Source organism: Mirounga leonina, unplaced genomic scaffold (genome assembly GCF_011800145.1).
Source record: "Mirounga leonina isolate KUSES-001 unplaced genomic scaffold, KU_Mleo_1.0 Mir_166, whole genome shotgun sequence".
NCBI classification, from domain to species: Eukaryota; Metazoa; Chordata; class Mammalia; order Carnivora; family Phocidae; genus Mirounga; species Mirounga leonina.
Genome location: NW_023270418.1, coordinates 21,084,897 through 21,373,254, shown reverse-complemented (window position 1 = coordinate 21,373,254; position 288,358 = coordinate 21,084,897). Strand labels below are relative to the sequence as shown.

Here is a 288,358-nt window from a genome sequence, read left to right as displayed (position 1 = left end):
GACTGCTTGCTTGGATACCCTGGTTCTGGTGTTTGCTAGTAAGTTCTCACTACTCTGTGATTGTGGAAGCCTCGTGCCTGCCCCATCCTCCTGGACCAAACTAGATGATTTATTAAAACATACTGAGGTAAAACTGGCTCTGTAGGAGGGTGGATTTTTAAACAGATTCCAAGAAATTAGTGTTGAAAAGATGCCTTTTCACGTAATGTGTTCTGAGTCTGGCCTTGGGACAGGGCACACTGTCAGTCTTGTAAAAAGCTACTGGCCCACTCTGGAGGCCCAGAGTCTGTTCTCCTCAAGCCCTGCCTATCTTCCTCCTCAGACACGGCCTCGGGCTGCCTAGTGGACATGAGATGCTTGCTGTGCCCCAGTCTCTTTGCATGTTGTGGACATGGTGTGGTGTGTGTGTGGGGGGGGGGGCAGTTACTCCCAGGGTACCCAACTTCAGGCAGCCTCTCTCTGACATTGCCCCGCCTGTCACCGGCCATGGAAGGCATCTCCTCTGTCTTTCTTCATGGCACCAGCTGCCATTTCTTCAGCTGTTCTCTCTCGGACACCCAAGGGATGGGATGTAAAGGAATGAGTTTTTCCTGAGCAGCTCCCTCATGCCAGTCACAAACACAAAACACTCTGAACCTATCGTTGCACCCTTAAGCTTAGCCTCTGAGGTAAGTGTTATTATCTCCAAGCTTTGGTTGAGGCAACAGGCTCAGAGATGTTTGGGAACTTTCCCAAGGTCACAGAGCCCCCCAGAGATAGAGCGGGGATTTGCTCCCAGGTCCACCAGTCGCCAAAGCTCTTCTCGTCCGTCAGTCATTCCCATGGCAGTGGCTCCTGAACCTGACCAGGGAGGGGTTCAGTGGGAGGAAGGACAGGATGAAGAGGGCTGGGCCCCGGGGAAGAGTCTGGAACTCTAACTGGGAGCCAGGCTCCACTCCCCAGCAGCTCTTCCAGAAAGAAGACTGGTGTCCTGTGGGCCAAGCAGTAGAGCTGGGTGGGGTAGGGAGAGGAGTGTGGATGACATCCAAGCCCACTCGTTTCCCGTGGAGACGCAGGAGAAGGCCTGGGCGCCCCTCCTCACTCACGATGCCCCCAGGATGCAAGACAGAGCGGGCAGCCTGCGGCCAGATGGCGGATGAACCAGGGCCTCACACCGTGAGCTCGGGTGGGAGGCCGCTCAGAGCAGCGCACTCCAACACCTCCAGTCCAAGAGTCTCCGGCACCTGAGGCTGGAAACCACTGTTTGCAGATACAGAGAAGAAAACCACAAAGGCTTGGCTGATGGGGGTCGTGAGGCCAGAGTAAATGGAACAGAACTGCAGGCTGCCAGAAGAGAAAGGAATCTTCCAGATGAGCTGGGGCAGTGTTTTCAGACCAACAAGCGGGACTCATTAGTGGGCCATACCAACGGTTAGGGGGCCATGGCCAGCATTTTTTAATGATACACAACAGTACAGAAAACAGGAGAGTAAACACATGTAACAAAGTTCTGTTTCATGAAGCTTTAGTTTTAAACAGGGTGTGTGTGTGTGTAAACTTTTTTTTTTTTTTTTTAACCATGGGTTCTAGTCAAAAAAGCTCCAGAAAACACTAAGTTGGTTCAACCCCTGCATTCTGCAGATGCGGACCTGGGGCCAAGGGCAGGAAAAGGCTTGGCCCAGAGTCCAGACACAGGACAAGAACCGTCTCCTGATGCTGCCTTTCAGAGGCCTGACTTCTTGCTCATCTTTCAACCTTAGACACTCTCAGCCTTGGCCACTCTTATCCTATGTTGTTCCCAGGCTAGAGTAGGAAGAATTCGGGGCTTCACGTGGGGGTGTTCTGACAGAACGTCCACAGGCCCTTCTTTCTCTAGGCTGTTCCTACTTGGGCTCTTTCCCTGCCTCCTTTCCTCCCCGCCGACTCCCTCTCTATGGGAACAGCCCAAAACCAGGGCCCTTTTTGCCCTCCCTCCCACCTGCCTCCACAAACCCCTGTGCAGCCACCTCCCTGGTCTCTCCCGACCATGCTGGCCCCTCTCTCCCCTAAGGCCTGTCCTAGACCCAACTACTGGCAATGAGACCTGCCCAAGGCCCAGTGCGAGCCTGGCCCGCCCCTGCCCCCAGGCCCCAGGACTCTCCTTCACATCTACACACTACTGATAACAGCTGCCCTAGATACACACATCACACTCCATTCTTAAAACAACCCTGTTTTAAAGGTGGAAACACTCAGCCTGAGGAATTTGCCAAAGACCACGCAGCCGTCAGCGGAGCACCTTGTTCTAGAGGCAGGTCTATATGAACCCGACATGTATGCCTCGGCACTACCCTGCCTGGCTGATTCCTGGCAGACGTTACCCCAAAGCATCCTGGGCTGGGCGGGAAGACGACAGCAAGGGGATGGGAGCGAGCACCTCCCACTTCACCCTGCAACGAGGAAAGGACTGCCCCACTCTGAGGAGGGCAGAACACTGGAAAGGTAGCACCCACCCTTCTCCTGAGCCCCGTTCTTTCCCCAAGAGAGCAGCACAGACTTCTCTGAGAGGGAAGCTTGGGACAAGGAACTGGGTTGGGGGTATCTCTTTCCTTGCAGGCTCAGGGGGGTTGGCAACTGGTAGAGACAGGGCTGGCTGTGCTGTTTCCCAAACAGGGTGCCCCTAGACTCGGTGAAGGAGTAGCGAGAAGTCTTGACTGTGATCACGGCTCTAAGTCAAGGTCTCCCATCCCGCTTATCAGTAAGAACACTGGTGTTTTGACCTCATAGCTGAGTCCTGTGTCTGGTTTTCCTTTGCTTCAGCACTCACAGCGAGAAAGGGTGATATCAGCACCAAAAAACCCAACATCTTTTCTCCTCAGCTTTCCTGGGGGTCCCCATCTCTCTGCTTGGGCTCCTGCCCCGTGGGTCCTCCCACCTGCTGCCCCACCCCTCACTCCCGCCTGAAAACTGTCCCCAGCCCTCCGTGGCTCCCAGGCCCGATCCGGGCCCCTCTCCTTCCCTCACTGTCCTTCCTCCAGCTCACTGCCCCCCACCCCTGGACATAAGCCACCTAGGACGCCCATGGTCATTTCTCAGTCCTCCCCGTTCTCCCAGGGCCTCCTCCACCAGGCAGCCTTTCCTGACCACCACCCCAAATTACATCTGCTCCTCCCAGCCCTGCAGCCCTCACTGTCTGGGCCCCTCGCTTCACAGTCACCTTGTCATGGAGGTGTTTCAAGTGTGTGTCTTGGTTTCTCAACAAACGACACATCCGACCTTGATGCTAATGCTGCCCAGACGTCCTGAGTGCTCGCTTGCCCCATGCGGGGCACAGACAGCTTCTCCTTCCCGGAGAGAAGCTCTGGAGAGTACTGAGCGCAGGGCCTGGCTTGTTACTGGCGCTCAAAGAACAGCATGAGTTTCTCAGATATGCTCAGACACCAGTGGTAGGAGGAGAAAAGTTGGTGCCACCTTTTTGGAAAGCCATTTACACGATCGATTCAAGGCCTTAGAGCTAGGCACAGCCTTCCAAATTCAGGCAAGGACCCCACTTTTAGGAATGTATTCTAAGAAAAAGTAATAGATACGCACAAAGGTTTAGCCACAGGACGGCCGCGTAAGTGGTGGGGTGGTGCTTCTGATTCTTGAATAGTAAAATGGGGATAAAAATAGCTAGCTCCTGGGCTGCTCTGAGGGTTAATGAATCATGAGTTAATATATGTGCCTGGCACCATACCCAGGCTCTATAAAAACGTTACCTGTTCTTTTTATTTGAACTGAAGTCTGAATGAGGCCAAATCCTGGGCTCTTTGCTACGACACCACCCTGCCTCCCAGCATCCCCTCTCCTGCGTTCCCAAACCAACAGAACAGTTACTAATAATAGCAAACACCACCCCGACATCAACAACGATCTAAACATCCAACATAGTGGGACTGGTTTACCCAACACAGCAACTATATACAATACTATGCAACCATTCAGAGCCATGTTATGGGACAGCAATTAATGTCATGCACTCACGTTCTTAATAAATAGGAAAAGGCTACAAAATGATGAGTTCAGTATGAAGTTGTTTTTTTTTTTAAGGATACAAGTATGTAGAAAAAATACACTGCAAAATGTGAGGAGCTGTTGTCTCTGGTTGTAAAGTTACAAGGGATTTTCCTTTTTATCTTTCTTTTTAATTTCTTGCAAAAAACACGTACTCCTTCTGTAGTTAGGAATAAGAACTAATTTTGAGAAAGAAAATGAAAGCCACGCTGGCTCCCTTCTATCTGTAACAGAAGGGATCGTGTCCTCCTTTTATATATTCCCCACTGCATCTAATACACAATCTGCAGACATAAAAGCCCTAGTCTTACACAGAATTCCACCCTGGCAATCTTGTTTAATCTTCCAGGCCAAGGTGTTCTGTACAGAATTTGGAAACTGCCAGCAAGGACAAGAAAAGAATGTGACTGGCAGGGGTGCGTCTGAGCCTGGCTGACCCCGGGGCTGGGGAAGCTCAAACACTGCCCCGAGGGGAAAGAGGCAGTGGAATGAGGCCAGGGACGGTGCATTAGGAGACCGATCACCTGGGGAGCATGTGGCGGGGCTGCCACGAGTGAGCGGAGCCTTGACGCAAGGCCACTTTGGCATCTGGGAGCTCTGTCAGCTTGGTCTGAAGACCTTCCCAGGAGACGCTTAAGTGCAGCTGGATCTTAATATGATCAGCCTCGCTCATGGGCAATTTTCTTTTTGCCCCTCCTCCCAAAGCTTCTGGGCCTTTCCCCTGGCGGACGGCAACAGAGGTGTGGGCACCCAGGGAGCCTGCCAAGAGGAAAGGCAGGGTCACAGGGCCATGGTCAGCTGCCGAAGAATCACTCACCCAGCGGGAGGCTCAGGGCTGGGGTCAGTAGGGCGTGTGGAACGGTCCACCTACGACATGACATTACTAAGCACATCACTGTCAGGAGTGCTACACTCGCCATCTTGACCCCCACGAGACCTCGGAGGGGTGGCTGCTCCCGTGTCCACTGCGCAGCTGAGGAAATAGGCTTGGGGGCTGTCTGGCCCAAGGTGACTCAGCCAGAAAGGGCAGAGTGGGACTCAAGCCCCGGTCCGCGCGCTCAAGCCGAGGCTTCTTCCACAAGGGCTCTGGCAGGAATTCTGACAGATGTGGAGACTGGGCCGGGTGTGGGGTGTCACGGCTGCTTCCTAATCCCCCATCCCACCCCCGTGCCTGCAGCACTGGAGAAGGCGGTACGCCCCCTCGCAAGGCTGGACCTAGGCCACTCTTGCCTGAAGTTGTCCAGCTCCCTGCCCTCATCAGCTGGTACAGGGCTTGGCCTGCACTATTTTTTTTTTTTTTTAAAGATTTTATTTATTTGACAGAGAGAGACACAGCGAGAGAGGGAATACAAGCAGGGGGACTGGGAGAGGGAGAAGCAGGCTTCCCACCGAGCAGGGAGCCCGATGCGGGGCTCGATCCCAGGATCTGGAATCATGACCTGAGCCGAAGGCAGACACTTAACGACTGAGCCACCCAGGCGCCCCTTGGCCTGCACTATTTTTGGCAGGAGGAGGCCACCTCCAGCTGCAGCAGGGACTCTTGCCATGTATCAAGCCACCTGGCCGGTGCGGCGCAGACACGGTCAATACCACTCCTTGGAGGCCTGCCCCACAGGCAGTGTACTTTCTGGGCTGTCTGTGTCCATGTTCCCTCCTGTCACCAGGTGCTGCTTTAGCTAGAAATCTCAGAGGAGGTCACAGATTCCGAGTGGTGGAAAGAACAATGGCCTAGGTACTTGATACGGGTCTTCATGCTGGTTCTGCCTTACTGGCTGGGTGCCCCTGGAATGAGCACCTCTGGACGTTGGCTTCCTCCAATGGGGAGAGCAGTTCCTAACCTACACCCTCATGGTACTTTGGGAGACAAAGGGCAAGGCATGCACAAGAGTTCACTCACTGCTCTCCTCTCGGGCCCAGCTCCTCCCAGCACGAGGCAGGAGGCTGCTGGAGGAGGCAGACTAGAGGAGACGGGGGTAATGGGAAGGAAGTCAGACATTTGGACTCCCCCTTAATTTCTTACCTCTGGGCTAGCTGTCTTCCTTTCCCCTTCACTGCAGGTGAATGGAAACTAAAAGCTACTGTCAGAGAGAGGGTGCTGGGAAGAAATGAGTGGCTAATCCCTTAGACATTTTCAGAGGAAACATTCCAGAAAAGTTTTCTCTAACCAACAAGGGCATAGGATGACACTACTCCTGAGTCCTGCTTGGGGAGGCCCCATGAGAAAACAGATTGCAGGTCTGCAGCCTGAACACGCTTAGGCCAGAGTTTGGGAAGCACTCCCACCCCTGTGGCATCTTTATGCACCCATCCCACATTCTTTAGGCAGGGAGGATACAGCCCTCAACCCGAATTGTTTTTGGAGGTGTGGATTCCCCTCCTAGAGGGCCCCACCCATGCCATTCTCCAAGTACAGACAAGAATGGCAGGGTGGGGACAAGTGGCATAGGGACAGACTCCGTCATCACAGCACCTGTAGAAGGGCCTGGAGGGTGGCTTCTTGCCCTAGTCTCTTGGACAGGGGGAGGCAGCCTCTTGGACAGGGGGAGGCAACCACCTGCAGCAGGAAACATTTTGGCCACATCTAGCCAGCAGGGTGCGTTCTGATGGCCTTTTCAGGGGGCATCAGGATCATCACACGTGCTGCTCAGCAGGCCCTTCCTGCAGTAGGCGGTTAACTGTAACCTGATCACACAGCCCCTCCAGAGCCCACTTCTTGTCTCCTGCCCCAGGGGAAAAGCTCCCAGGCTCCGACTGGTCTCTATGCTGCTTCCGGTGAAGGGACCAAGAAAGCAGTCCCTCCAGCCCCAGGAGACTCTGGCTGCAGCTGTCCCCAGGGCTGGGGAAAGCCCAAAGACAACACAGAAGGTCTACTGACAAGCAGCCCTGCAGGCCTCTTCCAGCCCACCCCGGGACACCAGATCTCAGGATCTGATCATCCTCTAGGTACATGTTCCTCCACCTGATTAAAAAACAAAACACCGACCTCATTAGGGTCACTTTTAGGAAGAAATCAGATTAGGGATGTAATAGGCCCAACATGGTTGTTATTGTTTTGTTTTAAGGTTTATTTTAGAGAGAGAGCACGCTCGCGTGCACACCCAAGTGCAAGAGTCGGGGTAGGGGCAGAGGGAGAGGGAGAGAATCTCAAGCCGACTCTGTGCCGAGTGCCAAGCCCAATGCAGGGACTGATCTCATGACCCACGAGATCATGACCTGAGTGGAAACCAAGAGTTGGATGCTTAACCAAAGGAGCCACCCAGGTACCCCCAGGCCCAACACAGGCCCAACTCCCTTCTGGCTTTCACCTTTCCTTCCCATCCAGAAACCTATCATCTGTGTCCAGAGTTAAAAGCTAGTGGGGTCAGAGGCCAGGATCCTGCCTGAACATGCCCACACTTGGGGAGGCCCCATGAGAAAAAGGACTGTCCCTGGTGTTCAGGGAGTGTGTGTGTGGGGGGGTGCGTGACAGCACAGACTTAACTGTAATGACAACTCTGTCACACATACCTTGGTCAGCACAGAGTCGGCTCACCTGAGAAAGTAGTCTTTTCGGTAATGCTGGCTACAAATGTCCTGCCTCACTCATCCTTGTCCTCCTATACTGCTCTCTGACACCAGGCCCCTCGCTCAGCTTTAACATGAAAAATAGCCTAGCTCAACAGGGGCCTCTGTGCACAGGCTGGGAAAGGCACTTGCAAGTTGGCGCAGCAAGACTAAGCCAGCTGGAAAAGGCACCGTTAGTCTGTGTTCCACTTTAATAAATAAACATCAACGTCATTTCCCTGTTGACCCTCAGACACAGGAATCGCCATATCTAAGACTGGATTCCAGCAGCACAAAACTGACTGGGCCTCCTGTGAGGGTTCTTTCCAAAGAGAAAATGGGAAGGGGGGCAGAGGTTGTAGACCAGGTCCTTCTGAGGAGAGCGAGTGGGTGGAACCATGTATAAGTAAAGATTTAAACAAACAGAATGCATCACCATGGAAACATTTGGCTCTTTCAAAAGCATTGTTCAGAAAAATAAAGCAATCAAGACTTCAGATTCAACACTTTACAAGTGTTTATGACCAGAAAAGGCAAAGTGGGTCTTGGACATTCTGCAGCCAAGTAAAAGCTGCCAGAATTCAAGGAAGAAGTATTCCCAGCAGGGCAGGGACCCATCATGTGTCAGGGATTTCTCTACAGTCCTCTGACTGGAGCGTTCTGCTCAGGGCAGGACCCACTTCACTCCAGTGGGGTTGCCATGACACAATTCAGGAGACCGTGCCACTCGCCCACCAGGTCCAGGCAGACCTGCCATGCACTAGGGCAAGGTCGTATCAGCCATGGAGCACGCAGAGAGTGAGTGCCACAAGGAAATGTCAGGTTTATGAGCCGTGACCTAAACCTATTAGGAGCTGTCCATTCCACCGTGGTCAGTGGTTTAGTCAACAACATGGATCATGATTTCCATATGGAGGATACAACCTGATGCTGGATGCACACTGTTCTGAAGCAAGCTGCCTGTCGTCAAGACATTTTTAGTGTACAACCCGACCCGTTTCTTTGGGCTGTCTGCTGACTTCAGTAGTGCTGTTGTTAAGTATCACGAAGAAGCCTGATGCTGAGTTTGGGTGTCATTCAGAGCCCCCAGAGGTACTCACAGATAAACATGAAGAGAGGACGGGACCATGCATCCACCTCAGAGAGTCTGCTGGGATACGATCAGCAAACACTGTTCTGGGTCACAGGAAGTTTGGATGAGAATTTAACCTGCCAGAAACTGGATTCTCTCCCCTCAAAATGAGCTTCCTTAGTTAAATGGCCAATTATGAGTCCAGTTGGCAACACGGTTTCGGACTAGGAGCTGCTAGTGTTGATCAGGAAGAGAGGAGATACAGATGCCTGTCCTCACATACAGGAAAGCCAGAGGACAAACAAGGTGGTCTGGTAGTCAGCTCTGCCCATGGGGTCCCAGGGTGAGCTGGGTGGCCAGCTCTGCAGGAGCAAGTGCTGAGGTTCAGGCTCTCAGGGATGCCCAGTAAACTACTTTGCCTAAATTCATCATGGCAGAGGAAAAAGCACACAGTTTAAGGATTCACCTGTGGTTTGAATTCTGGTTCTGCTGCTTTGAAGTCATATTAAATCACTTAACCCTTCTTGGGGGGCTCAGCTGCCTGGTCTCTATGCAATGGGAAGAGCATCTCTTTCCTGCCAGGCTGTTAGGAAGGACACAGGATTACATAGAAAAAGCTTCCAGGACAGTTCTTGGCTGGTTATTAAAGCTCAAAAAAAGGGCAGCAAAAAACTAAAGCTGTTTTTCTTCATGCTACATTGTTGTATTTGCTGCCTCTGCTTTACAAGTAATGTTGGCAAAGTAGCTCAGCCCCTAATTCCTAGTTAAGATCTACGGCCAGTAAAACACAGCAACGGGTTGGTGCAGTCACGGAGCATCCTTTGCCAGGTTCTGAAAATTTCTGTGCAGTCCTAAACCCTGTCCTTTAACTCCATGGCAAGGACCTACTTGTCATTTCAAAAGGGAGATTATCTTAGTTGTTTTTTTTTTTAAAAAAGGTGTGTGTGTGTGTGGGGGGGTAGTCCTAGCATTGGGCAGCAAGAAACAAAAGCCAAGACTGCTGCTCTAAGCTGAAGAAGTCCCGCCAGTGGCTCAGGCTGTGGGCTGGGAGCAGGAACTCATTTCCCCGACAGCCATAGCCGTGATGAGTGAAGAGATCAAATGTGCAGCTAACACAAGAGAAGGCCATGACCCTACATTAGGAGGGATGCCGTGAGACTGGGAGCCATCTGCCAGTTCTTTCGTCTGTGCGAGAGGAATTTCCCCATGTCATGCATCAAACTCACAACTGAAGCTGGCTCTACCACCCTGGTCAGGTTTTGTTTAATAGGAAAACAGCTCGGAATTAGAGGTTTTATTTGATTTTTATGGCCATTTGCATCGCCCTCATTGAAAGGCTTATTGTGATGCTCAGATTTTATAAAGCATTTAATATTTCTTACAGAAAGGAGCTATCCACATGCAAAACATTAAAAAAAAGTGTGAGGGGAACCCCAATGTAAGAAGCCAGAAAGCTTGTCAGAAGGCAGGGACCGCCAGGCCTGGTGTTGCATCTGAGTTCTGGGGAAGAGCCTGGCCAGCTTTTGGCACTTGACCACCATCACCGAGGCCATTCGTCTTCTAGCATGGAATGGAAACAAGATCAAAAGAAGGCTCTGTACGTTTTCGCAGCAGGCAGCTATGGAAACTCTAACTCTCTTGCCCTGTTTTCATCCATTTGATTCCATTTTCTCTCGAGTTTTCCCTATCTTGGTTTGGAATCAACCCAGCAGCACAGTGCTCCTAAGTCAAGAGGTCAAGAAGACATGTGATTTTATGATGCAAGAAAGGGCAGCCACTCTGTTCTGTTTTGGGAACCTTGGTGACATCATGGACTAACTGTCGAATCTCGGGAACTTGTGTCTAAGAGAGCACTGAGTCAGAAGACAGCCTTCGTCACAGGGCTCCTGGAACTTCAGGTAAAGACAACTATTAGGTAACTGAGTCTATCCCCACAGGACTGCTCCTGCTTCTCTCTGGCTTGGGTTTAAATGACTCCAGTCATTCTCTAGGGGAAACTCATCTACGTGGGACAGCTGTCACTAGCAGGACATTTGCTGCTCTTCGGCCTAAATGTCTCATGACATCACTCAATTAACTTCTCCCTCTGAGGGGACAGTTTTCTCTCGTATTACAAGTATCCAGGCGGCTGCCTAAAGATGGCTGGGTTACAGGACACAGCCTCCACTCTTTCTTTTTTCTTTTTTTTTTTTTTAAAGATTTTATTTATTTATTTGAGACAGACAGAATGAGAGACAGAGAGCATGAGAGGGGGGAGGGTCAGAGGGAGAAGCAGACTCCCCGCCGAGCAGGGAGCCCGATGCGGGACTCGATCCCGGGACTCCAGGATCATGACCTGAGCCGAAGGCAGTCGCTTAACAACTGAGCCACCCAGGCGCCCAAGCCTCCACTCTTTCTTCAGAGGCCTGTAACCTGTCTGGGTCTGTCTCAGGAAGGAGACTCGGTTAAATAAAGTGCTCCCAGAATATGCAGCTTTCCATTGCAAAAGCACGCAAGCCAAGATGTTGAGGAGTCAAGGCAGACTTCCACGAGGCTCTGTGAGGCCACCTCTGTTTGGGTTTCGGCAGCTGTCTGCCTGCGGAGGGCTCCAGAGTTGCTGACACATATTTATATCCTACTTCACGAAGTCACAAGGAACAAACACGTGCACGTTTACCCTGGAGGCAAAGCCCATTCACGTTGCCTCAAATGAAGCAGGGAGGGCAGGAGAGAAACTGCTTACAGACAGTCACCCGTGAACACAGCCACAACAGCTTTTAATTTGCCTAAAGAAGATATGTGATTTCAAGATGTGATTAGGGAGTACTGTTCCCGCAGTAAACATAGTATGAACATGAACTGCTAGCTGTCATTTAATAGGACTCCAAGGCTGGGAAGCAAATCTCATCCTTGTCTTCCAAACAGCCGCCCCACGAGATCAGCTGGACCAGCCTCTGGAAGTTTCTTCACAGCGGAAGCTTGGCTCAATCTCAGCACAGCTTCTCTCTAAGATTTCACATCACCAGTGCGCCCCTCCAGGGTCTGGATAAACTGTCCGAAAGGTCAGGTTTATTCTTGGTTCTCTAGAGTGGTACTCTTTGGGCACTCGATGCTAAACGGAAATACAAATAACTCTGACATAAACAAATTTATGACGACATGGACATATTTTGACTTCGTCTTTCCTTAACCCCCCATGAGCATCAATAAGCTCTTTGAAGTCTTGTGGAGAAAGGTTTTCTTCTCTGAAGTAAACCCGCCCCCCAATCACTCTGATAAGCCAGCGCCCTCACAGTGAGGTGTTTTGTTTTTATCTTTTCTAATTGTTGTTCTTCCTCGCAGCTTCCTGCCATTTTCCCAAATCTCATAAGGCAACACATAAATGACTGAGACCAAAGGCAGGCATGAGATTCTGCTCCCATGCTAAGCATTCTTCCATGAACTTGCACACCTTAAAGATGACCTGGCTTTAGAAGAGCACAGCCTAAGGTGAGAAGCTGTGCCCAATAGCCAGCCACTGGCTACCTGAAGCTACTGAAATGAATTTAAATTAAATTAAAAATTCAGTCCTTCAACACACTAGCCACATCTCAGAAGATCAGTAATAGTTGCGTGTGCCCAGTGGCTACTACCTGGGGACTTAAAGAGATGCAGACTATTTCCACTGTCACAGAAAGTTCTACTGGACGCACTGCTACAGAGGTCCATTCTGACTGTCAGAATCAAAACTTGAAAATGGTTATCACTGTACCGCCTCTCGCTCATGATAAAAGCAACTTGCTTTTCACCATATTTACTAGATAAATGAATAATCAGAAGCCGTCAGGGCACTGCCTCCATGTGAATCCAAATTCCTTGCATGTTCTCACCTGCCAATCAGCTTGTGTCGCTCCTTCCATGATTAACAAGGTCCCATGATCCAAGGGTATCTTCACTCTTTCCACATACGTGTAGTCTCCGTTCTCTTCCTAGAAAACAGCATTCATTGCACTACATTGTTTGCTTGTGTGATCAAGATGCAATGGAACCAGATAGTGGTCAAGAAATGCAGACCCCTCCGCAGCTAGGCTGTAGGGGTTCATCTACTGGCTCTGCCCACAGCAGCCGTCTGGTCTTAGGCAAGTTGTGTCACCATTCTCTACCTTAATTTACTCATCTGTAAAATGGAGATGACAACAGGACCTGCCACCCAGGGCTGTTGTGAGCCTCCACAGAGGCAGTCTGTGTAAGTCACTTGGAGACTGGCACATATTAAATACAGTGTAAGTGCCAGATATTATTGTCATCAGCATCTAACATTGCAGAAGAGCCCATTCTGGCCTTGAAGAAGTGAAGTCATTTATACAAGAACTCTTTATATCTGCTTTATGCTGTGCTCTGTGTTTTGCCATAGTCGGTGTGGAAAAAATGGGCTTTTAAACAAGACATGGTGTGGTACGTTCTCATCGCCTTTTTACATTTCACGCTAATTCACTAATGGGTACCTATGTTAAAACTGATTACGACTCTTCCTATAGCTCCTCTGGTGTCTTGGAGATACATTCTTGTTTCTTTCCAGAACAGTCAACAGCAAGATTTTCTTAAAGAAGGGAGCTCTGGCTTGACCAGAACAGGGCTGCAAACTGAGACTGGCTGTTTAAGCCTTGGAGCGTAGGTCACAACTCCTGAGCACTTCAGATAGAAATGCCTTGTATTTGGGCGCCTGGGTGGCTCAGTTGGTTAAGCGACTGCCTTCGGCTCAGGTCATGATCCTGGAGTCCCTGGATCGAGTCCCGCATCGGGCTCCCTGCTCAGCACGGAGTCTGCTTCTCCCTCTGACCCTCCTCCCTCTCATGTGCTCTCTCTCTCTCATTCTGTCTCAAGTAAATAAATAAAATCTTAAAAAAAAAAAAAAAAAAAAAGAAATGCCTTGTATTTACACTGCCCCTCTCTTCCAGAGAGCCCAAAGTCAATTCATGTCCAGTACTCTAATGAAGCTTCAGGCACGGCCTGCAAAACAGCCAAAAGGTGGGGGTCACTCCTCCTTCGCAGTTGACAAAGAGCTTGTCAAGAGTTGAGACCCGAGCTTCCTGATCTTTCCTCTTCCATTCTGGGCAGATCCACCCATTCATCTACTTCACTTCTGATGCAAGGGATTGCATTTGGGTTACTGCAGGATTGATTTCCCTGCAATACTGTGTTTATGTTTATTACTGTAGGGGTGCCTCTGAGAACACAACTATTTACAATGATTTCCCTCAGGAAAATCAAAATCAAAACAATAATGAACTTGCACAAACAGTTTAAGTTCCAGGTCCCAGCCCCTGGCAGTGACTTTGTGGAGCACAGTCATAACTTTTACAGGCAGAAGATAAAAGCAATGTTTGAAATAACTTTTGGTTTCAGTGATTGATTTTAACTGTGCCTGCCACCTTTTCTTCTCCAGTAGCAAGTAAGTGCTGAAGCATTAACCTCTGACCCCTCAGCCAACAAGGGAGCGGTGGGAAGATGACCCTGTCCTCAGGTGGTCCAGCTGCATCTCAGTGAAGCAAAAGGCGGCTCTCTGAAAAAAAGGATTCCAACCAAAGGAGATGTATGTCGTACTGGAGAAAACATACCAGAAGGGAGTGCATCATCCATGAGATTAGAGGGCTCAAGGCTTCTTGATTTAAGCTGTAAAGTCAGTTACCAGATCAAGGTTCAACATAGCGAGGAGCAGGTGTTCTCCTGCCCTCTGTATACTGCATCCTCAGGGAGTGAGGTGGGACCTTCTTCTGTAACTCAACCACAGACACAAGGAGGGTCGCAAAACAAAATAGAGAGGAAAGGCGCTGAACCAGACATGAAGCCAATCCTGAGACCAAGAACTCTTCGAACAGGAAAAACATTCCTGGGAAGGAAGGGGCACCAAGGCCAGTGGAAGAGAAGGGGTGAGCACTGTAATTCTGCCTGGAAACACATGGCGGGAATAGAACCAGCAAGTAAGAGAGAATTCCATATGCAAAGGGGAAATATCAGCCCTAATGGAAAGTGATGTTCAACAGAGCCGTGTTTCACTTTATGTTCCTAAGATCTGAATTTTTCAAATGAGAGAAAGCCTCAGGTTTCTTTTAAACATACATCCAATATAATCTTTAGTTGTACCTAAAAGCAGAAGAGGGAGAATTTTCACTTGGGATAGAGCTACTCTTGATCAGTCCCCAAAAGAGAGCGATACCCAGGGCACCCACTATTCGAGGTGATGTCATCACTTTGCTGCTTGCTATTTGTCCCCTCCAACATCCTTGGCTCAGAAAGTGCATTCCTAATCTGTAGGAGATAGAAAAGAGGGCAAGGGATTCTACTAAGGCAACACAGAGCTCACAAATGTGTCCTTCTGAGGACAGAGTGCCAACAGACCCCAGAGCCACCCTTTAACTTAACCAAGACACACAGAGACTTTTTCCACTTAGGAAGCAGATAAAAGGCCAGCGGAGCTCATGTGGCTGTGCATAAAGGCCCAAACTGATAAATGGATAAGCAATGCTAGAAGCAAGGGTCAGACTGTTTAGAGGAGTGCATTTACAGCTATTAAGCATGGTTAAGTTACCAAAACACAGCTCTGTGACCCTTTTGATTTACTCAGGTCTTTCTTCAAAACAAAACAAAACAGAACACACCCCTAAAAAAACACGGCTTAGGATAAAATTTTCCATCCATGATCCCAGTAAAAAGAGGCTTTTTAGGGGTGCCTCGCTGGCTCAGTCAGTAGAGCATGTGACTCTTGATCTCAGGGCTGTGAATTCAAGCCCCACATAGGGCATAGAGCTTACTTTTTAAAAAGAGGCTTTTTAGGGTCACAATCAGTCTACAGGGTGGGTTTTGTTGTTGATGATTTGGTTTTCCACACGAAATTTCACAAGTAGATGAAAAAAGCAAAAAATACATACTTTTATATTAATTCTGATCAACACTCTCCCCTCCTCCCCAAGGACAGCCAGTTCATTAAAACATGCAATTATGATTCCCAAGGAGTGCTGGGCCTTCCTGAAGTTCTATACTCCCACCTCCGCCTCCTGACACAAGCCTATTTGGCTTCCTTTAGAAAAATGGTTATTAGGGGAAAAAGTCTGGGTGTATTTGTCATTCTGTCATTACTAACCATTCAACAGACAGGAAACCTAAACATGTTTGTTTTCATTGAAAAGGTAACTTCACATTTTATAAGCTCTATGTAGATTTTTCATGTAACTGCTCCTTTCTTGTCCTAAAAAGGTGTCTTAGAAATTACAACCAACAATCAGTGCTTGAAAATCATCAGCAGCAGAGTTTTTCTCTCTACAGAATAAAAGTGACACAAGTTCACTAAAGTAAATGACACATGGAAATCACTGGTTCGATGCCTGCCTTCCTTCTCTCTGTTAAACTCCATGAACAGAGGACTATGTTGTTTTGCCCTTTTGAAATATGCTCGGTGCCCATCACACACATCAATAAATATGTGCTGAATGAGGAAGAGCACCAAGAAAACATAATCCTATCATCCAGAATTCATGCAATGCATGTACAGGGAACATTCTCTATATAGAATTATGTACTCTACATTTTGAACATTATATTGTATGTTTTTAAATCTCAAATGTACGGTATTTCAGAAATGGGGTTATATAATATTCCTTTATATGAACATATCTTTCCTTCTTTAAACTCGCAAATATTTTTTGACCACCGTATATGTCAGGCACTGTGCTAATGCTAAGAATATAGCAATGAGGTACACACTGCTGGACACTGAGATTTTAATATACCCATACTGCTTAAAAAAAAGAAGAAGAAAAGAAAGGAAGAGGAAGGAAGGAAGGAAGGAAGGGTGGGAGGGAGGGAGGGAGGGAGGGAGGGAGGGAGGGAGGGAGGAAGGAAGGAAGGAAGGAAGGAAGGAAGGAAGGAAGGAAGGAAGGAAGGAAAAGGCTACTACAAGTAGATCCTGGGCAAAACATTCCTGAGTATTTTTCTAAGGATATATTCTCAAAAATGGAATGACTGGATCCAAGGATATGAACTTTAAAGCAGTCTGACCTATAGTAGCAAACTGCCTTCTTAAAAAGGTTGTGACAATTTATAATTCCATCAGGAAAATACTACAGTACCTATCTTCTAGTCACATTACCAATACTGAACATTACCAACTGACAATGATGAAAAAAAAATTTAGTGGGAAAGTAACAATTCATTATTCAAACAGAGAGTTCTTTAACTACTAACCCGGTTCAACATTTTTTCACACGCCTATTTGCCGTTTGCATTTATTGTATTATGAATTCTGTGTTCACATTCTTTGTCCATTGTTCTACAGACGTTAGTATTTTTCTTATTGATCTGTAACCACAGATAGTGAGATATTTACCCTTTGTCATACTTTCTGCAAATACTTTTCTCATTTGCTATTTGTCCTTTAACTATGTTGATATCTAACACAGAGTAGCTCAAAAACTTTCAGAGTCATCTCTGACCTTTCTTTGGTTCTCCCTCATGGTTTTTATGCTTAGCAAGTCTTTTCTCATCCTGGGGGAAGTTAAATATACAATTGCATTTCCTTTTTGGTTAACAAAAAAAAAAGGTTTACATTTTTTTAGATTTCACTCTTTAACCTACTTGGAATTTGGCTTCCCCCCCCCCCCCAAGGCTTCTTTTTATAACATTTTCCAAATACTTAAACCAAGGCATCCTGCCAGACTTTTTGGACAGGATCAACCACAGTGTATGCTGCCCAGGTGCCAGGTATGTTAGGAACTATATGTACACCATTGCTCATGCTCACTACAACCCTGTAAGGGAGGTGATATTTTCCATCTTATCATAAGCAAAGGGAGCTGGAGGGAAAGCACATCTCTAAGGCAGAAGGCTGGCAGGAGGAAGGCAGGGCTAGTATTTGGACTTAGATTGCCTAGCTCTAAAGCTTATATTCTTTCCACTATATTGTGTCCTCCAAAGTGATCTCTATTCCTTCTGAAATCCCGTAACATTTCCTGTCCTAATCACATGGCACCCTGACTGACCTGTAACGGTCACAAACACCAGCAAGTAGCATAAATGAGGAGTGCGGGCAGGATGCAATGCAGTGGGGAGTGGGGATCATGGACAACCAGAGAGCATGGGGCCTGCAGACAGGTGTCACTCTAGCTCATTGTTCCCTCAGGGTTGTCTGATTTTCTGGGTTTTCCAGGGAAGCTCATAAATGGGATTTTTATGTGAAATCTCCTGAGTTATAAATTTTGGCAAGTAACTGAATCTCTTTATTTTTTTTATTTTTTATTTTTTTATTTATCTGAGAGAGAGAGAATGAGAGAGAGAGAGCACACGACAGGGGGGAGGGTCGGAGGGAGAAGCAGACTCCCTGCTGAGCAGGGAGCCTGATGCGGGACTCGATCCCGGGACTCCAGGATCATGACCTGAGCCGAAGGCAGTCGCTTAACCAACTGAGCCACCCAGGCGCCCTAACTGAATCTCTTTAAAAACGCTAAGCAGTATAAACAAGTCTGAGAACCAGATTCACTTCAAGAGCTGCCCAACTGCTGCTGATGGACCCATCATGACTCCTCTTATGCCCACGTCTTGTCATCCTATCTGGCCCGGAAGCTCCCGATCGAGGCCAGTTGTCATCTGCTGGGGTCCTCTGATCCTGCTTTGCCATTCCACACAGTAGTGCCTGATAGAAAGCTCAGGACACATATACAATTTCAAGTATATATTCTTAATCTCAGTGACCCAACTCAAGCAGAAATGGCCATTCAAAGCAAAATATACTTCCAAATTAATGATCTCAATTTACAGTGAGACATTTGATTTTCCAAGTCATCTCTGATCCTCCTAAAAGTAGATGAGCTACTTATTTAAAACATTTCCATCATTTTATTAAGATGTTGATGAAAACAAAACACAAATGACCAGAAAGAACAAAGTAGGAGCCTGCTACCTGTTTCTCATTTCCTGAGCTCTCAGGAAGCACCTGACATGCAGTAACTATGATTGGTTTCTGCACTGGAGGCATCAGGGAAGGCTTCAAGGCTACAGGGGGTCCTTGAATGCTGGAGAGGACTTAAGTTAACGAGAAGGAGGAGAGCGAGTGTAAGGGAGGGCAGAGAGATGATCTCACGGAGCGGTGCAATCACACAGGGAACAAGACACCCAAGTAGGCTGGGCACGGATTATGTAAAGATTTGACAGTCTGACTAAGGAGCTGACATTTTATCTTTTGTTCCAGTAGGAGCAAATAAAGACTTCTGAGTTGGAAAACAAAGTGATGAAAGCAGTGAGCTCAATCTTGGCTCTCTGCTCCTCTTTAGCTATTCTCTTGCTCTGAATGACGATGTGTGACTCCACAGCTTCCCATATTACCTACATTATTAGTTCTAACTCAGTTCAACCAGCAGTTATCAAAGCCACGCTGCGCGATTTAACTGTGCTTCAGCCACCTCGTCCGCACAACGGGGATAGAATAGCAGTATCGACTTTGTGGGATTATTGGAGGGCCGAATATAAAGCACTTAGAACAGGGACAGGCACAGTCAGCACTACACATTCGGTATTTATCATCATCACTTTCCTGTTGTTGTTCCGACAATTCCCAAGTGATGTTTCTAGCACAAGCCTGTCATCTGAACCGCAGACCGAGATAGCCAGTGGCCTACTTCCCCCTGGAAGTCTCAGGCCTCTCCAACCTAGCATGTAGAAGGAACTCTTGATTCCATCTACAAATCCTCCTTAAACAGGACCACAGTGGAATGCAAAAATCCCTGCTCCTCCTCCATCTAAGTAAACAGCACCTCTATCCAACACCTACTCAGCCAGAAACCTGGGAGTCATTCTTGTTTCTTACCCTTGTATCTAAAATATTATTGGCAACTTCTATTGGTCACCCTCAAAAACACACCTCAAGTTCATCCACTTCTCTTCATCCCCACTGCCACCACCTTAGTCCAAACCAGCAGTCTACCACTGGGTCTCCCACCCTCTATTTAGTCTCCTACTCTTGCCTCTCCTCAAACTATTCTTCACACAGCAGCCCGAGTGATCTTTTCAAAATATAAACCAGATCATGTCATAACCTCATTTATTCCTACTGAACTCAGAATAAAATCCAAACTCAGAGCTCTAACTACAAGTTGTAATTTCTCTCTGTTCATTTGATTACTGTCTACATCCTAAGACCTCTATGAGGGTGGGCCGCGTATTTGCCATGTTCACTGCTATCTCCTCAGAGTTGAGCATAGCCCCTGATACATAGTAAGTGCTCAATTAGTATTTGTGAGACAGAGGAGAGAGGAGACAGGGAGAGAGTGACCTGTTCCTAACAATATCTGGCATCTGGGTATCAGATAGAACTGAGAGAGGAAAGATGGGAATTAAAGACATTTTAGTATTTTAGACATGTGGTAAATAGAGCCTGGGATAAATATGGTCACTAGGAGAGGGATGAATTCTTCAGACATTTCAGGAACAAATTAATAAGATTTGGGAACTGAAATACTTAAGAGAACAGGGAAGAACTAAAAATAAATTACATATGGGGAGCCTGGGTGGCTCAATCAGTTGAGTGTCTGACTCCTGATTTTAGCTTGGGTCATGATCTCATCTCAGGGTCATGAGATGGGGCCCTGCATTGGGCTCCATGCTCATCAGGGAGTCTGCTTGGGATTCTCTCTCTGCCCCTCCCCCACTGAAATAAATAAATAAATCTTAAAAAGAATTAAAAAATAAAAATAACTTACATGTGAACTTGACCAAGAGAACAGTGATATTGTGAATATAAATGGACTTATCAGCAGGTGGAATTGTGGAGTTTTCTGAGAGAATAATAAATCTGATTTTATAGTTTCAGGTTAGAAGTCACATGTGCTGTCATAAGTGGAAGTGTCCCTCCCCACCAAATAAATAAGTGGAAATGTCCCGTGAACACATACAAGTGATGACCTGAATTTGAGATAAAAGGCTGGAGATAAGAGATTCAGAAGTCACTCCACCTACAGATGTAACAGTTGAAGCCATAAGAACAAATGAAATCATGTTTATTAGCTTATTCAACCAAAATACACACATACACACACACACAGTGCTAAATAATGGGGACATAATAAGACAGAAATGGACCTTGCTCATTTGGCATGTATAATCTATAGCCAGTTCATAATCTCCTAAAAACTAATTTAAACAAAAATAACAAAATTAAAGATAACCTGGAATGTCTATATTGTAGGGGTGAATGTAAAGGAAAAATCCTTAAAGGAGGCAGGGAAACAGCAATGAGAAAAGTATGAGAGTAGCTAAAATAACACAGTATTCCAGCCAGAAAAGGCAGCTGAGAGATGACTGAGTTTCAAGCAGAGAGGTGATGGATACAGGGACCAATATTACAAGGAAGAACAGAATGATGATTGAGAAAAGGTTCTTTCAGACAGTGGCATCTGTATATTAGCAAAGTGGTGGGGATGGATCTACAGAGCGGGTGATTCAAGAGTAGTTCAGTTGCAAGGAAAGGGAAACTGCAGACATAGAAAACTTATTCCAGAATTTGTGCCTCAAAAGCAAGCAAACAAAGAAAAAACCACCCCAGATGTAAGACTGTCTGCAGAGTCAAGCAAAGGGTTTTCTCAAGATGGTAACAGGTATTAAGGGATTTCCCTAGGTCTCTGGTCCAAGGATCACATACATGGTGGAGCTGCTGCCTGACAAGTTATGCAGACTGAAATGGTCACTGAAAACCAAATGTCAACCCATGCTACAGCTATGTAACCTGCTGAGGGCCAGCTGTCCCTTTACTTGCCCTACCTCCCAAATTACGACTGCCAATAATGTCTCCCTCTCCGCTTTTTAAAAGATTTATTTGGGGGGGGGGAGAGCACATACACGTGCATGGGGGGAACACAGAGAGAGAATCTTCAGGCAGACTCCCCATTGAGCGTGGAGCCCAACACAAGGCTCGATCTCACGACGCTGAGATCATGACCTGAACCGAAATCAAGAGTTGGACACTTAACCGACTAAGCCACCCAGGCGACCTCCCAACTCGCTTTTTTAAAGATTTCTTTTCAGCTTGTTTTCCTGATCAGATTGTGGGGTTCCCTTGCCCTTGAGAACCTGGCTGGCTTCTAGACTGCTTCATGGATCATCTAAGCTTGTGGCTATATTTAGACTGCAAAGTTGTTCCTATAGCACCAATACAAGAACAGAGCTGCACTTACTCTTTACAGTGGTAAAATGTTTTTTTAATCTGACATAAACAAAATATATTAGTTATGGAAATTATGGAAAGAGAATAAAACTAGGACCCCACAATGTCATCTCTAGTTATTATTCTGCTGACTCGAACCACACTTTAAATGATGGCATCCTCAATATCGATCTTGAAATACATTACTTGAAAAAAAGAAGCAGGGGCACCTGGGTGGCTCAGTCGTTGAGCGTCTGCCTTTGGCTCAGGTCATGATCCCAGGGTTCTGGGATTGAGCCCTGATCGGGCTCCCTGCTCCGTGGGAAGCCTGCTTCTCCCTCTCCCACTCCCCCTGCTTGTGTTCCCTCTCTTGCTGTGTCTCTGTCAAATAAATAAATAAAATCTTTAAAAAAATAAATAAATAGAGAAGCAGCTGTTTCTGAAATGAGATCTGCTAAAGTAAAAGGCTGGCTGGAAAAATATAGATTTGAAATCACTGAGGTTATCTGTTCAAAACAGGTCTATACTCATTTGCCACATACAAATCTTTGAGTTTTTATCCAACTCTTTCCTGATATTTGGCACTGATTTGGCATGGAAGGTTCTGATGAGGTAAGTGAGGACAGTAAATAAGCATGAGGGACTGGCACGGGCGATTGACCATCCTATATCAGGCATGCCCAGTGATCTCAATAGTTCAGTAAGTCAGGACCTCACCAAGGTCTTGCCTGGGAGGTCTGGGCAGTTGTTCAATGCAACAGAGGCTCTCTCTGTAGGCATCGAAAACTTAGCACTGGGGACCAGACTAGCATGAGAACTCCTGCCTTTCCTTCCGGACGGAAACACGTGGAAAGGCAAACAGAGAGAAATGCTGCTGACAGTGTCTATTGTTCAGACTTGTTGTCAACATAGTCCCCAGGGCAGTGTGGGAGCAAGAAGTTACTGAATTTCAGCAAAAATAAACCTCACTATTACAGTCCTTCTAGCAACACCGAATGTGCTTTTGAAACCAGAAGGCTTAATGTAATAATGATTCCATTCTTGATAATATATTTCCAAGAAATGCAACTTAAAGGAACTGCTATCTCGAAAGAGCTCCCACCCAAGACTGCAGCACCAGAAACAAATGCTCTCCATGTCTGACATCCAGCTGACCCCAGGCCCCAGCAAAAGTGCAGGGTTCTCTAGTGATCCATCAAAACCACATAACTCATTCCCAAGCCATTCCTAGATGTGACCTGATCAGACATAATTCCCCCCACTCTCTCCCTCCTGTACCCTTCCATGGTGTCCTCCGGAATTCCCATTCAGTGATGAGCAAACACCCCTAGATCTCCAACCTCATGTGCTCTGAATGTTCCCTTGATTTGCGTGTCCTAATTGAAACCTTGCTATCTCCAGGATTCCAAATCCCTGAAGCTTTCTCACGTGGAAAGTGATGGTGTCTTTCACATCCAGCCAGCCAGATACTCCGCATTAACACTTTCAGACCATTATTCCCATACCTCTCTTAAAAATCCCTGCTCCTCTGAGCTCGTGTCATTGAATCTGTTCATCTCTGTCCTTCTCTGCCTTGGTCCCAAGTATGCACGAGGTATAACAAGCTCTTAATTGGTCTCTTGGCTTCCATGCGTGCTCCTTTCTAGTCCAGGCTCCACATAGCAGCAACTGACTTTGTAAAATTATCCAAGAGATCATGTCACTCTTCTGCTTCACACATTTCAGGCTTCTTAATGTGCATAAAATCTGCTCCTTCCTGAGGCTCATGAGCCTCTGCATGAGCTGGTCCCTGCCCACTCTCCCCATCTCATCACCTGCTCTGCTCCTCGACTGCTCACTCTACTCTGGTGTGGGGTCTGCTTCTCCTTCCTCAAATTCACTAAGCCCTCTTCTGCCCCAGCCAAGCAGTCATCTACCATGAAAACAGCACTTGGGAAAGAGGAGAACATCATCAGAAGGCTTAGGAATAGTTCTTTAGGAGTATGGCAAGGGGAGAAAAAATTCTACCACTGGGACACAATTTAAAAAAGTCAAGTTTGGAAGCAGACCCCATTCCTAAACATGGCACATGCAAATATGATGAATCACTTTGGAAAAGGTTGTTCTTCCAAGACTAAAAAGACTGTCAGTGGTACTACAAAACTGGGCCGTCCTTGGCAAAAATTAATTCTTCCCAGTGGCAGTCAGGGCATGGATTCCAGCTGAGACAAGGCCCCAAGGCAGCAAATGATGATTCCAGCTCCCACAGGATTTCACGTCTGATGATAACTCAAGTCCTACCAGAACTACTCAGCTTTATGGGCTCAAACATGTACATTTTCATTTACCCACCCACTCACTCACATTCTCCAAACCATTAAATGGCCCTAGAGACAGGAGCTCAAAAACTCAGTAACCTTTCCTGGTCCACAGGCCACTTCACCCTCCCCGAGTCCCCCTTCTACTCCCTCAATGAATGCCATTTCACAGGCCAAAGGAATCTTGGGATTTGGGCTTCCCTGCCATTCATTTCCTTTTCTAATTTCCAAATCTGAAAAGTCACTGTGGCATCTACCATTTTTAACAGCTTAAAAATTCACTGATTAGCGCAACAAATTTGCTCCCATAAAGTAGTACCAATTATCACCCCATTTACAAAAAAAGAAGAAAGTATAAATGAGGTGGATAGGTGCTTTTTGCCAATATCAGTGACAGAAACAGGAAATAAAAACTGATTTTCTAGATTTCATTTAGGGATGTATTAAAAAGACGATGGTTATCAACAATTTTTTCCGGTATTTCCTGTAACTTTTCGGAACAGACGGCTGTAGTCAGAAGAGGGGCTGATTAAGAGATATGGATGACTGGACCAGCAGCAGTGGGGTGCTGGCTGAGGCAGAGGTTCAGTCATTACTCCATGAAATACTGCCCCGTGTAGTTTATCCAGCTTTCAAATTTAAGCTAGTGAGTATTATAGCATTTTGGATTCTAATATCCTCATTTCTTCTAAAGTCCTGAAAAAATATCAGGATTTATGATCAAACTGACCTTTTCATACTCCACTCTTCCCAGGAGTGGACCAAAAAACAATGAGAAAGACAGGTACTAGGAACTCTAAGTCACTGGGAGCTCTCAAAGCCTCCACCATTGGAAGTGGTTTTACAACCATCTCTTCTGGTCCTATGAACAGGGTCCACATTCTTCAGAAGGTTCTAGAGAGAAAAGTGGCTTGAGAAACACTGAATTTGCTTCAACTCACCAGAGCCTGAGGTGGACAGAAGCCCTTCACATTTTCAGGATTCAGCTGATGAAGGACAGAGCTTATCCATTGGTAATGTGCTAGAAGAACAAGGCTTCTGGCATCTAAACCTCCAGCACATCACAAACTTCCTGCTATTATCTAATATCCCCCCAAATCAGCCATCACTGTTTCCATGGTAACCGACAGAGAAATAGCAGCCTGCCAAATGGCTTTTGTAGTTCCTTTTCCAGCTTGTTTTTCAGTATAGAACTAAAGCTAGCTGGGAAAAGAACCAGACTAATCTTTATAGCAGGGACATGATGCATTTTGGAAAGTACAACTGGGTCTGGGACAAGGAGCATAGACAAACTTTAATGAGCCCAACTTGAAAGAATAAAAAAAGGTTCTTGGTTTCTAAAAAAGTGTCCACCGAAGTATATTTGGTAAGCTTTACTTTTGTCTTGAGATAGTATATCCTGACACTGGCCAGAAGATAGATATGGTGCTATTCACTCTGTCTTTAACTGAATTAACAAAAGAAAGGATGGGGTGAATGGAACGGCAAGATCAGGCAAGTTTACTCGGCCACCAAGTACCTTATTATCATTAAAGGAAACGATAATTTATGCTACAGTCAAAATGAATGGGCAGGAGTTGACTGGCTTGGACTAGAGGATAGTGAAGAAGGATCAGCATCCTGGAGGGGTGAAACATTCATCCCAGGGACGACGCCTGCATGAAGCCAGCTGAGCCAACTGCATGAATCAGAGGGGCACTCATACTTAGGAAACAAAGACCTCCTTGCCATTTCAGCACAGGGAGAAACTGCTAGGAACGCCGTGTGTAGAACTGGGGCGGCTTTCAGAAGACCAGCAGCTACAGAGATCTGCTGAAGGTGCCAGACAGTACAACAAACAGCTACCGCAGGGGTGGAGGGGATGGCATGTAACAAAAACAGTGGCCCCAAACAGATGCTTTTCTGTCTCCAAACTGCATACCTGAATAAAGTACACCAAGTCTCATGACTCTTCTCTGTCACTTTCAGATGAGAAATTTTGACTCAAGTCAAACAGGTATTTAGCTTCTCTTCTAATAGGTTAAAACGAACCGGATTTTGAAAGAGATTCCCTCCCACCACCTCTAACATACTCTGCATGTCTTGCTGACAGACGTGAAAATTACAGCCTATAGCAGCATACTAAGTTAGGTTCCTAAGAGTTTCCTGACAGAAAGTCAGACTCCTACAAATTCCGCACAGAAGACTAACGTAATTTATACTCTTTAATTTATGCTTTTAACTTGAGTTGTATGAATCATGAGTCATGTTCTCAGAGCCCTCACCGACCGGAGTTTAGAAAGAAAAGTAGACACAGATTTTCAAAAACCATTTCCTTTCAATCCTTCAGGAAAGGGATCATTATAATAAGATAGAGAGGATGTACTCTAATATGCATTTCCAAGGCTGTCAACTCAAAGAAAGGCTTCTGTACTTCTGGTTTAGCTAGATTTGTGGAGTCCTAGATTTTGGGATCTGTTAAAGAAACCTGAATGAGTCCTTCCAAAAGTTTAAACTTGGGTCTTGTTTACCCAAGAATGGAACTTACAGGTTCTGAGGGGGGAAAAAAAGCCAGTTTTAAACTGTATTCAGTAATGCGTGATGATAATTTCCAATATATTAAGCTTCAATTTTCCCATCTTAAACAAAAGCCAAAATTGAAGGGATATACAATTATATCAAACTCAGTCATAGTTTAGATTATGCAGGAGGCCAAGACTTACGGTACTGACACCTTTGTATTTCCTCCCAAATCCGTTTCCTCAGCCAACTTTGTTTCAAGATCTCAGGCGAATTTTCTTACTTAGGAGGTCTATATTTTTATTAAATCAGCCATCATAGGTATAGTGCAGATTCTCTGCCACTGGCAGATAATTACAGGGACGGTACCACGTTTTCTAGTATTTCATGGCCTGTGCTTTCACTATACTCATCAAAATAAACTGTAAGAAGCCTTGAGAAGATAAAGCTTCAGTATGGGCAGTCTCCCTCTTAAACCGGGATTTTGTTCCAAATGGTTGCCTTCAAGGCTGTATGGCAGTTGTATTACCCATCCACTCATGAACCTTTAACAGAAGTCAGGTATATTACCAAGAAATAGCTCTTGGTCGCCATGAATAATGTTTTCATATGAGAAAATGAAGACCTTCAGCTGCCTGGAGGAGACATGGAATGGGGGTATTCTGGGCACCAGAATACTGCTAATGCTTAATGGCTGGAAACTGCTTCTACAGTAAAACTACTTATCCAGAAAGCATGCTTTGGGAATCCTTAGGCTTCAAATCTATAAATAGGCCAAAAATGTTTTTAAAAGGGTGGTGGTGGTGGTGAATGGATGTTGTAAAGAAACAGTAACTGAACACTTAAATACCTGGCAACAAAGAAAGTAACCACCAAGAACGAGAAGCTAGGATTACATTAAACATTATCCTGCATGTAGCACAGCTTATGTGCCAGTCAGAGAGGAGGAAGGAAAACTCCCGCAGGAAGGCAGAGCACCAGCATGTGCTAGGTCATAAGCTCCAGGAGGGAAAAGGTGACTTCATCTCACTCAATCGTTGCTACAGCCCCAGCTCCCACGATCATGCCTGAGAAAAAGTTGGTGTTCCTTATGCCCGGCTTGAGAAGAGGATCTGACCTTAAAAATGAGACACATAGGGGCGCCTGGGTGGCTCAGTCCGTTAAGCGGCTGCTTTCAGCTCAGGTCATGATCCTGGGGTCTCGGGATCGAGCACCACATGCGGCTCTCTGCTCAGTGGAGAGCCTGTTTCTCCCTCTCCATCTGCCTGTCACTCTGCCTACTTGTGCTCTCTCTGTCAAATAAATAAATAAAATCTTCTTTTTTTTTTTTAAGATTTTATTTATTTATTTGAGAGAGAGAGAGACTGAGAGAGAGAGCACATGAGAGGGGGGAGGGTTGGGAGGGTCAGAGGGAGAAGCAGACTCCCTGCCAAGCAGGGAGCCCGATGCGGGACTCAATCCAGGGACTCCAGGATCGTGACCTGAGCCGAAGGCAGTCGCTTAACCAACTGAGCCACCCAGGCGCCCAAAATAAATAAATAAAATCTTAAAAAAAAAAAAAAAAAAGAGACACATGGTGTTTCTCTGCTATTCACATAACAGGAGTCTTCCCAAGGGCAGGATGAATTTTTCATATAATTTATTTAACTGGGTTTTAACTGAGTGGAAGCTGCACATAAAAGCATAACCATACCCAAACATTGGGTTGTCTGCTTCTCAAATGGTACTCCTGGTATATGAGAAGGCTAATCACCAATGAAACTGTGCAGTCTATTCAAAGTGCTCAGGAGCGAGTTCACTCAGTAAGTCACTGGCAACTGACAATCCCCTGCTAACACATACCAAAGAAAACCTAATCAATGGAAATTATACCAACAAAAGCTGCTTAATGGCGTAAATGCAAAAATAAAACAATATGCAGGGCACCTGGGTGGCTCAGATGGTTAAGCCTCTGCCTTCGGCTCGGGTCATGATCCCGGGGTCCTGGGATCGAGCCCCGCATCGGGCTCCCTGTTCCGCGGGAATCCTGCTTCTCCCCCTCCTTCCTGCTCAAGCTCTCTCTCACTATCTCTGTCTCTCTCAAATAAATAAATATTTAAAAAAATAAAATAAAATAAAACAATATGCTTCAAAATACCATGCTTGGAAACTGAAATACATGTCAGGAAAATAGCCCAGTCCATTAACTATGTTCTTAGAAACAGCATATCTGATGAAGAACAGACATGAGCACTGACACACTAACTATTTGGTCTGGATTAGGTCATATTCTAAACACAGCCTTATAAGCCTTTCCACACTGACTGGGTCTGCTTTAATTTATTAGCTAAATGATCAGGAACCTTGGTAAGAAAAAGACACAAAGATAATAAGATAATCTGGTTGAGGTTTGTTCTTTTGAGTTCCTACTATCCTTCTATCTATCTTAGTTCTAAGGTCCTATACTTTTTTGATTTAAGAAAATTAACAGTCTTCGTGTCCCTCAAATGTCATGTAATACAGGTAAAAGCTGGGACGGAAAACTAAAGTTATTATATAGTTTAGTCACTGCTTCTCCACGTGAACTTGGACAGACCACCACCTCTGATATTTTGGCTTGAATTTCCTCTTTCTGAAAGAATTACAGGTTCATCTGTATTTCAGAAGATGGCTCAGAAGGCAATGAAGATGCTTACAATGTTCCCTCACAGAAAAGAGGCAGAAGACTTACATACAATAAAGTCTTTTTCAGGGGCATCTTCCTCACACCACCTTCCGTTCCCATCTCGCATGTACTAGCTTGAGACTTCCCTTTATAAGCCCTCCTTCACAGCATCTATCATAATTCCAATTATTTCAATAATTAGTAATATCTGTCTATCCCCTGTATCCATGAGGACAGGGATTGTGTCTGTTCGTTTCCACCCAACAGAAACAGGCCCCCGGCGCTGGGCACAAGGCAAGCAGTTTCTGTCGGGTAAGTAAATGAATGAATGAATGAACGAAGGGAGTCCAAAGTTAACCATGGGGGAGGCAATCAGTTGAAAACGTTTCAACAATAAAACACGTACTCTTACTCTCTAAATCTGAAAACAGGAGCTTTTGAGAGCACTACTTTTTTCACAGACTATTAGCAGGCAAGAAAAACATAAAAAAAGAGAAGGAGAATACTCACCGGAGCCCGGCCTGCCGCCCCAGCCGATGAGCTGCCAGGAAGTTGGCAGGTACAGACTGAAGTCTGAGGAGTGCTGGGTGGCCCTCTGTTCACTCGACTCCTATTTTATCGTGAATGACAGAATTGCTTTTAAAAAAAGATATTTAGTATTTCCAGAGTGGCTAACTCCCTAAAAATAGAACCTAAGGGAAAAAACCTTCTACAGAATAGAATCACAACGTGGCCTTGATAACTACATGGGCTGTGAGCTATAGACGATTTAAACAGATACTACAGCCCTGCCTCCTGAGCTCCTGGTTCACTTACGCCATTTATATTTGGAACTCACGTCTTGCTACGCACACTATAGGAAGCTATGACCCGACCTTAGGTTGTAGTTGGTAGCTACAATCAGCATAGCTTGTATTAGTTCTTGTTAGAATTCTGTCCTTCCTCCAAGAAACCTCAAGTACTTACAGAGCTTCCTTTTATGACAGTTGTTCTCACACCCCTATCAAAAATTGAGGACCTCAAAGAACTTCTGTTTATATGGGTTACAACTATGACGTTTATCCTATTAAAAATTAATACTTAAAAAAGTTAAACTATTGGTTAATTCACTTAAAAAAATACAAACCCATGACACGTTAACATAAATACTATTTTACAAAAAATAACTCTATTTTCCAATACAAAAAACTGGCAAGAAGATGGCACTGTTTTGCAAATCTCTTTACTGTTTGGCTTCACTGAAGAGGTGATTCTCACATCTGCTTCTGCATTTAGTCTGTTACAATATGTTGTTTTTGTTGAAGTATATGAAGAAAATTGGCTTCACATGAATATGTAGTTAGAAAAGGACAGGAGTCTTCTCCAGCCTTTCCAAATAATTGTGGATACTCTTTGCTATTACACCAAAACTCAACAAGTACTAGTTGCAGTGTGGAATCGGAAACCATATCAACAAACTTCTGTTATATTCTCTTACATTTAAATCTACTGGTCCCGCTTGCACTTTGAATGAGTCTTTTAATCTTTTATGATTCTGTAACATCAAGCATTGGTCATGTGGAAAATATTGATCCAATGAGTAATGCAGACTGACATTACTGTTGACACATTTCATTATACAATTTTAAAAAACCATATCCATTTACTATTACCACTGATCTCATCAGAAAAGACTAAGTAATAGAAAGAGGTCAGGATCAAAGGGGCAGATATGACTTTTTCCAAAATTCTAATTCTCTTGAAAACCCAACTTTTATAGGTAACAAATCCTATCCATTGTTTTCCTTGAAGGGATACTCACTTCATTCATTTATTAGAAAATGTCTACCAAATACTCAAGCCTGAATAACTACAGTTTGTCTGCTAGTTGTTCTTCCAAACAAAAATGGTCCATGATAAAAGTAGGTAGTTCAGCTATAGCTTAAAGAATCACACAAGTGTTTTGCCTTGACAAACCATCACACTTGGCTTGTAGCAGGAGTGCTTTATGCATACTTTCCATTTCATCAAACTATTAAAGAGACAGGAACTCAAATATTGAGATTTAATAAAACTAATAATGTTTACTGCTTTGAGGAATGTTCTTAAATGAAACCAGCCTTTTTTTTTTTTTTTTTAACTGGAAGTGCATGGTGGTGAAGAATACCATGAGCACTAGCATAGTTCGGTGACAATGACCTGATTCATGCTCAGGCACCAGAAGTTTTTTTGTTTTTGTTTTATTTTTAACCAGAAGTTTTTTATCCACCATTATTTTCGTACCATCAGTGCAAATTCAACATAGTGAAATTGTCATACACTCCTAATATCATTGTAAAAATAGTTTTGACCGGGGCGCCTGGGTGGCTCAGTTGGTTAAGCGACTGCCTTCGGCTCAAGTCATGTTCCGGGATCGAGTCCCACATCGGCCTCCCTGCTCAGCGGGGAGTCTGGTTCTCCCTCTGACCCTCTTCCCTCTCGTGCTCTCTGTCTCTCATTCTCTCTCGCAAATAAATAAATAAAATCTTTAAAAAAAAAAAAAATAGTTTTGACCTGTGCACTCCCCAAAAGGACTTTGTGGACCCCTCCAGGGATCCACCAATTCTACTTTAAAAACTCTACCTTAGAGAACACCTTCAAAGTCATGTTCTATGTATGGTAATGAAGGAATACATGTTCAGCAAAGGAAAGCATAATATTATAAGTATATCCCATGGCTACTGTCAGGTAAAACTGCCAAGGAAGCATATGTGGGAATCACTCAGCTTTGCTGCGATGTAGCAATCGTGGTAAACTGGGATTCCTTATTATGGATATTAGCATTACATTCTAAGCAGAGGATTTTTTAAAATAAACAACGATAACAACAAACCAAACTTAGATCAGTAAAATAGAAATGTTACTAACCTAACCTATGTTCAAGAGAATAAATTTCAAAGTGAAATTTCATAATAATGTTAGCAGGCTGTATTTCCTATTTATTTTATGGCTTTAAGCTTATCTTCACGGAGACAAAGATCAGATGCTAGAATTATACACTTAGCAAGAAAAACAAGAATGTAAAAGAGGAAGATAGTTTTTCTGCAATGTGACTGAGAAACTAATTAGCACTTCCCTGACTTGCTTAGGGACTGAGTACTGTGATAACTCCAAGTTTGCATTATGTTTCTAAGTGGGTATATATTTTTACTGGTTATTTTTGGTGGTGAAGTAAGGAGAAAAAAAGGGGATAATGAACTAGAGGATTAATTTAGACTCTCCAGCCAATACTCTATATACAGATCCCTCAGAACTGAATGTCTAAATTAAAAATTCAGCATCATCTCACTGTTCAGTGAAGATATTCTATCCTTAAAAGACATTTGAGGAAAAGAGTATGAGAAAATATGAATCACAGAAGTAAAAGGACCTATTCAGTGGCTTTCAAAAACTGTTTTGTAGAGTCTTAGGTACCACAGAGGTGTCTCTGGGATTACAGTAGGAGAAAGGAGAGGTCAAGCTGGTAGGACTCCCAGCTAGTCAAGGCACTTCTTTATTTTCATACATTGGGTCCATATAAGATTTAGTTCAAAAAAGACTAAAAGAAGTTTAATAACCTCTGACTGAATTTGCTCCTGCGCTTTAGGTTATTAAGCTTGAGGTAATAATTTTAAAATTAAACAAGTTAAAATTAAACAAGAACCCCCAACACACATATATACCTTTACAAAATCTGAGAAAAAGACATCTCTTTTGGGTTTTTTTGTTTGTTTTTTAAAGATTTTATTTATTTGAGAGAGAGAGTGAGAGAGAGAGAGAGTACAAGAGGGGGTAGCGGGAGAGGGAGAAGCAGACTCCCTGCTGAGCAGGGGGCCGGATGCAGGACTCGATCCCGGGACTCCAGGATCATGACCTGAGCCGAAGGCAGTCGCCTAACCAACTGAGCCACCTAGGCGCCCATCTCTTTTGATTTTGTTCATGATGGTATATAAACAAACTAAATCTTTTAGCAATAAACACAAAGCTATGAGCCAGCCAAATTCAAATAAAAGAATTCTAATCTGACAACCTTAATATCCAACAAAAAAGCTTGCTTGAATAAATTATGGTATGTACATACAGATTATGGAATACTACATAGCTATTAAATATGATGTAAAAGAATATTTAATGATACTAAGATATGTTAATGATACAGTTAAATGAAATGTAGTATACAGTTGATATTTTTATAGAAAAATTCTCTCTATACAATTCCCTAAAATGAAAAAAAGTGTGTGTGGGGGGGGAGGTGCACCTGGCTGGCTCAGTTGGTAGAGCACTTGACTCTGGATCTCAGAGTCATGAGTTCAAGCCCCATGTAGGGCATGGAACCTACTTTAAAAAATAAAAAGACTGGAGCCAAACATCAGGTGGAAGAATTACCCAAAATTTTAATATTCTTCATGCTTATCTGTAGTTTCTAAAATTCTTGAAAATAAATTCACATTACATACATTGTAAGAAAAAGACTGTCATTAAAAAATTCTTTTGAAGAGTTGTCAAAATGTCTTCAAAGCATAAGTGGCCACAATATTCAGCCTATCTGATGTGCCTTATGTTTATTCTAAAGCAGGGGTTCTTTTTTTTTTTTTTTAAAGATTTATTTATTTATTTATTTGACAGAGAGAGAGAGAGAGAGAGAGACACAGCCAGAGAGGGAACACAAGCAGGGGGAGTGGGAGAGGGAGAAGCAGGCTTCCCGCAGAGCAGAGAGCCCGATGCGGGGCTCGATCCCAGGACCCTGGGATCATGACCTGAGCCGAAGGCAGATGCTTAACGACTGAGCCACCCAGGCGCCCCTAAAGCAGGGGTTCTTAGCCAAGGGCAATTCTGCCCCCCAGCAAATGTCTGGCAACATCTGGAGTCATTTTTGGTTGTCCCAACTGGGTGAAGGGTGCTTCTGGCATCTATTGGGTACAAATCATGGATACTGCTAAACATTCTACAATGTACAGGACAGCCCCAACAACAAAGAATTATCCAGCCCAAAAACCAATAATACCAAGGTTGAGAAATCCTGTTCTAAAAGATTAACTACAGTGATGGGAAAGAACTTCTTCCTTAGAGCCTGTTTAATCCTCAACTTCTCTGCTATGACTGTTGACAAGAAGGTTAATTAATTCTGACAGAAACATGGCCAGCCATCTGTTGGATTGGTCTAATTCAATTCTCTTCATGTTTCCAAATCAACCTCAGCTATAAAGGGTCTCAGCACTTCCCTGGGTCACATTTTAAATGCAGCCCTACAAACCAAAGCATGGAGCTATCTTATGTGAAAAAGCCACATCCCCACTTCCACCCCCATCAATATTTTGTCCCTGAACACTGTAGCCAAGTGGGAGTTTATTATTACAAATTACTAGAAGCTCTAAAATGTGTCATATTTCTGTTTATCCCTGTGTCATAAGAAAAACTCCATTTTCTTCAAAGTCTCATTCAATAAAGCATAAAATTATTTGCCAAAGGCAAGATTCCAGGAACTAAACAGGGAGCTGTTTCTTGGACCTTAACTCTATGCTTTGGACAAGCTTAATTTATATACTAGAATCTCCTTGTCTACTGTCATGGAAATTTTTAAAAACAAAAGAAACAGTAGAAATAAGCCAAAGCCACGATAAGATTTCTAAAGCCTAAAAACTGCAGCCACAGAATGAGTATAAAGTCAACAAGAAAAACACGAGACTTTTTTTTTCACAAATGGCAAAAGAGCCTGAGAAATGGAAAGAGATGTTCTGACCTCACTGGCCAGTCATAAGAATTTGGCTCCAAAGCAAATGTGTACCAGGCAGGGTGTACACAGAAGGCTACGGCCAGAAAAGCTGGGGAAAGGGGAAGATTTGAAGAAATGGTTCATTTTCCTGAAATCCTTGTGCCTGGCTCCAGTTTATTCTAGCTCCAATTTTTTTCTCATCCTCAGAGTTCATCTCTAGATAAAAAAACACACCGAGAATGATAAGCACAAAGACTCAGTGTTTGAACCCAGAGAATTTTTGGAACTAGGAACCATCATACAACTCTACAAGATAATATACTGTTATTTTACAGTACTCTACATTTATAGTACATAGTCTATAAAACCATACCAACAACAATATTCCAACATACGTGAGGATTTGGTTCCATAGTGATTCTTGAGTAAGTGTAAGGAAGTTCTCCATACCATGCTGTAAGTCTTGGTTGCTTGTAAGTTACATCTAAGAAAGAAAATACAGGGCCTTTGAAATGGTTTAATGCTATTTAAGGTGTGCCTACTGAGTGCCATGCAATGTGCAACAAACCATGAGAAATACAAAGGCAGAGTGAAGATGGGCTCTGACTCAAGGTTCCATGTTCTTAGAGGACATGGGATTTCACGAGTAGAACGCGTCAGAGCTCAAAGAAAGAAGACAAGAGAAGGTGTGTTGGCAGAAACCATAGCAGCAAAGGCTCTGAGGTGAGACTATGTGTGACGTGTGTCAGTGAGGACATAAATAAGAGTGGAGTCACACTGCAGAACAGTTCAGATTAGGGAGGGTCTAAAAAAAGCAGGTTATGAAGTCTGAACCCTTGTAGGCAGGAATCTGTGACACCAACATCCATACAAGAAACAAGACACACTGTTCATCAACGTGCCACCTTTTGATTTTAAGAAAAAGGGGTTTTGACCAACCACAGCACAAAGCTGTAGTCAGAAGTTTTTGATGTCCAATTTATCTAAAAGAGAGTTATCCATAGATCTGCTATTTCTCCCCCACAACTGGTATCAACTGCTACAGTAAGAACAATAATGATAAAGGCAACCAGCATTCACTGAAGGCTGAGTGTGTACCAGTCATTCTGCTAAGCACTTATCAGGCAGGATCTCATTTAATTATCACAACCACCTTACGAGGTAGGTATTATTATACCATTTTACAGATCAGAAAACCAAGAATCAGAAAACTACTTAACTATAACTTGCTTAAAATTAACAATTACTCTGAATGACAAAGGCAGCAATCAAGGCCAACTTGGCCAACAAAAGCCCTACTGTGGAGTCAGGAGAAAAAGTGGACCCCTATTCTGATGTCTGAGTCACAAAAATGAAGCCAGTATGCCTTGCCTCTTTCTTCACAGAAAATTTGAATTCACTCAAGGGTCCAGAAAGGAGATTTTATGCTAGAGCATGGACGTCCTCCAGTGGCCACCTCCGGTATAGCAGATACTGCCGGCCCCTGGATGCCCACAGAGGAGGGAGCAGGATCCAAGTCAGGTAATCTTTACAAGCTCAGGACAGTACAGATGCTGAAACTAAAAGACACTGGACTCTTCTAGTGAAACTAAAATGAGAATAAAAAGCCGGTAATAAGGATCATAAAAGAACATATGCCAAATAGAATCAGAAAAAGGAAAGTTCTTGAAGTTTCTATGAAGAAAGAGGAAAGCTGGCACTATTTAAAGTAATAAAGGTAATGAACAAACTCAAAAAGAGAGCTATCAACCACAGTTCAGCCAAACCAAACATCCTTTGGTTCCTTGAACTGCCACCTCCATGCTCCTGCCCTGTTCGCTCTGATCTCTGAGCCTGCCACCTGCTGTTTCTTCTGCCTGGAATACTCTTCCCTGTCCCTTTTGGCTGGCAAATCCCTAATCATCCTTAGGGTGTCTGTTAGGTTTTAAATCTGTTTAATTAAGACTGGGTGTGGTGAAAGAGACAACAGTATCAGAAAACATTCTAGAAAGGGAGACCAGGCAGCAACAAGTGCGATCTCAGACAGTACTTACCATCTCTGATGCCAGTTCTCTGTTTCCAGGGAACGACCTCACAAAGCTGTTGCAATACCCAGTCGGCTTCTTTTAGGTCAATAAAGCCAGGATACAAACACACCCTTGATGCAGAAAGAACCATTATTAACTAAAGAACACAGAAAAGAGGGGCACCTGGGTGGCTCAGTGGGTTAGGCATCTGACTGTTAATTTCGGCTCAGGTCATGATCTCGGGGTCCTGGGATCAAGCCCCACCTCAGGGGCTCCGCGCTCAGTGTGGAGTCTGCTTGAGATTCTCTCTCTCCTTCTCCCTTTGCCCTTCCCCCCACTCACGTGCACTCTCTCTTTCTCAAAATAAATAAAATCTTAAAAAAAAAAAAAAAAAACACAGAGAAGATGGGCTAGTCTCTAAGCATTAGTGGAGGAAGTTAATCTGGATGCTTCCTCCTGGGTAGACAAAATCATCTTACCACATGTCTCATGGCAAACAGAACCTAATTATCACCAGGTCATGATGTTCCAAATGTGAAATAAAAAACTTTCATGTTAAGACAAATGAAAGAGACAATAAAGGAAAAAGAATGCATGAGGGCTTTTAGAGACATGCTTCAAATATTGCTCTACCACCACCTGCTGTGAAACCTTGGGCAAATTACTTAACCTTTCTGAACCTTAGTTTTTCTGAAACACAAAAATGATATCCACCTCACAGGCTCACTATGAAAAGTAGAGTAATAAAATGCCTGGCCCTGTGTTATTTTAACAATTGGTTATCTTCTGAGACTAAGCCAATTGTAGGGAAAGCGATCTTTTATGAATGTATCAAAATAAACATTTCCAAATGAGGGTTCTTTCTCTCACTGAATATACACTTACTTCAATAATGCCCAGTCAGCTCAAAATCATTTTTCCTTCTTAAGAAATGTTCTCAAAGCCCTTGGAACATTCTGTTGAACTTCACTCTCTGGAGGTGTGTTTGATTTTTTGAAAGAGCCAAAGCTCACTTCCTGAAGCCATACCTGGTTGACAATGAGATGCGACCAAAATAATGCAACTGGGTTTCTCGCATGATTATTAAACTTGCTTTGAAAGGGAGGTTCTGAAGCTCTTTCTAAGCAACTCATTTAGATATGTAAGTTCTGATATATTTATTTTAAATGCTTAATTATTTTATAGTGACAATTAGTATATTCTTGCATTAAGGGAATGCTTTCAAAAAAAATTTTTTTTTTTAAGATTTTATCTATTTCAGAGAGAGAGAGAGACAGAGAGAGCGTGTGCAAGCAGGGGAAGGAACAGAGGGGGAGGGAGAAAGAATCTCAAACAGACTATATGCTGAGCCCGACCTCGCGACCCTGAGACCGCAACCTGAGCCAAAACCAAGAGTTGGACACTTAACCAACTGAGCCACCCCAGGCATCCCTCAAAATGTTTTTAATAAGGATTAATGCCAGCTATACCCTAAATTGTATATGCTTTAACTTTACTAAAACTTACCTTAATGTAGATTAAGGTATTAATCCACTCATGCAGATTAAGGGTTAACATAATATGTTATAAATATATGTAGTAGTATGACTAATACAATAAATGTAGTAATACATATTACATGATGTAATAATAATAATATGTAGCACTCAGAGCAAAGAAGTGGAGGCTAGATCAACTCAAATTTTAAGTTACTATGTGGCACTTGGAAAAAGTCCTCAATCTCTTTGGCCATCTGAAAAACTACAGAAGTAATAGTTACTGTACCTGAAAGAGAGGCTGTAAAAATATTCTGAAGTTAGAAATGCTATGTAAAAAGAGATAGTACTAAATTCTCACTCCCCAAGAATTTCGGAGGCAGAGGTTACCTGTTTCAAGTAAAGGAGCACAATATTTTAAGAGACTACAACTCAATAATATAGTCACTTTCTAGGGAGGATGTACTTACCTAGATACACCTGTGGGTGATACACTGATTTCATACACACCCTCTTTGCTACAGAAATTAAGAAAACAGACTTGTTAGTACCAGCCAAATAATAGCCTCCACCCAGCGGAAGAGCCGTGCTTTGCAATTCCCAAACTTCTGGTCACCAATATCATTTCAGAATGAGGATACACTATGAGGGAAGCATAACCCCACCTGTTCCACCACTGAGATGAAGTGCAAGAGGGTGGCAGATAATTGATGTCACTGGGAATTGAATCCTGAGAGGATCAGGCTATGGAGACAAAGACTAGAATAAAATAAATTATGATTCTACCCCTTTATATTTCATCCATAATTTAGGCTGATATGGTCCAGAAATCTATCACACAAAGGGGTACCAAAGAGAGCATCTCTTTGGAGACTCTGGAATAGGAGCATTTACAGATAGCAAATATATCTCAGGGCTCTGAACTTCTGTTGCTTTCAGATACATGTCTAATGAGGTTCCTGCTCTGATTAAAATCCTTCAAAGGCTCCCCACCAACTTTTCAGCACTGCATTCAAGGTCCCCATGATGTAGCTCCACTTCTTGACAGCTCCCATCCACTTATGATCCTCCACTGCTGCTTGGAATCTCCTGAATTCACCATGGTATTTTTTTAAGATTTTCTTTATTTGATAGAGAAAGCAGACAAGCACTAGTAGGGGGAGGGGCAGAGGGAGAAGGAGAGGCAGACTCCCTGCTGAGCTGGGAGCCCAACAAGGGGCTCGATCCCAGGACCCCAGGATCATGACCTGAGCCGAAGGCAGATGCTTAACCCACTAAGCCACCCAGGCGCTCCACACCACAGTATTTCTTTCTTTTTTTTTTTTTAAGGATTTTATTTATTTATTTTACAGAGAGAGACACAGCGAGAGAGGGAACACAAGCAGGGGGAGTGGGAGAGGGAGAAGCAGGCTCCACGCAGAGCAGGGAGCCCGATGTGGGACTCGATCCCAGGACCCTGGGATCACGACCTGAGCCGAAGGCAGTTGCTTAACCAACTGAGCCACCCAGGTGCCCCACACCACAGTATTTCTAATCCTGCTTTTCTACAAACTGGAATGCCTCCCCACATCCAGCACCCCCAATCCAACCCACCCGAGCTTTGGTCTGGCAGAAAATTCTAATTCATTCCTCATAATCTCAGTTCAGCCTCACCTTCTGTAACACTTTTCTGACCTCTAATACACCCAAATAATGTTAACCATCTCATCCTCTGTGCTACCACTAGACCTTACTACAAGTCTACTGTTTTATAATATACATGACTGCAATTTATCTGATTACATGTCTATTTCATTTACTAAACTGTGGGCTACTGAGAGGCAAGGAATGGGTTACTGTTCTGTTTCCCAGGGCCTCACACATTGTAGATGGGCAGTAAAAGCTTAGAATTTAACCTAATGTGCAAAAGTACAAAACTGTTCCAGATGTGCAGGGTGGCCAAGGCCACAGTGAGAAAACTGACCCAGACTGCATAGGTTCCTATACCAAGATAACAGTGTCAGACCCTTCTCGGACAGAGGTAAGTTACAGAGAACAACATAAAGGGACAGTTTTCACATCACCCTCTGCCATGTGAGTTAGTAGTTTGTGATCTGTGAGCTGGGCTCTTAGGCAGATGTGAGAACCCCTTTGAGCAAAAATCTAGGCAGAGTTATTGTCATATACATTTATCACATCTCTAGATGAGTTGATTATAGTTTCCCAGAGTGTGAATACAATGTTTCAGTGTGATATGTTTTGGGCCATATTTAGAAATTGGCTCACTTCAAATATGGGTGACATTTTTGGCTATTAAATAAAAATCTAACAGAGCTAACTTTAGATAACCAGAATTAACCAACATTGGGGTCAAGCAGGAAGAAGTTGTCATTTTGCTCTGACTTGAATATTCACAGCTGCCCATTTTTTCAGCCTGAATGTCCCATCTGTACCTAGTAACAAGTTTCATGGTTTTGTTTATTCTCTTTATTACCAATGGAGGCAACGTCACACTGGTGTTCGTAAACAAATCCAAGACTGTCAGAGCCACCAGACTCTGCCTTAAGTGATCGTGTGGTCCAAACCTTTAATATTACAGACAAGGAAACTAAAGTCCAGAAAGATGGCCTTAATGTACCTAATGACTAGTTACATAGCTAACTAGTGGCCAAGCCACAACTATATACCTTCTTTCAAAGTATAATGACATTCGTGTTAGTTTCAAATTTTTCTAGGCTATACAAGTCAACCTGCAAACAGCCAAACAGCCCAACAGACTGTTCATGAGCAATAAACACACTAATTTGTTAAAATAAAAGGACGCTTTCTATAGGCAATTTATCTCTATCAGAAGGAAAAGAGAAATCAAAGCATCTTTTTTAAAAAAAATATTTGAGAGAGAGAGAGAGAGAGCCTCAAGCAGAGGGAGGGGCAGAAGGAGAGGGAGAGAATCTCAAGCAGGCTCCAACTCCCAGCTGAGCACAGAGCCTGATGTGGGGCTCAATCTCACCACCCTGAGATCATGACCTGAACTGAAATCAAGAGTTGGCCGCTTCACTGACTGAGCCACTCAGGCACCCCACAAAGCATCTTTCATTAATTTCAGAAAAGAATATTTTACATACAGATCAGTGTAAGAAGAATTATAAATTAAGGATGATATTTTATACACAGATCAATGTAAGAGGAATTTAAATTGCTCTGGAACAATTATATGAACATTCAAGGCCCTCTAGATTTTGAGCAGCTTTCATAAGTGTTGCTAGTAAAATAGAACCTGACTAAAGTCTTCTCAAAAAGCCATGTTTCAGGGCACCTGGGTGGCACAGTTGGTTAAACATCCAACTCTTGGTTTCAGCTCAGGTCTTGACATCAAGCCCTGTGTGGGGCTCTAAGCTCAGTGAGGAGTCTGCTAAAGTTTCTCTCTCCCTCTGCCCCTCCCTGTGTGCACTCTCTCTCCCTCTAAAATAAATAAATAAATTAAAAAAACCCCAAAATGCCACGTTTCAATGACTGAGGGAAAATCCCCCTCTGTCTTTACCTAGGAGATATTTTAGTTTACTATCTGCAGATTAATGAATCAGGGTCAGGAAATCCACAGCAGAGTCTCAGTTTAACGGACATGTATCTTGTTGCATTTTCCACACCATCAGCAAATTGAGAAATGCTTCCCAAAACAGCAACTTTAAAGACATCTAAGATACAACTACCCCACCCTAAAATTAAGACAGTAACTGGGCCATTATCTCTTTCAGATGGAAAACCCAATGAGGGAAAGATCTGGCCTCTCCATTTTACTGTGGGCAACAGATACAGAAAGGCAGCAAATTACTTACTCAATCACTCGTGGCTCTGGGGCTCTGCGTACTACCTGCAAGGAAACAGGCAGATTTTACTCCTGGAATGATCCTTAATCCTCAGAAAGGCTTATGTGCAGGATTACTATATCCTCTCATTTCTGATAAAAATAAGTCAAGTTTAAAACTATCCCTTTTTTTATTTCAAGCACTTACTACCCCACCAGAGACAGAGACCCTTGTCTGCTTTTCTTAGAGCCACTTCACAGTTGCTAGTGGGCAAGAAAAAATAATAAAAGAGAATTAATCCATTTTCAGAGCAGCCAATAATTCTAGAAAAACCTTCTTTCCAGGAGAACAGAAGATATACTGGGGCACGTAGGTGGCACAGTCGGTTGAGCATCCGACTCTTGGTTTTGGCTTAGGTCATGATCTCAGGGTTGTAAGACTGAGCCCTGCACTGGGCTCCATGCTCTCTCTCCCACTCCCTCTGCTGAGTCATACACATGTGCTCTCTTTCTCTCTCAAGTAAATAAATTAAGTTAAATCTTTTAAAAAATAAAACAGAAGATAAACTAAGAAATAAGTTTTAATCATTACTTATATAATCACTATTACAGCAAGATGCCTGATTTTTAGCTTTTTCCATGTCACTAACAACAGCGAATCTTCACTGTTTCTTACAATTTTTCCCCATGGGGAGAAAAAAAAAAGCTAAAAAATCAGGCATTGTAGTAGCTGAAAACTTCAACCCAATTCCAGAGACATGTGCTACACTAGCACTAAAGACAGCATGGTTTTAGGACTGTTAGAACTCAAATAACCAATGCAAGTGCTAGTCATGGTATAACCTCCTTCCCCCGCCCCAAATGGGAATTATATATGCCCATCAGTTGGGAGCAGACTACAAAGAATCTTTAGACATACTAGGAAATTGACTCCACATTTCATTATTATTACAGGCCTTTCATGCTCCTTTTATTAGTAAATTTATTCATCACCACTGGATTGTCTACTATGTGAATACAGCTTTTACAAGCAAATCTGTTAATGCTGTAGGAGAAATAAGAATTTACCTGCTGGGGTTCTTTGAACACAAACTGTCTGTCTACAAGATGATGCTCCTTGTTCATCCATGTCTGACCAGGTCTCTGGTGGAGATGGCTCTTAGCAGTGGTAGCTGAATCAAGAGCAAGAATAGACGTGAACCAGACTCAAAAAGTCTGCTCTGGGGAGCAAGGGCCAATAAAATCTACTTGAAGATAACCAATATGACACCTAGAAATTAATTAGTAAAGTCTGTTGGAGATCCCACCTCACACACTGAAAGGTTTGAGAGCTGTGACTAAATATGAGAAATACTATACCTCAACCCTCAATAAAAGATGACCATCAAGAAAATCAAAGTACCAGCTACATTTTAAATAACTCCTAACATCAACTGAAATGCAAGCATATTCACACAAGATCCCCACGAGCTCTTGCCTGGCTGAGCGGTGGCCTGGCTCTTCACGGGGCCAGCCCAGGCTCCCTGCACTCGGGCTCGCCGTCTTTTGTCCTCCATGTTGACCAAAAAGGCTTCTGCTCTTAGCTTTCAGATTTAATTCCTGATCAAAATCACACAACGGTATCTGTTGAAAATTTAAAAAAAGTGCTTTTAGTTAGGATTGTGAGTGTGAACTATCTAAGGGAGTCATTATAATCCTTTCAAGCTCAATGCAATTGGAGACTATGTAAAATTAATTTCTGTCATCATAGCATCTCAATCAAGGAGCCTAATAAATCACTTAGGACTGCTGGTTTTAATGTTTATCTTTTGCAATCTTAAGTATTTTTTAAATTTAAAATTTTTTTGTTGTTGTTAGAGAGAGAGTGAGCGTGGGGAGTGGGGCGGACAGAGGGAGAGAGAAAATCTTAAAGAGACTTCACGCCCAGCGCAGAGCCCATGCAGGGCTCGATCTCACTACCCTGAGATCATGACCTGAGCCAAAATCGAGAGTCGGACTGAGCCACCCAGGCGCCCCAACAATCTTACAGTACTTTTGCTTCTTTCACAAGAAAGTACATGTTAAGAAATTCTAAGATCTACCACATCGGTCTTATTAGTCTGCAAGAAACTGTAATATTCCCTCACCTATACGGATATTGAGAAATCGGCTCAGACTCAGTTTCCAAGGGCATTTCCATATTCCATTATAACTAAACTTATAATTAAACTTCCCTGAAAGCTTGTTAAAAATACCTATGGCCTGTCTCAGAAGATCTGATTTAGGATGGATACAAGTGTCTGTCTTTGTGACAAGCATTGTAGGAGCTGGTTCTAAGTGGGCATGTATGAGGACCACAAGGTTAAGTGGCTCACCCAGAGTCACTCAGGAAATCAATAGGAGGTAGACTAACATTCAAACTTTATTAACTTCCAGTTTTCAGTTAATTGAAAAGAAACACCTCATAATGGCCAGTAATACTAATTTGGCATTTTTGCCAATAAAATTTTAGCTCACAGCAAATATAGGAACACAGCTACAAAGAGACAAAAACAGGGAGGTTCGAGCCACATGTTCTCAACCTATGATCCATTTCCTTATTGCGCTAAGAAAGCTTCACATTTCAAGTCCTCACAGGTAACAAGCTCATTTTATGGCTTATTTAGCATACCAATTTCCAGACCTTCCCCAGACCTCCTGAGCTGTGCTGGGCTCAGGAATATGGACATTTAACAAATTTCCCCAGGTGATAAGTATAGAATTCCTTCTCATTTAATAGGTAGGGAGAGGACAGAGACTGCCATCTGCCCAAAAAGAGTTAATGGCCCAGAGTCAAATACCAACACTCCACTCCCACAAGACGTGTAGAGGAAGCTTACATTTTCTCTCAACAAGACCGTCAAAAACTCTTAACACAATTAGCTATAGTTCTGATTTTGTGGCCCAGAAACTGTTAACTAACCCCACCTTCCATCCTGGGATTCTTTACCCACATAAAGCTTGAGAACCCTGCAGAAGGCAAAAGGCGAGGGCGCCGGCGCCAGCCTGACTCGCTCTGAATCTAAATCTAGCAGCTCCCAGCTGCGTGACCTGTCAGCTGACTCCACCTTTCCGGGCCTGAGTTTCTTCCTCCGTAAAGAGGGAAACCAATACCTCTCACGGCTGAAGTGCAGAATAGGCGGTCCTCGAAGGTGAAAAAGCCCGTTAGCAACTCTCCCTATTTTAGAGCCTTCTCTTCCAGGAGCCCCAGGATGCGGTCCTGGAGGTCGACCGGGGGAGTGTCCTCAGGGGGCGGTCCCCATACCCCCAGCCACCCAGCAGGGACCGGGACCCCACGGCAGCCGGCTGAGCCCGGCGCGCACGGACAAACCCGCTCGGTCCTGGAACGGACCCCGCTGCCCCAGACCCGCTCCGCCGCCGGCTGTCGGGGAACCTTAAGAGGGGAGCACCGGCTCCGACAGCCCGCAACCACAGGCCGCGGCGTCAGGTATTTCCGCTGACGTCACGCGCCGGCGCCGCCACTTCCGGCGCCGTCGGCTGGAGTCCGGGCAGCTCCGTGTACCCCGCACCGGGAGGGCCGGCTCGCTGAAGGAGCGATGGGCGGGCCGGGATTGGAGGCGAGCGCAGATCGAAGGTGCGGTAGGGGCTCCGTGAGGAGCGGGGATATGGCGAAGGTGGGAATGAAGACGTGCTTCCTAGGCCGAGGTCTCTCGGGCCATAATCCACCCCCCTTGCTCCGAAACCAAACTGGAGACGTCTAAGCGCCGGCATCCTTGGTCTCTGCGGAGTGACTGGGTCCCAGCAGGGCTGGTAGGAGGGCGAGGGGCTTGGGAAACCAGGTCGTGATGTGTTAAGTAAAAGGATTTGGATTTTACCCTGGAAGCCCTGGAGTGTAACAGGCGCTTCCTTTGCGTTCCCACCGCAGCCTGTGCATCCCTCCATCAGTAACACAACAGGGCATGGGACCACGCCGCCTCCTCCATGACTCTCCGGTGCTAAGCACATTTTGCTTCAGTGAACAGACCGAAGTTTCAGTCCAGGCGACACCATTCACTAGATGTATAATCTAGGGCAGGTACTCCACTTCTTTATAAAGTGGGCATAGCTCTTGTTGGGAGAGTTAAATGTGGTAATGCATGTAAAGAATTTAGCAGGGTGCTTGGAACACAATAGAAATTCAGTTGAGTGTCTTAAAAAGTAAAAAATAAAATAAAATAAATTTGGGCACCTGGGTGGCTCAGTCGGGTAAGCGACTGCCTTTGGCTCAGTCATGATCCCAGGGTCCTGGGATTGAGCCCCGCATGGGGCTCCCTGCTCAGTGGGGAGCCTGCTTCTCCCTCTCCTTCTGCCTGTGGCTCCCCCTGCTTGTGTTCTCTGTCAAATAAATTAATTAAATTAAATATTTTTTAAAAAATAAAAATTAAAAATAAATAAATAAATTTGACCAGTGGGTCAAAAGGTGTCTTCCATTCACCCCATCTGAGTTTTTGAGAAACATCTTTAAATGGCCACGTTAAACCACGTATCCTGCAGTGTGAAAATAGCAAAAGTAGCACTGAATTGTCTGTGTTGTGCAGCTTATTCTCTAAGACCTACCAAATCACAGTCACTGTGGGAGTCTTTAGAATAAGTCTTGTATTATATACTGCTTATCTGCAAAAGCTCAGTGTACCCCACCAATCTAATTTTCACAGCATCCATCATTCTTTGTTATACTTTGTGACACTGAAGGAAAATGATTTATCCTAGAACTGAAAGGAGAGAAAAGTGGTAAGTCCAGACAGTAATTTTTGTCTTTTTTTTTTTTGTCTTTTTTTTCTTTTTTGGTCCCCATCAACTAGTAATTTGTCAGTGTCTGTTTCTGGTTCAGGAACCTTGGCTGTGTCTTCCAAAGGATGTCATTTCTTTCTTTTCAGTGATTATAGTTTTGGAACAGGGACAAAGAAGTTGGATTGAGGAGTTCCTAAAAGTAGTAATTAACACCTTTTCAGCCTCCAAGTAGAACATTTCTCAAGAATCCATCCATGGCCCACTTGCATCCCAAATAACTGCATTTTTAACAAAATCACTTGCATTTTTACCAAGCGTTCAAGGTGATTTAGATGCAGAGAAATTTTAGAAACCTTCAGGATGCATGTAGGGTGACAAATCATTCTCATCTGTCTGGGACTGAGAGGTTTTCCAGGACATAGGACTTTAAATGCTAAAGGCAGGACGGTATCGGGCAACTGAAATGGTTGGTTACCCTAGATACATGTGAATATGTAGTACTAGAAAGATGTTCTTTGTGAGTCTTACAACGTGGGTTTCCCCATTTCTATATGCAGTATTTGTGTTTTTATTGGGGGGGGCGGTCAAGACCGTGGGAGAGGGATTGAAAATGAGGTGCCTTGCCAGTTAACAGCCCACCGATTCTCAGCTCCAAACCCTTCCTCCCCTGCCCTACTTGCAATACTGGAACATTTCTCCCTTGCCATTTGGTCCGATGTGAAGCGTCATCAGTAGAGGGTGCTGGAGGGACATTAGAGGAGGAAAGGGTCCTTCCTGATTCAAGCGCTCCTCTCAGCTGGCTATGCAATGCAGGGCAGCCGGCGGTGTTTGGCATCTCTTTGTGGGCTGAATTGCAATGTTAGTGGAATTTACAGCCTTGTTAAGTTCCTCTTGTGAAGTTAAGGCATCAATTGGGAAGGAATGGGATATCAAATTTTGAAATAGTGACATCTGCTTGGACCTAGAGGAAACTGACGTTTCTTGGACACCCAAGTTACCCTAAACCTCCCTGAACCTCCCAAGGCAGTGGAAGTAGCTTGCTGTCCTGTGTCTGAGGAGACGAGCGGTCCTTTGCTTGAAAACCCTATGAAACCCTCACCTGGAGCAGATGACTTGAAATGCTCAGCATAGATCTGAACTTCCTAACAGATGGGAGGGCACTCCCAGATTTGTGCCTTCCTTGGTGGTTTGTGTGGTGTGTGTGTGTGTGTGTGTGCGTGTGCGTGTGCGTGCACGCACACGCACACCCCCGCACGTGCACATGCCTGCCTGGACCTAGATGTTGGCAGTGCCTGCTCCTTCTATCTGCTGTTTCTGTATTCTAAGAATTTCCCTTTCCCCTTGTAGGTGGTACCCTATTATAGTTATTAATCTTTCCCCTGAAACTATATAATTTCTGTCTCCTGTTTGATTCCTGTTACGGTGTGATTGTGATATCAGGGGTTGGAAGCAATAGCTAGCAAGTGGCTGGCCCCAGAGTTGGCTTTAAACTCTAAGTAATCGGTTTGGCTCTGATTTGGACGCTTACTATCATCCCTGGCCCTTTACTCTTGTGCTACTCTCTCATTTCCCTTCACCCAAGACCGCCTTCCCAAAGTTGTGCTGATTTGGTTGCCTTCCCTCTACTCTGAAACCAGCATTTCTCAGCGTATGGTTGGAAGACCATCTGCATTGGAGTCCCTAGGGGATGCTTATAAAAAATGAACATTCCAGGCCGCCCATCGAGATTCTGGGTTAGTGGGTCTGGGGCGAGGGCCGAGCAACTTGCATATTTAATCGTGCCTTGTTTCGTCTTCCAAGAACCTGCCAGAGTTCTGCCTTTTCTAGCTGCCTGCTTTCTGCAGGTGACTACTTCCCACTCAACAGATACCTCATCCCTTGGATGGCAAAACTGATAGATGCTTTAAGTGCTAGTAGCTCTTACCAGAAGGATTCTGAGTGAGCTACACATTGCCGCCTATTTTCAGTTGCTGATTTTCACACCAGACTCTTGCCAATCCTTGCCTGTTTCGATCATATGCTGCTTATGGAGTGCCTGCTGAGAATTCTGGAGAAAATCCAATCCAGGGAAAATAATGGCACATCATGCTAATAGCTCTCAGCGAAGGTACTGCATTGAGAAATTCCCAGCCCATGTCTCACTGCCAGAGGCTAAGCGGTTTCCAGCTTGAAGAGGGGAGAGTGGGGCAGGAACCCGCCAACTCTGCAGCGGGCTGTCATGGAGGCTTTCAAGTCTCCACCAACTCTAACCAATGTCGAGGAAGACAGGATGCTTCCCCAGACTCCAGACAGGAACTCCTCCCATTCAACACCCAGCACAACTACAGATGCTGCTCGAGATAAAATCTGCCAGTAAACCATAGTGTCAACTGTGAGGAACAATTAAAGAACAATATAATTGGATGTGAAATTGTGGAGAGCAAATATCCAGGACAGGAGAGGTCACTAGAGGTTACAGGCATCAGTGAAGGCGTTACGGCAAACAGGGAGTTATGTCAGGGTTTTAAACAGTATGGAGCGTTCAGTGGCTAAGAGATATTAATAGTCACATTGCTCCTAAAAAGAGTAGGCAACATTTACGCATCTGATTTCTAAATAATAGCACATAATCTTAACATTTCCTGAGAGCACGCCAAGTGATGCTGTAGTTCTATGCATACACTGATGTTTTTCTAATTATTAGTCCCATTTACAAAGGAAAAAACTGAACCATAATGCTACATGAGGCCACCATGCCCCCCTCTGCAAATACGTGGCAGAAGCAAAGCCAAATTAGGAAAGACAGAACTATTCTTGGAAAGATACATGGCGCCATTTCCTGGGGCCTAATAGCTGGGTTCTTTCAGAGACTTTGGAAAGTGAAGGATTGGTCAGACCCTAGGTTATAAATCGTTCTTGATGGCTGTATCTAGATGGTTTGGCAGATTCTTCTCTAGAGTCACCAATTCCTCAGAGCCACGTGAACCACATTATTTCGAGTGTATGAACTGGGATGTCAGGCTAGTCTTTACTCAAATGTCATGAGTACTGACTGTGGCTAGCACTTAAGGACAAAGTAGTGATCAAAGACAGACCTGGCTCCCGCCCTCATGGATTTTACAGTCCAGCAGGAGAGCTAGACATTTTTAAAATACACAAATATTATGGTTATCATATTTGGTATGAGACTCTCATGGGGAACCTAACCTAGTGGAGTAATATCCCCAATGTATGCAGAGTCTTGTGTTGGTTGGGAGTCCTGATTTGTGTTTGATTCAGCTGGTGCATCAGCAGCTGGGGGTTGGCTGAGCTAGACTAGCCTTGACTCCATGTGCTGTCTCATCCTTGAACAAGCTCACTAGGCATGTTCTCATAGTGGTGTCAGGGGAGGTGTGTACAAACCCACCTCTTGAGGCCTAGGCTTAGAAGTGGCACAAGAGCACTTCATTTACTGGCCAAAGCAAGCTAAACCAAGTCTGAAGAGGGGGGAAATAGACTTGACCTCTTGCAGTTGTTGCAAAGGGTCTGGATACTGGGAGGAGTCCAGTATTGGAGCCATTTTTGCAATCGCTCTACCACACTGAGTGAAGGGGTATATTGGAGAAACTGAAAGAGGGTTCCTGTAGGAATAGGGAGTTGTGGGGGGCGGGTTCTTTGAGATGGGGTAGAAAGGAGTCTGACCATGCAGGCCTTGAAAGGCATAGTAAGCATCCAGTGTTTATATATGGTATGAAGCCTATGATTAGCATTAGACACTCATTCTCCCCTCCTTTCCTTCCTTTCCATCTTGTAGAATGCTTTGAAACCGTTGTTGAGAACATGTTTTGCTGTGTGCCTAAGGCAGAGATATCTTCTTTCAAGTGGTTAGGATGCTGATAAGCAAATATTCAACAAAAGCCTATTACTAAAAAAAAAATGTAAAAGCACCTGTAATTATTAAGTGAATGATTCGTGGAGTATTTCCTCTCATGCCTTAGGAATAAATTATCCACTTTTTAGAAGCAAATTCATTATGTAGAGAAGCACAAAAACTAAACTGATGTGCCTAGGTTGTCTTTTGCCCTGAAAGAACCAAAGACAGCATAGCTACTAAATAGAGTATTCATGTGACGCTCCCCTTACAGCTTTTCCTTAGGTTGTGTAGTGCTTGGTGGTCAAATTCAGCCAACATCTGCACCAGGGTGGGTGCACGGATGAAAGACACAATGAACCCAGGTTACTCCCATGCACAGAATAACACTAGGTAAACTGGGCATGTTAAAAAGCAGCCTTGAATCTTTCAGACTTCTTTTTTTTTTTTTTTTTAAGATTTTATTTATTTATTTGACAGAGAGAGAGAGAGAGACAGTGAGAGGGAACACAAGCAGGGGGAGTGGGAGACGGAGAAGCAGGCTTCGCGCTGAGCAGGGAGCCCGATACGGGGCTCGATCCCAGGACCCTGGGATCATGACCTGAGCCGAAGGCAGACGCTTAACGACTGAGCCACCCAGGCGCCCCGAATCTTTCAGACTTCTAATACCACTTTGCTCCCTCGCCCTCTTTCTCTGTCCCTCCCCCGTCCCTGTGCAAGCTTGCTTTCTCTCTTTCTCTCAAAATAAATAAATCTTTAAAAAAATTATTGGATTATTGGAACTATTGCATATACAACATAAGGATACTTAATATTTAAATAAATGAAAGTATTACAAGCATTAGTTCAAAATCATCAGAAATGCAAAGCTATTTTTGAAAAAGAGCAAAATACAACAATGAAAGTTAAAAACACAATGAAGGGGCACGTGGGTGGCTCAGTCGGTTAAGCGCCTGCCTTTGGCTCAGGTCATGATCTCGGGGTCCTTGGATCCAGCCCCCATCGGGCTCCCTGCTCAGCGGGGAGTCTGCTTCTCCCTCTCCCTCTGCTGCTCCCCCTGCTTGTGCTTTCTCACTCTCACTCTCAAATAAAATCTTAAAAAAAAATAAAAACCCAATGAAGACTCTACTTCTGGGTGGGACATGGTAGTAGCAAGCAGTTACTCCATTATAACATAGAAAATAAACAAGTAAATTAGTTTTTGGGTTTTTTTTGCCTTTGACTTTAGAGCTCTGTGATGCAATGTGGACTAGCTTAATGAAATTGGTAACGGAAGAACCCTTGCCAGGTAAGTTGGCCGTGTTTTTCTCTGGGGAACATTTTCTAAGGGTAACAGCTGAGGATTGGGCTTGCTAAAGGCAGTGGCTTCTCTACAAGGGGAAAGAGAATCCAACAGACCTTTTGACAGTCAGCGGGATGGCATGACAGATTGGAAGCTAGAGGAGGCGCTAAGTGCATGAGTTTGCCCCTTGAGGCATTTGCTGAGCACTACAGCAACAGAAGGGAGAGGGCTGGACTGGGAAGACAAGGTGAACCCTTTTATAGTCTTACTGTGCTTAAAAAACAAAGTTCTGAGGAAGAAGAACCCAAAAGAAACCTGACAGGTTTCATTCTGTTGACATTTGAAACTACAGGGCACTAAATCTGAAAAAGTGGCAACTTGGGGTGCCTGGGTGGCTCAGTTGGTTAAGCGTCTACCTTCAGCTCAGGTCATGATCCCGGATCCTGGCATGGAGCCCCACATCGGTGTTCCCTGCTCCGTGGGGAGCCTGCTTCTCCCTCTGCCTGCTGCTCCCCCTGCTCGTGCTCTCTCGCTCTCTCTCAAATAAATAAAATCTTAAAAAAAAAAAAGTGGCAACCCAGCCCTAGCTCAGCTCAATACCTGTTTGGATTAGAGTGATCAGGCCTTACTCTATCTAACAGGGAAGAGGTGAGCCCTCTCCGGAGAATAAGAACATTGACTTCAGTCTTTATGGTTCTTTTATATAGAACTTCTGGCATACAATAAAAGGAAAATTATGGGACATGCAAGGGGTCAGAAAAATGTAACTGATCATCAAGAGAAAAAGTAGATCTACGGATGATCCAAATGTAGGAGTAAGCAGACAAGAACTTTAAAACAACTCTTACGAATATTTATAAAAACAGAGGAAAAGAAGAAAACATGTGAAAAAGGTAGATTTCCAATAGACAACTGGAATTTACATGAAAGAATCACAAACACACAGAAAGATAGTAAAACAATTGAAAAACAAAGCAGAGATAGCTACCTTGGTATCGCAGAAAACAGATTTTAAGGCAAAAAGCATTAGCAATAAGGCTGTCACTACATGACCAAAAAAGAGTTCAACTCACCAGGAAGGCATAATTCTAAGCTTTACTCACCTAACAAGATAGCCTCAAAATGTATAAAGCAAAAACTGATAAAACAGGGGAATTTGAAAATCCATCATCACAGTGAGAGATTTCAAAATACTTCTCTCAATTATTGACAGGTCAGGCAAACAAACGTTAGTAATGACATGGGAGATTTGAACAATTAATAAGGTTAAAGTACATATTTAGAAAATAACAATTGGAAAATAAACATTCTTCTTAAGCACATATGGTACATTTTAAAAAACAGAGAGGGAGGCAAATCATAAGACTCTTAATCATAGGTAACAAACAGCGTTGTTGGAGGGGAGGTGGGTGGGGGTTGGGATAACTGGATGATGGGCATTAAGGAGGGCACGGGATGTAATGAGCACTGGGAATTGTATGCAACTGATGAATCACTAAATTCTACCTCTGAAACTAATAATACAGTATAGGTTAATTAAATTGAATTTAAGTAAAAAAAAAATTTTTTTTTTTAAATTGGCCATACCTAGACATAAAGGACATCTCAAAAACTTTCTAAGAATCAGTAAAAATAAAAGGTTTACATTTGTATTAGTTTCCTGTGGCTGCTGTAACAAGATTACTCTCACAGTTCTAAAGGAGAAAAGTCCAAAATCAGTTTGTAGGCCAAAATCAAGGTGTTGGCTGAGTCCTCAATCCTCCAGAACCTCTGGGGAATAATCCAATGCCGATGGCATTCCTTGACTTGTGGCTGCATCACTCCAATCTCTGCCTCCGAGGTCATGCTGCTTTCTCCTTTTCTGTGTGTAATCTTCCTCTTATTAAGGATATTTGTGATTTCATTTAGGGCCCATCTGGATAATCTCATCTCAAGACCCTCTAACTTAATCACATCTGCAAAGACCTTTTTCCACATAAGATAGCGTTTACAGGGTCCAGGGATTTGGATCTGGTATCTTTGGGGGCCATTATTCAGCCTACTACAACATTTATATATATATATTTACTTTATGCCAGGCTAGATCCTGAGTACTTTAAAAATACAAATTTTTGCTCACCAACAATCTACAAGCCAGGTGCTGTTATTATTCTCATCTTTCAGAAGGCAAAACTGAGGTAGAGAAAGGTTATAATTTGCCCAAGCTGTGCCATACCTACATGTTCTCTGACCACAATGCAATTATTTAGAAATCAATAACAAAAGATTTCACTTTTTATTCTAAAAAAATTTCAGATTTATAGGAATTTTACAAGCACACAGAATTCCCATATACCACCTTTCACCTATATTCTTTCAATGTTAACATTTTAACACATTTGCTTTATCTTTTTCTGTATACATAATTTTTTTCTGAACCTTCTGAGATTAAGTTGCATAGATAATGTCCCATTATCCCTAAATACTCTAGTGTGTACTTCCTAAAACTCAAGAGCTTTTTCTTGAATAACCACAGTACAATGCTCAAACTCAGGAAATTAACATTGATAGAATGCTTTTATCTAACCTATAGACCTTACTCAAATCTTAACCATTGTCTCAAAAATGTCATTCTTAATCAAGATTCGATCCGAGATCATGTAACATTTACTTGTCACATTTCTTTAGTTTTCTTTAATCTGAAACTTTTGACAAATTTAAGTAGGTTATTTTGTAGGATATCCTTCAATTTGGATTTTTCTGATATTTCTTTTTGATTAGGTTCAGGTTATCACTTCTCGGCCTTTTGACTAAGATCAGGTGTGATCAGGTTCAGGTTATACATTTTTGGCAGGAATACAATATAAGTGATGTTGTATCTTCAGTCCATGATAACACAATGCACAAAATATAAAATTGTCTTATTAATGGTGATACCAACACAAGCTTTTTAAAAAGGAAATAGCATTTATAAACATTTGAATTTGTGCTTTTAAAAACATTTCTCAACAGGTCATAGGTCAAAGTCATAAATTTTTAAATATTAGCACTGAAAAAGAATGTGTGTACATATACATGTTTATGTACTCACACACACACACCTGAATTGTGGGATGTAGCAAAAAATAATTAAACGTAGAGCAATAGATGTTTATGTCAGAATAGAAAAAATGTTAAACATGAATGAAATGTTCAATTTGTGAAATAAGAAAAATAACAGAATAAACTGCCAGAAATCAGGAGAACATAAAGTGAAAAGGGCAGAGAGGATCGACAAAACCAAATTGCTTCTTTAAAAACTAATAAAGTAGACAAATTCCTAGCAAAATGGTCAAGGAAAAGAATGTGAGAAAACACAAAGAATATTGGGAAAGGAAAGAGAAGGCTTACAAAAATCAAAGATTCCTCAAGTCACATTATGCTAATACATTTGGGAAAAAAAAATGAGGCAGTGCTTAGAAATTTTTTTTTCAAAATTGACTCAAGAAAAAATAGAAACCTTGAGTAGTCTTATTCCCATTAAAGCAACATCATCAGTAGCTAAAAATCTTCCCACAAATAAATACTAGGGCCAGATGGTTTTATAAACTTTCAAGGAAGAAGATTGCTCCAATCTTTTAGTCTTCCAGAGCACAGTAAAATAAGCAACACTTCCCAGCTCATTTAATGAAGTTATAATATTGATATGAAAGCCAGACAAATATGAAGATTGCAAACCAATTTCCTAAACAAAGATGCAAAATTCCAAATAAAATACCAGCAAATTGTATTTAGCAGTACAAAGATAGTGAATTATGACCAAGAATGTAAAGGTGATTTCATATTAGAAAGTCCTAACTAAACTAACAAGATCTCTGAAATCTTCAGGAAAGACTTCATGCAGTATAAAGTTCAATATGTATGTACTCCTAGCCATTCTTGGAACATACCAGGCACGCACTCTCCTTGGGTTCTTTGCTCAGGCTGGTCTGCTTGATCTGCCCTTCTCCCACATAGCTGAAAGGCCTCCCCAGGACCGTTCAAAACCTCTCTCCACAGCCACCATGAGTATACAAGCCTCCCACTCTTACCCTACACACACAGATTCCCCATCCTCCTTACCTTGCTTCATCCCCCTTCCCCCCCATAGCATAAAGCACTTACACTATGTTACTCTTTCTTTCTTCTTTTTTAACCTGTCTCCCTCCTTGGCTTGCCTCCCCTTCCCCAGCTCAAATGTAAGCTCTACAGGGGCAAAAATTTTTGTCCCTTTGTTCACTGTAGTTTCTCCAGCACCCAGAAGAGTAAATAGCACATGGTTAGCACTCAATAAATGCACCCAATGCTATGTCTAGAAACTTTTGTAGTAAGGAAGACAAGCTTGCCTTATATCCTTTTAGGATTATCATTTATAGTACCCATGTTGCTTGCTTTTCAGTGACACAGGTAAAAGGAGAGTGCAAAGTTGTAATATGCCATCATCACGTTAACATGGATTCATTTGTTTGTGTTCATGCTGGACACCATGTTCCATTTCTAGATGTCTCTACATAAACCTCGACAGAAAGAATTACATTCCAAGAGGGAATTTAAATTCTGTCCACATGTATATGTTTTCATCATGAGATGAGTATCAAAGTACAAAGTAGTGAGTCCTTAAACATTTTTTAATTGAATTAGTTTCCAACATATTCAATAAAGAGCTTTGGTAATTTCCTTTGACCCTGTAACTACCGAGCAAAGTAGCAGAATCCAAGACCACCTAAATCTCAGGTAATTTTTGGTGTCAATAGATTTTAAAAAATTAGAGTACAACTTAAGTTCATTTCATTCTCGAAAGGTATCACAATAAATCTCCTCTTCCACACTGCATCCGCACCATTTGTTTGGTGTCAGCACTGATGCTCACTCCATATAAAGTTCAGGTCTGTCGTATTTCAATGCAATAAATGCTCCAGTGAGAGGAATTCATCTATTTAGGGCAGGGCCACATTTGAGGACATTGAGAACAATAGTAACATCTGTATTTATTCCCAGTGTATGGGGGACTGGCACAAAGAAAAATCAGAATGGCAACGTCATTATGTGTGCAAGACAATTCTTCTCGTGTTCCCCCCATGCTACCGTACAGAAACAATGAAAGAACAAGAAATTAAAATCTGGCTCACTGTGTTGTGAGGTGAGCTGACTCTATATAAATCATTCTCTCTTTTACTCTACACTCTTGGGTTCAAACCTTATCTAGCACACATCAGACTATAACATCAAGTTGATATAAAGTTAAGTCTAAAAGCTGTGCTCCACTATTTTGAAAGTTTGGAGTATGCTGGGTTCTCTTTTAATGAATTTTTTCATGTGCCTAGAAACAGATTTTCATGCCATTATCTCAGTCTTCAGTGTCAAATACAAGAGCACACTTGCCAAGTTGAAGTAGTAAAAGTTACAGCTCAGAAGCTTCTAACTTGGAGGGAAGGGAACATGTTTTGTATGCTTGTACATGGATCCCTCCCCAACACTACCAACTCCACTGAAAACTACCACCCACAACAATCAACCAACCAACGTGTGAAAGCAAATAAAAATATCACCCAGGTCACTGTGGTTTCACCATTTCAACAACAAAATGAGAGAGAAAAAGGCAATGTGTTTTTCATAAAACTACGTTTATTCAGTTTAAATGATTCTGAGATTATGTTCTTAATTTTTGGGTGCTAAAATGTCTTTTCTTCTATGTAATGATGCTAATGGATCTTCCTGTTTTTGTTTTATGTCCTTAGCTGGCAAAACTAAAAGCTAGAAACTAAACACTGCAATTACTTTTTTTTTTTTTTTTTACACAAATCTCCTGGTGTTTAAAACTCAGAGCTTAGGAACCACAGCCTTGGTAAAGACCTACCTACCTTCCATGTTACATGTTTCACAATATTGAATTACTTCTTGGTGATTTCCCTCAAACAAGTTATGGAGCAGGATAAAAGTAAGTCTTCACTTACAGTAAGCCAGTGTAAAAACAGCCTTAATTTCAAGCACCGAAGAAATACATTTTCAATCATCACTGTGGTTAAATCAACTTTTATTAAAACTAGTCAGATTGCTATCTACAGGGTATCGATTTATCACTTCTCCATTATCATTACTGTTTTGGGAAAAGCCTGCGGTCACATATGTGAACAGGATTGATGCAGTGCAGAAACAAAGGAGGCTGGGGTCCAAGCAGGCCACTCTCCTGGGTCAGGGATTTAGTGGCACTGTAGGTGGCTGCTCATCTCAATGTATTTTTTGGTCCATTTACCTTTATAAATCATACCATATAGCTTTCAGTATTTACATGCATTTAAACTGAGAAGAAATATGTGTTAGAGGAAAGCATATATTAGTGGGCTTCATGTGTCAAAAGGAACTCCATATTTCGTGTATTATTTTTATGTCATTAGCTACCTTTGAGAACAAAAAGTTCCACATAAATGTACAAATTGGGACATACTTTCAGAAAATCTCATAGCGATGCATATTACAGTGTGTCCTCCCATAAGTGAATCAATTAATCTCCACTTCCTCGAAGTGTTAATAATAAACAAAAAGAGTAAATGGCCATTACTTTTTAAAGTATAATTCAGAGAAAATACAAGAACCATCATCATTGGCATTTTGGGCCAAATGAAACCACTGAAGCATTATGTCTGACTCAATCATTCTGTGATTTGCCAAAATCATGTTCCTTCCCATTACACTGTTCTTGCTAGCATTAGTTCTATGTCCATTTGATAGGAACATTTATATTAAACTTCAAAATAACTCCTGGCAGTATTCAAAATATATGGCCAGAACTCCTGAAGGCAACTTTGCTTTCATCCCAATTATGACAACATTTAGCCTTATTAGTAACTGATAAAATGACAGCCGCAGACTTTGGAGAGGGGTGGGTGCCTTGCCGTAAACCCGCTTAAGCTGGCACGCCTGGCCAAGCTACTCAGTACAGTTACCAATGCTTAGTTCTTCTTGGCTTTCTTCATATAGCGAGCCCGCGTGGACTTGCCAAAATTCATGGTCATTTTGAAATACAGCCAGGTAGGCATAACTGAAAGTATTGAGTCCTAGGGAAAGAAAATGGGGAGATATGTAATGACAGCCTACAATTTGGGCTAACTTAGAGCATCTGATCTTGTTTTACTCTACTGTTGTTTTGTCGGTAAATCTGAAAGTTCTTGGGTGTTTAAAATAAAACATAGATGCCTCATTAGTAGGTCTAGACAATGTATAGATGCGGATACATCACATGCTATTTTGTGACTCAGCGGGAAAGAAAACCCCAAAGCAAAGTACTGATTTGAGACTTGCAGAGCTACATACCATAAGAAAATGGACCGGGTATCCGGTGGTTCGGGACTGCAAGCCCACCGTTCTCATTGCAGACTTCACATATGTCTCTGCAGACGGCTTATCCAGGGTTGGCTTTCGGATTTTCGACAGCTTTGTAGCTACATAGTACGGCAGGACACTCTAGAAAGGCAACACACACACCCCACCACAAAACACAAAAACAAAAACAACCATGCTGTTGATTAGGAAGACCACAAACTAAGAACTGCTTGACTGCTCCTAGCGGCAGAAACATAGAAACACTGTGGTGAAATCTAAAGTCTGCTTGAGAGAATACATGACAGCATAAAATCAATTGTAATAAGGTAATCTATCCATGAAACAATTTTAGACTGAGAAAGTATTAAAAATAAGCAGAAATAGACCTTTTTGAACCTTTAAAAAGAAGGCACTTAAACAAACCTGGAGAGCAGAGGTTCTGGACAGGATACTCTTTCTACTCTGATGAAACTGAACATGGTTACAAAACCACCACGGAGATTTTTGACATTTTATCCTCCTAAAGAGACAATGCTCATTTTCTTTCTAATTTGTCGCTCATTAAGATGATTCTGTCAGCTTTGGTGCCTCTAAAATAAGCATTTCCCCTTCTCAGACTTTAGCTACTACTCTTCCTCCCTAGTTTCTTACCACTCTGTGTCTGAGTTTTATAAACTTTGCTGCTGCTAAGATCGGATCTCCCACCCCCAACCTTTTTTCTTTTTTCTTTGTGGGGGAGACATGTGGAAACAGCTTGGGTAACCAAGAGACCCTTGATGGGAGTGGCGTGGGAGGACAGATCTGAACGCTACCTGTTAGAAGAACTTAACCAACGTCAGGTTCTTTATTGCTTAAGCTTGACACATTTGGATAGGATTCAACATAGAACACAAGGAGACGCTATTACAACGGGTCCCCAGTCATGACACCAGAGGTTCCTTCTATAGTTTGAAATAACTTGGGCTTGGTTGTTCTCCAAAGAGTGAATGTATTCTATTTATCGTGTGTGCATGAGAGGAAAGGGTATCAACGACAGTGATACTTCTGTTAAAGAAGAGGATTAAGGGTGCCTGGCTGGCTCAGTCGTTAAGCGTCTGCCTTCAGCTTGGCTCGTGATCCCAGAGTCCTGGGATCAAGCCTCACATCGGGCTCCCTGCTCGGCGGGAAGCCTGCTTCTCCCTCTCCCACTCCCCCTGCTTGTGTTCCCTCTCTTTCTGTGTGTCTCTCTTCAAATACATAAATTAAAAAATAAATAAATAAGTAAATAAATAAATAAATAAAGAAGAAGAGGATTGAATACCTGGTGATCAAAATCAAAAACTTCACTACAGGTAGAAATAAAATTGAGATGTGTTCCAGACTAGGCACTTCCTTCCTGCCGAGAGCTGGAAGGAATATTCCCATGTCTCTTTGGGGTTTTTGTTTGTTTGGTTGTTTGGTTTTTGAATTTTTCCCACTCCCAAGTATGAGTCAAGGAATACAACCCACCCTCCTTAACATGGGAGCTGAAAGTTCAGCCCGCCTGGTAAGAACCAAGGACCCAAGGGCCTAAGCACGGTCTCTTCTCCATCTTTCTCTTATGTGCCTGCAGCCGGAAACCCACACTAAGTTAACTAACGTCCCCCAAGTACCTCAATACCTGAGCCACCTGTGATTAGGTGACTCTTGGTTTTTGAGAATTTATCCCTATCCATGTATCCCCCACTTACTGAGCAAAATACTTTGTCAAAAAGGTCTTTAATTTTTTTTAAGATGTTTATTTATTTATTTGAGAGAGAGAACACAGAAGGAGAGTGAGAGGGAGAAGAGACTCCCCGCTGAGCAGAGAGCCCAATGCGGGGCTCGATCCCAGGACCCTGAGATCATGACCTGAGCTGAAGGCAGACACTTAATTGACTAAGCCACCCAGGTGCCCCAAAGGTCTTTAATTTTAAAGCCACATTGCAGCAAGGATACAGTATGAAAAGAAGAATTCACCAAGACTCTAACAATGCATAAGGAAAGAAAACTGTTTACCAAGCTGAGTGGCAAACAAAGCAAAAGAAAGCATATGCATATGCACTATCTCGAGTAATGAAAGGACACAAGCAAGCTGTGTCACATCTCTGTCTCAGGTTTCCTGGTTACAAAAAAGTGAAGATTTAAAAACCCATTTCCATCTATGGATCACAAGCCTGCTGAGGGTTCTGTCAAGTTCTGAGTGTCTCAGGATGAAGATGGTCTGATAATTATACCTTCCAATTATACAATGATATTATCACCCTCCCTCTCTCTGTAGATATATGGCATAAATTGGACTATTTGGATCTTGCGGAAGAATTAAGTGGCACTGCCTGGCTGAACCACTTGATGGTGCCACAAGTTCACTCACCATTCAGCTAAACCATCCAGATAGCCTAGGGAACCACCTAGCTCAGGAAGTGGAGGCAAGAGACACATGCCTAGGAATCCCAAGTCAAGCTATTTTTTTTCCAACGAAGAAATGTAAATTCTGTTCTGGAAAGGGTATTTATTTCCGATAATGGCAGTTAACATGGCCTAGCAGAAGAGGCAAAGGATTCAGAGACAAAATAAGTTTAGAGCGAAGTCTTAAATAAAGTGGAGGACTTTGCCAGGTAAACAAACAAGGTAAGAACATTTTGGGTAATGAGAATAGTAGGAGCAAAGGAAAGGAGAGAGAGCATGAGGTTCTCAGGCAACTACAAGTTGTTCAGTATGGTTCAGGTGTCAGAAATGTGTGGAGTAGCGGCCGGAGGAAAGCTAAATGGAACAGAAAACTAAACCCAATCACTCGACAGTAGAGATTCCGAGAGTATCAGCTCTATGCGAACATGGTCTTATTCACCACCATATGGCCAATGCTCAGAGCAGCACCTAGCACACAGGAGGGACGCACAGATCTGCCGAGTGACTTAGCAACAGAACTCCTCAGTATGCACGGCAGTGAAGAATTGTACTGGGGCCCCCTTCCACCACTGCAGTCCAGAAAATTAATTACACCAGGAAGTTGACAATGTAATAAGAGTTTAAACCAAAACTTTAGATATTCTGAAGCTTAAGCAAGATCATATATCTAAACTAAGACAAACTTATAGGTCTAACTACTTGCCAAGAATTTAAAAAGGAGTATTTTAAATTATGTGTAAAAGTAAAGAAATGTACCTCAAAGTGTCATCTAGGTACATCCTTAAAGAGTTCACCAAAAACACAATAAACAATAATTAAATTGATCCATTCTCCTGCCACTCATGGAAACATTACAATGAACAGGTTGAGAAGATATTCACCCTTCTACAGGAAGTATTTTGGGCAGAACAAATTTTACAAGTTGCTTAAGCTCAAAATTTTGCCATTATAAAGATTTCCGCCTGGAAACAACCTGGGTCTCCTCAGCCACAGGTGCAGACAAGTGCCCTGATCTTCCAATTTAGAATCCTTAAGTGAAAACAATTAGGCCATAAAGCAAAGCTGTTGTTTTGTCCTTATTCAGCCTGTTTTTTCATTTTCATTTTATTTATTTTTTAAGATTTTTTTTTTTATTTGAGAGAGAGCAAGAGACAAGCAGGGGGAGTGGCAGGCAGAGGGAGAAGCAGGCTCCCCGCTGAGCAGGGAGCCCGATGAGGGGCTCGATCCCAGGACCCTGGGATCATGACCTGAGCCGAAGGCAGACGTCTAACTGACTAAGCCACCCAGATCCCCCTCAACTTTTTTTTTAAAAAAAAACCCCCGGGGACGCGGGGGGTCCCCCCCCCCCCCCCCCCCGACTGGAGTAGCTTGCTTAGGTAATCTGGTCCTTACAAAACAAGTGAGGGGGCCTGACTCAGAACAGGAAGGCTACCGTAACTTAATGTCATGGAGTACTGGAAAGATGGATGCCCAACACTGCTTGGCAGGTATTCAAGAATCAGATACTGAACCTTGTAACTTCGGGTGGTTGAGCATCTCTCCTGTTGTCACCTGTACTAAACATGCCTTCTTGAATTTAAAAATGACCAGAACAACTCACAACCAGGCTTTGGAAAACGTGGATCCAGCAGACACCAGACTCTAGTCCATTTGCACAGTATGGAATTCTGGGCACGATGTCCGATCTGCCTTTTGTGAGCATCAAGTTCACCAATGTGACAGGCACACATTCTTAAGGCAGAAGCTGTGGCTCTGAGGAGGCATTTTAGAGAACATTTTCTCCTTATATCTGTCTATTCATCTTCCATTTCAGGATCTGATATCCTCCGGAGGACCTGTAACTACATACACAGATCCTAGTTTGGGTAGCTGGTGTTACTTTACTTGCAGGCCATCAGATGAGCATTTCCACAAAAAGGCTCTTGCTTATCTCATCACTCTGATGGGGCAGAGAGCCCTGATGACATGGCATTGAGCAAAGGCCCCACAGTAACATTACGTATAAGCCTTAACACCTAAGCCCCAAATAAAGGAGTAAAAACGTCGTATGTTCTGTACAAAGAAAATCCTTGATAAAAACTGACTGGCTGATAATCTCACAAATGACCTACCTCCAAATATGTGGAATTTATATGTTAAACATTCACATAACAAAAGGAAAAACTGCGTAATATCACACACACACACACAAAACATTTGCTTAACAACAAACATTACCTGAGCACCTACTAGGACACTGCTGTTAGCGGTGGAATACAGTTGTGAACAGAAGCAAAGTCCCTAATCTTCTAGACCTTATATCTGGGGTGAGGGTAGGACACAAAGACTACAAACAAGTAGTAAAAAATGATACTACATTGGGAGGTGATGATAAAAAGGAAAAAAGAAAAGTAAGCCTGACTAAGGACAGAGGTGACAGAAGCTGTTCCTGCAGGTGACCAAGAAAGGCCTCTCTGATGTGGTGACATACAGCAAAGATTTCAATGAAGGGAGAGAGCTAGCACAAAAGCTATCTGGGTAAAGATCCTTTTCGACTGAAAGAACAGGAAGTGCGAAGGCCCTGAGGTAGACATGTGCTTGAAGTGTTTGAGGAACTGCAAGGAAGCCAGAGAAATAGCAGGGGATGAGAGATAATGTGGAATGTTTGAAATCAGAACACGGTAGGTCATAAGAACTCATGATTCTACTCTGAAAGAAATTAAAAGCCACAGGAGAATTTTTGAGTAGAGAAGTGAAATGACCTGGATTTAGCTTTAAAGCGATCACTCTGACTGTTGGGAGCAGACTGTGGGGGCTATAGGCAAGGATGGGAGGAGGGGAGGCTGGGTAGGAAGGTACTGCAAAATGTTCAGAGCACGTGATCATGATGGCTTAAATTAGTGGTAGCAGCGGTGGTCCCAAAAAGTGGTCAGATAGTGGATATGTTTAAAGGATACTGAAGTCGGGGCGCCTGGGTGGCTCAGTCATTAAGCGTCTGCCTTCAGCTCAGGTCATGATCCCAGGGTCCTGGGATCGAGCCCCACATCGGGCTCCCTGCTCGGCGGGAAGCCTGCTTCTCCCTCTCCCACTCCCCCTGCTTGTGTTCCCTCCTCACTGTGTCTCTCTCTGTCAAATAAATAAATAAAATCTTTAAAAAATTAAAAAAAAAAAAGGATACTGAAGTCAACAAGATTTCCCAATGCACTGAATTTGGGGTATGAGAGAAAGAGATAGTAGGGTGTTGAGGTGGGGGAATGTCAGTTTTGAAATCAGGTGGACTTGACCACTTACTAGTTGTCTGACCTTGACCAAAATACTGAGCTTTAGCTTTTTCCTCTGCAACTGGGAGATATAGCATCCTTCTTACTGTACTATTACGAGGATTAAATAAAATAACTGTCGGTTAAAGTGTGTGGGATTTGAACTCTAGTATTTTCTAAGGTTTATAATATTTATATTTTTCAGAATAAATTTAGAAAGAAAAACTTGGCTGAATTTTTATATTTTGTAAAAAGTGGAAGAACACCATATTTACAGAGTGACTCCTGAGGTAACCACCGGGCTATGTTAGTTCTTTCTGGACTTACTCTGACATCTTACAATTATTACCCCTGAAGTCTTTTAGTTCTTGTGGTGCAACACTGTTGTAAAGGGCCAGGCGAAATAGATGTTATCAATGACAAACATGGAGATTCACATGGCTGGAAGCGATCAGAGTCCAATGATCCCCAACAGGACGAACATTACTATTCTTAAGCCATTTCTCAAAGTTGGTGCAGTTGACCAGATATGATTATTTCCTGGGAGAATCATATTGCTTTATAGTTCTACTTAGATTCCATCTGCACTAAGAAAGACACACTCCATTACCTTCTTTTGTTGGCATTGGCAATTAACAAGAAGAGTGGATGAAGAATTCCGTTTTCAACCCTGATAGTCACTTTTCAATAGTTAGCTTTCTAGCTCTTTGAAGCCCAAAAGATCTCCATGATTATTCTAAGCTATAAAATATTTAACAAAATATAAAACAGGAATATCTTCTTTTGGTTAAAAAAAACCTTGAATTTTGTTTTCTCCCTCATCTCAATGTGTCCTCTTTATTTTCTAGATTTATTCTGATTAAAAACTGCATTTAGCTGAATTAACAAAACCATCATCTCTCATCACCCAAGAGGACCAAAGCACTGGAAGGTGGTAACTTAAGAGAAGGGGCCCCAGTGAATGTCCCCATTACAGTAAGTTCACATCTAAATCGAGTATTCTTCTGCAATCTCACACTAAAAATGAGAAAACCCATTTCATTTTCAGGCCAGCTGAAACCTACAACCACCTTCTCTGGGTTTCGTGGTCTTGACCTATGTCCTCATCTGTCCTCTGGTAAAGAGTCAGATAAACTAAACCCTAACGGATGGTTTCAGTTAGCAAATGATCTCATTGATAGCATTTCCAGACACTTGGTTTCCCAGCTCCAAGGAAGAAAACTGTATGGTGCAGAGAAACACCTCCGTGTGAAACAGAAAGAATGCAGACTTCGGAGTTATTCAAACCCAGGTTACAAATCCAGAGATGGGTAAATTCCCCATACTTTCCCACATTCTTGAACACATCACCCTCCTCCAATTTCTTCATAGCGCTTATCACTGTATACTGTCATCTCATTCGTGTATCTGTTTACTTGTTTATTGTCTCCCCACTAAACATAAGTTTCTACCACATCCATCTGTCTCTGTCTGTCTTTTTGCCACTGTATCCCCAGGTACCAGACTACTAGGTACCCTCTAAATATGTCTGGATTGAAGAAATGTGGTGCATGATATATACCTCTAGTTTTGGACTTAACATCCCTTGTCTTTGTAATGTGTTTAAATATCTGTCTTCTCTTTCTGTGTGTGCCTTGAGGACAAGGATGGTGTCTTACTCACCTTTGTTACCTCCCTGCCTCGCTAAGGACCTGGCAAGCAGCAGGCATTTGTCGTCTGACACACTGGACTGACCTTACACAAGTTATACAACTTCTATCGCTTCTTTGTTTCCTATCTGTAAGATGGAACTAGGTTGAGGTCTATCTCAAATAAGGTAACAAAATAGTGGGAAACATGGAACGTATTGTACATATTCGATAAGTGCAAGTTTCTTTCCTCTCTTCTTCACACTTTCATATCAATTCAGTTTCTGGTGTTCTTATATCTGCCCCATCATTTGCGCCCACTTGCCAGAAGGGGAGACTAGGGCTCAAAGTAATGAAGCGGCTTTCTGTAGGTCAGATGACCACTGACTGGGTGATATCAGAACTAAAACCTTGGTTTGCTGACGCCAAGCCCAGCGTCCCTTCCTCACTGCCCCTAAGCATACCAGTGACAAATGTGGTCTGCATAAAACCATGGCCTGGATTGAGGAAGCTGTGACTTCTTGCTTTGAAATGACCAACTAGCCAGGCAGGGCTTCATGAATTCTTTAGCATCAAAAACCTCTTCATAAGGCAGGTTTGTGAGGAATCATCACAGGATGCTAAACCTAGGGAAAACTAAACTGATATGGGCGCAGAATATCTGCCTGATCTTAAAGTGCCTCCCCACAGATTACTTAGTCATGCAAAGGGGGAAAGACAGTAACTATACAGCAGAGAAACTGGGTAACACCTTGAATGAAGCAACCAAATCAACATCAGCAATGAAGGGCAGATGGATATCGTGTGTCTCTGGATATGATGCCCTGAGAAAGATATAAAACCATGTGTGCCATTTTGGCCAGGAGAGCATAATGTGAATTTAACCAGGAGGAAGCATCAGAAAAACCCCAGACAAGCAGTGTTCAATCAAAAAGAGCAGGATGTGTACTCTGCTCTTTAAAAATGTCAGTGTCATAAAAACAATGAAAGGCTGTGGATATATTCCAGATTAGAGGAAACTAAAGGGACGGGACAACTCTATAGAGTACCTGATCCTAGAATGAATTATTTACTGGAGAATAAAAAATGCCATAAGGAATATTATGGAGTCAAAAACAGAAATACAGACAGTAAATGAGATAAAAATATTATATCAATGTTAACTCTGAAGTTGATAACTATGTTGTGGCTACATAAGAGAATATCCTTAACCTTTGGCAGTGCACACGGAAGTATTTAGAGGTAAAGAACCATGTGTGCAACTTACCTTTCAATAATAAAGCAAATGAAGTAAGCTGCATAACATGAAGTGAATCTGGGTAAAAGGCACGAGAATGTTCTTTGTATGTTCTTATTCTTACAGCTTTTCTGTAGATTTGAAGTTATTTCCAAATGAAGAGTTTTTAAAAAACAAGGCGGCTTCTGAAGGTTTCACAGAATAAGAGTTCAGGAAGTGTAATTTCAAGAAGATGGCTTAGTCTTAGCTATTTCTTATACTTTTTCAGCATTCATGGCTAGTTGGTCTGTGGCATACTGAAGGAGGTGGTACTGGGGCCCACCACCTAGCCAGTCGGATCACTTATGATTTTGCCCTTTGAAAGAGTTAAGCATAATTCTGACCGGGCTTTAATCATAGGGCAGTAATGAGAACAGACAGTTCTCACCAACATACCAACACAAGATAAGGCTTACTCAAGAATGAACTTCTTACCCTCAATTCAAACATAATGAACAGAATTTATCAGATCCAAAATTCACCTTTTTTTTTCATTAGCTGTCTCAACTGTTCATTTGCATTTCCACAAAATGCTTATTTCATGGCAAATCTGAATTCATGAAGGAAATTTTAAATGCTCTCACAAAATTATAGGAAAGAAGTTGAGGGAAAGATGGAAAGATAAAACAACCTAAATTCAAAAAACCCTCTCTTTTTCTCCCCAAAGAGCAATCTGATATACATTCACATGAAGGGAGACCTAAAAAGATAGCTTTCCTTCCAAGGATTAGAAGAAACTGAAATGTGGCGACACAGCATTAGCCTGGAAGCCCTCTAGATACAGAGGTTGAGAATTCAAGACCAGAGGCCTATGGGAGCAAGAGAAGAAGCTCAAGGGGCCTTTACAATGCATGTCTGTGTACCATAAAGTGTGGCCGTGCATAACCAGAGTCTTCCCTGATACCAAGCAAAAGGCAGGTCCCTACCCAAATTACATGTGTCCCTAGCAACACAGAGACAAACAAGATTAAAAAAAATCCAGATCTCAAGAACGTGTTGAAGTGGGGGGAAGCAGGGGAGCCAGAGAGTATCAGACCAAGGTATATAACCAGAAAGAGGAGAGCAGAAGGAAAGGCACATCACGTGGCTGAGATTCGGTTTCCCAGCAGAGGTAAAGTGTGGCCTGAGCCTTGAAAGACAGATGGGTCACAGGCTCAGGCACGAATGGGGTGGGGAGACAGGGAGTGGGGAGCAGAGGGGAAAGGCGTGCCAGCCTAGAAGCCAGTCTGCGAGGGCAGAGCATGTCCTGGCCACCACAGGTCCACTCCGGCCTGACGCAGGGAGGGACGACGGGGTGGCTAGAGAGGCGATGGCCTTGTGGAGTCGGAATTCAATCCTAAACACCGCAGGCAGCCACTGGAGGACTATGAAGGAAAGCAACATTACCTGACTTGGATTTTAGCAAGATCACCCAGGAAACAGCATGGGGGATAGAGTGGAAAAGAAAATTGCCAATAAATAACTCCTGGCCCAAAAAAACAGGCAGACATAAACCACCACCAAAGAAAAACCAGTAATTTTTAACTGAGCTTTATTTAGGCCAGCCGTTTCTGTCCCTTTGATCAGAACTAGTATGACATTGTATTCTACTTCAGCATTCTGATGTGTTCACACAGAAATGATAGCCGTACTTTCCTTCACAAACATGTGAGCTTTTATTTTTATTTTTTGCCAAATTCACGCTACATTTAAACCTTGAATGAATTCACTTGAAGGAAGACAATGATCAATGAAATTACATAATTGAGAAGTCATTATTGGGGAAAAACAAGTTTATCAAAGTTAAACATTTCAAAAAACAAATTGCTAGTATGTTTTTGTCGTAGTTTCTAGTCACGCCAGGCTAATAGGCAGAGAATATGGAGAAAAGATCTTTGAGGGAAACAAGCTGTGGGAATGAGAGAGGAGACGGTCTTGCCTGTTCAGAGAATTTCAGAAATCGCTCGTCTGTGCTCAAAGAGTGTAATACTCCCTTTTGTCATTCAAGCACTTGCAGCTTCTGGCCATGCTGCCTGTAGGTCACCCACTGATGGATCTGTGAGATTCCTGCTTAATCTCAGTAGGTGTTTAAAAATTTTGAAATTAATAACTTGATTACAACAGAAATGGCACGACACTGTGTGGCACGTGATACCTCACATCCCCTCAATGCTTTACTGGCTCCTTGTCACCAAAATACACCATGTTCTACACAGCAGATTTCAGCTACTAGCATTAAAAAGACAGGGTCAAGGAGAGAAGGGGGAGTACGGTAGTTCAGTGTAAAATTCAGGATTCTCGAAAACCCTGTCTTCCTCCCCAATGTACCCTATGTATTAATGGGAAGCTGCAAATCAGAATAACGTCAAAGGGCTATGACATCTAAGGACGACATGGGCGAGACCTCAGGAGGGGGCTTTGAGGAAGCAGACTCTAAGATGGCCCTGGAAGATGAGGAAACATTGGCCCTACCCTTCCCTTACCTACCACTCTCTCTCACTGTGGGTGACTTAGCTATAGTCTCCACTCATAGGATATAAGCGGTTAGAAGCTAGATCCAGACAACGCTTCGGGCCATCTCGACTGTCCAAAGATACAAGGGAGGAAATGGAGCTGAATCCGTAACTGCCTGAGCACTGATGGCACCAATGTGTTCAGCGCTGTCCTAAAGGCCTCAAGTTAGGAGCCCAGTGATTAAAAACAAACGCTTTGGTGCCAAACGGCCTCAGATTTGAGTCCTGGTTCAACATGGACAAATGGCTTAAACTCTCTAACTCTGATTTCCATAAATTTACAGAAGATGATAATCACACCACCTTATGAGGTCATTACAAGATAAAACGAAATAATGGATATATATAAAGTGCTTAGCACTGTGCCTGGAAAGTAACCCTTCAAATATTAGCTATTATAATGACTGATCATCTGGGGCTTCAGGGTGCAAAATTTGAAATACTAGGCTTGCAATAATGAGAGCCATGATGAACAACAGGGTGTGTGAAGAAGTGGGGGCAGGTCGTGGGTGGTAGTAGGAAAGGGGTACGCATTGCAACTTCCCCTAAGACATCGTTAAAAATGTGCCTAAGCAGGGAAACACTGTGAGCCATTATTTCTTTGTGTTGAATAAGAGCTGCTTTGAGACAGATACTCATAAAAATCCCTACATTTGCTTCCTCTCATATTTGGTATTATATTTTCACAGCATTGTGTCTGTTAGCTACATAATAAAAGCAAAGGTCTCTACAAAAATTAAGTCAAAATGGATCAAAGGCCTAAATGTAAAAGCAAAACTATAAAACTCTTGAAAGAAAACAGGGGGAGAGCTTCATGACATTAGATTTGGCAATGATTTCTTGCATAGGACACCAAAAGCACAGGCAACAAAAGGAAAAATAGATAAACTGACTACATCAAAATTAAAAACTTTGGTGCATCAAAGGGCACAATCCATAGAATGAAAAGGCAACCCACAGAGTAGAAGAAAATATTTGCAAATCATGTATCTGATAAAGGGTTAATATCCAGAATATATAAAGAACTCCCACAATTCAACAATAAAGAGCTAACAACCCAATTAAAAAGGTGAAAGTGGGTGCCTGGGTGGCTCAGTCGTTAGGCGTCTGCCTTCGGCTCAGGTCATGATCCCAGGGTCCTGGGATCGAGTCCCACATCGGGCTCCCTGCTCGGCGGGAAGACTGCTTCTCCCTCTCCCACTCCCCCTGCTTGTGTTCCCTCTCGTTATATCTCTCTGTGTCAAATAAATAAATAAAATCTTTAAAAAAAATTTTTAAAAAATGAAAAAGGGTGAAAGTTTTGCACAGATGTTTCTCCAAAGAAGATATAAAATGGCCAGTAAGCAGCTGAAAAGGTGCTGAAAAGGTGTTTAGCATCACGAATCATGAGGGAGATGCAAATCAAAACCCCAATGACAGACCACTTCCCACCCATTAGGACAGCTATTATTTAAAAACAAAAAACAAAATAAAGTATTGGTAAGGATATGAAAAAGTTGGAACCCTGGTAGGTTGTTGTGGGACTACAAAATAGGTAAGCCATCACGGAAAAAAGTAAGGCAGTTCAAAGAAAAAAAAAGATACAGACATACATATATATAAATAAAGCTGCCACCTGACCCAGCAACTCCTCTTCTGTGTACCTATTCAAAAGAAGTGAAGGCAGGGTCTCAAAAAGATAGGTGTATACCTCATGTTCACAGCGGCACTACTCACCTAATTTCAGCGAACAGCAGATGAATGACTAAACACAACGCAGTGTATATATACCATGGAATTCTATTCAGCCTTCACGCGGAAGGGAAGTGTGATAAAGTACAGCATAGGTGGACCGTGAAGATGTCGCACCAAGTGCAAAACGCCACGTGCAAAAGGACCCAGACTGTAGGATTCCACCCACAGCGGGTCCCTTGAGTAGTCAGGTTCAGAGAGACAGAAAGTAGAATGGAGGGTGTCCAGGGCTGGGACAGGGGGAAGTGAGGAGTTACTGCTTAATAGACTCAGTGTTTCAGTTTTGGAAGATGGGAAAGTGCTGGAGAGGGATGGTGCTGATGGTGGCACAACAATGTGAATGTACTTAATGCCACTGAACGGAATACTTAAAAGTGATTTAAATGGTGTTTTCTGTTACGTATTTTTACCACAATTAAAAAAAAAAAAAAGACACGAAAACTCGCTACCACACCTAAGTCATCCTGGTGCACGCAGTCCTCCGTGCTCTGGAAAGCGCGGGCTTTATGCACGCTCTGCCTGCCCTTGTGGTTCTGACACTGTGGCTTTGGGAACAGATCACAGCATACCTTACACATCTGGCAGCTAAGAGATACTGATAGTCCCAGTTTTCTCAAAATAAAACTGTAAGAAAGAAAACCGTGCACTTAGTCCTACTTTAAGTATCCCTACTTCAGAATTCTAGGGGGTAATTTTTTAAAATCTAGACTTAAGTGCATAAAAGAGAAAGAAATCATGTCTTTAATGGTGTGCTGACGTCACACTCACTTCCTTAGGAATGGGATTTTCGTTCGTTGCCAAGACGGCAACAGTTGCTGTGGAAACCACACAAAAACAGGGATACGCAATTGAAACAAACCCACTCACCTGCACAAAGATGCCCTTGCTCTTATATTCCTCATGGAGGCACCGAGAGAAGAAATCCACAAAAGCCTGGGATGGGGTGGGAGTGAGAAGGAAACACACACATTACATCAATCGGCCTGATTTATACTCATGGCAACACAAATAACAAACTAACCATTTAACACTGGAGTTCTTAATCATTCTTATTTCAAATGCAGAAGAGACCTTAAAAAAAAAACCCTCAAAACCTCAAGTTGTTTTTATCTGCCACTAAATTTTATTCTCTTACCAAATATAATCTTCAGACCAAATTTTGACTTAACCAGAAGAGGGTCTTATCTCTTCTTTTTTTCAGAAAATTACTTTCCAAGAAGAAATGTATTATAATAAAACAAAGGATATGTTCCTCCTCCCCACTTGCCATTCAAATGGAAATACAATATGAGTTCTGTTCAACTCTCCTCTATAGGGATTTTGTTGTCAGTAAAGAAAAGAGCAAACATCCTCTTCGTCCTTTGGGATGGCAAGATCCAAAAAGTGTAGGGATAAATGTGACAGCCCATCTTCTTCTGATAGTAAAATTTTAAATCTATTTGTAAAATATAATGTACCATTTTTCAAATATAGACTCCATCTCAGGCTTAAAATACAAAGTATCAATAACAACTCTACTAGGGTCCCAATTAATCATAGTCTTGTGCCCATGGAGCAAAACAGGATGAGAAGCTCGAGTCCAACAATCACTTCAAGAAACATGGTGTTCATTTTAAACCTACCTCCTGTATATTTCAGAGATACAGGAAGCAAGGAGATGGCAGGAGTGGGGCGTGGTGCCACACTTCTTCAAAACAGTAGTCACTGTTCACATTTTTCCAGTGGACAAAGAGTCAGGTGAAAAAGAAGGCAAGCATTTTGCTCTTCTCCTTCTCTGACATATCACAAGGTCTTATTATATTTCGCTCATTTTTCCCTAATTTCAGCATCTCAATGGTCATTTTCATTTCAGAGATGTATCCTATACCTCAACAATGGATAAGAAGATGCTATGGTCCTGCAGGCAGCAGGAAATGTATTCTAAATAATTTTCCCTACTAGTAATGTGAAGAGGTGAATGGTGATATTGTATAGAATTATGACATCTTACAGAGAGTTCTAGAAAATCCTTGTCTCACTCCAGAAGTGACAATAAAGATCAATGAGTTCTGAATAACGTGGCAAAATACTCCCACTCTCACCCAGGCTATCTTGCACCTACTATGTGTATTTATGTCCTGACTGGTGGCAAATTCTTCCACTTAGCTCTGCAGAGTTGGAACTTTTGCTGGATAAAGGTGACTCGTTCATGAACCAAATCCCCCATCATTAACACCATGTTCTTATCAACAGAGCTAACTGACCTAGGCCAGCTCTCTACGGAAAGCACAAAATCGGGCATACCTCGTTTCCTTGCATTTTGCCTTACCTCACTTCACACAGACGGTGTTCTTTACAAAATGGAAGGTTTGTGGCAGCCCTGCATCAGGCAAGTCTATCGACACCATTTTTCCAACAGCATATGCTCACTTCTTGTCTCTGTGTCATATTTTGGCAATTCTCGTAATATTTCAAGTTTTTCATTATTATTGTATTTGTTATGGTGATCTGTGTTCAGTGACTACCACATGTTGAAAGCTCGGATGACAGCAGTTTTAAGCAATAAAGTATTTTTTAATTCAAATAGGTACATTGCTTTTCTAGACATAATGCTACTGCACACTTAGTAGACTGCAGTATAGTGTGAACATTAATTTTTTTCTTTTTACGTTGACCCTAGTGTAAACATAACTTTTATATACACCGGAAAACCAAACCACTCATTTGATTTACTTTATTGTTGATATTCATGCTATCGTGGAGGTCTGGAACCAAGCCTGTAATAACTCCGAGGTATGCCTGTATCAGTTTTAAAACCAGTTGACTACTAGGAGAATAACGTATCTGTGGATCTGAGATCTTGCTGCCCCATTCCTTTCCTTCCCAGTCCATTTGAAAACAGCCAAGAAGAGAACTCCAAGAAGCTTCTATGCCTATTTCTCATCATTCTTATTCTGACATGATTTACTAAAAAAGTGTTCACCTTGGTTGCAGAGTAGATGGCCAACAGTGGAACTGGGGCTATGCCACTGGCAGAGGAAATGTTCAGAATTGCCCCTTTAGATCTAAAAAGGAAAATGCACCAAGTAAACAGAAGGAAATCACAGACACAATGGCTTGTAAATTAGTGACATAGAATTATTTTAAACAGAAGAACATAGCTGTTTTTCTAACACACACATCTCCCCTCACCTTTCAGCAGCACAGATATCCTTGGTCAGTGAATGAGGCATAACTCAATCAACTAAAAATAGCTCTTGTCTGCAATTAGCTCATTTCTGTTTTAGTAATCCGGGGCATGACTGGACCAGAGCTACAGTCTCCTCCAGCTGATCTCTCCTGTCGGAGGTCTTCTCTGGCCACATCACCAAGAATTCTCGCTCTTAGAAACACTCATAATCCTTGCACGTCTTTATTTTGGCCTGCCAGCACATACTACCTTGCTGTAGCATTTAATCATCGCATATGTATAAATGTTTTTCTCCCTCAACAAAACCCTAAGCTTCTGCACATCATAGCCCTTGTCTTACACTTTTCCTCAAAACCCCCTGCACAGTCCTGAGCATGTAACAGGTACTTAATAAAACCTCCTGGTGATGCGTGAATGGTTATGTTCTGCCCTCCTACTTCCTCCAGGTTGTAGATATTCAGTCACAAAACAAAGAGCGGACTATAAAATTTTGTGACTCTACAGGAGATCAAACCATATTCTTTGCCAAAAGGCCAAGCTCAATTTCTACTGTAACTTCTGGAGACTACTGAAAGCGAGAAGTCAGAAAGTTACCAGGAATTACTCATTTTACTAATAAATGAAAATTAACTGGAGGAAAGCAATGCTGTAAATATAAATAAATAAATAAATAAATAGTTGTCAGCAAGCACATAAAGGTGGGTAAAGTGTGGAATTAGGGTTTTAGGAATTTTCAACAGAATTAAGAGCCAACTCTTCCCTCCTCAAATCCATTCTTCTCGGAGTAGTGGGTGGGGTTTCAGTCCCCTTCAGCTACCGCAAGCAACCCTACCTACCTCCTGTCCTCCAGGTGAGGCTCCTTTGCTTCCACTCAGCTTCCCCTTCTTCTTTTTCTGAATTTACCTCCCCCAAGACCTTTTTTTTTCAGTATTTTTTTAAAAAGGACTATGTAGATCCATTTTAGGCAAAATAACAAAAGAAACATGATTAAATGGAGTCTAAGTTATTTTAGACATAAATCTGAAAAAAAAAAAAAAAAAATCCCCAAGGTCACCCAGTCCATCTGTCAGCCTCTAGGCGAGATGCCATTTCAACCATCAAACAGAAGTCTGGACCCTCCGCTTACTGTGTCCCTGGAAACAAGTTGTTGTCTTTTGTTATTATTTTTGAACCCAAGTCCTTACTAGTAATACACACGTTCTAAGCAGTGAAATCTTGGTCATCAAAATCAAATCTCAAATTTAAAAATGTTATATTGGGGTTTAAAGAAAGTTGGAAATATTTAGTCAATGCATTGATTATATCATTCTTGTACGTTTTGCTTGTATCTCAGAGACAGAAAAGCCTTTTGTTTTTAAATATTGGTAAAGGAGTAAGGGTGTCTATCAGGAGTTAGGACCCAATCACTCTAAGGCAAAAACTAGTAATTAGGAATGAATATCTAAGATTTCGATTTTATCTGTATTTGTGAGAAACTCCTCTGATCAAAATGGACAAAAGCGACTTTTGTTACTAGAGACTTTTAATAGAGTATTAATTTATGATGTTTAAAATATCTCTATCTTTTTAGGGTGTTGAAAATGTTCTCAAATTAGATTGTGGGAATGATGGCACAACTTGGTGAACACACTGGAAACCACCAAATTGTATACTTTACATGGGTGGATTTTATGGTATGTGAAATATATCTCAATAAACCTGTAAAAGACAGAGAGAGAGAGAATAATGATATATTATAAGGTGTCACCTTTAAGCTTAGAGCAGATCCCATCACATGAAAGCTAAGAGAGCTATGGTATCTTCTGCAACACAGAATGCTTTCTGAGAAGTAACCCCAAATCCTGACAAGTTGCACCCCCTTTCTGAGCCCTAAGCATTCTTGTGGCTTTAGGTAGCATTTTATTTTAACCTCTTTTCACGTAACCAGGAATTGCTATGGCCTCACTCATTTGGAGCAAATGAAGAAAAAGCTAGTTTAGAGTAGTTGTAGATGATAATGTTCTTCACTGAAGCTATAATATATCGCTGCTGGTTTTATCAGCAGGATTATGTGCTCCATTATACTCAGATTGGCAGGGGGTTACATGTGCCCTTGAACAAAAATCTTAACATTTTAATTTCGTTCCTCACAAATGAAATGCATTTTAAAAGTCTTTTAAAATTAAAGTTTAATGTTATCAAATGCATTTTAAAAATGAAATCTTGATCTTACCAAAACTCACTCTTAAAACTTCACTCACCAAATCAATGATTTCAATACAGGAAAATGTATTTAAAGACAATAAAAACTTCTTTCCCATTTTCAAAAATAATAGACCAATAATCAAATATGTCACAATTATGCAGGTATGCTCCTTTAATTGTTTACCCCTTGAGGCAACTAAGATCTTTGTTTCTCAAATATTCTACCCCAATTCAAATTTCTAGGAGGTAGAGTTAGTTGGAATTAGTGACAAGTCAGAATTTCGTTATTCAAACAAAGTATTTGCACTCGAGAATACATTAAACAAACCCAAGACCAACAAAGTCTAAAGCAAGAACAACCTAGACCTGAGGAAATAAAAGGAGAGCATTTATAATTGTATCATAATGACAGCAGAGAAACACCCGTTCTACGAAAACTCTGCACCAACAAGCACACATATTTGTCTAGCAAAAACCTTCCTCCCACACCCATGCACACAACAGCACAGAATTCTCTTTCTCTCCAAGGATAATAATATTCAACTTAGTTTTGTCTGAATCATAAACAACACGCTGGTAGAACTGTCTTAATCCTTGTACTGTATACAGTATCTATTCTTCATGTAGAGATGGGGATGAACATTTGGGACTGTGAGGCACAAAGGACCCGTCTTTAAAATCAACTACTTTGTCTGGCTCTAATCCTCCATCTAAGCAGAATTAGTGACGTCAAACCAGTTTCCATGGCAGAGCCGGACTCATGACAGCTCTGTTATGTCAAGCAGAAGGACAAAATGGGCCGCGCTTAATTGCACACGAAAACAAACATAAAACCGAATCTTAGTTAAGCTCTCATTTTTCCGGGGACTTGGGGAATAATTCTAAGATTGGAAGGTACATTAACAATATTTGCCGAAGTTCCATAATGAAGACTCATGTTGCTCATACTTCAGCACACTTCCCAGCCTGTTATAACAAATATCCAAATAAACAAGTCAAGTAATATTTTCTGTGATAGAACATTCTTAATTCATCACACTGCTTACTTGCTAACAGCCACACCATGGTGTCTCAGTGGTACAAATTACTGAGGATCTACCAGAACTAAAATACTGCAAAAACAAAGCAGAAGACACCACTGCTGATAAGGAAGCACCTTTTCATAGAAACATATTCTCTTCATTTACTAGCCCTCTTACAAGCCAAACGGTAAACTCATCCAACCCTATAAAATTCAGTATCTGGTATTTATACCTTCCTATAGCTATGCTCACTGGTAGAATTCCCTCAGACCTGTGGAAACCCCATCCTAACACTTTCCTTAATTGTCACCTGGATAAAAAAAATTGCCAGGCCTTTATTTTCCCATAAATGCCCTCACTATTCCATCAGACTGCTGCAGTATCCTTGTCACATCTCTGTAAAAATACTTTTGTCATAGAGGAAGTGATAGGTCTCCTTTGAATAAGTCACTGATTTCTGCCTTCCTCGGGAACCTCAGCACTGCCCTGTGATGCCGGGGAGAGAGATGGGGAGGTGCAAGTGCACCTGGGAAGGACTGGAATGCAGGGTCAACTCCGATGTGGGCAGCTAACTGTATACAGAGTTTGATGGCAGGTAAGGGAGGTTGTGCAGAAAACACTCCATGATGATTTTTCCTATTTCCATTTCTTATCAGAGAGTGCATAAGTGGGTTCCTGGAGGGTCATTACTTTTTTTTTTTTAAATTTAAGCTTAAATATAACACTGAAATTGGTACAGACAATTCTCTAACAGACTCTCAAGAAGACTGAGAAACGTATCAAACACAGTTCTATGTCAGAAAAGAATCCTGGAACAGAGTGGTCAGACATATAATTAGAACCAGCAATCCAAATACATTATACAAATCCTGCTTTGCTGAAGGAAGTTTGCAAACATTTCCCACATGAAAGAGAACTGCCTGCCCTAAAACACCATAACATGTCATAATTCCACCTTAAGCAATACAGTATGAAAGGGGCTATTTTTAGCTTTTCCATGGTTGTTATGGCAACCACCTCCTGGCTCCAGCTGTACACAATGTTTATAATTCCAGAGAAGTGGAAAGAGCAAGTTTCCTCTATAATGTAATTATGCACTTTCTACTTCTGTGGCAATAATACCTTAGTTTAATTATAGATACTTGTTTAGTGATAGTTGGCTTTAGGCTACCGTTCTAGAGGGTTTAGAAAATCTCATACATCAGAGGTAGAATCAGTGAAAGGGGAAAAACAACAACAACAACAACAAAGGATCTTTATAAAGGACTCTGCTTTACTCAATGGAAATACGACTCCTATGGAAACCAACCATAGGAAATATGCCATTTAAGGACGGTATAAAGGGCAGGCTATAATAAAATCACTTATCATGTGTAAGGAAGAACGCTTTCAGATGATCGGTTCCCTTGGAGTTTTTCCTCTCCTCTTGGGCACACAGCTAACGACATTACTGGCCTCCTGTGCAGTTAGTGGTAGCGACTGAGTTCTGGACAATGGGCTGTTGGCAGAAGTGATGTATACCACTTCCAGGCCTGGCCCATGAAACCTCCCACAAAATCAACCTTATTCCCTCTTCCCTCTTCTGCTAGCTGGATGAAGAAAATGCAGCGGAGAGTTGCAAGGTCCAAGGGGAGGACAGCCCCTACCTGGAAGGAGTCTGAGATCCCTGAATGACTGGGTAGAGCACAGCCCCGACCACTGATCCACACTGGCTGTGTATCAGGAGGAAAAAAGTCAACCTTTAGAGTGGTAAGCCACAGAGATCTTGGGATGGTCTCTTATAGCAGTTAGCTTACCTTAATTAATACAACTAGTAACTCTTAATTTGAGTGGACTTCGCTGTTCCCTTTCCTAACCGAAAGTACGGATTTATAAAGTCTACTTATATTTCTTACTGGTTCTTAGCAAGTGCCACAATCACCCTCATGGTGTCAGTTTCAGTCCATAGCCTATGACGGCTTTTCACCAGATCATTTCTCAACTTTAGTTTAAAATCAACTTGATTTCCTAAAGGCAAAGATCCAGTTCATCTTCTGTATACCCCATGATAAACTCTACTCAGTGAGTGCCTGCTGAATGAATGGAACCTCTTCTTTGCATTGTTTTTATCTAATGCTCCAGCTAGAACTGAGATCATGGCTGCTAGGTCTCTAAAGATAGGAGTGAAGTTCCTGGCACCCTATGTTCGTATCATTTACTAACTAATCATGAAGCTTCATGGCGCTCAATCTCTTTGGGACTCACTTTCTATCAAGTGGGGGGGGGTGCTGGTTTCAATTACTTAAAGTACTAAAATTCCATGACTATTTAAATCCATTATGATCTGCAAGATTACTTCACAACCGTCATCTCTTTTGATATGGTTTTCACCAACACACTTAAAAATTCCTTTTCCAACACTTCCGTGGTTTATAAGTATTTTGTTTTTAATGGATGGACTTACTGTCCTGAATTAGTACAAGTTACTGGCAGATATCAAAACTGGATTAAGATGATGGCCAAAATTTCATCCCTCCTGGGTTCTACCCTGTCAGCCCCAATTCTCTGTAATCTCTTAGAGTTCTGTCTGGTTAGACCACTGTCTGTTCACTTCCATATCTGACCATCAGGGGCACACTCCCACTATCAACCAACACGAAGCAGTCTGAGGGTTTAAAGGGAAATTTTACTCAAGGGATTGAAATATACCAAACTTCATATAAAATGGAATTACAAACAAAAACTGCAAAGAAGCAGTTTCTCCACAAGTCTCTGTAGATGCCAAACAAAATGGATTCCTAACCTCGCTTCCTTCTCCGTACAATGGTGGAAGGCTATCAAAGTTAAATGAGTTAACACACATCAAGTCCTCCATACAACACTTGGCATGTAATAGGTTCTCAATAAACATTAGCTGTCAACCCTGCCCGAAGCTGGTCATAGAGGTTTCTTCACAGGAGTAAGGTCTTTGGGCTCTGCCCTTTCCGAAGCTGTGATTCCTTTGGATCTCTTCCAAACTCAAAGCTGTTTTGCAGAGGAAGGGTGACTGTGAAGCCCTAAATTTAGCAAACGATCAAGCTAGCTCAAGATGCAAGCCCAGATCTTTTCAACAGGTTTCTTTTGAAAGCCTAGACATCATTCAGGCTTTTCCAAGGGAGAAACAGAGCTTAATTACAATTTTACACTTCATGCTATTTCAAGAAGAAACTCTATGACACATTTCTCAATGAAAATGAAGACACCCAGCATATATCCAAGTGGAACCCAACTCAAATCAGAACACAAAGGGGGCTCCATGGTGTGGGTTTCTGCTCTAAGGGTGGGTTTGACATCTTATAACCATTTTATATAGAACATGCCTAAGTTCCTCATATATCCATTCACCCATTAAGAACTAAACAACCAGAAGATGGGGTCTTGCTTTGTGAAACTCCACTGATTTTAGTTCTGAGCGCATATAGCTTTAAGAAGGCATTCCGGGGAATACCCCAGGAACTCTATCCGCCCCCTCAGAATAGCAGGCAATTGAGTTGGTGATGGTGACTCAGGCAGACTTTTTAATCCTGATCTAAAGGAACCACCACAACCCTGGAGAGGGAAATAAAAAGGGAATCGAGTGGAAAAGGCCTCCACCACCGGATGATTCATACTCCACTGTGTGACTCGCCAGGCACATTACTCTGTTGCTAAGACATGGATGATAGGTTCATTAGTCACTTCAATGAATTTTGCAAAGAAAGGATTCTCCCTATAAATAATCATGAGCTCTGTCTCTCTAGTGTTTGTGTGTGAGCTCGTGACTCACCTTTCCACCATACCAGGCAGCACCAATCGTGTCATCTGCAAAAGAGAAAACAAAACATTCGTGATGGCTGAGGATACGGGTAACAGATAAAGAGTGGAGAGAAGCCACCCACTCAAAACAGAAGGGAATCACGAAACCACTCACCACTCTACAGACAGCAGTTTGTTTTATATACTCTACATAATTTGGCTGTGTCAAGAGTGCATAAAAAGGAATCAGATGAAATCACTGGAGATAACACTGGGAATACTTTCAGTAAACTTGGCTAAAAGTAGCCTTGCCTGAAACATAATACTGGCACAGAGATTTTCAAATAATTAAGGACTTACAGTGAGCTCTAGTCTCCCAAAATGTACTCCTGGAAAGGGACATACATTATTAAAAGAAATATCTGCGAACCAAGATTACTTAAGATTTCTAATTTTAAGTGCTCAAACGATCTTTTCCTATCAAAAAAGCCTTTAGAAGAATGCCCTAAAGTGACAGGTTGGCGAATGTTAAGTGTATCTTCACATTTCCCTTGTTGGTCTAGCTGGCTGTGAGTAAAACCCATCCTTAAAGAAAGTTAAGGTTATCTGTGATCTCTCGAAAGCAACAACAAAGAAAAATGACACCTGCATTTTCAAAGGGCCTCGTAATTGTTGATTAAATACACATAATAGAAGGTGCCTGGGTGGCCCAGTGGGTTAAGTGTCTGCCTACGGCTCAGGTCATGATCCTGGGGTCCTGGGATCAAGCCCCACGTCGGGCTCCCTGCTCAGTGGGGAGTCTGCTTCTCCCTCTCCCTCTGCTCCCCTGTTCCTGCTCTCTCTCGCTATCTCAAATAAATAAATAACACCTTTAAAAAAGTACATATAATATGATGAGAGAGTCTACTTCTAAACTCTGTTTTAAGATATTATTAACTAAGAAAAGTTAAGATATCTACTGGCTTAGTCAAGGCCACGTCTTAGTTAAGTACTGAGGTTAGAACATGAATTCTTGATTTGCAGGTGTCATCAATTTTCTAAGAAGCAAATGCTGCCTTGTCACAGAAAAGTTGGCATGCATGCCAAACAGGAATTTTAAGTGTTTTATCTTGAATACTACCATGTCTTAATGAAAACAGTACTCTGATAAAATAAATTTTTTTCCTAGCAATATTTTGGAGAAAGAAAATGTATTCAGCTTTACCAAGGTAAAATCTGATATGCAGTGCTCCCAACCCAGACGTCAAGCCAGGAGCTGTTGCATATACTTTTCCAGGAAAAACAAGTTCAAACTGACACTACATCATGAAAGATAGACTGACACACTGCCAACTTCGAAACAGACAAAGGAGTGTCTTCATGGAGGACATTAGGAGAAGGAAGGGAAAAATGGGGGGCGGGGGTTGGAGGGAGAGATGAACCATGAGAGACTGCGGACTCTGAGAAACAGGGTTTTAGAGGGGAGGGGGGAGGGGGGATTGGTTAGCCCAGTGATGGGTATTAAGGAGGGCACGTACTGCATGGAGCACTGGGTGTTATACGAAAACAATGGATCGTGGATCACCACATCAAAAACCAATGATGTAATGTATGGTGACTAACAACATAAAAAAAACCCAACAAAAAAACCTTGACGAGAAAAAAAAAAGTCTTCAAAGCCTGGGGGAATCATGTCGACAGAAGTTTCTGGATTTGGCCGAATCTTCTGGCCCAGATTAAAAAAAAAAAAAAAGAAATACTGAGAAAGAGTTTGGCCTAAAGCATTCCATATCTCCCTCCTTACATACAAGTCTACGTTTTTCATATTTAAGTCGTCTTCGCAGAATGAGGGGCATGTGCTCTCTACGTTCTGTAGCACAAGATGTGATTGGAAGTTACACAAGCAACTTCTTGGTCATGGCCTTAAAGGAGAGAAAAACATGTCCTCCTCCTGGTGGCTGGAGAGATGTGGTGGAAGGAGCTAAAACAACCCGCTTAAACCCCAAGATGAGAGCCGTGCGATAATGGGGGCAGAGCAACGAGATAAAGAGGCAGGTTCCCTAAAGACAGGGGAACTACTATGCCAAACCTTGATTACCTACCCAGCTTTTTATCTGAGAGAAAAATACATTTCTATTTTAAGCCACTGCTAGGTCTCTGTTAGAGCAGCCAAACCACAACTCTTAACTAATAAAATCAACCATTTGTGTTAACAAAAACCAAGCGATGGTAACATTTTAAGACTGAAAGATGAAATAATCCCCAAAGCAAACTCAATCAGAGATGATGCTGACAACCCACGTGGCTTCGGTATTTTACAGTTTTTACAACATGGTCCTGTTTATTCTCTTTCTAGGTTTGCTGACCCAATTCAGGATACGCCCACAGGGCCTCAAACCAAACCAGATGGAGCCAAGCCAGAGAAAAAGCTCATTTCAGAACTGATCCTTTCAACACTGTAGCTACCTCCCCCGTTTTCAGATTAAGTAACTCTTTAAACTTGCTTACATGTTTCCTAAGATGTGCCTTTTTATGGGAACACACCATAATTGCTCAATATATAGCCACTGAATGTTCAGGCAAGTGTGGGACACAGTCAGGTCCAAGTGCAAATCCCAGCCCTTCCACTTACCAGTGGTGTGACCTTGAGTTACTTCCTTCCCTGCAGAGTACGTAGGGATTAAATAAAGAAGGCATCTACATTACAGGTTATTCTATTCTGAATCTCAAATGAGGTCATGTATACAATGGACCCAGCGCAGAGCTCGTCACACAGCAAGCCTCTGAAGAGAAACTGGCGTACCTCACTGCCAGCATGCACTATTCTTTCAGCATGTAGTGCCACTACGTATGTAGGCCTCCTTTAAGCATGTCGTGCCTGACACAGTTTAGAGCCAAAAATAATGACAAAGTTTGAGGTCATCAAGTTCAACCCACAACACAAGTTTATGGATAGTTCCATCAATATTGAAAAATACCTCAGAGGGGATACTCTTGGGGTAATGGAATTGTTCTAAAATTGGACTTAGTGACGATTACACAACTCTGAATTTCTTTACCATTTAATTATATACTTAAAGTGGATGAACTTTATGGTTTATAAATTATCCTTCAATGAAGTTTTTAATTTTTTAAATATTTTTAAAGATTTTATTTATTTATTTGAGAGAGAGAAAGAGAAAGAGAGATCACGGGCAGGGCGAGAGATAAAGGGAGAAGCTGACTCCCTGCTGAGCAGAGAGCCTGGAGTGGAGCTCAATCCCAGGATCCCGGGATCATGACCTGAGCCAAAGTCAGATGCTTAACCCACTAAGCTACGCAGGCGCCCCTGAATGAAGTTTAAAAAAAAAATCTTAATAATCATATGAATGAGTTAAAGAACTGGAATCACAAAATACAGTGGATGTTACTTTATCAAACCCAGGAGAAAAAAGAGCTCTCAAAATGTTCTATGCACATCACCTTATGGCCCGAGCAACATGAAGTGATAAAGAGACATTTTTCTGTTTTGTCGAGGCCATGTTATGTACTCGAACCTAGGCTGGCTGACAGGAGCTCACTACCTAGCCGGAGAACAGATGTACATATAAACAAATCATTATAAGACATATTATGAGCGGTACAATAGAGGTAAGAACAGAGGGCACTAATGCTTCGGAGAAAAACTAGTTATGTCTGGGGAGTCAGGTCTAGAGCTTCACAGATTATATTTCAGTTAAGTTCTGAAAGAATAAAAAGGAATTCATCAGGCCAAAAAAATATTCTAGTAGAAGGAATAGAATACAAAAAGGCAAACAGCTGCAAGAAACTACAATGTATGCCATAGAAGTGATGCATTTACAAAAACCTTTTACTGAACAGAGCTTATAAAGAAATTCATGGGCATCCTGTTATATATGTCATGCAATGTGCGTATCATACCTCATCATGGGCAGTTTCCCACGCTAGCACAAACAGACGTACTTATATTAACCGTTGTAGAGTATTTTATTGTAAGGATATATTATATGCATTCCTAGCAAAATCTGAAAACATTTTTTATTTAGCACATTTCCTCAGGGGACCATAATGGTTAGCTAACGTAAGAGGTCCCCAAGCACTCCATGGAGAGGAGCGATCATTCAGTCCTCCAAGTCCTGAAACCACCAGAAACAGGGTACAAAGACTGATAATAAACATGTTCTTGCCCAATGGCAGGGATGTATGCCTGTGAGTGCGCACGCACGTGTGTGTGTGTGTGTGTGTGTGCGTGTGTACATGCATCTATACCAGGAAATGAGACTTGTTAACCGAAGAGTAGCTAACTCTTCAGTTCACTGGGGTAGCCACTGATTGGTCCTCCTACACAAAAGGAAAGAAGGGATGGGATTTGTAGGCAGCGATCAACCCAGAAAACTCCCAGGAAAATCTACAAAATCCGTTAATGGATTCTTTTATTCTGACCAGGGATCTCAGAACTATATGACTATTATTAACAGTTGTGCAGAGTTGTAAAGTTCAATTCAGATTTTTTTCCAAGACATAAATTTATACTCCTAAAGATAATCCAATAAGAAATATCACTTTAGCTGGGGTATTGAAGAAATATAAATGCATGCATGGGAGCTATTTTTTCCCTTACACTGTGTGCATGTCATACATTAAATGTTTCCTTTCTGAATGGCAAAAAATTATCCACGATCAGAGACAAAATAAAACCCCATAAAATAGAATCTTACTTATAAAACCACATTAATAGCTAAACATTAAATATTTTCTGGATGGCCTTTGATGTATGGACATGTTCACAATATATCCTCCCCCTCCCAGTTTTAGAAAGATACAACTGACACAGAACACTGTGTTAGTTTAAGCTGTACAGCATAATAATTTGATGTACGTATATACTGCAAAAGGATTACCACAATAAGCTAACATCAAAATTATGGAAAGCTGCATGCGTTTCTGGGTCATCTTTGCGTATGGGCCATGCTACTCTCCATTATGATTCCAATTTTAGTATGTGTGCTACAAAAGCGGCACCAATATTTATCCTTTATACATATGAATTAAAACTCAAGTTTAGGGGCACCTGGGTGGCTCAGTCACTCGAACATCTAACTCTTGATTTCGGCTCAGGTCATGATCTCACGCTTGTGGGATCGAGCCCCATGCCAGGCTCCACACTCAGCGTGGAGTCTGCTTGTCCCTCTCTCCCTCTCCCTCTGCTCCTCCCCCTTCTTGCACATGCATGCTCACTCGCTCTTGCGCTCTTAAATAATCTTTAAAAAAAACAACAACAACTCAAGTTTAAGTAACTTAACACAAAGAGGAAGAAGCAGTGTTTTTTTTTTTATTCTTATGTTAATCCCCATACATTACATCATTAGTTTTAGATGTAGTGTTCCATGATTCATTGTTTGTGCACAACACCCAGTGCTCCATGCAGAATGTGCCCTCCTCAATACCCACCACCAGGCTAACCCATCCTCCCACCCCCTCCCCTCTAGAACCCTCAGTTTGTTTTTCAGAGTCCATCGTCTCTCCTGGTTCGTCTACCCCTCTGATTTCCCCCGCTTCATTCTTCCCCTCCCGCTACCTTCTTCTTCTTCTTTTTTTTTTTCAGAAGCAGTGTTTTTGATGCCTAGCTATTAAAGGGCCAGAAATACTTGCCAGATGCCCAATGACCAAATAATCCATCAAGTCCTCTCATGAAAAATTTAAATTCTTTTGCATTGTTCATTTGCTTCTCCTTTTAAATTCTGGCTCTAAACTATTTCTCCTTGCCAAAGAATGGAACATCTTTTTTGATCTGTCAAATAATAACACTGAAAAGCCTGAGAAAAGTTAACTTGAAATCTGCATGCTTTTATAAACCTGATTAACATCTTCATCTATACTTAAATTCTCTTTTCTCCCAATCAGATTATAAGTCATCATAAATTCGGCTTCAAGCCTTCTTTGTTTGTGTAGGTGTATACAAATAATTCTTAAAATTCTATGCATAAGCAAAAAAAAATTCTATGCATAAGCAGAGAGGCTTCACTATGTTCACATCAAATTAAATTCTCTTTGACATCAAGTTTTACATAGGATATTTTAACTAAGCTATTAGTAGTTTCATTTTACTTTGTAGGCATCGACTGGTCTGGTTATTTATACCATATACCAAGCGTTTCTGTGAAATTTCACTATCTCTCTGAACTCCATTTCACAGCTCACAAGCTGTTTCTGGAGTTAACTCAATATGCTAATTTTAGGCCATCCGCAGGTGATAATTGCTATACCAGGAAATTTTTTGTTCCTCTTAAGATACTGTTAAAATAAGGCTACCATGACTTGTAAGTTCAGTGGTTAAGAATATTAGAAAAGTAGCAGTAAACATGATTTCTAGACTTGTTTTCTTCTGTGTTGAAGTTGTTTCCAAAAGTGTACAGCAAACACTTTAAATTTAATTCTTTCCTAAACAGTGATAAAAGTCGCTGCAGTAATCTCTCTCCAACAATGAGAGCTTCAAATCTTTACAGAAAAAAACAAATATTTCCTACTTATATATATTTTTAGTGACACTTTTATCAATCCTCACCACAAAAAAGTTCCAGAAGCCTAAAACCAAAGGGAGAAAGGTCAATATAATCTTATATTGCACCTATATATTGCATCAGTTTGTATGCAAGCTGGCCATAGCGTATACAAATATACCAAAATAAATGAAAGTCTTTAGCAATGACGGCTCAATTTAGAATTCTTCCTGGGGATACCACATATTCAATTTCAAGAGTGAAGTATTTACTGGTATTTATTACCACAGCTGTATATATTCTGGCTGGGAAACAAATAAGAGGCTGATTTAGCTCATTAAAAAAAAAAATCAAATCAGTATTATTAGATCATTTAGCTGAGATACCGGACTTAAAAATGCATTGGCTGGCCTAAAAAAAAAATCTCTGAAAATGTTATATTAAAATGTAACCATCTTAGTATTCTTAAATATTTCTCACATTTTTGGGGCAATTATTTGCACTGTTTTTGTAATTAGAAAAGCCCCTACAAAAAATGTTATTTCTGAAAGAAATGAACATGAATAATTTTTTTTTCTCTTTTACTTCTCTGATATCAGTAGTCAAGAGCTCATAGAAGGAATTTTATTTTATACCCAAAAGCCAATTTAGGTTTCCCTGCATTTTAGTTTATTATGAAAACTTGTACAAGCAAATTACATAAATTATGCAAATTGTTTTACATGCAAGTGATTTATTTTTATAAGCAAATTATTTTTGTATCATGTAACCTCTGGCATTTGGTCAGTTTCTGTAAAGAATAGGACAAAGAAAACAGTACTGTATTATGCTCAAGAAGACAACCAAAACCCCAAATGGAAAGATTAAAATTCAAGGTCACTTAGTACAATAAGGAAACAAATACTGTCACCTACATCACCATTATATATAAATAGAATTTAAAGTGTAACAACTTAACCCTAGATTCTGGGCAAAGCCCCAAGAATCCAGGCTATTCATATAAATAATTAGGTCATCACAAATCACCACTTTGTCCACATCTGCCCTGCCTTCTAGCCCAGAAACCTGCGTGGAGTAAACAGGATCTGAATTCAAGCAACTGAAACATGAACTCACACAAATTAGAAGGAAATAGATACAAATGCCTTAAACAAGTTTTCAGTTGGAATCATTAACAATAATTTGAAAAATCATAGTCTGGTAGTGAAAAGAATTACATAAAATAACAATGATGTTACACCATGTCTGTTTGGGAGAAATTAGAGGGTGACTCATTGGAAGTCATGCTGGAATGGCACCGCATGCATTTCCTTTAGAAACTGTGTAATTTGAGCTCTGTGGTACTGAGAATACAACCTCCTTAGAAATTCTTAGAATGTCACCTGTATGGCTAAAGGAGTACTTACTGCGTGGGGGGTAAAAAGCTTAATTAGGTAAAAATTTGAGTGCTTTGAGATTTCCAAGTATTATTTCATTTTCCTCTTTAATAATGTTTTAAGTATGTGGAAGTTAAGAGTGCTCCTTACCATTGCCTCCCCCCATTTTACTTAATCTGAAATTCAACCCCACACCATAAAAAAACAAAGTTTTTCCTTTTGTAATAAATTGCTTTGATATATATTAAAATAATCGAACTGAAGAAAAATAAAAGAACTTTCCAGAACAGAGAGGGCTGCATGCCAATGGATAATAATGAATCTAAAGCCATAATCTATGACTCTAAACAAAAATAAAAAACCATATACCACCATACACCACTTTCCAAGTTTAGCAATATTATGATATGCTAAGAGTTTCCATTACTTAAATTTTCCCCAAATAAGCTGACTTCTTAAAAAGTGATAGGTTTTAGGAGGAGAAAATAATTTCTAAAGTTCTCAAAGAGATTTTTACATTTTCACCCATTTGTGAAAGGGTGAAATATATAAGGCATTTCTCCTATAAACTAGCTTTGCTTTGAGCTGGGAAGAACCTTAGAACCAATCTACAACCACTCACTCGTTTTTCACAGATGAAAGCTATGCAAAGACTGGTTGTCAGGCCGTCTGGCAAACCCATCATTTTGTAGTTATGCCTGAGGCAGCCCTGTTACTATGAGACCCTAAGGGCTAAATGTACCCAAATATTTGGAAATTTTTAGGAGCATAAGGATAGCGGCTTTCAAAATGGATTAAAAGACTCTAGAGACTACTTGGAACACTTCATCTAGAAAAGCCTCAGGTGGGGGTCAGGGTTGAAGGTCATACTCTCCCTTCCCACAATTTATTAACTTCCCAGTGTTGTTAACTTAAATTCTTGGGGCAGCAGGGAGGAATACATTCTTAGCATAATCCCTAAATTAAATACAATTAGAGGGATGAACAGAGTCTTCTCCTAGATTTCCAAATTATTAGAGGGCTCCCTCTACTGGTGCTGTATCACATGCCAAAGGCAAATGCCGGTAAGAAAAAGGAAACCAATGCTTCTCCTGGGCTTTTCATCCATCCTAACATTTATTATCTATGCCATGGGCCAGGCATAGCATTACACACTTCTGGCTGAGCCACATACGATGAACACATAGTGGTAGGAGCAGGGAAAAAATAGCTTTTCGAAAGCATGCAAAGCACTCTAAGTGCTTTGATTTCAGATAATCATAGGGACGGAAGAGACTGATTTCGTTAAAACCATTCTAATCCTTCAACTCCATCAAGCAGGTACTCAGTTTGAGTACACTGAATACCTGGAGTTACCCGTACAGGGGTAGGTGCAGGTGACAGGACCGGGCAGGTGACCTAAAGGAGCACAGTGGGCCAGACCGCAGGGGCGACTGGGGACTGCAGTGAGCTGGAGAGGGCAGGCCTCTTTATTCAGCAGACTCACCTGCTCGCTCCTCCGCCCTGCCCACTTACTGGCATGCAGCAGTTCAGGTCCGAGTTTCCTCATTTTCAGATCTTCCCCCAGAGAAGCTAGACGTTGGGTGTGGAATATCCCAATTCTGAAAACACTGCCTGAACCAACCGAAATATGTTGGTAGGGCACATGCAACCCAGACTATTGGTTTGCAACCTCTGGCCTAGAATCAGAAGGGGAACTCACCTTTGGCCCATTCCACTTCTGGCAGATCCAAAGATCACAAAGTTCTCACAATTTACTTGACTGTAAATATCAATGATGGATCTAAATTCAGCCTTTTAGGGCCACATACAATAAGTGGGTTCCTTATTCCCAAAGAATGAGGATTTTCAGTTTTGTAATTCGTTCATTTATTTATTCAAAAGCATTTGTTGGGGGCGCCTGGGTGGCTCAGTTGGTTAAGTGTCTGCCTTCAGCTCAGGTCGTGATCACTGGTTCCTGGGATCCAGTCCCGCATTGGGCTCCCTGCTCAGCGGGGAGCCTGCTTCTCCGTCTCTGCCTCTCTCTCTCTCTCTCTCTGTGTTTCTCATGAATAAATAAATAAAATATAAAAACAAAACGAAAACAAAAACCATCTGTTGTATACCTGCCGTAGGTGAGGCCCAGGGCTAGGGAACGGCAGAGAACAAAAAGAACGCAGGACCAGCACTCATGGGGCTTACAACCTATAAGAGGCACTACACTGAGAATGACTGCTGAGTGAAGGAAAGACGTGCTGTGCGTGATGAAGCTCCGTGGCTGAGAGACCTGGCCGACTCTGGAAGGCTCCCCACCGGCCCCCAAGGACAGAACACTGTTAGTTGAGAACTGAAGGATGAGTAGCATGAGTCAAGTGGGAGACGGGGGAGCTTCCACAGAGAGTGGGCTGCCTGAGGGAACGCGAGGTTCAAGAGAGTGACGGGGCCATGACCTGAATGCAGAGAAGTAGAGGGACGTAGACCTGAGGGGAGACTGGAGAGGTGGGCGGCAGCCACGTCAGGTAGGTCCTTCCCTATAGGTCACATCAAGGAGTCGGGACTTGAGGACAAGTCCTTGAAGGATCTCCCAGGAAAGTGACGTGACCTAGTGTAAAATAACACTTTGGTTGGGGAACGGAGGCTGGACTGGAAGGAGACAAGGTGGTGTAAAAAGGCTGGTTAGGCTGTTCCAGCAGTTTCCTCTGAAAAATTTAGGGTCTTCAAATTTGGAAGGAATCACAGGGCATGAAAAGAAGTGAGTTGACTTGCAAAATACTAAGGAGGGAGAACTAACTGGCCTTGATTAGGTATGTGTGTCTATGTGCCTGTGTGTGATGTCATGCTTCCTCTCTCCACGCTAAATATCTCTGGTTCTTTCAGCCACTCCTCGTAAGACATGGTTTCAAGCCCCCCCTTTGGCTGAACATCTAAAGAAGGAAAAACTAAATTCTGATCCCCTATTTAAGACTCCTCCCCAACCCCAAATAAAACAAACAAAACCAGTGTACTGCACTATAAGTGGAGGTTGTTAATAAATTTTACCTTGGGTCACACCCCCACCCACTTCTTTCCCTGCTCTAAGAGAGGTAATAAAGAAGGCTGGAATGTCCTCTCCATTTTGTCACAATGGTAGCCTGCACATTTCCTGAGGGATTCAGGTATAGGCAGGCCACTACCAATCATCCACCTTCTTCACCGATACCAGCGGCAGCTTCAGGATCCAGTACCATCAGAGGGAATGGTTTTCCCACCCTTAGATAAGAACTACAGGGAGGGGCGCCTGGGTGGCTCAGTCGTTGGGCGGCTGCCTTTGGCTCAGGTCATGATCCCAGGGTCCTGGATCGAGTCCCACATTGGGCTCCCTGCTCGGCGGGAAGCCTGCTTCTCCCTCTCCCACTCCCCCTGCTTGTGTTCCTGCTCTCGCTGTCTCTGTCAAATAAATAAATAAAATCTTTAAAAAAAAAAAAAAAAAGAACTACAGGGACTTTAGGTGGTATTGCTTGGGTAGTGTTCATCTGAAAAGGAGTGAAGAGTCTATAGTATTTTGAGGTCCTAAAACTGTCATTAAAGGAATCTAAGAACCATCAGGCCTAGAGGAGGCAGTCAACTCCAAATTTGGCAGATGTTTAAATAAGTAATCTCAAATCCGAAACAAACAATGCAAGCAAGATCAGTTTTAGAACCTGTCTTTGAAGTGGTGTGGAGCTCGATGTCCTGCCTGTTTGAAACCAGACTGGTATTTACTTGCCTGCCTCTGGAGTTGTGGGACTTCTCCCATTTCCCACTTTTTCTCCCATAGTAATCAATAGTCGTACAATAATTTCCTTTGCAAACTCTCAGTATTCTGAGATGGAAAGCCCTCCAGGCATAAAACCACAGCTATTTTAGAGGAGTCTGGGTCAATATCTGGAGGCTTAATTATCTCTAAGCACCACCATTTCTGGTCTGAAGGTCACTGTTCTTGAGGAGAAATAAGACTTACTTTAGATTTTAGTCACAGAGCATCTGAAATCACAAGAAAAAAAGCCCTGGCTAGTAGGACCTCTCTTCCAGTTGATGGCTGATCCACCTGCCCTACTGGTCAACTGTATAGAACTTCCACACCACCCCTCTTCTCACGTTGGCACTTAACTGCTCAGCAGAGCACAAGAACGAGACGAAACTTACCCCTGAAGGATTTGAGAGCAAAACTGTAAGGCAAGCAACAAGGCTTCTAAATACCCCTGGGGTTACTTTGACTAACAGCTTTATGTCTGATTAAGAGAAAGCCTCATTAAGCAGGTCTCAGACAATGGCCTGGGAGAGCCGAGCTGGACTGTATGAAGACACATCAAGGGTCTATAGTCAAAAGTATTTCTTCCCCAAATACTCTTCTGGACCACTCACCACCACTTCATCTGGTGATGACCTGTAATTTCTCTGGTCAGGATATTTCACTTTTATTATTCCTCTGTAGGAATGTAGAACTTATGTGACTTTTTATAACCATCTGACCTCCTAATACAGGAACACATGGACCAAGCCATAATCCTGGACCTGAAGGATCCAGGTCATTCAATGCTCATAAAGTGGCACAGGACCTCCAACAAGATGCTGGGGCCTTCCCCGGCAAACATCTCCAAATTAGAGGAACAAGCCCAAGGTCACAAGGGTGCACTGATTTCTCTGATCTTTCCTGGCATGCTTCTTGGCCAGCAGGCCCCTATTGTGTGGTTTGGTGAGGAGATAAAACTTGGGCCAGCACTGATGATGAGAAGAGGCTGTTTTCTTTCTTGTATAAACCTTTTTCAATATGTGTGTTATGACATTAGGCAGCAGATACCCATGCCCTAGTTCTCCTGATGTCCAGTCACCATAAGATCTTCGAAGATTCTAGGGCACCTGGGTGGCTCAGTCGTTGGGTGTCTGCCTTCGGCTCAGGTCATGATCCTGGGGTCCTGGGATCGGGCCCCGCATCGGGCTCCCTGCTCCGCGGGAAGCCTGCTTCTCCCTCTCCCACTCCCCCTGCTTGTGTTCCCTCTCTCACTGTCTCTCTCTGTCAAATAAATAGATAAAATCTTAAAAAAAAAAAAAATCTTCGAAGATTCTAGAGCCAGACCAATTTTCATCTTCTTTTAAGTTACCTCAGGGCTCCCAACAGAAGTTACATTTCTACAGAAAATGGAGCCCCAGCCCTGGCAACATAACACAGCCAACTGAAGCACAATTCATCAAAATACACCAGAGGACACATGGCAGCAGGACCGAAGGACACTAAACCTGGGAGCTTCATGCAGAAAACCTCATAAAGGTGAATACCCTTTTTTCAGTACAACGAAAATAAACACAGAGACCACGAAACACATACACCATGTCACTCTGCCACTACACCCACCTTTCTAAAATGTACATCAGATCACACCTTATATCTGCTTTAAGGCTTCCCAGGGCTCTCCATCCTCCTGAACCCAGCACCCAAGCTCTTATATACGTGTCTCCTCACTCACCTTTTTGGCAGCTGGTTGGTCATCCACTGCACAGCCCTTGCCTTCTCACCCCTGAACACTCACTGGTCAACTGTGTGACCGAGATGCCAACCCCACGGATCCTGTCTATAGCCCCAGTCAAGACCACCCGGCTGTCCTCCAGATGTTCTTAGTTCCACGATGAATCAAGCAAGAGTTTTGAACTGTTTTTCCACTAAAAGTGCACATCACAAAGGTACAGGAAAACTCATGTTTACACTAAAGATAAATTAAAGGATGATTATTCAGCTTGATGTAAAAGTGTTTTAAATAGCAAACTCCCTCAGTGCTTTGTAAATGGGACTTGATGTGCAAAAATCGGGCTTACATACAAAAATGTGAAGCCTATATATCCAGCTTCCCTGGTGGTGACACTTCCCACCAATACGGTTCACAGTATGAAATGATGGGACACGTTTAATAAGTCAGCATGTGTCCCCCCCACCTCATTGCGTGGGAACAAATACATACACCAACATGAAAAGAGAAAACGGAAGAGGAAGAATGAAGAAGTGGGAGAAGCATTTTGCGATCTGTCAAGATCTTAGGATTGGTGCCTCATTCTTATCTCCCTGTTGTTCTTGAGAACCCGAAGGGTACGTGCAGCGCTGTTGGATCTGTACCGCTTTATCCGCAACACCCCCTTGCACTATTCATCTTCAAGCAGGGACATGCGGTGAGCACCACCAGCACACCCTGCTCTGTGCTCAGAGGCCTGGAGGAGATGCTGTGTGTAGCCGAGGAGCACAGCAAGCTGACTGGTTCTCACAGGTCAAGGTCAAGACCCTGGCCTTTTATCATTAGTATTCTGTAAACTGCCAGCCAAAAAACCATGCTTTGGGAGACAGAGGAGGCCAGGCTTTTACATTATAAAGGTATACAAACATGTAAGTACTGGGGCGCCCGGGTGGCTCAGTTGGTTAAGCGACTGCCTTCGGCTCAGGTCATGATCCTGGAGCCCCGAGATTGAGCTCCCCCATCAGGCTCCCCGCTCAGCAGGGAGTCTGCTTCTCCCTCTGACCCTCCTCCCTCTCATGCTCTCTGTCTCTCATTTTCTCTCTCTCAAATAAATAAATAAAATCTTAAAAAAAAAATGTAAGTACTGACAAGCAGGACGTTACAGGAGAAAATACTAACATATCTAGAGTAAAAACATGACACAGCTTATCTGACAGAGGAGTTAAATTTATCAAAGGAGTTAAATTTATCAGAAGACTAAATCTGTAGCTAATATCAACACTTCTATAAAATCAAATTTAAACACTTAAACATAGTTTTTATCATTAACTCATTAAAATATATTATGAAATACATGTACACTGTTTTAACACTCATTATTTTTAGGCATTTGGCCAGATGTACTAGAAAAGATTATCAAAAAAATAGTACACATCAGCCATTTCAAAATCAAAACCACAAAACAAATTATAGACCAGAATGTTAATTTTGATCAAAAAATTTTGCTTGCTAAAAAAAAAAAACACCTCACGTTTTTACGAAAAATCTTTAATAGTAACATTCTTTAGGGCCCTTGCTATGATTTGGGTCCTCTTCTAAGTGATTCGCACATATTACCTTGTTCAATTCCCAAAACAACTCTGTGAGGTAAAGAGATTAACACCCTCAATTTACAGATGAAAAACTGAAGCACAGAGGGCAAGTAATTTGTTCAAGGTCATACAACTAGTAAATTTGTAGACTTAATTAACTTGAAACCTCACACAGATTATTGAAGAATGTTAACATTTATACAGGTGTGCCAAGGGAAATACCTTTAAAACTATACAAATATATTCATACCAACCATGTTTTAAAGGCAGCCATTTTGTGTGTGGGTCTTGCTCCAAATCTACTCAAAGATCCACCTGTTAGTAGTTTACCTCACTTAAACTAAATTTTATGGTAGTAAAAACCCTGGTTAAAAACAATAGTGGAAAAGATACTGTGATCATCTTTTATAAAATTATTTGTTATATTACGATATAATTCAGATGAGGTGCCTTTAAGTAGCAAGCTACCAAATGTTACATGGTATGCATACAGCCACAATGAAGTTTTTGTTCTGGTAGCTGATTTGTGTGAACCAACATAGTGCTAAAACTGTACAAAACCACATAAAAACTGAATTAACTAAGCACCTGAAAAGCAACATATATATTACCCAGGGAGAGGCAGAGCCATACATGGAAAGTTGGACAAGGCATAAGATTTCAGGGTCCTTGTACTTGAAATCAAGCATGTAATAGATATGATTTCTCAGGACATGAAGACATAAGGAGAATTTTTCTTTAAACAGTCACAATAGAGCACAATAGAGAAAAAGATCAAGACCATGCCATAAAGTGAAAATTGGTAATTAAGTTCTTATTTATATTTATCTGGTTAATTCTAATAGTTTTGAGGTAAATATTTTTTGATTTCCTTAAATAGAGCATTTAAGAGTTACTGAAAATGGATTTGGCTTTTCTGTCAGTACTATGGCTCCTTATCTGTGGTTTCACTTTCCAAGGTTTCAAGTTACCCACAGTCAACAGAGGTCAACCACAGCGTGGAAGTGGATGATCCTCCTTGCAACCTATATCGTCAGAAGGTCAGTAGCAGCCTAACACCAGCTCACAGCGCCTGCGTCTGTCCCCTCGTTTCATCTCATCACGTAGGCATTTTATCATCTCACAAGAAGGATGAGTACAGTACAATCAGATATTTTGAGAGAGACAGTCCACATTCACATAACTTTTATTAGTGTATTGTTATGATTGTTCTATTTTATTATTATTGTTAATCTCTTACTGAGCCTAATTTATAAATTAAACTTTATCATAGGTATAGGAAAAAACATAGTATATATAGGGTTTAGTAGAATCTGTGGTTTCAGGCATCTACTGGAAGTCTCAGAACACATCCCCTGTGGATAAGGGGACTCCTGTATGTTCACATTTGAAGTATCTGACATTGCCTGAGGCAATATTTTCTGCTAGGCTAGAATCAAGATAAGGTATCTTACTTTTAGTGACTGCTAACACATAAGGAGAAGTGGTGCTCAGATGCTCATATTTGCTACCTATTCCCTATTCTTCCTTTTAGCACATTATTAGCCGTGGTGCCTTTTATCGGCACATACAAGTAACATGCCTACCAACTAGAAACCAGAATAATGTTTATGTGTGGCTAATAAACATCACTCTCTTTACTTGATAGCCCCATACTACCGCACAATGCTTTACCACATTTAATTCATCCACTTACATGGTCACAGGGGATACGAAATGGAAATAATTTACCAGTGAAGATCTGTGTGTAGATGAACACTTTGTAAAAACCAATCTTCGGCCTAAGTTAGTTTGTGCAGTCCCAGGGCCTACCACACTGTTTGCATATGCTCAGTTGTTAAAAAGCAAAATTATACACTTGGTTGGTCTTCAGCTCTTTCTACTTCCCAAAGACATAAGGAAACAGACCCCCTTCACCTGGAATACATATTTACATGGAAATAGGAGCTGGCTGAAGTGAACAAACTGATCATGTGCTTTTAAACAGAATGAACCAAAAAAGGATGATGTATTTATAAAGAAGCTGCTTACCTTACAAACAGAAAGAACATTAATATTTATCAGTTTCTTGATGGTCTGCAAAAGAAAATATTGATAATTTTATATACATATCATCATGGAAGTAACCATATTAGATATATATGCAAGTGATCTAGCGAACCACTGAACGTTTCCCCAGATAGAGTAGAGAACTGGAAAATGACAGGCGTCAGGGTAGAGAGGCAAATTTTATTTTACTCTCTGTGTTATAGTACTTTTCTTCCAAAAGCAGCAATTCATGCTAATATGTAAAATTCAAGGTAGATGTATTAAGGAAAATCTGGAAGCGAAAGACACTAAATCTAAAATAAATATGCTATTTTCTTTCTGCTAATATCAAAAGGAGATATTATTGAATCTGAGATTCTCAACAGTTTTTTAAAATCCACATATTCCTTCAATGATATGCTTTTCTAATTTTTATTAAAGAATTATGCATGCCTCAAGAATATAGCTTTCATTTTGGTGGGTTTACTTGAATCAACCATATTGCTATATATTAACATATTTATGATCTCTAAACTGAGGTTTAGAATCCTGATACTAAAAGCATCGCTATTTTGATATAATAAAAATAGAACTAAGAGTAATACAATGAGTTATTATTGAACCTGGCACTATACTAATGAGGTTACAAATATTTTCTCATTCAGTCCTTCTAACATTCCTATGAAGTTGCCTACTTTATGGACGTGGGAATGGACACTAAGCATGGTTGGGATCATGCCCAGGGTAACTCAGGGAACAAGCAGAAGAGCCAGAGTGTGAACCTCAGGCAGCTGGATGGACTCCAGGGCTCACGGTGTGAACCATTATGCCACACGGCCTTGCCAATACTTGCATGCATTCTTTTTGTTACTGTACCATACAAAAAAAGACTTACGTTGTCCAAGTCAGGAACGTCCAAAAAGTATTCAGGATACTCATATGAGATTCCCACATTGTTCACTGAAATAAGACGAGATCGTTAGTTGGCTGACATACTTTATTTTACAGATTTATTGAAACAATGAGATTAACAGTATCAAGACTAAAATGATACATACAAAGACATGAAATCCTGTTTATGGCTGGAATGATCTTTCCCATACCTTTCCATCCAAAACCTGTCAGTATATGTCTAGTTCAAATGTCTTCTCCTTCATTAAGCCCTTCCTGTACCTACCAGCCAACCCCTGACAAAGGGACTTTGTATTCGCTTCAATTTCTATAGCCCCTTGGAGTCTGTGTACATTCTGCCTCTGTAATAGTTACCTGTAGATATTGCTTCTCTCCTCTCTAGACTTATATTTTCATAATGTAGTAGAAAGAGCGAAGAGTACTACAGTGGAGGCGACTAGAAACTGGAGTTTTACTAGAAATGGAAAGCATGTGACTTGGAATAAGTCACATCTGAGATGCATCTCAGTTTCTTCATCTCTAACATGAGAGCTTGTTTAATCATTCAACAAATATTTGCCACACACCTGTGTACAAGACACGCACCAGGAACTAGAAACACCAGGAAGAAAAAGGCAGTTTCTAGCATCATGGAAAATACTATGCTGTAGGAAGAGAAAGGCACTGAAGAAAAAGAATTAAACAATTATTTCATTACAAAATACAGAGTGCATGGAAGCCTATTCCTGGAGTCTGACCTCATCCAGGAAGTGAGGGAAGGCTTCCTCGTGGAGGCAAAGAGAGTGGGCCAGACTAAATATCTCCAGTGGTTCATCCTTACCAGATCATAAACCCTGAAACATCATGTTTTAGTCTTCCCTCCTCAGTCACCTCACCTAAGGTTGGAACAATCAAGAAGCCAAGAAAAAATTTATATACGATTAGATATATGATTAATACTCAGATACCCTATGGTTCTCCCTAGTTCTGGAAAGACAAACCCAAAATAAGGAACATTTGCAGGAACCAAGAAAATACATAAAATATGTTGGGAGTTTATTTTAACTAATAATGAAATGGATCATCTCCTCTTTCTACATTTACTCACCATAACAATCCTTATATTAGGTAGTTCCTATTATAATCTCCCTTCTACATAGCAGGAAACCAAAGTTCACAGCAGTTAAATAACTTGTCAAAGGCCATAGAACAAAGTAAGGCTGGGACTTCCACTCTGGAAATATGACTTCAGAGGCTAGGCTCTTTACCACTACATTAAAGCTACCATATTCCTTCACGCAGTATTCAGTTCAGGAAAACAAAAAAAATCAGTAATAATTGGATAATAAACAGAAATCTGGTAGCAACGTTTAATAAAACTGAAGTATTAGAAAGGTTTCAGTAGCAAAAAGATAATGAAATTATGATCAGTCTGCAAAACTTAGAAGGAGCTGTGCCCAATAAACCTGACAATAGTAACACTAACTTTTTCAATAGACTAAGAAAATTCGTAGTTTGAAATAACTCAATAAGCATTCTATATTTAGCAGTAAGCCAGTCACTTCAGGCTGAGTCTCAAGATTTTACTTGCACAACTTGGTCACGATGGACTGAACAACATCACTGAAACTTATCTAAAAATCTGAAAACAAAGGACAGTGGCAAAGCAAACTGTACTTAATTACAATTCATGCTCCATTTGAACAGGGATTATATCTAAACATAATTGATAACTGCAGGTCCAAATCCATTTTTAATTTATTTAACAGGTTCTCTACCCAACAGAAGTTCAAGGTATGGATTCTATAAAAGACCTTTTAACAGTTAAGGCTAAATTAGTTAAATGTGAGGCATTATGTTGCCTTGACTTTGCTTTACCCATCAATAGAATTATAAAGGATGAATCACTCACAGTGTGACTAAGAGAAACAACTAAAGTATCCATTTAAATGCTACAAATAAACAAAATATTTGTTACAAAGTCAGTTTAAAATAAAAGAATACTCAAGGAAAGGTTTTGCCAAATTGTAATATTCTTCAGGATTGAAGAAAAATTCCATCATCTATAGCCAACCCCATCTGCCTTCCCTCTCCTGGATCTAGAAAATTTTCTGTTTTCAGATTTCTTTCTAGCCAATGGGAATATTAATGCTCTATTTCGAATGAAGAAACCTGAATTGTATAACAACTATAAATCTTTTAAAATCCAATTTTTTTTTTTTAAATCTGGGAACCCTATAAGCAGCACATTTGACTTTGTAATCTTAACATGCACTGCAAGTACAAAGTTGGGCTAAGGAAGCCCACAAAAAACAAAGCAAGCAGGGAAATGTCACTCTGATTAAGGCTGCACCAACAATAGACAATCTTCAGATCTGTTTCTTTTCTTTTTTTTTTAAAGATTTTATTTATTTATTAGAGAGCGAGCGAGAGAGAAACAGCATGAGAGAGGAGAGGGTCAGAGGGAGAAGCAGGCTCCCCGCCGAGCTGGGAGCCCGACGCGGGACTTGATCCCAGGACCCCGGGATCATGACCTGAGCCGAAGGCAGTCGCTTAACCAACTGAGCCACCCAGGCGCCCTCAGATCTGTTTCTAATTGAGCAAAGGAGAGCTATCAAAACTACCTACTTGTACAATTAAAATGTGAACAGCTATTTAACATAGTTCTAAAGGACTATGTTCTACACTGAGAACTTTAGCCCAAGTAACTCAATAGAATCACGTATAAGGGCTATGTGATTATAGCCAAAACTACACACAGAAAAAAAAAAACATTAAAGCTGGAATAGATCTTTCAGAGCATTAAGCCCAGTTGTATGAGGAGGAAGTGCATGCCAAGGTCACATAGGCAATTTGTCCTATGCTAGGGCTTAAGAATCTTAAATCCCTTCCTGTTTTGTTAATTGTACTTTTTGCGTGTGAAATAAACACTACCCAGAATCTCTCCACCACCGGTCATCACTTCAGAGTGCAGAGAAAAACAACTGTTGCTCTCAGATAGCTATTTCCATAAACTACTGCACACTAGTGCAAATCTTTTGAAAAAGGCAATCCCATTGCAATTTTATTTTGAGACATGAGGTGGCAGCAGTAACCAAAGGCAGGCGGAAAGCTTTCAGGAATTGGAAAAGGAAGAAAACAGGCTTTGGGTAGGAGTGAAGGATGGAAATATTTCCATTAAAATGTAATCTCATTAAGAATGGGTGTGTGCAATGCCATCTTTATATATTACAGGATTCATTATAGAATTCACCAAACCAAATAATGTCACAAGTTGTCCCAACATTATTCAGATCGTTGGAAATCCCTTCTAAATGGTAGCCATTTAAATTGGCATTAAGTATCTGTTTAGTAGAAAGGGTTTTTTTTTTTTTTTTTTTAATTCTTCAAGTAAGACACCAGAGACAGATTTAAAATTTTTTATTCAGTGAGCCACAAAAACCTTTTACTCATGTGAAAGACACCGAGTCTTTCCGAAAACAAAGGATGTCCGTGTAATCTCAGAATTCCAACCAGGACTCCAACAATCACCACAGGATCATGAACAGATATAAAATCTTTTCCATCAGTTTCTCATTGGAGTTCTAAGATAAGAAGAGTTCTACAGAAGAGATGAAGCAAACAGAGAGCAGAGGTCACTGACAGACCAAGAACAAGGACAAGGTAAGTGGAAAAAGAAGGAGGCGGTGGGCAAAGGAACAATCCTCACAGAGCCGACCCTTGCTGGGAAGAACTGTCAAGTGCACTGAGCTCAGGAGCACCCCCCGCCTGGAACTTTTGAAAACACGGATACTGATAAAGTATTGCATTCTAAAGACTCAAAGTCCAGAGTAATTCTGAAATGTCACATAAATATTCTGTATCATACTATTGCTAAAAATCATTTCCACATCTCCTACTTAAAAAGAACATACACAAGATTTCTGTTTCCTCTAGATTCTCTTGCTGCTCTTTCTGACCTTACTGGACTTAGAACCCTTTACCAAAACTAGCTGCTTTTGAGATAATAATGTCATTAGAAAATCAGATATTTGGTGTCTGGGTTGGGCATGAGGGAGGGGCAAACAATAAATTACTAGAAAATAAAAATCCATTTGAACAAACACAATAAAAACCGATACAGGCAACAACCACACACAGAACACCTTCAACCTGCTTTTTCCAGATTAATCAGAGGCTTAAGAAATTAAGGTGGTATAAAAGTACATCACCTAATGGTTGGGCTTCCCAATATATGTCAAGTAATGCAAAGTATTCCTGATTTCCCACTCATCAAAGTACAAATGTTAAGGTAATTTCAGTCACATTTACAGTGATATACACTAACCCAGTTCAAGCCCTCAAATTAAAGACTAGAGAAATGGAAAACCTATTACAGTTCATTAATAAATGGATTAGGAACAAAATGTTACCACTTCATTATATTTCAAAACAAACTGAATTTTTTAAATGTAGACTTCAGGAATAGTGTATATGCCAAAAGTAGGGGGAAACCTCTCCTGTCTTAAGCTTTTGAACTAATAGGGTCTGGATCTCAGAGTCCATCAGACACGGGTTTCGGTCCTGGCTCTCCTAGGACCAGCTCCTATAAGAGGCAAGTGATTTCACCGCAATGAGCCTCAGTTTTCTCAATGTCCTTATATATAAAATAGGGCTAATAATGTAAGAAAATGAGATGCTATACATCAAATCTTTCACCCAAGGCCTAGAACATATCAGTTCGTTAATAAGTGGAGGAAGAAGAGTTGTTATTTTTGTTTGGTCACTTCTTCAACAGGTGGTTATTGACCCGCTCTGTAGCCAACACTTTCCTAGGTGCTGGGATGCAGCAGGACAGGCGAGGTCCCCACTTGCATCAGAGGTGAGCAGTGGCACAGTGCAGAGACAGAAAGACTGTTCTGGGCCTCAGTTAGCCAGAGTAACTGCTTGTGCTGATTAAGGGTAGACCAGTTGTTCCTCGCTCCTCTCTTTCAAGTAGACCCAGCCTGACAGTCTACACAGAGTTTGCAAAGTGAGGCAAAGAAAATTCCTTCTTTGCCTTACTTAACATATTGCTGTAGCTAGCACATGTTCATATTCTGACAGATGATATTTGGAACACCATGTAAAACATTTTGCAAACTTTACAGTTTTCATACACTTGTGAGTAGCAATTTCTAAATAAAAGAGAGTTTACAAGGCTTTACATTTGCAGCGCCTTTAATCAGAAATTGAAAAGTTAAGACTGAGTCAGAAGCAACACAACAGAACATTTCATTTCCACTGTTTAATTATAAATTGCTATGTGATTCTCATTACAAAACTAGGTAAGATCTGCCATCCATAAATGTGGAAGAAAGGAGGAAAGAAGGATGATACGAGGTTGGTAGTTAAGTCTTAGCGAATGGGAGGAACATTCGTCAATTTCTTGAACTACTGTTCTATTTACATTTCTGAGCTCACACCTAATTACCCAGTTTTAAGTTAATTAATTAATTAATACCATTAGTGGTTTTCGAGTGAAAGGAGATACATTTGAATTCTAAGTCTTATTAGAATTCACTTTAGAAATCCAATTTCATCCAACACATCTAATGGACTAGAAGGCACTATGCTTAGTCTGACAATGTTCCTTATGAGTCTCCTAGTCGTAAAAAGAAAAAAAAAAAATCCATGTACCTATTCCAATTGCCATGATTGGTGACACTAGGCTTCAGTCTCATTCAACACGAAGGAGGGCACAGACACCAGAGATCCAAAGATCTACTTGAACCTCCACTTGGATTTCTCACAGTTCTCTCAAGTTTAACATATCCCAAAGTGAAATCATCATTTTCTTTACAGAATTTGCTCCTGATCCAGAGTTTCTTGTCTTTGGCAAACAGCACACAGTTGTTCAAGTCAGAACCTGCAAGTTTCTAATTACTACTTGTATAAGCCTGGACAATGTATTCAACCTCCTTAAGTCTGTTTCTTGTCCATAAAATGGGCACAAAAATAGGAATGCCTACCTTACGGTATTGTTGAGGATTGCATGAGATTCGTTAGCACGGAGGCTGACATATAAAAGCACTTAAGGATGTTGACAATAATGATCAGAAAAAACAAGCAACGGCTACTGTTATTGATCACTCCTTCTATCAGACAAAACCTTTGATGAGGACCCTCCCTCAATAGATGTTGGTCCTGTTTCCTAATCATCTATCCTAATCTATTTCCTAATCATCTCTGCAGTCATCTACTTCTAACCATTCCCACTGCCCACATCTTAAAGTCACCACCATCATCTTATGTTTCATTGCTAAGAGAAGCTCACTGGTCTCCTTTTATTAATTCTTGCCCTCTTACACTCGGAAGTCAGAATAATCTCTCCAAAATTTTAGTATGATGTCGATTTCCTGCCTACACTCTACAACGTCTACACTGTCCTTCCATTAAGCCTATTAACCTGATTTTCTAAGCCTTTCGTGATCTGGCCCTGCTCAGTCTCCTGACTCTCGCCACTGTCCCCTTTGCAGTGCGTGCTCTAGATCTACAGGTCTTCCATCAGCTCCTCCAAGCTGCCAAGCACATTCGCCTCTGGGCTTTTTTTCTCCCTGGGATCCCTTCCCGTATCTCTTCTCCCAGGGCTGATCAGTCTTTAGGTCTCAACTTAAATGTTACTTTCTCAAAACCATCTCTGACACTCTCCACTTCCTCAGTAACACAGCCATTCAGTATGTGCAACACATTCCCAAATACTTCTTCAGGAGCTGTCCTCCATGAAAGCAGAAACAGTATCGGCTTTATTTACTGCGGTATCTCTGGAATTTTACTTGTTGAATGAACTGGTACATGAATCAATCAACAAATAGGAAAGGAAAGGTACCCTATAATGAAGTATTTGTCTTGGATTCCTGGGGTAGAGGTTCTAAACCCTTGCAATTTCCAGGATGACAGGAGTTTCTTTGTTATTCATGGTGGGCCTCTGGATCACACCTGAGTTTATGCTAACGAGATGAATCAGGATGGGGCTTGGTCACCCATAAGACCAACTGTGACTAGAAGGTTAAGACTTTGAGCCAGCCCAACCTGAGAAAAGGGAGAGGGACTGGAAACTAAGTTCAATCACAGAGCCAGTGATTCAATTAATCATGCCTACATAATGAAACCCCAATAAAAACTCTGGACACTGAGCTTCTTGGTTGGTGAACATCAATGTGCAGGGAGGGTGATGCATCCTAACTCCACACTGAAGCACTGAGTTCAGAACCCTCTTAGAACTTGTCCCATGTGTCTCTTTATTTGGCTAGTGTTAATTCCTACCCCTCATAATATTAAACTGTAATTGTGAGTATAGTGCTTTCCTAAGTTCTGTAAGATGTTCTAGCAAATTATCAAACCTGAGGGGGTCACGGGAACCCCCAAATTTGTAGCCAGCTGATCAGAAGTGCAGTGGCCTGGAGACTGCTGAACTTGCAGTTAAGTGTCTGAAGTAGGGGTGCTCTTGTTGGGGACTGTGCCCTTGAACTTGTGGAGTCCATACTAACTCTGGGTGGTAGGGACAAAATTTGATTGCATTACAAAAGGGATGTTTTGGAAGTGACTGAAACCCCTAGAAGGAACAAAAATCATATCATGGTATAACAGGGAAGCTCCAGCATCTCTGCAAGCTATCATCTCATCATGCTCCTGTAAGCCTTTCCTGTAGACTCAGCTAACAGCTTCTGCCCTTTCTTGAGCCTGAGCCATTTTCCAAACACATGAAACTTATCTTTGGTGCTCTCTCAACTAACTTTATTTTGTCTTTCTCTTCTTTCTCCCTTTCTCTGCACCCCACTGATCACCAGCCCACCACTATAGTTTCCTCTTCAAGTCTCTCCTTTTCCATTTCAAAATTATTTTTCCATGTCTTTCACTAACTACAATAGCCATTTCCTCCACGTGACTGATTCAGCAAGAAGTAAACCAGTAATAAACTGAATGTATTAATCCCAATGAGATGTAAATGAAGATATCACTGGCCCTTTCCGAGACATTTTATCATTTTTTAAAAAGATTTTTTATCCATTCATTTGAGAGAGAGAAAAAGAGAGAGCGAGTGAGAGCACAAGCAGGGGAGAGGATCAGAGGGAGAGGGAGAAGCAGACTCCCCGCTGAGCAAGGTGCCAATGCAGGGCTCAATCCCAGGACCCCAGGATCATGAGCTGAGCTGAAGGTAGACACTTAACCGACTGAAACACCCAGGAGCCCCCTTCAGAGACATTTAAAAAGTGAACTTAAAGCTAAGTGGTTTGTTTGTGGGGTTTTTTTTGAGAGAGAAAGAGAGAAAGCATGTGTGCGAGAGCCAGGAGTGGGCCAGAGCAAAAGGGAGAGAGAGAATCTTCGGCAGGCTCTGGGGCTTGATCTCACAACCCTGAGCATCATGACCTGAGCCAAAATCAAGAGTCAGAGGCTCAATGGACTGAGCCACCCAGGCGCCCCTTCAAGCTAATTTCTAATTAGTAAAGTTCCTGAGGAGAGCAAGAAGCTAATAAGTAGCTTTATAAATTTCTAAGCCCTCTGAAGAAGCAAGACTCTTCTACTTGTAACTTCCTTTATCAGCTGGGACTGGGAAGCTGCACAACTCCTAACAAGTTCCTTCCTTCCCGGAGATCCCAGAAGAGTTTTCCTCAACCCAGTTCCTTCAGCCCTTTGGCTCTCTCTCCTCAGCCTACACTTATACCTCTTCCTTTGATATGCTGGGGACTGAACTATAAGGAAGCCATCTCTGGATTCCAACCCAAATAACCTAGAAGTTTGCCATTTGGAAGCTAACTGGCCCTTTCCCCCAGTAGCTAATGATACTCTTGGGTCTTCTGTTAAGAAGCTTTAAGAACTTACGTATAAATAGAAATAGAGTAGACTGATCTTAACTATTCATCTCTGCTCAAACCATATTTTAGGATATATATTCTCAACATTTGACTATTCTCTATCCTAGAACATTCTGGAAAATATAGATTTTAGGGGAGAAAAATGGAACACATATGCCTCCCAAGTATTTCCTATATTCCATAAGGTTGCATGGGCAAGGGTAACAAAAAAATATTTTTTGCATTTAGCCAAGGAGAAAGGAAGGACACTAATAAAAAAATAATCTATCAAATACATAAGTGGAGCAAGTATTCACTTACAAAGGGCATGGGAAGAAAGAGAATAGTAAGTTCTAGTCCAGCTTTTGCAATAAATCATTTTTTACCATTAACTGACTTGTATTATCTATACTATGTTAGATCTATACTATTTTATTATCTATGCTATTGTTATTATCTATACTATGTCTAAACTATTGTTAATACTATACTATTAAAATACCTCTTGGGGTGCCTGGGTGGCTCAGTCAGTTAAATGTCTGCCTTTGGCTCAGGTCACGATCCGGAGTCCTTGGGATGGAGCCCCATGTCTCAGCAGGGAGCTGGCTTGTCCCTCTCCCTCTGCCCTTCCCCCCACCCGCCCCCGCCCCCGCCTCATTCTCTACCTATCTCTCTCTCTCAAATAAATAAATAAAATCTTTTAAAAATGATGCCTCGTAATAAAATTATGGCACTGCGTACAGAGAGAAAAAAGTCAATAGGTAACAGTCCTGAACACACTAAGCCAGCACAGCATCACATCAGCCTGTACAACTGATTCTCTTGATTCTGCAACTTACACAACGCACGACAGTATGTGTGGAAAAGACCTTGACAGCATTTGGCATGGGGAAATTCTTGGTCTAGGATGCATTAAGAGCTTGAATAAAGCAATGATTGATTTTTTTTTTTTTTAATGAATCACAAACTAAATATTTTTTTCCAAGAGGACCTTTTTATTTTTCTTCTAGAATAAAGAATGTCACTTTTTACAGGTTAAAAAAGTCATAGTAGGGGAATTTGAAAAAGTATTATTTGTGGCATACTTCAAATCCAAGGCTACTCTTTTGGCCTTGGTAAACTCTGCCTCCTGCAATGTATTGTGCAAAGTCCTCCAAACCCATTTGGAGCATGCATGAGAATCTCTCCTGAGGAATCAAGTAAGTAAGCATTATAGCAATCGCATTTTGTTAACTGATTGTTTGCTTATTCAAAGCAGTATTGATGTCATTTTCTCTAAATAGTTCAAGTTTTTTAAGCTTTCTCAAATCTGTGTTTCTTGGCATTTGCCTGAAAGAAGACAGCAGATGCTTACTTATTTTACATAACAAGAGTTAAGAATCCAACTTCTCCACCTTAAGCATTTATAGTTTTATCAAGTTACGGTGACCTTTCTGTATAAATTCAGACAATTCATAGCCATTTTCTCCCCACTTATCTTACTGAAAACTTGATGTTTCTTTCATGACAAAGGGCTTTATCATTTTCCTATGTAATTCTTACAATACTAATTTTCTTTATTAAGCACTGACTATATACTTTAGTGGTTAATGCTATTCAAACAGACACAGGTTGGTGATTTATTTTTCATTTCATCATTACCAGTTTCATTAATACTCAGTAGAAAAAAATCCTTCTTATGCCTTCATATGGATTGCAAGGTCTTACTAGAAACCGACCTACATGCTTATTATTTTAGGAGATGTTAGAAAGGTGAGACTGACGTTATGCAGAGGAGGAAGGAGAATTTCCCCCTTATGAGACGGAGATGGAGTTCCGTGGGATCTGGCTGGGGAGGAGAGGGAAAGTGAAGGAGCTACATACCCAGGGAATTATAAGAAAAAGACATCAGACCTACCCACTCCCCCTAGACAAGTTCTATAGTGTTATGTCCACCCTAGAGAAGGAACTGTAAGATGAGAGTTGAAATATGACCTGGTGATAACATTTAGCTCATAAAGGTGTTTATATTTACATTATAATTACATTTAAGGTGTTTTTAATAGTTCCCTCAAAAACCTTGACAAATTAAAATTACAATGCAATATATCTGTTAGTAACTATCAATAATTACATACACCTTATGAGTAAGGAGACAGTTGTGGTAGAGCAGGAAGAAAACTAAGCATATAACCAAAGAATAAGATAATGTATATGAAAATGTTGTTACAGACTTAAAAGGATCATGTAAACATTAGCTATAATTATTTTTATTATTGATTTGTCACCAAATAAAAGTTTAAAACAAAATTGTGTGTGTGTGTGTGAATCAATATTCAATCAGAACAGTTTGATTACAGTAAAGCTTTAAAGCGGGGTCTCTCAACCTCAGCACTATTGAGATTTCAGGCTAAGTCTTTCCTGTGGGGGTCTTGACTAAAGAAATGTTAGGAAACTTTTTTTTAAGTATTTTCTTTATTTTTCTCCTTTGATAACCCCCAAAAGAAAATGATGGCAAATTACCAGGTTAACACCAATTGAGCCAGTGGGATAAAGAGATTTAGTAAAGAAGCAACTTTTTTCTGAACTAGATGCTCTGTTTCTTTCTGGAAAGGACTCAAAAAATGGTGGGTACCTTTCCAAAGCCCACTTTTCCCCTTAAAATCTGGTGAATTTTTTCCATAATAATTCCCAACACCTGCCCTATCTCAGCAAAAGCACTGGTTTTTGGTAACGAGAGCAAGGTAGCTGAGGTATAACAAAAGGGAGTAGTAGACTCAGGAAAAACAAACAGAATCCCAGTTGTGTTGCTTGGTCTTCACGTGACCTTAGGCAAGTCTCTCAGCCGTGTGTTCCCAGCTGGGGTGATCTCACTCCCAACAGGACAAAAACTGGTTCAGGGGTGGGCAGTGTGAGATCTTATGCTTTGTCTGCTGAAGCACAGAGATACCTATAGTGTGTAAATAAGACATACAGTGTACCTGTGGTGTTAAAATTTCATGAGAGGGAGCATTGGGGGGAAATAATGTCTAAAAAGCCTCCTTGGGTAAGAGGGTAGTAACAAACAGGCTGAGAAACACTTCCCTTAGCCTTCATTTCCTCAACTGTCAAAAAGGGTCAGCATCACCCACCTTAAAGAATTATTATGCTATAACCATATCTAAATACACACAAAAGAGGGGCACCCAGGTGGCTCAATCGGTTAAGCAGCTGGCTCTTGATGTCAGCTCAGGTCATGATCTCAGGGTCCCGGGATGGAGCCCTGCATCGTGCTCTGAGCTCTGTGGGGAATCTGTTTGAGATTCCCTCCCTCTCCCTCTGCCCCTCTCCCGGCTCACGTGGGCACACGCACACGCATACTCTCCCTCTCTCTGTCTCTCAGATAAATAAATCTAAAAAAATCTAAAAAAATCTTAAAAAATACATACATACAAAAGAGAATGAGAGACGGAAAATAAAGCAGGCAGAGAAAATAACCCCAAAATTGTAAAAACAGTCATTAAAATATAACTAAAAACAAAGATCCAAATGTATATAATGCCATCTAACAATCAATTGTATTAAAAAGACAATTTTCTTCTCACTACTCACTTTACTGACTGAATACCTAAGATCCAAAAAGAAAACGCACAGTCATAGTAAAAGTCAAATAAAAAGTGCAAGATGAATCTATAAATGTGGCAAAGATACGAACCTAAAACACCAATTTTAAGACCTGCCAAGCTTGTTTTAATTTTATCATAAATATCTTCTGATGCAAAGTCAACAGCAATGGTCCTTGTTTCCACTTTGAATTTTTCTCCTAGGAAAAAAACACAAATAGAGAGAAGGAAAATCATAACATGGCAATTAAGATTAAAGCATTTGATGATATTACCTTTTCAAACTCTTCCCCCCGCCCCAATTTGATACGAAATTTAGACCAGAATCATGTTAGCAATCATGAGACCATCTAAGAGATGATACAGAGTCAACACAATAATTCTGCAATAAAAATTCCAGTGTTGCTACAGAGCTGGCTGACTGTTCCTTAATCAGTTCTCCTTCTATAAATCAATAATGACTCCTTTTTAGACTCTTAGGTACAAATAGTAAAACATGATTCGTATCATAATGTTATATACTCTTTAAATACCACTGTTTTTTTTTTTTATTTTAATTGCAAACTGATGCTTCATAATTTCAGATAGAAGTCTTTATGTTGCAAAATGTTTTAAAGGGTGATATATAAAAGTCCATCTTATTAAAATGGAAATAAAATGAGTATGATCGTTGTGGAATTTAGGGCCCTGATTAACAGTTAATGGTCACCACATTAAAAAACCCACACAAAATGCACAGTGACAGAGCTACAAAATGACAGAAGACAGTCCTCGGTGTTCTATTTTGCTCAGGACAACAGAAGTACACACAGAGCTAATGGAAATCACACATTCAGAAATGGGACTCTGGAGAAACCGAACTCACTGAGGTAATGCAGTGTTCACTTCCGCCCTCCCTCGTGAGTCCATTTGAGAAGGCATGGACTGTGAGGTCCCCCAGACACAGGTACCAGTTTTAATTTTGTACCTATTTGCTAAATGACTTTGAGCAAGTCACATATCCTCCACGAGCCTCAGCATCCTCTCCTGATAATGAAAGTAATGCTACCCAACCTCTGCTTTGAGGCTCAAGTGCTATCTGGTGGTATGCAGAAGGCACTCCATAAATGCTAAGTCTCCTCTCTCCTCCACTAACGCCGCTCTCACTTCCCTTAGTGCAGTTCAGGTGGCTAAGAATGTTTACTCTTTGGAACTTGATGAGAATTCAGAAGAATTCATTTAAAAATCCTGCTTCCAAAAAAATAAACTTTTCTTTATTCGAAGTTAATGTTGGCTCATCACAGAGTCTGCAACATTAATCCACAAAGGACACTGCCATTCTTGATCTAAAAGGAGTTCTGCCTACAACTGAAGAGCTGGTTCACAAGAGATCTGTTTCTTAGTCTCAATGAAAAGTATTGACCTGAGGTAGGAATCCATGAATAAACTGGAGAGAAGAATATGTGACCTAGAAAATACCTATCTGGTGTTGGGGCACCTGGGTGGCTCAGTCGGTTAAGCGTCTGCCTTCGGCTCAAGTCATGATCCCAGCGTGTGGGGATTGAGCCCCACGTCGGGCTTCCCACTCAGCAGGGAGTCTGCTTCTCCCTCTCCCTCTGCTCCTTCTCTCTCTCTCTCTCACTCACTCTCAGATAAATAAATAAAATCCTTAAAAAAAAAAAAAAGAAAATACCATATCTGGTTGTTAAAGGCACACTTATATTCCAGTGTCAATGAGTGTTCATGTAATGGAGAGCCACAGACCAAGGTGTCACGTCACAACAGCTCATCCAACAGGTCTTATTATAAATGCTTCCCAGGATTTACCACCAGTAAGTAGAGAACACTGCCCTTATTAGAGCCACAGATTTACAAGAAAAAAAAAAAAGACCCAAATCAAAATGCTGAAGGGTACCTTTTATTAAATGTAAAACTTCATTCAGGAATGAAATGAGATAAATTTATCTATTTATTTTGAGAAAAACAAAGAATGTTTCCACACTAGTGCTACATACTGACATTTAAGAAAAATCTCTCTACTAATAAAAGCCACCTCACAACTCCTGAATCAAATTTACTCTTTTAAATCTCACAGGATTTGGGGAATGTACTTATAATGTAGAGTCTTGTATAGATAGGCTGCTAAACATATTCAGAGACCCTTTTGGAAAGAATGTTATTTTATTTAATAAGAACCCTCAAGTAAGCTTTTCTTTGTACTCACATTAAGATAAGCAAAATGGCTTCTGATGCAAGCTTTTCAAGATAAATCCGATTTTGAACTTGTACCTGGATTACCCTGAATCATGTCCTAGTGCAGTTAACACTGCTGTTCTACCTTTTCTCCACTGTCTCCATCATGAGCTGCTTCTTCTGCAATGTAGGGCTGTCTGATCACGTCCCCCACCCCCTCACACACTTCCAGAGCTCCAGCTGGCTTACGGTAAGAGTCACAGTCTGCAGCAGTGGCCTAATACTGCTCTGAACTGACCTCCACCTCCCTACTCTCCCCGCTGTCCCCGCCTCTAGCCACATAGGCCCTAAGCAATTCTCTCTTTTTCTCAGATTTTATTTATTTGAGAGAGAGAGAGAGCATGTGCGCACATGATGGGGGGGGGGGAGCAGAGGGAGAGGGACAAGCAGACTCCGTGCTGAGCGCAGAGCCCGTCACAGGGCTCGATCCCAGGACCCTGAGATCACGACCTGAGCCGAAATCAAGAGTCTGATGCTTAACAACTGAGCCACCAGGGTGCTCCTTGAGCAATTCTTTAAACTCAGAATGTCCCCCAAACACATTCAGGGCTTTTGCACTTTATGAAGGATGACAATGTGGCATTCCCTCCAGGCTCTCCATTTACTTAATGTCTCACAGTAAAATCTTGTGGTTGCAAATTCTTAAAGAAATTAAAGAACTAAAGAATGCCATTATTAGAATATTACACACCGTTATGCAAAGATACTCAACACTGTTGATTATTCCTACTGTCAAACCACTTGGTATTTGAAATTGGATAGGCTGGCATCCTGCTACTTAAATTGTGGACAAATACAATCATGTCCTCCTCAGTTTTTTCAGATTGAAGTGATTCTGAGATGGTCTTGGCTCACTGTTTCTCAGCCTAAGAAGCAAAAGCTGTTGAGTGGTATGGGCAGTTCAAGGCAGTCAACTCACCAGAAATAGAGGCGGAAAATCAGCTCTGGCTTATGGAGAATGAAGCCAAGAAATAACTGGGATGATACCATTATTCCATTTTTATCTACTAGTCCACTGAAAGCTACCCAACTACAATGGTAGAATAAGAGAAAGAAATATTATTTAAAACTATAGAGCTATAGAATATTGAACATCCTCATAACCTCAAGCATTCCACCACTTCCAAGCATGGGTGCCCTGCTCCTCCAGTCACATGGCTGATTTTTACTCAGAGGATTGTAAATTAGTTCAAGGTTAAGTCTGGAAAGGACAGAGAAGAAACTGTGCTTATAAGCAGGCTCAAGATGCTGCAAACAGGGGCGCCTGGGTGGCTCAGTTGGTTAAGCGACTGCCTTCGGCTCAGGTCATGATCCTGGAGTCCCAGGATCGAGTCCCGCATCGGGCTCCCTGCTCGGCAGGGAGTCTGCTTCTCCCTCTGACCCTCCTCCCTCTCATGCTCTCTGTCTCTCATTCTCTGTCTCACGAATAAATAAAATCTAAAAAAAAAAAAAGATGCTGCAAACACCTCTCAATATTTAAACTAACACATCTTTAGGTTCATGCCTAGAAAGGTCATGAAACATATTCAGAATAGCCTTATGTTTAACATACTTCTAGGTCTGGCCATCATTATTTTTATTTTGCTCAACAAATTGACATCTCTCTGGGGCGCCTGGGTGGCTCAGTCGTTAAGCGTCTGCCTTCGGCTCAGGTCATGATCCCGGGGTCCTGGGATCGAGCCCCGCATCGGGCTCCCTGCTCAGTGGGAAGCCTGCTTCTCCCTCTCCCATTCCCCCTGCTTGTGTTCCCTCTCTCACTGTGTCTCTCTCTGTCAAATAAATAAAATCTTAAAAAAAAAAAAAAATTTGACATCTCTCGAATTTAACAGTCTTTCCCTAAGAATAATTGTATAGGTCTTAGAAAGACTCCTATTTTTCCTCTGTGTGCCTGGGGAAAGGGGGCCTGAGAATGCTAGAAAAGAAATCTCATCTACATAAACTCATGTATTATTTATAATTTTTTATTAATAAAACCAAAAATAATATATTAATTCTCATTTGTCCCTACATCTGCTCCAAATAAATGATCAGTTTTTCCCCTAAGTTTCTTTCACCCTTCCCCATCTTTTCCATATTGTAAATTTCATCATTTAAGATTCAAGTTATGTCACCAGCCTGTGGACTGTCTTTTCAGGATTCCCATTTCCTCCAAGGTAAAACTACTTACTTACTCTCTCAGCTATGTTCCTAGAGGCCTTCTATGTAACCTTAGTAAGCATCCTAATATGTTATGCAAACAGTCTATTTCCTAACAAACACAGATCGTTCTCTGTTATCTTTGTATATCCAGCACCCAGCACAATGCCTGGCATATAACAGAGGTCACTCAAATGTCTGCCATGTGAGTAAATACATCGAGGCTGACACAGCCCATTTATTAAAATCACCTTCTCAGTAACTTCTGAAACTCTTCCCTATAGAAATAAAACTATACACTGGTAGGAGATGTCCATTATGAGGCATAACAACATAAAGTGCTTACTGTTAGGCATTTTAAAGCATTAAGATAAATTAAGAAACAACTCAGTCCTTCCATTTGTCCTGCATGAGTTGGACTATCATTCTCATAGAGGCAGAAACATTTTAGAGTTGTAGGAAACCATCCAGTCTCATGAATAAAGTACTCTAGGAGCTTAACTCAGGTCACAGACATGAAGGTTGAAGATATTTTAGTCATGGACCACTCTCCCTATCCCCAGTCCTGAAAAAGATAATTAGGGGAGAGGAGCGGCTCTTGGGGAAATGGTACTATATTCAACACCTACCAATTTTAGCTTCTTAAATCTAAATCCATTAAACGCAATTTAGAACCATAAAAATGTATTGCATGTTTTTAAAAACCCCTCCATTTTCACATAAAATGTTTTAGAGTATTTAGAGATGTAAAAAGCACAATGAGTCTTTTGTATTTTTTCTAATTTTAAGGGGAAAACAAAGAACAAAATGTCCCCTAACTAAATTCTCTCTACTTCCCTCCTTTTGCTATTTTCCTTCTTTTTGCCCCCAGCCCTTACCATCTCCCTCGTCCCCTACCCCTCAGGGTGAGATATCTCCCCACAGAGAAAGCCTCCTTTGTGTAGCTATGGAGAAACGGGTGATTGTGCCCTAGAAGGGAATAATTCATCTGACTCCATTTTTAAAGACCCATTTAATTATAATTATCAGAGATGCTACACAAATAATGGTCCATTTCTTTTTTTCATTGCCCTTGAAAACACTCTCATGATCATTTTAATCTCATATGAAGAGACCCACTTTCAGTCAAATAAAAAAAATCCATCATAGTATCACCAGGATTCCATCCCAAACCAAGTATTTCTTTACTTTAAGCCAAGGTTATTATATTTTATTCATTATGGGCTATTTAACTAGAACAACCAACTGAAATAAATAAAAACCATATACGATGCAAATCTGTTCTATTGATAGCACATGAATAGGTTCCATTCTTTTGAAAGCCCCGAGTTCGACACTGGGTTCAGGTGGGCAAGGCACTTTTGAAAAAATTTTCAAATAAGGATGTTTATTTTCCACACTTAGGAAAAAAACAAAACAAAACAAAAGGGCTGCTAATGGAAACACCTGAATTTTATGTTCTGAGGTGAGAAAAATGCAAAAAGTATTCCTAACATTAGTAAAGATTCCAAGATGATGTCATTAATACAATGTAAGTGGAGTGTTTGTGTCCCCCCAGATTCATGTGTTGAAGCCCTACCCACCCCCCCATGCGATGGTATCTGGAGGTGGGACCTTTAGGAGGTAACTGGGTTTAGATGAGGTCATGAGGGTGAGGTTCTCCTGATGGAATGAGTGTCGTCCTGAGAAGAGGAAGACAGAGAGAGCTCTCTCCCCACATGCACGCACCAAGGAAGGGCCACCTTCTCATCAGTAAGAAGGCGGCCATCTAACGGGGACCCTCACCAGGAACTGAATCTGCCGGACCTCGATCTTGGACTTCCCAGCCTCTAGAACTGTGAGAAATAAATGTGTATTCTTTAAGATAGGCAGACCATGACGTTTTGTTATGGCATCCCGAGCTCATCAAAACAGAGTTTGTTCAAAAAAGCGTGGGATGCAGTTAGAAGCCCTGGACTTGGCTGCCAACTCATCCACTTGTTGGCTGAGAGCCCTTCACTCAAGCCTTTTCACCTGCAGGAATCCCCTTACTACAAGAAATAATACCCACCCTGCAGAGTTCTTGTGAGTACATCAGAATGTATTGTAGGGAACTGTCAAGTCTTATGCAAATGTTTGCTTTATGTAGATCTGCCAGCTTCCACAAAGATGACCACATCAATGGAGAGTTGTCTTCTTCCCAAACAGCACAGGCTGCCATACATATTTTCTGTATCATTCATTCTTTCCTCTTAGCATCAGCTGCATATCTATTTTCAAATTGAATATGCACATCCAACTCTACTTTTTAAAAAGCGCTATCTTTATTACTATATTATTCATGGAATCAATGGTCATGATATGCTATTCTTAGCAACGCCTTTCATGTCCAGGTATTTCTTTGACTCAGTCTGCCTGTAATTAACCTTTGAATTACTCTGTTTTATCAGTTCCAAAAGGCACGTTTTTACTCACTCTTTTGGTCTCTGAAATCAGGATGCCATACAATTGATGGCATGCCAGTTTAACCAGTGATTCTTCTTTCTTAATGCTTATAAGCTGCCTCATTGTTTCATGATCACTGGTGTCTCCAATTTGATGAAAGAACCCAAGAACCCTGCTGACAATCCAGCCTTCTCTTTAATGTCACAAAATGAACCGAGGACAGCTTCCAAATGCAAGATTCTCTGTGCTTATTCCGCCAGCACCACTAGTCACGAAGGCAGATTTCCCATCCTCAACGAAGGCCCAAAAACCTTAGCATACGCTCATTCATTTATTCAGGGGCACAGGCATTGGCAACCAGACAAAGCATCTCACTCTCTAAATCATCAGCTATGAGAGGAGTGTCCATGTCTGGGTTTTTCTTTGCCACCACACACTCAGAGCCTGATTCACTACAGGAGCTCAATATATATGTTTTGACTAAGTAAATTCAAGAAGTACACCCTCTTGTCAGACTTTACCCTGAGTAGAATAGCAGATACTCTCAAATAGGTCATATTTTGGTGAAGGAGATATGCATGAACCCAACTGTTGCTCATTAATATGAACAAAGAGTGCAAAGAGAAAGCAACTCACTCTTGCACAGTGGGATTTTAAATAGGAGGTGACATTTGCATTGAGTCCTTGTGTAGGAATTGGCCACGCAGAGAAGGGAGAGAAGTAGGCAGAGGCAGAAAGTGCAGGAAAGGAAAAGCATGTTCTAAGAATCCCTGTGGATGAAGTATATAGTGCACAGGGAGGAGAAGACAGAAAATATTCTGTAGCAGGAAGCAGATAGAGGTTTTATGTGCCAAGATAACAAACTGGCCAGTGACATAATTTGCAGGGCCTGAAGCAAACAAAATAAAAATGTGGGGCCCCTTGTTGAAAAATTATTAAGAATTTCAAGATGGCCACAGCAGAGCATTAAACCAAGTATGGGCCCTTTTAAACGGGAATGCAGAGGCCACACACCTATAAAGGCAACCCTATAATGAGGCAATGAGGCTATTAAACTGGAAAGTGACAAGATCACACGTACTTTAGGAAGCAAATGCTGGTGGCAGAGGAGAGGACACACAGCCTGTTATAAAAAGTGGTGGGCAACAATGAGAGAACCCAGCAGCTGCTGCTTTAGTCCCATGAGGAAGGAGGGCCCAAAGGAGAGAGGCAGGCTGGCTGGGAGAGACTTCTGAGTTAGAGTCTGATTAGACACACAGCTTTAGGGAGAGAGGACACAATGGTTTTATCCATTTGGTTTAAAATCTGGTTAATAAACTATCATACTTTAGAGCTACAAGAGTCTTCATAGTTTTGCATTTGAGGCAATGTTCCTGTAATTATGTCTCAGCGTTTTTTAAAATCATAAAAAAATGTTTGTTATTTTTTAGTAAAGTGAGTTTTTTCTTGAGGTAGCTTACTTCTCTCTTTGTTGGCTTAAAAAATGAAATTACTACCAATGAGATTTGGGCCAGAGTACACACAGGATTACCATGAACTAAAAACCAAGTTGGCAAGCAAAAGATATATTTTTTGTAACCCTCTGTGTATTCCTCTCTTCATATTTCAAAAAGAAAGATAACTAATTAGAAGTCAAATATCACACGGTACCTTCTAAAAATTCTGATTGAGCTACTTTTTTTTTTTTTAAGCAACCACTTTTTATTTTAACCTGTCACTTTGTTCTCACAAGATTCTGTTGTGGTTTTGTGAAATCCTGCCACAGGAAAAAAGTATTCTTTTCGAGATCTGGGTCTCTCATTTTGGTATTTAGAAAAAGGAAGTGTTAACAGTTACTTTTATTTCTTAAAAAAAAAAAAAAAAAAGAGGAACTTTTGAAAAAATTACCATAAAATTTAAAATATCAGCTATTGAAATGAATATTTACTTTATGACAATTAACACTTGGAAGATAAATATAGTTCAACAACATTTTGCCAAGAGTAGAACCATCTTTCTGTTCAACACACACACAAAAAACTCTTCATTTAAATTGTTAAAAGAGCATAGTTTTCACATATCAAACCAAAATAAAAGCAAAAAACTGCCTGATTTAGAGTCTCTTTCTCCTGTACTCTTACAACTAAGGATAAGAACTTGATGCAAATCATTCTGATTCTAAGATGCCCTGAAGAACCCAGAGGTACCATATAAAAAAAATGCATAGGGGGGGTGCCTGGGTGGCTCAGTTGGTTAAGCGACTGCCTTCGGCTCAGGTCATGATCCTGGAGTCCCGGGATCGAGTCCCGCATCGGGCTCCCTGCTTGGTAGGGAGTCTGCTTCTCCCTCTGACCCTCCCCCTCTCATGTTCTCTCTCTCTCTCATTCTCGCTCTCAAATAAATAAAATCTTTAAAAAAAATGCATAGGGTTATGGTTAATATTCTACCAACTGAACAGGAGTAATAACTATTATAGTTACCCACTGAACATCAGCTAGATGCCAAGAACTCTACCAAGTGACATTACATCATTTAATCTGCATAAGAACTTACTGATATATTGCTGAAACTTGCCAATGATTATTCCCATAAATTTCAGTTATCAACATTTAAAAGGCCATTATTTATTTGTTTGTTTTTTTAATTGTGAAATAATCTCAAGCAAAGAAAAATTGCAAATACTCTACAAGAAACTTTTTTTCCGGAACCATGTCAGATTCAGTTGCTAACAAGATGTCATCCATCACCCATAGAAACTTCAATGTAGTGGTTCTCAAAGCGTGGTCCATGGCTTTGAGGGTCGCCCAGAGTCAAAAATACTCCGACGTTCATTATGTGCATCCTTCAGTGTATTGGCTTGCGCTGATGGCACAAAAGCAATGTGGGTAAAACCTTAACACGAATTAAAGCAGCAGCACCTAACTATATCCTTCACAGATTTGCAGTAAAAAAGAAAAAGTCAGTTTTGTTTAAGAATGTCCCTTGAAGAAGCGGTAAAATCATTAATTCTATTTAATCTCTACCCTTGATGACACATCTTTTTAATGTGCGGTGTGACAAAATGGGAAGTATGCATAAAGCACTTTTTCTGTGCACCTAATACGACGAGTGTCCTGAGGAGAAGCATCTGTGGTCTACGGCCATACCACCCTGAACGCGCCCGATCTCATCTGATCTCGGAAGCTAAGCAGGGTCGGGCCTGGTTAGTACTTGGATGGGAGAAGCATCTGTGAAAATGAGTCGTATAAGCCGAGTTAGGCCCTGTCCTCATACTGCGCCATTTTACTTGAAAAAACAATGGACAGAAAAACCATGCTTCTTTAGATTTAGCAGACATATTTTTAAAAATGAAGTGAGTCTCTCATTTTAAGAAAAACAACCAACAGTATTTATTGTCCATGAGAAAATTTGAGCTTTTGAAGGAAAAATCAGAATTTCGGAAAACTTGTAGCTACCTCCATGTGCTTGAGAGAAAAGATTTTTCTGATAAGATTGGGAGTGATATTAATAAATGTGATTTTTTTGGGTGCTGTGTCAACATTTGTGAGATCTGCAAAACTCAGGAACCAATACTGTCTGATGAGCAATGCACACAGATACAAAAGCATAATGCATAAAAAACCTATGCAAAGTGTGAGGTGGACAAATGGATTTTAATGTAACTGAGTATGAAAATCCATTGATACATTTTCAGATTCCATACTTCAACTAACTTTTAAGAAACCTCCACTTACGTAGTTTTGATGTAGTATCAAAGAAGAATATCCACAATTACCTGAAGGGGCTATTCAAATCACTTCCTATTTTCCAACTACATTACCATGTAAAGCCAGATTTTCTTCTACTTCAACCAAAATAACCCTGAAGCAGACTAAATGCAGAAGCAGATATGCAAATGTAACTGTCTTCTACCATGCCAGATATTAAATAGATTTGCAAAAATGTAAAACGCCACTCTTGTCACTGAGTTTTGTTTTGTTTCAGAACCTATAGCTGTTCTTCCTGCTAAAAAATGTTATATAAACATGTAATGGGTTTATTGTTACTCTTACATGAATTAAATAATTTTTTTAATTAGTCAATTTGAATATCTAAGATAATTCACATTCACAGTTGTATCACACATAAATCAAAGATCTTTGGGGTCCTCAATATTTTAAGAGTTGTAAAGGGGTCCTGAGACTAAAAAGTTTATGAATGTTGCTTCAGTATGTATTTCCTATAGTCTCCAAAATCAGATAGCCATCAAAATCAGGAAATTAACATTGATGCATTACTGCCTCTAGTCCTCAGAGCCTGATCAAGTTTCACCAACTGCCACAACAATATCCTTTATGGAGAAAGGATCCAAATCAGAATCACCCTACACATTTAGCTGCCATGTCTTGTTTCGCCTCTTCCAATCTGGAACAGCTTCTCAGCCTTCTCTTGACCTTTATGACTTATTTTTTTTCAAGATTATTTATTTATTTATTTGAGACAGAGAGTGAGAGAGAAAGAGAGCACAAGAGGGGGGAGCGGGAGAGGGAGAAGCAGACTCCCCGCTGAGCAGGGAGCCCGATGCGGGACTCGATGCCGGGACTCCAGGATCAGGCCAACTACTTTGTAGAGTACTCCTCAACTTAGGGTGTGTGTGTGTGTGTGTGTGTGTGTGTGTGTTACCTCACGATTAGATTTAGGTCATGCATCCTTGGAAGGACTATCATAGAAGTGAAGTTGTGTTTCTCACTGCATCCTATCAGGTGGCACACAGTTTCAATTGTCCCACTACTGATTGAGGATAACTTTGATCTCTTATTAAGGTGGTGTCTGCCAGGCTCCTCCCCTGTAAAGTTACTATTTTTCCCTTCTTAATCAACAAATATTTTGGTAATCTGTAGGGAGATACTTTGAGACTATATAAAATCCCATTTTTTCTTTTTTTTATTTAAGTATAATTAACTACAGTGTTATATTAGTTTCAGGTGTACAATATAATGACTCAACAGGTCTATCTATTTCTCAGTGCTCATCAAGATAAGTATAATCGTAAGAGCTATTCCAGATTCATCTTCTATTCTCCCAGCCCCAGCCCTGAATTAGCCATTTCTCCAAGGATCCCTGGATCCTTTATTAGAAAACGTATCTAGAACTAAGATGTGGGTGCTGAGTTTGCTCATTGCAGTGTCACAGGCTCAACGCAAGCACATACTAGGGACTGTCCCACAGAGCAGCCAGTTGCCAACCAAGAGACCTCACCCGAGATGCTTTTATAGAGGAGCCAAAGATGCAGTAGTTAGGCCTTGGGGGTCTCCTCCAGAGTTCAGAACATTGTAAGTCATCTTACATATTAAACACGCAAAGGTCTTTGATATATACTACATAATAAAGACTGATAAAATACTGTAAGTTAGGCTTTAGTTTCAGAAGGGATAGCTTTGTGGCCTTCACTCGGTGGATAAAAATGTAAATAAATATTTGAGTTTTGTAGGGGCAAAACAAGCTCTTGGTTACTTATTTTCACGCTAAACATATATAAGCAACTCTATACTTTGCCCAGAGCATTTCCAGAAAGTGTGCCTATCAGATATTGAAAAGTAAATCCCATCTGCCCAGAAAAACAATTTGATAATTGGAATTTCTCTAAAATCAATCATAACTAAGCCTAATAATATACCATAAATACACAAACATACAATACCATTAGCCTCTATAATTTAAAATAGTAAAACTGTGCTCCCAAATACTGATTGTCTTGAGGACCCAATTTACTATGAAGTGTGTGTATGTATGTGTGTATGTGTATATATATGTGTGTGTGTATGCGTGTGTATATATATATGTTGCCTATAATATATAAAAATGTTTATATATGGCCTTAAAACACATTAGTTAGTCCCATTTATCTTAATATACAGTAAAACTGCCTTCTTAGACTTTAGGAGAATGATTTGGATAGTATGGGCCTTTAAAAAAGAAGTTTAAGGAAGTATAAGCTAAACCTTCTTTTATATTAACAAATTCCTCTCTAGCTGACAGATGCAGTGTCATTTCCATTGCCCATACAGGTGCCTCAAAGTCTGGTAGTAGAAGGCCAACAGATATTAGAATGAAGGCAAACTTTCCTCAGTACTTAAAAACAGATGAGCCAAGACTGATATTAAGTCATAATGCCAATACACATTAGCTGATCAATGACAGAGCCTTCTGAGGACATTCCAAGACAGTACAGTCCTGTGGTCTACTTGGAAATTTGTATAGTTGGTTTTGACTGGATATTCACATAAACTTTTTCAAGAGATGAGTGATAGAGCTAATCCTTATCTGTAAGTTTTGAATTTATATTGTTTCTTCCCATGTACAAAACCATTTTTTTCCTACAAATAGTTTTGTTTTTGTCTTTGGCGTTGGGGGGTGTAAAGGAAAGCAGAATGTTTTATCATGATTTTTGCTTCAGCAACTTTGGGACAAATTAAAAGTCCTAAACTCTGGGAAAAAAAAAAAAAAAGCAGTTATCAGAGGAGTCCCTGAATTCCCTAAAATTGCAGGCAAATATTCTGCATATAAATTGACCCTTGAACAACACAGGTTGGACAGCACGGGTCCACTTATATGTGGATTTTTTACAATACAGTACTGTAAATGTATCTTCTCTTCCTTAGGACTTTCTTAATGGCATCTTCTTTAGCATACTTTATTATAAGAAAGAGTATATAATAGATATAAAACACAAAATGTGTTAATTGACTGTTTATGTTATTGGGAAGGATTCCAGTCAACAGGTTATCAGTAGTTAAGTTTTTGAGGAGTCAAAGGTTACACATGAATCTTTGACTGCGTGGGGGGTCAGCACCCCTAGGCCCCACATTGTTCATGGGCCAACTGTACATATATATTTTTTTATAGGGATAAGTTTTTTATCATTTCGATTCACAAAAAGTCCATGACCCTCAAAAGAGTAAAAATTTTTGGTTTAACTACTCCCAGAAATAACCACTGTGAATGGTCTGGGCTATAACCTTCCAGACCTTTTTTGATACATATTTACATATGTTATATACATACAAAGTTGGCTCATGAGTTTAGTTAGCATTTGTGGTATGTGGGGTTTTTGTTACTGTTGTTTCGCAAAAGTAAAACCAGACTTTCTCTAAATATCTACTCTGCAACTTGCCTTTTTTTCCCAATAAAGATGGCCTTCCATGTCAATACATACAGACTTCTTAAAAAGATTTATTTATTAATTTATTTATTTGAGAGAGAGAGAGGGAGAGGGAGAGAGAGAGGTGAGAGAGAGGAATAACACAAGCACTGGGGAGGAGCAGAGGGAGAGGGAGAAGCAGAGTCCCCGCTGAGCAGGGAGCCCAATGTGGGGCTCAATCCTGGGACTCCGGGATCATGACTTGAGCCGAAAGCAGACACTTAACCAACTAAGTCACCCAGGTGCCCCCATATGGATAGACTTTTTTAATTACACAAAATAGCTGGTCCATAATTTATTTAACCAATCATTCAAAACATTATGAGCAGGCACAGATCAAAGGAAGAATTCATTATACTGGAGATGGGGAATGTATCATGGCAAGTTAAAAAAAACCAGAATGCCAATGAATTCAGGGGAACTTTTATAGGTCACCAAAGACCTTATTAAAAACAAAAACAAAAACAAAAAAACAATGAAAAAGACTAAATAAGGATGGAGAAACTACGGAATGTTTACGTGTTACCACCAATGCCAAAAGCAGTTTGACCAAAAAGAGTTTTGGGTGCAACTAAGGCGAGGCTCCCCATATATGCCCCCTCTTCCAGGACCCCTTCCCATGCTGAAGACAATAAAAGAGAAGAAACCCCACATATATAAATAAAGTATGCAAAGTAAGTCCCAATCCAAGGCAGGGTCACATGTAGTCTAGTCAAGCCCACCTTGGGGAAAGGTCTGGGGAAGAATCTGAGAAAGGCTGTACCGCAGGCAACAAAGGCATCAAGTCATAAAGGAGAGAATTTGAGGAATATATTAAAGAGCCATACTGAGCCAAAGCATTCAAGAGTATTTGTGGATGCTGGTCACTATTTTACCCCCATAACTATGGTCAAACAGGTGATAGATCACATGACAGCAGATTTATTTTATTTTTAAAGATTTTATTTATTTGAAATAAACAAAGTGAATGAGCAAGAGAGCAAAAGCAGGGGGAGGAGCAGAGGGAGAGGGAGAAGCAGAGTCCTCGCTGAGCAGGGAGCCTGATGTGGGGCTTGATCCTAGGACGCCAGGATCATGACCTAGGCCGAAGGCAGACACTTAACCAACTGAGCCACCCAGGCCCCCCCACGGCTGCAGTTTCAATCACCCATACCAAGGTTTGGAAGGAATCACTGACCAAGAAGAGGTAGAAGCTCACGTTCTCACCGCGCTGTGTATGAGCTGATCTGGTAACACAGAATAATCTAGCTCTTTCTATCTCCAGTGAGGCTTGGGCCCTCTCTAGCAAAGAGGACACTGGAATAGGGAGTTACTGCCAGACATTCAGATAATTTCTCATTTTTCACTTCCATAAGCAATACTGTGAATATCCTGCATATAAACCTCTGTGCAGTTACCTGAGTTTTTCTGTAGAATAAACTTCTAGAAGTAGAATAGTCAGATCAAAGGGTGTGTGTGTCTTTATAGATCGAGTACAGGAGAAAAAGGGAATCAACTTTCACTCTTTATAATTCTATACAGTTTGAATTAATTAGTTGATTAATTTCAGGAAATAAGTACTACTTTTGTCATTTTAAAAGAAAAAAAGTACTTCCTTAGGTCAAGATTGGCTCCCAGGTCTACAAGAACTATCAAGAGAGCCAGGCTGCATAGAATCAAATATATAAAGAAACAAAGTGTTCATCAGAAGCTAGAGGAGTTGCTGGAGAAACCTGGATAGCAGAAATAGGAGAGTCACTGAGGCAGGTCTTGCAAATGTTCATCTAAGCACAGGCTGCGGAATTGGCCAGAGGCATCAAATGGTTAGGTCTCCCCATAAGGCTGCTCCTATCATGGAAATAAACATGCCAGACTCTCTTCACTTGACACTCCTGACCACACACACTCTCTGGCAATAGATGGCATGCTCACGAAGGGAGACTCTGGTTTTATTTTGGCTTCCTTTATACTTCTGCCAACAGGGAGCAGTTATACTGGTAAGTATTATAGTCTGCACCACCATTATACTTCTTAAAAAAAAAAAAATCTGGGCATTCAATTTTGTTTATCATCCTACTAAACTTGATTTCAGGCAAGTTTTCCCTTAGAAGGCATATTCACTCTTGAGTCTCCCAACAAACGCAGGTTTCAGGGCCTGCAAATTTATGTGCCAGTTCGTAAATCTTGGTTAGTTCTCCAGGAGTTCCCTTTTGAACTGAACAATGTGGAATTTAAGTGTTCAGTCTTGAACATAAGCACTTGGGCTCTCTCTCTGCCCCCCACCCAGGATTTGTCAGCCAACTTCTGGTGGTCACTGAACTGGTTTCTCAGCCAATATTCTTCTGCAGTAACATATCCTTTTACCTTTTAAAATTTTGTATGTATGTATGTTTTTTTAAAAGGACTTTTTATTTTTATTTATTTTTTTATTTTATTTATTTGTTTGAAAAGTTACCTGGAAAAGTAAGGGCCAATGTCTTTTTCTCACTTTTATCTGCTCCTATTCCTCATTATCAAATGCCACAAGCAAACAAGAATTAAGAGCTATGAAAGTGCATCACATTTCATTGGGAAGTCAGGAAAAGTACTTCACCGTAGAAAGTTTTATTAAAAAAAAAAAAAAAGCAATGGGTGTTGTACGTAAGTGTGGAATCACTACATTGTATACCTGAAACTAATATTACACTGTATGTTAACTAAATGGAATTTAAGTAAAAACTTGTTAATGGGGTGCCTGGTGGCTCAGTCAGTTATGCATCAGAGTCTTTGATTTCAGCTCAGGTCAGGGTTGTGAGATTGAGCTCCCCCCTCCCCCCACCCTGCTTAAGATTCTCTCGCTCCTCTCCTTCTGACCCTCCCTGCTTGCTCTCCTTGTCTCTCTTTCTCAACACAAACAAACAAACAAACAAAAAAACCCCAACTTGGAAGAAAAAAAAAAGCAGCAAAGAAGCTTCTACGTCTTCCTTAGGAAGACTAAAACAACACATGAGACGATATCCTTATGTGTCATTATGTCACGTATATGATATATAGCAATGCAACGTATTTATAAGAATACCATGTGTAGGGGCAACTGGCTGGCTTGGTCGGTGGAGCATGTGACTCTTGGTCTCAGGGTTGGGAGTTCCAGCCCCACGTTGGGTGTGAAGATTACTTAAAAATAAAATCTTAAAAAGAAAAAAAAGAACAGCATGCATATGAGATGCTATCTTGTACAACAGACAGTATGTGTGGCAATATAACATGCAGAAAAAGGAGTAGGGAGGAGATCACCTAGATCCTGCTACCGATTATTTCCCATGAAATTACGGAGATGCTCACCTTTATTATTCTCTCAAATATCTGAGTCAGCAAAATTATTTTGCAAATGTCAATGAATTCCAACCATTTTTGAAGTGGCAGCCAGTTAGGATCAGAAATGGGAACAGTAGTGGCAAGTTTTCTTTATCAGTAGGTATTAGAGGCCAGGATGATGAAAAGCATAAAGATGAACAAAATTCAGTAAGGTGCCTGCCCACAGGGAAAACAGTAGTGGATCATGTGGAAGACATTTGGTGGACTGCCCTGGGTAAAGAGCAGTTAAATTTCTCATTCTGCCCCAAGAAAGCAATTCACTTATTATACCTGGAAGGGCAAAGACTGAAAGTTCAGCTTTCTCCTACACTCAAAAATGTCTCAAGTATATTACCTTGTTTGATCTTTACAATAATCTGCTAAGTTATAGAGAGCAGATGTTATCAATGTCACAGACAGGACTACACCTGTCCTGAACAAAGTACAACAGACAACCAGGTGTCTCAGGTAACAAAGATCCTCAGTGGAAGACTCAAGATGGACCCAGGTCACCTAATGACTAATCCCTGGTAACAGCATCATGCTCTGGTAACAAGCCTCGGTATTTAATAGAGCAATCTAGATAAAAGCAATGTCATCAGTTTATTTCACAGTCCAAAATTAAACATTTTTTTAAAAGGTCTGGATTCCAGCTCATTTAAGAAGGTAGATAATCCTTCATCATTCAGATCCATTAATTATTAATACCTACAACAAGACCTGATAAATGCCTATTAGATTCTCCTTAGAGTTTTTACTGCCCACACTGTAGATTATATATACTCCTGCTATGTCGTTCCCAATGCCTTGAGTGCTACCCATGTATTTAAAAGTAGATGAAGGTAAAGTGAAAAATGATAAATTCATGATTCTGAAATGTAAGGTAAACTGTAAATTCTGAAGGTCAGAAAGTTCAAGATGATTGTCATTAATTAAACGACCAAGTTCTAAAATATTCCATCATCGTTTTCAAATTCAATCCAGGAAAATAAACTTTCCACAATACCTCACAGAGCTTTCAGCAAATACTTTATTTACATATTCTAAAATGCTTATTAGTCTTTACAATTTTATACCAAAGAGATTAGAAAGGGAACATTAATATTAGTTCACAATACCGAAAAAAATCTGGCTTTTTAATAAAACAAATTTTAATATGTAATATGTCATTGTTAACCACGTATATAACTATGTTTGTGTATGTGTGTATCTATCAGCTTTTTAATTTAGGGGAAAAGATAAAAAGAAAACTTGAAGAAATTAATTTGAGTTACCCATAAAAGTGGATTTATGAAGCAGATCATAGTAGAATGCACACGTTGTGGTAATGCAGGACAGAAAAGAAGCTTTAAAAAACATTTTTACAATTACTTGTTCAAAGAGCTCTCTGGATAGGAGTGATCACACAAGGCAGTGTACTCTGTGGCCGGGCTGCCTGAGGCCAAACCCCAGTTCGGCCACTCCTTGGCAATGTGACCCTACTAGTTTTCTATGGCTGCATCATAAATTACCATGAACTTAGCTGTTTAAAACAACACATGTTCCTTATCTCAGTTTCTGTAGGTCAAGAATGCAGCCATGGTATACCTGGGTCCTTTGCTCAGGGTCTCTGAAGGTTGTGATCTCATCTGGGGCTCAGGCTCCACCCTCAAGCTCACAGTTTGTTTGTTGACAGGATTCTATTCCTTGCAATTGTAAAACTGGGGACCCCTCTCCTAGAAGCCACGTGCCATTCCCTGCCACATGGCCCTCCCCAAACACAGCAGTGTGCTTCTTCAAGGCCAAAAGAGGAGCATTTCTGGTGCTTTAAATTTCTAACCTTAGGGAAGACCTGAGTAGGCTTTTTAAGAGCTCACCTGATTAGGTCAGGCCCACCAAAAATAATCTCCCTTTGGATTACCTCAAAGTCAACTGCTGAGACCATATATCTGCGAACTCACTTCACCTTTGCCATATAATGTAACCTAATCACAAGAATGTCATCCATTATATCCACCAGGCCTGCCTACACTCAAAAGGAGGGGATTATCTGGGGTGTGTACACTATGGGGCAGGAATCTTCAGGAGCATCTTAGAATTCTGTTTACCACAGACAATTACCCCTCTGTATCTTACTTATATCCTCTCTCAAGTGGGGATAACAGAAGTACCAATCTCAGAGAGCTGTTCAATGATTCAAGGAGTTGAGTTCCACAAAGCTCTTAAAGCAGGACCCAGCACATGTAATCTTTATAGAAATAATGGCTCAATAAAAAGAAATGATGAAAATAGTGGTCCATGAGTTATTGGGTCCTCAACTTTGGCCCCAGTTAAGGGTAAGGTGATATAAAATTGCAAAGTCCTATTCAAGTCATGTTAGTTTCCTTTTTAAATTCTTTTAATATAACTGAAAAATGTAGCACCCTGGGCTTGTACTGCCACATGGTAACAATAAGGTGGAGCTGCCATCTTTACATGGGGAGGGTTCTTCAGTTCTCCAGACCTCACCACTCCTTGCCTCACTCCAGCATACCTGATTCATTTCCATAGCTGCCTGGTCTCTATAAGCATTTGCATTTCTGACTGGAAATCTAAACTGATCCCTTTCAGCCTACGCCCAGTGTACAATATAAAGACAGAAAAGACAGGGATATAGCAAAATATATTTTTTGAAAATATTAAATGTTAAACTTAAATAAAAGAAAGAAAAGTAAAATATGTACTTCTCATGCCATTTTTTAAAAGTCAAAGGGGAATAAGCTAAGGAATCCAAATGTGACATCAAAGAGAAACATTTGTAGGCAGCATATAACAAAAGTGTGAGATTTAAATTTATTCCTTCCAAGAGTATGAAAACTTACATTGAACTATGGATTTTGGGGTCATAGTGATATGTCAACATAGGTTCGTCAATTGGAACAAAGGTACCACTCAGGATTTTGATAGTAAGGGGTGCTGTGTGTATATGGTTAGTCTCTCTACCTTCCACTCAATTTTGCTGTGAACCTAAAACTGCTCTAAAAAATAAAGCTTACTTTTAAAAATAAATAAATAAACTGAAATATTTTAAAAATCTAGTAAGACAAAAATTTCTCCTTAAAATATTCTTTAAATTTTCCAAACCATCTTCAAAATGGCTTGAAAGTATTTTCTTTCTCCCAAAATCATTCATAAGAATCTGACAACTTAAAATTCAGTCACAAAAAAGATCAGAAACAGTACATATTCCCACAATGCCCATTCCATTCAAGAAAAAGTAACCACTCATATGGATTGAGTCTCCATTCATACAGGATCACAAGCTAGTACATAGGATATTTTACTTGCTTTCAAAAATATGTTATTATCCCTAAAAGTCTGTACCACAATACTTGATTTCTTTCATCTACCATCAGCAGCTGCATTGTATAAAAGTCCCAGAAGCAATGCTGCTATGTAAAATGATGACTGAAGTAATATTAAGCCCTTCTTAGTAGAAATCGTCGGGTAGTTGTGCCAGGAGAAAATTAGTAATGCTTTAGCACTGAGTGTGACAGGGTGATGGAAAGAAGACAAAGCCAAAGAAATAACAAAAATATTTTAACTCATGATTTGATTAAGATGGTACAAGTTAACTTATATAATGGGTTAGCCTGGGGATGGGTATTAAAGAGGGCACGTTCTGCATGGAGCACTGGGTGTTATACGCAAACAATGAATCATGGAACACTACGTCAAAAACTAATGATGCAATGTAAGGTGATTAACGTAACATAATAATAATAAAAAAGACACATCTGTCCTCACGTTGTCAAGAATGAACGTTTAAGAGAAAATGGGTGAGGGTAATCTTACAACTGCTTATTTTCCATTTAATGAATAATTTGCAGCATATTTAGGCTCCATCATCCTTAACATGATCTTTAAAATGTACTTTACAGGGGCGCCTGGGTGGCTCAGTCATTAAGTGTCTGCCTTCGGCTCAGGTCATGATCCCAGGATCCTGGGATCGAGCCCCGCATCGGGCTCCCTGCTCCACGGGAAGCCTGCTTCTCCCTCTCCCACTCCCCCTGCTTGTGTTCCCTCTCTCACTGTGTCTCTCTCTGTCAAATAAATAAATAAAATTAAAATCTTAAAAAAATAAAAAATAAAATGTACTTTACATCTCCTCACTAGTAACCACTCACCACTTGGAACCATGCCAATGGAGGGTAAACTGCCAGGTAAACTGACTTACAAAATCTGTAGCTTAAAAATTTTAAAGCGGTTAAGTAAAAAGGTTTGATAGTCTGCTTTCAAACTATAGATATGTTTAGGTTTAAAATTCATAAAGCATACCAAGAGCTAAGACATAAAAATCAAAACTTTGGCATGGATGATTAAAACTGCAGCCGTGTGATCTATCACCTGTTTGACCATAGTTATGGGGGTAAAATAGTGACCAGCGTCCACAAATACTCTTGAATGCTTTGGCTCAGTATGCTCTTTAATACATTCCTCAAATTCTCTCCTTTATGACTTGATGCCTTTGCTGCCTGTGGTACAGCCTTTCTCAGATTCTTCCCCAGGCTTTTCCCCAAGGTGGGCTTGACTAGACCACGTGTGACCCTGCCTTGGATTGGGACTTATTTTGCATACTGTATTTATATATGTGGAGTTTCTTCTCTTTTATTATCATGCAGTCTCCTTTGGTGTTTTTTGTTCTGTTTGTGATGTGGCAGTCCACAGAAGGACTTAAGGTCTAGGTGCTAATTCCAAGTCTGCTACTGCATTTACAATGTTATCATAAGAAATGTATTTGATAGAAACAGCAATGTTTTATGTGTGACAAAGAGACTCTCAGTATGTCTCAAGAATGTAAGTCCTCTTATAGGTACGGATCCAAAAGAAATAGTAAAAAACGGGAAACAACCCAAATGTCCATCAACACTGGAACAGATAACTAAATTGCAGTATGTTCATAAGGGATGAAAATAAACGAACTACAGTTTTTTGCTATTATCGGGAATGATACTGGGAACAATCCTGGGCATGTCTTTGGAGTACATGTGAATACATTTCCGTTGCATCTATACATTATATGCTGAACTGAAGAAGCCCAAACTCAAAAGAATACATAGTGCATTATGCAATGTATATAAAAACCAAAGAAGTCTAAATTAATGATAGTATTAGAAATTAATTAATATTAGATAATGTTAGAAATTTAATTAAAATTAAGAAACTCGGGAGGAAGGAAGGAGCAGTAATTGGGAGGGAGCATGCATGTGATTCCTGGAATTTTGTGACCGCTTCCTAACCTGTATGTGTATAGTTTTCTTACATCCTGAGTTTATACTGTTTTTAGTATTAACAACTGTAGGTATATTTCTGTTAGGAGACAAAAGCAAAATTAATGGAGAATATTTATAAAGTGTAAGTATACCATACAAGAAGAACTCTATTTCACTGACAATGACACAAATGAAATAGAATTTCTCTCTAGATGCACTTAGAAAGGTGTAAAGGACAATAGAGGTCACAAACTGGAATGTCCTTGGGGCCAAGCATGTTACTCAAGTTCGTGAAGAGAACCTAATAAAAGTATATGTGTATGCACTGTGTGAGCAGGGACAGGCTGGGACAAACTTGACAGGGCAGGCCCCACCTAAAGGGCAACTGGTTCTCAATGCCAACGGATTGCTGCCCTACAGGAATGCTGGGCCCAGGGTTAACAGATCATTTGGATTTTCAAAAGAAGATATAAATTATGATTTATGTGATTAAGTGAAATCTGCTGATCTTTAAAACAAAAATCAGGCCAAAAAAAAACCTGTCTAAAGGGTATCTGTTAGAGACATCAGAGGAGAGAAACGCTGTGGGAACAAGTCCTTAAGGAACCAGTAAGAGATTGGTAATCAAGATACCAGCAAAAGGTTGGCTCCTAGAGAAGGTATTTCTTTCTGTGAGGAGGATGGAAGTCTAGGCGTATGGAGACACATGCTGAGTAAAACAGGTCCTTTGTTACAAGGACACAATAAGAACTGACCAAGAAGGTATGGGGAGTTATCTACAGCAATGGTTCTCAAACTTCGCTGCAATAGGCCCTTTTATCCAAAGGATGCAAAACTCAATGTACAAAACTGATCAAAGCAGAGTGGCCAACACTGTAGCAGTAGGAAAGCTGGAGTCCCACCTACGAGGGTGTCGTCTACCTTGCTAGTGGTCCAACATCCAGCCTCACAAACCAGTCCTAAAAGACACACAAAGGATGAATAAAGGCTTTCCAGAATTTTCTGTCCCCCATGCAATTCAGAAATGGGAGCCAAAAACACAACTCTGAGCAATTCAAGACTGAAAAACAAGGCACACACTCAAGGCATCTTGGGTTCTGGATTAATACCATAAAGGATAACTTGTGGGAAAGGGGGTGAATAATTAGAAATAGCAGAAGAAATACCACGTAGCAGTAGAAGCAGAACTAGACATGCAGTTGACGCCTGCAACTGAAGGTCAGCTTTACCTCCTACTGCGGGATCTTGGGGAACCTCGCCAGCTTGTCCTCATACTTGTTCTAAGGATCAACAATGGGTGTTTATTTCATCACTTATTACAGGAAATCTCTCAAATATTACTGGAAGAGTATTTGTTAATAAAAACTCATTTTAGTAAAATTAACCATTTTATGTAGTTACCTTAGGGTTTTACTAATGCAAAGTCATCCCTAAATATCCAGTTGGACATGGCTGTTTCTTAAAAAATGAAAAGGAATTTTAGCCATCCTGACAGGTGTGAGATGGTATCTCATCATACTTTTGATTTGTATTTCCCTGATGATGAGTGCTGCTGAGCATCTTTTCATGTGTCTGTTAGCCATCTGGATGTCTTTTTTGGAAAAGTGTCTATTCAGGTCTTCTGCCCATTTCTTAACTGGGTTATTTGTTTTTTGGGTGTTGAGTTTGATAAGTTCTTTGCAGATTTTGGATACCCTTTATCAGATATGTCATTTGCAAATATTTTCTCCCATTCATTAGGCTGCCTTTTAGTTTTCTTTACTGTTTCCTCTGCTGTGCAGAAGCTTTTTATCTTGATGAAGTCCCAATAGTTCATTTTTCCTTTGGTATCCCTTGCCTCCAATGACATGTCTAGTAATAAGTTGCTATGGCCGAAGTTGAAGAGGTTGCTGCCTGTGTTTTCCTCTAGGATTTTCATGGTTTCCTGTCTCACGTTAAGGTCTTTCATCCATTTTGAATTTATTTCTGTGTATGGTATTAAGAAAGTGGTCCAGTTTCATCCTTCTGCATGTCCAGTTTTCCCATCACCATTTGTTGAAGAGGCTTTTTTTCCATCAGATATTCTTTCCTGCTTTGTCAAAGATTAGTTGACCATATAGTTGTGGGTCCATTTCTGGGTTTTCTATTCTGTTCCACTGATCTATGTGTGGGTTTTTGTGCCAATACCATACTGTCTTGATGACTACAGCTTTGTAATATACCTTGATATCCAAAATTGTAATGCCTCCAGTTTTGTTTTTATTTTTCAGAATTGCTTTGGCTATTCAGGGTCTTTTGTGGTTCCACACAACTTTTAGGATTCTTTGTTCTAGCTCTATGAAAAATGCTGGTGGTATTTTGATGGGGATTGCCATTAGATGTATAGATTACTTTGGGTAGTATAAACATTTTAACAATGTTCTTCCAATCCATGAGCATGGAATGCTTTTCCATTTCTTTGTGCCCTCTTCAATTCCTTTCATAAGTATTCTATAGTTTTCAGAGTATAGATCTTTTACTTCTTTAGTTAGATTTATTCCTAGGTATCTTATTGTTTTTGGTGCAATTGCAAATGGGATCGATTCCTTGATTTCTTTTTCTGCTGCTTTGTTATTGGTGTATCGAATGCAACAGGTATTGGCAAGGATGCAGAGAAAGGGGGACCCTCTTGCCCTTTTGGTGGGAATGCAAACTGGTGCAGCCATTCTGGAGAACAGCATGGAGGTTCCTCAAAATATTAAAAATAAAACTACCCTATGATCCAGCAGTTGCACTTCTAGGTAATTACCCAAAGGATATAAAAATACAAATTTGAAGGGATACATGCACCATGATGTTTATAGCAGCATTATCAACAATAGCCAAACTATGGAGAGAGCCAAAATGTCCATCAACTGATGAATGGATAAAGAAGATGTGACATACACACACACACATAGACAGACAGACAGACAGACGCACACACACAGATGAATATTACTCAGCCATCAAAAAGAAGGAAATCTTGCCATTTGTAATGACATGGATGGTGCTAGAGTGTATTTTGCTAAGTGAAATAAGTCAGAGAAAGACAAATACCATATAATCTTATTCATATGTGGAATTTAAGAAAGAAAATAGATAAATATATGGGAAGGGGGAAAAGAAAGAAAAAGGAGAGAGGGAAACAAGCCATAAGAGACTCTTAACAATAGAAAACAAGCTCGGGGCGCCTGGGTGGCTCAGTCATTAAGCGTCTGCCTTCGGCTCTGGTCATGATCCCAGGGTCCTGGGATTGAGCCCCACATCAGGCTCCCTGCTCCATGGGAAGCCTGCTTCTCCTTCTCCCACCGCCCCTGCTTGTGTTCCCTCTCTCACTGTGTCTCTCTCTGTCAAATAAATAAATAAAATCTTTAAAAAAAAAAACCAAACAATAGAAAACAAGCTGAGGGTTGATGGAGGGATGTGGGTGGGGGATGGGCTAGATGGGTGACAGGTATTATGGCGGGCACTTGTTATGATGAACACTGGGTGTTGTATGTAAGTGATGAATCACTGAATTCTACTCCAGAAACCAATAGTACACTGCATGTTAACTACCTAAAATTTAAATTGAAAAAAATGGGCAGAGGACCTGAACAGATATTTTCCAAAGAAGACATATGGATGGCCAACAGACACATGGAAAGATGCTCAGCATCACTAATCATCAGGGAAATGCAAATCAAAACCACAATGAGATATTACCTTATACCTGTCAGAATAGCTAAAATCAAAAGAACAAGAAATATCAGGTATTGGCAAGGATATGGAGAAAAAGGAACCCTTGTGCACTGTTAGTGGGAATGTAAACAGGTGCAGCTGCTGTAGAAAACAATATGGAGGTTCCTCAAAAAATTAAAAATAGAACTACCCTATGATCCAGTAATTCTATCTCTGGGTATTTACCCAAAGAATATGAAAACACTAATTCAAAGGGATACAGGTACCCCTATGTTTATTGCAGCATTATTTACAATAGCCAAGATATGGAAGCAACTTAAGAGTTCATCAAAAGATGAATGGATAAGAAGATGTGGTACACACACACTGAATACTACACAGCCATAAAAAGGTATGAAATCTTGCCATTTGCAACAACATGGATGGACCTAAGGCTATTATACTAAATGAAGTAAGTCAGACTGAGAAAGACAAGTACTATGTGATCGCACTTATCTGTGGAATCTAAAAAACAAAGTAAAGGAATAAACAAAAAACAGAATCAATCTTATAAATATAGAGAACAAACCGATGGTTGCCAGAAGGAAGGGTCATGGAAGGATAGGCAAATGAGTGAAGGGGAGTGGGAGATACAGGCTTCCAGTTATGAAACGAGTAAATCATTGGAATAAAGGTACAGCATAGGGAATACAGTCCATGATATTGTAATAGTGTTGTATGGTGACAGAAGGAAGCTACACTTGTGGTAAACATATCATAATGTATAGAGATGTGAATCACTATGTTTTACACCTGAAACTAATGTAACATTGCATGTCAACTAAAAAGTTTTTCAAAAATTTTTTAAAAAATGAAAAGAAACAAATATGTCCATTTTAGTAAAAATGCTCATATATCCTAAAATTGATCCAATGATAATAACTATAATAGGTACCTGCATTCAAACACAGTCACGATGCAAGTTGAGTTTAGTTTGTTTTTTAAACTCTTGACGCTATGTAACTGTGATATTATGTTTTGGCGAAACATAGGTTTTGGCCCCGCAAATTACCACTTAGTTCCCCAGCTACAATATCTAAAGCACAAATTCAGAGCAGAGGGGTAATGAAGAACATAGCACAAGAAGCCGAAGACTCTGCCCACTTCAGTCATTAACTAGATAGGACTTGGTTTCTCAGACTTAGTTTCCATATTTAAAAAGTGAGGGGTTTAGTCTATCAGTAGTTCCTAAACAGGAATGACCTTTACAATCATGTGGGTTATGTTTTCTAAACTATGCATACCTAAACATGATTCTACTAAGTGTTCCCAAAAAATGAATATACTTACATTTTGTGGCTTATCAGTTATTGAAGAGTGATTACATTTTAGATTTTACACATCACTACAGCATTAAACAGAATGGAAACACAATGAAAGCTGATTCGACATCAACATTCTTTATTGCTATTAGCCTGTTGTCATTAGATATTAATTCTATTGGTTTTTCTTAACAGTGAAGGAATAAGACAATTCAAAATTTATGATATTTCTTGTCGCTTTTAATGGACTCATCTTCCCTTTCATTTTAGTATTAGATATAGCACTAAGTCATTTAAATTAGTACTTAGTAGCTAGAGATTTATAGTTAAAGAGTAGGATGTAACATAAACTCTGCATTTAAGAAGTAATGATAAAACAAGACTATTAAAACAGTGGATAATTGGGGCGCCTGGGTGGCTCAGTCGTTAAGCATCTGCCTTTGGCTCAGGTCATGATCCCAGGGTGCTGGGATCGAGCCCTGCATTGGGCTCCCTGCTCAGCAGGAAACCTGCTTCTCCCTCTCCCACTCCCCCTGCTTGTGTTCCCTCTCTCACTGTCTCTCTCTCTGTCAAATAAATAAATAAAATCTTAAAAAAAAAAAGATTAAAAAAAAGTAGGTAATTGACAAGAAAATATATAACTTTACTTGACGGAAAAATCAAGTTAAAGTGAACCTTTTCCATCAAACTTTCAAAGTACTTCCCATGATGAAAAAGGAAGCAATCCCTACATAAAAGTACTGAAGAACTTTATAAATACATCCAAAGAATATGCCTTTCTACGAATTCTTTTATAGTTGAAGTCCATACCCCAATTACAATTATCCACTTAGAATAACAAGTAATAATTTTCAAGTGGGAGGAGAAACACCAATCATCTACTTAAATGGGACTCATTTCAGAACACCTTGGTCCCACATTTCCTCAACTAAAAAAAGTTTTTTACATAAAAGTTACTGAGCCATCAATAATCCAATTGCAAAGACCACTTGCTGTTTTAAAGAAACCATGCAAACATAAGCAAATGTTTTAATTAAGAGGTATAGCTAGTGTCTGGCCATGGCGCAGTACACTCCCTACACGCCCACACGCCTAACGCTAACGCCAGCTGTAGAACAGCAACAGCCCGGCAGCTGCCTTATTTGGAGATGCAGATCAACACATGCTAATTTGGCTGGGCCAACTAATTGGTAGGTAGGCTACATTTCTAACAAAATATCCACCCATATTACAGATGTTGTTCTCTAGCAGAGTAAATGATTGGTAACAAACAGTAATGAAGTTGCAATAAGGTACATTTTGGTGAAAATGTTTACTTGGACACCAGCTTTACAACTGGATCCCACATTAGCTTAGAAAACCACTTGTGCCAAAATTGGAACATAAACTAAATTTCAAGAGTATCTTTCTGTGCAAGATTAAGAATACCAAGCCATTTCACAAGAGCTCTTCGGTCACCAAAATAACACTTGTGAAGTGGACCCATCCCCCTTAACCATACCAGGCCCAGGGCAAACATCCAAAAGGTTTAGTCCTGCTCTTTCTTTAAAGCCCTAATGCAGGGATGCCTGGGTGGCTCAGTCTGTTAAGCGTCTGCCTTTGGCTCAGGTCATGATCCCAGGATCCTGGGATCGAGTCCCACATCGGGCTCCTTGCTCAGCGGGGAGCCTGCTTCTCCCTCTGCCTGCTGCTCCCCCCTGCTTGTGTTCTCTCTCTCTCTCTCTGACAAATACAATCTTAAAAAAAAAAAAAAAAAGCCTAATGCAGACCAAACATTTATAGACATGTGCGAAGATAATAATTATATTTACCAGGAAATCATGTGCAAAGATAATAATTATATTTACCAGGAAATCTATAAGGGTATGATGGTATAACAGAGACTAGATTTATTCCATTGCCTTAAACTGAAAAAATTGGACAAAATATATGAAACAATGGTTTTCAGTCAGTGCAAGATAAAGTGTTCAGGACAGTCATAGCCATGAGAAGGAAACAAATGAGGTGAGGCCTACAGCTGCCCTAGCTTATTGCCTACAGATTTTTTAGAACAGAAGGAAGAGAGAGGAACTCAGAGATCAATAGTTCCCCCGAGTTGAGGAAACAAACTTGAGCATGTGGGGAAGACAGAGCCCTAGAATTACCATACAGTGGACAGAAAGAGCATGAGCGAGACTAACAGCAAGAAAGACAAGGATAAAACAAGAGCAAGAACACACCATATGCAGTAATCCTCCCTTACTCACAGCATTGCTTTCCAAGGTTTCAGTTAGTCACAATCAGCTATGGTCTGGAAGCAGATGATTCTCCTTCTGATGAATAGTCAGCAGGTCAATGGTAGCCCAATGCTAGGTCACAATGCCTATGTCATTCATCTCAGCCCAGAGGCATTTTATCATCTCCGATCATTACAAGAAGGGTGAGTACAGTACAATAAGATATTTTGAAAGACTAACATTCATATAATTTTTATTAGAGTATATTGTTGAAATTATTCTATTATTTTTGTTGTTAATCTCTTGTTGCACCTAATTTATAAATTAAACTTTATCATAAGATGGATATACAGCAAAAAACATAGTATGTACAGGGCTCAGTATTTACTATCCACAGTTTCAGGCATCCATGGCGGGGGGTCTTAGAACATATCCCCCACAGATAAGGGCCGCTGTATGTTCAAAAACGTAGAGGGTGAACATTTTTAAAAGAGATAAGGGAGATACAAAAATGACCTAAAATTTCATTTTGAGAGAAACATATAATGTCTGGATTTTTATTTTTATCTTCTTTTTTTAAAAAGATTTTATTTATTTACTTGACAAGAGAGAGAAAGAGGGAGAGAGAGAGAGCACAAGTAGGAGGAGGGGCAGAGGGAGAGGGAGAAGCAGGCTCCCCGCTGAGCAGGGAGCCCAATGTGGGGACTCGATCCCAGGACCCTGGGATCATGACCTGAGCCGAAGGCAGACGCTTAACAGACTGAGCCACCCAGGCACCCCCAAATGTCTGGATTTTTTTTAAAAATACACTAACAGGATTAATGGCAGATTAGACACTAGAGAAAAAAAAAATTAATGAATGCGAAGGCACAGCAATAGACACTCTCTAAAATGAAACACAAAGAGACCCCTCCCCCAAAAAGAAAATGAAAGAAGACAACATCAGTAAGTTGAGAGACAACTTTAATCCATATAATATATGTATAACTCAAATCCTACAAAGAGAGTGAAGGATAGAAAAAATATTTGATAGTGCCAATTTTCCCAAATATAATGAAAATTATAAGCACATAAATTTAAGCTCAGTCAACTCCAAATAAGAGAAACATGGATAAAGGTACACCAAGGGATAAAATACTCAAATTCCTTAAAACCGGTAATAAAAGATGAATCTTAAAAGTAACCAGAGAAGAAAAAAAAATAAGTGACTTACACAAGGTGGTTAAAAAAAATAATAATAAAATAATATATATATATATATATATATATAGGAATGACAGCAGACTTCTTGTCAAAAAGACTACAGGCCAGAACACAATGAAGCAAAGTAAAGTACTGAAAGGGGAAGAAAGAATCTGTCACTCTAAAATTTTATACCTAGAAAAAATACATTCAAAACTAAAAGTTTTTGTTCAGACTTACAAAGAGAATTCATCACTAGCAGACCAGAATTACGAGAGATATAAAAGGAAGTCTTTCAGACAGGAAAGAAAAAAATAAATTCCTGACTGAATTATGTATCCACAAAAAGGAATGAAGAGCATCAGAAATAATAATGTGTATAAATAACGAAGACTTTAAAAAACAAAAAATAAATTTAATTCTCTTTAAAATATAATTGACCATGGCAAAAATAATGTTATACAATTCATAACATATATAGAAATAAATAAAACAGCGGGGAATGGGAGTATATTGTTGTCAGGTTCTCATGCTCTACATCAAGTAGCAGTAGCCTGTGACAAGGTAAAGATAAACACTGCAAAATCTAAAGCAATCACTAAAAACAAAGAAAAAAGATGTACAGCCAATAGCCAAGGAAGGAAATACTATAGAATGATTAAAGACATGTTATTAATCCAAACATATGCAGAAAAAAAAAAGTGAGCAAAGAACAGATGAGATGAATAGAAAACAAAGAATAAATGGGTAGATCTTAACCCAATCCTATCAACAATAACATTAAGTGTAAATGGTCTGAGAACCCCAATTAAAAGGCAGAAGTCATCAAATTGAATTTTTTTTTAAAAAGAACAAATCTATGCTGTCTACAAGAAACCCACTTTAAATATAAAGCACATATAGGTTAAAAGTAAAGACAGAAAAAAATATATACCATTCTAACACTAACCAAAAGAAAGATGAACAAAGTTGATTTCAGTGCAGAGGACATTACCAGAATAAAGGTCATTTCATAATGATAAAGGAATGAATTCATCAAGAGAACATAATGCCCTTAAATGTTAATGCTATTTGTAATAATGCTATTTTTGTTAATAACAAAAAAATAGACACAAAGAAACAGACAATCCATAATTATAGTTGGAAATTTCAACTCCCCCCGCCACAGTAACTGATAAGAGCAAATAGAAAAATCAATGAAGATACAGGAAACTTGAACAATATCTTCTACCAACTATTTTAGATTTTATTTTATTTTTTTATTTTTATTTTTTTTTAAAGATTTTATTTATTTATTTGACAGAGACAGAGATAGCGAGAGCAGGAACACAAGCAGTGGGAGTGAGAGAGGGAGAAGCAGGCTTCCCGTCGAGGAGGGAGCCTAATGTGGGACTCCATCCCAGGACCCTGGGATCATGACCTGAGCCGAAGGCAGATGCTTAATGACTGAGCCACCCAGGCACCCCTATTTTAGATTTTAAAAAGCCTCTTCTGAGTGGCTTATAGACACTAATCAGCGGTCCCTTAAATCTGAGAAGAGAAAATTCAAGAATGACCAGACAAGGACAAAACTTCTAATGCTTTAAAATGTGCTAGAAATTTCAGAAAACTCATTCTCACAGAAATGACCAGCTCGAGCAATGACAGTAAAAAATTCAGACATTTGGCTAGTAACTAATAATTAATTTTAAATGCACTAATAAACTTTTGAAGTATTTTTAATAATTGGTAAATAAACAAAGAATTATATAAGATATCCAAGATATACATAAAAGTCCTAATTAAGGTAAAACATTGGCCAAATTAGAACTGGTTTGACCATTTTAATTTTAAAAGTGGCTATATGTCTTCTTTCTAACATTTCATTCTTTGAACTTTTAAATTTTCTACATAGGTTTTATCAGTTAGCTGTATTATCACTGCTTCCACAAACTATTTTAAGTTATGACAGTTGGTGTCTTTATGAAAGGATGGGCTCTTCTAAACTTCAGACAATGCTGCAAATCATTGATGTTAATTACTCTTCCTGTCCTCTGTGTAAAATTTGCAAATGTCATCTCTCGGACAAACTTGGTATCAATAATGACTGTATTGCTCTGCACTGTCAACTTAAATATAACTTCTATGATTCTTAATTGACCCTAAGATACTATACTAATATCACAGTGAGTTAAAGGAAGTATCTTAAAGAAAACCCCAATTGGGATGGCAAAGTCACTGTGATAGGGGAATCTTCTTACAATGTAATAACGGAACATAAATACATTTTAAGCTTCAGGTGAAAGTGTTAACTTATCTAAATATATGTATAAGTAAGTGTAAAATATATTCAAACCAACAAAGAAAGCTTATGAATTAAATAGTTTGAAACCAGCTGTTGAGAAGAAACTTGATCTTTGATAATATAGTCTTCTTGTAATGAGAAAGCTGTAAAAAAATTATTCTGTACCTTCAGTATCCAGCCTGGCCAACAAAGGTTCTTTATCTCCCCAAAACACTCTCACTTTCTAACAGCCTGTTAACTTTTTAAGCTTTGCTATTGACTTTTGTCATCCCTTGAATCGTTTTTTAACAAAAGTTTCTTGTTTCTAAAAAGGCTGGATTTCCTAATAATTATTGTTTCTTAAGGCTAAGTTTTTTTTTTTTTTTTAGTCTCATTGTATGTATTTATTGAGATATAATTTAAAAATTGTCTCCAGCTTGGCTGAGATACAAGTGTAAGGTATATGATGTGTTGATTTGATACATTTATATATTGCAAAATGGTTACTGCCGTGGCATTAGCTGACGCTTCGTCCTGTCACGTGATTGTTTTTTTGTGGTGTATGTTATACAATATTACAGTTCTGTGTCTTTGGATGAATTTACACATGCAGGTTCCTACCATCCGAATTACAACATGAAACATGCCCATCGCAATAGTTTGTTGAGCGACTCTTGCCACTCAATTCCACCCCACAGGCACTTGTGGGTCTTCTTTTGTTTTCACGAAGCCCGTTTCTGAAATGCCTCCATGTTGCATAGATCCCGACTCTGTCTCTCGTCTGGAATCATTGCAAATCGTTACAGTAGGTGACCTTTTGTGTCTGGCTTTGCTCACTAAGTTCTTGGTGGAGATGAAGAACCCAAAGAATTAGCAGTGAAGCTTGTGGAAAGAATTTGGGATTCCGTAATGGTCCGGACATAGGGAGTAGATGTTAGGATCTCGGCAGCAGCCGAAATGGACTATTTTGTGGCCAAAAGAGTGGTCTGGGAGAGCCTTAAAATTGGAGCATATGCTGAGTTGGAAGGAAGGTATGGGGTGGTCTGTATAAAACTAGGGAAGCAGGGTGGGCACCATCGGGGGCTCCTGGAGCGGCATCCGTGTGTCTCTTGGAAGAGCTGGTCTTGATTTCCACCCCAGTTAACTGCTGTTGTTTGGCTTTCTTGGCTTTTGCTCTGTGGTTCTTGAACCAAACCTGCAGTACGGTGGGATGTATCTCCAGTTTCGAGGCCATTTCTTTCTGAAGGCTGGGAGCGGGGTATGGGTTCTTGCTGAACAAGAATTCTAAATCTGCCAGTTGTTTCTCAGTGAACATGGTTCGTCTCCTTTGTGAATGTTTCTGATCCTTTCCTTTAGGAAGGTCCCCTGCGTCTGCCATCCCATCTAGCTGGGTCCCCATGCTCTGGTCCTGTGTCAAGCTCTTAAGGCTAAGTTTTATTTGAATTACTTATATGTAATATAATGTCACTTAAACCATGACTCTCATCATTTCTTGTCTTGGGCACCTGTGACTTATGCTTATATTTTGCTATAACCACTAGTCTCCTGGCAACTCTTTATGCTACTGCCTTCACAAATTTGGCCACAATGTTAAAAATAATAAAGGGGCGCCTGGGTGGCTCAGTCGTTAAGCGTCTGCCTTCAGCTCAGGTCATGATCTCAGGGTCCTGGGATCAAGCCCCGCATCAGGCTCCCTGCTCTGCGGGAGGCCTGCTTCTCCCTCTCCCACTCCCCCTGCTTGTGTTTCCTCTCTAGCTGTCTCTCTCTCTGTGTCAAATAAATAAATAAAATCTTTAAAAAAATAATAAAAATAATAAAATTGATTAAGACAAATGTTATACCCAAACTATCATTGGTATTTCCCAGATGGCCACTAGGTAGCACTACTCAGCAGAGAGGCTATTAGGAAAAAACTAGATATGTAGTATATTCTCTATTTTAATTAGCTCAACTCTCTTATGAGAGCTGTTCTGTTTATCAAGCCCATAACATGGGCAGAGCCAAGGTGTGACTAATAATGAATATCGTTCAACATGTGTATACTTTTCAGGACAGACAGAAACATATTCATGCTCCTGTGCACAGCCTGGCACACGACTATGAACAAAATGATATCTAAGATTACGGTTAATTGGTGGCAATTTTAAAACACTTTATAGAAGTACCTGGAGCTTTATCAATGCCTTTAGTGTCCACCATAAGGCTCATGACCTGAGAAAAATCATTGACGAAATCATTAATTAGCTCTATATTATACCAAAACAGGGTATTCTGTTCTGACACTGTTAATTACTCTAATAAGTGAACCAGAGATCATCAGTCTTATTAACAGGTGGTTCCTACTTTTCCTTCATGTTTGCCAAAAGCTGGAGGCCCTTAAGCTGGACGTCAGAAAACTGAGTCTTTAGGAAGAACACATAAAGAATAATAGCCTCAGTAGATGGAGGCCTGTTTCAGTACTCTTGACCGTCACGGATGCTGCAAACAATCAACTCCCATGTCAGACTTCCTTCCCAATGTAACCTGACACTGCCACCAAGCTCGACTATGGGACAGATTATACCAGGAAACTGAGTCAGTATCTATAGAACTCTTTAATGTTTTTGACCCAAGATCCAATGGAAGAATTAATTTTGCAACTGAATGAGATCAATGAAGGAAATTTAACAGTCGTTTCGAGAAAACGTTTTTCTTTCTTCTTAATTTTTTACTCCCCCAGCCCTTTGTGGCTGGCTGTCCTTGGGCAAACCGGAATGAAGCACTCTTTGAATGGTATGTTGCTCCAACTGATCCCCCAGAAATCGAGAAAAATATTCCCTGAAAAACCTTAATATAGCTTATAAACTGTGGCTGACTGTATTTTCCAGATCCAGATTTTATTTTCCAGAAATATCTCCCTTCCCACACACTCTTTTCCAATGTTACCACATCACTCCTCCATCAAGATGTGGAGTCTATTCCTCTCACCTTGGATCTCGGCAGGCTCATGTCTGCTTTGACGAATAGAATACAGCAAAAGTAACGCTATGTGAGTTCTGTGAGTAGGTCACAAAAAGACATCAGCTTATGCTTCGTTGTCTTGCAACGTTCACTGTGAGGGATGACAGTTACCCTGTGAGGAGTCCAGCTACCCTGATCTGGCCATGCTAGAGACTATGCAGAGGCACTCTGGCCAACAGTCCCAGCTCTGTCCAGCTTTCCGGGCATTCCCAACCACGGCACCAGCCCTGTGAGAGAAGCCATCTTAAATCTTTTGAACCAGCCTCTCTACCAGCTGAGTATCACAGTTAGGGAACTCAGTAATGCCATGAGAAGCAAAAGAACTGTCCTCCCAGGTCCTGGCGAAACTCCTGATCAGCAGAATTTCTGAGTGCCTAACACGGTTATTATTTCACATTGATAAGTTTGGGGTAGTTGTTATGCAGCAATAGCAACTGGAACATAAACTATTAAATTGTTTAGGTAAATTTAAAGATGGAAAATGTATAGAAAATACCACACATAATATTAAAAAAAAGAAAAAGAAAAAGAAAATACAACACATATTGATTGGCCTTGTCTGCAAAACTAATCAGCAATGGTAGTCAGATGGTATACATGTCCTTACTGAGTTCTTTCACCTTACATGGCAATGTAATTATTTGCATAGGCTCAATAAGAATCTATCCTTCCACCTACCAGGATATAATTAGATAAAACAAATTTGTAACCATGACCATGCCAGAAATGTTTCATTTAATGGTAAATCTCATTTAATTAGGCATGACAAGCCCACTAGTAAGGAACAATAATTACACTCCAATATGTAGAAACAATGCTTCACGGAAACTGTCCTGGCACCTGCTCAGTGGCTTGTGGGACCTCAGTCTCATGGGTAGTAGAGAATGCCACTTTCTGGAAACATTGACAAATTTGGAGATCTTGAAGTATGAGGATACCTCTGTAATTACAGGCACCACAGGCAAAACCAGGAGAGGCAAGCCAGCTGGGTTTTGGTTCCTGGTGGTTCCTTACCTTAGAATATGTGAACTGTAGGGGCAATAAAAATATTTCTGGTAACTACAGAAGTGACAGAAAAACATATAAGACTCTAGGGGCTGCATGAGGTCAACTCTCTGATCCTAACATCATGTGGTTCTAGTTTCATTAAACATGAAAGTAAAAAGGTTCACTAATACCTCGTTGTCCTTATGTAAATGAAACAGGCTAAATATAACAAGGCATCACATTAATGCTACTGAGAGTGCATCAGAAAATTGTGAAACAAACTTATTTGGTCAAATCCACATCTAACTATACAGATTTGTCAGAGGTAACGTTTGAAAAAGTGAAACTGATTTTTTTTTTTTAACCTAACCCTATTCCTCTGTTGACTACAGACCAATAAGATTTACATTTCTTTTTTTTATTATGTTATGTTAATCACCATACATTACATCATTAGTTTTTGATGTAGTGTTCCATGATTCATTGTTTGCGTATAACACCCAGTGCTTACCTTTCTAAAAGCTTTACATTTCAAGAGATCACGGAATTACAGGGCCATCCCAGAGCTTTACACCCTGAGATAATTAACAAAAAGAGAGAAACACCCTATCTGTTTTTCTTTTATTTATTTAAGTAATCTCTACAACCCAACATGGGGCTCTGACTCAAGAGTCAGATGCTCTTGTGACTAAGCCAAATGTCCCTTGTTTTTTTTAATCAAAGACAGAAATGTGTGTTTTTTAAATCAAAGCCGATTAAAGTGAATGCAATCAGAATTACCAACTGCCATGAACAAATATGGACTGTAAATATCACCATCTCTATATTCTGTGAGCCAATAGGTTGATCTAAAAGCTAGTCTTTGCTCTGTGCTTTTTGCAAGTAAAAACTTAGCTCAGAGTTCAAAAATTATCTAGGAGTTTTTCTCTTTGACAAATCAAAATCGACAAAAATACTGAATATATTAATAGTCCTGGCTAACAAAGATAATAAAATAAGCTTATTATGTATGTGTTGACTCTCAGCTTGTATTAATTCAATGGGTGACAGGTATCCTTACAAAGAAGCAAAAATTCATCAAAGCAGTCGATCCCGAGAAGGCACTTATCCACTGTTGGCAAAACATTTAGTTCCCTATTAATTATATATAATCCTTTAAAAATTTTCCTGGAGAACTTTGATAAGTAGGTTGTCCTCCACACTCACAAGAAATTGCTTCTAAAGAAACAGAATCCCCAAGTTTACATAACGACAGTGGAGAGTCAGAAGGTGACAGGAGCCCAGAAGAGTCCTTGTTTTTTCTCAGTTGGCATGTGGTTTCTTTTTCAATCCCCTCCTTTCCTCTTTCCTTCTTTCAGTCACGTAGGAAAGAAGGAGGGATGAGTTTAACCTCCTGGAGTGAATGTAAGAGCTGGATTAGAAAAGACAAGTTAGCCTAGTTAAACTAACTTGCCTGACTTCTGTTTCTTGACACAAGTCTGACTGATACAGAAATTGGTATCAGGAGTGGGATCCCCAAAAACAGACCTCAGAGGACTTTGATATTGGTTTGATTTGATCCATAATGCAGTTGCATCACCATTAATCAAATTAATGCTGGCTGCTGATTATAATAAAGTATCCACTGAAGAAGTACCTTAAGGGACCAAGTGGCTGTCACATTTGAGTTGGGCAGAAATGATGAATACAAAGATTGTGGTATGGCATGGCTTCTTCTGAACACACTGGAGCATTTACAGAAAGAAAATGACAAGCTTGGGTCTTTAAACTTTCAGCTCCCATTTATGAACAGAGAACTTCTATGGCAGCCCTAGTAAAAACCTCTATATGTTTTATAGCCACAGGGCTCCCCTTGCTAACATCAGATTTAACTGTGCCAGGTACAGAATTACAATGTGTAAGCTGAACTCCACAGACTCACCATGTCTCATGTATGAAAGCGAAAACACTGAATGAGACTTGGGATGGGGTATCTGCGTGGACTCAACTGATGCCAAGGATCTTGAACCCCTGAGCTATTCTGAGCCTCCTTTGCCAGTGCAAAGAGAAATAGCCTGCTCTCCTATGTCAGAAGAGATTAGCTTTCCCTGGATTGAAGAACCTGCATAACCTCATGATAACTCTAAGGGCAATTGCAAGAGAATTCCTCTTCTCCTCAAGACCCAATGAGACCATCCCTTACTGCTACTCATAACAGGGTAAGATCACAGCATTCTTTGAGGAACAAGTATAAAGTCAGATCCATAAGATAATAACTGACACACAAAAATAGTTGCAAAAGTTTGCTAATTTGTATTGGTAGATACCTAGGAAACCTGTATGAGAATGATTCTAAGAGTGTTAGGCCAAGGAAAACATAATACAATACCAGACTGGGATAGTTTTTAAAATATGAATCACTTACCAGAGATTTAGCTTATACAACTGGAAGGGGCTCTAAGATTTAGTTAACTTGGTTGGCTGACTGCAACTTGGACTCCATGACGGCCCTCCATTTAGTAAGTTTGGGAGGAAACAACTTCCCTGGCATGATGCAGAGGCAGGGATTCAAAGGCTCATTTAGAAATGCTGGAGTGGATTTATCATGTGCAACCTGCACACACAACGCCTCCACCACTACACCCCCTAAGAGGGCCCAGTGGATACTCTCATCACCTAAGGCTCCAGCTGCTAACTGGAGTGCCATTATGTGGGCAAGAGGTTATTAGTCTGGCCCTTTAACACCCTGTCAGTCATAAAATTCACCACCTTGCTACAAAATGAGAACTTCTCCATGTTCTCTCCTTGTTTGTTTCTTTCATGGCACTATTACAAACTGCAATTATTTCTTTGTCTGATTTGCTTTGTTTTGTTTTTTGCTTTTCTACCTGTTTTTTTTCTCTGTCTCCTCCACTAGCGTGTAAGTTCCATGAAAGCAAGGAGTGCCTCTGTCATGCTCACCACTGTATGCGGACTATCTAGGACAGGACCTGGTGCACAGGCATTTAATAAAGATGTGCTGAAGGCAGAAACAGAGTTAGTCTGTCTCTGTCAACATTAAATTCTGGTCCTTCCTTCTCCTGGAATAGATATGTTCATGAAAACACTATCCTGCCAAAGAGATGATTTATGTCTGAGCTGAAAACCTGTACAGATGTATATAATCTCCTCTTTGTATTTCTTCAGCTTAGAACTGATGACCTGGTCTGCTGATACCACCTTTCTCATTAAATTTATATGATGCCCAGGAAAACATAATAAAGGTCAATTCAGTGCATCACTATCTGTCCCTTCATGAAAATGTTTGAACAGAATCCCGTCTTTATCCAGAATGGCATCTCTGCCCACAGTCACATGTCACCTCCTATCACAAGTGAATAAATTCTCAAATATCATTAAAGTATACTTCTGGCTTGTTGAGCAATTTTTGGTACAGGCTGGAGCACTTTCTAAAAGACTGTCATGAGGTAGCTTTTATTTGTCTTGGGATCAAGATGGTGGTTTGCTCAGATCACAGCATTTCAAAATTCAACATTCCATTTCATCAAAGGTTCTATTTTTCACCTATGAACCTTTACTTCCAGCAACTAGTAAATGCTTTCATTAACAGCCAATTTTATCTACACATGCACAAACCCAACATATATATATTATATCAGTTATACACAGAATAAGAGTTAATTATACACATGAGCACAAGTAACTAAGAAAGAAACAGTGTTAAGATCCAGGCAAACATATGAAGTTCAACTACTATCTAAATTAACTGCCTCAGGCTCATTAGTGCCATGGTTTCATTCAAATTCCCACCTTAGCCAAACTGCAAAATACTGTATGTCTTGGACCTTCAGGGTTGTGTTTACATAATTCAAAACTTGAAAGTTAAAATCCTTAAATGCCAAAGATGTAAAGATCTATGACAGCAACAGGGTTTAAGAAAAAAAAAAAAAAAGATTTAGCATACTTAATATTAGTATCTATAAGGATCTGTTTTTTACATAAAGATTAAGTGCATTTATATGTAATCTGTCCAGAAGAACCAGTTACGGCCTGGAAAGAAACAATAACAAAAATATATACCTCACAAGGATGTCTGAAAGATAAAAGAGGATAATACATGTGAGGGAATAAATAAATAATAAAGCACCATATAAATGTTAATAGTAGGTAGTAATGTTAATAATAAAATATAGTATGTGGTATGCCTTCAGCTTACACAATGTTATATATCAATTGAGATATCTCAATAACGCTGAAAAAAAATACAGTAGAAATCCTCTCTCCTCTGAAAGAATTGGAGCAGTTTATTAGTTGGCTACTCATAGAAGTTAAAGCAGGAATCCTAGAAAATGACAAATACACATTGTAACCATTTTATTTAATTTAAACCTTACATAAGTGTAATTCATTCACCAGTTCTCTGGGTAGGACCCCTGCCTTACATTTGAGTTTAGATCTGCTGACCAGTATTCCAGACTTTCCTGTCTCACCCGTGCCCATAATGCATCATTTATGATCGCAGATCTAGTTCTTTTAAAGTGCAGCAAAAATTTCAACATACGCAAAACAATCGGAGAGCAAATTTCTTACTTTTTATCATTTTTTCCAATTATTTTACATTAGTCTTGTTCACCGCTAATTTGACAGCCAATTTCTGAAAGAACTTGCTTTTCTCACTTTTTTCAGAGCATTCAAATTCGTTTTTGTAGAAATAACTCCCCCTTTTTACACAAATACCGCATCAGTGTGTGGAATATTAAATAATAAATGCACTCAGCATAACTTTGGGAACAAACATAGCTGACTCTTAAAGACAATAAGTTGACTTGGGGGGGTAAAAGCACAAAAGCGTCACACTGAGAACCTGACCAGCCGCCAAGAGTCAGCACGCTGGGAACAGCAGTTAGTGTGTTCTACCAAGGAAATGGACAGCACTGCTTTATCCATCAGGTTGGTTAATTAGACATGAGTTAAGAATCTTTGCTATATAGTAATTCAGGTCTCAAGCATAGCTGCCTAAGAAGAAAGCTCAAAAGATTCCCTCTCGTATGTAGATAGACTGCCTTCTGTATTTTTCTTCAATTATATATGATTACATTTAGAGGCAATGATGTCAAAGAGTGAAAAGAAAATGCAAGAATACTGAAATAAAGCAACAGAAAAGGAATTCAGGTGTTTAAGTAGAACATGATAAAATAATCAGAGAATCTGGCTCCTAACAACAACTAAGTGAGTCGGGAAAAGACATTTTAAGGAAATTTTAACAGTCCCATATTAATTTGAAAAAAAAATGATGACCCATTTTAAAGCATCCCTTTTAACAACATAAGAAGCTTTCTGAACTATAAATAAATACGTCAGTGCTAGATACCTACTTGAAAACATTCAGCTTAGATTAGCTGTATTCCTTTCATAAATATGAAAGAAGAGGGTGTGTGAAAAACTTACTTATTTCACTGGAAACTTGATTCAGTTTATCCTGTGATCTGCTGATAAGGACAACCTTCATTCCATGTTTCGCTAACTGAAACAATAAAAAACACCAAGCAGTTGAATCACACCTGTACATTTCATTTAAAAACAGAAATCAGATATATTCTCATTTTAAGAAAACCTGATAATATGGTAAACCCAACTAAAAAAACCAATAAACCTAAGTTATAATGAATGGGCAATCCAAAATGAAGACTTTACAAAAGGATTCCCCCAAAGGGCTATCTTTCTGAATCAAGTTAGTATATAAATGTCAAAGGGTCTCAGAAGGAGTAAAACTTCTATTTTCATTTGGTACCCATCTACACTGCTTTAGTTTTTAAAATCATAAGTACTGGGGCATCTGGGTGGCGTAGCTGGTTAAGTGTCTAACTTGGTTTCAGCTCAGGTCGTGATCTTAGGGTCATGAGATTGAGCCCTGCATGCAGAGTCTGCTTGAGTTTGTCTCTTTTTCTTCCTCTGCCCCTCCCATTCATGATCGCACTCTTTCTCTAAAATAATCTTTCATAGATAAAGAAATAAAATCATAAGTATCTATTACTTCTATAATTTAAAAGTCAGCTTTAAAAAATATTTTGTTTTGGACTGGATACATAAAGACTAAACGACTGGCAACCAAGGAAGATTTAAAAAGATCCTCTGTTGGAAATGACGATTGAGAAATCCAGTGGATCTGCCAAGACTGTCATCACAACTGGGCAGTATCATAAGCTGTGGTGTTTCAGCGGAACCAGAGGGCAGGGAAGCTTGCCTTAAAAGAGTACTACCAATGCTCCTGCTTTGTACAATGGCCCTCAAACTACATGGTCCCTATGCTTTCATGACGTTGCCCTTTGCCCATGTCCATCAATATCTTTTTGTCAATTATAGTCTTATTAAAAAAATGATGCCATGGACTAGCCTGGAAATAAAACTATTCCATAATAATACAGCCACCTTTTGGAAAATAGTTCAAAACAACTGACTTTAAAACTAAGGACTGTCCATAATTACACAATATAAAATAAAACTATGCTACATTTTCCCCAATTCCAATTTACTGGGATAGAAAGTTTTATACTCATTTTTGCACAAAAATTTATTTTAAAATTGTCTTTGAGCAAGCGTGGTGTTTCTGATTAGAAATAAAGCATATTTATTGTACTATATAACACTGTATTTGTTTTTAACTTCAACAATCAAAGCAACTATAAGAGATAATCCTGTATTTGTTCTTTTATTTTTATACAAAAAAAAAAAAAAGATCTTGAAAATTACCTACCTCTTCTGCATATGATTTTCCAATTCCATCAGTACCACCTGTGACAACTGAGAAAAGAAAAAAACAGTTTAGGTTAAGAGCTGCAATGAAGAACCAAGCATAGTTAGGACCCACCAGTTATACACCAGAGGACCTGTGTAATACTTTGATGTAAAAGATGAAGCAACACTAGTGATTCAAATTTAAGATGGAATACCCACCACAGTGGCTAAAATTTAAAAGACTGCAATACCAAGTCTTGACAAGGTTGTGGAGCAACTGGAACTTTCATACATTGCTGGTGGCACTGTAAATTGATACAATCATTTTGAAAAAAAGCTATTTGGCATTATGTCCAGAACTAAACATATGCCTACCCTGTGACCTAGCAATTCCCAAGAGATATGAACACATCATGTCTATCAAAAGAATGTTCATGGTAGCTTTATTTATGTGTAATAGGTAAACATGCCCAAACATTGATCTACAAGAGAATAAGTAAACAGAGGTATGTTCATATAATGGAATACTAAATAGCAATAAAAAAGAACTACCAATATATTCAAAACATGGACAAATCTCCCAGACATTATGCTGAGTGAAAAAAGCCTGACACAAAAGCATACAAGTTGTTATGATTCCATCCATGAAGGCCAAAAAAAAAAAGGGTAAAACTAATCTACGATGACAGAAATCGGAATATTGATTACCTGTGGGTGAGAGGGTAAATGACAAGGAAGGAACATTAAGGGACCTCCAGGGTAGAGGATGTATATCCTGTATCTTGATTTGGGTGCATAAGTATGTAAGAATTCACTTTAAAAATGCATATTTAAGTATATATCTGTTATACCCTAATAAACTTAATTTTTCAAAATTATGGGCAATAAAAAAATTGAGTAAGATTGATTTCTTCTATGGGAAAGTGCATTTCTCTTACAAGCTCAAAAACCCTTTTTTTTTTTTTTTTTTAAGATTTTATTTATTTATTTGGGGGCGCCTGGTTGGCTCAGATGGTTAAAAGTCTGCCTTCGGCTCAGGTCATGATCCCAGAGTCCTGAGATCGAGTCCTGCATTGGGCTCCCTGCTTGGTGGGGAGCCTGCCTCTCCCTCTCCCTCTACTGTTCCCCCTGCTAGTGCTCTCTTGCTCTGTCAAATAAGTAAGTAAGATCTTAAAAAAAATAAAAAAAGATTTTACTTATTTATTTGAGAGAGAGAGAGCGAGAGAGAGCACAGAGGGAGAGGGAGAAGCAGACTTGCCACTAAGTGGAGAACCTGAAGCAGCGCTTGATCCCAGGACCCTGGGATCATGACCGGAGCCAAAGCAGACACTTAACCAACTGAGCCACCCAGGCCCCCCTCAAAAACCTTATGTAGCAGAAACATTTGAAAATTATAATGGGTCAGGCTTCATCATGGTATCTTATCTCTGAAATACTATAATGATGCTTGTTACAAATTCAGAGCATAGCCATCTCCTCCAAATTGTTAGGGATGTGCCTCAAACTTCTCTATGAGATTTTCCAAACCATTTACAAATTATGGAAAACAAGTTATGGAGTAAAGTAGGATTTTCTTGTATTTGTCCTAAAAACACTTTTTCAAATTACAAAAGGGCAAACATATCAAAAAATAAAAACAGTATAACAAACCCAAATGTACCCATGACCCAGCTTCGAAGACTATCAACTTGATTTTAACTAATCTTGCTTCAACTACACCTCTACCCACTTCCTCCCATCTCAGATTATTTAAGTAAATCAATAACATCATATGACTTCATAAGAATTTCAGTATATGTTATTTAAAATAACCACAATACCATTATCCTGATTCCTAAACTGGAAATCATAAATCCTAATTATCTAATACCAAATCAAACATCAATTATCTAATCAGTATGTAAATTTTCACAAGTGTTTCAGAAAACTTCTAGTAATTTGGTCAAATCAGGATTAAATAACTTCCATACTTAAAATTGGTTAATGTCTATTAAATCTTTTAATCTATAGGTCTGTCTATCCATCTACCCTTCTATATCTATTTATTCAACCTCCATCTCTCTCTCCTCCCCTTTACTCCTTCTCCCTCCCTCCCCCCACCCCCAACTTCCCTACTAGTTGTTGAAGATATTGGGTCCTATTACTTTCCCAGCCTGGCATTTGCTGATTACATTCCCCTGATGTCATGTAACATGTTCTTCTGTCCCCTAGTGGTTACCTATCAATGCTTGATCAAATTCAAGTTTGATTTTTTTGGTAAGAATACTTCAAAAGTGATAATGCATATTTACATCAGGAGGCTCATGTCTGGTTATCTTTCTTTCTTGTTTTATTAGCAGGCACTGATCACCACTGAGATACAGAATTTCATTAGAGGTTGCAAAACTGATCTTTGTGTTTTTTACAGTTTTGGGGGTTGGGAGAGAGAGTGAGTGCGCACTGGGGAGGAGGGGCAAAGGGAGAGGGAGAGAGAATCTTAAACAGGCTCCATGCTCAGCTCTGAGCCCAACAAGGGGCTTGATCTCTCAACCCTGAGATCATGACCCGAGCTGAAACCAAGAATTAGATGCTCAACCGACAAAGTCATGCAGGCGCACCCCCTCTTATATTTTCATCCTTGTTCTAAATCCTGTGCTCACACTATTATCTCCTGCTTCATCAATTTTTATTACTTATTATAATTGATGGAACACCCACTCCTCTTTATCTTCCACCTCCTTCCAATGAAATTATATCACAAGACTCTGTCAATACTCAGTGTGTACATTATTAAAATAATGCAACTCAATTCTGACACTAACCATAGGACATGGGCCCCAGCAAAACTGCCCACACTTCGGGTATCAGTTGCAAGTTCAGAGATCCCGACAGGCACCCACAGTCTGACTGACTACAAAATTCAGGGTTCCCACAATTCCTCGGGTTCAGCAATTCACTAAACAAGTCACAGGACTTGGGACAACTTAACGATTTGTGATTACAGTTTTTAAATAAAGGTTATAAATCAGGACCAACCAAATGAATAGTCACATGGGGCAAGGTCTAGGAGGGTCCTAAATGCAGAGCTTCCGTGCCCTCTCTAAATCAGAGCACTTCACCCTCACAGCACATCAATGTGTTCACCAACTAGGAAGCCACATCAAGCTTCAATGTCCAGAATTTGTAATGGGCTTCATTACAAAGGCATGGTTGACTGCATCACTGACCATGTCACTGAACTCAACCTCCAACCCCCCTTCCCTCCCAGAGGTTGGAAGGTTGAGCTGCTATCACATGGCTCAGACCTTCAATCTTCTAATCACATGGTTGGTTTTTACAGCGTGACCAGCCCCCATCTTGAAGCTATCCAGAGTCCCACCATGAGTCCTCTCATTGGCATAAAGTATCAGGGCCTGCCATGAATAATAAAGACAATCCTATCATTCAGGAAATTCCAAGGAGTTAGATTCTCCCCACCAGAAACCAGGGATGAAGGCCAAATTCTTTATTATACAACAATTACTGTGACTAGGTAAATATATTATTCACTACTGAACCAAGTAATATAGTATAATTACATTTCCTTTCTTGGTCAACATTTTTCTTTTCCTGTGGTTCAAATTGCCTTTTTCTTCCATTTGCATAGTTTTCTTTTTAAATCTTCTCCCAGGTGCTCCTGAGTGGCTCAGTCGTTAAGCGTCTGTCTTCGGCTCAGGTCATGATCCTGGGGTCCTGGGATCGAGCCCTGCATCGGGCTCCGTGCTCAGCAGGAAGCCTGCTTCTCCCTTTCACACTCCCCCTGTTTGTGTTCCCTCTCTCGCTGTGTCTCTGTCAAATAAATAAAATCTTAAAAAAATAAAATAAAATAAAAATAAATCTCCCATTCCCTAACAGCCTCTCAGTACAATTTTCCACACAACCAATCCCATGAATTTTTTTCCTTTGTTTTTCCATAGAGATTACTTTCCCAGAGCCCTCCAGCTTTTATCCTGTTCCTCCTTGGAATGGCTACTCTGCTGCACAGCTGTTGTTCTAGAACATAACCTTGGGAATTCCCTTGGCCTCTCTCTCCTGTGTTGAAGCTCTTATTTCTAGATCTTATTCTAGTTCCTTATTAGGGAGCACATCCACCAGTAGCTTTCCAAGGATAGATGCATGAAGACACATTTTTGTAAACGTATTTTTTAAATAAACTTTTTATTTTAGAACAGTTTTTTAGACTTACCAAAAACTGTGAAGATAATACAGGGGGATCTCTGTATTTCAAGTCAGTTTTTCCTACTGCTAACATCTTACGTTTGTCACAATTCATGAACAAATATTGGTAGATTATAGTAGTCCCCTCTTTTCCATGGGGGATACATTTCAAGACCCCCAACGATGCCTGAAACTATGGATAGTACCACACCTTATATATACTATGGTTTTTCCTAGACATACATACCTATGATAAAGTTCAATTTGTTAGGCATAGTAAGAGATTAACAACATTAATAATAAAATAGAACAATTCTAATGTACTATAATAAAAGTTATGTGAATATGGTCTCTCACGCAAAACCTTATTGTACTATACTCAGCCTTCTTCTTGTGATGATGTGAGATAAAATGTCCACATGATGAACTGAACTGAGATGAATGATGTAGGCATTATGATATAGGCTACTATTTACCTTCTAACAAGATGTCAGAAGGAGGATCATCTGCTTCTGGATCACAGTTCACTGCAGGTAACTGAAACTGCAGAGAGCAAAACCTCAGATAAGAGGGGGTTCTACTGTATTATCAACAAAAGTCCGTATCTTTTTCATATTTTCTTGTTACTGAATGTTCTTCTGTTCTATGATGACATCCAGAATATCCTATTAAATTCATGTGACAGCTTAAGAGAAACTTTTTTTGACAACTTAAGAGAAAACTTTTTGATTGTGTATGTCTTTTTTTTACAATGTCTATATTCTAACCTCGTACATAATATTTTAACTGGGTATAAAATTCTAAGCAGGAAATCATTTTTTTCTTTTTTTTTATTATGTTAATCACCATACATTACATCATTAGTTTTTGATGTAGTGTTCCATGATTCATTGCAGGAAATCATTTTTAACAACAACAAAAAAAAAATTGAAGACAACTCTCCATTGTCTTCCAGCACCAATACTGCTCAAAAAGTGTTTCACCATTCTGAGTTCAGACCATTTTATAAGTGACCTGCTTTTTTGTCACTGGAGCTTTTAGGATTATCATTTAATCTTCAGCACTCGGTCACGATAATATACCTTTCAGTGGGTGTTTTCCCATTCATTGGTGCTAGGCCCTGATGGGCCTTAAAATCCATGATCTTCAATTCTGGCAGTTTTCTTATATTGATTCATTGAAAATTTCTTCCCCACACTTTTTTCTTTCTGCAATTCTTATTAATCAGAATTTAGATATAACAGTTTCTCTATTAATCATACTTTTCTTTTTGTTCTACTTTCCTGGAAATTTCAACTTTATCTTCCAAACTTTCTATTGACTTTTAAATTTTAGGTTGTCAAATTTTTAATTTTGAAGAGCTCTCCTTTATTCTGATTGCTCTTGCCCCCCTTTTTTTTAAAGGAACATCTTGTTCTTATTATAGACCTATTATCTTCTCTTATCTCTGAGGATATTAATTAGACTTTATTTATATACAGTTGGCCGTTGAACAACAGGGGCTTGAACTGCATGGGTCCACTTATACACAGATTTTATAAATACAATACAGTACTGTAAATGTATTTTCTTTTCCTTATGATTTTCTTAATAAGCTTTTCTTTTCTCTGGGTGTAAGAATACAGTCAGCTAATCCATAAAATATAAATATATGTTAACCAACTGCTGTTAGTAGGGTTCCAGTCAGCAGTAGGTTATTTGTAGTTAAGTTTTCAGGGAGTCAAAAGTTATACACAGGCTTTCGACAGCACAGGGCCCCTAATCCCCACATTGTTCAAGGGTCAACCATATTTACATTTTCTTCTTATATTCTATTTCCTCTACATTCCTTTTGACTACTTTGGTCTGTCTCATCTTGGAAGCATTAATATGGCAACTAGTGTGCATATGTGGGGTGATTACATTGTGAGCCTTGCTCTAGGGTAATCAGTGAGTAAACCAGCTTTTTTATTAGAGATTCCACAAAAGGATCTTTTCTTTGAGACCCTTGAGTATTTCTTAAGAAGCATTTCTCAATTTCAATCTTCTGGCTGCTGGGTAGGTGAACAGCTATTAGTTTGTAGACTTTTTATTCAACCCCTGCTCTCAGCTGGGTGTCTCACCTCTGCCTTCTTCTGTGCCCAATTTCCCTGAGTCTCAAGCACATCTGGCTCAGTGGCCTTCCCTACCCTTGTCTTTTGAAGTACCTGACACTTCTAGTTGTGCTTTTCTGGGATCCAAAAGCAAATCTTTGTGCTTTCTAATGGTGGATTGTCTGTGAGCACTCTGGTGTCTGCTCTGTGAAAGCAGGTACCACTCTTCCACCTACATTTGCTGTTACTGGGGAATGAGGGATTTCAGCAGTTCCCTAGTCTCATCAAACTGGAGCTTTCTGTTTCTCATTCTCCTAATTTTTAGAGAGGATTTCCAAAAAATAAAAGGCTAGAAATGCAGTTATTTGGTCATTTTAAAACTGGGAAGTTCCCCAAGTTTCCTCTGAAACATATTATACTAAAGTAGACTAACTTTAGTTGAGAATGAGATACTAAACACAATTCTCAAAAAAAATTGACTTTATACTCCCAGCAGGAACATTTTTTTCCTATCATCTCCTAGTATTAACTATCAAATTTAAATCAAATTAACAGTTTTTAGAAACTATTATGTGCACAACTCTGGAGCCTACAACAATGTGTAAGATCCATTCTGGATATTAGGTGTTCTATAAATCACCCATTCCACGGTTAGGACTTTAAATATTAAGCAGAAACAATATGACTTTCAACAGATATAAATATTAAAAATTTAGCCTGATCTTTTTTTTTTTTTAAAGATTTTATTTATTTATTTGAGAGAGAGAGAATGAGAGAGAACACATGAGAGGGGATAGGGTCAGAGGGCAAAGCAGACTCCCTGCCGAGCAGGGAGCCCAATGCGGGACTCGATCCAGGGACTCCAGGATCATGACCTGAGCCGAAGGCAGTCGCTTAACCAACTGAGCCACCCAGGCGCCCTAGCCTGATCTTTTTAGATAGATAAAAATATCATTTTTCTAGGGGCACCTGGGTGGCTCAGTCAGTTGAGCATCCAAGCTCTTGATTTTAGCTCAGGTCACAGTCTCAGGGTCCTGGGATCAAGCCCCATGTAGGGTTCTACACTCAGTGGGGAGTCTGCTTCTCTCCCTCTCCCTCTGCCCCTCCCCCCCCAGCATGTGCTCGGTGCACTCTTCTCTCTAAGATGAATAAGTCTTTAAAAAAATATATCATTTTTTTATATTCTAATTCTCAAAATCAAATCCAGCATTGCATAGTTATATATGAGCCAAATATTACCTCACAAGTACATTTTTTTCCTAAGAAAACAGGAAAGTATAAAAATTACTTTTATGTGCACATCTAAGAAATAAAAAATAAAATTGGAAACTCAGAGGCTCCCTTTGTCATCTCTGTAACCACCACTGTAGTTCTACAATAATCAGTCACCTACACAATGGCCAGGCAATGGGGGATCAACTAATGCTTCTCCATCAAAGGCAATGACAAGGGGTGCCTGGGTGGCTCAGTCGTTAAGCATCTGCCTTCGGCTCAGGGTCCTGGGATCGAGCCCCACATCAGGCTCCCTGCTCGCCGGGAAGCCTCCTTCTCCCTCTCCCACTCCCCCGCTTGTGTTCCTTCTCTCGCTGTCTCTTTCTCTCTGTCAAATAAATAAAATCTTAAAAAACAAAAAAAAGGGAAATGACAAATTCTTTAGTTCTCTAGGTCATACGGTAGGTAAGTGTTTGCAATAACGTAAAAACACGACGAAGTCATCTGTCAAACTTCAGTTAATCATAAAAGTTTCACTTGATGCAAAAAACTAATTTTAATTAATTTATTTAAGACGGACAATGGAGACAAGGATTGTCCTGCTGCTTTTGCTTTTAAAGATCCATTCTCCGCTTTAAAGCTACATATGTTCAAAGTGGTAGCAGAGATAACAACTGGTAGTTGGACAGAAAAATCTCCTAATCAAGTTCATTAATTTTTTATTTTTATAAAATAATAGTGTGATTCTCTCTATTAAGATGATACCATATTATCTGGGGAGTCAACTCATCATTATTAATTTTAGGAAGCTAATCAAAGCATATCATAACTTAAATCAAAAGTCTTTTAGTGTTGCTTCTGGGGCACTGGGAAAAGACATGAAATAGATTATTATTTTTTATCCTTCTTACTGTTGGTATTTTTTACCCATGTGCATATCCTGCCTTTCTGACAAAGAAGTCCTTTCCTACCACGAATAGAAAGATGGTATAAACTGAGCCAGTAGACTCTTTATCTATTCCAGTTTCCCAAAAATCAGTGTAGCACTGCTTAACCCCCTGCTTCCCAAGAGCACTTAACATTTTCTTAAAACAGAGTTCTTAAAAACAAAATTCAATAGAAAACTTGATTACTATTTATTGAATTATTTTATTATAAAAGATCACCAGTTTTAATTACTATAAATAGAATATTAGTGTAAAATATGTATATATATATTTAACCATTAACATTTTTAAAACTCACCAATGCAGTACCCAAGATCATTTTTTTGAAAATATTTGATCTAACCCTGAAATGTCTACCACCTTGCAATGAGAACCAATGAAACCAAGACTAGCTCCCAAATCATTCATATTAGAAGTACTGCTTGTTTTTTTGTTGTTGTTGGTTTCTTACAATGAAAAAATTAAGCACTCAGCCACAATGAAATAAGGTACCAAGTACAGAAATACCCCCAGGGACTCCTCCTTCTCATGTTATATGCACATCTGGGCCAGAGCCCAGTTGGCAACTGTCTTCCCTTCCTTCTTTCCAGCAACTGTGGCCTGGAATATAGACTCTATTTCCCAAACCCCAGCAGCCAGGTGTGGCCATGTGATTAGATTCTGGAAATAAGATGCAAGCAGTAATATGAGGGGCTCTGAGAATGGCTGCTCACAGGAAGCAGACTCAGCAGGGAGAGGCCCCTTTTTGACCTTCATCTACCCAATTCAGAAGTGATGGCAATAAGTCTGGCAGTCTTGAACCACAAGTAACCTTGAGGGTAGAAGCCACAGGCTAAGATGAAGGTGTATACTCATAGGAATCAAGGTTCCTGAGGACTCCATGGAATTACCATGCCACTTTTTTTTAAATTAATCATTTCCTTTTTTACTGCTTACCCCAGAGAATCAAACATATACAGAAATTCTAGTATTCTTTAAACTGGGTGAAAAATAAACTTCTATCCTGTTAAAGTCATGATTATAGGCCCAGAAAAGCAAGAGTAAGCTGTCAATAAAGTCAATTATTAAAACAAAATATTTATGATTCACATGATTACAAGAATATTTGCTCAAGGTACCTCATTCATATCATCCAGTTAATTCTCATAATAGCTATCACCCCAACCTAAGCTATCATCCCAACACACACAGACTTGTCCAACGAACCTTTCAGTCCTCCTCACTTTAGTTCATGCTCTACGTAGTTAAGAATTATCTTTCTCAAGCACCATTTTTATGATCTCATTCTTCTGTCAAGAAGTGACAGTGTTTCCCTACTGCCAATTATATAAAACCTGAAACACAAATCCATTCACTTCTCCCGGTTGCCACCACCTGGGGCTACCATCACTCATCTCCCACAATAACTACTCGAACAGCCTACTAAATCATTTGCCTACTCCCATACCTATTCCTCTCCAGTTCACTGCAGCCAAAGTGATCCCTCCAAAGGGCAAATCTGATACCACTTCCCTGCCTAAAACTAGTCAATGGCTTCCCACTGCCCCTATTCTTCACGAGGTCTTCCATGAGCTTATCTTATACCCATCACTTTCCTCTTACCACTCACTTCCCTGGTCATGCTGAAATTTTTCCAGTTCCTATAAGGTAACAAGTTCTCTCTTTACAAAAGTTTTGCTCTAGTCCCAATTTCACTCCAACCAGTGTCTCTGTCCCATCCTTGAGGTCTTCACCTGAACATCTCCTCTCCCATTAAGCCTTCCTTGAGCTCTAGACTAACGGAATCTCCTAGCTCTCTGCCCCCACAGTACTCCATACTTCACCTCCCTTCATGACATTCATCACAAAGGTTTATATAAGGGTCTGTCTGGGTCACCACAGTCTAACTGCTAGCACAGTGCCTGGCAAAAAGTAGATGATTAATGAGGTTTTGCTGGATGAATGAATGAGTAAATGAATGAAAAAAGATTATGAATGGAAAACTAGACTCTTAGGATACTACCCACTGTTTTGTCAACTTTTTTTTTTTTTAGTAATAATGTCTAATCACCTACCATACACAACCCCATATATCCCTCAGCCCCCTCAACATCAAGAGGTAGCGATCTAAAATGAAATTTAAGAAATTTAACAGAGAGAAGTTTAACTTTATGATGAATCTGTAGAGACATATTTTCTGTAGATGAATCTGAGGCTGTCTTTGAAAAGAGATGGTTTTCAATGTTAGAGAGAACTACTTCATTCATAATGCGCCAGGGTGGATACGAAGTGAACAAATCCAAAGCAGGATTAAGGGGAAGGGGGGATGAACCATTTTGCCTTAGGAAAGCAAAGTAGGGACAGTTTGTTGTTCTTGTCATTAAGATCTGCTTGTCAGTAAGATCTGCTTCCTCCATTAACACTGAGTATTCTCAGATTCCATTTTGCTATGAAGTAGGTAAGTGAAGGTAATTTTCAACAATACATAGAAAAAAGCCACAGGTACCACCCCTACCCCTCTTGGCTGTGAGAGTAGGTAAGATGGCCAGGGGCAGAAATGAGGTAGAGGAAGTGAATAAAGGGAAGGAGAAAAGGGAGGTTTAAAAAAAGGCCTCTGTCTTCATATATAAATATAACAGCAGAACCCAAATTTGCAAGCCTTTGTGAAGATGGAAACTGACAACTATAAAGAATATCCCAACTTGGCATCCAGAAGTGTCTAGCTTGTTATAGATTACATAAAATACTGGCAACTGACCAGGGCTCAGCTTCCAGATTTTATACAGTCAACAAAAATACTTTAGTTTGTGTAGGTTAAAAATATTCTACTCTTTTTGTCCTCAACTTGCTAAGAACAGATATTTTTAGTAAGCACCCAATCAACCTTATCAAAATCAAACATCAAAAATAGACTAGAGGAACACTGGAAGCAAATATGCTATTTTTAGCTCTTCTGACTATTCCCTGCCACTACCCACCAAATTCTGACTGCAGAGACCATGCATAAGAGCTTAGTTATTCTAGGCAGGTTCCTTCTCCTGACCCTTTTTTTTTTTTCCTCCCTGAACACCTGAATGCAGAAAACACTCGATTGATTAAAGATTAATACTGCCGCAAACCATGACAGCCGCCTTTCCTGAGTGGTTTTGGGGGATGGGGAGAAGAGACAATGATAGAAAGCTCGCATCAGTATTCCTCCTGGGGATCTATTACATGAAAAAAAAATTGCTATTTCAATTCCCTTTTGTTGCTAAAAATAGCAGCCTCAATTGATTCAAGCAAACAGGGAAGCGGCTTAGCAGTGCTGAATTTAGAAACCACTGAAGTCCCAAAGAGCAAATGCTAACGTAGTCGAACACATGCCAGCTCATATTTAACAAAGAACAAAGAGAAGCATGCAGGCTCCAAGTTAATAAAACAGCAGCAACTTCCTGCATTTTTATTCAAGAGAGGCAGTGAAAGGGATACAAAATAAGATAACTGTCACTTATTCTTCTAATCATATTTTGATAAAAAAATAATTTTACAGGAAAAATAATCAGATTATGCATAAATCCAGATAGTGTGGGCATTTCCCACAACCCCATGGTTTGGGAAAGTACACATCTTTTTTCAAGCACGGTACATTACTAGAGAAAGAAAATGCCCAGCTTCCAAATGTGCTATCCTCATAGTGATGCCCCTTTTCCTACTCAAGTTTGCCCACCAGGTTCCCTACTGAGCGGCCCTCTCTCACCACCCCCTTCCCCTTCTCTTGACCCAACCAGATACTGCAGATAGGTACAGTTTATCACTTAAAAAACTAACAAACAGAAAAACCAAACCAAAACGACATTCAAAGCACCTAGGTTCAGGACAGAGAAGAAGGAGGAACTGAAAAAGCAGAATCCACTTCAGGCAGCTAACCCCATGGGCCACCTTCCTGGCAAGGCCTTCTAGCTTCTGCTGGCACCACAACCCAAAACTATCTTCTGCCTGACTTTTTCACTTTGCTTGGTTAACTGAAAGCCTTTCCAGCTAATGATTCTTTTCAGTTAATACCACATCCTCTGTAAAAATGCAAACCCTTGTATAAGAATTAAAAGGCTATCAATCCTTGTGCCTCAGTGATTTAGTGGATTCAGATTGCTTTGTGGTTTCCTTTGGGGACAGCCAAAATGGGGGGGGGTAATGTGGAAAGGGCATCATAAGTGTACGAATTCTGACCGGGAACAAAGTAGTTACTACTCTGCATCACAAACCTAGGAAAACACCACAGTGGTGTAGGGGCCAAGGGCAGCCTGCCCCAAAATGTTCCACTTTGGCATATTATTTTAAATAAAAGTTACAGAAGAAACAGCTGGTACAAGGACACTCAGACCCTCCTCTGTCCCTCTGAAAGCAGGAAACAAATCTGTCATATGAAAGGTACCCTCCCTGTACTAAGAAATAAAAAGATATCCTTATCACCAGAGATAAGAACTTTAGAGCCAAGAAAGCTATAGAAACAAACCTGTTAATTTTTACTATCTCAGCCCAAATTCTGCTTAGAATTCCTTACTTGTTAAAGCTCCCAAATATGTTTTCTTTATCTAGCAATTCCTCATAAATGTATTGTCTCTCTTCCCAAAAAGTATAAAAACTGCTTGCCTTGGTCATCTCTTTGGGTCTCAGTTTCAACATTGGGCCTCCAGGCACACGTAATAAAACGTTGGGTTTTTTCTCCTGTTAACCCGTCTCATGTAAATGTAATTGTTAGTTCAGCTGGAAGACCTTGAGGGGTAGAAGAACAATTTTTCCTTCCCTACAGTGAAAGGACTTTAGGCTTTTGCTATTTTGGTCCAAAAATCAGTATGTGAAGTGGTTAAGAACATGGGTAGAAAAATCAGACCAGCAAGGTTCAAGTCCAGGTTCAAATCCCAACTCTGCCATCTATGAGAGGCTGGTTAACCTCTAGTATCATTTCTTTATTTGTAAAGTGAACACAATACTATCCGTCCCATAGTCATTGTAAAAATTCAATAAAATAATGTTAATAATAATACTCATCATTCAGGATTGTTTGAGAATTAAACAGGACAATGTATGTAATACAATGTACTTAGCACACTACTTGACACATAGTAAATTCCCAAAAATGTTAGCAATAGACAAAGAACACTGGAAAGTGAGAGGTGTATATAGGAAGAAAAATAAAAGAGCTACTAAGGTTAGATATGATACCAGTAGTACAAACAACAAAAGAAAAAATAGGCAAGTTGGACTTCATCAAAACTAAAACCTCTTGCGGGTGTCCGGCTGGCTCAGTCAGTGGAGCATGAGACTCAATCTCGGGGTTGTGAGTTTGAGCCCTATGTTGGGGGTAGAGATTAGCTAAAAATAAAATCTTTAAAAACAAAGGAGCAAAAAACCTGAAACTTCTTGAACATCAAATGTCCATATCAAGAGACTGAAAAGACAAACCAAAGAATAGAAGAAAATATTTATAAATCATAGTTTTAATAAGGGTCCAGATTCAGAATATATAAAGAACTCCTAACAACTCAACAATAAAAAGACAATTCAATATTAAAATGAGCAAAGGACTTCCAGAGATATTTATCCAGAGAAAGTATACAAACAGTCAAAAAGCACAGGACAAAATGTTCAGCATCGTTAGGGAAATGCAAACCAAAACTACAATGACAAACTAGTTTGGCCACAATTTTTTAAAAAAGAAAATGGAAAATAACAAGTGTTGGTGAGGATGTGGAGAAACTGGAGCCTCAGGACACTGCTGGTAGGAGTGTAAAATGGTACAGTAGCTGAGGGAAACAGTTCAGTGGTTCTTCAAAAGGATAAACATAGAATTATGATGTGACCCATTAATTCCACTCCTACGTATATACTCAAAAGAACTGAAAACAAGTACTAAAACAGAAACTTGTCCACGAATGTTTGTTAGCAGCACTATTCACAACAGCCAAAAGGTGGAAATGACCAAATGTCCATCAGCTGATGAATGGATAAACAAAATGTGGTCTATCCATACATGGAATATTATTCAGCCATGAAAAGGAATGAAGTACTGACTCGTGTTAAAATATGGATGAACAATAGGTATGAACATTATGCTAACTAAAGATGCCAGATACAAAGATCACAAACTATATGATTCCATTTACACAAAACATCCAGAATAGGAAAATCCACAGAGAAAGACAGATTAGTGGTTGCCAGGAGCTGGGGAAAGAGGGATGAGGAGTGACTGCTTAATGGGTATGCTGTTTCCTTTTGATGTGATAAGACTGTCCTGGAACTGGATAGAAGTGATGGTTGCATAACACTGTGAAGCCACTAAATCTCACTGAATTGTACACTTTAAAATGGTTTATGTTTCATTTTATGAGAATTTTACCTCAATTAAAAAAAAAATCTCTTTCAAAAGTTAGTAAAGATTAGCTTTTTACCAAGGACTAGACCAGAAAAGGAAAAGAAGTTGCTATTTCTCTTGCTGCATCATCCACTGAATTTTGCTGCATCGTCCCTTGAATTTAGGAAGCAAAAATCCAATCAATACATCATTCAATTTACACAAAAGAATACAGAGGAACCTAAGTTTGGACTGCTTCTATGGGTAGAACAGCCCCTTTTCATGTATCTAATACTGAGCACCTAATATGTGCCAAACACAGGATAGCAAGCACTTTACAGACACTATCTGTTTGAACTGTCCCAACACTTTATTAGGCACAATTAGTAGCTGCCCCAGAACTAAATTAGGGTTACAGAAAATAAGAGATTATAGCATCTGGCTTTACAAATAAAGAAACCATCTCAAGAGAGCTTAAGTGACTTGCCAGTGGTCACACCGCCCTAAGTCTGTCAGAACATTGACCCACTACACAATAGAATATGACTTATAAACTTGGAACAACCTACAGTATTCACATTAGCAATAATGCATGCTGCATACACAAATACTCCAAAGTCCCTTCCTCATTCATCTGATAATGTAGAATCCAACTTTATTTTTCACTATTCCTTAACCATCCTCGTAGCCCAAGCCAGTCTATCTAATGTTTCCCAAATATAACATGCTAGGGAATCGGCTCCATGTTGTGCTCAAGTCAACCCTCATATTGAGAGTGGCATTCCTCTTCACTCCCCACTGCCATCAGCCACCTTGCCATCAGCTGAACTTCTAAGCTTTGCAAACCACAAAAATCATCAGGTCTAGCTAAGTGGGCTCTAGGATATCAAAGCCCTGACTATTCTCCTAATAGTAGAAGTTAAAGAATGTGTACAAGTTCAAAATAACTGGAAGCAAAGAAACAGAACCAAAGTTCCCTGACTTTTTGTCTGGTTCTTAATCCTAATGATTAATTAGATCATGAAACACGGCAAGGAAAAAGAGTTGATGGTATAGTTATGACATTCTTATCTCCAATGTTATATAATCCTGGCTTTTTCTTTTCTTTTTTAAAGATTTTATTGTTTATTTGTGAGAGAGAGAGTGTGTGTGTATGAATGAGAAAGAGAGCATGACCGTAGAGGAGCAGAGGGAGAGGGAGAAGCAGATTCCGTGCTGAGCACGGAGCCCAAGGTGGTGCTTGATCCCATAACCCATGAGATCATGACTTGAGCCTAAACCAAGAGCCAGGAGCTTAATCGACTGAGCCATCTAGGCACACCCTGGCTTTTTAATGTAGATGGAGTAGCTAACATTCAAATGGTAAGTGTCCCGTCTATGCAACTGTTTTATGTTCAACATAAATTATCACATTCCCTTTACTCCTATGTAAGATATCTGTATCTCGTAAGTGCCTATAGGCTTGAAGTTACTTAAATAAGTCCAAATTGGAACAGTCCTGTAGCTGAAATAAGAAATATTAGCTTTTGGGGCTCATTCGGTTGAGCCTCCGTCTCTTCATTTCAGCTCAAGTCATGATCTCAGGGTTGTGGGATCAAAACCCAGGTCAGGCTCAGTGCTCAGTGGGGGAGTCCCTTTGAGATTCTCTCTCCCTCTGCCCCTCCCGCTTATTCTTTCTCTTCCTCTCTCTCTTAAAATAAATACATAAAATTTTTTTTAAAAAAAGAAATATCAGCTTTTGACATATCTTATGGTTGTACACATTTAACTGGTAGAGTAATAACTAAATCAAACATTTCTTTAGCTTATAAACAGTAGGCAAACACACTAGCTGGTCAATAGCGCTTACTACATGAGTGTCCTTGAAATAAACAATTCAGTCCTGATAAAAGTGAGAGTTGTAAGGAGATCTACTTGGTAATTCCAATAATTAACTTCTTCTGAATGGCCCAAATTTATATACACCAAGGTAGATAAATATCCAGACAGAGTCTAGTGTAAATTATTTGGCTTGTTTCAACTTAACTCATTCAGTTTAAGCTTTCAACAATATTCTTCAGCTAAGAAGTGGGTAAAATCCTCCAAAACAAAGAGACCTTGGATTTCAGTCACTCTGATAGATAAGACCCTCCCCACTAAGATGCCAATCTCCTTTTAAGCCACTAGGCTTATCACAGTAACACTACAATAAAGTCATGGTTTGAGCCAGAGTCTCCTGTGAATAATTTCTTCCTCAAGGAATAAATACTTCCCTAAAGACCTAAATGTTAATGCTTTAGTCAAAGAGGCCTCACCGCATCCCTAGGTACTTTATACCTAAGAGAAATCAAGTTCATCTACTTGTGCTGCCTGACTCAAATCTGATCAAGAACTTTAAAATATCCTCCCCAAAAGATAGTCTGATAAACAATTTGTGATATATAGCTTGAAGACTGAAATAAATAACACATCAACCACAAAAATTTTTTAAGGTGGTTTAAATTAATTAATTAATTAATTTAATTTTAGTGAGGTCTACACTCGATGTGGGGCTTAAATTAACAATTCCAAGATCAAAAGTCACATGCTCTATCAACTGAGCCAGCCAGGTGCCCCTCAACAACAAATTTGAGGTAGGAAATGAAGAAATCTAATCTATTCTCTCCAAGTTTTTTTTTCCCCCTCATCCCTGAAGAGCCAAAACCATGGAAGCACAATTCCCGCCTGTCAGACAACATCTGGCTGGATCCTCATTCTACTTTTTAGGAAAACCCAACACTGCCAATGCAATTATGCTAAGCAACTCAACGACTATCACACTTTTCAAAATGAACACTCAACGAGATACATTTCCAACAGAATCTTTTAAAGGAGCTTCATGTAATCCAACACTATTTTTCTGAGTTATATGGATTATATTGTACATAAAATAGCTGTGAATTGACCAGGAGTCGGGAAACCTATGATCTAGTCCTGGCTCTGCTAAGTCTTCCTGGCCCAGTAATTAACATTTCTTTTTTTAAAATTTAAATTCAATTAATTAACATATAATGTATTATTGGTTTCAGAGATAGAAGTCAGTGATTCATCAGTCTTAGATAATGCCCCGAGCTCATTACATCACTTGCCCTCCTTAACGTCCATCAGCCGGTTACCCTATCCCCCAATCCCCCTCCCTGCAAGCAACCCTCAGTTTGTTTCCTATGATTAAGAGTCTCTTATGGTTTGTCTCCATCTCTAATTTCATCTTGTTTTATTTTTTCCTCTCTTCCCCTATGATCATCTGTTTAGTTTCTTAAATTCCACATATGAGTGAGAACATACGATAATTGTCTTTCTCTGATTAACTTATTTTGCTTAGCATAATACCCTCTAGTTCCATCAACGTCATTACAAATGGTAAGATTTCATTTTTTGATTGCTGAGTAGTATTCCACGTATATATACACCACATCTTCTTTATCCATTCATCTGTGAATGGACATATGGGCTCTTTCCATAGAAAGATGGCTATTGTGGGCATTGCTGCTATAAACATTGAGGTGCACGTACCCCTTTGGATCACTACATTTGTGTCTTTGGGGTAAATCCCTAGTAGTGCAATTGCTGGGTCATAGGGTAGCTCTATTTTCAACTTTCTGAGGAACCTCCATACCATTTTCCAGAGCAGCTGCATCAGCTTGCATTCCCGTTGTAAGAGGGTTCCCCTTTCTCCCCTTTCTCTTTACCGATATCTGTCATTTCCTGACTTGTTAATTTTAGTCATTCTGACCAGTATAAGGTGGTATCTCATTGTGATTTTGATTTGTACTTCCCTGATGCCAAGTGATATTGAGCAATTTTTCATGTGTCTGTTGGCCATTTGTATGTTTTCTTTGGGGAAATGTCTGTTCATATCTTCTGCGCATTTCTTGACTGGATTACTTGCTTTTTGGGTGTTGAGTTTGATAAGTTATTTATAGATCTTGGATCCTAGCCCTTTATCTGATAAGACATTTGCAAATATCTCCCATTCTGTGGCTTGCCTTTTAGTTTTGTTGACTGTTTCCTTTGTGTCCAGGAGCTTTTTACCTGGATGAAGTCCCAATAGTTCATTTTTGCCTTTGTTTCCCTTGCCTTTGGAGATGTGTCTAGCAAGAAGTTGCTCCAGCAGAGAGGTTGAGGAGGTTGCTGACTGTATTCTACTCTAGGATTTTGATGGATTCCTGTCTCACATTTAGGTCTTTTATCCATTATGAGTCTATTTTTGTGTATGGTGTAAGGAAAATGGCCCAGTTTCATTCTTCTGCTTGTGGCTGTCCAATTTTCCCAACACCATTTGTTGAAGAGACTGTCCTTTTTCCATTGGATATTCGTTCCTGCTTTGTCGAAGATTAGTTGACCATAGAGTTGAGGGTCCATTTCTGGGTTCTCAATTCTGTTCCATTGATCAATGTGTCTGTTTTTGTGCCAGTACCATACTGTCTTGATGATTACAGCTTTGTAATAGAGTTTGAAGTCTGGCATTGTGATGCCACCAATTTTGGTTTTCTTTTTCAACATTCCTTTGGCTATTCAGGATCTTTTCTGGTTCCACACAAATTTAGGATTATTTGTTCCAGCTCTGTGAAAAAAGTTGATGGTACTTTGATAGGGACTGGATTGAATGTGTAGATTGCTCTAGGTAGCATAGGCATTTTAACAATATTTGTTCTTCCAATCCATGAGCATGGAACGTTTTTCCATTTCTTTGTGTTTTCCTCAATTTCTTTCATGAGTGTTCTATAGTTTTCTGAATACAGATCCCTTGGCCTCGTTGGTTAGGTTTATTCCTAGGTATCTTATGGTTTTGGGTGCAAATGTAAATGGGATCAACTCCTTAATTTCTCTTTCTTTTGTCTCATTGTTAGTGTGTAGAAATGCAACTGATTTCTGTGCATTGATTTTATATCCTGCCACTTTGCTGTATTCCTGTATGAGTTCTAGCAATTTGAGGGTGGAGTCTTTTGGGTTTTCCACATAGAGTATCACATCATCTGTGAAGAGTGACAGCTTGACTTCTTCTTTGCTGATTTGGATGCCTTTTATTTCTTATTGTTGTCTGACTGCTGAGGCTAGGACTTCTAGTACTATGTTGAACAACAGTGGTAAGAGTGGACATCCCGGGCACCTGGGTGGCTCAGTTGGTTAAGCTACTGCCTTCGGCTCAGGTCATGATCCTGGAGACCCGGGATCGAGTCCCGCACCGGGCTCCCTGCTCGGCAGGGAGTCTGCTTCTCCCTCTGACCCTCCCCCCTCTCATGCTCTCTCTCTCAAATAAATAAATAAAATATTAAAAAAAAAAAAAGAGTGGACATCCCTCCTGTGTTCCTGACCTTAGGGGAAATGCTCTCAGTTTTTCTCCACTGAGAATGATATTCACTGTGGGCTTTTCACAGATGGCTTTTTATGATACTGAGGTATGTATCCTCTATCCCTACACTGTGAAGAGTTTTAATCAAGAAAGGGCTGTACTTTGTCAAATGTTTTTTCCACATCTATTGAGAGGATCATGTGGTTCTTGTCCTTTCTTTTATTTATGTAGTGTAGCACACTGATTGACTTGCAGATGTTGAACCATCCTTGCAGGCCATGAATAAATCCCACTTGGTCGTGGTGAATAATCCTTTTAATGTACTGTCGGATCCTATAGGCTAGTATCTTTTTTTTTTTTTTAAAGACTTTATTTATTTATTTGAGACAGAGAGAATGAGAGAGAGAGAGAGCACATGAGAGGGGGGAGGGTCAGAGGCAGAAGCAGGCTCCCTGCCGAGCAGGGAGCCCGATGCGGGACTCGATCCAGGGACTCCAGGATCATGACCTGAGCCGAAGGCAGTTGCTTAACCAACTGAGCCACCCAGGCGCCCTATAGGCTAGTATCTTGGTAAGAATTTTTGCATCCATGTTCATCAGGGATATTGGTCTGCAATTCTTTTTGGTAGGGTCTTTGTCTGGTTTTGGGATCAAGGTAAGGCTGGCCTCATAGAATGAATTTGGAAGTTTTCCTTCCATTTAGATTCTTTGAAACAGCTTCAGAAGAATAGGTATTAACTCTTCTTTAAATGTTTGGTAGAATTCCCCTGCGAAGCCATCAGGCCCTGGGCTCTTGTTTGTTGGCAGATATTTTTTATTACTGCTTCCATTTCCTTGCTGGTTATGAGTCTGTTCAGGTTTTCTATTTCTTCCTGTTTCAGTTTTGGTAGTTTATAGGTCTCTAGGAATGCATCCATTTCTTCCAGACTGCTTAATTTGTTGGCATATAGTTGCTCATAATATGTTCTTATAATTGTTTGGATTTCTTCAGTGTTGGTTGTGATCTCTCCTCTTCCATTCATTTTATTTATTTGAGTCCTTTCTCTTTTCTTTCTTATTAAGTCTGGCCGGGGGCTTATCAATTTTATTAATTCTTTCAAAGAGCCAACTCCTAGTTTCGTTGATCTGTTCTACTGTTCTTTCGGTTTCTATTTCACTGATTTCTGCTGTAATCTTTAGTAATTCTCTTCTACTGAGTTCAGGCTTTATTTGCTGTTCTTTCTCTAGCTGCTTTAGGTGTAAGGTTAGGTTGTGTGTTTGAGACCTTTCTCGTTTCTTGAGAAAGGCTTGTATTGCTATATACTTCCCTCTTAGGACCGCCTCTGCTGCATCCCAAAGGTTTTAAACAGTTGCGTTTTCATTTTCATTTGTTTCCATGAATTTTTTAAATTCTTTAGTTTCCTGGTTGACCCATTCATTCTTTAGGAGGATGCTCTTTAGCCTCTACGCCTTTGAGTTCTTTCCAATTTTCCTCTTGTGATTGAGTTCTAGTTTCAAAGCATTGTGGTCTGAAAATATGCAGGGAATGATCTCAATCTTCTGGTACCAGTTGAGACCTGCTTTGTGACCCAGGATGTGATCTATTCTGGAGAATGTTCCATGTGCACTCGAGAAGAATGTGTATTCTGCTACTTTAGGATGGAATGCTCTGAATATATCTGTGAAGTCCATCTGGTCCAGTGTGTCATTCAAAGCCTTTGTTTCCTTGTTGATCTTCTGCTTAGATGCTCTGTCCATGGCTGTGAGTGGGGTGTTAAAATCCCCCACTATTATTATATTATCAATGTGTTTCTTTAAATTTGTTATTAATTGGTTTATATAATTGGCTGCTCCCATGTTAGGGGCAAAAATATTTACAACTGTTAGATCTTCTTGTTGGATGGACCCTTTAATTATAATATAGTCTTTCCTCATCTCTTATTAGTCTTTGGTTTAAAATCTAATTTGTCTGATATAAGGATTGCCATCCCAGCTTTCTTTTGATGTCCATTAGCATGATAAATGGTAAATAATAATAATAAATGATAAATCTGGAGGTGTCTTTGGGTCTAAAATGAGTCTCTGGCAGACAGCATATCGATGGGTCTTTTTTATCCAATCTGATACCCTGTGTCTTTTGATTGGGGCATTTAGTCCATTTACATTTAGAGTAATTATTGAAAGATATGAATTTAGTGCCATGGTATTACCTGTAAGGTGACTGTTACTGTATATTGTCTCTGTTTCCCTTCTGGTCTATGTTACTTTTGGGCTCTCTCTTCGCTTAAAGGATCCTTTTTAATATTTCTTGCAGGGCTGGTTTGGTGATCACAAATTCTTTTCGTTTCTGTTTGTCCTGGAAACTTTTTTGCTCTCCTTCTATTATGAATGATATCCCAGCTGGAAAAAGTATTCTTGGCTCCATATTTTTCTCATTTAGCACCCTGAATATATGATGCCCATCTTTTCTGGCCTGCCAGGTCTCTGTGGATAGGTCTGCTGCCAGTCTAATGTTTCTACCCTTGTAGGTTATGGACCTCTGTCCTGAGCTGCTTCCAGGATTTTCTCTTTGTCTCTGAGATTTCATGTCAGGGTGCTGACCTATTTTTATTAATTTTGAGGGGGGGGGGGTTCTCGTGCCTCCTGGACTTGGATGCCTGTTTCCTTCCCCAAATTAGGGAAGTTCTCTGCTATCATTTGCATCAATACACTTTCTGCCCCTCTGTCTCTCTTTCCTCTTCATCTGGGATCCCAATTATTCTAATATTGTTTTGCTTTATGGTATCACTTATCTCTCAAATTCTCCCCTCATGAGCTAGTAGTTGTTCATCTCTCTTTTTCTCATCTTCTTTATTCTCCATCATTTGGTCTTCTGTATCACTAATTCTCTCTTCTGCCTCATTTATCCTAGCAGTTAGAGCCTCCACTTTTTATTGCATATCATTAATAGCCTTTTTTATTTTGACTTGATTAGATTTTTAGTTCTTTTATTTCTCCAGAAAGGGATTCTCCAGTGTCTACTATGCTTTTTTCAAGCCCAGCTAGTATCTTTATAATTGTTATCCTGAACTCTAGTTCTGACATCTTATGTCCATACTGATTAGGTCCCTGGCAGTCAGTACTGCCTCTTGTTCTCTTTTTTGAGGTGAGTTTTTCCATCTTGTCATTCTTGAAGAAAGTGGTTGCTTTACTATCTGTAGAGTTGCAGTTATTCTTTTCTTAGATCTCTGGTTGAGTTCACAGGTGTTCAGAATGATTGGATAGCTATCTACCTGAATTCCTAGGACCAGACAAAACCAAAGTCACCTATTCCTCCGCCATCTTGGCTCTTCTCAGTAATTAACATTTCTGAGCCTCACTTTCAGCATCTCTTAAAGTGTAGTCACAGATTAAACGAGTGGCCAAGACTCTGATTCCATGACTATGATGAATATAAAGTTATAGTAATAATTTCTTGTTCAACTTTAATTTCTGGAACAAACAAATATCCAGAAGCTGTAGAAACACTGTAGGTCAAGTGAGAGCTGTGATTTATTTAAAACAATAAAGCAGACCTACAGCTGGCTCATCTTCAGGAATTCAAGGGAGAAAAAACATGAATAACTAAATTAAAAAAAAAAACTTTTATTTTCAACTTTTCTTCCACAGACCTTTAACATGAAAGGTAAAAAATTTGAGGCCTGTTTCTATAACTTTTATTTTACCTGTGAACCCTTGGGCGGGTGCTAAAGACCAGTGAGATAATTTTCTCCTTGCCATTTGAAGCCTACCTCATCCAAGTTCATGGATAAGCCACTGCTGTAAATGTAAAGGTTAGGTAGCAAATGCAGCTGACTGGGAGCATTATGGAATCAGAAGAAGCATAGTATCCTTCCTTCAAGATGCTACCTCTTACACAGAGAAGTTCTAACAAAAAGCTGATTGATCTAAAATGCAATCTTATGTTATCTTTCAATGGTCTTCTTCATTTACTCACACCCCTTTTTATTCTACAAAGGAATTACAGAAACTCACTGGTCTAGGCAAAGTTCCCATAACTTTTCAAATGTAAATGATTCAACAGAGTTTCATTACCAGAACTAGACTGAAAGAGTAAGGTCTCTGATGCCTTAAGTTAAAAGTTGTCTTGTTTACTGACCTACTCCCCCTACCTCACAGGTATGCTGGTAGGATTAATACTATCTGTTATTTAATGTTTTAAAATCACCTTCAATTCCTCACAAGATTAGAACAGTGCTAAATTTATAAATTTCAGTGTTCTATTGGATTCTACTAGACGTACAGTATCCCATGTTTTTCTTAATTGGTTGTTGATCCTTAAGATACAGGGCATCTGAAGCAATTCTTTAAATGTCACATGCCTTTCCATGCCATCTGCTGGCCCTTACTAACTTAATGCTCCACTGCCTTTCCTTTTCAGTTTTTCAGAATGAACATGACCTTTAAAATGCTGGTATATTGCGGCAATGTTTGCAATAGTAAAATTGAGACCATTTAATGCTAAAGAACCATTAAATAAATTATAATACATAATTAAAGAATATACATAGTGTATATATACAATGTATATATAGTTTATATATAGTATATATAGTATATAATTATGGCATATATAATAATATATAATATACCCATATCTATATTATATATAGGATACCTATATTATATATTATAGTCATCAGTACAATGGAAACACAATGCAGCTATAAAAAATTATAGCACCAAAGAATAGCTATTGGCAGTAAAAGGTATCTATAAGTATATTGTTCAGTGAGGACAAATTAGAGCAAAATTGTGTAGAGCAACACTGATCATATTTGTTTTAACAATGTTTATTTCTCCTGAAGATCTTAGTTGGAATTTCTTTCATAAGATTTTATTCAAATTCGAGTTAGTTAATATATAGTATAGTATTAATTTCAGGGGTAGAATTTAGTGATTCGTCACTTTCATATAACACCCAGTGCTCATTACAACAAGTGCCCTCCCTTAATGCCCCTCACCCATTTACCGCCATCCTCCCACCCCCTTAGTTGGAATTTCTAATGACCATTATCTAATGATGAGCCAAAAGAAGTTTACCAATACTCTAACTTATAAATAAGCCAATTCCCAGATGCAACAGGAGTAGCAAGTCCAGTTACCATCTTTTATATAAAAAAAGATTTACATACACACATATGTATATGTTTGTGTGTATGCTGGAGAGGTCTAAAAAGTGTAAGAGGTCATACATAGACCAAGAAGTTGATGGGAATTACCTCAGAGGACTGTTAAGTACTTTTTCTTTTCTTTACTCAGTGGCATTTCCTATTTTTTTAATAATAACTAAAGGGATAAAGTTTTTATAAAGTATAAAATTATATTCTGTAAATGCTAATTTAAACAGAATTACACTACAGAAGCCCCTATATGGTTATTGCCACAGTAAGATGGTCTGTTTAATTAGTTAACATTTAAAGCCTAGGACAGAAAAGCACTTAATAAACTCAGGCTTTCCAGAAATGAAACAAAGAAAGGCACTGGACCTATTCTACCACTTCTAGAAAAGTGGGCAGCCACTGCTCACTATATACCAACTGCCTGCTTCAAGTTCACCTCTCCTGGCCTGAGACCAAGAGGTACAACAGGCAAAGCAGAGAAACAGGACTGATTAGAGAGGGGGATTATTGTGGATTTCTACTGCTTTACCCTAATAGCAAGTACTTGAAGAAATAGTTGTAAAACAGCATTAGGAGATGGGGGTATGTTCTATGGGGGTAATTTATACCAACAAAGTGCCTTATAATCATGAATTACTCCTCATGCTAAAAATTCAACCAGTCTCAAAGTTCACATAAAGTTCCTTCTAAACTGAGTCTTCACTAGACTCTTTTACTCACGTTTTATCTAAATATGACAGGGCTACTTTGGGCGAGTTAGTGGATACCATAGAAGAATATTCAGGGAGGGGTGCCTGGGTGGCTCAGTTGGTTAAGCGTTCAACTCTTGATCTCAGCTCAGGTCTTGATCTCAGGGTTGTGGGTTTAGGCCCCACATTCGACTCCACACTGGGCAGGGAGCCTACTTTAAAAAAAAGAATCTTCAGGGAAATAGCTACTGAAAATAATGAGAACTGCTGTAATATTTTACATTGAATTTGTTGTCTGACAGAACTTACTTATTCCTTCTAACAAGGGCTACTCAATCTAAGAGAACCAACAAGGCCACCCTTGGCTTCAGCGGACCTCTTGGCCTGTAAGAGGCCATAGTCCCCTCTATCATATACTATCTGTCCTCATCACTGAGAATGAGCATGATATTATATACTGACCAAGTCCTCAATATAAAGTGTATTTAAGTGTATTTAAGAAAGTTTACCCCTAAATAGCTGTGGCTTCACATTTATATACTATATAAATAAAATCTATTCTTTGAAACTCCCTCCTCTACCCCAATGAACTTAATAGAAGTCTTAAGAATCTTTTTGGAATGTGAACATCCCCACACACCCAACTTTAGCTATTTTTGTAAATTTGTATTTTCTTATACCAGGTTTTCTTATAAGTGGACCACACCTGTATTCTGACAGGCTGGCAGCTTCTCATTTGGGACAGAACGTGTACAAGAAACCAGAGGGAAATTTTAATAGACAGGCCATGTCATAACATTTGTTCTTATAAGAGTTTTTCAGATACTACCTAAATGTGTTTAATCTTGGAAACTCAGCCCATTAGAAGGCCAATAATGAAGTTGGGAAATTCCTCTTTCATTCATTTCAAGAGATAACCTAGTGGAGAATCAAACAAACAAACAAAAAGACACTCTCTCCATGAGCACAGGATTCTAAGGGTACCTGTTGAGTAAGGTATATTCCTGGGGCTTGGCACCAGGAAGCATGTCCCTGAAGTAGGACAGAGCTCTGGACCAAATCACGACCAAATGTAAGCCTCAGGCAGACCTGCAGAAATCGGGGTAACAGTGCTTATATGAGCCATCTCAGCCTGACACACACCCTTAATTTCTCCTTTCTTCCTCTGCTCAGGCTTCTGGGATTCAACCTGCTTACACTTCTGTCATCATTACTCTCATCTACCCCATGCCCTCTTCTTGTCCTCATAGACAATAACCCTGGTCTGAGGTACTTAACTAGCTCAACTTACTCATCCATAAAATGGCAACAGTAGAAGTACTTAACTCAGAGATTGGGGTAGGAGTATGGATATCAAATCCTTGCAACAGTTCCTGGCACACAATTAGCATGATATTAAGTGTCAGCCATTACACGTTATTATTATTGTTGTTTAGAACAATGTTTGATATAACAGCACTATACATTAGTATCATTATTTAAATATCTGGTTGCTCGTCGTTATAGAATAGTAATAAGAACATGGGAAGTTTTTTAAATTTAGAAATCTTACACAAATCTTATCTTATATTCATGGTTCCTGACTACTTGCTGACTAACAGAACTCTCATCGGAAGTCCATTTTGAGGGTGACACCTCCACCCTTTCTCACATCTGTACCTCTGTTGTGCCTTTCTCTTACTGAGCCTTCATTTACTGAAACTCAATTCTCTTGTGGCCTAATTTAAATGGGCCCTCCTTTCTGAGGCCCACCATCTAATATACTAATAACTTCCTTTTGTTTATTTTGCCTCTCTCTCCAATTAGAATATAAGCTTCATGAGGATAGAGATTGTTATAATTTATTTATGGATGAGCCCCCATGCCTAGAATAGTATCTGGCATATATATTTTCAATAAATATTGTTAAAGGCTGACTGTGCCATCTGGCCTACCCCAGACTCATCAAATAAATCTGTTTGAACCACCATACTCAGGTATTCTGTTGCTTACAGCTAAATACATTCCTGACTGTTAAAGTACCATAGAATACTGGTAAAATATTTGTTATTATTATGAATTAACTAGTATTTATATGTGCGTACTATGTTCTAGATATGACATTCCATATTTTTAGCATATTGCTACATAACAGTAACTTTTGAGGTACATACCAATTTTACAGATGGAGAAACTGAGGCTCAGGGAACCTAAAACAGCTTGCCCAAGGTAACACAAATAGGAAATAACAAGCACAAATTGTAAGCCCAAGTTTCTGGCTCCAGTGCATACATTTTTACCTAGTGCACAATACTGCCAAGTCTGTGAAATATTAATAAAGAAGTCTTCTCTCCTTAAAATAACTAAGCTCTACAGGTTAGGAATCCTATTATCCAAGCCATGATATCCACCAAAGCAATTAATGTGTTAACCCCTTAAATATCTGTTCTGTATACATTCATTAGAAAGACAGAAAAGGGAGGGATGGAGTGGCTAGGTGATAGACACTGGAGAGGGTATGTGCTATGGTGAGCGTTGTGAATTGTGTAAGACCATTGAATCACAGACCTGTACCTCTGAAACAATTAATACATTATAAGGTTAAAAAAAAAAAAAAAAGACGACAGTAGGAAGGGAAAAATGAAGGGGGGGAAATCAGAGGGGGAGACAAACCATGAGAGACTATGGACTCTGAGAAACAAACTGAGGGTTTTGGTGGGGGGAATGGGTTAACCCGGTGATGGGTATTAAGGAGGGCACGTACTGAATGGAGCACTGGGTGTTATACGCAAACAATGAATCATGGAACACTACATCAAAAAAAAAAAAAGAAAGATGGAAAGGTGACTACAAAGCCTGCTTTGGAAATTTAAGCCTTTATAAAAACGAGATAAGAATATAAATTGTTAAAAAGTTAATTTACTATATTTATGACTTTCCCCATGCTTTCTCTTAATTGTGGGGATTCTCCTGTTTGGATTGTATTTGCCACTCAGGGGTCTAGAAGAAAAAAAAAGGTCTCCTAACGAATTAAATGATTGGTGTTGCACACATTTAGAGATAATGATGGATTTGATGGCTTTATTTTCAATGCAAACTAGTAGGCTGTCTGCCATATATGGTAACCCCTAGGCTCTTAGGCAGCCATTGCTCATACAAAAAATGTCAGTCCCTAGCTGGGTGAGACAAGGAAACACACACGCACACACACACATAAAACAACATATTTGGAGAAGGCAGAGCCAAAAACTGAATGGAACCATGACGAGACCCTGCAATGCACACATTTCTCTTTTCCTCCCTTTCAACTCAGTGATCTGTAGCAATTTCCCATAGAAGACAGTAAGTAAAGATGTGTAAAAAGCTGCAAATAGATGAATGAATTGTGTGATGCTGAAAATCTGTGAATTGAAGTATATAATATATGAACCGAAATAAAAAACATTCTCCTCCTCCAAAGAGTCATATGAGCAAATCAAAGGGAAAAGAAAAAAGTTGGAAAGAGATTGATACAAAGAACAAAATCTGGTCTGTGTGACACATTTATAAAACTGATGGCCTGTCAGCAAGACACTGATGAATATTTTTGCAGGATAAAAATGGCAACCCAGTGTCTAAAAATAAACCACTGTGCCGCAGACCTGTCTGGCTCAGCTACACCACTGGAATACAAACACTCACTCACTAGTACATCTTGACTCAAGGTTTCACAAAGAAAGAAAAACTGAACGTTCTGTTGGCAAGAGAAGATATTTTATATGGTTTAAAATCAGTTCTCTATACAATATACATTTGAATTTAAGTTCAAATGATTTTCATTTACTAAAAAAGGTAAAATAAATTGTAACAGCAATAAACCATTAACTCAAAAGATTTTTCTCCCAAGCCAATTACAGTAAAACGAGTAGTATTATGACCATATCGTGATAATATTCTAAAATCGCAATCTAAAAATAAAATTATAATTTATTTCTAAGCCATGCTGCTTTGAATGGCAGATCTAGTCAAAATGCTATGTCCAAATGACTCTGGAGATGAGGTGAAAACCTATTACCTCATTTTGTAGCTAAACTCTACAATAAAAAGCTGTTGGCTAAAATGTAAAAGCGAATTTCTATCCTTTACAAGCAGCACTTTAATTCATCAAATCCATTCGCCTTACTCAATCCTGCCTTATGTGTTATGATTCTGGTCTTACCTAAATGGTAATTTCAAGTCTAAGAGTTACAAACCTCTGGGAAGCTCTCCCAGAACATTTTGATTACTACCATGCCACCATTTTTAATAGTAAAGATGAATTAATTCTCCATAACAATATAACATGAAAACTATTTACACTCGATCCTTTACAAACACACACAACCAGTTGGGATAAAAAGGGGGAAAAAATCAGATCAACATTTCAGGGACCAATAATGACATTTTCACTACACAGTACCAGCACCGTAAAATTCTTAATGGTATTCAGTTGTGCTACTCATTGCACAGTAAATAGTTACACATTAAATAAATATATCCTCCAATACTCATCCATATACTCCTTCCACTGCAGCTCACATCTCAATCTAAATAATAGCAAAGTTTCTTAATGAAAAAAAAAAATACATGTATAAAGAACCATAAGATAAAAACAATTTCAACTTTAGGAGTTTTAATTATCATTGATCTATCTTCATAGTAGGCATCAAAAACTTAATAATGGTCAAAATAAAACTCTTAATTCTCACTTCAAGCTTGTTCCTCTGTCAGAGGTCCCAAGGTCCCCTTGGGACCATCCATTCATTCCACTGACTAACCCAAAAGCCTACTAATCAGCTTTGAGTCCTTTCTTCCCCACATTCTGCATCTAATCATCCACAAGACCTGTCTACTCTCGCTCAAATACATACCATATACAAGCACTTCTCATTCCCTAAAGCACCACTCCCTAAGTTCAAGGCTCCATCATTGGTATCTAACCTAGAGGACTGTGAGGCTCCTTAATGTCCATCCTACTTCCACTGTTGGCCACTACAGTCTATTCACCACACAGCAGCCAAAGTCATCTTTATAAAAAGCAAATGACATCATATCATTACCCCTCTTGAATTCCTCCAGTGACTTTCCATTACTCAGAATAAAATCCAAAGTTCTTCCCATGTCCTATAGGATCTTTCGTGACCTCATCCATGCTCACCTCCTCTACTACCATCTTCCCCTTGTACACTTTCTACCTATTTATGTAGCTCAGCCAAAGGCCTTGCCTTTTCTCAGACACATCAAGCCCAGTTCTACCGTGGCTCTTTTTACTTGCTTTGCCCAGTCTAAAACACTCTTAACCCTCAACGCTTCAGAAAACTGGCTCCTTCTCATCACTAAGGTCTCCACTCAACACTCAACTAAGGTCTTCAGAAAGGTCTCCCTAACTACCCTAACTCACAGAGCAGTTACTCTCTAGCCTATTTATCCTTGCTTTATTCCATTAGAGCAATATCACTATCAGTGATTATATTATTTATGGGTCTAGCTGATTATTGTCAATCTTTCCCTACTTGAAGTTCTCTGTCTTACACATCACTGTATCCCCTAAAAACCCTAATGTATAGATCAATCATCTACAGCAACAGAGAATACAAACTCAAATACCTATAGAAGCCAGACAGGTAATGTGAGTAAAGCAGGCAATTTCCACCTAATGTAAAAATGCAAGCCCAATACTATTGCTTACTATTTTTCAAGAGAGGTCAGATATACAGCCTTCTAAATGAAATCTTCCAATTGTCTAATGTTGGCAACTTACTGTGCTTTTTTTAAAAATTAAACTCTACCAAATATTTCCAAATTAACCATGTCTGTAAACCAGATACATACACAGGCCACCACTTGTTAATTTCTCCCCTACAGTAAAATCTCCTAAATTTAGGCTTAGTAGGTGTGACAAATCATTCTAAAGATGACTACAACAGTCCCTCCCATTTTGCATGCCCTTTTACAATGTACAGCTGTCATTCCTCCTATCCAGAGAGGGACTCTATTTTCCTCTCCCCTCGGATATATGACTTACTTTGATTAACTTTCCTTGTGTCTTCTGACCTAGGCCTTTGGGAGGCCTTGCAGTCATGTAAGGAAGTCCAGCTATAACCACTGAATGATGAGAGGGCTTCTGGACATCCAAGACCCCAAAAATGAGGGAGGCCATCTGAGATCCTCTAGGCTCCATTAATACTCCCAAAGCAGCCTCCAAACATGTGAGGACATAATCTTGAATCCTCCTGCCCCAGCAAAGCCATCTTCGCTGACTCCACATGGTACCAAGGTGAGCCATTCCAGCCAGCCCTGCCCAAATTCCTGACCCACAAAATTGTGAGGAATGAAATGACTGTTGTTTTAAGCAATTATATTTTGTGGTAGCATGTTTCTCAGTAATAGAGAATTGAGACAGAAACTGATATCCAGAAGTGAGATGCCAAAAACAAAAACCTAAAACATGTGGCATTTGCTTGGGACCAAGGGACAGGTGGGGGCTGGAAAAGTGGCAAGAAGAATGTTAGCAAAGTCCAGAGGTGCCATTAGAAAATTGCTATTAGAGGCTGGAGAAAAAGCAAGCCAGGTTATAGAGTGGTGGGATGTTTGGCAAGGATGTTGCCCGCAATAATGTGAAAGCTAGACTATTTATCTAATGAACTGGTGGCTCTGGCTAAAGATACTTCCAGGTAGAATATTACAAGTGCCAACTGGCTTCTTTTAACTGCCTGTGATAAAATACAGGAAGAGAGAAATAAAGACTTGTTTAATTTTCAAGCAGAATTTAAAGATACAGAGGGCACAGGACAGTCTTGCCAACCAGCATAAGATTCTCAAATTAAGAAATAGCCTCAGGGTAAATATCACATCAAGAGTTTGTCCACAAAATCTTTTGTTGAGACCTTGGAAAGGTTTAAGTATTGCCTAACAAACCCTTCTCACCTATACAAAGGGACTTCTAAGAATCTTGAGGACTTTATCTTATTAACAGTCTAATCACTCCAAAGCATAGAGAAGTCTACCTTGGAAAGGACTTATGGATGTGGCTTTTGGGGCTGATAATCAACCCCCAATAAAATTCATAGAAAACTCTCAATGTTTTTAAGAAAATTACAGTACTAAAACTACCACCAGGTTGGATTAAAAGAGACAGAAACAGTTTAAAATGAAAAAAAAAAAAAAAGACTCTGAGAGGTTCCAACTTCACACAGAGGGGAGGCAGGTTGAAAAAGCTACTCAGCAGCAAATGATTCATTTCTTATGGAAAAAAAAAAAAAAAAGCAGCAGAGAAGACAGCCAAGAGCAGAGAGTACAACTAATAGCCTCAAAAACAAATACATTAGGAAATAAAGCAAAGGAGGAAAACTCACTTATTCTCATGATTCTCAATGGGTATAGTAAGAGAGCTGGCAACATGTGCCCAGATGGATTTCAAAATTGCTATGGACCAGTGATGGCTATATTCTTCCCTTTCTTCTTCTTTTTGAATGGGAGTATCTATTGCAGTTTTCCCATCCCTGTCTCACCACTGTATGCTGGGTGTGGGCAGGTGATGTGGAAGGGTAGGTAACTTTGTCTTTTTAGTTCACAGACTTCCAGATCAGAAGAAGCTGCCCCAAAGCAACTGTGCCTGAGAAACTTCATGTGCATTGGGCCTTTACTTAAATAAGATCCTGGACTTCAAGTTGATGCCATAATGAGAGAAAACGTATTCTGCATGTGGAAGAAATGTGACTTGTTATGCTCAGAGGGCTGGCTGTAGTGGAGGGTTTCCAAAACGGCTGCAACAATACCTCCCATCTTACGCCACCCTGCAATGGGAATATGCCAGTCTTCCATCACAAGGTGGAATCTTTTCTGCTCTGCCTGATTCTGGGTGGGTCCTGTGACTTGCTTTGGCCAAGAGAATGTCAATATATGACTTCCAGGTCAAGGCTTTAAGATACTGTGCAATTTCTGTTTTTACCTTCTTAGAACAATTTCAGTGCCATGTAAGAATAGCTCAGTGTAGTCTAGTGGATGATGACAGACCCTACGGAGAGGCCACATGGAGAACTAAGGTTCCCCAAGCAACAACTAGTACCAAGGTCCCACACAGGGAGTTGAGGTCATCTTGAATCCTCCAGCCCCAGTGAAGCCGCCTCAGCCCACACCTTGAGGAATAGAAAAAAGCTGTCTCCACTGGGCCCTGCCTAAATTCCTGATCCACAAATCATTAGCAGTAATATGTTCGGTTGTTTTTCTAAGCCACTGAGTTGAGGACAGCTTGTTATATAGCAACAGGTAACTGAAACACTGGGGGAAAGGCCAGTCTGAATAATGGAAATGTCTAAATGTTTCAATTTTGAAAAAACGCACTTTTAATGCTTTTAAGCATTCACGGTGACTTTTAAAATAATAATGTACAATTCATTTCTTCATTCACCAAATATTTACTGAGCATCTAATATGTGCCAGATACTGTTCGAGGCCCTGGAAAAAGAGCCATGAATTAAAGCCCCGTAAAGCTTAGTAAGAACAGAGAGAGGACTTTAGGGATCTGCTTTAATAAATAAAGTGATTTTTAATTAGCCCATCAATACTGTAAGTAAGTGTTTGCCAAATAACTAAATCTAGTTTTAACTTTCTCCTTGAAATTGTTAGATGTTTTATCACTGTACCAGGAGCTATTTTTAGCCCAGCCCTTCTTCAGACCAAACTAGAAGAAAAACAAGGTCAAGATGATGTAAGAACACGAGTAAATTTTGTGCACCTGAATTTTCAGATATCTTCAATGTACTAAATTTATTCCCTGATTTAGAACATTAGCACTTTCACACCTTTGCCCCTGCTGTCTCCTCTTCCTGGAGTGCCCTTCCCCTGCCTTCTTCACCTGGAGGACTCCTGCCATCCTCATCAATCACCCCCACTCCAGGTGCTTCTGCTCTCCCACTGCATCCTATGCATACATATAGTAGTCCCCCAACACACACTAGAGCCCCAGCAGATGCCTGAAATTACACACAGTTTTTTCCCTATACATACATACCTATGATAAAGTTTAATTTGTAAACTGGTCACAGTAAGAGATTAACAATAATAATTCATAATAAGATGGAACAATTATAACAATACACCAATAAGTTATGTGAATGTGGTCTCTCAAAATATCTTACTGTACTACATCCATCCTTCTTGTGATAATATGAGATGATAAAATGCCAGCACAATGATATGAAATGATTGACAGTTATATGAAAAGGAGAATCACCTGCTTCCAGAACCAGTTGATCGCAGGTAACTGAATACACAGAAACGCTATACTATCATATCACATAGTATTGGACATACCATATTACAATTTCTTGGTCTTTTGTTTAATTGTCCCTACTATAGATTCCCTGCTCCTCCAGGAAGTAACCTAGAAACTTACATGTAAGAGTAAGTGACAAATATTTGTTGAATGAATGTTAAAACTTTGATGAAATCATGGTTCTCTCATCTGTAAAAAGGGGCAAGTAATCCAAGCAGAAGATGAAACTGCAACTGCCTGGGAAACTATAAAGCATTATTCAAACTTTTTATCATTATTTACCAGGCATGAGCGCAAATTTCCTTTTTCCAATACTCAAGTTTATTCTCAAAATAGGAAGACTTGTTAACACTTGAGGACATTCAGAAAAGCGTATCAACTCCCAAATAAAGTTCCTAACATGTACATATGAATTCTGGTTTGTTGTTTTTTTTTAATCAGTCACTCCATTTTGTGGTCACCTATTCTATCCTATGTATCTGTATTTTAATCCAAAAGCACCAAAGAAAACCTGCTGGGCTTGAGACACACCAAACAGGCAAATGCAATTTAATTGGTGGGTTTTAAGAGTCACAGGATTTTAGACCTATTTAGGTCTATTTAGACTTAGCAACTTAGTTTTCAGGACACAATTCCTCTTCTTTTCACTAAATGTGGTTATTTGAAAATAAGGTGCTTACATATTACAGTATCTAAGACAAGATTATAAAAATGCATAGAAAGTTCTAATGGGGGGAGCCTGGGTGGCTCAGTCAGTTAAGCCTCTGCCTTCAGCTCAGGTTAAGATCCCTAGGTCCCGGGATCAAGTCCTGCATCGGGCTCCCTGCTCAGCAGGGAACCCGCTTCTCCGTCTCCCCTTGGTCCTCCCTGCTGCTCCTGCTCTCTCTGTCAAATAAATAAAATCTTAAAAAACAAAACAAACAAACAAAAAAAACAGTTCTACTGGACAACACTGCCTTAAATGAAAGAAACAAAGTTTCAAACCAAATTGCTGAGAGAAGTCTTCCAATATGGCTTTCAGCCTTCAGTAATGAAAACAGTGTGTGCAATATTTCAGAAGAAATGTTAAACAGGGGCACAGTCTGAAGAAAAGGAAATAAATCATTTTTTCATAGGTTGATAGGATGCAAAAAGTTTACATTAAAATTCATCCTTTGACATGACTAATATTCTAATTAAAGACAATTCATTTTGTTTAGCATACTACTTTCCTTGTAACATAGACCTTTTTCTTAACCTACATCTTCAACATCACCACCTCTAGAATTTGAAATAAGGGAGTGATTGTCTTAAAGCCTTTCCATCCTAAAAGTCTGATCATTTTCTTTAAATTAATATACCACACTGCAGTTTTTTTTTTTAAGATTTTATTTATTTATTTGAGAGAGAGAATGAGATAGAGCGAGCATGAGAGGGGGGAGGGTCAGAGGGAGAAGCAGACTCCCTGCTGAGCAGGGAGCCCGATGCGGGACTCGATCCCAGGACTCCAGGATCATGACCTGAGCCGAAGGCAGTCGCTTAACCAACTGAGCCACCCAGGCGCCCTACCACACTGCAGTTTTAAAGTATTCTACCTGCTAAGACATATAAGGCATATGTTATTTGGAACCCTAAGAGCTAAATGTTAATTCTTTAAAACCTAACTTTAGCATACACTTTTAAATGGCTTCTTTCTAAAGATAAAATAAACATCTCTGCAAACTTTTCTGAATTTAAAGTGTTTTAAGATTTTATTTATTTATTTGAGAGAGAGACAGAGAGAGCACATTCAGGGGGAGGGGCAGAAGTAGGGGGAGAGAAGCAGACTTCCCCTGAGATCATGACCTGAGCTGAAGTCAGACACTAAACCAACTGAGCTATCCAAGTGCCCCCAAACTTATATGAATTTAAAAGATGACAAACTGGGGCACCTGGTTAAGTGTCTGACTCTTGATATCAGCTCAGATCATGATCTCAGGGTCATGAGATCGAGCCCTGCATGAGGCCTGCTTAAGATCTTCTCTGCCCTCTCCCCTGTGTGTCTCTCTCTCCCCACCTTCCTTTCCTAAAAAAAAGGACAAATTTATCCAGTACTAAGACTTATATTTTATAGCCATGAGTTAGGTCTTTTCTTTTGAAATATTAAACAAAAGTGGGCTCCAAAGATGGTTTAGAGAAAGTGCAAAAATTCAAAGAAATTTTCAAACAATTTCCAAGTGCAATAGTAAATTATTTACCCAATTAAAAACAACAACAACAACAAAGTATCTTTGCTTTGGAGTCTCCTGGGAGGCAAGCTGTGTGTCTATGTTCAAGTACTATATCAACACCCAGAGGGAACTTCACTAATAAGAATCATCTTCAGGGCGCCTGGGTGGCTCAGTTGGTTAAGCAACTGCCTTCGGCTCAGGTCATGATCCTGGAGTCCCGGGATCGAGTCCCGCATCGGGCTCCCTGCTCAGCGGGGAGTCTGCTTCTCCCTCTGACCCTCCCCCCTCTCATTCTCTCTGTCTCTCATTCTCTCTCTCTCTCAAATAAATAAATAAAATCTTTAAAAAAAAAAAGAATCATCTTCAATACAAACTTGAATAAAGTATTTGGTGCTCATCAGCACCCTCTAGAGTTGTTACTGCAGTTACTACAGATTTTTAAACATAATTCATTACTTAAAAGTGAAAAGGTAAAGAATTCTTTAAAAATGTAAATCACATTCATATTATCATTTTCCTTCAAAAATTTCAAAATTCCCCTCTAAAAGCCCACATACCATGTTTTTTTTAAAAAGGGTTGTTTGGCAGTATCTCTTTAAGAAATTTATGTTGTTCTGTAAGACAGTTCAAATGAAAAACACTATGCCTTTTAAACTTTACTATGCGAAGATCCTTGCTTAAAAGATTATAAATTTAAGGTTTTTAATCAGGTATTTTTATTTCTAATTGTCCTCCGTATGCCTAAATTTTAAGAATCACTCTAAATGTAAAAAGGTCTATTTAATACATAGCCACTTAAGATAAAGGAGGCTTCTATTTCTTGGACATATTAAAAAATTCAAATGACAATTCATTGTAAGGACAATTGGCTCAAGTTTTGTAAGAGTCAAGAAAAAGAAAGCCTGTGTTTTACTATTTCTCAGATATTACTCACTAAATTATTTCAGTGCAGCATACCTCCAATTTGCACTGAATACCAAACTACTATCAAATCTTTTCTGTTTCTGCTTCAACTAAGTAATCTGGTTCTCCCTTCCTTCCCCTGGCAGAAACAGGGGAAGCCTGCAGGCACAATCATCATGCAGCAAAATCCAGCACCCCCTAAGTCTGGTTCCAGTGGCCAGCCCAGCCCCGCACGTGTACCAGCCCGTGTTCTGAGCATGAGCCGCTGCGGTGCTCTCAGTGGCTCAGGCATGTGCAGTCACCATTCCCACAGACACCAAGAGGCCAAATTCAGGCCAGGAGTCACGGCACAGGAGAGCAGCCCTTTCTATTTAGAAAGGAGGAGAGTAGCGGTCAATTCACAATTTTCTGAGTGCTATGATCATACATAGGTGCTTCAGCAAAATGTTTCTTATTTATACCCCATAATTAATTTGGGGTATTTTTTGTCCTTAAAAATTAAAGAAAATAAAAATAAAAAGTCATCATCTGAGTTCACTGTAAGGGGCAAAAAATTCAATTACTCCCGACTCTCAACTCTTACTAGACTTGCCGAATGTTTCATAAACTGAATACGTCATTATGGAGGGTACAAAACACAGCATGCACTGAATCAGCTACTCTGTGAAAGGCAATTATGTCAAAGCACTGCTAATAAATCCCTCTTTGGATCTTCAACAAACTCACGGAGTACTCATGCATAATATCCTTGCTTGTGATGAGTGAAAACAACCTCTTTTGTGTAGAAAATAGTTATGCGGCTCGGATCTTACCTGGATGCGTTACATCCTCTCCTCCCTGCTGCTTTTATTACTTGGGCTACTTCACTGCCCTGTGTTTTCTCCACTGGAGGGCACAGTTAGCTAAAAGAAAATTTGGTGAAACCTAATTTGGTCTGTTCTACAGTTCCAGAAAAAGTACAGGTGAGAAGAGGTTAAAGCTGCTATCAGAAATGATCTTTCGGTAATATATCTGAATTTCATTTCTCTGTTCTCCTTGAAAACCATTATAAAAGATAACCACTAATTGGCTAACAGCTAAGACAAAAACAAGAAAAACAAAAAACTTTGTTCTAAACACCACTATCTATAAAGTATCCTTAAAAAATAAGATGGAAAGTAAAGAATGATTTTTTAAAAAGTGAAAATGAACGACTCTAGGTACAGAATAACCTGAAGAATAAACACAAACAGAAACTGTCCCCTTCAACAAGAGTTATACACAGCTGAGGCGCCTGGGGGGCTCAGTCATTAAGCGTCTGTCTTCGGCTCAGGTCATGATCCCAGGGTCCTGGGATCGAGCCCCGCATCGGGCTCCCTGCTCTGTGGGGAGCCTGCTTCTCCCTCTCTCTCTGCCTGCCGCTCTGCCTACTTGTGCTCTCTTTCTGTCAAATAAATAAATAAAATCTTAAAAAAAAAAAAGAGTATACACAGCTACTAGAGTCTCAACAAGGCATCTTCATGAAAATGCAGTGTTAAATCACTCAGTTCTTTTGCTATGACATAAATCATACGCTTGGCAAAAATACTTGTTTTTATTTTCTACGTTTGCATTATCATTTTAGAGATAAGCCAACAGGAGATGCTATTTGGCAGTTCATTCACAGCTTCCTTTTCTTTATAAACCTAAGCAATCCTAAGGGCATAGTGCAGAATAGTTTCAATATATTTAGCAAAAAGATTAGTAAAGAGACATGTAAATACTGCACTTCTAGATAAAGTCAATAAATGTACAGTTTGTAGAGGAACTTATAAAACTTCGGTCTTTTGTTGTTTTAAAATTGCTTTTGAGGGTCGCCCAGGGGCACCCGGGTGGCTCAGTCAGTTAAGCATCTGACTCTTGATTTCCGCTCGGGTCATGATCTCAGGGGTCATCAGGCTCCTCGCTCAGCGGGGGTCTGCTGGAGATTCTCTCTCTCCCTCTCCCTTTTCCCCCCCCCCCCCCACACATGTGCACTCTCTCAAATAAATAAATCTTTAAAAAAAAAAAAAAGACCATCTAAATATCATGTATTTTTAAACAAATTGTTATTTTAAAAGTGATTTACTAAAAAAACCCAAAAGTCCCAGCTAGGGTCTTCAACATAATTCAGTAGCAGCCAGACCCACCTCTGCCATTCTAAGAGAAGGAATTCCGTGTGCCTGATAACACAATTGATCGCTCCCAATCCTTCTCCCTATTTATTTAAATCATCGCTACCCATAAGAGTATTCTAGGCAGAGGGATAAGTGAGTACAAAGTTTGTGCTGTAGATGTACAAAGTTTGTGCTGTAGATGCACAACGAACAGCAAGGAGGCCAGCATGGCTGGAGTGAAGAGCGAAAATTCCACTCAGGTCTGAGTTCAAATGTCACCTTAATGGGAAAATCTTGCCTAATGATCTTATGTAAATTAGCAGAATACAAACTTCCCTCCATCCTCCTCAGTTATTGTCTATTATCTACCTTGCTTCATTTTTCTTCTTAGTGCATCTCACCAACACAGACTTACCAAATATTTGTTTGCTTATTGTCCATCTTCCCCTATTCATATGCAGGCTCCATGAGAGCCAAGCTTTGCCCATTTTGTTCACTGCTATGCCCCCAGCACACTGCAAAGTATCTGACATAGCAAAGGTGATCAAATAGTCATACATGAAAGGATAATTATGGAGTATTGAAAGAGCTCAAGAATAGAGGATACAATCTCGCTGATGATCTTATCCTCCACAATATAGGTCACATGCCCAACATGAGATACAAATACCAATAAGGGACAGAAATGATAGTAACATAAAAATGTAACAAAAGAGCTGTCCATTATCAAAGAATCAAATTCTTTTATTAATCAACAATACCTTACCTAAATAAGACTAGTTCCTCAAATACTAGAATAGTCATCTTTCCAAGGCCAATGAGTGTTTTGTATATAAAAAAGGAAGGAAAAGAACACACACAGAACACACATACACACACTTGCGCACACACCTTCATTCACAGGGCAAATCTGTCTTACCAGAAGGGACAGTACCACACAAAGAAGTATAGCTTCTTTTGATAGTACACGGCCAAGTACACAGCAAATCCGTCCTGACAGAACTGAGAAGCTTGATTTCTTATTGCACTACAGTCCTTTTAGACTGGACATTGCATTACTGGTATTCAAGATAAACAATCTTTACATTCTTTTTAAATCAATATTCATACACACACATGCTCTCCTGGTTCTTGTAACAAACTCAGCATCAGTAAGGCCATATCCCCACTTGGTACACAAAGCAGAGTCCATGTCCCCAAGTTCCATATATCTTTGCTCCAGCTTTCCAGTGATCCAGACGGCACATTCCCCCCACCATTTGGACTTTAAAAATAAGGGAATTTAAATAACACTGAATCTCTAATTTTACTACCTTCCCAAACCAGGAGTATCTGAAAAAGATTTCATAATTTTTTATTTAATAATATATTAATATGGGGAAATGGTGGAGCTAAAAATTTATCACCATAATAATGAACACTATTGACTTCTTATTGGCTTTGGAATGGAGTAGAGAGAAATATGTACCAGACACAGACCCACATGTACACATGCCCACACCACCTTCACCTCTTCATACCTAGTCCTAGCCTTTTTCTTATTCCATCAAACTACATTGGGTCAAGGTCCCCAGATTATCAGGTACTCCCTAAAAATAAATAGTTACTTTAACTTGAAGTAGACTATACTAAGAATTTACTTCAGATTAACTGAAAACCCAATATTCCTGAATCATTTGGTAACAGTTCTCAAAAAGTATTGGCAATAAGACAATCTTCACACACCTACTCTCTTGGGATTTATAAACTGTAGACCTAGGCACTAAAATAATTTAAAAGCCCAATACTCAGAGGTGCCTGGGTGGCTCAGTTGGTTAAGCATCCGACTCTTGGTTTTGGGTCAGGTCATGATCTCGGGGTCTGGGATGGAGCCCTGCATCAGGCTCCACACTCAGCAAGGAGCCTGCTTGAGGATTCTCTCTCTCCCTCTGCCCCTCCCCAATCTTATACACACACTCTCTCAAATAAATATCTTTGCAACAAATAAACAAATAAAAATAAAAGCCCAATATTCAATGACCGGCATAATCAGGAATGAAATTTTACTTAATGAGACCTGCAATCATACCAAAGCTGGCCTCCTTTCATCCATTTCAATTTTTGAATGAACAGCAACAGCGTCAACCATACTCAAAAGAAAATGAACAGCAACAAATTACATTCACCCAAATCTACAGGATTTCCTGTAGAAATCAGTGACAGCATCAAGTACCAGGTGCTTTCCATCTCTTTGTTCTGCAGTCCTCGGTGTGTTGGTTCTTTCCCCAATTTGTACCCACTGGTCCCAAGATGGCTGCAGGCCATCACATCCTCACCTAACACTTTTCCTTCTGCTTCTTTTTACTGAGGAGGAAAGGCTTCTCAGAAGCCCTCCCTCTAGCAGATCACCTCTCGTGTCTCCCTGGCCAGAAACTGTGATACATGCCCATTCCTAAACCAATCTCCAGCAGGGGGAAAAGAATCATCACAAGAAGCTTAAGCTACCCAAGGCTGGGCCCCTGGGGCTGAGGAGGGAGCCAACCTCCCCTGAGGTATATGGTCATCAGTACTTATACAAAATTGGGATTCCTTCAACAAGCAACCAGCCACAACTGCCAACTTCCCCAAATGCTGTACTCACTCTCTACTGACCACATGGAAATCATCTCCCATTCGGTAGATCAGAATTAAATTATGAGGAGGAAAAGATTAACTCAAACTGTAACACAAACATAAACTCATAAGGTCCATTCAATATTTATTCAGTCACCTGTATTTTTTTAATGTTAAAATACTGAAAATAGGCCAATACTTCAACCCTGAGATGTGGTAGAACCTCCACCACCCCCCAACTGCCTCAAATCTACTATATGTCTTTTATTATTTTCAGGACTTAGCTCCTTCTCTCTTTTACTTCAGCTTATTTTGTTTTGTTTAAAGAAAAAGAGACCAAGCACAAGTATTGTGATGGGAAATACGGCTAAGCTGGTGCCCCCTCTCCACTCTGGCAATACCACTGGAGTGCACATTTCAAAGGCATGTCTTTCCCCAAGGATTTTGGTGGCTGAAGCCAGCAACAGCCAAGTGCACGGTGGACAGAAATTCTATCAAATTAATGTTCCTCCCCACCAAGAGCCCTCAACCAGTGACTAATGGCCGTTGGTGTATAAATATCTGAGCTTCCTGGACCTGCAGGTGAGATAACTCTGAAACTGTGCTCTGCACTAGCTCTAAAGTTCTGCGGTGGGATCAGGTTCTAGTTCACCACGGTGCTTGGTAACGCCCCCGTACCGGCTGTGTTCCCTTCCCTGTCTCACTCCCTACCGCTGTTTCTTGGGATCACCTTCCAAATAAACTGACTGCACCTGGATCCCTGTCCCTCAACATCTGCTTCTGGGACAACCCCAAGACAGGAATGCAAAAGGAGAGAAAAGCAAATGTTTCCAGCTGCAGTAATATTAACAAATAAATTGTCAAAAAATATTAACTCATGAATTTCAAAGAAGTAATGTATTTTGAAGCAAATATTATTAAAAGATTTGGGTTTTACATATAGTTTTAAACGTTGCTAAATTTAAAAAAATTAGATTTCAAGTACATTCTAGAAAATATTCCCTCATTTCCAAGATAATACCTTTGCTGTAGAGATCTAAAAGGTACTGCTTTGTCATCAACCTTATAATTCATAAGAATCTAGCTGAAATAAAGACGAGAACAGAAAACCTTTCACTAAAGAAAAAAGAACTCTCTAAATATCTTTAAGCCTGAGACAGGAACAGTGAGGTATTGAGTAAGAAATGATGGGAACTTATAATCACCTTTTATAATAATGCTTGTAATACAATAATGGGACTTTAAACAGTTATGTCAGGTTTGAAAGTCTTCCAATTATATCACAGTTGAAATAACACTTTGCTACCAATATTTTAACGATACTGTTAATTCACTATACCTAACTATAGCTTTGGTATATATTAAAAATAAAGTTGAAGTTTAAGGTACTTCTTTAAAACTAGCACAATTTGCGGTTAAATTAGTTTCACTTTTTTTTTTAAGATTTTATTTATTTATTTGAGAGAGAGAGAGAGCACATGAGAGGAGGGAGGGTCAGAGGGAGAAGCAGTGTCCCCGCTGAGCAGGGACCCCGAGGCGGGACTCGATCTGGGACTCCAGGATCATACCTGAGCCGAAGGCAGTCGCTTAACCAACTGAGCCACCCAGGCGCCCTAGTTTCACTTTTAATACAGAAAACCAGGGGCGCCTGGATGGCTCAGTCATTAAGCGTCTGCCTTTGGCTCGGGTCATGATTCCAGGATCCTGGGTTCAAGGCCCGCATTGGGCTCCCTGCTTTGCAGGATGCCTGCTTCTCCCTCTCCCACACCCCCTACTTGCAGGAAGCCTGCTTCTCCCTCTCCCACTCCCCCTGCTTGTGTTCCCTCCCTTGCTGTCTCTCTCTCTGTCAAATAAATAAATAAAATCTTAAAAAAAAATACAGAAACCCAGCTTACATTCACAAAGTTGTAAAAAAATTTTAAGTACATTCTAAAATTGACATATATTAGATAATCACATCAGAGGAGACTCAGGTGTTGATCACGACAAAGTGGTAACAGATCTCAAAATAAATCTCTGAAGCAATTTGAACCTCACATAAACAATTTAATCAACTCCTGGGGCAATTCTATTTCTAGATTTCTAATTGAAAATGGAAAGAGAAAAAAGGCCCAATGTCCAATAATGTGTAAAATGCTTTGTACTGTCTACAAAGAGGATTCAGAGACTCTTAACATCTCTGAAGACAGAATGGGTACCTTTAGACATATTTGAAAGGTGAAATAAACAGAGTGGATGACCAAAGATTCCACAGCTAATAAGTATCAAAGTGAGAAGGCAGAATATGAACTCAGGTCTTCTGATAAGTTCTATATACTTTCCACCATACTTCCCTGCTTTTCTGCCTAAAAGGAAACCGCAAACATTTATCGAACTAAGGCACAAGTGCTATATGGGATACACTCCATTCAAACCATTCAAAAATACTGTGTCCGTTTCCTAAAATATTACATGCTGAGGCTCCAAACTTTCCTATAGCACATACTTTATGACAACTATAAATGACTGCTGAACCAAAGGACTTCGGTAAAGAACTTAGATTATCAGACTCAGTCTGGTGCTAATCTCTTGAAAGACTGCCTGACATCCACACAGAACCTGTCAGAGATCAACCTCATTATTTCCCTCCCACAGCCTGCTCCTTCTCTGTGTTTCCAACGTCAGTGACTAGTGTCATCAGCTGCCCAGAGTCCAGACATACCGCAGTCCTCCTTGAACTATTTATGACAAAGGCTCACAACTTGAACCTCCTCTCTCTCGTCTGACTCCCATCCTCAGTCCCTGCCCCCCCACTATCTTGACACAAACCACACCACCATCACCCAATGCCTGGCTTACCACCCCTGCTGCCACCACCACCAGTCTCCTGCTTATCTATCTCCTGAGTTGCTCCCTTCACATCCATTCTCCAAAACCTCAGTTGTCCAAAATATAAATTTGATCATTACACTCAACTGCTTAAAATCTTTCAATGACTTCCCACTGCCTTTACGATAAATAAAACCCTCACCAGAGCCTAAGGTCCTTTATGACTACCGGCCCACACACCCCAACCCCCACTTCTCCAGCCTTACCTCTTGCTTCTCTCCTCCAGGATTCTCAGCCGAAATGTTCAGTCCCTCTACTCGAAGTACTCCGCTGTCCTCCAACTCCCCTCATCTGCTCATCTTTAATTCATCAGTGTAATTTGCAGAGTGGTTAACAGGAAGTTCAGGAGACAGAGTTCAAATCCTAGGTCCTCCTACACTTACTAGCTATGTGACTTTGATCAAATCGTTTGCCCTATTAACTTAGCTTTCTTTCAGTAAAATGGGGATATTAACAGGACCTCTCTTATTGGATTATGTGAGGATTAAGTAAATTCACTGAGGTATTTAGAAAAAGTATCTGGTACATGGTTAGCTTTTTTATGAATATTACATCTTATTACCATTATTAACATCATCATCTTCTTCCCTCTACTCTTTTTCTTCCATACTTTGGATTAAACGTTATTTCTTCTAGAAAACCTTCTTTAAGCCCCTGATCTAGATTAGTGCCCCCAGTACACTTTCTGGAGCTGCTTATATAATGATCTGTGACCTCTGCTAGACCAATGGAGGCAGAGGCTACGGCTTTCTTGCTTACCACTATATTCCCATACTCGGTACTGACTACGGCACACAGTCAACTAAAAGGGAAAATTCTTCTGATTAAACCTAGGACCATTTTCTTTCTTCATTATTTGGAGGACTTAACATTTTTTTAAAAAGAAAGAAAAATAATCAGAACATTTTCTCTAGTTTCTTGGCCCTTTAAGAATCATCAGTATGGGGGCGCCTGGGTGGCTCAGTTCATTAAACATCTGCCTTTGGCTCATAATCCCAGACTCCTGGGATCAGGATGGGGCCTGCATTGGGCTCCCTGATTGGTGGGGAGTCTGCTTCTCCCTCTCCTTCTGCCCCTCCCCCGCTTGTGCTCACGCACTCACTCTCTTTCTCTCAAATAAATAAATAAAATCTTTTAAAAAAAAATCATCAGTATGTATCACATTAATTTCACAATAAATATAATTTTTTAAAAAATCCACCCATAAAGAAAGGAGACAGACTTAAAGCTTTCTTTCCTCTAAATGTAACAAACTAAAAAAAAAATGAGGCCACCAAAAAAATAGTATCACAAACAGAAAATAAGAAAATACTCAATTCTTTCTAGTTAAGCTTCCAAAGTCTTCAGCTATCCTTCTATGGTCCTACTTAAATTAAAGCTTCTATTATTTGCATCTACCAAAAAAAATCACTCTTATTGAGATCCTACTCTCACCCAAATCTCCAATTAGTAAAGACTGGGAAATACTGGATGTGCTGCTTGTGGTTCTCATTGTATAGCAACACACTTAAGTTCCAAGTGGTTGGCGGTTTTTTTCCCCCTAATCCATTTCAAATGCAGAAACACAGAACTAGCCTAAAATAGAATCTCTATTTCACTGTCAAAATTGTAAGTAAATATTTAGTACAGAAATCACTGGGAGTTTTAACACTATTATAAATCAAGCCCTAGTACCAAGAATAGACATCCAGCTAAAAAGTCTGCACATGTTAAGTCCACTGTCTTCTTCTAGGGCTAGCTTGGCAATAGTCCGGTACTTCCTGAAAAGCGTGATCTTAAGAATCATCTAATTTGTTAAAAATACATTTGCCCATGTCCTTTTCTTTGAGATTTTGATTTAGTAGGTCTATGGTGAAGCCCTAGACTCTATATTTTTAACAAGCACATGCAGTTATTTTTATGATCCACGTGCGTTTGGATATTGCCATGGCATAAACAGACCTTTCACTTTCAGGCAACATTTGAGGAAGTCTCCAACTTCCTCCAACTAGCTCTTGTACAGGTATTCCAAACTGCCTTAAAAATCATTGTTATCAGGAATTTTGGCAGGAAAGTGGAAAGAACATGGAGCCTGGAATCCGAAAACCTAAATTCAATTTCTTCTGCCACTGGCTGTAACCCTTCCACGAGTCACCGTACCTCCCTCTGATCCTGGCGTATTATGTAGAAATTACAAAACCAACCCTAACTTGCTTTACAGGTTGTTGTGGAAATCATATGAGAATGCTTGCAAAATCACTTTGCAAATTAAGATGTCATTACAGGAAAATTTCATTAATTCAGCCTCCTCTAATTCAGAGTGTGTGAACACCATTGTCTAACCCACTGTGTTTTTGGGGTTTTTTTTTCCTTCACATTATCTATAAAGAGATCATCACCTCCTTTCACATGACAGGCAATGAGAGGTATTGGAAAACACAGATAAGCAGCAGCTCCCTGTTCCCTGGCAAATTTATTAGACTGAATGTGCAAGATTAGGAAAACCTGTTTACTGTATCAGCTCTGTTTATGTGACAAGTCTGGAGGCTCAGCTATCATTAAAGCAAGCTTGGCAATATTTCTACCGGAGTTAGCTTGGTCGTGAGCAGTTAATGCCAGTCATTACAGTAAAACCAATCTGGAGAATGACTTTTCTACATACTAGAAATGTTAAGGGAGCACTAAAACTGGCATTTAAACTTCTAAAAGATACTGTAGCCTTTCCTGGCCACCTTGAGGAACACATACTAAAACAATACAGTATTTCCTTGGCAATTCAGTGTCATCAACATAATCTGTATTTGGGGGATAAGCACAGCTGAGACAGTAGGTAAGAGATGTTGGATCAACTCACTTAACTTATACCACTGTATACAATGAAAAAGTTCCCCCAGTCTTAACATCTATGAAGGGGTGTACTGAGAGCATGGCATAATGGTACCTTCGATGACTAGAGGTGCATGTCATTTCTTCTAGAGGTCAGGCTCTTGTACAGGGAGGGCTGTTTTTGCCCCATGCCAGTTGCAGAGATACATACTGAAGTCTAGTTCTGCCAGCATCCTCGTTGTTACCACTGATCACCCTGACAAATCTCTTCTCCTCTATGTCAGAGCCTGCTGCTCATCACTCCCACCACTGCTTTTACTGTGGTCTACCCCAGAGGCATCCACCATTCTCTGCCCTTTGCCACTGACCGGGCTTGCCTGGCCATTCTCTAACTGGATGCATGATCTTGCAGCATATTTCCCTAATAGTCTGACTGAGATGGTCACCAACAGCCCTTGTGGTTTCTTTATTCCATCATGTTCTCTTCTGCTTCCTAATGACATTTCAATTTTCTGAAGTTTCTCACAAAACGACTAAAGTTTTGTAAAAATTATCAACCAACCGTTTTTTGCATTTCTTTCCATGAGGCAAATAAACTATATATCCAGCACTCTGTGGTTAACTTTCTAGAAGTTATTGGCCATATATATTTACCAGTCAATGGCTTTCCCACCCAAGAGATTTTCCAGGGAATTTGGTTCAATGTCTCCAACAATTCAAAAAGTCTGAAGGTTTAGAAGGCATGGGCATGTTTTATCAGGCCTTCAAAATAACCAAACTAGGCGCGCCTGGGTGGCTCAGTCGTTAAACATCTGTCTTCGGCTCAGGTCATGATCCCAGGGTCCTGGGATCGAGCCCCGCATCGGGCTCCCTGCTAAGCAGGAGGCCTGCTTCTCCCTCTCCCTCTCCCACTCCCACTGCTTGTGTTCCTGCTCTCGCTATCTCTCTCTGTCAAATAAATAAATAAAATCTTTAAAACAAAACAAAACAAAATAACCAAACTATATTTTGGTCAACAGATCCTAGAATTTATTTATTTTTTCACTAATTCACTCAACCTTACCAGTTAGCAAGGTTTTGCTGAAATTTTAATTGGAAAAGTCATTCTTAATAAAAGAAAATCTATTTCCAAGAATTTTGTAAGGATTTGGAGATAAATAATCTATATATTACCAAAATTCTATTAATATTTAAATGTTTATTAAATGTGGCAGAGTGGTTGGTTTCCTGTAACAATTTCCTAAAACCACAGATGAAGAAAGGGTACCTTATTACCAGTGCTACTCAAGGACATCTTTTTGATCTCACTACATTTCACACTTTCAAACTGTTATCCTGACCCTGCTCTAATATACTAATTCTGTAACCAGTCTTTATCTAACCAGCCTTGGTTTATTTTTTTCATTTTTTTAAGTTTTTCTTTTTTTTTAAGATTTTATTTATTCATTTGAGAGAGAGTGCACGTGCACGGGGGAGAGTGAGAGGGAGAAGCAGACACCCCACCGAGCAGAGGGCCCAACATGGGGCTCAATCCCAGGACCCTGAGACTATGACCTCAGCCAAAGGCAGATGCTTAACCAGCTGCGTCACCCAGGTGCCCCTAATCAGCCTTGGTTTAATTTCAATCTCGTTTTTTAGGTGTGCGTCACTTGAAATTTTAAAACAAAAAAGAAAAAAGGTGTACACGTTTTGCAAAACAAAAGAAAAAAATGCAAAACCAAAGCAAAACACCCCACCCCTCGCACATTCCAGGAAGGGGGAACCAAAGGCTCCAAGGCAGCAGTGTCAAGCATGTCCTAGGAAGTGAGTTCAAGGAAGCATGTTCAAGCAAGATGTGAAAATGACTGGGAGGGAGGGAGAGAGAGAGAGAGAGGAAAACTGGGCAGAGATGAAGTCAGAGGTAAAAGAAGGCAGGAGGCAGGTGGTTGAAAGCCTTGTCAACCACAGAAAAGAATTCTGGTTTTTAATACGAACAGGATGAGAAGCCACTGGAGGGATCTGGGCAGAGGATCACATGATCCAACTTGAGCTTTTCAAGGATCACTCTGGCTGTTGTTTAAGAATCAGCTGGGGGGGGGGGGGGGGGGGGGGGGGGGGGGGGCAGCAATGTGGAAGCAGAGAGACAGGAGGCTGCCATTCTATCAAGGCAAGAGATTTCAGTGGCTTACACTAGAGTGTAGAAGGAACTGGATTCTAAATATTCTTAAGTTAGAGACAATGGGATTTCCTAATAGACTGTATATGGGGTGAGAGAAGAAGAGTCAGAGATAATTCTAAGATTTTTACAAATTCAATTGAAAAGTTGCACAGAACCAAATTTTCCTAAACCTTCATATCTTAGGTCCACTAAGGGGAACCATATTTCAGGGAAGCACTTGGTCAATCTTTTCACAAAAGCAAGAAATCTTCCTCAAGTAATCACTAATTAAGTGATCTGTTCATAACTTCAAATTTCTAATCGTTTATCAGCTGAGTGAACTATATTATTCTTGGTTTCAACAATTCCTCTTCATCAAATAAGAGTAATATATACAAATAAAAAATGTCCTTCAATATTTACTTAGTATCCATAAAACACACAAAGGACTACACTAGAGCCTCATTTACATCTCATTTCGTTGTCATAATACTCCTGAAAAGCATAAGTCCCATCTGAAAGATGAAGAAAGTTATTCTCAGAGGTTAACTATCTTTGCCCAAAGTCAAACATTTTAGCCACTAGCAAAGCTCACCCTTGCAGCTCCGACTCCAAAGCCAAAGCCAAAGCCATTATCACTATTGTTAACCAATGTAATACTCTTGAGAGAGGCGGCGCCTGGGTGGCTCAGTCGTTAAGCGTCTGCCTTTGGCTCAGGTCATGATCCCAGGGTCCTGGGATAGAGCCCTGCATCGGGCTCCCTGCTCAGCAGGAAGCCTGCTTCTCCCTCTCTCACTCCCCCTGCTTGTGTTCCCTCTCTCGCTGTGTCTCTCTCTGTCAAATAAATAAATAAAATCTTAAAAAAAAAAATACTCTTGAGAGGGAGTAATTGTTCTAAATCTTAAGTTTGCTAGCCTTTCTTCCCTTCCCCGACTGGCTTCATCATTTAAATAGAAAGTAACCTCACTTAATGGTGCTAAAGATAACTTTGCGGAAACTGGACAGTCTCCCCGGAACTGCCGGAGTTGGGGTAAAGCCCTTGTTTCACTAGACAAAGTGAGTAAATAAAACAGTGTTTCCTCTGATACGGGATTTGTGGCAGGCTTCTCAACTACCACACCACGGTTTTATGGACTGACCTCAAGAAAGCAGTAACCCAGTTTCAGGGTTCATGCAACAAACCCTCTCACCCAGTCCCTGGTAAGAGTAGAACTTCCCACATCACAGTGATTAGATTTTCCCCCAGGGAGAAATGGTCTCTGAAAGATGATAACCGGGAATGGCACAGAAGTACGCTCCCATACTCCATAAAGTATGAATTTGCATTTGGGGATCTTTGGGGTTTTTTAAGGCAATTTGGACTGAGATTACCTGAATAACTTGCATTGGTCCGTCTCTGTGGCAATGCAACAATGTTGGGAAGGTCAGAGAAACAAAGAATTCTCTTTAGAGTTGCAACTCAACATCATCATCCTTCTGCTTAAAATCCCTTCAACTGTTTTCCCTGTTCCTGGAATAGATTAAATAGCCCTGCTCCCTGGCTCCTTCTCCCCACCTCCACTCTCATTTTACCTCCCGTCCATCCCTTCCTGGCTCTAGTCACTCAGGCCCTGTTTCGTGAGAGCCCTCCAATTTCCAGCCTCAGGAGCCTAACACCTACTCTTCCCTTCCCTTCACTCATTGCTCCCCCAGGGCAGCTCTTTCAGACCAATCCCGAGCTACTTGATTCCAACAGGTGCTACCTAGTCCACAATGCTTCCAGAAACACCAAGCATGTGCACATTTGGAAAGTGTGCCTTCGACTAAAAAGCAGTATGTTCCAGGGCACCTGGCTGGCTTGTTTGTTAGAGCATGTGACTCTTGATCTCACGGTCGTGAGTTCAAACTCCACATTGGGGCGTAGAGATTACAGAAAAAAATAAACGCTTAAACATCTGACTTGGCTCAGGTCATGATCTCAGGGTCCTGGTATGGGCCTGGTAGGGCTCCCTGCTTGGCGGGGAGCCTGCTTCTCCCTCTCCCTCTGCCCCTCCCCTGGGTCGTGCTCTCTCTCTTTCAAGTAAATAAAATCTTTAAAAAATAATTTAAAAATTAAAAAATAAAAGCTTAAAAAATAAAAAATAAAACAAAGCAGTATGTTCCTAAGATATAAAGGAATCCACCCCAAGTACTCATGCAGTCTATAAACCAATCACCAATGCATAAGCACATGCATATTGTAGAATGGACAACTTGGCTTCCAATCCTCATCTGCCAACTCACTAGCTATGAAACCAAAGACAAAGGAAGTCATTTACCTAAGCCTCCGTTTCTTCCTCTATACACTGGGGATAAGAGGGCAGAGCTCAAAGACTGATTAAAGATAATCTACGTCAAATGCCTGGAATACTTTAAGCATTCAATAAATGGCAGCTATTAATATGACTTCTGGGCTTGCCAATTTAAATAATTAACATTTCATACATAATTCCTCAAATCATTTGATACCTCAAAGTCCAGTTAAAGAAAGGGACCTACTGCCAGTGGGCCCTGGTTACTCAAGCAGCCCTTAGCCACTGGAGGTAACTAGAACAATCCTGTGTAGTTATCCAAAGTAAAAACAGAAATTATGCACCCCACCCAATTTTGAGAATCCTTTGATTCTTGAAGCTTGGCTAAGCAAAGCCAGCTTGATGAATGGCTTTTCTACAAAAGAAGCCCACCACCCCATGACCTTTCTAAGTCTTCACTGTCATCTGAATTAGGAAAACCTTGGAATACTACAGGGCCAAATGAGTTCCATCAGCATCCAAAGCTGCAAAATCTCAGGGATCTGCTAATATAGATGTGCAGACAGCAAAATGCAGAGGTAAAGACCCTTTGGAAAATCTAAACTCACTCCACAGAATGGAGTATTATTCAGCGATAAAAAGAAAGGAAGCACTGAAACAAGCTACAATGTGGGGAACCTTGGAAACATGGTGCTAAATGAAAGCCAGTCACAAAATACTTCACATTGTAGGATACCATTTATAGGAAATATCCAGAATAGGCATACATATAAATGTATACAGAGAGACCGAAAGTAGATTCATAGTTGACTAGGGCTTCAGGGGGTGGGGGTTGGGGAGTGACAGCTAATGGGTACAGGGTTTCTTTTAAGGAAGATGAAAATGTTCCAAAATTATATTATAATGGTTGCACAACCCTGTAACTATAATAAAAATCTTGAACTGTACACTTTAATTTTTTTTTTAAAGATTTTACTTATTCATTTGAGAAGGAGAGAGAAACAGAGACAAAGAGAGCATAGCCGGGGAAGAGGGATAGGGAGAGGGAGAAGCAATCTCCCCGCTGAGCTAGGAGGACCTGGAGATCATGACCTGAGCCAAAGGAAGACACTTAACCATCTGAGCCACCCAGGCGCCCCTTGAACTGTACACTTTAAATGGGTAAATTGTATGGTATAGAAATTATATCTCAATAAAGCTATTTTTTAAATCTAACTGCTTAGTGGATCCTTTATTCTTTGCTGCCTGGAGCAATATCCTATTAAAAACTAAAAATAAGAGCTCAGAGTGCTGTCTTGGGTTTAAAGTATCTTGGCTTTAGAAGTATACTTACCTTGTCTTTCCATCTCTCACCTCCACATTATTTCAACATCAATCATTTTAGATGAATGACAATGATGGAAATTGCTCAAATAAATGTAAAATTTATCTATGCTCAAACCAAAGCCTACAGATTACATTCTTCATTGCTCCACAGTAATGACTGTTCTCTCCTTTATTTAGTATAAACTGACCACTTTTGTTAGCAATCTTCTTCTGATTACTCGCTACAGTGACCTTCAAGGAACTAAAGCTCCAGTTCCACAGGAGCTTTTTGTTCTAAGAAGTACTGGCAGTATCCAGTAACAATGACAGGCAAAACTGGCAAAACCCATCTGCCACGGACCTGGTGAAATCGGCATAACTCACTTGAGTGGGAATGGTACTGGAGAGAACTAGGGAAAAGAGATGACTTAACTCTGGATTACAGGAAAGAGATAAACTAGGGTATGGGCCAAGTAATGCATGGTCTTAAAACCCTAACTAGATTAAAGAATACGTGGTCTGAAATATTTTTACTGATTGCAAAGCAGACCTGTTTTCATGTTTTTACAAGCTTTTGGGGTTTTGTTTGTTTTTTTTTGTTGAGATATAATGAATACAGCATTATACTAGTTTCAGGTGTACAATGTAACGGTTTGATAGTTGGTTTTGTTGTTTTTTTTTTAAGATTTTATTTATTTGACAGAGAGAGACACGGCGAGAGAGGGAACACAAGCAGGGGCAGTGAGAGAGGGAGAAGCAGGTTTCCTGCCAAGCAGGGAGCCCGATGCCGGGCTCGATCCCAGGACCCTGGGATCATGACCTGAGCCGAAGGCAGGCGCCCAACCGACTGAGCCACCCAGGCGCCCCACGATTTGATATTTGTATATATTGTGAAATGATCACCACAGTAAGTCTAGGTAACATCCATCACTATACATATTTACAGAATTTTTTTCTTGTGAATTTTCTCCTGCCCAGTGTGGGGCTTGAACTCATGACCTCAAGATCAAGGATCACATGCTCCATCGACTGAGCCAGCCAGACACCTCTTGTGATGAGAACTTTTAAGATTTTTTTTTTTTTAAGATTTTATTTATTTATTTGACAGAGAGATAGAGAGCACAGATAGGCAGAGTGGCAGGCAGAGGGAGAGGGAGAATCAGGCTCTCCGCTGAGCAGAGAGCCCGATGCGGGGCTTGATCGCAGGGCCCTGGGATCATGACCTGAGCTGAAGGCAGTTGCTTAACTGACTGAGCCACTCAGGCGCCCCAGAACTTTTAAGATTTAATCTCTCGGCAACTTTCAAATTTTCAGTAAGGTATTATTAACTATAGTTGCCATGCTGTACATTACATCCTCATGACTTATTTATTTTTCCAAGCTTTTGTTTTTAAGTTTAGAAGCACTTAAATCTGATCAATACACCAGTTACTGTGGGAAAAGACAAAAAAAAATGGGGACCCACACTCCCACTCCTTCAGATTCTAAAATCTGAGGAGAAATTAAACATACTCACATGAAGAGACTTAAGAATAACAAGAACAAAAATATATTATCAATTCAATGCACATTAATATATCATGAAGTATTTAATTGATTATGGAGAGGAAGATGTTAAATGTTAGTACTAGAAAGTAGAAAATGTCTCCCTAAAACTGCCTGCTACCACCATTTATTCAAAGAAGGCTGCACAGGATGAAGATACCAATTTTATAGGGGAGAAAACTTATTAGTGCTACTTAGACACAAAAATTAATTCTAATAATCCTAACCTCGATTGAACAAATTATCTACCTAATTTTAATCACATTTAACTCTAATTATTCAAGTGTCATCTCTGCTGCTTTGTTGTCAAATTATTTCAGTTCATCCCTCCAAATGATACAAAGAACCTGTTTAAGATGAAGTACTCTTAATTTTGTTTTTCAAAGATTCCCTGAATTTGGAGAGGTAAAGAAAATATTTTAAGATCCAGGTCACCACATGTATGTAATGTTACAAATAACAACTTGATTATTTCTCCTGCTCAAGTACTTAAAAAAGAGATTTTTCTAACAATCCAGGGTAGACTGAACTTAACAATCACAGTGTCACTTTGTGACACTATGATCCTCTGTTACATCCCAGTGTTCTGGTTCAAATTTCATTTCTAAATCTTTTAAACATTTCCTTCAATTTAGCAACTTTCCTTCCTCTGGAACAAATCTTTTCAATGATGATTTGGACCATCTGAGTTATTACACTATGGTCTATTTTAGATCGTTTAAAAAAAAGTTATTAACATGACTCTCTGCTTACAAATCACAAAACTTCATCTTGATATGTGATTTCCTAATGCACTGGAATCTTGTGTAACTATCTCAAAAGTTCACAAGCTAGTTTTCCAAATGTGACAGACAAGAACTTGGGCAAGTCAATTGTGAAATCATAAACTTTATTACAATCTAGTTGAGCACTTGTTTTTCAAGGAATATCAGAAAACACTAAGTGATTTTTAAAAATAAGTATTACAATGTGAACAGCTGCTTCACATCATGGACAGAGCTCTTACATATCCATTCCTGTAAAGATGTGTTCTCTTTACATTGCTGTCCCAAAAAGGTTTTTCCTACTAGGTTCTTTAAATGTTTTGAATGAATAAAGTGAAGAATATGGAGTTCCATTATTTGTGTACCTTAGTTGAGCCTAGTCTGAAAGCAACCCCTAACCATCCCAAAATTCAATCAAATGCTTGGAGAAGTGTACATTCAATAGTGAAATAGCAGAATAAATAATCACAGAGAACGACCACAAGCACACCACTTGATTTAAAATGAAAAAAAAAAAAAAAAAAAAAAAGCCCAAAGAAAGGAAAAATACAGAAAAGCACCAAAAAAGAAAAAAAGCCAGGGCAAAACTTCCCTGCAGGTAATCTTCCCAACTTCTCCAATCTGACCCTTCTCTTCTACTTTTAAAATCCTCCAACTGAATGGAACAAGATCCATAGGTTTAGCTTACTCTTTGGGGGAACACTTTTTCCTACAAGTGTCCTTCTGCCAAAGTATTTCTGATTTCCGGAGAGATACCGTTTTGCAGAAGCAACAATGTTACACACCAGGCCTCCAGAAAAGTTTAAGGAGAAATTAAAAACAAAACAAAAACCTTGTAAATTACATGAACTAGGCCGTATCCAAGTAACTGGAGAGAGGCAAGTTTCCAAAAAGCAGAAAGACTTCTGTAATTCTATGTCCTCTTCGTCCATCTTCACCCCCCCCCCAAAAGTCAACAGAATGCCCTTCCTGCTTAGCAGGGGGCCACTATTCCAATCAAGCGAAAAACCTTGTTTTAAAAACACTGAACAAGGGGCGACCCTAGGTGCGCAGAGTGTGACTGAGGAGGCAGCAAGGTGACGGACTCCCGGCCATGAATCCGGAATGACTTAAAGGACACAAGTCCCTGGGAGTTCGGGCCAGATCGCTCCACCACCCACCAAGTGGCACTTCAGATTCGCTGAGTTGGGCCAACAACGTATCTACTATTTAAGAACTCTACAAGTCCAGGCAAGCCAGCAGCCGGCTAAGGGGCCGGGCGGGTACAAGGGACGCAGGAGCCTCGGGAGGGAGAGGGGACCCGAAGAGGGGAAGGCCAGGCGCTGGGCCCGGACTTGGTCAGCACCGGCCAGACCCCGGCCTGGAGCTGCGCGAGCCGCCCCAAGAGCGAGGGGCCGGCGGCGCTGGATTGCACTCACCTGCCCATTCTCCGAGCCTGGGTCCGACCCCTGCCTCGTGACTCAAACCCCAGACCCGAAGGGCCGTGAAGAGCAAGTACGAGATGCGCAGGGCCACGTAGGCCACGGTGCCTGCGCCTACCCAGTACAAGAAGCCGGCGGCAGGAAAAGCGCTCTCCATGGCTTTCAACTAGGCCTTACTACCTTCGTGCATAGAAAAACGAATGAATGAATCCAGGAAGAGGCGCCCGCCGTGACGGTGAGGACGACACCAACAGGCGCTGCCCCTGCGCCTCTTTTGGCCTAAACCCCGCCCACGGCGCCATATCCGTGCCGCCATTGGTGATCTAGCGTTCCCGCTGTGCGTAGTGCGTCAGCCATTGGCTGACTCCAGTTTCGCTACCCCGCCCATGTCCCCTCACGCGCGCACCGGGCCCTCTCTCCGTTCTGAGCCGGCTGATCGCTTCCCTGCCAATCACACTCCAGCCCCGCCCAACGCGTCACCACGCCCCCAGGATTCCTCCAGAGGGCGGCAGGTCTCACCCCACCAAATCTCCCAGGTCTCTCATTGGCTGCAGTGGTCCTCACGACTGCGGGAGACTGCGCTCCGATTGGCCAGGGAGACCCAGCCGCGTTTGGGCTCGGGATCTAGGAGGGAATGGGGTCTGAGAAGCCACTAGTGAATGGGAACATGGTAGTAAAAAGTGGGCGTAGAGTCTTGGTTTTAGTTTCACCTCTGTACTAAATACTTCTGTATCACTGTTAAATATTCTGTCATTGTTCCCATAAACTTTTCCGAATAAAGGCTTGCATCTGCCATTTCTATGTCTCCACGGAGCATCTTCCCTCCAGTTACATGTACTTATTGTGGACCTTCTAAATGCTCCCTCTCGTCCTGAGCATTAAACAACAATGCTCCCAAGGTCTTGGAGTTCAAGGCAAATAACTTCATGGACTCAAATAACTGTAATACACAGTGGCATAAGAGCTGTAATGATGTAATGTAATGAGAAATAGAGGAACATAGAGGAACACAGCTTGATGAATAAGTAGTTTGGGGAAGGGACCCCATGTTTAACCGGACCTTAAAGGACAATAGAGATTTTTGTTTTACTCTCTTTGTTTAAATTTACGTTTTCGGTGGGGGTAGGTGGGGTGCGAGGGGACACAAAAGTTGTGGTCTTGGTAGAGATAAAGAAAACTACCTCAGCAAAATTCCACAAGGTAAGCATGGGAGATTGTGTAATGCAATAGAGTGCTTCACACTTCCTCTCTCATCCATCAAGAGTTTTTGTTTCCTTTTCTGGCATGGATCTGGGTTTTTATAAAACACCTAAAAGTTTTCTTAGCCAGTAGGGACTGCTGATTCAAGACTTGAGACTTTTTTAAAAGGCAGAAATTTAAGGGTAATAATTGTAAGGATCAACAGTTCAACATATCTTGAAGCTAACATAATAATTTTATAATATTTAGTTTCAGAGCCTTATCTCTCCCTGCCCAACGCCCCCCCCTCTTTTTCCACCCTCGTATCAGAATATTTAAGTATAACCCTAAGGCTGATACTGTTCTTTATAAACTGTCAACTGTCTAGCAGAATGCAGCCATGTGAGTTGAGCAGGCACATTTTGTTTTAATTGAATTTGATACCCTTGGCTGAGGCTGCCTGTCCAGTTCAATGAAATCCCACCACTTCTTTGTCTCAACATCTCCCTCTAGCCAAAGTCTTCACATGCAGTATAGCCCCAAATGCATATATCCCGATTCATCGTTGCTCACCAACTAAGGGCCCTCAAGATATTCATGCTCCTTAGAATAGGGCAGAAGGAGGAGAAGAGAGCTATTAACCAATAATACAAGGGTGCCTGCTGGCTCAGTCAGTAGAGTGGGCGACTCTTGAGGGTTGTAAGTTTGAGCCCCACATTAGATGTAGAGATTACTTACAAATAAAATCTTAGGGGCACCTGGATGGCTCAGGGGGACTCTTGATTTCGGCTTAGGTTGTGATCTCGGGTGGAGGGATGAGCCCTGTGTCAGACTGGGCGCTCAGCGGGGAGGCTGCTTAAGGATTCTCTGTCTCCCTCTGCCCCTCCCCCTGCTGGTGCATGCACGCGCTCACGCTCTCTCTCTCTCTCTCTAATAAATAAATAAATCTTTAAAAAATAAAATAAAATCTTAAAAAAATAAACTAATAATATGTATTTGTGTTGCATTTATATGTATGTCTATGCCCCCCAGTAGAACTTACGATTATTGGGAACACTATGCTGTGAATCCATAGGACCTAGAACACTTCGTGGAACCCTGAGATACTCAATAAACATCTGACAAATAAATGGAAGTGAAGATTCATTCATTCAACAGATATTGCTGTACCAGAAACTGAGCTAGGTAGGTATTGGATATACAATAATGAGCCAATGGTCAATTCTTAGTCCTCATCCTGTTGTACCATTCAATGATGAGTGGCCTCTGTTTTCCTTACCAGCTGCTCCTTCTCAGATGCTCCTTCCCATCCTTTGATGGATGGCCCCTCCTAATGCTGGCCTCTATATGTTCCAGTGCCCTTGGGCTCAGACCCCTGCTCTCTTTACTTCTCTACACAGTCTCCCTACATGATTTTATCCAGTCCCTTGGTTTTAAATATCAACTGTAAGTTGATGAATTCCAAATATCTCTGGCCAGGCTCAACTTTTGCTCAGAGGTGTGCATAAATACATAATCTCTACCTAACTACTCAACATCTCCATTAAGATGTAAAATAAACATCTCAAGTGAAACATGTTCAAAACAGACTCTACCCCCTCAAACACACACACACACACACACACTTCTCTGCTTCTAATCTGTTAAAAGTATCACTATTTACCAGCTTTCTAAGGTTTAAAACCTAGGGGTCAGCCTTGATTTTTTTCTTTCCATTACATTCCCATATTCAGTTCTTGAGCAAGTCTTGTTCACACTACCTCCAAAATATATCTTGACTGACCACTTCTCCCCACTTCTGCTACTACCAACCTAATCCAAATCACAAGGATTTCTTACCTGGAATATGGCAATAGCCTCCTCACTGGTCTCCCAGAAACTGTCTTGAGGTTTGTTCTCCATGATGCAACTTGAGTGGTTGTTGTTGTTTGTTTGTTTGTATTTTAAGTAAATTAGATATCATTTCTTCTGCTCAAATCCCTTCAAGGACTTTATAAATCAGATTAAGAACAAAATCCTCCAAGACTAGTTTATCTTCCCCGACCTCTCCAGCAGCATCAACAACTCCTGTGCTCACTTGATTCCAGCCACATGTCTTGCAGTTCCTGAAATAAGTCAAGTTCATTCCAATCTCAGAGCAATTCTATTTCCTGTTCCTTTTCCAGAACCTCTTACCCTCTGCCTCCCAAGTCTCACTCCTTTATATTATTTGGGCTTCTGTGCACACGTTCTCCCACTTAGAGTGGTTTTCTCTGATGGACCTACATAAATAGACCAAATCGCCTCTTCTCCTTTGCCCTAATTTACTTTCCTTATAACCCTTAATGCCTTCAAACTGTTTGATTATTTGGTTTTTGTCCATCTTCCCAATAGAATGTAAGTTCATGAGGACAGTGACATTTTCTTGTATCTTCACCTAAGATGTGCACCTAAGAATAACTGACACTTAGTAGGTATGCAATAAATACTCGTTGAATAAATGAATGATGAATAAGTGAAAATAGTCTAGCTAGAGAGGCAGACATTAAGCACATCCAACTAGTTATATGATAAAAATTGTAATGAGTACAAAGAAGAAAAGAATAGGGGTTAAGAGAAGAAGATAAAGGGAGGACCTAATTTAGATGGGAAAAGGGGACTGCCCTGAAAAGCCTTTCTAAGGAAGTGACATTTGAGCTGGGATCTAAGGCTAAGTAGAAATCAATCTGGCAGAGTAGGACGGGGTAGAGGAAAGGAGAGAGCAACAAATACTCACTGAGGGTTTGTTGTGATTTTGAAGAACACACACACACACACACCACACACACACACATGCCTCTAGCACCTACCATAGCATCTGCCATAAAAATAAACCGACAACAAAAAATAGCTGTTGATTTTGGATTTTTTTTAATGAATAATGACAGGTACCATTGAAATGGACTTTCTACTGTTCTTAGAATTCGTATCGAGTATGGTATTTTTGCTCAAGGAATATTGATTGAAACCACCTCATTTTGGTACCCATTTTTTCCTATCAGGTCTGAACAGTACCCTTGCAATTAATAAGAATAATCTTTATTAAGAATGCACACATATGGGGCGCCTGGGTGGCTCAGTCGTTAAGCATCTGCCTTTGGCTCAGGTCATGATCCAGAGGTCCTGAGATCAAACCCTGCATCAGGCTCCCTGCTCGGCAGGAAGCCTGCTTCTCCCTCTTCTACTCCCCCTGCTTGTGTTCCCTCTCTCACTGTGTCTGTCTCTGGGTCAAATAAATAAATAATTTTTTTTTTAAAAAAAGAATACACACATATATTTACTAAAAGAAAAAGACAGTAGCATCACAGGGTGAAGTGTCTGTGCCAGAGAAAGCCCTTTGAGGTCCAGAGGGCTATATACTTTTGGAACTGAACAGCAATCTTTTGTCTTTGGAGAAATTTTATGAACCACTTAAAAGCTCTAATGCAGGGGCACCTGGGTGGCTCGTTGGCTGAGTGTCTGACTTCAGCTCATGTCACGATCTCAGGGTCCTGGGATCGCACCCTTTCTTCCTCTCCCTCTCTTCATGCCCCTCCCCCAATTTGAGCTCTCTCAAAAAATAAATAAAATCTTTCTAAAAAAATTTTTAAATTTTTTTAAAAAAACCTTCTAATGCATACAGGCACCTACAATGATGGTCTACTCCTATTCAGCAGTATTCTGTGCTAAAATTTAACATACAGACCAGGGTTCCCAGGGATTGGCAGACATCCTAACCAAACATATGAAACCATTAATAACTCTCCAAAGAGGAAGCAATACTATAAAACTTTGGGCTTTGGTGTCAGGTAAATCTGGAACCAGATCTCAACTCTACCTCTTATTAGCTCTATGATCGTGTATGGATTTAGCTACTAAGCATTCAAATTTCACAACAGTAAAATTGGACAATACTATATAAGCATTTAGCAGTGATTGGCAGAAAGGCGTTAAGTGTTCAGTGAGAAAAATGAGGCCTAAAATATCTAAGTAACTTTCCTATGGACATATAGAGAGTAAGTGGCAGAACTGGGATTTCAGCTAAAAAGGTGTGGTTATGAAATCATGTCTCAATAACTAGCTCAGAAAGGCAGCATAAAAAATGATTAACAGAGAGGTGAAGAGTCCCTGGAAATAGCTGGTTGTTATACAAGTAGCATACTCAGACACAACCACATTAAATTTCGGTCTCATTTATTTAAAAGATTTAGAGTTCAGAACAGTCTTTAATATGGAAAAATGTGAATCAACAATATTGCATCATATTAGCATACAGATGGTCTCATTTAATTTCAAATTCATTTTCAGTATTTCTGTAAATTGAGTTTCAGATCAGATTTTCATGATGGAATCAGGAGTAGCTCAATATAATGAAAGAAAATTCCATAACTAGGGAATTTCATAGAAGCTAGGAATTTTTAAGAATACCGTTACAAAAGAGCCGAATCCTTCATTTGGCTACATAATAAAACTTATGTATTTTTAACAGTTCTGTCTTCTCCTAGCTCATCTTCATTTAAACATAGCTCAAAACATTGTACTTAATCTCTCCTTTAAGTTCAGTTGAGAAGGTGTTCAGTCCTGGAATTAAAAAAAAAAAAAAAAAAAAAACAACCATGATTAACAAACAGGTTTAAAAGAAACTGAAATTTTTGGCATTAGAAATCAAGTTTCCATGAGTGCCTGAGTGGCTCAGTCAGTTAAGTGTCTGCCTTCAGCTCAGGTCATGATTCCAGGGACCTGGGATCGAGTCCCACATCAGGGAGTCTGCTTCTCCCTCTGCCCCTCCACCACCCTACCCCCCCGGCTCATGTGTGCTCTTTCTCTTTCTCTCTCCCAAAAATAAATAAATAAAATCTTCAAAAAAAAAAAAAAAAAAGAAATCAGGAGGTTTCCAAAAAATTAATATTTATTTAACAAACAATATTACCATTTAATTTCTTTCACAAATAATATTACCAAAAGACATGCACATGAACATTTACTCTGCTTCGTTATTGCATTAGCATTTTAAAAGTTGACTTCACATACATTATCCCATTCAAAGATCCCAGTAGCAGTGCCATTTTCCAACATGGAAACAAACTCTTGAAGATGGGACTCTTGCCTAAGAAAACTAAAACCAGTCGTTTTGAAACAAGTGATCAAAAAACATGTTTTAATATTTTATTTTTTAGTTTCAAAAGATCACAGAGGTATATAAAGTGAAAAAGTATCCCACCCCATTTCTGATCCCCACAAATGACAGCTGGTAATTTGGAGTGCCTTCTTCCATTTCTTTTTCTATGTAAATATAAAGCTATACGATATAGACAACATACATACACTTTTTTTTTTTAAGTAAAAACTGTGATCATACAAACAATCCAACAACCCTCTTTCTCCATCCATTCAATACACCATTAAAAATACCATGGTGAGTAGTGGCTGGCCTGCTCAGTCGGAAGAGCATGAGACTCTTTTTTTTTTTTTTTTAAGATTTTTATCTATTTATTTGACACAGAGAGAGAGACAGCAAGAGAGGGAACACGAGCAGGGGGAGTGGGAAAAGGAGAAGCAGGCTGAGCAGGGAGCCTGATGCAGCATTCAATCCCAGGACCCTGAGATCATGACCCGAGCGGAAGGCAGACGCTTAACGACTGAGCCACCCAGGCACCCCGAGCATGGGACTCTTGATCTTCAGGTTGTGAGTTTGATCCCCACATTGGGTGTAGAGATTCTTTAAATAATAAATGAATACTTAAAATTACCATGGTGAAACCTTGACATATCAATATTGTGCATGAACCAGATTTCTTTATTGCACCAACAGATCTATTAATCATTCCAACAACCTTACCCAAAATACTCTTTCATTTTAAAAAAAAAATTAGTGCCATGGTGAACAAATCAATTTAGCACTAGGTGAAAGGGAAAGAAAATCATATATTTTTGTCAGCATCATACTTCCATCCAAAAATAAAATTTCAGGATGGTTATGCAAGCAAATTAAAGTAAGTAACATTGGGGAATTTCAGGGGAAGTTTGTCTTCATCTTAATGACTACTTTAGCAATGGACTCAGGATTTGCTATCTTTACTCATATTTTTTCTAAAATTTCTAGCTACTTTAATTGCTATTACTTTTGCCTCATTTTCTTTCTTATTTTTATTATATTTATAAATATGTTTGATACAGGGGCACCTGGCTGGCTCAGTCAGTAGAGCATGCAATTTTTGATCTTGGGGTCATGAGTTCGAGTCCCACGTTGGGTGTAGAGATTACTTATCTGCCACATACAAAAGATTACATGAAATACATAAGCTAGTTATAAGTCATAATATAATAAAAAGCTATAAACCCACCACCCAACTCAAGAACGAAAAAACCAAGAACCTACCCTATCCCTACAGTCCTAAATATTCTGTATCATTCTACTGCTTTTAGGTATAAATATTTAAAGTATATATATATATGTATATATACATATACCTGCATGTAAATACTTTATCACAAATTTATATGAAATAATATATTGTACACTTTTGCTTATTTTTGAGATCTATTGAAAACCATAATATAGTGGATGCTGGAGTATGCAATCCTGATATCCTCTCCAGGACCGAGACATTCATTTGCAGAGAATGCTAGTTGCTGAGGGCTCCCAGTTGTGACCCCCTATGGGAGCTGTTCTTGGCTGAAGGGAGTTGCTTTGCCCTCTCCCCACAGGTAGCCTGCAACCAATGCCTAGTTAATGCAGGACTACACATGCCTGGCCCACTTATCTCAATTATGGACATCTGTGAGGCCATCCTAGCTTCAGAGCTCCCTGTGGGATCAGCCCAGGCTTCTGTTACTCCTGCATCACAGCTCAACTACTCCCTCAGCTTAATCCCACTTCCCTCACTCCCTTATAGACGCTGCTCCCCAGAGGACTCCATAAATAAGTCCCCTGCAAGCAAATCTCAATCTCAGAGTCTGTTTCCTGGGAAACCTGATTGTATGGGTTGAATTGTGTCCCCCAAAAGATATGTTGAAATCCTAACTGGTCCCCACCAACATATGAATGTGGCTGTATTGGGAAATAGGGTCTTTGGAAATGTAATCAAATTAAGATGTTAGACTAGACTAGGGTGGGCCTTAAATTCAATGACTGTGTCCTTATAAAGGGAGATTTGGAGTCAGAGGAAAGGTCATAGGAGCTGGAGAATGTAGTTGTGCAACCACAAATCAAAAAATTTAAGGATTGCCAACAGCCCCCAGAAACTAGAACAGGCAAGGAAGAATTCTTCCCTAGGGCCGTCAGAGGGCCCTGCCCATACCTTGATTTTGGACTTCTAGCCAACAAAACTGTGAGAGAATAAATTTTTGTCCTTTAAAGCTGCCTAGTTGTTATCAATCTGTTATTGTAGCCCTGAGGTGAGGAAACTCATATAAACCTAAGACCTATACTTGGGTAGTCTTCTGGGACTTCCTTTTTTACTCAACATCACGTTTCCAAGAATTATTCATGTTGTTTACTGTAGCTGTATCTCTCTGTTTCTTTTTTCTTCAATATCAATGGCAATATTTCATCAGAGACATTAATGAATAATATATATATGAAAAACTTTTTCAAAAATGATTATGCCTCTGTTTTGGGGTGCAGTATTTTTGTTTATGTTCCTTTATTTTATTTATTTCCATTTTTGAGAAAAATTTTTATATAAATTTTAATATTCATGACATAACTACCTTTGTATGTGTAAGTGTGTGTTAGGCAAAATAATGATCCTCCCCACACTTAAAGAGATACACATCCTAATCACCAGAACCTGCAAATGTTACCTTATCGAACAACATATTGTGATGATATGACTAAGTTAAGGACCTCAAGATGGGAAGATTATCCAAGCGAGCCTAATCTATGTCACATGGGTCCTTAAAATTGGAGAACCTGCCCCAGATTTGGTCAGAAAAGGAGACGCAACTATGGAAGAATGGTCAGAGAGATGCAGTGATGCTTGCTAGAGGACGGAGGAAGGGATCTGTGAGCCAAGGATTGGAGGCAGCCTCTAGAGGCTGAAAAGAAGCAAGGAGACAAACCCTTCCCGAGAACCTCTGAAAGGAACACTTTAACTTTAGTCCAGTGAGTCCGATTTTGTAATTCTAACCTATAGAACTGTCAGATAACAAGTGTGTGTTGCTTTAAGCCACTAATTTGTGGGAATTTGTAATAGCAACAATACAAAACTAATACCGTGCATGTGTGAGTCCCAAGGAAGCATACCTGAATCTGGCCCCAGTTCTCTCTTGTTCACTGTACTCAAGCCATAAGGGCCGGCCCTATATAGTCTTCAAAAGCACCAAAGTTCATCCTACAGCAACCATACTTTAACTCCATAAAGGTCTGTTTGTTTCATTCATCAGCGTAGCCCTGGGAAACAGTAGGCTCTCAATATACACTCATTAAATGAACGAATGGATTATTATTGTTGGAGGAAAGGATAAAAATTAGTGGCAGGGAGCAATAACTTCCAGTGGAAAAATAAAATCACTCACAACTTAAAAACTATATAGCTTGTCTGTTGGCTCTGTTTTCCTCTTCAGTTATAACTCATGAATTTTTCCTATATAGAACCAAGAACTGAAATGGCGTGATAATGGAAAGAGTCACATTGTATTGTCTCACCTGCCCCAAACCAGTTTGTTTGCTGTCTCAGGTGAGAAAAACAAGCAGTTAAAAACAGTGAACAAGGGGTGCCTGGGTGGCTCAATTGTTAAGCATCTGCCTTCAGCTCGGGTCATGATCCCAGGGTCCTGGGATCGAGCCCCACATTGGGCTCCCTGCTCTGCGGAGGGGCGGGGGGCCTGCTTCTCCCTCTCCCACTCCCCCTGCTTGTGTTCCCTCTCTCGCTGTGTCTCTCTTTGTCAAATAAATAAATAAATAAATAAATAAATAAATAATCTTTAAAAAAAAAGTGAACAATTAGTTGGTTACCCTTTGACATCCCAGTTGGGCCATCTGACAAGTCTTCAACTTTGTTGCCACCTTGCAGGCATGAGATAGGAAAACTATCTCATGTTTCCCAGTTTCTAGGATGTTAAAAAATTAGAATACTGGTTATGCTTCTGTGAAATAAATATCATTAGTGAACTATGTTCCCTTTCCCTATTTAGGGGATCTAAATAGATTTTCCTATTTCTAGCTCCCTTCTATTTTTCTTTACTTTGCATTAGGACAATTTTAATAAGCCTTCTCAAATCTTTGAAACAAGGTAAAGAAAATGGAGAAATGAATAGCCCACCTTTCTTAGCATCCCAGTGTTGAGGGACCTGATGGCTATAAGGCTAAAGCACTCAGGGAGGAAGCAACAGTAGGAGGATTACAGTGTAAGGGCAGTAGGGAGGGAAAGGAGGTGAGACCTCAGGCGGCTGCTGGCAACATACAACCGCAAAACCTCCTTGGTGTACAATGAACTACATTTACTTCTCTCTCCCACGTCTGTGGGTAGACTAGGGCTTGGCTGACACAGGCTGGCATCAGCTGGGCTTTGCTCTCAGTCTTGGGCTGGGCTTATGTCTGCTCTATTTCTCAATCATCTGGGATCACCTAGGTCAGAAAATAACTCTAGAGAACTCATTATCATATATATTGCAAAATATTTCATCAACAGAATCTTCTTTCCCAGTAGTAGAAGGAAAAAAACAAGCCCTCAATTGTGTGACCTTGGATAATTCTGGTATTTAGTTAGCTCATATGTAAAATGGGAATAGCGAATAATGCCCACCCCTTTGGAGAAGATAGAGATGACAGCCAAGAATCCCCTAGGTACCTACTGGATTTACTCTCCCACTAGTGAGTGGTAAATGGACTATTTGCTTTACCTCATCCTCATCAATAGTAGTTCTCATTAAACTTTTTTCTCTGTCAATTCTACAGGTGAAAAAAAGTATCTCCTTTCCAAATGTGTTTTCCAGCACCACCAAGAAATTAAATTAACTCCATTTGGATGCTACCTGGCCCCACAAGACTGTCCCCACTTCAGATACCAGTTACAAGTCCAGGTTGTTTCCTGTGCTCCTGACCAACTGGCTATAACTGGAGGTTCCCAAGACTTCCTCCTTGGGTTCTATTAATTTGTAGAGTGGCTCACAGAACTTGGGAAAACAGTTTATGTTACTAGGTTACCAGTTTATTAGAAAAGGATACAATTCAGGAACAGCCAGATGGAAAAGATGTGTAGGAGAAGATAAGATACATGGGAAGGGACATGGCAGTCCAGTGCCCTCCACAGACATGCCACACTCCCAGCACATCCACATGTTCGGCAACCTGGAAAATCCCTGAACCCCATACTATTGGGTTTTTATGGAGGGTTCATTACATAGGCATGATTGATTAAATCATTGGCCATTGGCAATTGATTTAACCTCCAGCCCCTCTCATCTTTCTGGAGGTAGGGTGAGGGATGGGACTGAGAGTTCCAACCCTCCAGTGCTGGTTAGCTCCCCTGAGAACTGGCCCCCATCCTTAGGAGTTTTCCAAAACTCATCTAATTAACATAAATTTAGATGTGGTTGAACCGGGCCTGTTGTGAATAACAATGCACTCCTTCCTCCTTTATGGCTATGGAGCTATTTCAGGAACTGATTACATAAGGCTAAATATTATAATAAAAGATACTCCCATTGCTCTTTTTCCTTAGGAAATTCCAAAGGTTTGGGGAGTTGTGAGCCAGTAAGAGTGGATGAAGACCAAATATTTGTTTCTCACTATAAATCACAATATCACACATTGTCCTAATCTGCATGTTTTTGAGACTGAAGTTTTCTTCATATGCTTATTTACCGTTTATGTATTTCTTTTGCACACTGTTCATATCTTTTGCTCACTTGGTATATTTCTCTTTTTCCTAATGATCTGTAAAAGGTTATTACAAGGTTATTTGTATGAGATTATTAACCCTTTTATTTATTTTTTTAAGATTTTATTTTTACTTATTTTGAGAGAGAGAGCGCTCGCTTGAGCAGGGGGAGGGGTAAGGGGAGAGGGAGAGAGAGAACCCCAAGCACACTCCACACTGAGTGTGGAGCCTGATGTGGGGCTTGATTCCATGACCCTGAGATCCCAAACTGAGCCAAAATCAAGAGTGGGACATTTAACCAACTGAGCCACCCACGTGCCCCTGTTAACCCTTTTAGAAATGCATGTACCTTTTTGTTATGGATAATTTCAAACATATGAAAAGGTAGCCAGGATAATACAATGAACTTCCATGTATAATGAACTTTCATAACTATCAACTCATGCCCAATCTTGTTTACACAACTATCCACTTCTCCTTTCCTATGTTATTTAAGTAATAGCTATGCCCAATGTGGGGCTCACACTCACGGCCCCAAGATCAAGAGTTGCATGCTCCACTGACTGAGCCAGCCAGGTGCCCCCTCTCCTGAACTATTTTGAAGCAGATCACAGAAAACATAATCATTTTTTTCTGTAATTATTTCTGCATGTACCTCTAAAATTATAAGGGACTGTTTTTCGAAAACAAAGCATAACACCATTATCCTACCTAAAAGAATTAACAGGATTCTTACCATCAGATATTCCCAACTTTCTGCCTTATTAATGTCTTTTTTTTTAATGGTCTCTTTGCAATTGTTGATATGGCTAATGTGCTTTTGTTTGAAAGTCATATAGCCCTGTAATCACACACACTGCATACTTGTTTTTCTCTTTCAAAGTTTCCAGCATGCTTTCCATCTGTGAAAAGTAGTAAAGGAAACCTCATTGAAAATGGAGCTGGGAAGCCCTCAAGGGGGGGGGGCTCACATGCATACCACTGGTTGCAGCCTACACAGCGAGCAAGAAGGAAGGTCTCTTTCTGCCCCAGCAACAACACACCACCACTTGCAGCCAGTGAGAAACCGCCACAGCCTCAAACACGTGTCCTCCAACGAACTTTCGTGCAAAACAAACCTCCCCCGAAACCTAATAAAGGCTTACCTTCCCTTTGTCTCTTTGGGCTTGCCTATGGTTTTTCCAGTCTACTTGTCCTGAATTGCAATTCCCTTGCTATTCCCAAATAAATTCATTTTGCTAATAAAATAACAAGCCATTTCATTGTTAAAATTGACACACGTGGAAGATTCATCAAGTTGAGAACGTTAAGATGGACAGGAAAAGCTAGCAAGAAAGTGAGATGAATGAAAAAAAACATGTGTTTAAGTAAGCTGCAAAAAATGGGTAGTTAGGTTAGCAACACAAAGAACTACTGAAAGTGGGTTGCTAAAAACAGATGTAAAATCAGTAACTAGACTCACCACAAATAATCACCAGAAACAGGTACAAATGATCTATTTAGGAAACAGCGTTCCACTTTCTCAATACCAAAGGCAAAAAGAGAGAGAGAAAGAAACAGTATGTGAATACTGTAAAGGTGAAATAGCTTCCTTCTTAGAGCACAAGGCTTGTGGTCTTGATTTATAGTCTGATGCCATGTAAACAGCTTCTCGTGGCGCTGGCATACTTGTCTTAGATGAAGTTCAGAGTGAAACAAAATGCATGCGTATAAATGACAATAGCTCTCTGACACTGGGAATAAAACATTGACACTCTGGTTTTAATTAGGGAGAAATGACCTTTATGCAAGACACAAGCAGTTCCAAGTTCTCGTTTTTTTCTATTCCCAATCCATACTTTGTCTTAGATATTTCTTCGTAAGAATTGCCTTATTTATATTGCATTTTTATTATATACGTATATATGTGTGTGTTTAGTGAAGATATATGAATGAACACTCTTTCTGTAAGTTCCTTAATATGGGTCTCTTTTTGGCCTGGATTTGTAGAGAGACCAAAGGGCCAACTTGTAATATTTTCACAAGTTCCTCATAAATAAGCTACTCATTCATCATCTGATGAATGAGATATTTTAACCATTTAAATAGGAATGGTCAAAAAACACTTGCTTTCCAAAACCAAGAATACTTCTTATTTACACATAAATTTTAATGAACTGGGCTTAACATAAAAGAAGACGCTGTTTATAGAAATCCAATTAATTGCAAACTTATAGATAAAACAACAAAAAAACCCCACCCAATTTGTGGACAAGATTATAATTTTTGATTACAGGTTTCCAAGTGTATAGAAAACATGATTTAAATTGCTCAGGGAGAGATGCCTGGGTGGCTCAGTCAGTTAAGCATCTGCCTTGGGCTCAGGTCATGATCCCAGGCTCCTGGGATCCTGTCCCGCATCAGGCTCCTTGCTCGGCAGAGAGCCTGCTTCTCCCTCTGCCTGTCGCTCCCCTTGCTTGTGCTCACTCTTTCTCTCTCTGACAAATAAATAAATTAAATCTTTAAAAAAAGAGATAAAAATAAATTGTTTAGGGAATGGGATGCCTGGGTGGCTCAGCCAGTTAAGCATCCAACTCTTGATTTGGCTCGGGTCAAGATCTCAGGGTTGTGAGATGGAGCCCTGCCTCAAGCTCCACACTGGGTGTGGAGCCTGCTTAAGATTCTCTCTCTCCCTCTCCCTCCTGCCCTCTCCCCTTCTCTCTCTCCCTCTCCCTCCTGCCCTCTCCCCTTCTCTCTCTCCCTCTCAAAAAAAAAAAAAGTTTGAATACTGCCATAAAACTTTTTCTAATTTACTTTCAAAAAGCTAATGGATACTGAAAAATATATCCAATTTTATTTTACTTTTTAAAGATTTTTATTTAAGTAATCTCTACACCCAGTGTGGGGCTTGAACTTACAATGCCGAGATCAAGAGTTGCATGCTCTACAGACTGAGCCAGTCAGGTGTCCCAAAATATACCCAATTTTAGATATTTCCTTAATGTTCTAGGGTCTATCAAAATTGGAGATAAGAACTGGAGATCTCAGAGTTAATTCATTCTTTCTTTCAATCATGAAATGAAAATTTCAGGACACTGAGAGAGACTAATCAAAGAATTTCACAGGCCCTTTATTCCCTATTGAATGTATATTCAAACACCATTTAGTTTACCTGTTTTACCTCCCCTGGCTCAAGGTGGGAATATTTAATAGTCCAAGTGTTCCTGAACAGGATCCTGCTCTGGGACTGCCAGCCAGTACATGGGACATTTTACCTGCAGGCTTTAGATGGGATCAGATATTCTGATCCTTAACATACCCCAGGAAATGTACTGTGGGTCCATGTCTAATTAATCTCATTTTAACTCCCTTCTGATTTTAGATACAGATAGATAAGTGTCCTCTTAAGCTAATTTAGGGAGATTTTTTTATAAAGTCAAAGCTAAGGATATCACCTTGAGGATTTGTAAATATTAGTCAATATCCTTCAGGATGCATATAATCCCTGTTTTATTGTAAAAAGAAGTAACGAATTTGGCCTATCTTGTTGCTAAAGAACACTGTCTAAACGTTTAATCTCTTCTTTTTTCCACAGGCATTTATTTTATTTTTATGCCTTATAACATTTATGTATCAAATATGACATAATAAACACATATATAAATTTCCCACTTCCTTTCACATTCATTTTTTCTTTACATTTTACATATATATTACATAAGAAAAAGATATGAATCTAAAAACAACCCCTCCTGTTACTTTTTTAGAATCCCAGCATAAATCCTGATGTCAATCTAATAAATTTTCAATGGGAAAAAATATGAAATGCTAACAATACACTCAAATGTTTAATCTCTTCCATTTCCCATTGGAAGAAAAAAATATATATGGAGGTAGCAGATTTTCAGATCCTATTTGCATAATACCACAAAATCCCACTTGCCCCTCATTTATCAATGACATAGTGAAAAATGTTTTACTCTGTTAACTGCCAGTTTTAAAATAAAAACAAAAGTAAAAAGCCAGAGCACATACTGTATTGTAATCTGCCTTTTTATTTAAAGTAGCACACATTTCTCCAACTCCTATTTTCTATGTAATTTTTCATGGCTTGACAAATTCCCTGCATGAACATATCATAGACTAAATATCTAAATATCTAAACAATATTCTATTGCTGGGCATTTAGGTTGTTTCAAGTTAGCTATTATAAATAATGTTGAACACTCTAGTATATTTTTTAAAAGATTTTATTTATTTATATTTATTTATTTATTTATTTATTTATTTATTTATTTATTATTTATTTATTTGACAGAGAGAGACACAGCCAGAGAGGGAACACAAGCAGGGGGAGTGGGAGAGGGAGAAGCAGGCTTCCTGCTGAGCAGGGAGCCCAATGCTGGGCTTGATCCCAGGACCCTAGGATTATGACCTGAGCCGAAGGCAGATGCTTAACAACTGAGCCACCCAGGGACCCCCACTCTAGTATGTTTTAAACACATCTCAGATTATTTCTTTATATTAAATTCTTAGAATTGCAATTACTGGGGTGTCGGGCAGGCTCAGTTGGTAGAGCACATCACTCTTGATCTCAGGGTCATAAATTCGCCCCACATGGGGAGTAGAGATTGCTTAAAAAAAAAAAAAAAAAAAACTTAAAAAAAGTAATGCAATTACTGAGTTTAAAGGCATGAGTACTTTGTTTTTTTCTCAGTCTACCTTACCGAGAGATAAATACAATTCATAAATTTAAAGTGTTTGATGACTTTTGATAAATGTGTAGAGTTGCATAATTACCAGGATCAAGATACACATTTCCTCATGCTTTATAGTCCATCCCCTCCCTGATTCTTCATCCATCGTAACCAATGGTTTTGTTTACTATCACTCTAGTTTTGCCTTTTCTAGAAATGCATATAAATGGAATCATATAGTATAAAATATTTTGTGTCTGACTTCTCCATTAGCATAATGTCTTTGAGATTAATCCATGGTGCAAGTATTGGTAGTCTATCCCTTCTCATTCCTGAGTATTCCATTTGGTTATCCATTCTTCAGTTGATGAACATTTGACTTTCCAATTTTTGACTACATGAATAAAACAACTATGAATGTTCACATACAAGTCTTTATGTGGACATATGCTTTTATTTTCCTTGAGTAAATAATACTGAGAAGTTGAATTACAGATTACATGGTAAATGTTTAATTTTATAATAAATTGAAAAGCTGTTTTCCAAAGTGGCTGTATCATTTTGCACCATGTCTTCACCACCACTTGGTAGTGTCGGTCTTTTTCATTTAGTAGATATATACTGGTAACTCAATGTGGCTTTAATTAGTGTTTCCCTGAAGAATAAAGATAATGAGCATCTTTTTATGTGCTTATTGCACAGTCATTTCTTTTTTGTAAAGTGTCTGCTAAAGTCTTGTTGGGGATTTGGGGACTGATCAAGATAAGAACACAAGAAGCAATAACACACAGGCTTTATTGGGCAGTACCTAGAGTTTCAGGAGTTTTCAGGGTTGCATGAAGTCCCTCATCATGAGACTGTTTGTAGGCTGACAGTGAGGGGGTCACCATCCAAAAAGGGAGGAGGGCAAGGGAACTCCCAGAGGAGAGGGCGATCAGACAGGAGGCTTACACATCTAGGTGATGTGTTCCAGCAGCATGGTAGAGCATCTGAGTCAGAGCTTCGAAAGGCCCCACCAAAGGCTTGGGGACCTTTATGGCCCAGAGCTTATCTTTTTTTTTTAAGATTTTTATTTATTTACTTGAGAGAGAGCGCATGAGTGAGAGAGCACAAGCAGGGGTGCAGCAGAGGGAGAGGGACAAGCAGACTCCCCACTGAGCAAGGAGATCAACACGGGGCTCGATCCCAGGACCCTGAGATCATGACCTGAACCGAAGGCAGCCGCCCAACCAACTGGGCCACCCAGGTGCCCCCAGGGCTTATCTTATTGATTGCCAGCAGATGTGGAGTTTGGTTTCCTAGAGTATGCAAAGCAGGCAGGTTCTAAAAATCCCCTTGTTTGGGCTATTTTGTAAATAATGGAATGTATACAAATTTGAGTTCGGCACTGGTGGGCTTTTATAACTAAAAGCTCTCAGACTGTAGTAAAGAAATAAACTTGGAGGGATGCCTCTGCCTGCAGCTCCCCCTGCTTGTGCTCTTCCTCTCTCTCTCTGACAAATAAATAAATAAAATATTAAAATAAATAAATAAATAAACTTGGAGTAAATACACAGAGACCATCTTTGGCTCATTTATTTAACCAAGTTTTGTTCATTCTTTTAATTAGGTTGTCTGTCTTATTACTGAGTTCTAAGGGTTCTTTATATATCCTGAAGAGGAATCCTTTATCAGATGTGTTACAAATATTTTTTCCCAGTCTATGGCTTGTATTTTTATTTCTTAACAGTATATTTTGACGAAGAAGATTTTTATTTTAATGAAACCCAATTTATTAACTTTTTAAAAAAGATTTTAAGTAATCTCTACACCCAACGTGGGGCTCAAACTCAACCCTGAGATTAAGAGTTGTATGTTCTATCCACTGAGCCAACCAGGCATCCCTATTTATCAACTTTTTTTTTTTAATGCTTTTTACTTTCTGTGCCTTATCTAAGAAATCTTTGCATTACCCAAGATCACAAAGATTTCCCTCCTGTTTTTTCTAGAAGTTTTATCTCTTGTGTTTAAGTTTGTGACCCATTTCAAGTTAATCTTTGTATATAGTATGAAACGAGGAACAAAACTCATCATTTTGCCAATGATATCCAAGTGTTCCTATGTCATTTGTTGAAACATTTTTCCCTACTGATTTACCTCAGCACTTTTGCTGAGAATCAGTTGATATATGTGTACACCTCCACTTTGTTTTGTCCCACTGATTTATATATCTATCATTATGTTAAAATTACACTTTCTAGATTACTATAAAGTCTCGAAATCAGTGCGTCTTGTCTTAGCTACTCTATTTGCATTTCGATACAAATTTAGCCTGCTGAATTCTATAAAAATAATTCAAAGCCTACTGGTATTTTGACTGGAGTTTTTTTGGATCTATAGATCAATTTGAAGAGAGGTGAAATCTTAACAATACTGTGTCTTCCAATCCATGAACATTGTATCTCTCTCATCATTTCAGGATTCTTTAGTTTCTCTCAGCAGTGTTTTATAGTTTCTGCATACAGGTCTTCCACATACTTCGTTAAATATATCCCTAAGTATTTCCTGTTTGCTGCGCTATTTAAATGGTTTTGTTTTCTAAAGTTCATTTTATAGTTGTTTTTTGCTAGGGCATGAGCATTTTTAAGGCTCTTTGTAAATATTGTCATTTATAAAGGTCATACCGATTTATATATCCAACAAAATATGAGCTTATCTGTTTGCATTTTTTTTTTTAAAGATTTTATTTATTTGACAGAGAGAGACACAGCAAGAGAGGGAACACAAGCAGGGGGAGAGGGAGATGGAGCAGCAGGCTCCCCACGGAGCAGGGAGCCCGATGCGGGGCTCGATCCCAGGACTCTGGGATCAGGACCTGAGCCAAAGGCAGACGCTTAACAACTGAGCCACCCAGGTGACCCTGACCTAATTTTTTTAAAGGTCTGAGAAAGAGAGAGAGAGAGAGCACAAGCGGGAGCAGCAGAGGGAGAGAGAATCTCAAGCAGACGCCTTGCTGAGCACAGAGCCGATGTGAGACTAGATCTCACAACCTCGAGATAACAACCTGAGCTGAAACAGAGTCTGAGGCTTAACTGACTGTGCCACCCAGACACCCCTTGACCACACTTTTGTAAGTACTGCTCTCATTAAAAAATTTTTTTTCCCCCAAGTGTGGCAGACTTGACAAATAGTTCTATTCTTTCAATTTACTTTTTTGGACTCCTGGAGAATTATAATCTTCTCTTGAGCAGAGTAGGTTATTGTTGGACCTCAGGCACAGAACATTTGCTCATACACATTGATTCACAGCACACCATCATCATTGGCCTTTAATTTCTTTTACCTCATTCCCCACTTCTCCCTCTATGAGCAACTTTTTTCTTGTTCTTAGGCAACATTCCAATGTGTTTGACATAGGTTTTTGAATATTTTCTTACATTTTTGTGTCCATGTGTTTTAAATTTATACAAATGATATTGTTATAGACTCCATTGTTGATTATGTTCACTAAATTGTATTTTTAAAACATATGCAGATGTGGTAGATATATGTAGTCCTTTGCTTCTATCTAATGCACAACTGCATGTGTGTGCCTCCACCATATTTTACCTAGCCCCCTCAATGATTAAGAAACCTAGATTGGTGGGGCACCTGGTGGCTCAGTTGGTTCAGCATCCAACACTTGATTTTGGCTTGCCCTGCATCAGGCTCTGTGCTCAGCATGAAGTCTGCTTGTCTCCCTCCCTCCCCCCTGCTCCTCCCCTCCTTCACTTGCATGTGCTCTCTCAAATAAATATTTTTTTAAAAAAGACAAAAAACAAAGCTACATTGGCTTGAAGTTTGTCACCAAAAAACCCAATGTAATTAGGATTCTCGTATTTGTTCCTTTAGAGACCTGTGTAAGACTTCTTGAGGACATATATCCAGAAACAATTTATTCAGATCTATATTAAATTTTGCCAGACTGCTCCAGAACATTTCCACCATTTTACACTAAGCAACAGTGTATGAGGGTTTCTATTCACCCCATCCCCATCGACACTTGGCATTATCCATCTTTCTAATTTTTGTTAGTCTGTTGGGCACAGATATTTTATTGTGGCTTTAATCTGAACCTCTCATTACTAGTAAGTTTGAGCATATCTTTCTGTCATTAGCCTGTTCATACCCTTGGTGCATTTTTCTACTGAGGCTCTTGTTTTTTGTTTGATGATCTAGGCATTCCATGTTCTACTGTAGATACTAGCTCCTTGACAGATTTAGACATGTAAATATATTATCCTATACTGCCATCTCTTATAAAAATTATGAAATCTTTTTTTCGCAGTATTTTTTACAGGTATCTACTGACGCGTAAACAAAGCACCCAAAACCTCAGACGTTTAAAACAAACCATTTTATTTTGCTCATGATTTTGTTGGTCAAAATTGAGAAGGGCTCTCCTGGGTGGTTCATCTGATTTACATAGCAACAGCCATGGCAGGTGGGGCTGGAAGATCCATTTGCAAAATGGCTTCTTCGCTTACACACCTGGTCCCTTAATGCTCCTTGGCCTCTCCAGTAGATGTTTTATCCTCCAGGACCTCATCAGATGACTTTGACCTTCTTAGGACATAGTGATTTCAGGGTAATTGCATCTCTTACAGAGTGGCTGGCTTCCAAAAGGCAGGAAGAAACAGGCCAGATAAGAGCAACACCTGGAACTGGTATATCATCCATTCCACCATATCTTCTTGGTCTAAGCAGTCAAAAAGCCTACCCAAAATTAAGGAAGTGGACAGATACCCCTTTTGATGACAGAGTGACATCCCATTGCAGAACAGCATGTCAGCTGGGAGATACTGTTGTGGTCATCTTTGGAAAACAGAATCTGCTATGTTATGCAATGACATTTTTATTTTTTCTTTTGTGAACTGTCAAACCATGGCTTACCTTTCTATCTTCTCTTACTGATGGAAAAAACTTATTACATATCTCAAAACTTTTGCATTTCTATATATTATGTTCTTTCCAAGTTTTCCTCTTCAGGTAGAAGACTACAAGTCAGTTTCATTTACTTTACCATTAGTTTTCTTTTTAAAATCTTGTGTTAGAATGAAAAAATTTAGGGACATCTGGTTGGTTCAGTTGGTTAAGCGCCCGACTCTTGAATTCGGCTCAGGGTCATGAGATCAAGCCCTGCATTGGGCGCCATGCTGTGCATGGAGCATACTTAAGATTCTCTCTCTCTCTCTCCAACCCTGCTCAAGTGCTCTCTTAAAAAAAAAAAAAAGGGAAAAAAATCACTTAAATCTGTGTATCTCAAAAAAAAAAGATGTATTATAGAATATTATCAATAAGCCATTTCACAAATATCTTAAAATTAACTCCATTATAAATTCAAATTCTATAATTACAACAAATAGTACAGAAAAGTTTAAAATCACTGATGTCTTCATTTAAACTAATACAATGGGCCTTTTCTTTCCCTCTTATAAACTGCACATACTCTATATCTTCAATTAATACTAAAATATAAAGGAAAAAGTTGGCCACTCTTAATACAACTTCACTGAAAGTATGGTTCTTATCCCCTTGGAAAAAAACAAGAACAAAACTTCTTTAAAAACAATTTAAAATCCAGGAACATGGGGCTAAAATAAAACACGAAAGCAGTTTACAAATAATTTTTTTCAGATTAGTAAACATACACAACTCTCTCTATTCTTTCACATCAATTAAAAAATGTCTTCTTGTATGGTCTTAATAAAAATTTCACAAATATGTATTTCATGAGTGTCAGGCAAGAAGTAATACTGTCTTCAAGTAAAACTTGTCTGAAAATGACAAATCATGTATCTCTTCGTTAACTAAAGACCATTAATAATAGAAAAGGAGACTAAAGCCATACACCCTAGATTTTTTTACAGGCCACATTCTGGAACTTGGTGCTAAGGTTTAAAGAAGTCATTAACTCATTTCCCCCCAGAATACAGAAACATAGCATGTGTAGCATTTTAGTTATAAAAATGTAATATGACAATTCACAGCACACCACAGCACACCTGGGTGGCTCAGTCAGTTAAGCATCCGACTCTTGATTTTGGCTCAGGTCATGATCTCAAGGTCGTGGGATCCAGCCCTGCTTCAGGCTCTGCACTCAGCGGGGAGTCTGCTTGAGATTCTCTCTCTCCACTCTGTCTGCTCCTCCCCCTGCTTGTGTGCACTTTCTCAAATAAATAAATCTTTAAAAAAAATGTTATGTGACAAGAATGCTTCATTAAAATAATTTTTAGTAGTCTGATTGTGATATGTCTGGTATGGATTTCTTTGAATATATGTTGAGATTCATTGACCTTCCTGAAGTTCTAAGTGTGTATCTTTCACCAAAATTGGGATGTTTTCTGCTGCTGTTTCTTCAAATGTTTTTTGCACTCCACTCTTTCTCTTCTCCTTTTGGGATTCTGATAAAATGAATACTAGACCTTGTGACATTGTCCCATTGGCTCTGTTCATTTATTTTTTCTATCATTTTCCTCTCTGTTTACCAGACTGGGTAATTTCTATTGCTCTAGCTTCAAGTTCACGGACTCTTTTCTTCATTATCTCCATTCTGCAATTGAGCACCTCCAGGGAATTTTGGGTTTTATTTTGGGTTTTATTTTGGTTATTGTATTCTGAGTCCTAAAATTTTATTTTGTTTCACACACACACACACACACACACACACACACACACACACACTATAATATTATCTCTCTGCTGAGACTCCTCTATTTTCTTTTCAAGAATATTCTTCTTGACTTCTTGAAGCATGGATATTAGAATGAATATTATGGATATTTTGGAGGAAAAAAATGGTTTTTAAAAGTCGAAGCAAATAATTTAGAAAAAATTTCCAAAATAAACAAAAATGTCATTTAAGTTCTAGAGCCACACAAGCACACTGAGGGTGAAAGTTGAACAAAATGAAAAATAACGAAAGCAGAGGACAAAGCAAAATAATCTTTTAAGGTCTCTTGAATTTTTAAGATATAGATAGGATCTGGGATGCATGGGTGGCTCAGTTGGTTAACGTGTCTGCCTTCGGCTCAGATCATGATCCCAGAGTCCCAGGATCGAGCCCCAGGTCAGGCTCCCTGCTCAGCGGGGAGTCTGCTTCTCCCTCTCCCCCTGCTTCTTCTCTCTCTCACTCTCTCTCTCAAACAAATAAATAAAATCTTTTTAAAAAAAAGATATAGATAGAATCCTTTAAGTTTTGGAATATATGCATATGATCTTGTTTTCTTTCCAATAGGAAATGAAGTAATATCTTCTAACCTAGATACAACCTTTTGCTGTAACTATTGGTGTGTTATGTCTTGCCTATAAAAATCCTATGATTAATAACCTGTCTTCCAGAAATAAGGTCCAGCAGAGCAGAGATAATGTATCTGGTCCTGGAAATATACGTAGAAAGGAGCAGAAAATAAGATTCATTGAAAGGCATGAAAAATTTTTAAAACTTTTCCTCTTTCTTTCAGACACCTTATTATCCTCCAAAAAGGGGAGTGAGTGGGTGGAGATGCACTTCGTATTTAAGAGTATTGTCATCTGAAAACAAAATATATAAACAAGTGCACAAAGTACAATCAACAATTCTTCCACTTCAAATAGTGAAAATGAAAACTAAGGGCCAAATTCTGAATGGGTGGTTTGTTGTCTTGTATGTGCAGTTTTACCACTCACAAATGTTCACAGATGCAGAAATACATTAATAAAAAATGTGTGTTTTCAGCAATGTGAACAGTATTGTATAGGGAAACGAAATTAGAAAGGACTTGCATAAAGGCCTCAAACAGATATTCCTACTCAACCCCTCCACCCAAGTATTTCCAAATTTTGATTACAATCTAAAATGAACACTTTAATTTTTTGTTACCTTCCACATTGTATTATTTGTAAGCTGGTATTTATTTTTGAATGAACACCAGCACCAAAGGTCTTCATTTATAACAAGAATATTACCAGTGGGAGGCCTGGCTGGCTCAGTAAGTAAAGCGTGTGACTCTTGATCTTCGGGTTATGAGTTCAAGCCCCACACTGGGTGTGGAGGCTAATTTAAAAAAATTAATAATTAATTAATAATTTGGTGCTATAGCTCACTGAAAGGAGTTTCATCAAAACTACACAAAGCCTAAGTTTCAAAATGATCACTTTGGGCACATTTATCAAATACATATAGACAACCTTAGGAATCATCTTCTCCAGAAGGTAGTGGATCTTACCATAATTTTTTCTGGGAGTATAGTTTGACTTTCTTGTATTTCAAAAAACATTTCACACCAGCAGAAGAACTGAAATGATGGAGGTAGAAAGCAGAGTACAAAACAAAGTCCTCAGGGACTAAATGTTAAAATGCTTGGGTAAAATCTCACCATTTCTTAGAGACATTTGTCTACTCACAAATGTCCAGAAGGGCTCTTTGAAAATACAGAGATACATTTATTTCTAAACTTATCAAAATAAGTACCTATCTATTCTCCAAGCACCTTCAAATGAATCATTTGTTGAGGATCTGAGTCACAGGTACTTTGGCAATTAAAAATGTATGCATCTTGGGGTGCCTGGGTGGCTCAGTCGGTTAAGTGTCTGCCTTCGGTTCAGGTCAGGATCCCCAAGTCCCAGGATCGAGACCTGCATTGGTCCCTGCTCAGTGGAGACCCTGCTTCTCCCCCTGCCCCTCACCCCACTCGTGCTTGCGCTCTCTCTCTCTCAAATAAATAAATAAGATCTTTTTTTTAAAAAAAAGTATGCATCTTCTTTCGAAGCAAATTGTGGTTGTCATTGGTTTTGAATGATTTTATGACTCTACAAATCTACAAATTCTAGCCATTTCTAAGATAAAAAGTTTTCTAAGATACAAAACCACCAGTATTTTACCACATCACCTAACAATAACAAATATGAGCAATATAGATCATTTAAAAATAAGTTTCCCAATCCCTTTCCATTGGCAAGTTAATTAATATTCTAAGATACATTGAGGTCAGGTCAGAGTGAAGGAAATACCTTCCTGATACCTGACTAGCAAGCCAACAGTATTAGTTTACCAATCCATACCCAAAATCACATTCAACAGGAGTACGTGTACAAACCCATCCACTTTGCTCCCTTCCATACCATTACTGTACTTTCAAATACTCAAGTACTACGCAAACTCAGACAAAAGGGGAATTATGAAAACCCAGTACATTACAAAACATCAAAGGGTTTTTTAATGATATATGAAAGTAGTCCAACAAAATGACATAAACAGGTTTTATAGGCTCTAAAATACCAAGAAAAAGAACAATTTTTTTCCTCTCTCACTACAAATCATTTCTGTCACATGGCCTGCCCCCCAAACTAAAAACTGAGAGCTGATTTTCAAAAGCACATTATACTTATTTTAAATCCCCCATTTCACCAAACTTGAATGAAAAAAACGTTCTAGATGACAATTTTACTTGTGGGGGGGAAAAGCTTTTACATAATACTGTCTGATAAATAGCTTTTCATGGCTAGTTAGGCCTCAAGTTACATAAACAACAACCAGACTCTAAATAAGGCAGAATTTATGGAGCAGCACATGGTGGCAGAAATACTGAGTTTGTGCAGGGGTGTTAAGACAGGTACTGACCTGCTTGGCAATTTGGTGTTATCCTGAGATTCTGATACGTGCAGTTACATGTCAATACACAGTGTCGCATTTTGACTCAAGCTGAGAGATTACCGAAAAACAAGTAAGATGCAGAGGAACCCTGTGACCCGAAAGTAAGGTAACACAGCTAAAAGCAAATCCGATTCCCGTAAGTACCCAAACAACTTCACAGCACCACTAAGGTGAAGGGGACTGCTTCCTAGAACTAAAGGTAATTGTGATGGCGGGATCTGTTTTAAATTCATTTTTTGCACACTATACTGTTCCACGAACAATTGCAAAACAGTCTTTTGGAGGCTCGAAAAGGTTTAAGAACACATCCAAGTTAACCGAAAGGCACTTCACAAGGCGGAACTGCCCACACTGCCTCTTAGCATTAGCACACGAGGGCAAGGTTCACCACATGCAAGAGAAAGTGAAGCACACACTCAGGGGCACGTTCACCACTCATGCAGTTTCTCACACCTAAAACAAGACAGACAACACTCAGGATATTCTGTCCACACTTTCCAAAATTCCACTTGTTGCACAAATCCCACCAGACCCAAGAAAATGAGCCCAGCCTAACCCCAAATAGGGTCATGAGCATCAACGACCAGAAGTACAGAGTCGAACAATAAGAAAAGTGGGAGGGGTGCAGGATACAAACCACAACAAAACAAAGCATGCCCCAAAACGCTTAGGCGCTGGTCTGCCAGATATTTTGAAGGCTGAAAGCCAGACGGCTAGGGTCCGGCAGGCTGGAGCCCCTCACCTAGCCCTTAGCCGCCAGAGGCCCCCAGGCCAATCTAGCGACAGGAGGCCCCAACCTTAACCCAGCAGACCGCTCGCCCACCTCCCAGGCACACATTTAACAGGCCCTCGGTAACCTGGGGTCTGTCGGTGGCCTTCTGACGGTACAGAGAGCCCCCTAAGCCGTCCGGAATGACAGAATACCCCAACTCCTGCCTTGGCGGCGGCCATCACACCAGAAGAACGAACTTTTACGACAACTCCCACAATACCCGCGGCCTACAACTCCCAGAGTGCACCGGGCGGCGCCGCCGTTAACCCTGTCGTGGCGCCGGGGCTGGCGAGCCCTTCTCCCCTCCCCCTCCCAGCACCCAATTGTTGCACCAACTTTCACGCTCACGATCCCAAACTAACTTTGCAAATTCTGCCGAACAGTTCCAGTTTTGCTATTTCGCTGCCTTCCTTTATCACTCAGACCACCTCAACTGCCCAGAAAATTATCCCTGACAGAGTACTCTTTGCTGTCCCCAGAGCACTCTTCATAGTGCTAAATGCTTATCATTTGTAGGGGGTACATTTAGCTTCAGTTAATCTTCCCCTTCGCCTTTATAATTTTCTGGCATTTTTCTAAATTATTATAACAGATATTTTGGTACTCAACAATATTAATTTAAAAATTGTTTTCTAAAATCTGGGAATCAACAACAGAGAAGAACTATCCTATAGTTGACTATAATAGTCTCTATCTCTACGTTTTGTAAGATAAACTTCCTTAAAAAATTCATGCAACTCTAAATAAGTCCTAATAAGAAAAATCAGATATGGGCAATATATCTTTTCAATTTCAAGTTCATTTTTTTAAAAGGGAAAGCTCTATTGTGTCAACATACTTGTTTTCCCTTTTTCTCTCTATTGATAGAAAGATAATCAGAAATAGCATATAACTACTACTTTATCCCTTTCTGACTTTAAAAAATAGCAAACAACCAGTCAGGAAACATTTTCATATAATTTGAAAAGAAAACCAAGGGTTCATTCTTTCAGAAAACTGCACAATCACATATTTTGCTAATGAACTCCTTTAAAGTTTCTCATTTTAATTAAAAACGAGTTTTAAAATGCATTTCTTTTAAATACATTGCCCATAATTTCAGGAAATATGACAATCACATTTAGAGATCACAGTACCATCAATATAAATTAAATGTGTAAGATGTACTTACACAAACTGTAACTTGCTCAGACGTGTAACTGACTGACAGACAAAATAATTGTTTGGTATTTGATGCATGCACTAAAACAACAACTAGATTCTCCTATAGTATCTGCTATTTTTCTCATACCAAAATATAAAATAAAATGTACATAATGTCTGATTTTTCCATAGAAACATTTTGCCATTTGAAAGGGCACTCAAAATGTATCATGAATTTCGAATCACAAAACTCAGAAATCCTAACACACACACAAAAACTCAAAGCCCTTCGGGAAAGATACGTCTTCAGCAAAACTCTAAAAAATCTTATTTTAAACATGACCCTTAATATTACATTTAGCTTATTAGTAAATTTTTTGATCTAGTAAACTACAATGAGAAAATACTTCTGCATCATTAATTTTTTTATTTCATGTTACAGTATATAGTTTCATTAACAATTAAGGTAAATGCTATATGTCAAGACATAAAATATATACATACATATTTAAATTTTAGTTCATTAGACTATTTTAGCTTCTGTATTTTTCTAATTTTAACTTAACATCTTAGTTAGAATTTAGCTAGGCAAAGTTACATTTTTTCTCTCTATTTTTAAATATCTGCTAGACCATAAAAATGTAATGCATATTTTATATATTATTCTTCTGATGTTAAAATATGTGATTCGTAAGAAAGTTTCTAAAACAAGTCAGAAATGAAACTGATCTCCTCGTATATTTATAACATGCTTACAACTCTTTTCTCAGTGCTATTAAATTATCTTTTCCATTAGAAGTTAGTGTTTTCTATTTTTTATCTTTTAAAATATAAGATTTAAAAACTGACATATTAAAGGACTTTATTTAAAGAGTACATTAGGAATAATGTTAGAATCTTTTTCAGATTACCAAAATTCTTCTTTTGAAAATAACTTAGAAGTTTAGTATATCCTAATTAAGTAATTTAAGTAAGTCTTAACCTATATATTTAATATTAATATGAATGTTTTATAAGGAGAAAAATATATTCTAGAAATGAATTCTTTAAATCCATGTAAAAAAAATTAGTACTTTTCTCCCAAAGTTTTTAGATTTTATTTAACCACATGAATTTTTACGTGTATTTCTTAAAGACCGAAACCTTATTATACCTTATTAAAACTTACATTTTTAAAAATATTTATATGTAACTGTTTCATATATTTAAAATTAGAAGTTTTGTTTGCTCTTGACAATATATGTTAATAGAAGACAAACATTGCAATTTATTTCTTTTTCCAAATGTGATATTGGTGAGAAAGCTAGAATGTACAAATTTGCATATTTTATAACAGATTCTATGTATAATTTCTCTAACTACTTCTTTCATTCTTTTAGCTTCATAAAATACTTCAAAGCATCTCTAAATGATTGTTTAGATATTTTAATTGCATTTTTACTTTATCTGCTTTAAAACATCTGATTTTCATACATGTGATTTATCCTGTTCATGCAAGTAAATTGCACTAATAGAATTACTGCCAAAAATAGAATGAGTTGCTAATATTTTAATATGCTCAAAAAGTTAGTCTGTCTTCCCTTTTCGTACGTTACCAGCATGACACAAATAAAAACTGAAAAGAGGTCACACACAAAGGACAGGTTCTTGCCTGATTAAACAAATTGTTTATATTTACATTATGACCCTACAAAGCAATATTTTCCTAGCATGTGAATATATCCCAGAGTTTAAGCTTCTTTGTTACTGCCCAAACCTTAAATAACTTTATTTCACTGGCCTGCTTTTAAAACAGTGACCGGTCTTTCAAATTTATCAAAATAGTCTATTTCTTATTATTATATATGTTTATATTTATGTTTAGGGATATTCTAGGTGTCTCTAGATTTTTTGAAATATAATTTTAATTTTGTTATGTCCTAAATACTTAGAAAAGATGATGATGGGAATCCTATTATAATGTCCGTCTATTAGAAAGTACATAAAAGGGGCCTCTTTTTTCCCCCAACAAACTGATTTTTTTAATGAAAAAATTTTCAACTAATTTGTTTTTTTAACTTAAAAATCCAGCTTTTTATCATCTTCATAATGTTTTATATCAGTTAGCATAAGCAAAGCTTAAATTCATGTTACTTCTTTTCTCTAATTGAAATGCCCTCTTTTCAACAGATGGATAAATAATAGCAAATGTTTCCTTACCTAAAGATGAAAAGTTTCACCTTTACAAAAGTCTCCAAGTTTTTTCAGAAGATAAAACTTGACATTTTCCTATAGAAATAAAAAGATACAGGTTAATGATTATGATCACTCTAAAAAATCGTAATAGGATGATGGATATTTGAATTTTTTGAGTCCTAACTTTAGACAGCGAGGCTTAAATATAATTAAATTAAATCAATGCTGCCAATTAAAAAATCATCCTCATTTAAATTTTAAATTTTACCACAGAACCATCATAACTTTCTTATACTTAGTTGTCCTGCATTTTATTCTGCTATTGACATATCATGTGGATCTTATTTATGACTCAATAGTTTTAATACTCTTTTGATATATTTGTCAATAACTATCCTAATCTGTTTTAAGATGTTTTCTAATACATAGTAATGCCTGTTTTATACATAGTTTCTATAGCTTAAATTTCTAATCACGTGAGAGAAAAAGGTCCAAATCCTAAACTTCGTAATTTTCAAAGGCTTTTCTAGCTTCAAATCAATTTCTGCAAAAAGAGATATTTAACACATGACATACTCTAAGATAGAAACAATAAATACTTTAAGACAGAGTAAGACTTAGACTGAATGTTTAAAAGCCACTGTCGTGCTCCTCCCTCTCCTTCTTTCTGGTCATAATTTTATTTCCATTTTAATACAGGTTTACATTCATTAGCTCACATTCCTTCTCTCCAAAGAAAAAATTATTTCTGCTTAGAAAAATTTCAGATTCTTTACATTTTCCCTTAAGGGCATGTAAAGACCTACTATTTCCAATTCCAGAAGGGGGAAATGAGTATCAATTATACTATTTCTCCCCCAAATTTCTTTTCAGAGAGCTATTTTCTATTCCTTCCCTCTATATGATTCTGCCATACCCCACTCAGCTTTTTTTTTTTTTTTAACAAACCAACAAGGTTTGTCTGACATTCCTCTCCCCAACATTTGAGGACACATTCTGATTTTTTTCTTGTGTTTTGATGCATATGTCAGAGTCTGGCTAATGCCACCTCTCCATACTCCAAACATAGCCAGTTTTCACTCACCACTAGGGACTTGCAGGCTTTCACGCACCAGACCCCTGCAAATCCCTGTTCTTCACCAGGACGTCCCATTTGGAGTCCTCATACGGATGAATAAAGTTGGAGAGCACAGGGGAGTTAGAACCACAAGAAAGAAGGCTAAGCATAGATGTCACCAGTCACATCCCTGAAAGTATCTTGCCCGTAACAGTAATGCTTTAGAGCAATATAGAACCTATAAAATTCATATGCCCGACCACTAAAATACTCCTTTCTATTAAATCACTCATGGCTACCTTTGATTTCCTAAGCCATTAGTTTTTTAATGTGTCCTTTGTGGTACAAACAATTTTGCAAGTGCAGAGAGGTTTTGAGGGTAGGAGAACTGACCACTCACGGGTCCAACCAGTTTCTAGGGCAGAAGCAGGATGACCTCTTGGGCCTCCACCCAGACTAAAAGCTTGAGCTCTGCCTCTCGTTTTGCCTTGTCATACACGCCCGAGGGATTGAAGATAACCTTGTAATCACGCTGCACCTCAGTTTCTTGGTTTCCAAATTGATTCCATCACACAACGCGACAAGCAGATCACGAAGTGGGAGCCCAATCAAACAGCAGAAAGAAGAAAGATTTAGACCAACAGGCCTTTATTCCTCAGCTGCCCCCATTTTCCTGAAGCCTTTCTCTCAGCAATGGAGGTGGGCTGTGGTAGTGGGCAAGGCTGAGGGGTACCATATGGACGGCTTCCAATATCCCCAACCCCTACAACAGTGTAAACAGTAATATGGCCAGACATAGCGGCAATATTTTTCCTTTTTAATAAAAAAAATATGCCAAACTAAAAGCCTCTTTCTAAAATACTGACATGGTAGGTAAATGCTTTTTATAAAGAATAATACATAAGTGGGTTCACAGCCATAAAAATCTTATCACTGCTTCAGCCTTGGTCCTGTTGGCTTCTTTTCCTCCATGTATACGGACAAACTAGTCCTCATTCAGTAATCCAAGGCTATTGTAACCGGGGAGCGAGCACAGTGGGGAGCCTTTAAACCCCTCAGAGAAACCCCCTCCAACCCAACCTGGCACCAAGGATTGTGAAGGGAACTCGGCACAGCATTGTCAGCGTTCAGAAAGAGGATTTCTGCCCCACTCTGGCTCAGAACTCCACGCCAAATTAATCTGACTCATCAGTTCCTATTGAGACACTCAGTTATTTACAAGAAAGCACTAAGCATAGACTCAGTTAAAAGTGATTTTTTAGAAAGCCAAGATTTATTAATTCTAAACAGTAACAGATTAACGTTAACCACTTATCAATTTCAACACCACCAGCAGCAAATGGATTAATTCATTCGCCAGAGCAATTAACACTGTCATACTCTCTCCCAAACTTCCTTTGCATTTTAGGAAACCAAGTTCTTAGAAATAATAAAATAAGAGTTTTCCTTACCATGGGCTTTTAAACATTAACTACAAATCCAATCTCAGACTGCTTAGCATAAAATTAAGAGTGCTCTCTCTCTGTCTCTCTTCCTCCCTTCTATTTCTCCCTCTTTGAATTAATTAGGGGGAATTCACAATCTTCCGTACTCTGCTTTCCAACCTGGGTATCACTCCAAAATGGAAGGAACTTCCTCCCTCGTTCCCTTCATCCTTACTTGAAATCCCTCTTTAAACATACCACAAATTTTCCTGGTATCACTGTACTGTGATTCTGGCTAAATTTCACCAAACTCTATCCTCACAGAAACTGTAAAATGCAAAATGTAAAATGAGGGGGTTGTACAGGACAATCTCCAAGGTCCCATTTAGCACTGGCATTCTATATGTGTCCCTGATGATCGAGAGAAACTGGAATAACTCCATCTGAGCACCCAAATTTGGGCCTCACTTCTGTACATGCTACTGCTTTCACTGTATCTGTAAACTTTTTGCTGAATTACACCATAACACATTTTTCTGCCTTTCTAGGCGAACACTTCACTTCACTTTGCTTCTTCAACCTAATACTTTTCTTTCTCTAAGAAACCGTTCTGGATCACTGATAATGCTAACTCCATTCTTTCCATTAAGACCATCACTGTACCACCAGCAACATTTTTCTGACCTAATTGGGGAATCACTTAATAATACTGTAACACATTCTTCTTCTAAGAAAACAACAGTGTTTACTTCCCCAGACCCTACCATCCTCATCCTCATCTATAACATTTACCGAGAGCTTCTGAGGCGACAGACACTGTTCTAAGCACTGCACATTGAATCCTAACAACCAGATAATGCAGATTCTATTATCCCCATTTTACAGATGAGCAAATTGAGGCAAACAAAGGTTAAGTCATGTGCTCGGGGTTTATTTCTAATGAGTGAAGGATCCAAGTCTGAAAACCACACATTTTGGGTACAGGGCTTGCACCCTTAACCCCATGATGCACTCACTGCCTTTGATATGATGATTTCCATGGACCCTCCCACTTCTAAAATTCTCTGATCACCCAGCACTTGATTATCTCAGTCTCCTAATAGATGAATTAGGCATAACCAGAATATCTATTTTATAGTGTTGTTGGGGAAAAATGAAAGAAATTTAATGTAAAGCACCCAAAACAGTGCCTGGCACAGAATAAATAGTTTGAGGAAATGTCAGCAATTATTTCATGGGAAATCTCTCAATTTGCAGATGAAGACACTGAGGTCACTATTAGTTAGTGGAAAGACTAGGACTGGGACCCGGAAGTAATGCACCAGCTTCTTTTTTACAACTGCCATTTATGATTGCAATGTTAACTTCAGAGACACAGTTAAATTTTAAGACTAAAAAGTAATGTATAGCTTGTGTTTCTTAATCTGGGGCTTTACTTATTGAACTATACTCTTCCTGCTAAAGGGGCAAATTCCAAGGAATCAGGGATTCTGGATTTGCTTGCCCGCCCCCCCTTTTAACACATGGCTAGGCTTTGCTACCAGTAAATATCAACAACCTCTAACAGTTTTTGGAAGAGCAAGCTTACCAGAAGCTTCCTATCTATTAAAAATCACCTCTATATTGGGGCACCTGGGTGGCTCAGTCGGTTGAGTGTGGACTCTTGACTTTGGCTCAGGTCATGATCTTGGGGTTGTGGCATTGAGCCCCGCATTGGGCTCCACGCATAACGCGGAGTCTGCTTGGAAATCTCTCTCTCTCTCCCTCTACCCTTCCCCCTGATTGTGCTCTCTCTCTCTCTCTCAAATAAACAAATAAAATCTTTTAAAAAAATTACCTCCATATTGAGTATAGGTTGAAAGTCTTTTCAAATGGTGATAACGATTTGGTGGAATGCATTTCTCACCAGAGGCCCCATACTTGAGAATGAGTCCATTTTATGTGCATTAATTGAAAAATCGGGGCACCTGGCTGGCTTAGTCAGTAAAGCATGCAACTCTTGATCTCAGGATCGTGAGTTTGAGCCCCACGTTGGGAGGTAGTGTTTAAAAAAAAAAGAAAAGATATAGGTGTTCAGGATGAAAGGTCTCCTTCCCTGTATAAAGAAAACTGGGGCTTGCAAGGGCTGTGCAGGTAATATTAATATTTTTACATTGATGTGTGATGTATTAAACGTGATAAAAGATTTGAGCATACATTTGTGTACAGCAAAGAATCAAAGGACCTAAAGTCAACACAGTTGAGGCCGGGCTCTACACGCCAGAATTTTACGTAGAAACAATTTTTCTGTATATTTTTTTCCTGTGTCCTCATGGCAATAAATAAATACACACATTTTGTTATCAACAAAAGCTATGCTAACATATCAAAAAAGTATTACATTACTTGGGTAGAAGACAGCTACTGTCGTAATAACTATTCAAAAGACAAAAGAATTTGTAAGAAGTGCAAAAAAAAAAATCTGGTAATTCCAAACAAGAGTAAAATAAAATAATCTTGGTACAGTTTATATTTTTATAATTTATGTCATTATCTTCGGACTTTCAGTTAGCTTCTAGGGTCATATTGGCTCCTCTCATTGCCTCTCAAGTTCTTATCCGAGAAGCCATGGCTCGCAAACCCTTTTATTTCGGTGGTCTTCTTCAAGGAACATTCCACCTTGTCCTGAGGTCAGTACCCCAAACTTCTCAGCATTTAGCTCAAGTAAATAAAAAGGCGTATGCCTTCATTTTTAATGTCTACCATGCTTTCCTTGTGGCTTTTGAATGCACTCAAAAAATAAAATAAATTGTATTTTTGCTCAGGATTTTCCTTTTGTACTGGTTTGTGCAGTAATGACCATACTCTTAAGAACTAAAGCCCCACCTGAGAATGTTGAATTTGCCTATCAGTCCAGAGAAATTTCAAATCTATGGTCCCTTCTTGTGCATGCACAAATAGTTATCACAACAAGATTTTATTTTATTAATATGTGTGGTATTTTTTTTTAAAGATTTTATTTATTTATTTGAGACAGAGAGAATGAGAGACAGAGAGCATGAGAGGGAGGAGGGTCAGAGGGAGAAGCAGACTCCCCGCCGAGCAGGGAGTCCGATGCGGACTCGATCCCAGGACTCCAGGATCATGACCTGAGCCGAAGGCAGTCGCTTAACCAACTGAGCCACCCAGGCGCCCTGTGTGGTATTTTTTAACACTAGAAGATTGGATCTCAAGGGTTTGTTTGTTTGGTTGTTTGTTTTTACAGTCTGTTTTGGAAATTTTCAAGCAAAGAAAAGTAGAGAGAATATAACAAACATCCATGCACGTATCAGCTCTATTTAATAGTTAACAGTCACATTTCCTTCATCTCTCTTTTTTTTTTCTTTGCTCAAGAAATCTAAAGGAAATGACAGGTACCATGATATTTCACGCCTAAATACCTCATTGTGCACATTTGCTACATAACCAGAATGTCATGATCGCTCCTACCAAATTAACAATAATTCCCTACCACCGAGGCCATACTCTATTTTGGGGGGTGGGGAGCGGGCCGGAGGGAGAGGCAGAGAGAGAATCTTAAGCAGTCTCCACATCCAGCGTGGAGCCTGATGTGGGGCTGGATCTCACGACCCTGAGCTCATGACCTGAGCCGAAATCAAGACTCGGATGCCCAACCGACGGACCTACCCAGGTGTCCCTGCCATATTCTCATTTTTGCACGTTGAATCTAATTTTCTTGATAATTTCCTTAAGTCTCTATTCTGTCATCAATGACAGCACACTCGTATTTCTAAATAAAAGCCACTTCGAAAGTGGTTAATTCCAGCAAGTTCTGCTAAGGTAGCAATGTGCTCCCTGAACTGTTCCAAGTTCATTACCTGATGGACCACCAGGCATCATCTAGTCTTGCCCATATACCTGTTGGAGACATCATGCTAAATCAAACACTGATGAGCACTGGATAAAAGAAGCTGTGGGATTTCGAGTATATATTTCCCCTCCATAATCAGCTTGCACTGGGGAGCAAAGGGAGTGGGACAAGGGACCACCAAATCCTAAATATAGTCACGTAGTTTTAAATGGGTTTGTTTTGTCTAATCATTCAGTAGACGTCTATATAGCCCAATCTACACAAGATGCAAAGGTGGTAATTTTCTGTAGAGTCAAATTCATGGAAACTCAGAGGGAAAAAAAAAATCACTTTTCCTTCACTCAAGTAAAATTATAATCTATCAGAGGAGGGGATAACTGGATTAGTTGGGTTTTCTAGGAGTAAGAAATAAAAAGGATTTTCTTAGGGGGTGGGGAGAGGAGAGACTGGAAATTGACCTGACATAAATTTTAAGTCATGCTCAGTCATAAAGACCAGGGTGAAAGGTCTCTCTTGTCCTTTTGTAGGAAATCATCAGAAGGAGAAATAGGTAAGCTAAGATTACCTTTTTGCTTCAATTTCGTCTGCAAGCTACTTATTTTTCTAGTAATAATCATCTACTATATATGAGTCTCTCAAAAACCAACGTAAACCAAAGGGGATAGTCAAGGGTTTTGCAAGCTCCGACACTTGAAGCTATCTTGAAGGCTAGTCTTCCATGGTATTAAGGGTAAGAACACTGCTTGGAACATCCTGTCTTAACCTTTACCTTTCGCATCTTCTCCTTCCACAAAGCCACCTTAATAATGTTTGCAATGTTATTGTTTTAAAATTATCATTTTAATTTATTTATATATGACTGAACTAGTTAAGGACACACACATTTTTTTTTCCACTGAGGTAAAACTGTATGGGGGACAAGATAAAGGTATCTCCTCTTTCCATCGTAACCAAAGCATATCATATTATGCGTTTCTCCATTTTCCCCCCTTTTAAATAAGGGAACTATAACAATTGTATAAGTAGACAATATTTAAATTTGATAGTGTCAGAATTGAGTAAGGCATGGCTATCAACACTCAGCCATATGCCATCCCCTTAAGAACCTCATTCTAAAAGACATGCCAACATGCCCATGTGCAACATTTACAAAAATACATGTGTGGAAATGTTTACACTTGATATGGTAATTTATGTAGAGGAAGTCAAAGCGAACTGCTTCCAAAATGGGACCAAAGGAAACATCAGAAACCAGAATCCAAAGACAGTCCTCAATCTTTTCCTTTAGGCACCAAAAACTTTCCAGAAAAGTCAATAAGTAACTTAGTTGCTGACCACCTCCCCTTCCCACTCTCCTGAAGAAAACATTTAAAGCAAAAAAGCATGGCAAATATGCAAGAAATAAAAAGAGCTGTAATAGATCTATAATGATCTAAAAACTCGGCAATCTATCCCTGACCAATGACATTGGCTGCAGAGCCACCCAGTGCGTATGCAGATGGACAGACCGGACAGACAGATGGACAGGCTGTGCATACCTCCTGCCCATGTGATCATCCCTACTGAAGACTTCCCACCCGCGCTCAGTGGGATGTTAGAAGAAACAACCTCAGAATAAACACATACACATACATACACAGGTACTACAAAAAACTTTAGATGCCTCACAGGAAAGGGATTTTTTTTTCTCTAAAGAGTTACTTTGCAAATGAAGTTTACAGTATAAGCAGTTTCCTATTCTGCCATCCTATGCAGGTATTCCACTGTCCAAAGAACAGAACGTCAGCATCACTTACTCATCTAACAAATACTTATTGCCTCTACCTGCCTGGTAATAGAAACATTGGTCTTTAAAGTCAGAAGGGTCCTCAGAGATCATCTAATTCAATTTATTCACTCTACGGAGGAAGCCAAGAGAGGTAAAATGACTTACCAAGGCCATACGGCTTTCTAGACTGATTATCTTCTTCAATTGATGACAAAGAGCTCAAAAGAAGGAACTGCCAAATAAAAAGTCAGGGATATGGTAGAGAATACCCACCAACACCGAAAGATTGAGAATTGGACTTTTGGGCAACCTTTCAGAAGAAGAAAAAGAGGCTGGTCATTTGCCCCATCCTTCTTTTCTCATGTCACTCACTCACCACACACCCTGCAGAGTAGTAGTCAACCACCTACCCCCTGGATCCTCTCCCACCAGGCTCAGGGTGGGGATGGGGGGGCGGAGTGGTGGTGAGAGGGCGGGAGGAGGGAAAGAACAGGACGCTGGCTGTGGGACACGGAGCCTTGCCAACACACAGAAAAATGACCTTCCAGAGACAGCTCCGAATCAAGTACTGATAAGGGTGCTCCTTCCTATTGGAATCCAGAGCTCATTGCAATGGGTAGCCATAGGGTACCTTTAGGTCAGGACTGCTAAGAGTTTCAGAGAGAACAATTCCTACAGTGAAAAGAAATGGAAGGAAAGAGAAAAAAAAATGTATATAAGTTTTCGTTGTTCATTCAGTGTCCTGACATGGGGCCTTTTTGGTATTAGCTTAAATGGTCTCCTTTAACAGGAATGCTCAAAAGAAGCTCAGCTGGTGCCTATTAGGACTGACCACACTCTGGACAAATTGGAAGCTAACCTCAGGAACTTTGAGGGAAAATGTCTGAAAGGTCCTTTTTTTTTCTTTTAGTCATGTTATATTTGCTAGCATGCATTTTTAAATTAACTTTTAACTTTTTTACAGTTTTTTTAAAAAAGATTTTATTTATTTATTTGACAGAGAGAGACACAGCGAGAGAGGGAACACAAGCAGGGGGAATGGGAGAGGGAGAAGCAGGCTTCCTGCCGAGCAGGGTGCCCAATGTGGGGCTCGATCCCAGGACCCTGGGATCATGACCTGAGCCAAAGGCAGATGCTTAATGACTGAGCCACCCAGGCGCCCCAAACTTTTTTACAGTGTTAAAAAAAATCTATGTTCTGGTCTCTAGTTTCTAAAAACAAAGAAAGCTTACCACATAAATTGTCTTATTTCTAAGATATATCTTAGAAAGTCCTCTTGCTGTGAGAGGACTTGGAGATCTCAGGTAAATACTCGTAGACACCTGAGATCCTTTACTTTCTATTCAATCTGTGTTTGTCAAAAAAACCTTATAGATTTTTTTTTTTTACCCCTGCCAAACTATCCACCATCTGTTTTCTGTCTGCACCAAACTTAAATCTCCTTTGAAGTCTAAATCATGTGTCCAAGCATCCAACAGCCCTAACTTTTGAAAGACAGAGGTACACTGTTTTTTTGTTTTTATTTTTTTGAAGAAAAGAAACCCACTAGACTATTAGGGTTTTGTTTACTGGACATTAGGGCCAATGCTGGGGAAACTTCAATAGAGGTGATATTAACTAAGGCAGTAAAAATTCAACCATCTTGAACCTTCATCTTTTTCAGCTATCAAGTTAGGTTCTTAAAGGGAGATGAACTTTTAGAGACACAGAAGTTGAGGTCGCCGAATATCCAACCTTGCCCCACGCTCTGATCCATGGCAAGATACCTCACTGCTGGGCATTAAGACAAAAATCCTTCTGGCTGTCAGAAATATCTAGATGCACAGGGGCTTGCCATGTTTTAGAGCACCCTCCAGGGCAATAGCCCCTAAAAAGGCAAGAGAAGCAAACAGAAATGTAGGGCATTAACCTGTACCCAGAGAAAATCAAAGGGCACCCTACAAACCCCCACTGTGGGTATGGCTTGGACCCTTGCTTTGTTGTCAATAGATACTTCCCTAATGTTCATCATCAACCCCAAAGACAGGTTGTCAAAGCTCAAGATGACTTAGAGATGATGCAGTCCATTTTTCACATTTTGTAGATGTGGAGACAGCTCCAGAGAAAGGAAGTGCCCAAAGTCACACAATCAACAGGCTTAAAAAACCCAGAACTTCTGCCTCCCATCCAATTCTCTTCTATGCACTGGAATTTCACCTTTCCAAAACATTTAACCACACACCACACTCATCACCTCATTTAATCCTGTAAGAAATCTCTGCGGTAAATAGAGTGCCATCCCCATTTTCCAGACAAAGAAATTACTGTAGAAGTTTACACCAAGTCACTGCCAGATTCAGAATCACAATTAGGTCTCTCGACACTGATTTGGCATCTGAAAACAATAGTTTCTGTTTATTTAGTGTCTACATTTGTACTTTATATATTATGATTTCTCTTTGGTATCCCAATTTTTTTAAAGAAGCAAACAAAAATATCATATTTGAATTGGAGATCGGATAAATACAATCAGTTACTCTGAAAAAAAAATTCCAACACTGCATCCTCCCCACTAAATGTTTCTGGAGAATGTGTTGATCTGCACATTCCCTTCTGGACCTACCATCAGCTGTAGCCATGGCTGGGAAGTCCAACCCCGTGGGCTTTCCTATTTCATAGCGGTCATTCAATACAGAAAATAAGCTGTATTCTGAGTCACTAGGAATTCACCAAATGAAATTGGTGTTAAGGCCCACTGAGCCTGTGGCCAAGGTAGTATGTCTTCCATGGAGATCTAGAGAGAAATGACACCTGAGGAGGGAGACGTCACCAAGCAGGCTCAATAAACTCCACAAATGGGGCCACCAAGGGCTTCCTACCATTGGCCATTGAGCTCTTCTAGACTAAATACACCATAATCTAGGTTGGTTTGCTTCAACCAATACACTGAAAGCTTAGAAGCAGAGAAAATTGAGCAAATACGGAGGACAAACAAAAATATAATAAGATCAGCTTTCTCAAGGTACATTTAAGAGACAATAAGCCAGACTGAACTCCTATTATGAACAAAATACCACACATGACCACAACTCGAATACCAAGACATTGCAGGACTCCATTAGAATCACTTGACACTGCTCATTTGGAAAATTGTGATATTATAAAAATTACTATATTTTGTCAAGTAGTCTGGAAAATTTGTTCAATGCAAAGGATTGCAAATAGGCTTTGTCAGAACTGACAATTACCTAGATCTTTTCAAATTTGTGGATAGACAGGAATAAAGATGTTTCTTGGAATAAAGATGTTTCTTCATCCCTTCCCTTTCCCTCACCCGCCCCCATGTACATTTCCCTAGAAAAATACGCCTGGGTAAATCAACTCCCAAATCCAGCAATATGGAAAAAAACTGGTAAGGATGGGATCATGTTTGGCCAAATAGCTGCTTCATATCAATTATAAACATAGACTCAGACACTGGGTGAAATGTGGTTATGAGATGAATGGTGTGGGTTATCAGTAAAGATGAGTGACATCCTTAAATGCTCATATTGTATAGCCCCTAATACTTTTGATTAAGCCAGTCGAATGGCATTGCAAAATTCAACAATATTTGTTTGAAAATTATTTAGGTGAATCTCGGAGCCTTTTAAGACAAGTTTGGGATAGCTCTACCAATGGTGTTATGCTGTATCACAGTTTAGTGAGAGCCCTGATTACAATAAATACATAAAACCAAAAGAATATAAATGTATGTTTCACATATTCATTCATTTCTCATTTATTCAACCACGGCTATCATACAGGTTAAAAAAAAAAGTTTAGAAATTTAACACAGCTCTGGAGAGTAGCTCTAACCCAGACAAATCTGTATTAGGACATAATATTTTTAAGTCAAAGTAGCCTGAAAAATTGCAACAGTGCAGTGGTCTTCTTGTCCATTTTTATTAACATTTATATTTGCACAGCATCTTTTTTGGGGGGGGGTTAGCTGATTTCTTTTCTATCTGTTAAGTTGTGAGTCAGTGCTCATCTGAATGCCTAACAAATCTTGAGAATTAAAAATGCCTTTAAAATTCTAATCAGTAGTGACTGTGAAAAGTGATCAAGTCCAGAGGCTTTGTTTGTTGTTGTTGTTGTTTTAATAATATACAGCCAGTGAAAGAGACATAGTTGCTAGTTGCCAGACATAAAGCAATAATGATGTTGCTGAAAATGCTTAAATCTTTTTTATTTGGGGTAAATTTAAAATACAAAGTTATTCAGCAAAATGGGATCTCAATATAAGAACAAGACATTGGAAGCTGACAAAAAAAGAAAAAAAATTATTTATCAGAGGAAAGGAAGTTTCATTGAGATGGGGTCCAATTTCTCTGGTAATTAAAGAAAATCATTACTGTGGGGTATTTATTTTATGTGGCATGTTGCAAATATTTTAAAAGATAATTTTTTATTTCTTCTTATTTGGCATTTTGTAAAAAAAAGTCATGAAGACAAAAACTTCTGGAGTAACATTGAGAATTTTGAAACATTGTTATTACTGACATTAAAACCAGCAAAAAGAAAATTTTTGCCAGTGCTTTCAATTTTCTAATAATCTTTTTAAATACAGATAAAAATTTATTAGGCAAAATCAAAACTTCTTGAAAATTTATTTATCAAGATTTTAAAGGTTAGCATTATAACAGAATTCTGTGATAAAAATCTAAAGAAAGGAATATCATTTAGAATATCTGAAAATACATTTTAGAAATAAACTGAATTTATGTGGTAAGCTTTCATTGACATTGGCAACTACTTTGAGGGACCAGAATATAGATTTTTTAATACTATGAAATTTTAAAAAGTTGATTAAAAATTATATGCTAACAGATATAACATCACTATTAAAAATAGTATCTAGTGAATGAATAATAGTAAACAGTAATAAAACAATTAAATGCTATTTTAGTTTTCCTGTATGGCTCTTGTTTCATAAGATATCACTATGAATTTTTTGTTAAATCATGTTATTTTAACTCAGAAATATATATGTCTATATTGTTTCTTAAATGCAGTTCATTGTGATCAAGGTTTTTTTTTTTTTTTTAAAGCAAGGTCTAACACTTAAACATTTAGATAGCAAATTTAGGAGATACCAGGGCTTATCCCAAACATTTCTTTTAATGTTGGTATAATTCCATATAATCGCTATAAAATCAATTACTGTGTTTTTTTATAATGTCAGTACATCTGTCTGAAAAATCAAAAACCTTCACAGGGCTATGTTGCCTGGGTGATCCCTGACAACTGGATGCTTATAAACATCAGGTAACTAGAACTGAGTCATGGAACCTTTTAGCACCTTCTAAAACCAAGCCGTCCCTCTTTAACTTTCAAATCTCGTGAGATTAATTCATTAAGAAAGTAAAGCAAAGTAAATGCAACTGGTTAGCCATCAATCTGAAGGTTCTAAAACTGTATTAGACTCTCCCTCTTTATTGATTCTTTCTATGATAGTTCTTATGTTCTGTGTAATACCCTTTATTATTATTATTATTACCCCATAGGATGTGTAGCATTTATTTTTGTATCAATGTAAATACTTAGTTTCGTAAAATAGGATTATGATCCATGTTTTGAGTTACATTTTGCATCAACCTTGTAATCTGCTGCAGCTGCTTAATGTTAGTCTAGGAGTTGGCAAATGGAAAGTTTAAAAACAATGCTATTATTTTGCTAATGTTCTTGAAAACATTACTTAGGATACTACAGGTCTTAGATAAAATAAAAATAATCCTTTTCCTGAAATCATTGTTTTAGCAACCTTCAAAAACTAAAATGTGAGAGAAGTTCAAATTCCCCTATAGTTTCTGTTTCTTGCTACTAGTTTATTTGTATGTAAAAATAAAAATGCCTTATTTTTATTGCATTTTAAGGGCCAATAAATAAATATGTGACTAGTTCTCAAATGTATTTTCTATCTTTAGAATTTACAAATAAATTGAAGTAAATTAAAGGCTTATATTCCTAGGAAAGGGGACAAAAATCTGAGCAGCAGAATACCAACTTTCTTAAATGTTTGGCATTCAAATTAAAAATTGTTATTCTGCTTTACAGTTCTGAAAAGATATTAACTAAAATAATTTTTAAAATTTTATATATAGTTAAGATTGCTTTTAGTTTTTAGCAAATCTTTTTAAATAGTATTTCTATCCAGAATGTATACTTTTCTATTGTTTTACAAATAGATATAATGTAGAATTTTTTCAGTTCAATTTTTCAAAAATTCAGATAAAAAATCATAAGCAATTAATGCTCGCTTAGCAACTCCTTGCTTTCCATGGAAATAAAACTTTTAACTAATGAACTTAACTCAGCTTCCTTTTAATATTGCAAATACTGGTATTTTGAAAACCAAGAATTTAAGCTGTTTTTAAAAAACATAAGAAGAGTTTTAAATATTTATAATAATTTTATTCCTAAGTAAAAATAGTTATGAATTAGAAAAATTCATATTAAAAAGTGGATATTGTCTGTGATTCCTTATGGGAGAAAAATAAAGAATTGTATTGGTTTTTAACAGTATCATATGTTAACTATTAGTCCAAAATTGTTTATTTTGTTTTTTTTTTACATTTTTTGAATTATTAAAGACAGATTTCAGGACTAAACTGACAATGAACTTCTACAGTTATCAATTTACCTTCATCAAAATGTTCTTACTTGGCAAAAATTTTAAAAATGTAATTTGCAGGGGTAACATCTCTCTGTAATTAAGTTGTTTCTTTTAAAATAATGTCCCCATAAACATGTGATAAACTGTCTTGCATTCTTGCAACATATTTATAAGATATGATTCCTAAAAAATATTTTCTTTGAACTATAAATTAATTGCCAAAGAAATGGATTATTTGTTAATAATCAAAATTTAGTTTTTCAGATTATTTTAGAATGATCTATTTTTACTTTAATTCTGAAAATACATGAAGTTAAAAATATATAATTACATCATTTTTAACAGTAACCATTTGTTTTGGCATTTAATGATTAAGGCCAATATTTTGCCACAGGCTTTATAAAAGCTTATTTTAAGAGTTCAAAATATTTAACTAGTCATCTTGAAAAAATCTTCAAATATTATAAAATTATAATGAAAGATCTTAAAAGTTAAATTTGGGGAAATTTTAGTTTTTGGTTTTATTTTCTTCCTACATTTTGTCAATCTAATTTCACAAAGTTTAGTCTTTTTGTAAACAGATAACAGCCATTTCATGTCTCATACTTGGAAACATTGTTTTGATAATATTTTTATTTGTAGAAGAACTGTCTTTTCAATTTTTCATGTGCCCGAAACTTTCTTAAAACAATATTAGAATTAACGTGATTCTGTTGAATGTATTCCACAGCTCTATATTTGAAGAACAAGTGAGATAAATCATAAGCTTTCTTTTTATATTCATTTAACTATTTCTCTTTTAAATATTATGCTTCTAATTTTCTAATAGGACATATGACAGGCCTTGACAGTACTCATTTCTGGCATGAGTGAGTTTTAAACTTTGTTTTAATTTAAATATCTGATATATTTCAGGGACTATTAATCTACCTGATTTTTTACCTTGAAATTTGCAGTCCAGTTCAGTTTTCTGTGAATATTTATTTAAAAAAAATTTTTTAAGACATTCATACTGGGTTTAAAAAATATTTTTAAAAGATCATCTATCTTTAGCTGACTAGAGCAATGTAATTACTTTTGAATTTCTGAACCTTTATAATTCCGTAGCTTGGCTGTTACTTTAACATTTATCAATAACAACCCCCGGGTACACTAGACACACAGGTAATAATTCCTTTCTTGATTTACATTGTGTAATTCACAAGAATATACAAATACCACGTGAGCAAAACCATAGGGTATCACCTCCAGCTGACAAATAGCTTAATGAGTTTCTTTTACCTTCTGTTAAATCTCGTCATCTCATCTGAAAAAGAAAGGTACTTGGAGGGTTAGTCTTGAGAAAACTTTTCTAGGGGACAGAAGGGAGTATTACTCGATACAACATTTGTCTATCCCTCATAAAAATAACTTTAGATTTTCTTGAAAGGATTCTCTGAGAGTCTTCCTTTCTTTTCCTTTACATTATACATATTTCACTGAGGTTGAATGCACAGAAAGAAAAAAAAAAGGAAAGAAACGTTCTGAAATTTCTTCTGACTTATATCCTATGATCCTCTTCAAACTCTCAGGGTAAAGAGCAATTACTGGTGAATTGATCAGTGAGGACAAACAATCCACATAGTTCAGTCTCCTCAAATCTTCTGTTTTCAGTGAGGGGATTTTTTTTTTTCCTTTAAATTATCTGAATAATTGGTCCAACTCTTCAGTTCAATTTGCATGTCTAGACAGGAAACTAGACTGAGTAAGGCTTGGAAGGACTGTGATTTTTGAAACTGCCTTTTTCTTTCTTTTTTTTTTTTTACTGCATTTTGAATTGTAATTCTTACTATCTTCCACATGTCATCTCACCGGCTGCTTGCATCTGAAGCCTTCCAGAAATCTTGTGACATTTTTTAAGCAGTCGTGATCCAGAAATATATGTACATACACATGTTTTAAAACTTACCAGGGTCTGCTTTGCTTTTCCTCTTTTAAAAGCCTACCACAGGCACTTAATTTGTCACTTCTACACAGGTAAATATAAATTGTCTCCCAGCCCCACCCAGTTTTCATGAGTAAATAAAAATATTTACCTCTTTATACAAAAAGCAAAAAGTCTTTGTGTTTTTTCAAACACATGGCTGACTGACTACTTAAAGGTAACTCTTTTTAGAAAAGAACTGAATGGTTTCATTTGTGAAACGTAACATTTGTTCAGTGACATTTTGCTGAAATCCTTTTTTTTTTTTTTTAAAGTTATCGATCATTTTACAAAACAAAAAGAGGCTGCTCAAAAAAATCATGTTTTTGGAGGCATATGCAAAAAAAAAATCTGAAGCTTTATTCATTATTGTTTCAAATGGTTAATAGCAGACTGGAAAGAGTTAAAAATGTGATTGAACAAAGATGGTCAAAAGATCCAAATTTCCAGTTGTTAAGATAAATAATCACAGGGATGTAATGCACAACGTGATGACTATAGGTAATGCTGCTGTATCTTATATCTGAAAGTTACTAAGAGAATAAATCCTGAAAATTTTCATCATAAGGAAAATAAATATTTTGTGGGGTAACTGTATGAAGTGATGGATGTTAACTAAACTTACTGTGGTAATCATTTTGCAAATATATATGCCAAGTCATTATGCTGTACCCCTTAAACTTATATAGCACTGTATGTCAATTATATCTCAATAAAACTGAAAAAAAATTTTAAGTAAAAAGAAAATAAAAGGAAATTATTATTGCATCAGAAGCTCTAATAAATGCCCGTTTATTGCTCCAACAATTGCTATGGCTATTTTGATAAAGCAAGACCTTGCATGGAATCCTTCATTTTCAGACATTTTAAATAAATTACTGTCCCTTCAGATTAAAATCTGGAAAGAAAATCTTTAGCCACAAATCCAAAAACCATACACCTTTTTGAATTTTATTAATTGAGCTTAAAGCATTACTCAAGTAACATTATTTTTCCTTGTTGTTATTGCTGAGACCCACAAAATGGCTGCTGGGAAACACACTTTTTGGCATCACAAATGGGACCTGTTCACAATTAATCAAGTTGAGCTAATCAAAAAACCAAAAAAAAATTCAAAACAAAAAAGTATTGATCATAAATGTCGTAGAACTGTTAGACCCCAACCCGATGTTAAAATTCATGAGACTGCCTTCTGAAAATGGTCCTATCTTGAGCCATTTTGGTTTGGGTACACCTAGATAAATTCTCAACAGCCTTCCCCCACAAAAAATTTTCCCTAAAGGGATTGACGTCTTCATTTCTCATATGATGATGATTCCTTATTCATGCCCTCTTTATTTCTCGAAGTGCAAAACTAGTACAGTTGGGACGCCTGGGTGGCTCAGTCGGTTAAGCGTGTGCCTTAGGCTCAGGTCATGGTCCCAGGGTCCTGGGATTGAGTCCCACATCAGGCTCCTTGCTCAGCAGGGAAGCCTGCTTCTCCCTCTGCCTGCCACTCCCCCTGCTTGTTCTCACTCCCTCTCTCTCTCCCTTTCTCTCTCTCTTTCTGCAAATAAAGAAATAAAATCTTTTAAAAACATTAAAAAACAAAAAAATTAGTACAATTAAGGAGAAAGGAGGCTGGGCTAGTAAGTTTGCAATATCACATTTCAAGAACATGGCAAATTCCAACAGTTAGTTGCAATTCATTTCTTTATAAAATCCGGTCACCTTCTTTATCACGTATCCTCTTCTATTTATTCTTTTTTTAGAGAAAGATTTTATTTATTTGACAGAGAGAGACAGCAAGAGAGGGAACACAAGCAAGGAGAGTGGGAGACGGAGAAGCAGGCTCCCCGCTGAGCAGGGAGTCCAATGTGGGGCTCCATCCCCGGACCCTGGGACCATGACCTGAGCCAAAGGCAGATGCTTAATGACTGAGCCACCCAGGCACCCCTCTTCTACTTATTCTAAAAGTAATTCTCAATGATCTGCCTGATACAATGAAAGTGATCCTCCAACTTCAGATAATAAAAGCTATTACTTAGTAGTTGGGGGCCATGAGACTCTGAGAAGTCATCAGGGTTTATTAGGGATTAAAACAGTAAAAGAGTAGGGCACCTGGGTGGCTCAGTTGGTTAAGCGACTGTCTTCGGCTCAGGTCATGATCCTGGAGTCCCTGGATCGAGTCCCACATCGGGCTCCCTGCTCGGCAGGGAGTCTGCTTCTCCCTCTGACCCTCCTCCCTCTCATGCTCTCTGTCTCTCATTCTCTCTGTCTCAAATAAATAAATAAAATATTTAAAAAAAAAAACAGTAAAAGAGTAAAACTCCTATCCCCCAAATGTTGTGCTGTGCATTCAGCTACCTCATGCTGCATCTCCCTTCCTATAATAATCCATCTCCAGTTCACCCTTTTCAAGGGCAGAGCCCATACAACTTCATAAAGTCACTTTAAATTGTTTAGAGTGCAAACCCTTTCTTATTTTTGGGCAGACTGGAGCACAAGCTACGTAACTGGTTCTATGACTCAACTAACTTCAGCCAGGGGAAGCCTTGGTTTTCAGAAGGGAAGCCTTTACAACTCAGCGGATGGAGATCAGCTAAGATAACCCATAAGTATGGGGATCATTCACTATGGATTTTCTAGTGCAGCCCCAATTTCAGAAAATGTTATTCTTTTCAATAAAAAAAAGTATTAAACATGTACTAAATGTGATGCAAATTTATAACTCCAAAAGACTTTTTCTCTCAATAGTCTCATAATTCAGGGGAAAAAGACAATTGTCAGCTAAAATAACCCCCTTTCTAGTTGAGGAATTACTGTCACTATCAAGAATTTGCAAAATAGGGGCGCCTGGGTGGCTCAGTTGGTTAAGCGACTGCCTTCGGCTCAGGTCATGATCCTGGAGTCCCGAGATCGAGTCCCGCATCGGGCTCCCTGCTCAGCGAGGAGCCTGCTTCTCCCTCTGACTCTCCCCCCTCTCATGTACCCTCTCTCATTCTCACTCTCTCAAATAGATAAATAAATCTTAAAAAAAAAAGAATTTGCAAAATATTTCTTTATAAGGGATATAACAATGAATTCTAAGTCTTCGGTCCTCAGGCTCCCCAAAGGGTACAAAATCTGGTAACCAGGGTATGGACTTATGTTTTCATTTTGAGACCCACTCTTGACTACAGTCTCTTGACTCTTGATCTACCTATTATTATATATTCATATTTGATTGAATCAGTTCAATCAATTCCATCCGTACTATAGGAACTGGAGCAAGGCAAGCTGTTTGCACAAGAAACTCAACCCTTTGCCCATGTAGCCGTGGCCTTCCTGCTGATGACTGAAGGAAGAGTTCTTGTTGATAGAGCCAACAGAAAGAAGGAAAAGATGGCAGCCTTCTCTTCTACCTCACACACCAACCTGTCAACAAAGTTCTAACTATGGAAGATGGGTCCATATGCAAAAGCAGAGTGCTCACAGAAGGTTTTGCCCTTCTGAGGAACCTACAGATCCAGTAGAGGGGGAAAGTATGTTTTGGCTTTGTGGTCCCAACAGTTGAGTTTTATACATTTCTGAGAAGGATCGTAGGAAACTTGAAAAAAATCTTTTGAAAATCCTTGGGTTTTGGTTTTGTTGTTTGTGTCTTTTTTTTTTTAAGATTTTATTTATTTATTTATTTGACAGAGAGAGAGAGACAGCAAGAGAGGGAACACAAGCAGGGGGAGTGGGAGAGGGAGAAGCAGGCTTCCTGCCGAGCAGGGAGCCCGATGCGGGGCTTGATCCCAGGACCCTGAGATCATGACCTGAGCAGAAGGCAGACGCTTAATGACTGAGCCACCCAGGCGCCCCTGTTTGGGTTGTTTTTAACTGTAAACCTACAAAACATTTTGTTCACTGTGTTTCTTTTTTCTCTTTCTTTTTTTTCTTTTTAGATCTTATGTATTTATTTGAGAGAGAGAAATTGAGAGACAGAGCGTGAGTGGAGGGGGGAGGGGCAGAGGGAGAGGGAGAACCAGACTCCCCGCTGAGCAGGGCTCAGGTGAGCGGGGCTCCACTCCTGGACCCCAGGATCATGACCTGAGCTGAAGGCAGACTCTTAACCGACTGAGCCCCCAGGGGCTCCCTGATGACCGTGTTTCTAAATTTACTGTTTGTAAGGGTCCATTTAAATTTCTGTTTATAAGTAAAAATAACTCTGTATCGTGTATATTTTATTGTGGTGGTGATTTAAGGAACATTAAGTCTCCATTTCATAGACTCTGATCCTCTTATGTCCTACAAGCAGACAAATAACACTTTCTCAATTATTGTTAACCTACATTATTGTTCCTGGGGTTTTTGAGCTGAATTTCTGTGCAAATGTCTTCATAACTTAAATAAATAAGCAGACCAGTGCAGCCTGGCTCAGAGGTAACAAATAGACCAGAGCCGCTGCTCCTTATCTTACGGGTTGCCCAGCCTTCTAAAAACTGATACAGACTGGTCATACATCAGACCTGATTTATGGAACACATCAGACTTAATATTTTGATGGGGCATTGTTAAGTAAAATTACGTATTCAGGAAATTCTAAGTTGGTTTACAAAGAACATATAAGCTCTGGTTTATAGGCATTTGAAAATACTTTTTCATAACTATTTCTTAGGTTTCTCTTTTCTTAAATGATTTCTTTCTAACAATTATACCAAGTGTATATGACTTTGGTGCTCTTACAAACATGATTTCTTCATCCTCACGGTGCTAATCTTGGTGTTGTAACAGCCCCTGCAGGGTGATTATAAGTTCAGACCCTGAACTGAGACTGATGAAAATTTGTATTGTGGTCCTCTTCATTTTCTAGCTGTGTAACCTTGAGCAAGCTTCATGGCCTTTCTGAGCCTCGTTTACTTACCTATAAAATGGGGATGATAATACTTACTCCATAGGATTGTTGTGAGGTTGCAAGGAATAAAAGCTCTGAGTACAGAGGTTGGTACATAGTAAGTGCTCAGTAAATGTTGCTCTTTAAAGAGAAGGCGAACAAAGCTTAGAGACATTGAGAGGTGTGCCCTTGATGTGGACAAGGCTAGGACCCAGGTTTGCTGACTTCAAAGCCAGTGATGAAGCCTTCTTGCTTTGTTTGCAGTGCAGCTCTTTTAAAGTGTGACTCAGCAATGTTCCTTACTACCTTCTGCCTACATTCTGATCAAACGCAAAAGCACTTTTTCCTCTTAACCAGTGGACTTCGAAACCTTCCATAGATGCCTTCGTGAAAGTTAATGGACAACTGGGCCTTGTCCTGGTATAGGAAAATGCAGCAAGGTTAAGTCATAAAGGCAAATCACTGAGAAGAAAATATTCTACAAAGATGAGCTTCAGTAGTGGCTCATTGCCTCAAGCAGGAAGCTGCGCTAAGAAGCAAACTGGTCAGTGAGACTCAGGCAAGTCTCAAGGTCTTTACATCAATGTATTTTAGTCTATCTCTTATAACAGACATTCTTAGGACACATGATCCGGCTATTCTGTTCATTTAAAAGGAAAAGTACATTGGCTTAAATGTATGGCAAGTGCCCAGAACTTGCAAACACAGATACTAGCCCCTTAAATATATATATATATTCTTTTCTATGTTGAGAAAGCTTATAAATGAAGTTCATTTTGGTACTGTGGTTCTTTGAGCTTTCTTTCTTTTTTTTTTTTTTAAAGATTTTATTTATTTATTTGAGACAGAGAGAATGAGAGAGCACATGAGAGGGGGGAGGGTCAGAGGGAGAAACAGGCTCCCCACCGAGCAGGGAGCCAGATGCGGGACTCAATCCTGGGACTCCAGGATCATGACCTGAGCCAAAGGCAGTCGCTTAACCAACTGAGCCACCCAGGCGCCCTTCTTTGAGCTTTCTAAGGAGGCTCTTTCCCTTGAGTTCTGAGTGGGGCTGTTCTCAAGAACAAAATCCCTTGTTACTGCTGTACATCTCTGCTCCCAATGTGCTTTCTGAGTCACTTCAGTTTAATTTATTTACCCTTCAGCTGCCTTCAATGCACGTTTGAGCCTTACTGATGTTCGTGGGGACTATGTCATAATCACAAGCAATAAAGCCGTGGTCCTCTATTTTTAACCTTGGAGCCAATACCATTCCATTTCAGAAGTTAATGTTCTAGGCTCTTGAGCCCTAAATCCTAAAGATTCTGGTTGAGTTCTGATCCTGGAATCCTCAGAAACTGATGGGGATGTTTCATGATTTCAAGTTCTGCATTTTCTTACATGGAGTTTTGCAAGCGATTTGCCAGAGGAGGGATACTCTGTTTTGTTTCTGGAAGAACTAAAAGAGAGAGAGAGAGATAGGGTATAAGTGTAGAAACAGCCAAAATTTACCTGACCCTTCAGTAGGACATTTTTTTTAGTTGGTTCTTATTATTATGGGTGACTTTCAAAACAATAGCTCTCAAATATTTAACCAAAAATGTATGATGCAAGGTGGCTCAATTTTTTTGTTTGGTGAAATGTCGGTTGGAAGATATACACAGTGTAAAAAATATTTTTTGGTTTTACGGGAGGCATAAGTTGTCAAGCACCATCTTAAATTCTTATGAAATAAACCAAAAACAGCATCAAGGTTTGAGACTTTTCTTCAATCAGCACAGGGAAAATTAAAAAAAAAAAAATTAACCCAGGATCTCTGAAGATGACACAGATTTTAATGGGGAAAAATAATGAACATAAATAAAATCAAAGCTATCTTGATGTTTTTTGTTTTAGAGGAAAATTCCCTGGAACTTTAGGCAGCTCTTTAGATTCTTCCTTCACCAGGAGACTCCTTCCAAAAAGAAAAGAAAAATAACAATTATAGAGAATATTTGCAGAACTGTGGTTGACAAGAGAAAAAAGATATAGTAGTTTTCTGGTTTTAAAATGGACCCAGGCATATCTCTCCAAATTCAGGTCTTCCTAGTAAATACGGTATTATATTTCCAAATACAAACTCCACCTATTTTGTTTATAAACTGTAATGTCTGATGCAGTTTCCTTAGACAAAAATATGATCTCCTTAGTACATGGCTCAATCCATGTAAAAAGATATTTAGGGGGATGATTCACTAATCAGGAACCTCGCAAATAGCAGAGAGAATAGACAATGCTCCCTCCTATCTGCGAGGACATGAGATTTTATGACCTGGAAAGATGTCAGTGTAATGGGCACTTGAAGGTCCACACTAGCTGCTTGGCATGGATCCTGGCACTACTTTCAGCCTTATTCATTGCTGTTTTCCTGCTGGGTGCTAGGTGACTCAGGGGCTTGCTTTTGGCACACGCAGACCTTCTCCTCTGAATTTCAAAGGCAGTTTAGCTCGACAGCCACTGAACAGAGTGGTTCATGACTCAGGGAACAACTGTTTGGTGGCCAAAGAGAAATGATCTTGCCATAATAATAGCCTGCAATCTGCTATCTCCTTCCTTCCTAAAAATCTCAAAGACCACGGGAAGAACTCAGCCCAGGGAGATATCAACTCTCAGGTAGAGAAGTGGAAACAAAATCCTAGAGAGACACAGTGCCTCTCGTCTGGATCAGGGATCCCTACCCACCCTCCCAATCTCACCACCCCCTGGTTAGAAACTGAACTAGTCTGAAAGTCTCCTGATGTGAATTACTAATGATCTAGGGAAGTGATTTTTTTTTGCAACAACTTCCTATAGCTCAGGAAAGATGGGTCATTGCAATTGTCACCTGGTTTCTTGAGCAGTCCAGACTAAGAAGATAGGCACTGAAAATCTCCATGAGTCACTCATCAACTTTTGCCCATACTAGAAGGTCAAGTGAATATCGAAAGTGATACTGATGAAATGAACGATGCTATGAGTCCAGTATGAAAAAATGCCTGTCTCTTCCATTGTCAAGCATCTCTCACCAGCATGAAAGCCCACTGAGGTGTTTATAGCTCACCAAAACTTAACATGGAATTGTTTTTCAGTCTGGGGACAGGGGAATGAAGGAGGGAGTAGGGGAGAGACAAAATCCTTCTCTGATATGAAAGCAATGTAGAGATTAAAAATGTAGAGTTTTGGATACACACCACCTGGAATCAAACCCCAACCTATTAACATTATAACCTTAGGCAAGTTATACCATCCTTCTATGTGTCAGTTTCCTAATCTGTAAAATGAGGACAATACAAAGGGTTGTTGTGAAGATTAAATTAAAATATATGAAGCACTTAAAATAACGCCTGACACATGAAAAGCATAAAAATGTAGCTAATATTACAGGAAGAGTTAAAAATTTTTTAAGTTTTAAATTCATGCTGAATATAATTTTTTAAAGGATAGAAGTTTGACCCTTCCAGCATGTCTTCCCTTCTTTTCTATTAACTTGATCTCTTTTTCCCCTTTAAATATTCATTTTCTCTCACTCTTACTCCCTTACACACAAATACACAAAGCTGCACAGTCACACTTACAGGAAAAGCATTAAACCAGAGTTTGTAAACAACACTTTGAATTCCATATGTCACCTTGATCATGCTATGTGTCTATTAAAAATATGTATTTTTTAAATTTTTATATATTTATATATATTCATGTGCCTTTCCAGAGATATCTCATTTCTCAAAGGTCAAACTATAGCCATCTAAGATGGAGGGGAATGAACAACTGGATATGAAGCACTCAGTTGTGCTACAGACTTCCACCTTCAGCCATGATGGAGTAATTAGTAACAGACTAGTCCTCCTGCTCTAAACAAATATAAAACTGAAGCAGAAGCTTTCACACTTTGGGCAATAATCAGAGAAGGAATGTGATTCCTGAAAAAAGGAAAACACGGGATGTCAGCTTCATAATCACCTGCAGCTTTCTACCTAGAAACACCTTCTGCACTGTGATGCAGGAAGGGAGAGCTGAGGCAAAGCACAATGATCTCACTGAGCTGATGGGGTAAAGATTGGAATTCAGGGTTGTTTAGTGACTGAAATTGGTGCATCAGGTACCAGAGAGAAAGAGGCTTAGAGAAAGAGAGAAAGAGCTCCAGAAACATGCATAAAAATGTCCTTGACTCTTCCACTGAACACTAAATTGTCCCCTGCATAGAAAAAGGTCTGTGAGCCATGGCAGAGAATTACCAAAAAAAAAAAAGAAAAAGGAAAAGAAAGAAAATATGAGCTGAACAATGATTCCAGAGATTGCATAGGGCTTGGAGACATTCGAGATCTGACAAGGCAGAACGGAGAGACCTCACTGCACTTACTGGGCATTTAGTTAAGATCTCAGAAGGGCAAAGTCTTCTGACTAGAACTGGCTATTCCAGTTCTAGCTTAAGAGTTACTCTATACGCTCCCCCAAAACTTTAAAAACAAATCTCAAATGATCAAGCTAATCTGTGACTAATTTAACCACCTAACAGAACAAAAGTCAACACTCTTTAAAGGAAGACAAATAAATCCACTTGCAACAATGTAAAATCCACAATGTCCAGTATACTGCAAAAAAAAAAAAAAAAAAAAATCACTAGCTATTCAAAGAAACAGAAAAATACAACCAAGAGCAAAAAATAGTCAAAACGAACAGATGCAGAGATAACACTGATACTAGAATTGGTAGACAAGGACTTCAAAACATAGTAAGAACTTTAAGGAGAAACTAGACATAATAGGTGAACAGATGAAGAATCTCAGCATAGAAATGGAAACTATAAAAGGTACCAAATGAAAATTCTAAAATTATGGTATCTGAAATAAAAATTTACAGAATTGACTTAAGAGCAGATTACACACTGTAGAAGAAGATATCGGAAAACTTGAAACACAGGACGTAAAAAAAAAAAAAAAAACTGAAAAAAATTAATAGACCCCAGGGACCCGAGGGACAATACAAAGGTATAACTGGAGTCCTAGAAGAAAGAAAAGAGAGATTGAATCAGAAAAAGTATTTGAAGACCCAATGACCAACTTTCTCCCTGACATTTGATGAAAAAAATCACCCCACAGATCCCAGATTTGCAAACGAATCTCAAGCAAAAATACGAGCAAAATCGTACCCAGACATGTTCTAGTCATATTGCTGAAGCCAAAGATAAATAGAAAAATCTTTTTTTTAAGTTATTTATTTATTTATTTATTTATTTATTTATTTATTTTAGTAATCTCTACACCCAGCATGGGGTTCAAACTCACCACCCTGAGATCAAGAGTCACATGTTCTTCCAACTGAGCCAGCCAGGAGCTCTGAAAAATCTTTAAAATAGCCGGAGAATCAGATACGGAAGAACAAAAAAATCAAAATATTGCTGACTTCTCATGAGAAACAATGAAAGCCAGAAGACAATGGAATGACCTCTTTAAAATATTGAGGGAAAAAAAAACAAACTTGCCAATGAGAATTCTATCTCCTTCAAAAAGTGATGGCAAAATAAAGCCTTTATTTAGATAAACAAAAGCTAAGATAATTAACCACTAGCAAACTTGCACTATAAGAAATGTTGAAGGAAGTCCTTTGGGCCGAAGGGAAATTGCATATACAAAGGAGCAAAGAGCATCATATGTATATAACATATATATACATATATACACACACATAAATATATACACATATGCACACACACACATATAAATTTTTATTTCTTAATTTTATAATTTCCTTAAAAGTAGTTGCGTAAAAATGTGGCTTATAATATACACAGAAGTAAAATATATGAAAATATCACTTTATAAGATTCTTACAGTATACATGAAATGACATTATATTAATTTGTAGAAAATTATAAGTTAAGAATGCAAATAATAATTCCTAGACCAAACAGAAAAAATAAAAATCAAGCAGTTTTGTTAAAAGTTAATAGAAGATTAAGACTGTGCTACAGAATACTAGTTATTATAAAAGAAGGAGGAGAAAAGGAACAAAGTCTGATAAGACAAATCGAAACCAAATAACAAGATGATAGACTTAAACTCAACTATATTAGAAATTACATTAAGTGGAAATTGATTAAACACTCCAATTAAAGGCTGCTGTTGTGGTGGCTTAGATGGTTAAGCATCCTCCTTCGGCTCAGGTCATGTTCTCAGGGTCCTGGGATTGAGCCCTGTGTCAGGCTTCCAGCTCAGCGGGGAATCTGCTTCTCCCTCTCCCTCTGTCTCTCTCCCCTGCTCATGCCTTCTCTCTCTCTCTGTCTCTCTGTCTCAAAAGAATAAATAAAAAAATCTTAAAAAAAAAAAAAAGACTGCTGTCGTCAGACTGAATAAGAAAGCAAGATCTAAGAAAGCAAGATCTGTGCTAAAGATTTGTGCTCTAGGGCGCCTGGGTGGCTCAGCTGGTTAAGCGACTGCCTTCGGCTCAGGTCATGATCCTGGAGTCCCGGGATCGAGTCCTGCATCGGGCTCCCTGCTCGGCGGGGAGTCTGCTTCTCCCTCTGACCCTCCCCCCCTCATGCTCTCTCTCTATCTCATTCTCTCTCTCAAATAAATAAATAAAATCTTTAAAACAAAACAAAACAAAACAAAAAAAACAAATAAAATCTTAAAAAAAGAAAAAATCAGTTGCAGAGGATCCATAATGAATATCCTTTATATAACGTGTGGAGTAATACCATTTTTGGATATACTTTACATGATGGATTTTATATATAAATACACACACATTTGGGTGATAAGTTCAGGCTGTTCTTACCTTTGAGGAAAAAGGAGGGATAGGAACTACATTGCGGGGTGTTGTATGGAAGAGTTAAACTAAATGTGTAATTTTATTTAAAAAAGTAAACTTGGGCGCCTGGGTGGCTCAGTTGGTTAAGCGACTGCCTTCGGCTCAGGTCATGATCCTGGAGTCCTGGGATCGAGTCCCGCATCGGGCTCCCTGCTCGGCGGGGAGTCTGCTTCTCCCTCTGACCCTCCTCCCTCTCATGCTCTCTCTCTCTCATTCTCTCTCTCAAATAAATAAATAAAATCTTAAAAAAAAAAAAGATTTGTGCTCTAAACATTAACAAACAGATGAGTTTAAAAAAAAGAATGAGAAAAGACATTACATATATATAATATATAGACGCTAATCATAAGAAGACTGGAGTGTGATATTAATATCAGATGATACTAACAGAGATAAAGAATATTTCATAATGCTAAGAGTCACTTTATTAAGAAGGAATCATAATCCTCAGTGAGTATGTGCCTATTAACAGTGCTTCAAAATACATGAAGCCAAAACGAACAGAATTAAAGGAAAAAATAGACAAATCCAAAATTATTGTCAGATGTTAACTCTCCTATCTCAGAAATTGATAGAACAAGTAGACAAAAAATTAGTGAGAATATAAGATTTAAACAATTCTTTTTTTTTTTTAAAGATTTTATTTATTTATTTGAGAGAGAGAATGAGAGACAGAGAGAATGAGAGGGGGGAGGGTCAGAGGGAGAAGCAGACCCCCCCGCTGAGAGGGAGCCCGATGTGGGACTCGATCCTGGGACTCCAGGATCATGACCTGAGCCGAAGGCAGTCGCTTAACCGACTGAGCCACCCAGGCGCCCCCGTCCCCCTATTTTATTTATTTATTTGACAGAGATAGAGACAGTGAGAGAAGGAACACAAGCAGGGGGAGAGGGAAAGGGAGAAGCAGGCTTCCCGCTGAGCAGGGAGTCCCATGCGGGGCTCGATCCCGGGACTCCAGGATCATGACCTGAGCCGAAGGCAGTCGCTTAACCAACTGAGCCACCCAGGCGCCCAAGATTTAAACAATTCTATCAACCAACTTAATCTAATTAACACTCATTGAACATTATACTTAACACCTGCAGAATATACTCTTTTCTCAAGTGCACAGGGAATGCTCACCAAAATAGAGCATACATGGGGCCATAAAACAAATTTAAATAACTTTCAAAGGTTTATAATCATATATGATATATTTCTGACCACAAAAGCATTAAATTATAAATCATCAGCAAAAGATCTAAAATAGCCCCCAACTGAACTTTAAATGAATAATAATTTTTAAAAAATCATATCTGAACAGTTGTGGGATGCAGCTAAAGAAAGATTTAAAATAAACAATGCAGGGCACCTGGATGGCTCAGTCAGTTAAACATCTGACTCTTGATTTCAGCTCAGGTCATGGTCTTGAGGTCATGAGATAGAGCCCCATGAAAGGCTCTGTGCTCAGCGGGAGTCTGCTGGGATTCTCTCTCTCCCTCTCCCTCTTCCCCTCCCCCTCCCACACTCTCCCTTCTTCTCTCTCTTTCACTCTAGAATAAATAAATCTTTAAAATAAATAAATAAGGGGTGCCTGGGTGGCTCAGTCATTAAGCGTCTGCCTTTGGCTCATGATCCCAGAGTCCTGGGATCGAGTCCCACACTGGGATCCCTGCTCGGCAGGAAGCCTGCTTCTCCCTTTCCTACTCCTCCTGCTGTGTTCCCGCTCTTGCTGTCTCTCACTCTATCAAATAAATAAATAAAATCTGAAAAAAATAAAATAAAATAAATTAATAAACGAAGCAAAAAGCTAGAAAAAGAAGAGGAAATAAAGCCAATATGTAGGGATAAACAACAACAACAACAACAACAATAATAAAGATAAGAACAGGGGAGCGCCTGGGTGGCTCAGCCGGTTAAGCATCCACCTTCAGCTCAGGTCATGGTCTCAGGGTCCTACGATTGAGCCCTGCGTCAGTTCCCTGCTCAGTGGGGAATCTGTTTCTCCTTCTCCCTCTGCCCACCACCCCCCCTTAGATAAATGAAATTAAAAAAAAAAAAGAACAAGGGTGCCTGGGTGGCTCAGTCATTAAGTGTCTGCCTTCGGCTCAGGTCATGATCCCAGACTCCTGGGATTGAGTCCCGCATTGGGCTCCCTGCTCAGCGGGGAGCCTGCTTCTTCCTCTGCCTCTCTCTCTGTCTCTTATGAATAAATAAATAAAATCTTTTTTAAAAAAAAAGGACAATACAAGATTATTATGAGTAACTTTATGACAATAAATGTGACAATTTACTTGAAATACAATTTGTGTCCTAGACACTGATATAAGACAAAACAGAAAATCCAAATAATCCTATATCCTTTACCTATGGGAGAGGAATTAAAAACTTTCCCCAAAGAAAACTCCAGAGATGGTCTCACTGGTGAATTCTACCCAAAAGAAATAATAGCAACTTACATAAATTCTTTCAGAAAATAGAGAAAAAGGAAACATTTCCCTATTTACTTTATGAGGCTAGCATAACCCTGATAATAGCCAAAGACACTATAGGAAAAGAAAATTATAACTATTATCTCTCATGAATATAGACAGAAATATTTAACAAAATATAAGCAAATCAAATCCAACAATATATAAAAATGATACTATATTTGTGACCAACTAGATTATATTCCAGAGTGCCATATGGATTTAATATCTGAAAATCAATGCAATTCACCACATTTACAAAATACAGAAGAACAGTGACATGATCATTTCATTATATGTCAAAGAGAACTTAAAATTCAACAACCATTCATGGAAGAAAAAAACAACCAACAGTTTTAGTAAACTAGGAATTAAGGAAACATTCATAACTATAAAGGGCATTTATGAATAACCTACAACTAAGCTCCCTCACCTCACTAAGTTCAGGAACAAGACAAGAATGTCTGTTTTCACCATTTCACAACATTGTCCTGAATATCTTAGCCAGGGCAACAAAGGGGCGGGGGTGGGAAACGAAATGAAAGCCATAAAGTTTAGGGGGAAAAAAAAGAAGCAAAATGTTTTTATTTATGGATGACATTTGTACTAAAAACAAGGATAAGTCCCCATCATATTATTGACCATGCCACAAATCACCAAACCACATGACCATGAGATAACTGTCAGGAAATCCCCTTAATATTCTGGGCTCAGCCTTTCAGGGTTTAGGCCAAAACAAGGGCAAAGAACATTGCTATGGAGGGGCTGTTTTCTGCAATGGAAAGAACCCTGGGCTAGAAGTGCTCTATTGCTGGATTTGCCAGTCAGAAATTGTGGGACTTTGATCAACTACTTTACCTCAACTTTGCCGTTATATCGTCATCTGTAAAATGGGAAAGTTAATCATTTCCAACCCTAAGATTCCAATTTTGGTCCTCAATAGGCAAATATGGGTTCATTCAGCTTCTAGCCCTAGACAAAATTAGGGAAGTGGGAGCAATGCTCCATCATTCCAGGTTCCTGAGAGAACAGACAACCTAGACTCCAGGAGCTGTACCACAAAAATATGCCAAAGATACATCTGATTCTCCCCATTTTCCCCCATCATCTCTTATCCGCAATAGGCTTTTAATTGGTTTCGCTGTTGATATCTTGCCTTTCTTCAATCCGCCCTCCACTAGCAGTCAAAGAGATATTTTTAAGGATAAGTGAGTATACCATTCTTCTTCTTAAAACCCTCCAGTGGGTTTCTCATTGATCATGGAATTAAATCCAAATTCCTGACGGGCTAATAAGGCCTAAATGATGTGGCTCCTGACTATTTCTCTGACCTCCCCTCTTAGCCTTGTCTCATCTGGCCCACTACACTCCAGCTCCCCTGGCCTAACTGTCCATCCTGTGTGCCAATCCTGTTTCTGCTCCATGGCCTTGGTTTTTATGGAGAGACTCTCCTTCTTATTCGGGACATGGCTGACTCCTCTCCCCCCAGGCCACGGAGACCTCTCTCACCCACCCTGTACAAGGTAGTTGCATCTCTGCCCTACTTCTTAACTCTCTGTCACTTCAACTGTTTCCATTGTCTTCGTTGCTCGGTACAGTCGGTAATTTTCCTACTTAGGCATTATCTGCTTCTTAGCTAGACTTTATTGCTCTTGTTCACAGCTGTTTCCCTTTATCTGGAGCAGTGTCTATATGAGATGCTCAGTATACCTTTTTGAATGAGTGAATGAACTATATGTCTTGCTTGAGTTGCCACCGAACCAGCCTGCTTCTGGGTCAGCCCAGACCACCCCAGACCCTTCCCAGTCTACCTTTTAAAGAAAGTCAGTGCAATTTGTATTATGTACAATATATTTATTAAGCATCACGTAAGTACTTGTTCTGTGGATGTCAAGAATATGACAGGATTCCTAGACAGCAAGGTTCACAATCTAATGATGAAGACAGACCAATAATGATAATCAGAATTAGAATACTATAATGTTCTAATAATTATTTGACTAATAATTATACCTCAAGTTTTATGAATACTTTCCAGTGTTCAAAGTACTTTCCTATAAATTATATCATTCGATACCAAGAGAGTAGCCATCTTTTTCTGTCATTGTTTTCAACCAGAAAGGACTCAAACAAAGGAAAGATGATAGATGTACCCTGACATAACAGAAAGACTATGGGGCTTGGAATTCCCTAGAACACCTGTGTTCATCACTTTAAAAAATAATAATGACAATAATAATAAACACTATTTACTGCGAACTTACTATGAGCCCAAGAAGCACTAAGTTATGTCATACAGTTAATTCAGAGTCAGTATATAACAGGTGACCTCAAAAGAATAACCTAGCCGCTTTAAAACTCAGTTTCTTGTCCCTAAAACAGTGAAAACTTACATGGTTATCGCCAGAATTTGGAATAATATACAATGGGTAGTTGGTATATGGAAGAGACTGAAAATATTAGTGTTATTTTTAATAATTACCCCAAATCAGATTTATTCCTGAGTTACAAGAGTGGTCCAATATTTGCAAATCAATCAATGTGATACATCACATCAATAAAACAAAGGATAAAAAGCATATGATCATTTCAATAGACACAGAAAAAGCATTTGACAAAGTACACATCTATTCATGATAAAAAAGAAAAACCTCAACAAAGTAGGTTTATAGGGAACATACCTCAACTTAAGAAAGGCCATATATGGAAAAACCCACAGCTAACGTCATCCTCAATGGGGAGAAACTGAGAGCTTTTCCCCTAATGTCAGGAACAAGACAAGGATGTCCACTCTCACCAATTTTATTCAACACAGTACTGGAAGTCCTAACCACAGCAATCAGACAACACAAAGAAATGAAAGGCATCCAAATCGGTATGGAAGAAGTAACTTTCACCACTTGCAGATGACATGATACCATATATAGAAAAGCTTACAGACTCTACCAAAAAACCCTGCTAGAACTGATGAAAGAATTCAGTAAAGTTGCAGGATACAGAATCAATCTACAGAAATCTGTTACATTTCTATATATCAATAATGAAGCAGCAGAAAAAGAAATTGAAAAAACAATCCCATTACAATTGCACCAAAAATAATAAGATACCTGGGAATAAACCTAACCAAAGAGATGAAAGACCTGTACTCTGAAAACTATAAAACACTGATGAAAGAAATTGAAGATGACACAACAAAATGGAAAGACATTCCATGCTCCTAGACTAGATCAACAAATATTGTTAAAATGTCTATACTACCCAAAGCAATCTACACACTGAATGCAATCGCTATCAAAATACCAACAGCATTTTTCACAGAACTAAAACAAACAATCCTAAAGTTTGTATGGAACAACAAAAGACCCCCCAATAGCCAAAGCAATCTTGAAAAAGAAAAGCAAAGCCGGAGGCATTAGAATTCTGGACTTCAAGTTATATCACAAAGCTGTAGAAATCAAAACAGAATGGTACTGGCACAAAAATAGACACATAGATCAATGGAATAGGATAGAAAACCCAGAAATTAACCCACAATTATATGGCCAATTAATTTTCAACAAAGGAGGAAAGAAAATACAAGGGGGAAAAGTCTTTAGCAAATGGTGTTGGGAGAACTGGAGAGTAACATGCAAAAGAATGAGATTGGACCACTTTCTTACACCATACACAAAAATAAATTCAAAATGTGTTAAAGACTTAAATATGAGACCTGAAACCATAAAAATCCTAGAAGAGAGAACAGGCAGTAATTTCTCTGACATCAGCTGGAGCAACTTTTTTCTAGATATGTCCCCCGAGGCAAGGGAAACAAAAGCAAAAATGAACTATTGGGACTACATCGAAATAAAAAGCTTCTGCAGTGACGGAAACAATCAACAAAACTAAAAGGCAACCTACAGAATGGGAGAAGATATTTGCAAGGACAAATCTGATAAAGGGTTAGTATTCAAAATATATAAAGAACTTATACAACTCAACACCCAAAAAACAAATAATCCAATTAAAAACTGGGCAGATGACATGAACAGACATTTCTCTACAGAAGACATCCAGATGGCCAACAGACACATGAAAAGATGCTCATCATCACTTACCATCAGGGAACTGCAAATCAAAACCACAATGACATATCACCTCACCCCTGTCAGAACAGCTAAAATTGACAACACAAGAAACAATAGCTTTGGGGGAATATGTGGAGAAAAAAGACCACTTGTGCGTTATTGGTGGGAATGCAAACTGGTGCAGCTACTGTGGGAAACAGTATGGAGGTTCCTCAAAACGTTAAAAATAGAGCTACCCTATGATCCACGAATCTCACTAGTGGGTATGTACCCAAAGAATACAAAAACACTAAGTCAAAGGGATACATGCATCCCCATGTTTATAGCAGCATTATTTACAATAGCCAAGACATGGAAGCAGCCCAAGTGTCCACAGATAGCTGAATGGATAAAGAAGAAGTGGTATATGTATACATTGGAATGTTCTTCAGCTGTAAAAAGGAATGAAATCTTGCCATTTGCAATGACATGGATGGAGCTAAAGTATTATGCTAATAGAAATAAGTCAGTCAGGGGGCGCCTGGGTGGCTCAGTCGTTAAGCGTCTGCCTTCAGCTCAGGTCATGATCCCAGGGTCCTGGGATCGAGCCCCGCATCGAGCCCCGCATCGGGCTCCCTGCTCTGCGGGAAGCCTGCTTCTCTCTCTCCCACTCCTCCTCCTTGTGTTCCCTCTCTCTCTGTGTCTCTCTCTGTCAAATAAATAAAATCTTTATAAAAAAAAAAAAGAAGTCAGTCAGTCAGAGAAAGACAAATGCCATATGATTTCAGTCATAGGTGGAATTTAAGAAACAAAACAGACGAGCAAAGAGGAAAGAAAGAGAAAGAAAGACAAACCAGGAAACAGACTCTTAACTATAAAGGACACACTGATAGTTACCAGAAAGGAGAGGTGTGGGGGGCCGGCTGAAACAGTTGATAGGGATTAAGGAGTGCACTTGTCCTGATGAGCACCAGGTGATGAAAAAAAAAACTTAAAAAAAATAATTACCCCCAATCTGATATTTTAGAGAAGTCTGTTGGCAACAAGGCAAGCGGTGGCTCAACTGTTACTTGCTCCCTACCAAAGCTGTTTGATCACTGGGAGATCTGTATCTGTGCTAGACCAGAGTCAGTGAGCCTCCATACCCAACCTGGGAGTCTGAAGTTCTGAAGGATTAAAAAATAATAACCATAAAACCACTAGCAACTCTTAAACATAAATTTTATATAGTACATTCTTAATTGTAATATTTTATCCACTTATTAAACAAAATAATGTCACTGAGCTGCCACAAAACTGGCCCTAAGCAAGAACTCATCAACCCAGATGGAAATGGGGAAGGGAGGGCTTCATAAAAAAAAAAAAAAAGTGTCATCTGAGCTGGACCTGGAAGGATGGGGAAAATTTGCCTATGGGGTAATGAGATTATTCCTATGGGATGAATAATTTGAAAGCAGAGGATAACACAAAATATTTGGGATCTCATCTACATATTTTTAAAGTAGGTTTATCTTTCTGGCACTGTTTTCTTTGCTGCTGGTGCTCTTTTTAAAAAATGATATTAAAGTAACTTGTGTTCCCTGAGCAATTCAATGAGAGCTATCAAAGGGGTTTGGGAGAGTTCTTTTAGGTGTCAGAAAGAAGAGAGACTGGACAGTTAAGCGTCTGCCTTCGGCTCAGGTCATGATCCCAGGGTCCTGGATCGAGCCCCACGTTGGACTCCCTGCTCAGCGGGGAGCCTGCTTCTCCCTCTGCCCCTCCCCCCTGCTTGTGCTCTCTCTCGCTCTCGCTCTCTCTCTGTCTGAAATAAATAAATAAATAAATAAATAAATAAATAAATAAATAAATAAATAATAAAAGAAGAAGAAGATGACAGACTGGACCCATGGCCAGACATGCCACTGATCAAATAGGCAGTTAGCATGCAAATAACAGAAAATCAAATATACTGGGTTCAGGAAGGACCAAATTTCAAAAAAAAAAAAAAAAAAGGAAGGACCAAATTTCAAACCCTTGGAACACTGGACTTTCCTAATGAATTTCCAAGAAATTGTGCTCATTGTCTGCCAAGCGGCAGTCTCAGAAGTGCTAAAAGTGTGCCCACAGGAGGAAAAACACCATGTTCCTCTAGAAGACCTTGTATATTCCCAGGTATCATTTTATCCACGGGAGACTGAGGACAGGAACACATGTCAGTGTATTCTTGCAGGTCTGTGTACACGTTCCATTGCATGGCAAAGAGGAAAAAAGACCACTTTTTGGCGGCACTAATTTAAAGATGCCCAAGAACAAAATTTCCCAGATCTTCCCTGCTGTTCATGGTCCTCACAAAGCATCTTGTAATGTCTTCTTTCTTGAGGAGGAACTTCCCTGTCATGAGCCCCTACCATATACTAGTACTCTTTGTAACCATGGCAACAAGGTAGGCATTATCATTTCCATTTTCCAATTGAGGAAACTGAGGTTCAGATCCCTCAGCTAATAAGTGTCAGAACCAAAATTTCAACCAACATCTTCTGCCTCCACAAGTCTTCCTCCTAAGTTCCTTGTACCTTCTAATTACTTCTTAAGACTCCTACTGAACCAGTTGTCTGAAATCAAGACTTGACTAGACTTCAGATACCTTGTACTCAGTCTGCATCCTTGTTTGCTCACCACTCTGCCTTTAATAACAAGAGTCATTAATCATCAGTTATGTGCCAAACGTTATGTCAGATGCTGGGGATAGGAAAATGCATAAGATATCCCTGGTCTCAAAGATTTCCTCATGTAGTGAAGAATTCCGTTTTATGCTGGGTGCCTGTGACACCATATGTATTTTTTTTTTAAATCCCTTTATATCTGAATCAACCTAGCCAACAATAATTGAGCAATCCAAGTGGCTAAAAGAGAAAAATACATTGGAAAAGGAATCTTTTATGGGAAAGAGGTGGGGAAACCATATTCCAAATTGTTCTTTCTAGTAACAATTAGGAATCCTGAACCTGGGCGCCTGGGTGGCTCAGATGGTTAAGCGTCTGCCTTTGGCTCAGGTCATGGTCCCAGAGTCCTGGGATCGAGCCCCATATTGGGCTCCTGGCTCGGTGGGGAGCCTGCTTCTCCCTTCTCCCTCTCTCTCTGCCTCTCTCCCTGCTCATGCTTTCTCTCTCTCTCTCTCTGTATCTCTGTGTCTCAAATGAATAAATAAAATCTTTAAAAAAAAAAAGGAATCATGAATCTTAATTTTATCCCTTGCTACCAGCATTGCAGAAAGGAGCAGATGAAAATATGAACTATGCAACATTAGGTAACAGGTTTAACTTTGCTGGATCTTGTTTTCTTTATGGAACAAATAAGTCCCATTCTGAGCCTATCTCAGAGTTGCCAATAGGATCGTATCAAAATCTTGCTGATGGCAGCCATGTGGTACCACCTCTCATTTTACAAATGGAAATAGTTCCAGAGGGAGAAAGGGACTTGCTTAAACCCTCAGGGCTAGGTACTGTCAGTTCTGGGATTAGAACCCTTGTCTCCTTGCCAGGTTGGGGGTCTTCTTCCTTGATCATGGGTGCAGGGTCTGCAGGAGATTCAATATATACTGAATTATATTCATCATAACTTACATGTGAAAAGGTTTTCATTGTTCTAAAAAGGGAATGCACATATGTTATCTCTATTTTGAGTTTCTAACACTCTAAGGGCCCCTACGAGGCAGATACTATTATTCCCATTTTACCAATGAGGAAAGTGTGACTCAGAAGAGCCATAATATTTCCAGTATCACACAGCATGCAGCAGAGAGACAGAGCATCAGTCTGGGTTTTTAACTCCAATCCACCACTCTTACAATTCCTACACATTGAGTTTGGGGCAGGCAGAGAAAGGGAACTATACACTAAACCTGCTCTTTGAGGCCTTAGAAAACAGCAAGACCTTACATATCTGGCTTCATTTGGAAATGGTATTTTCCTCCATGGAAGGACTTTCTCAGTTAACTGAAGCAGACCCCATTTCTGCAGCTTCCCTTACTCTCCTTACTTCCCTTGCTTTAGCTCTCATGTCAAGTGCTTTTAATGGAAAGCCTTCCAAAGTGCTTTACTATTTGGAACAACTTTTCTGAAAAGTAATTTGGTAATAAGTTAGCCAAAGAAATAATAAGAGATGTTCACAAAAATTTAGCTACAAATGTTTTCATTGCTGAATTACCTGCAATGGCCAAAAAAATTTTTTTTAAGTTGAAAAATTTTCCAACAGTAAGGGATTGGTTGATGAGCCTGTTTTTACAAAACAAATAATCTCTACACCGATGCACACACTAAGATGCTATCTCTGAGTAGTAGGATTATCGGTATTTTGTCTTCTTTTTTTTTTAGATTTTATTTATTTATTTGACAGAGAGAGATAGAGAGAACAGGAACACAAGCAGGGGGAGTGGGAGAGGGAGAAGCAGGCTTCCCACCCAGGAGGGAGCCCAATGCAGGGCTCGATCCCAAGACCCTGGGATCATGACCAGAACTAAAGGCAGATGCTTCACAACTGAGCCACCCAGGTGCCCCTATTTTGTCTTCTTTTTGATTAAGTGTACTTTCTAAGTTTTTTTCCAAAGAAAGTAGATTGCTCTTTAAGTTAAGAAAATTTTATTTTAATTTTTTCAAGATGCAAACGCCATACAATTCAATAGCAAAATAACAAACAACCCAATTAAAAAATGGACAGAGGATCTGAATAGACATTTTCCAAAGAAGACATATGGATGGTACATGAAAAAGTGCTCAACATCACTAATCATCAGGGAAATGCAAATCAAAACCACAATGAGATATCACATCACACCTATTAGAATGATGATTATCAGAAACAAGTGTTTCAGAAACAACAAGTGTTGGTGAGGATATGGAGAAAAGGGAAAGCTTGTACATTGTTGGTGGGAATGTAAATTAATGCAGTCATTGTGGAAAACTAGATGGAGGTTCCTCAGAAAATAAAAAATAAAATACCATATAATCCAGCAATTCCACTTCTGGGTATTTATCTGAAGGAAACAAAAACACTAATTTGAAAAGATATCTGCATCCCCATGTTCATTGCAACATTATTTACAATAGCCAAGGCATGGAAAGAACCGAAGTGTCCACTGAGGGATGAATGCATTAAAAAATGTGATATATACATATATACACATTTATGTAAACACACAATGGGATTTTTAAAAATTTATTTATTTATTTATTTGAGAGAGAGAGAGATCACAAGCAGGGAGGAGGGGCAGAGGGAGAAGCAGACTCCCCGCTGAGCGGGGAGCCCGACGCGGGACTTGATCCCAGGACCCTGGGATCATGACCCGAGCTGAAGGCAGACACCTAACTGACTGAGCCACCCAGGTGCCCAACACACAATGGAATATTATTCAGCCATAAAAAAGAAGGAAATCTTGCCATTTGAGACAACATGGATGGACCTAGAGAATACTATGCTAAGTGAAATAAGACAGAGAAAGACAAATGTTGCATGGTCTCACTTATATGTGGAACCTAAAAAATCAAAACCAAAACAAAGAAAACCAACTTACAGATATAGAAGTAGGGAATGTGGGGGTGGGCAAATGGGTGAAGGTGGTTAAAAGGTACCAACTCTGAGGCACCTGGGTGGCTCAGTCATTAAGCGTCTGCCTTGGGCTCAAGTCATGGTCCCAGGGTCCTGGGATTGAACCCTGCATAGGGCTCCCTCGGGCTCCCTGCTCAGCAGGAGGCCTGCTTCTACCTCTCCCACTCCCCATGCTTGTGTTCCCTCTCTTGCTGTGTCTCTCTCTGTCAAATAAATAGATAAAATCTTAAAAAAAAAATAAGGTACCAACTCCTAATTATAAAATGAGTAAGTCCTGGGGATGCCATGTACAGCATGGTGATTATAGCTAACAATACTATATTGTGCATTCGGAAGCAGCGAAGAGGGTAGATCTTAAAAGTTCTCATCATAAGAAAAGAAATTTATAACTGTGTGGTGACAAATGTTAGCTAGATTTCTTGTGGTGATCATTTCACAATATACACATATACTGAATCATCTTGTACACCTGAAACTAATGTTATATGTCAATTATATCTAAATTAAAAAAAAAAGACAGGGCGCCTGGGTGGCTCAGTTGGTTAAGCGACTGCCTTCGGCTCAGGTCATGATCCTGGAGTCCCGGGATCGAGTCCCGCATCGGGCTCCCTGCTCAGCGGGGAGTCTGCTTCTCCCTCTGACCCTCCCCACTCTCATGTGCTCTCTCTCATTCTCTCTCTCTCAAATAAATAAATAAAATCTTAAAAAAAAAAAGACATGTTGACAAGTTGAAAAAAAAAGCATACGTTCCTGATGTTCAGAGGAACATCATCTCACTTTCCTGATAGTCCAGCCATCGGCATGGACCTTAACTGCCCAGATAGGCTACTGAGATGTATGGAGCTTGTTTCCACTACATGAACGGTCTTGGACTTGTGTACTCTTTGAGTTCTCAGGACTGCCTTTTATGGTCATTCTATTATCTCAAAACCAGCTTTTCTGGCTTGTCACCATCAACGTCACAATCCCCACCCCGCAACTTCTGGCCCACAGCTTCTAATCTGAAGCAGGCTGGGAAATTAGATCATGAAGATTTAGAATCATTTATAAAAGAAAAGCATGTGAAAGTCCCTGAGCAAGTATATAGTACTCTACAAATATACAGTCTCTGGTTATATTTTTTATGTTATTTTACACATGCACTGATATTTATACTATCGTGTCTCAGTTTCCTTATCTGTGAAATGGGTGTATTCCTGTACCTACCCTCTACAATCAAATGAGTTATTATTTGTAAGGCACTTAGACCCACGTCTGTCACTTACTGAGTAATGCGTAAATGCTTGTTAAAGAAAAAAAAAAGTGATTAGAGTAAAATAAAAGCACAAGGACTCTGAATCAGAGCTTGAAGGGCTTTGACGTGAGGAAAGTGCTTGAGCTTTATGGAATGATCTCTGACGTCTATTCTTGTCTTCTCGGACATTTTTCTGGTTTACTTCATAGTCCTCAGGCCTGTCATATGAGGTGGGGCCACACACACACACACACCAGCTTATGTGTCAGTACACCCATCATCCTTCCTCTTCTCTGTCTTGTCGGATCCCCTGGGCTCTCACAGTCAAAAAATTCACAGGAGGAAGCAATATGACTGAGGATATGATATCACTTTTCTATGACGAAGCAAAATTTTTCAATACAATAACGACTAAGATAATAAATACTACGCAATGAACAAGTTCCTTCTTTTCTGAGCTAAGCATTTTACATATCAATTCATTTAACTTCCAGAACAATCCGAAGTGGGAACTGTCGCAATCCCCTCTCTACAGATACTGAAAACAAGGCCTGGAGAAGCTTAATAACTTGCCCACGGTCACACAGCACTAATCACACCGACTCCCAGTGCGGAGCGTGGAAGGCTCGTATTCTCAAGTCATTCTATTATTTTATGGGTGCATATAATTCCCAGAAGGGAGTAATCCATAGAAGAATGAGTATTAATTGCTTGGCTCAAATTAGAAGTCTCTGGTAGTCCCAGTTTTACTTCCTTTCTCTTTTGCATAAAGCGTTCGCTATCCTAATTTGGTTGAGAAATCACTGGGGACACGAGAATCTTCTCCAGGGAACCCTACTTAGTGCTCTGCACTTGGAGGCAAAAGTCCTGTGTTTCAGTCCTGCCTTCTGATCTTTTGTTGCTGGGCGAACACAGTGATTTGATTTAAACTGTTCAAGCATCAGTTTCCTTATACTCAAAGTGGAGACAATGACTGCTGAGTTGGTTGTGAGGGCCAAAGTACTAATGTCTGAGAAAGTGTCCTATAAACCCTAACGAACCATATAGACAGAGGTAAGATTATTGTTTATTGAAAAAAAAATATGTCGTCCTTTGATCTTCAGCTAGAATCATACAGTGATGGCTGACTTCACTTCCACAAACAGCAACCTTAGCCATCCATGCCCCTCGGAGGACACCTGAGTTGGACCACTTTGGGAGTGACACGCCCAGAGAGACATTCCATCAAGATGCAGATAAACTGTCCTTCATATCTTCAAAGCACCCAGGCTGCAGAAATGTGCTTGAATTGTAGCAATAAATGGGTACAGTCAGACATCAGTAAGAACTTCACTAAGTAGATTACGTTAATTAAGGAAGACTCTGAGAACTCCCTTCGTGGGGTACTCAAAAACATGTGGGTCCTTCTACCTTGAATGTTTTAGGAAGTGACCTGAGACCAAGCAGAGACTTGGATGAAATGACCTCCTCCTCTTTCCCACTTCTGTCCTGCCATGAAGTTATTGCATTCAGTCTTTTGCTCAGTGTTGCCAATCATCCTCATTTAGTCATACTGGGTTCCTTGTGCCCTAGATCAGCTGCATCCACAATACCAAAGACAACTCATTAAGGCTGTCTAGTTTCTTTGGTGTAGTTTCAGGCACACACAGTCTCCAAAGAACACATGTGCACTTTTATATACCTCAGAATGCAAGAGACTGTGGCACTCGATTTCTCCAGGAAAGTCTGTAATTATTACTGATGATACTGAATACCTCATATTTACATAGTGCTTTATACCCTTCAGTAGCCTCTATTTTGTTAGATTTCAAAGCCACTATTACAATACAGATAGGCAATTATGGTCCATATTTTACAAAAGACAAAATGGAGACAAAGAGGTTTAACAAGCTGCCCAAGATGACACATCCAGTAAGTAACCGAAATGACCCTCAGATCCAGAG

At 39.7% G+C, this 288,358-nt stretch overlaps 2 protein-coding genes, 1 long non-coding RNA gene, 1 other non-coding gene and 1 pseudogene across 5 annotated transcripts; 1 reads left to right on the top strand and 4 right to left on the bottom strand.

Moving 5' to 3' along the window:
* Positions 1-11,354: 11,354 nt before the first annotated feature.
* ALKBH3 (alkB homolog 3, alpha-ketoglutarate dependent dioxygenase) lies at positions 11,355-45,651 on the bottom strand. The gene is made up of 9 exons (XM_035013711.1): positions 45,318-45,651; positions 43,663-43,808; positions 43,254-43,357; positions 42,217-42,251; positions 38,872-38,919; positions 36,954-37,057; positions 35,289-35,404; positions 12,475-12,573; positions 11,355-11,717 (listed from the first exon to the last, which is right to left on the bottom strand). The coding sequence occupies exons 2-9, from the start codon at positions 43,739-43,741 to the stop codon at positions 11,625-11,627; spliced, it is 678 nt and encodes a 225-aa protein (XP_034869602.1). The 5' UTR covers positions 43,742-43,808; positions 45,318-45,651; the 3' UTR covers positions 11,355-11,624.
* Positions 45,652-57,820: 12,169 nt separating this feature from the next.
* On the bottom strand, positions 57,821-214,627 carry HSD17B12 (hydroxysteroid 17-beta dehydrogenase 12). Its single transcript, XM_035012601.1, has 11 exons — positions 214,340-214,627; positions 156,318-156,364; positions 155,012-155,087; positions 112,553-112,660; positions 100,071-100,135; positions 99,179-99,223; positions 82,294-82,328; positions 75,097-75,178; positions 73,002-73,067; positions 59,354-59,503; positions 57,821-59,097 (listed from the first exon to the last, which is right to left on the bottom strand). Exons 1-11 carry the CDS (start codon positions 214,497-214,499, stop codon positions 58,993-58,995), a joined length of 939 nt encoding a protein of 312 aa, XP_034868492.1. The 5' UTR covers positions 214,500-214,627; the 3' UTR covers positions 57,821-58,992.
* Positions 87,160-87,263, bottom strand: LOC118016391. Its single transcript, XR_004680808.1, has one exon. It is a non-coding gene; the product is annotated as a U6 spliceosomal RNA (small nuclear RNA).
* Positions 122,364-122,482, top strand: LOC118016348 (annotated as a pseudogene).
* A 5,068-nt stretch (positions 214,628-219,695) lies between the features above and the next one.
* LOC118015779 lies at positions 219,696-241,641 on the bottom strand. 2 transcript variants are annotated; one of them, XR_004680699.1, is made up of 5 exons: positions 241,530-241,641; positions 240,640-240,720; positions 227,807-227,865; positions 227,081-227,246; positions 219,696-220,099 (listed from the first exon to the last, which is right to left on the bottom strand). It is a non-coding gene; the product is annotated as an uncharacterized LOC118015779 (long non-coding RNA). The 2 variants fall into 2 exon arrangements; XR_004680698.1 differs by lacking the exon at positions 240,640-240,720.
* Positions 241,642-288,358: the final 46,717 nt, after the last annotated feature.

Coding starts and splice junctions, on each gene's coding strand:
- HSD17B12 (XM_035012601.1), bottom strand. CDS start 214,499: ATGGAGAGCGCTTTTCCTGCCGCCGGCTTCTTGTACTGGGTAGGCGCA. Junction 155,088..156,317: donor GAAAATCATATGCAGAAGAG/GTAGGTAATTTT, acceptor TTATTGTTTCAG/TTAGCGAAACATGGAATGAA. Junction 73,068..75,096: donor CCATCTACTCTGCAACCAAG/GTGAACACTTTT, acceptor ACCCCATCCCAG/GCTTTTGTGGATTTCTTCTC.
- ALKBH3 (XM_035013711.1), bottom strand. CDS start 43,741: ATGGAGGACAAAAGACGGCGAGCCCGAGTGCAGGGAGCCTGGGCTGGC. Junction 37,058..38,871: donor TCACCCACAGGTGTATCTAG/GTAAGTACATCC, acceptor TTCTGCATCAAG/GGTGTGTTTGTATCCTGGCT. Junction 12,574..35,288: donor GGAATATTGTTGTTGGTATG/GTTTTATAGACT, acceptor GCTGTTTTCTAG/GAAGAGAACGGAGACTACAC.